The 250240-nt window shown below is 32.2% G+C and overlaps 10 protein-coding genes and 1 long non-coding RNA gene across 15 annotated transcripts; 5 read left to right on the forward strand and 6 right to left on the reverse strand.

Annotated features, from left to right (window-relative positions):
• Positions 1 to 83291: 83291 nt before the first annotated feature.
• LOC126740351 (ATP-dependent Clp protease proteolytic subunit-like) lies at positions 83292 to 84164 on the reverse strand. The gene is made up of 2 exons (XM_050446326.1): positions 83721 to 84164; positions 83292 to 83660 (listed from the first exon to the last, which is right to left on the reverse strand). Exons 1-2 carry the CDS (start codon positions 84115 to 84117, stop codon positions 83329 to 83331), a joined length of 729 nt encoding a protein of 242 aa, XP_050302283.1. The 5' UTR covers positions 84118 to 84164; the 3' UTR covers positions 83292 to 83328.
• A 5125-nt stretch (positions 84165 to 89289) lies between these two features.
• On the forward strand, positions 89290 to 108571 carry LOC126740068 (intraflagellar transport protein 80 homolog). The gene is made up of 13 exons (XM_050445927.1): positions 89290 to 89501; positions 95179 to 95346; positions 95450 to 95556; positions 95871 to 96049; positions 99230 to 99457; positions 99511 to 99659; positions 99711 to 99935; positions 99992 to 100155; positions 103176 to 103370; positions 103429 to 103690; positions 103741 to 103924; positions 108156 to 108295; positions 108351 to 108571. Exons 1-13 carry the CDS (start codon positions 89407 to 89409, stop codon positions 108541 to 108543), a joined length of 2289 nt encoding a protein of 762 aa, XP_050301884.1. The 5' UTR covers positions 89290 to 89406; the 3' UTR covers positions 108544 to 108571.
• A 41-nt stretch (positions 108572 to 108612) lies between these two features.
• On the reverse strand, positions 108613 to 110786 carry LOC126740070 (geranylgeranyl transferase type-2 subunit alpha). 2 transcript variants are annotated; one of them, XM_050445931.1, is made up of 6 exons: positions 110717 to 110786; positions 110150 to 110358; positions 109859 to 110094; positions 109340 to 109545; positions 108960 to 109286; positions 108613 to 108910 (listed from the first exon to the last, which is right to left on the reverse strand). In XM_050445931.1, the coding sequence occupies exons 2-6, from the start codon at positions 110150 to 110152 to the stop codon at positions 108732 to 108734; spliced, it is 951 nt and encodes a 316-aa protein (XP_050301888.1). In that variant the 5' UTR covers positions 110153 to 110358; positions 110717 to 110786; the 3' UTR covers positions 108613 to 108731. The 2 variants fall into 2 exon arrangements, with proteins under 2 accessions (XP_050301888.1, XP_050301889.1); XM_050445932.1 differs by lacking the exon at positions 110717 to 110786 and having other exon boundaries at positions 110150 to 110375.
• Positions 110435 to 134542, forward strand: LOC126740067 (sterol regulatory element-binding protein cleavage-activating protein). The gene is made up of 10 exons (XM_050445926.1): positions 110435 to 110677; positions 111418 to 111615; positions 112024 to 112254; positions 112315 to 112492; positions 112550 to 112695; positions 116203 to 117530; positions 120788 to 121041; positions 125482 to 126219; positions 128323 to 128596; positions 130740 to 134542. The coding sequence occupies exons 2-10, from the start codon at positions 111458 to 111460 to the stop codon at positions 131123 to 131125; spliced, it is 3693 nt and encodes a 1230-aa protein (XP_050301883.1). The 5' UTR covers positions 110435 to 110677; positions 111418 to 111457; the 3' UTR covers positions 131126 to 134542.
• A 45-nt stretch (positions 134543 to 134587) lies between these two features.
• LOC126740069 (serine/threonine-protein kinase OSR1) lies at positions 134588 to 168680 on the reverse strand. Of its 3 annotated transcripts, none has more exons than XM_050445928.1 (10): positions 168564 to 168680; positions 165328 to 165432; positions 160274 to 160518; positions 149756 to 150285; positions 147080 to 147253; positions 146834 to 147010; positions 140338 to 140555; positions 140225 to 140251; positions 139756 to 139942; positions 134588 to 135296 (listed from the first exon to the last, which is right to left on the reverse strand). In XM_050445928.1, the coding sequence occupies exons 1-10, from the start codon at positions 168617 to 168619 to the stop codon at positions 135219 to 135221; spliced, it is 1797 nt and encodes a 598-aa protein (XP_050301885.1). In that variant the 5' UTR covers positions 168620 to 168680; the 3' UTR covers positions 134588 to 135218. The 3 variants fall into 3 exon arrangements, with proteins under 3 accessions (XP_050301885.1, XP_050301886.1, XP_050301887.1); XM_050445929.1 differs by having other exon boundaries at positions 165328 to 165429; positions 168564 to 168634; XM_050445930.1 differs by lacking the exon at positions 140225 to 140251 and having other exon boundaries at positions 168564 to 168674.
• LOC126740071 (uncharacterized) lies at positions 165198 to 169873 on the forward strand. 2 transcript variants are annotated; one of them, XM_050445935.1, is made up of 4 exons: positions 165198 to 165311; positions 168917 to 169183; positions 169240 to 169386; positions 169441 to 169873. In XM_050445935.1, the coding sequence occupies exons 1-4, from the start codon at positions 165282 to 165284 to the stop codon at positions 169582 to 169584; spliced, it is 588 nt and encodes a 195-aa protein (XP_050301892.1). In that variant the 5' UTR covers positions 165198 to 165281; the 3' UTR covers positions 169585 to 169873. The 2 variants fall into 2 exon arrangements, with proteins under 2 accessions (XP_050301892.1, XP_050301891.1); XM_050445934.1 differs by having other exon boundaries at positions 169654 to 169873.
• Positions 169874 to 176417: 6544 nt separating this feature from the next.
• LOC126740433 (COP9 signalosome complex subunit 8) lies at positions 176418 to 177290 on the forward strand. The gene is made up of 4 exons (XM_050446455.1): positions 176418 to 176564; positions 176617 to 176687; positions 176739 to 176920; positions 176981 to 177290. The coding sequence occupies exons 1-4, from the start codon at positions 176508 to 176510 to the stop codon at positions 177229 to 177231; spliced, it is 561 nt and encodes a 186-aa protein (XP_050302412.1). The 5' UTR covers positions 176418 to 176507; the 3' UTR covers positions 177232 to 177290.
• A 4324-nt stretch (positions 177291 to 181614) lies between these two features.
• Positions 181615 to 223023, reverse strand: LOC126740218 (5'-3' exoribonuclease 1). The gene is made up of 21 exons (XM_050446153.1): positions 222842 to 223023; positions 222339 to 222779; positions 216638 to 216970; positions 216460 to 216580; positions 210339 to 210499; positions 210149 to 210283; positions 209984 to 210090; positions 209730 to 209922; positions 204495 to 204668; positions 204065 to 204355; positions 198591 to 198751; positions 198407 to 198529; positions 198072 to 198348; positions 192485 to 192632; positions 192143 to 192431; positions 189427 to 189616; positions 188605 to 189375; positions 183993 to 184220; positions 183650 to 183871; positions 181864 to 182067; positions 181615 to 181811 (listed from the first exon to the last, which is right to left on the reverse strand). Exons 1-21 carry the CDS (start codon positions 222914 to 222916, stop codon positions 181749 to 181751), a joined length of 4707 nt encoding a protein of 1568 aa, XP_050302110.1. The 5' UTR covers positions 222917 to 223023; the 3' UTR covers positions 181615 to 181748.
• Positions 223024 to 223132: 109 nt separating this feature from the next.
• On the forward strand, positions 223133 to 233252 carry LOC126740221 (glia maturation factor beta). The gene is made up of 3 exons (XM_050446155.1): positions 223133 to 223325; positions 223383 to 223479; positions 232308 to 233252. Exons 1-3 carry the CDS (start codon positions 223323 to 223325, stop codon positions 232628 to 232630), a joined length of 423 nt encoding a protein of 140 aa, XP_050302112.1. The 5' UTR covers positions 223133 to 223322; the 3' UTR covers positions 232631 to 233252.
• Positions 233252 to 234965, reverse strand: LOC126740220 (protein cornichon). The gene is made up of 3 exons (XM_050446154.1): positions 234702 to 234965; positions 234180 to 234436; positions 233252 to 233682 (listed from the first exon to the last, which is right to left on the reverse strand). The coding sequence occupies exons 1-3, from the start codon at positions 234849 to 234851 to the stop codon at positions 233658 to 233660; spliced, it is 432 nt and encodes a 143-aa protein (XP_050302111.1). The 5' UTR covers positions 234852 to 234965; the 3' UTR covers positions 233252 to 233657.
• Positions 234966 to 241439: 6474 nt separating this feature from the next.
• Positions 241440 to 241943, reverse strand: LOC126740732 (uncharacterized). The gene is made up of 2 exons (XR_007661979.1): positions 241721 to 241943; positions 241440 to 241662 (listed from the first exon to the last, which is right to left on the reverse strand). It is a non-coding gene; the product is annotated as an uncharacterized LOC126740732 (long non-coding RNA).
• Positions 241944 to 250240: the final 8297 nt, after the last annotated feature.

The raw sequence follows: 250240 nt of genomic DNA on the forward strand, positions 1-250240 counted from the left end.
ATTCACGTCTCTTTTTAATTTTTTGTAATAATTTTAATTTAACAACACTGTTTTCCGTTAGTAAAATTAGGCGAGTTGACGTCGAAGCCATTGTTTTTTAACTAAAATATCATATTTAAATTTGCCACCTATGTAAAAACGCACGCAATGCAATAGCTTGCGATGCGTGCGTTTTATCGCATCGCACGTACCCGCGTTTACCTAGGACATGGCGTAACTAATAGTGGCGAGCTTTACTGCAGAGTCCTAGGTATATCACTCTGCTGGAGAATAACTGTATCATCTGCATACTAAACGCAGAATTCATTGCGGCTAAAAAGGTCAATAATATATATTTAAAATACAAGTGGATCGATTACAGTTCCTTGCAAAAAACTCCTTCACAATCACAATCACTCCTTCTCTTATAAAAGTCCGCTCCTGAAATAAGATAATATTTTTATTAATCTTAATTGATTCCAATATTTCACTCTGAATAACATTTACAGCATCCCAAGACACCCTTGGGATTGATGTGCAAATGAAGCTATATAATATGAATAAACTATTTGGGCCATAATTCCCATATGAAATAAGTAATTTATAAAAACATTGTGCCAAATTTTCCTCAGGTTAGCCAGAAAAAATACTCTGATGACCATATTAAATTACCTAAAACAGTTTTGAAGTTATTCAGGTCCCTTAAAAAAAATAATTTCCTAAATCATATAGCGCGTAATGAAGCTTTATTGCGGCGCAGTCTATACTTAGCAGAAACCACTCTGGGTTGGTTTGTTTCCAAATTACTTTAAAGTTAACAATTACTGTTATTACTCATCCGGTTACCAAATTAACTTCTGATCGAGTCTTTATATATAATACAGTACGGGCCACCCAAGCGTTAACACCTTGTGAGTAATTGATCACGTTTAATTTGATAATTTAAGGTCATTTTAAAAATGCATGTCGGTAACATATCCACTCGGTTCTACACTGAATTGCATCAATTTTAATATTTCATTTCTCTAGGGGCCATTTATCAAACGTAGCTCCTAGGTTAACCATCGCGAATAAATTTCGCAAAACTTGGCTGCTGCCAGAATTTTATTTCGCGATATTAAATATCTGGGGAGATGGTATTTAATATGTCGGGGGTCGTTTAAAAATCATTTTTATCTCGTTTATCATTTCTTGTATTCAGGTAAAAGGCAACAACAAGAATATTTTATGCAAGCATCATTTACTTTATTTCTGCAATAATGGCCTCTCGTTAAGTAATTCTGTCGGGACTGTAAGAAGCAAAATCATTTATCACTTATTAAACAGTAAATAAATGAGCTCCCAATAGTCAAAATAAAGGAATTATTAGCTATAGGGAATCTTTAAAGGCTTTTTTAGGCTCTTCTAAAAAAAAAGTAAAAACCCTGTAATAAGAGTCGAGTAATTGGAATTTTAAGTACAGGAGTGCCTCTGAGAAACAAAATCATTTATCACTTATTAAACAGTTAATAAATGAGCTCCCAATAGTCAAAATGAAAGAATTATTAGCTATAGGGATTCTTTGAAGGCTTTTTTAGGCTCTTCTAAAAAAAAACAGTAAAATCCCTATAATAAGAGTCGAGTAATTGGAATTTTAAGTACAGAAGTGCCTGTAAGAAACAAAATCATTTATCACTTATTAAACAGTAAATAAATGAGTTCCCAATAGTCAAAATGAAGGAATTATTAGCTATAGGGATTCTTTTAAGCCTTTTTTAGGCTCTTCTAAAAAAAACAGTAAAATCCCTATAATAAGAGTCGAGTAATTGGAATTTTAAGTACAGGAGTGCCTGTAAGAAACAAAATCATTTATCGCTTATTAAACAGTAATTAAATGAGTTCCTAATAGTCAAAATGAAAGAATTATTAGCTTCAAGGATTCTTTAAAGGCTTTTTTAGGCTCTTCTAAAAAAAACAATAAAATCCCTATAATAAGAGTCGAGTAATTGGAATTTTAAGTACAGAAGTGCCTGTAAGAAACAAAATCATTTATCACTTATTAAACAGTAAATAAATGAGTTCCCAATAGTCAAAATGAAGGAATTATTAGCTATAGGGATTCTTTTAAGCCTTTTTTAGGCTCTTCTAAAAAAAACAGTAAAATCCCTATAATAAGAGTCGAGTAGTTGGAATTTTAAGTACAGGAGTGCCTGTAAGAAACAAAATCATTTATCACTTATTAAACAGTAAATAAATAAGTTCCCAAAAGTCAAAATGAAGGAATTATTAGCTATAGGGATTCTTTGAAGGCTTTTTTAGGATCTTCTAAAAAAGAACAATAAAAATTCCTATAATGAGAGTCGAGTAATTGGAATTTTAAGCACAGGAGTGCCTGTAAGAAACAAAATTATTTATCACTTATTAAACAGTAATTAAATGAGTTCCTAATAGTCAAAATGAAAGAATTATTAGCTTTAAGGATTTTTTAAAGGCTTTTTTAGGCTCTTCTAAAAAAAAAACAATAAAATCCCTATAATAAGAGCCGAGTAATTGGAATTTTAAGCACAGGAGTGCCTGTAAGAAACAAAATCATCTATCACCTATTAAACCGTAAATAAATGAGTTCCCAATAGTCAAAATGAAGGAATTATTAGCTATAGGAATTTTTTTAAGGCTTTTCTAGGATCTTCTAAAAAAGAACAATAAAAATTCCTATAATGAGAGTCGAGTTATTGGAATTTTAAGTACATGAGTACCTGTAAGAAACAAAATCATTTATCACTTATTAAACAGTAAATAAATGAGCTCCCAATAGTCAAAATGAAGGAATTATTAGCTATAGAAAAAGCTTCTAAAAAAAACAGTAAAATTCTTATAATAAGAGTCAAGTAATTGGAATTTTAAGTACAGGAGTGCCTGTAAGAAACAAAATTATTTATCACTTATTAAACAGTAATTAAATGAGTTCCTAATAGTCAAAATGAAAGAATTATTAGCTTCAAGGATTCTTTAACGGCTTTTTTAGGCTCTTCTAAAAAAGAACAATAAAAATTCCCATAATGAGAGTCGAGTAATTGGAATTTTAAGTACAGGAGTGCCTGTAAGAAACAAAATCATTTATCACTCATTAAACAGTAAATAAATGAGTTCTCAATAGTCAAAATGAAGGAATTATTAGCTATAGGGATTCTTTTAAGCCTTTTTTAGGCTCTTCTAAAAAAAACAGTAAAATCCCTATAATAAGAGTCGAGTAATTGGAATTTTAAGTACAGGAGTGCCTGTAAGAAACAAAATTATTTATCACTCATTAAACAGTAAATAAATGAGTTCCCAATAGTCAAAATGAAGGAATTGTTAGCTATAGGGATTCTTTGAAGGCATTTTTAGGATCTTCTAAAAAAGAACAATAAAAATTCCTATAATAAGAGTCGAGTAATTGGAATATTAAGTACAGGAGTGCCTGTAAGAAACAAAATTATTTATCACTTATTAAGCAGTAATTAAATGAGTTCCTAATAGTCAAAATGAAAGAATTATTAGCTTCAAGGATTCTTTTAAGGCTTTTTTAGGCTCTTCTAAAAAAAACAATAAAATCCCTATAATAAGAGCCGAGTAATTGGAATTTTAAGCACAGGAGTGCCTGTAAGAAACAAAATCATTTATCACTTATTAAACTGTAAATAAATAAGTTCCCAATAGTCAAAATGAAGGAATTATTAGCTATAGGGATTCTTTGAAGGCTTTTTTAGGCTCTCCTAAAAAAAAACAATAAAATCCCTATAATAAGAGTCGAGTAATTGGAATTTTAAGTACAGGAGTGCCTGTGGAAAACAAAATCATTTATCACTTATTAAATAGTTAATAAATGAGTTCCCAATAGTCAAAATGAAGAAATTATTAGCTATAGGAATTTTTTTAAGGCTTTTTTAGGATCTTCTAAAAAAGAACAATAAAAATTCCCATAATGAGAGTCGAGTAATTGGAATTTTAAGTACAGGAGTGCCTGTAAGAAACAAAATCATTTATCACTCATTAAACAGTAAATCAATGAGTTCCCAATAGTCAAAATGAAGGAATTGTTAGCTATAGGGATTCTTTAAAGGCTTTTTTAGGCTCTTCTAAAAAAAAAGTAAAATCCCTATAATAAGAGTCGAGTAATTGGAATTTTAAGTACAGGAGTGCCTGTAAGAAACAAAATTATTTATCACTTATTAAACAGTAATTAAATGAGTTCCTAATAGTCAAAATGAAAGAATTATTAGCTTCAAGGATTCTTTAACGGCTTTTTTAGGCTCTTCTAAAAAAGAACAATAAAAATTCCCATAATGAGAGTCGAGTAATTGGAATTTTAAGTACAGGAGTGCCTGTAAGAAACAAAATGATTTATCACTTATTAAACAGTAAATAAATGAGTTCCTAATAGTTAAAATGAAAGAATTATTAGCTTCAAGGATTCTTAATAAGAGTCGAGTAATTGGAATTTTAAGTACTGGAGTGCCTGTAATCAACAAAATCATTTATCACTTATTAAACAGTAAATAAATGAGTTCCCAATAGTTAAAATGAAGGAATAATTAGCTATAGGGATTCTTTTAAGGCTTTTTTAGGCTCTTCTAAAAAGTTCTATTAATCCATTGATCTGCACTCATAACGTGTTAGTCTCTCATGTTTACTAACAAAAGTAGTATTAATTGAATACATTGTTCCTCCTTTCCTCTCTTCCTAGTTCTTTATTCTCTGCTTTTCATAAATTTCTTTCATTTAGCCAACAAGCGGTAAAAACACATTCTAAACCAAGAATTCTTCAGAAGTTAGTACTTTATTCAGAAAAAACTCTTTTTAACTCATATTTATGTCAGCGTCACATTTATGTTATATTTTGTAAAAAAATGGTCCAGATATGAGCATATGGTCAGCTCTGGTAGTATTTATTTTCAAGAAATCAATTAAATAATTTAAGAAGTCTACTCTGATGACAAATTCCCTAAAGAGATTAAAAAAAGTGAGCTCACCAAAGTAAGTGAATTATAGAGCATAGACATGATAGTAAAGCATATCTGTAAGAGACGCTTCTGACGCTGAATACGTGTTTTTATTTGATTTTGACTTTCTCGATAAACAAATATTTATCAGAACAATGAACTTGTAAATACGCATTTTTCAGGCCTGGTGAAAACTGACAAATAGAATAAGCAAATAAAGTCTCCTTAAAGACCAACAAGGTTAATGCAATCTGAATGGAAGATATCCAATAAAATAAACAACTATTGAAGTCCCAAATAGCCGTTGAATAAATTTCATCTATAAAAATCACCAGGTCCAGTTGGGATCTACCAAATAATGCTTCAAAAAGGCGAAGAAACCTAATTGCCATACCTGTAAAATCTTTAAGGTATAATATAGGGCAGAAAGCCAGTGTAGTGTATTTATAAGAAAAAAAGTAGAACTATAGACCAAACGCCATAAATTATACATTGGAGCTAACCTAAGATAAAGAACAAACAGTTTAATCTTAAAAAAAGACATAGTAATGGCGAGAGTGACCCAAGTCTGACCCCAAGGATAATTCTACCACCATTATACTTGTTAGTTCTCGAAGACAATCTTTAATTAATAATAACAACAAAATCTGGGCATTGCAGACCACTTGAGTAGTCAGAGACAAACGCAAGTACTATATTTCAGAAAGAACCCAGGATATACTCAATAACTCCTTTTGCAAACAAAAGAGCACTAAAAGAACCCATAACAAACGAAATACAAAAATGTTCTCGAAAGAAATTAAACATCTAGGAGTTATTCTTGACTTAAAAATGACCTGAGAGCCGTACACCACAAGACCATCATCATCATCAAATAGCTATTTAGTCGTCTACTGCTAGATATAAGCCTCCTGTAAATATTTCCATCTCTCTCTATCCCGTGCTGTATTCATCCAGTAGGTATGAATGCGCTTCAAATTGTCCCTTCTCTTTTTAACATATGGGAATACTAGATCTTAAAATGTAGATGCAGTTTTTCAAAGGCTACCCAGATAAGATCTGCTCTTTGTCGATTTTACAAGTTTGATTGTCGCTCCCCAATCGAATTTGCTGGCCCAGGTAATTATACTTGGATACTTGGATATTAAGAACTTCATCTTGCTGATGTTGATATTCAGCCCAACTTCTCTGAATGCTAGTTCCAGTTCCTCTAGCATCTCTTATGATTTATCGAATTTCTCTGCAATTAATAAGATGGCTCAGCTTCCCGACGTTGATGTTAATACCAGAGTTTTCGATATTAGTATGCTTAAACATGTACTTCAAAACATTAGTTAATAATTTGGGAGAGATGACCGATAGTCGATTCTACAGTGCACGAGGGCCTGGAGCATAGTGAGATAGTCCACTGTATCGAAAGCTTTTTCGTGGTTTACGAAAACAAGCACCAAAGGCATATGGAATTGGTAGATATGGATTGAAGATGCTATTATGGAATCCTGCCAATTCGTTTGATTAATAGAGATCAAATTTTGTTGTTAGCCTTTTGGTAATGATTCTCTTGAAGATTTTATAAGTCTGCGAAAGTAAGCTGATTGGCCTATAGTTTGGTATTTGGACTATATCACCTTTCTTATGCAGTAATTTTATGAAGACCCCATTATTCCCATCCCATTATTCAAGGGTTGTAGTATTTCTCAGGCAAGCATTGTATAACTTGCATAGTATTTTTAGTAATGCTGTTCCTCCCATTTAAATATTTGCAATGCTAACTCCGTTGTCTCCTAGTAATTTGTTTTTCTTTATGTTCTTCAAGCTGTTGATAATTTTGTCTAGTGCGATATCTAGGATATCCTCTGATCTCTGGCTTTGTATTATCTGAATCTTTGTATTGCCCTCTGAAAGTTCCGTTTATTTTATAGAGATTCACCTACAATTTTCTTACAATTTTCAATATTTCCTATTTGCTAGTCATAGTTAGTCCAGTCTTACTATCTGTAAACTTACATATTTGTATTTGGCCTTCGAAAAAGTACCAACAAGCTTCTAAATAGAGCAGCTTTGGTACTAATCGTTTATTTCTTCCTTATACTTGTACGTAAAGTAGAATAAATATTTTGTATTTAAATTTTGTAGTTTTGGAAATAAACGTATTATAATTATTTCTCTATTGATAATGCGATTAAGGTTATAATATTAACAATACAATTGATAATACAGATGGTGATGACGTAAGACAATTGCCAAAAAAATTTCAAAGAGGGTTAACAATACATTTAGTGTTAACTACAAATGGTACTAAGAGGATTTATGTGTAATAAAATAAATATAATAAAACTAATCGCTAAATGTCGTGAGACACGTGACCAAGCTGTAAATCGAGGGGCTTTATCAATTTCACTAATCACATCTCGGCTTAATCCCATTTTATTGTACAAAGGGAAATTCGTTAATCTTCCGTTCAATACAAAAAATACCCGATGCCAAATTCTCACCGAAAACTTTCCCGGAATTCGCAATTTTAAACCGTCGAACTATCTTTTCCAATCTACCTATATCTGTGCTGTGTGTTGCTAACATAGCTATTTCTGCTTGAAATGGCTTAATCAAAACCGTATTCAGCACACAAGTTTATTTCGCGTGGCGCGGAATGTCTAAATAAGCGATCCACGCCCCGAAAAGGGATTTTTTGATAAAAGAGGCGCTGATTTAAAAAAGATGCTTCTGCCAGATAAAACGAGTTGATTCAAGTCGATTTTGTTAGCGGAATTCCAAGTAAAATTAGATAAAGTTTTTAATTTGTATCCGAAAAAATAACACCCAACAGCAACTGCCCCCCTTCTTCAAGAATCCCAGCAATCTCAATAAACCTTTTCGTCAACCTTAAAAGGAAACAATATTAAAGGCTCACCCTCCTCGTAGGTTTTTTTTATTCGGTAAATCCCACTCTTGTTTTCTCCCTCGCGAAATTCACAGGGACTTGATCCCTTTGTCCGATTGCTCTTAATGAATTTGGCCCTTTTTGTCGCTCGCTGAAGAAGTGCAACGGCGAAGTGACATCGGTGTCCGTTTGAATTAGGGTAATGTTTCGTTTCTGACAATTGGAGAGTGATTTGATAAGTAAATTAAAATAAAGGGGGAACGTGGGGATTAGTGGCTTTGATATTTACAACCTTTGAAATGTTAGAAGTATTGGCATTAATTTATTTTGGTTCCTAAGGCGTTAAGGTTATTGTAGGAATGATTAAGACAGATTAAGTTTGAAATAGGAAATACTGTTATTTATGAAATTTATGCCATCAACAACTACTAGAAACGCAAAAATAAGTATTTCTTTAATTCAAATAAGATTTTAACTATCAAAAAGATTATAAAATGTGTGCTGTCCTTCTCTTTAGTTATTATATTATCATACTCCTTTTACTATCATTTTTTTAAATTTTTTTATCTTTATAATTGATTTCATTATTAATACAACCAAATTCTTCTCCTGAGGCAACTTAATCAATTTTGATAAATTTTTTAGTAAATTTGGTTATTTTCTAATTCCTGTTTATATTTGACTAATTTTTTTTTTCGTTATTAATTGTAGCTTTAATTTTTCTAATTCAAATAAGACTGCGATTGTCTAAGCTGAAAGAATTTTAAAATATAGGTATATTCCAAGGTATTTAAATCCATCTAGTGTATCCAACGAGTGATAAGGCTGCAACTGCCTGGAAGTAGGTATAAAAAAAAATATACAGGTTGGTCGTAAAGTAAGGAAGAAATTCAATGTCTCGTGAAAATTTTTTTTTAAAGTCGCTTAGACCCTTTGATTTAATTTTTTTTCGGGGCATATTTTGCATATTTAGAGTTTCCCAAAAAAACTTTGGTAATTTTTTTTTCTTTTAGAAAATTGCAACAATATTTGGATTGCCCTTAAAATTCTAAACATTTTTTATGTAGCATGTGCTATACCTAAGTTCAAGCGTTTTGGAGTTATTCTCATTGAAGATCCTAAAGAAAAGGAAAAATAAAATAATTTTTAAAACGTTTTATTCTATCGAAAACAAAACTTAAAAATAATTTTATTTCAGCAAATGTTCTAAATCTCCTTCGTTAGTCAACTGACAGTCCAAATTCTCGCTTCACATTTCGAACGTTATGAGACGTATTTCTTGACGGATGCGTTATTTTAAATCATCTAGATTTGCTCTTAAATACCTCTCCTTTAAGGGTACCCCATAAAAAAAGTCTAGTGGTGTTAGATCGGGTGATCTTGGTGGCGACTCAATAACACCGCTCCTTCCAATCCACCTGTTTGGAGTAGTATCATGCAAATAAGTTCGAACTTCCACAGCAATATGAGGGAGAGCACCATCAGGCAAATAGGGAAAACTAACTAAATTAAAGATGAATAATGAAAATCTAACTCGGGAAAAAGGGTAACCAGAGATGGAACCTCCAAGTTCCTCTTCCTAAAAAATAGGTAGCGAGGCAGAATCATTTAATATAAAAAGCTAAAAACAGTAACGTAAAAAAATTGGCTATAGTTATAACCCATATAAACTAATCACTAACCTAATTATACAACAATAAATAATTACATAAACCAAAACCATAATTATAATATGTATCATAAGAAAAATAAAATACTAACTATTGATTATAGAACCTTTAGTTAGGAGAAAACTAATTACAACTTACGCACTAGCCCCAGTAATCAGTCCCTAATACAAAAAGAAAGTTAAAAATTACTCATTAATTATGAAGCTTCTAAGTCGGAGAATATTTAAAAAGTAATGAACAACAGGTTTAACTTTTTGAGGTATTATATTGTTTAAAAAGCATATAAAGCTGTGCACATTAAATACAACCTCATCAGAAGAAATTAAACCCTGACGAAGAGGGGGGCACTCAAAAAATATGTGCTGAAAAGTCTGCTTTACATTTGCAAACTTTCGAAAAAATAATTTACTTGCTGAATCCAATTATAGGAAGGGGCTGTCTCTTATAGCAGATCTGTGGGTATCTGGACGGTTTCATAGATAAAAGTTTGATTAGCCAATTAATAGCTAATTTAAAAATAGTTAAAGAAAGGTATGTTACACCAAATTCTAGGCGCACAATGCTGTCAGATCTATTAGCAGGCAGATAAAACAACTTTTAAAAAAAACTGACCTGTACACGTTCCAACACCTCAATGTAACGCAAACTCCAAGTTTTTAAGCAAGACACTCAGAATAAGTGAATTGTAGAGTAAAACTGGTATGGGTGGACTTGGCCATAATACCGCGAACAACTCCAATAGCTTGTTTACCTTTAATGTGGTGTCCTCTGCCATAACGTTAAATAGTGATGAAAAGGTAAAAGATACCCCCGGGTAAACATACTTCTTTGTTATGTCCACTTTTTCGCCCTCATATTTAAAATCTTGAGTAGCTCGACGGCCACCTCGCCTGGCAAAGATCATAATTCTGGTTTTATTTAAATTGACAGTAAGTCCGTTTTGATGTGTGTAATCTTCAAGAGCCAGTAATTTTCGCTTCATATCGACTTTAGAGTAGGACAGAATAACTGCATCATCGCAATACAGTAAAGCAAGGATGTCAAAAATACTGCTAATATCAATACCATCGAGTCCCCGATCCCGAAAAAATAGTTCAAAGTCACTTAAATATAGTGAAAATAAAGAGGGGCTCAAAGATTCTCCCTGTAGAACTCCTCCCGACACCGGAAACTCCCTGGTAAGCTCGTTGCTACTTTTTACCCTAAAACTGGCACAATCGCATTGCGACTTTATAATAGAAATGATTGATGCTGACAGCCCTAGCCAGAAGGGCAACTAGATTACCTTTTCAATTAATATTTTTTTCAATCAAACAGTAGAAAATATATTTGCTTTTTAATTTTTATATTTCTCATCGTTTGATGCACGAAAATGTCGAAAGCGACTTTTTCATTCCCTTATTTCTGCTCGGATCCTGTTATAACCCGGTGTTTTCGTAATCTAGGTGACCCAAATAAGACGCTGGTATACTTAGTTTAATTTCGAAAAAAATCAATTTTTGGTGAAAAAATTCGATACCGGGGGGAATTTCGATACCCGAAAAATGAAAAAATCCAAACTTTGAAGGTCGATATCTCGGCTGCTATGGGAGCTATCGGGAAAATTTCAACGGTTTTGTCTTAGTTTCGTCATTCTGAATCCAACGAGACCATCCGCAAGGTCGTAGCTTTTACGATAGCCGAGATATGGCATTTTTGATGCCCATTTTTGGCCTCAAAAACGGACGTCGAAAACGACTTTTTCAGGATTTTCAAAGTGCTCTCATTCCCTTAGTTCTGCTCGGATCCTATTATAACCCGGTGTTTTCGTAATCTAGGTGACCCAAATAAGACGCTGGTATGCTTAGTTTGATTTCGAAAAAAATCAATTTTTGATGAAAAAATTCGATACGGGGGGGTATACCCGAAAAATGAAAAATTCCAAACTTTGAAGGTTGATATCTCGGCTTCTATGGGAGCTATCGGGAAAATTCCAACGGTTTTGTCTTAGTTTCGTCATTCTGAATCCAACGAGACCATCCGCAAGGTCGTAGCTTTTACGATAGCCGAGATATGGCATTTTTGATGCCCATTTTTGGCCTCAAAAACGGACGTCGAAACCGACTTTTTCAGGATTTTCAAAGTGCTCTCATTCCCTTAGTTCTGCTCGGATCCTATTATAACCCGGTGTTTTCGTAATCTAGGTGGCCCAAATAAGACGCTGGTATACTTAGTTTGATTTCGAAAAAAATCAATTTTTGGTGAAAAAATTCGATACGGGGGGGTATACCCGAAAAATGAAAAATTCCAAACTTTGAAGGTTGATATCTCGGCTTCTATGGGAGCTATCGGGAAAATTTCAACGGTTTTGTCTTAGTTTCGTCATACTGAATCCAACGAGACCATCTGCAAGGTCGTAGCTTTTACGATAGCCGAGATATGGCATTTTTGATGCCCATTTTTGGCCTCAAAAACGGACGTCGAAAACGACTTTTTCAGGATTTTCAAAGTGCTCTCATTCCCTTAGTTCTGCTCGGATCCTATTATAACCCGGTGTTTTCGTAATCTAGGTGACCCAAATAAGACGCTGGTATACTTAGTTTGATTTCGAAAAAAATCAATTTTTGGTGAAAAAATTCGATACGGGGGGGTATACCCGAAAAATGAAAAATTCCAAACTTTGAAGGTTGATATCTCGGCTTCTATGGGAGCTATCGGGAAAATTTCAACGGTTTTATCTTAGTTTCGTCATTCTGAATCCAACGAGACCATCTGCAAGGTCGTAGCTTTTACGATAGCCGAGATATGGCATTTTTGATGCCCATTTTTGGCCTCAAAAACGGACGTCGAAAACGACTTTTTCAGGATTTTCAAAGTGCTCTCATTCCCTTAGTTCTGCTCGGATCCTATTATAACCCGGTGTTTTCGTAATCTAGGTGACCCAAATAAGACGCTGGTATACTTAGTTTGATTTCGAAAAAAATCAATTTTTGGTGAAAAAATTCAATACGGGGGGGTATACCCGAAAAATGAAAAATTCCAAACTTTGAAGGTCGATATCTCGGCTTCTATGGGAGCTATCGGGAAAATTTCAACGGTTTTGTCTTAGTTTCGTCATTCTGAATCCAGCGAGACCATCCGCAAGGTCGTAGCTTTTACGATAGCCGAGATATGGCATTTTTGATGCCCATTTTTGGCCTCAAAAACGGACGTCGAAAACGACTCTTTCGGGATTTTCAAAGTGCTCTCATTCCCTTAGTTCTGCTCGGATCCTATTATAACCCGGTGTTTTCGTAATCTAGGTGACCCAAATAAGACGCTGGTATACTTAGTTTGATTTCGAAAAAAATCAATTTTTGGTGAAAAAATTCGATACGGGGGGGTATACCCGAAAAATGAAAAATTCCAAACTTTGAAGGTTGATATCTCGGCTTCTATGGGAGCTATCGGGAAAATTTCAACGGTTTTGTCTTAGTTTCGTCATTCTGAATCCAACGAGACCATCTGCAAGGTCGTAGCTTTTACGATAGTCGAGATATGGCATTTTTGATGCCCATTTTTGGCCTCAAAAACGGACGTCGAAAACGACTTTTTCAGGATTTTCAAAGTGCTCTCATTCCTTTAGTTCTGCTCGGATCCTGGTATAACCCGGTGTTTTCGTAATCTAGGTGACCCAATACCTTAAACTATAATACCTTAAAACCATAAACTCAAAAGCAAATCTGAAAGTATATAGAATAAAGATTTTTCTGATGAAGTTAAGTTTTTAATAAGCTACTTTTATGTAGTTAAACACAACTAAGTCATACTTTCTCTAGAAGAGGTCTTAAAAAAATTAATGAATAAATAACTTTTCCTTTTTCCATTTCTTATCCACAACTGCGACAAATCCTTATTATTATACCCTACCGATACTTGTATAACCTAAACCAAATGAGAGGTTTTCTCTACAGCAAACAATTTAATTTATAAATAATTTATTAGTAGTAAATATTCTTTACTTAAATTTCTTGTGCCGTTACAAAAAAAATAATTAAATCATTAATAACAAAAAGAAATGATATTCAAATAAAATTCATCAAGTAGGAGTAGAGGCGTGCCAAATGCATGTCACTTCACCACTCTTCTTTCGATTTAACACACGGTCCCGAATGACACGAGCATATTACGAACTCATTCAGCTGTCAACGCTTCGTAGTCACTTTATTTGATTTTATTTTTATAACTAACAAGCCCAAAATGCATAAACCGAAACAATGGCGTATTATGTTTTACATTCGGGGCGTTTTTTAGCTTCCCATGTAAGAACGGATTTTATTAGCAGAGAACCTAGAACGCGTTTAGCCCAACAGCTTTAGTATAAAAGATATTGAAAATATATATTTTATAACACAGAAACCTAGTTTCAGATTCATTAAAGTTGAGTAATAATATAAATTGTATCACTGTGAAGCTTCCTGAAATAATCTGAAGGTGTAGGAAGCCCGTATATGGATAATATATCCAGGATATTGTAATATAAATTTCAGCAGGGCCTTAATTAGTTTTTGTTTCGAAAGTTGCCTAAGGATATTATTAGTAAATTAGGGTGAAACTAGGTAAGAAGGGATCTCGCTTTTAGTATAAGGGTTTCGACTTGAAACTCATTTTTAATAATAATTTCATTCTCACAGGTTGCAAAGGTTAATGGGTTTATATCTTCTGAGCTAAGCGTTTCAAAGCAGGTGTTCCTCATGGATCACATTTGGGACTGTTTCTTTTTAATGTTTTTATAAACGATATTCACACATGTTTTCATTATTCTAGATTCTTATGTTTTGCACATGACCTGAAATATTTTCTAACTGGCTTCTCCCTTGCTAAAACTCAAAACAATCTTTATCATCTGAAGATCAAGTATGAAAAAACTTAACGTGATTGTCATTTTATTTGCGTCATAAATAAATAATCTCTTTAATTGATTATTAGGAAGTATTAGTAGAGGTTATAATAATTAATAGAGTAATTAATAGTTTGTGACTGTCAAATAAGATGTTCTCCTTGCAGAATTAAATATCTATACTTTCGAAAAACCAAACATACACTGTCAAGAATAAATAAACAAGGAAGTGTCATAATTTCATTTCTCAAAAAAGACAGGCTTGCATGAATACCTCAATCTAATACTGTACGTGATCCGAATTGCTTCCTCTTGTAAAATGAAGATACTTTGAAATAGGTTTATATATAATTTGAATAGGTAGTTTGAATAAGTAGTTGCAGTGGTTCAACTAACCCAAAAGGGAAAATCATATCTTAGGTTACTTTCTACCAAATCAAAATATGCCATTCTCATTGCCTAAGGCAAAACAACCGAAAGACACTCTTCTTGAAAAAGTAACAATGATGTCAGAGTTAAGTCAATTGTCCATTATAATACCTAAAAATTTAGGGTTTTTCTTATTGGAATTATATTACCAGTTTTTGTGGCTTTTTAGTTTTCCTTTTTTTTCTGTACTGTAATTTTTAGAATCGGTAATATTTGTTTATTAAACGCAATTTTGTTTTAATTTCCACAAGAACGTTAGTTTTTGTTATATTAAATGTGAGTAAACTGCTATCGAAATCTTTATTTTTTTGCAAATCATTATTGATATAATTCTGCAATACGAGATAATCGGAATGATGTCACAAGATATTGGTATTCTCACTAAGAGAGTTAAATGGTCACTGATTCTACTGAACAGATGTCATTGACACATAAAAGAAACAGCAGTGCTCCCAGGACTGATCCCTGTGGAACACCATAACTAATAGTCATGTTGTCTGAGTCGCAAGCTGCATAGGAAACAGTCAGAATTTTATCAGAAAGGTATGATCTGAACCATTTCAATGACACATCTTTAAAACCATCGATTTCAAGCTCCCTACTACTATTGCATGACTGACAGAGTCAAAAGCTTTTCTCAGGCCACGAAATACCACCCCAGAAACTTTATCCTAATGTAAACCAACATGAAGATTATCCAGAAAAGAGAAGAGAGCTTCAGTAGTACCTTTATTCTCCCTAAAACCAAATCGGTTTGAGTTTAGTACGTTATGTTTACGCAAAAATCAACGATCTTACAAAGAGTTGGAAGAAGAGATATGGGCCCACAGTCCTTATTAGTATATCAGGGAAGTGGCCATTCAAAAAAAAAGCATTTACCACATGAACGAAAGGACTCAAAGCAGAATCATCTAAATCCGGGAATCTCCTGATAGACATACTGTCCCACCCTGAAGCTTTCTAATTGTTTATGTAAGAAAATATGGATTTCAATTCGATTAGGTCAGTTGGAACTAAGAAGAATATTTATACGGAGGCGAATATTAGTCAGAAACTTCAATGGATCACTCACTGGCACAATTTTAAGACAGGCCTGAATCTTACTAACTTTGTCAATTTACAGTCAAATCTTCCCAGGCTAGAACATCACTCTTCTAGTGTTTAGTTTCCACCTTCAAAATTGCTTGGATTTGTATCAAGTCAAATGCCATAGTATTGACTGAATTAATATGCAAATTATGTAGCATTTGTATACAAGCATACAAATTCCCTTGTGGAATACAACTTTGTCAAATGTGAAAATAATTAGGAGTCTTAAAGTTTTATTCGACTCCTCTCTATCATTTAACACAAATCTCAAATTTAAAAGGTCAATGGCTTTATCTCAACTAAGTGTTCCTTCTTGTTCCTTGAGTTCTGCCAACAAGAGAGTTTAAACCACAGAAATGGTCTGTTTTGGACAAAGAGGGAAATTTAAAAACTGACATCTATGAGATGTTGGAAACGTGAAAGGATCTACTGTGCAGAGGAACGAACAGACTCCACCAGAGAATTTATAACCAAGTAGTTTTCTCGTAGAACTGACGATACTTATTTCTGAAGTGAAGGAAGCGATTCAGTCGTTAATGAAGAACAATTCCTTAGTAATCGATATCATTTTAGGAGAACTCTTTTAAATATTAGGAATATGGCCATATGGAATATAGTAAAATTGCCAACTGACTGATGTACTTCAATATACGTTCCATTGCATAAAAAAGGAGTTACTACAAGGCGTAAGAACTACCATCACTAATATCTCACGCCAGCAAAGTCCTCTTAAAAATCTTAAAAATTAGACTGAAAACCTATTTAGACTGCGAAATAGATCAAGAACAGATAAGCTTTATAAAAGGGAAAGGAACTAGGGAACAATACTAAATTTGAAACAGCTTATTAAAAAATCTAGAGAATATTAACTATCGATGATAATGTTTTATTAATTATCAAAAGGCATTTGATTATGTCAACTGTATTACACTTTGGACAATCCTAATAAATATAAGAGCTCCCATCTGGTATCCCTTATAAAGAATCTCTATGAATCAAATATACCAACTTTTCGTTAAAACTAAAGGTGCTCAAAACCATTTAGGAGTCAGGCAGGGCTGTATGTTGTCACTCGATCTTTTTAACATTTATGGTAAATTTGTGATAAGTAATTAATATAGGTCTAAAATTTTAAAAACTCAATGGATTTATATCCTATAGGCTAAGTGTTCCTCAAGCATCGCATTTGGTGCCACTTCTTTTCAATGTGTACACACACCTCTTCAATATTCCAGATTCTGAATTATTTTCTAGCTGTCTTCTGCCTTACTGACCATGTCAATTTATAGTCAGATCTTTCTAGACTAGAAGAGTGTTGCGTTCAGAATTACATGGATTTGAATCAAGCTAAATGACATATTGTTTGCTTCTCTAAGCATACAAATGCAACAACATATATATATATATATATATGTAGGTCTTGTGCAAAATACTTTTGTTAAATATGAAAACAATTAGGGATCTTGGAGTTTAAAATTCATAAAAAAGTTAATAAACAAAAAGTCAATTGAGGAAGAAGATTCTTATCCGAAAAACAATATGGTGGCGGTTCAGACGCCACTTTGAGTAGTTTATTTACTATTTTAATGGTTAAAACTGGTATTTTCCAAGGAATAGGAAATCCTAAATGGATCCGAAGTACCCGAATTGGAAGAGTTAGTCATGGTTTTTCAACTGTCTGAAATAAACCATATATTATTAATTCCTGTAAACTGGTATAAATTTAAAAAAAAAACTGTGTAGGCTCTTTTTTACATTCTAAGCATTTTGATGCCCAGAATCTCCTTATTGCTTGCCTAGAATGAATTCGAATTTATGAAATCTGAAGTATATTTAAAAAAAAAAGATATTTTATCTTTGCTATTTTAATGCTAAGCTATTTTATGAAATATGGAATAAAAACATTTACACCAAAAAATAAAATGCATATAATGCTTTAGACACCATTTTTCGTATTCCATTTACCATTTTTAAGGTTAAAACTGTTATTTCATAGAAAATCTTAAACGAGTCCAGAATATCTAAAATGAAATATTTGCCAGTTTTTATGAAAATTATTATTTTTTTATTTATAAAAAGAAGAATAGCTAGGTTTAAAAAATTTAATAATTTGTTAGATGTTCTAATAGTTCTGTGGTTACTTGCTTTCTGATTTTTTTAAATATTTCAGAGATTGTAAGTATAATAAATCAAATAAATTTAAAGTAAAATAATATTTTATAAAAAAGTCGAAAAAGTTTGAAAATTTGAAATTTTATGAATTCTTTCAAAAATTTTTGGGAGAGATGTTTGAATCAATTTTTAGTCAGAAATCTCGTTTTTGTGCCTTCCATTTTTTCGCCGTAATTTACAGTTTTTCCAAATAAATTCAATTTTTAATCTTTTCTATTATTTAAAAATATAGTTTTTCTATAACTTTGTCGCACTGTACAGTAAAAAAAAATGTTTTTTCAAATTTTTCCATTTGTTTTTTTAATTTAAAGCTTTTCTAACAAAATATACAAAGTAAAAAAATAATTCAAATATTTTCTAAGGGTTCTTATGATAATTATACTTTTTGATTTTTTCTGTCTTCCAGAGACGCCATTTTTTAGAATCTGTAATTTTTGTATAAAAAATTTATTTTTTTTATAAATTTTACAGATCCTTATTAAAAATATTTCTTAAATAATGAAAGGAAAATTTTCAGGTAGTTTTTTATGAAGTATTTAATTGTATTTAATTTATTTAATTCCTCTCTCGTATTTAAATTTTATATTCCAAGAGATTTTACAAATATTATTGCTCTCCTGTACTTTAATCAGACGTTTTCTAGAAACTCATCAGGCCTCTTCAGTCTGGAGTCCTCAGCATGGTTTTCAGGTTGAAACAGAGCAACGGTGAGTCCCAAAATACCTAGCATTTAACTAAAAAATTGATTCTTGAACTACCATTATGATTACAGAGTTCTATATTAGATATTTTGTTTTCCTCTTCTTCTTGTTCGTCAGGAGCAAAGAGATTTAAAAAATTTGAACATTATAACTAGTTCTGTACATTATCCTGTTCCTGATTCTGAGTGGTATACTCAATACGTTTTTGCCTTTTTTACCTACCTTCCTGTAGAACTAATATTAATTACAATACATAACGTTTTATTACTAGATCAACCAACCTGGCAAAATGGTTCCTTTCTGAACCTAGATTTAAATATAAATGCAAAGCGCTTTGCTAAGTTTATTCAGAACTCATTTATGTGACTTGCATATTATAAGGTTGTTGCCATTCTGGTTTATTATATGTAAATTTATTCCTGTGGGATTTCAAACATATGTGGGCTGGTGGAATCCAATTTTTGATGTTTAATAAGCTAGTTGTTGTGTTCTTTGTTATTGTTTTCTTGCGCCATAATCTATTAATCCTGTTTTGTTTGCTAACTATGATAGAAATAGGTTGTCCATAATTTGTATGAAATATCATTAAGTATACTAAAACAACGCATATTAAACACCTTTCATCCCAAAATATAGATCGGTATCTACCCCTATAATGTTTCAACCATCTGCCTCGCTATACACACTGTACCCGAAAAAATAATAATATTAAAAAACTAGATAATACGCCGCTATAAATTTATTCTATTACACTTTTAATATAACGGTGTGATATAGACCACGAGTCACCACCCCGCTGCGTGCTTAAGTATCAAAAATGAATGTTATCGCTGACACCCTGTCAAGGACCCACCCGCTGTGACGAAGGGGTGGATCATTAGAAAAAAGGTTCAATGTAGATAATGGTTTGAGTAAAAGGGTACATAAGTTAACTAAAGTGGATCTAGAACAGTAACTTATAAGATAATGCAAAAGCTCCTCGATGGCTTCATTGTCTCGGTAAGTGTGCTTTTCTTTGTCTGGAGTCTGTTCTGTGGCTTTTTGATGAGTTCACCTGGATCAGTGTCTACAGTCATTAATCAATTAGCTTCCAGATATGGGTGTCTATTTTCTTTGAAATCTCAATGATGGAGTATCTGGGACGGTACTGCATACTTGCCAATTCTGATGTTCTTCGGCCAATCTTAATCTCACTAAGGTATTCGATATGGTACCTCTTAAATGTTTTAAATGTTACTAAGTATTTAAATTTTATATTAATGGAGGTACTTACTATAATCGATTCTTTTCCTCTCTTTCCTCTGGCCTTGTAGAAGCATTTTTTAGATTTCCCTTTTGCCTTTGGTCGTTTATAGCTTTTGCCGGCCCAATGCCAGAGCTGCCTAGCTGGTAAGAAGGCGCTCATTTTGCTCTCGCAAGATTCTTGTCTGTCCCGGATTTGATTTCCAATAGAATATTTACTTTTTAATTTACGTACAGGATATATTGAAATTGTTATAAAGAAACTCATCAGGTTTCATATAAATCTAAAATCACTAAAATCTGTCCATAAGTTTTCGAGATATCTTGATTTTTGTCAGGACATCAGGATTTTTTCAACTTATTAAGAAACTATTCGATAACTCATATTATCGTTGTGATTACGAGGAAACTTAGGGACCTTTCTGGTAAAGAAACTCATCGGCTTTCATATGATACTAAAATCAATGAAATCGGTACATGAGTGTTCAAAATACCTTTTAACTGTATCAAGATTCTTTTAATTTCGTGAAAAAATACTCAATAACTCTGAAACGGTTGAATCTACAAAGAAACTTGCAAGAACCTTTTTGGTAAAGAAACTCATCAGGTTTCATATCAAATCAAACTTAATAAAATCTATCTATGAGTTTTCCAAATATTAAGATTTTTGAAAAGTGTATTAGGATTTTTTCAAATTCTTTAGTAATACCAGTTCATATTCAACCTAAACGCTTTATTTGCTTCTGCAATTTTACGTGGGATTGCATTAAACGTATCTTCTAGTAAGTTAAGTGTAGCAGATAGTAAAGAGTGATAGAACTCAGAGTGATCCAGTTACAGTTCAAATTGGTATCCTTAGACCTTCGAATGTTTATAACCTCTCTATACTAATACACTAACCGTACCATCAGCTATTGTCTTTCAAGAATCTTTGTGAAGTGATGCTAAATCATTGGCCAAGGCAAGATTTGCAAAGATATGTGAGTTACAAACTTACTTTTAACTTTGATAAAAAAATTACATAGCTGTTTTACTTACCTTTAAAGTGTGAAGCGTGGAGCCTATCAATCATTTAGAAAAAAGAATCGATCATCTTAAATGAGACAAACATGTTGCTAATAATATTCGAAGGCTTATATTTAAAACTTTATCGCATATTTTAAGCAAAAATTTTCTGCTGCTAGAATCTTTGTTAAGATATTAAATACGTTTCCGGGGTGGTTTGTACGATGACTCCCTTAAACAATTAAACGTTGTACAAAATTATATCATTTAGGTCATATTATGTTTAGGAAGAATAAAAGGTGTTCTGCAGCTCTCTTATACACTGAAAATATTCCAAATTACATATTTGTTCTCTGTGTCTATTTGTTCAGACCTAGCCATTCTCTATTGTAATGAAATAGTCTTAATAAACAGCTTATTGTTTCAAGTACTAACTTTAGTATTAACTTACGATTGTTTATCTGCCTAGACCCTTAACTAGTTTTATAATTTGACATATATTAATATTATAAAACTTAATAAAAAAATATACAAATGCATGTCACGTTACTTTCTTTTTCTCTCTACGATACATAATCCTGAGACTGATCTCATAGAGATTGAAACGTCCACAAAAATATATAATTGATCGTCTGAAGTAGTTTGCTGTTACCTATATCCAGCAAAAAAAATTAAGCAAACTTTGAAAAGTTTTGAAAGCAATATACCGTATAAAGTTATACTAATTACGTATATAAATATTTATACGTCTATGTGTATAGTAAATAACAACGCAATTTGCAAACTTACAACTAGTGTAGACTGATATACGTTTATTGAAAACTATTTTAGTAATATATTCTGTTACGTTCCTTCAAATAAAGAAAATTTGTATTCGAGGGCTTAAAAATATCTTCCTATTAAAATAATGACTTTTCCAAATAAAACGAAAAATAAAAGAGTCGAAATTCTCAAGATACTAAAAACCACCTAAAACTCCAAAATCACCCCCTCCCTTAAGAAACAAATCTGTCCCAAAATAATTCTTCCAAGAGATTTCCCTTCACTTAACACCAATATTATTTAATTGGGAAGTAGGGCCGTGCCCTAAATAAAATTTAGGGATTAGGGCCCCCTCTTTAATTGGAGGAAATTCAGCATCTGAAGTGCTGATTCTCCTTTTAAAGTCTCCGTTAAGTCAGTGGCTTGAAAACACTTTTCAGAAGATGCAAGTTTAAATGCTAAAGGGCGGACTAACAATATAAACAAAAGAGATTTTTTGCATTAGCAAAAAAAAACCTTTTAATTTTTTACCAAGTAGGGCATGAAAAACATCAAAGCGAGCGCCGATGTATACCAATAAATCGGCTTTACAAAATGACGGGTAATGTAGCGTGTACGCACCTGTGTGTCCGGAAAAATAATCGGTTTATGATAATTTGATTTTCCGTGCGTTTACTGGGATATGCCCTTCTTTTACATCCTATATTCGTATTTTTAGTTCTATAAAAAATGTTTTTAATAAAATCTTGCGCTAGTGTTTTTCTCAAGCGGAGGACAGCCCCGTTGTTAATCCTCTCTTAGGAAGACTAGAATTATTAATTTACTCCCAAATATAAGACAGCTCAGAACAGGAACTGAAGATCTCTACAATAGTTTAGCTATTGAAGATTATGATATTATGGCAGGAATCCATGAGTCTCAAATATTTAATGACAGTATTGTGGTGCTAAGAAAAGAGCGATGAAATGGGTAAACTGCAGCTCTTGTAGCTGTAAAAAAACGATCTTCCCTATGAAGGGATTGCACTAACTCTGATGACATTATCGACTGTTATGATTAAATTATTTAAAAAAAATACATATTGTTTATCTTAACCTAAAAGAATCTATAGGTAAATATGAAAGCTATTTAAATATATGTAAAAAGTATATTGATGTGTTTTTTAATAATCTGCTTTTATTTAGGAAGTAGATAAATTTTAATTTGCCAAACTTCCTATATAATTAGAGTCTGACTTAGTAGAACTAACTATGATTATGTAGGATGTATAAGTCTGATAGGCCTTTTTCTAGATTAAAAGTTTTTTACGGTAATTTTAGAGCTCTGAAAAATTCTTTAGCTAATGCGTCAACGTTTAATTTATTTAAGGTATATTCAAAATGTGTTAGAAATAAATTCAAAATAGGTTTTTCAAATATGTCAATAAAAGTTTTTACATAAAAAATAACTAGAGGATTTGAAAGGAAATTGGTACTTACCTTTTCCCAATTAGTTGAATCACTAGGGTGCTGTGGAAGTGCTGCCAAATAGTGTTTCTACTGATCTTTCGTCTCAGGGCGATTCTGATAAGGTTTGATCTCAGCTAGAACTCAGAATAGTTAAAACGTTTTTACGATTGACCGTCTCGATGACGTGCAAATCTCAACCGAAAATTGCCCTAATGCTACTGACTGCGCCAGTTGCAGATACAAGTCTTAAATGAGCACTTCTTGAGTATATATGGCTTATGTTAATTTAATGTGATATCTAATGGTCCTGGCAGATACTTGGATTAATTAGTTTTAAACAGGGAACGATTGCTGGCTCAGAAATGGTTTTTTAAGAACGAAACGTCAAATATAAAATCTAAAAATACAATCGTAGTACGTTAAAAGTACCTATTAAAAAAGCATTATAGCGTTTTTCCCGTTCGTTAGGTGTGAATTGAAAGAGTCGAAAATAGTCAGCTAATTTATTTAGACACTTCACTACAAAAACACTAAATTGATCACTACTAACGACTACTAGAGATATTTATTTCTACTTAATTTATTTACAAGTATTTCAATTTCGCGCCAATATTTCAAACATTACTTTACTGAACTGACAATTATCGGCGATGTGGCTCCTTATATACTCGGCAGAACGCTGTTCCGGATTTCTGCTAACCTTTGAGACGTTGTGTATCACTTGTGCCATTCCGGAATGACAGAAAATCAGCTGTTTCTTTGTATTTACAAAATCGTTACATTATTTTTTTGATGTCTCTTAAAATAAAGCCGGGAAAAAATTAAATCGATATTCAGGAGTCGGAGTTCTAGAGAAGTTCTAAGTCCTTATCCCTTCTTCGATCTGATAAGATTTGAAGGTTAAGTATTATAAAATTCTGGATTATTCGATATGTGTTGATCGGGATTCAGACAGACTCTTCTGAATTCTAACAGAGACAAAATACAGTAAAATAGAAAACAGTACGTACGAAAAAATTTAGTTGATGTTGGTATTTTTTAAGAAGGAAACATCGGATATAAAATCTAGAAATATTATTATGTTTTACCTTAAAGGGGTAAATGAAAATGTGTTATTAGTTTTTTAAGTCGATAAAATTCGTCGTGTCAAATTTTAAGTTTTTTCTAAAATATCTGAGAAAACCATAAAAGTTTTGCAAGTTTTTTAGCGTCATTTATCTTTAAAAAGATTATTTGTAGTTAGATGAAGGTATATTTCGATAACTATAACATTCTACCCTTATATCAATCCAGATTTAGAGCTTTACATGGCTGCTCAACAGCTTTGCTCCTAGTCATGGTAATCTTTTATTGATTCTTCTTGACTACACAAAAGCTTTTGACAGAATCAATCACAATTTATTATTGGCAACGTTAAAATAGATTGGCTTCAGTGTTAGCTCTTTAGTACTAATAAATATCTACGTGGACGATAGATACCAATGTTTTTGCGATAAAAGTACCAACTCCACACAACTTTTATTGAAAAGTGGGGTATCTCAGGGATCGATGCTTGATCTTCTGATGTTCTCTCTGCATATCATGTCATTCGGTAATTGCTAAATTACCTTGATAATAATTTGATTACCTTCATAATAAATGATTGATATTAAATTTCTAAATTATATATCATGCTTTTCAGATAAAAGCAAGCAAAAGGGAGGGTTCAAATTTTAGTAAATTCGAATCTTAGACTGAATAACTGAGGTCTTTTGTTGACAGGCCCTGCTCGTAATCTAGATCCTTACTTGGATGTTGACAAAAAAGTTTTGAATTGAAGTCGTTAAAAATTAAAAATGATGGTAAATCCTCATCCTAGAATTAAAAACGCATTACTAAGATGTTTCAGAGATCCTTGCAGAAAAGATCTACCATTGAGTTGTAGAATTTTTCATAAAAAAATTTAACCACTGCAACAACAGTGGCTAAAAACTGACTTTCATGGTTCGAAAAGCTGGATATGCCGATTTGGGTAACACAACAATATCGCGTTTTGCAAAATATCTGGAGAAGCGGCCAATGCATCACAAAATGACTGTAGTGATTGGTTCAAAAATGGTTATCCTTAATTCTTAACTGGTATTGCTATGGTGTTGAAAGCTTTAAACATGTTCTTGCTGCATAGATTGGTCCTACACACTCTTTTGACGAGGGACCCTTTTGTGGGGTTTTTCTTTATTTTATTTGGTTCAATTCCCTTGTGTGGCTTATATCCAAGATGCTTTTACGTATATTCTCTTATCATACTCTGTATGAGCCCCTATCCCCTAACTGTCTCCAGGTAAACACATTCCTTTAATTGTATTAATGCGATCTTGCACCTGTCATTATTATTATTATTATTTTAATTCTTTTTTGCGTCTTCTCAACTTCGGCCAGTGATTTTTTGGTATCTTGGTGAAAAAAACACTTTTTTACCAGATTCAAGAACATGACAGGTTTGGATAATCCGACGTCTTGAATGATTTTAGAGCGCTTTGTCGATATTATCCCCACTGCCGAAATTACCAGTGAAATCATAGAGTTTATTTAAATGCCAGATTGGCTTCAGTTCTATAGCTAGGCTTTCATATTTTGTGATTTTTTCCGTTTTGCTGGGGTTGTGAGTGAATGACTATAATGCCTGTTTTCCTGTTTTTGTCGATAATGACGATGTCAGGTCTATTGTAGTCAGCTTTCCTGTCCGTCATTATGGATTGATCCCAGTATAGCACTTTATTATAGGTGTTTCTAAAACTGCTTGTGGTATTTACAATATGGTGAACAGGTTTTCTAGAAGATAATTTTTGAGAGCAGTTGTTGATGAAAAATCTTACCAGATTTACTGTGGTGACCTAGATAAACAAGCTGTAGGCAACCTGCGGTGACTTGTTCTATTGACTTACCCATGATACAACATTTTCTACACCTAACTTCGACTTTAAGTTGAAGGCAGTATTTCTCGTAATTTCGTCTTCTTATTACTGTATCTTGGATAGCCATAAAGAAACCCTAGGCCTTTAGGTAGAGGTAACCAGCTCTAAGGCATGCTAGTAAAGATGGTTTGTCAAGATTATCTAGCCGTAGACTATTTGAAAACTTGCTATGTAGAGCTTACTCCATCCATGCAGCTCCTTCTTCATGAAAGGTAAAACAACACAAATATTGTTTGAGGTTCAAACTAGTCCAAGGGGTAGTTTAAAAAGTATCATCCTTTTTTATGTAGTTCTCATAAAAAATGGTTAATATATAAGATTTTTATTCACCTAAGAACCTGGTGAGGGTCGCATAAGATAGAATAAATTTAATATTAAGAAAAGTGTGTTTTCCAAATATTATTTATGTGACATACCGTTTAGGGCCTAAAAGTGCTCAAAATACTAAATTACCCGTGAGAGTCACATCGCTCGATCAAAATATCTTAAAATATTAATGCTCGCCGTTATAAATTTGTTAATAAGAAATTATTATGACAACCCAGTAAATATTATATAAAGAGGTCCCAAAAGCAAAACCCACGCTCCCGTATACTCTAAAGCGATTATCCTCAAACAGTGGGTGTAATACACACAATAGGGAAGCAGAGGGAGATAGGGATACCAGACACAATACGACGTCACGGGTTACTCATAAATCAAGCAGCACAATGAAATCAGTTAAAGCTTGGTTAAACGCGCTGTCCTGTTTAGTAGGGTCACCTGAACTTTCGGCTATATATCAGCGTAATACGCAGGGCTGCATATAAACCGCGGGAAGGGGTTGGAACATTTTAAAATACTAATTGATCAAATGTTTAACTTTTTACCCTTTCTTGCCTTGAAACCCTACAGCGACCCATTTTAATAGGGATACTAAGTGTATTCAGTGTACAGTAAACAAAAGACGTCTTTCAATTAAGAAAAATTAAAAAAGAATAATATTTGCATACCGGCTCGCCTTGCGAATTAAAAAGTTTCTGCGTAAATGGAAAATTCTTGTACTTGGTATTAAGTTTTGTTTGAAATGTGAAGGGAAAAAATTGAATTAAAAGGCGGATTTCTTAATTAAAGCTGCCAGATTGGTTTTTGGTGTTTTTCTGTTACGGTCGCCGCGAGGTCGGACTTTTTATATTGTCAAGTTTTCTCCAGTCCATTTTCGTTTTTTTAATTTTAAACAATAGTTGTTTAAAGCCCTTTTGTAAAATGTTTTAAAGCGAGTCAAAAAAAACTGCTAAATTGATTTTTTTACAGAATACACTGGCACAAAAGGACAAACCCTATGGTACTCAAATATCGTATCTGCCAGTCGAGTAGATCTTGCGTGTATAGCTCTAGGTGGAATGATATGGGCCAGTTCGGAAGAGCATTTACCGTGATGGTATGAATAAAATAGAGTTAAGTCCGCCACTTTCCAAGCTTCCAGTTATCTCTGGATCTCCTATAAGACGTATAGGCTCTCTTCTGAATGAATCAAATGGATCGTCAAAGTGGGTGCAGAGCTCCATATGTAGGAAAAGTACCTAAAAGATGGACGAATCTGAGCCTTGTAAGGCGTTAAAATCTGATGCGATGTATACAGCTTTTTTTTTGTTTCAAAAAAAAATTTGAGAAGCTGTATTAGCTATTACCGCTAGATGATCATACCAAGACATATTGCTTTCAACCACTACCCCTAATATCTCAGCGTATTTAGTAGTTCTTTGGCCTTAGGCCTTACGATTAAGTCGTTTGACTCTTAAGGTTTAAACTGGTTTAAAGTCGTTTTTCCAGTTCGTTAGATGTGAATTAAAACGAAATAGTCACCTAACTTATTTACTTGCTTTACCATGAAAACATGAACACTCACGATTACTAGAGACATAAATTTTTACTGGATTTATTTACAACTATTTAAATCTCGCACCAATATTCCGAATTTTACTTCACTGAACTGACAACTGACTACTGTCGCCGATGCGGCTCTTGATATACTCGGCAGAACGCTGTTCCGGAAGAATCTCACCAAACTTCGAGACGTCGTGCGGTGTACCCCTTGTCTCATTCCGGAATGACAGAGTATCAGCTGGTTTCTTGATGTTTACCACATCATTGTAATGATAATATGTAGAATATTTTGTCTAAAAAAAAGTTGATTAACTTTTTAATAATGAAAGTGATAATAAAGGAAATCATCCTAGATTCAATCGAAATTGGCTATAGCGGATCATCAAAGTTACTATATTTGACTAAATCCGAAGTTTATAAGAAAATCTATCATTGCTGGCGAATCAATAAAATGTATATTATGAATAATTCTGATGACTCAGAAATAAGTTAAATCATTGTTTTAATTTAGATAAGTAATTATCAGAAACAAACGAATAAAGTAAAAATATGGGCATTGGGTTATTATTTTGTTAAAACCTCGCATCAGCCACGAATTAGTAAAATAATCATGTTATTGATTTTCAGGATTCAACGTAATAAATTTAATGACCCTTTTTATATAAACTCATATTTACCTGATTGTCAAGATACCTATGGTTTTGCTAACCTTTCGTTTTATTTTTTTTGTCCTTCCATAAAGAGAAATTACCCTTCTATAACTGTACTAATAAACCTCCGTTTTATATGTCCCCAAATATGCTTGAGGCTAATTGAGCCTTATGATTAAAATCATACGTATCATTAATAATTTAAAGTTTAAAGATGTGACACGTAAGGACACTGGAAAATAGCTGGGAACCTTCTCGAGTTCTGCCAAGCATATTGGATATATTCTTTTTAATGCGTTCCTTATAATATAAACTGTTTTGGGCGACGTGACATTTGTCAATTATTAAACTTCAGCTGTCACGCAATTTATGACAGATGACATTAAAATCAGAATCAAATTCTGATATTGTTTTTAATATTCTTTTAGTTATCATACAATCAAATCTTATTTTTTGCTGATCAGTTTTTTTTAATATATGAAATAAATGGTTTAAATTATAAACATGTTTCGGTAGTACAATACCTTTAATTCTTCTGCTTCCCCTTTTACGCAGTATCCCAATAAACCTATACTTTTACTAATAAATAAAAATGTTCTATAAACCCCTTAAAAGGCACTTTATTCAATTATTGGCCTCATACTTTGAATAGACCATAAGTACACGTTACATAACATAAAAGAGGCCACCAAATCGTTTGCGTTGTGAGATACACACATAAAGAAAACATCTCGAGCTCTTAAAGGGCTTCCGATTTCAAACGGATGTTTTCCCCGGGAAAAAGATCACAATGTAAATCGGATATTGGATTTTTGGTCGATTTTCAGCGTTTCTACTTTTGCTCTTTAAAGGAGATTTGTACGTAAATAAAGCCGTGAGCAAGCACAGAATACCCTTTTAACTGGGCGCGTTTTCCCTAAAAAGCCACACCCCCCGCGATTTTTTTCTGCGGCAATTAAAAATATCTTGGCCGCGTCTCTAGAACGTGCTTTCGCAGGAAATGTTTTAATTACATTGCTGTAATAGCATTAATTCCCTATGCAACCAGCGTCTCTCATTTTCCTGGTTAAAGCCAAAGGAATTCCCGATGATAGGGCGCCTAAACGTTCGGGAATTTCTTTTCCTAATTAATTTTGGGAAAAGGGAAAAAGTCTAGATAATGTGGGGAGAATATTGCAGTAGCTGATATAATATAAAGTCATAATAGAGATTTTAAGGAGAAAATGTAATGCAGCTTTTCCGTTAGAAAACTTTAAGAATATCTCTAACGTGAGATATATAAAATGTCTAAAATTTCAGACTTACTATTAAGCTTGTCAGGAAAATCTACAGCACTCTTAGAACATTGAAGACACTAGTATAAACATTAGCTACTTTAGATTGATCGCAACAACTACACAGGGGATAGATGGGATATTTTGTTGATAAGCATGCTTAGTATTTCATATTGCCAGTGATTACTCATTTTTAACAGAAGAAAATAAAGTGATTTAATAAATTAATATAATTAGCAGAAATTGAATTGCATTCTTTATTAAAAAGCAAAAGAAAGCCAAATTCGTTTAATTAACCAAAACTATTTTGTACTATATATATACTAATCTTTAACAATAATAAATAAATTAAATTTGGATTCTTTAAATCGCCAAATCGCCACGAATGGCGGCCATCTTGCTTGGCAAAATTGACAGGAAGCTGACAATAATGATGTTGTTGACATTTACTGATAGAACATCATTTGTCATATTATCGTTTGAGTTTATTTTCAATGTATGCTGGAAGCGTGGGTTGGGATTTTATTAAGGCTGCTATTTTAAATTAATAACTGTTTATTCCTAAAAAGTTCTCTTTGGATATCAAGAGTAATGTTTTAATTCATTTGCAGCAATTCTAGGTTTCCGGTAAAAAAATCTGATTTTATTAATTACTATTTTCTTTTTGTACTGTCAAGTTTTAATCAATACGATATTTTTTTAATTTTATTTCAGGCTTATATCATATCAATTAACTGGGTATAGAGACTAAAAGAGCTGAGAACCCAGAATGGATTAGAGTGAATATACTTGTTTTTTTACGTTTATTTTTTTTTCTGTATGCATTTGTCTTTCAATTAATTTTTTTTCAATATTATAGTTCCATTTAGTATTATGAGAGACTAACAAATATATACTATGTATGTGATATATGCTCTACTATAAGTTGTTTAGATTTTCAAAGAGTTTATTTTATATTGCAGATAGATATATTGGTTTTTTAGATAATACTCTGCTATAGAATTTTTAATTAGTTTTTGAAATATGTTTTAATTTTTAGAGCACAGAAAGAAGTATAGGTATTTTAAACAAAGATATTTCATTAAGCAGTAAAATTTGGATATTTTTTTTAACCGAGAATATTATTATAAATTTTTATAGAATATTTAATTTAGGTGTAGTTATATTTTATGTATCTATTTCTTTTACTCTTTACGTCTGAGGTCTGGCATGTTTTGTTTTTAAATTATTTTTAGTGATATAGATTATATCATATGCTCTTATATTGTTAGTCTTAAGTATTATACCAAAACTTACCTTAAATGTCTGTTTGCTAAAGTACAAATATACATACTTCATAAAATTTGAATTTGTCAGCCTTTTATTTGCATATATAGCTTTGTATTTTACTTATAAATATTTTATGTATTGTATTTTTGCGAATAAAAAACATTTATTATTAATATATTATTATCGTCCATAGAATCTTTTGTGTTAGTAAAATAGGGCTATTATTGATCTAAGGATAATGTCTTTACAGGTATGATAAGAAAAATCTTTACAATATTTTTTAATCTGGTTGGGTTGGCATAGTTCAGTTCTAACAAAATATTTTAAGACATTTTTAGATTAATTCTAAATTGTTTAATTTCTGTTATAATGAATTGTATATGATGTATATAATTTCAAGTAATTATTTTTCAGGAAAATTAAATAATCAATGAATTAAAGAAAAACATTGTTTTATTTCCATTTTGAAATTGGGACCTGTTGACCACTATTGTTAACTGATTATTGCAGTAAATTAACTCATTTAGATATGTAAAGAAAAGCTGATGAGATAAAGAAAGCTCTGATTCTAAAACTTAATCAAAAAGTAACCTTTTTTGATTAGGGGTTTGGATATTGCGATTAAATAATAGGATTATGAAAGAAATCTCAATGTTTAATTAAATGAAATTTGAATATTCCCGCCTCCATTTGGCCACGCCTTTCTACCAATTTGATTGGTCTAATTAGGTATGTTAAACTGTCACATGAGTTACAATAGTGTCCGTTGCCAAGCGAGAGGACGCTAGCAGATTTGTCAGAAGAATTTCGATCATAGAGAAATGAATATTAAAAGAGTGTTCGAAAGGTAGCCTAACCTGATCATCAAGTTCTAAAACTTAACCTAAAAAATTTAGTTCGGTTAGACCGCATCGAGGGCCAACTTCTGTCATAATTGTCATTAGATTATCGATTTTCTTTCGTCCCTTCCCACCATCTACCTTCGCATCATCGATCGTCGCCATTGCTTATTGCTTTTTATTTTGGCGCCCATTGGGTGTGTTCCTTTGTTTTTTTCTCAACAAAAAATAGTTAAAAATGTAGCTTAAAGTCATTAAAGTGTAATTTCATCGTATAGAAGCTTTTTTGTTGTTTTATTGTGTGGTTTTCCCTAGGATACCCCATCCTAGGGATCTGAAGTGCAATTTTTTTTATCAAATAGTTTTCACCATGTTGTAGGTCACCTAAAAATGTTGTTTACTATTTTAAAACTGCCCTAATAATGTTATCATCAGGAAAATTCTTTAGTTTAAAATACTTGGTTTAAGCCCAACCTCAACAAGGTGTTATATATGTCAAGACCATTTTGATGATATTTCATTTACTAGTACTATACATACTCGTTTGAGAAAGTGTACTCTCCCAATTGCTGGCCCAAGTATTATTCAAAATGCCCCAGTACTGGTTGAGGCACAAGTACCTTGGGAAGATACATTGACTTTATTACCTGCTGTCATAATCCAGCAATCTCAATATAATGTTCAGAATGAACATAATTATGCTAGGCCAATGGTCATTCACCCTAATTCGAAAAGAAAGGTTGTGGGAAGCATAGGGCATTTTGATGGAGAAAATGGCACAAAAAAATAGAGATTTAGTATATTGAGTCAAATTTCTGAAACAAGGGTTAAAAATCTTACTCCTAGAAAAAAAAATTATTATCTAAACAAAACCCAAAGCAACAGAATCTGCAAATTAAAAAGCAAACTGTTTTCGAGCAAACAAAAATTGAAAGCGGCATATCAGTTGTCAAAAACCCAAGTTTTTAAAGAACTAGAGCAAAATATGGATCCTTTAGTAGCCTCTTTTTTTCAAAAATGCTTTACAAATTTAAAAACAAAAAGACCAACATGGACAACCAAAGATAAGGTATATGCCCTAGCACTCCACAAAAGAGGTCATAAATCATACAGATGTTTAAAAAGCAGTCTAGCTTTACCAAGCCAAACAAAAACTTCTAAACTTTTTTTACTAGGTCTGACGAAAGGTATCATCAGTGCTTTGCTGCTAGGAAGTACCAAAAGCACAATAAGTGAAACAACTTCCATTCTACCAGTTCACTACTCAAGGAGGTACCTCACCTCGATAAGATGGGTGTAGAATCCAGGGATTCTCCTTGAATATTTAAGAAAAAGGACCGATGATGTCTAGAATTTAGGGTATACATCAGTGTCAACTAATTTTTAATATCATACTCTTCATAAAGAATATTTGAATTACAGGGTTAGTTTTTATATATTACCACTCCCCTAACATTTTTGGGTACCCTCTGTACAAAAAAGTAGGTAGTAACGTAAAATTTTTAGGGCATATTTTTGAGAAATATATTTCTTATGTCTATAAATAATTAATTTATAAATTTGATACATTGTAATTTTTGTATCATATCCTCAAAATAGTAGAAAAAGCAAAATACATACCATGGACAGTGTTGTGCTAAAGGAGCACAAAAACAAATTGTATCAGGATCCCTTTTAAGACAATAAATTATAAACTTACTTTACAATTGACTTTAATTCTACCCCTACCCTTGTTAATTTGTTAATAACAGTGAAATTAACATTGTTAGTATCGAGCATTTAATTCTCAAAATAATACTTAATATATTATACTTAAATCTCTAAAATACTGTCTTACATAATTGACCCATGAAATCTTTTTTTGATAGCATATTGGGCTGTAAAATCTCTTTCACATTCTCTAAAAATGAATGAAAAATGCATTATTAACAATTTATTTTTTTGAAGGGCCTAAATGCATTAACTTAATAGCTAGCTTAAAAGCAAATTTGATGAATTTAATGTCAAAAACACTAACGAAATCAATTAAAAAATTTAAAAAATAAACTTAAATTACAAACATTATCACTCTTAGCCTCTTCAAAAATTAAATTAATACACTTGCACTATTTCATAATTTTTTAGAGTGTGTGATCGAGATTCACAGCCTTTACGCTGTTAAAAATTGATTTAATGGGTCAATAATTTTAAATTTCGCGCCATTCTAAAATTTTGAATAGCCCGCGTTTCATTTCTATGACGGATCGGTATTACAGTAGACTATTTTACCGACTGTGACAAATGTCAATTATTTTAGTTCGGTTAGACCGCAACCGTACGCTGCAATCGAGTTTGGGGTAAAGATGATGCCTACTTGTCACTATGGGATTGAACCCTCTCATACTTTTAATTACTCTATGTATAAAAGACGACATGTTTGTGAAGTATTTATTGAGTATTAGATACCAAAATTAAGCGTGTTCCCTTAATTTCTTTTAGAAAAATATGACTTACAATGTGTAATTAAGTATATTATTATAATCTATCAAATTTTTTGCTTATTCGAATCCGAAATGCCGCAAAATAATGGTGCAAATCCGGTCGATATCCAGCAACCAAAATCGAGAACGCAGCATTTATCGTTCGTCAGCAACATATTATTTATAGTCCGCGCCCACTGTTATTTAATCAATATAATGCCCGTATCAATGTTCTAACACAGCACTCATACAACGACGAAGGCATTTAATTATTCGAGATTTTTTTTGAGATCTCTCGCCATCATGACTGTTACTTTTAGATAAAATTAATAAATCCAGGTTCTAACGTCAATTATAGTTAGAATTACGTTCAGTATAATTATAATTATTCGGTCATTGACAGGATTGTACTCCATTACACATTTAGAGATTCTTCTATGTAGAACCAATGCTAAACCGCTTTGATCAGTTTGGTTTGCTCTTGTGACTTAAAACATTCCGTCGAGAAGTGAGCCTCAGAGATTTCGCAAATTTGTATGTCGTTCTGTTAAATTTCTCTTTGGAAAACAACACAAACGTTTTTGAATCGGCAGTAGCTCTTGTACTTGATTTTCTTAGTTACATTTCAGGAAATATTTCAGTAGCTGATTTCCCATGTGTTGCCTGAACATCCACAGCCGCATGATCCATAAATACAGCAGTTGTGATGTAAGCCGTGATTTAATACCTGTTGCAGAAATGACGGAAGAAGAGAAGGTGTTTAGTAGATAGGGATATCAAGAATTTTAAGCGGAATTGATAATTTCATAACTCCTTCAGAATAACAGGAGGACAAACCAAATCTGATCAACTCTATGATCTTCCGGTGGCAATTTCCAGTTGGATGAGGTAACTTACCGTGATCATGGTTGATTAAGAATGTAATGAAATACCTTTCGGGCCAGTTTGTATCATCTGGATTTTGTACAGTTTGTATTATACTTCTTCAGCAGCGATCTTTCTTTAACATCATGAGTCAGGCTGAATAATTCGCCAGTTTTCTCTATGCGGTGATTACATTTCAGAATTCAGCAGAAAGTTAAGACCTGTCGTTTTCGATCGACCTTAATAAGTCTCTGCATAAGGTCACCTTAAAGTTGTTAGGTCTGTCACACTAGAAAATTACCAATGACAGCGACTCCTTGAACTTATGTAACCCAGTGGTCCTCGTGGATTTTTTACCTTCTTGCAAAGATAAAATTATAATGTATCCAGGTTCTAACGCCACTTTTTTGGAAATCTTAATATTAAATTCACCGAAGCAGGAAATGAACTTAAAGTTATGCCTAAACCTAATTTTACGCCAAAAACCCTTTTCTATCCATATGCTCGTTACTATACCTATTCACACTAAAGATAAAAATAAAATGGGATAAGAAAACGGTCCCTCGGGTCGAAAAATACATCCAAACAGCAGCGGCCGGTAATTTTGGATTCTCCCGAAATGGGAGGGAAAAAAACCGGTCGAGTTTATGACGAAAGACGTCCAGTTTATGGTTCAGAAAGTCGGGGACAGCATAAATACACCGAGTCAGCTAAAATGAGTCATTTTCTCGGCGCTATAAAATATTAGACCAGTTTCATGACCTAAATGTTGGTATATTTTTCTGTATAACATAGCTGATCTCTAAGGATACACATAAAGCGTTAAATTTATTCCTAAACTCGCCCTTCTAAATACCACCCTCGTCTTCCTTGTCTTGTTAAAACTTTCTGCGAAGCATAATTAGGGAAATTTTCCTTAAACTTTTTTCCTATTTTTCAAAAGGGACGCAACGTCATTTTAGCGAGTAATTTACATCAAAGCCAAACTTATTTTTACGCCGCATTAACATAGTTCTTTCCAAGGCAACGGGGAGACTGGAAAAATTGTATTAAAAGCAATTTTCATTAGAAACTTTTTTTTTGAATGTAGATTATTTTTATATACAGAAAAATAGCTTGATATAAATTTTATTTTACGGAACAATAACGTGGAAACGAATTATAAAAGCGTGAAACAAATGAAAATGTTATTTTATGTCGAAAAATAACATTTAGAGTTTGCCATGTAGTGAGTTTTTTATGAAAAACAATGTATGTTTTCTGCAATAGATGACGATTCGAGAAAAATGACAATTAATCATAAATAATTAGATGACAAATCTTAATAAAAAAAGAACATTTTTTAGTTAATAGAAATAATTTTAGCAGAAACGAAAAAAGAATGACACTTCCTCGCAATAAGGAAAATAGAGAAATTATCATGAGTAGATTAAGAAACTTCATAAACAAACAGGTCATGCTCTTAAGAATGACCTACTTTTATCAGCATAGTTAGGTGTCAACCCTCCATCGAAATGTGTACCTGGTAAACAAGAGATCCACGTAGCTCAACCTAGCAAGTGAAAAGAGTCAAAAAAAATGAAGAGATATGGAGCAAGGAAAAGAAACATTGGAAATCGCAAGGACTGCATGGGAAATACCCTTATAAACTCGATCGACCTTTTATCGATAACATTCCAACGAATTTGAGCATATACCTAATCTACCATCCAATATAGATTTATAAACAGAAAGGGTGTTTAAAAAATAAACAATTTAATCAGTTCACAGAATTAATTTTATTATATATAAGGGCTCAAAATGTGCTTCGTTAGTCGCGAGACAATAATAAAATCTGTTTTGCAAGCAAGTGTTTGTCCGCTAATATCTCTACATTCGCGAGTATTTCGATCCTTTAAATCAATAATATTTTCAGGTGGTGTCTTAAAGGAAAAAAATCTAGTGGTGTTAATTCTAGGGATCATGCGGGCCATTCACATCCAATTCACATTCCTCGAAATTATTCATTAAGCCACTCTTGAACTATCAAAGCGTAGTGGGGGAGCTCCATCTTGTACTTGGCTTTCCAAAGATTAGACGATTGGAGGATATATTGTATTTTCGAGGAGGATTTTTCGAACTATTTGGACTCAATGAACTGTTTATTATCATACATTTTTACTGATAAATCACTTCAAATTGCATCATTTTTGTTGGCAAAGTAAGATGGAAAATTGTTTGCCATTTTAAATAATGCGGGACACTATAAGGTAACCATTTGACCTACCAAAGTTTAGCTTGATAAAATGTCTTTTATTCCACATATTTTTGCTTAATATTGGCTTATACGTCAAACAATTTTGTTTTTTTCGGTTTGGGGGATTCCTATTTGACATACCACAGTAAGGTTAGGTGGAGGTAAGGAGGTGATTAACAAAACTTTGTCAACTATAAAATTATACGACTCCCTGGATATCTAGACTGACATGTTTTTTTTTAAGTTATTAAGGATAATTTGTTTTGAAAGGAAAGTATCACTATATGCATTTCTTCAGATTCTTTTAAAACAGCAAAATTACTACCAGTTAACAAGAAGGAGAATCGAGATGATCCCCGTACAACTACAGATCGATATCTCTTTTGTGTTCAGTGAGGAAGGTCTTAGCGAGGACCTTGTATATTGCTGTCCTTCATAAATTTTAAAATTTTTAAAAGCTTTCAGGATTCTCACCTGGAAAATCTAAAGAAATTACTATTTTTCATGCACTATCAGAAACTGTTGGAAAACTTGATAAAAATGAGGCTGTGACGAGGCTGGACTTCGTGTACTTCAACCTCTCGAAGGCCTATGACACATGCACTGCTGCTGAAAAACCTTCAAAGTTATATAGTTATAAAGGTAAAATTTTTAGTTATATTTTGCAAATAGTTCGGTTGGTGAAATTAAAGATTGACGTATTAAATTATTCATCAAGCACCAGGAATGTCGATAGGGCTACTATAACATAGATAACATAGCCAACAACTCTGGCAATTACAATAAACTGTGTTTGAATGCTGATAAGAGAGATCTAATGTTATTTCATAAAAGTAAAAATTCTATTGAATCTCCAGCGTCTAGTATGAATAAAAATAAATAAATCCACTTCAAGTAGTAATATTAGCAAATTTCTTCAAGTGTAAATTGCCTTTATGCTGGTAGCCACACATTTTACAGCTTCAGCTTAAGCTTAGAGGTGCTTGTTGCATTATCAGATCATGATAGAGACGATTAGAGGGCCTAAAGACATATGTGCAGTCACGAATAAAATATGGAGTCTCTTTTTTGGATATCATTCAGATTTTCACAGAATATATACTATATACTACAAAAATAATCATTAGATGTATGTTAACATTTCATCCTCGGACATCTTGTGCACCCTTTTTTGTTGATCTCCATTTGTACCAAAAAGGGTCTACTATTTCTCACTTGTACTCTAGGCATTGATACTGCTTACTTGTTAAGAAAAATGCAAACCTTTCACAAACAAAGATAAGTAAGCCGATGACATGAATTTGGCTACCGAAGCGCTTAGGCTCGAGCTGTAGACAAACCTAAAGAAGAAATCGTACAATTCTCTGAACTAGCTTTTAGAGACTTTAATACAAAGACCGACATAGAGAGATATGTATGATAGGTGAAATATGTACAGGAGAATATGGAACAAGAAATAAAAAAGACGATAAACGATATCCAACCAAATAAACAACGACGCAATTTAAACCACAATCTTTTGGTTAGTAGTTCAGATGCCTATGAAACCTAAGAGAACTCCAAAGAAAAGAAAAACTTGAATAAATACAGAACACCTAAAGAACCAAGACGAAACGAGTTACAAAGGTAAATAGGTCAAAGAACTGAAACACCCAAACCAAAAGGAGGAATATCGAAACTACAGAAATAAGTGCAGCATTAAATCAGCCTTATTGGAACTCTCCATAGATATTCTAAAACAAAAAAAACCCATAGGAAGTAATTTCATGAATATCGGATTAAAATATAAAGAAAGAAAATTAGAAGAATCAAAAGCAAAGCGCGACAATTTGTATACAAGGAAAGAACTCAACAGAATACTAGTCACAAAAACCAAGTGTCTAATGGAGTAAACGTGGAAAAATGGCATTACGCAACTCTTCGACGATGAGAGAGATGAGATAATATATACAGATTTTGGTAAATTTAATTAACACAATATATGCCGCAGAATAAATGGTTAAACATCACATAAATCACTAAAGCTTGAATAAATGGTTGCTGTGAACATTGAAAAATGCCACTGCTCTAACTATTGTAAAATAATGTTGATTGTACACCTTGAAATCTTGTGAAAGGTGAAAATTACATGATGATTTCAACGATACCCAATTTGAGGTTCGTAATAACTTAGGAACAAAGGAAGCGCTGTTCGTCGTTAACATCCGAAGGCAAAGAGGTCTATACATGAATAGAGAACCACATGTGTGCTTTATAGACTATCGTAAAAAGAAAATTTTATCTCAGAGACACAAGAATCATTTCAAACCTATACAATAGCCAAAAATGCGTACTTTAATTTATACTAAGACGACATAGTAAATAAGTCTAATAACTTAATGATCTGGACGCAGACATTAAAAGCAGTAAATCTTCTACGCTACAAGATATCTTGTAGCGCAGACAATAAAGTTCTTATAGAATGTGTCAACAGAATGTTCACAGTAAGTGAAGAATATGGACTCACTTAACACAAAAAAAATATATGCTAATAACTAAAGCGCGGATTTATAAGCATAAAAATAGGCATTTAAAAAAGCATGAAAAATTCCTAAAATAAGCATAAAAACTAAAAAATGCACTATAGGAATACAATATGAAATACTTCTAAAACTGAAATATGTACTAGGCAAAAAATGAGACAATACAAAATTTCGGTAGTTTTTATTAACTTTGATAATATAAACTAACGCATCATTAATATAATCTTTTTTACAAAAGAAACATCAGCTCATATTATTCATGCTTGAATGATGTAATAATTAAAGGTTTTTCTACATTATCCACTGAAAATCCCATTATTCTATCACTCAGAACCAGTTTTAAATGGGAGAAACTTCTTTCAATATCTACGCTGGTAATTGGAACATACTTAAATTTCAGAATTAAAGCAGCATCAGATATAGCAAGGTCTTTAACAAAATCTCCTTTAATCACATTTGAATTTTGTTTTAAAATTTCATACCCTGTATTTTTGTTTAAAACTTCATTAAGCTTGCAAAAATATCTTGTCGGACTTGAATTGTCTTATTTATTTAATGTAACACGACAACTGACAAAACAGTTTACACTTGATAACGGTTGGAGATACTTACCAACCGAAACGTCGTGTTACATTAAATAAATAAGACAATGCAAGTCCGACAAGATATTTTCACTGTACCATTGTCTACCACCTTCAAAAATTCAATAGGCTTGTTATAAATTATTTTTCCAGATCCACCATGTACTTTTAGGCAATTATTTTTAAAATTTTCAATTATTTCCATAGATTCGACTAGAGCAAGACCCTTTTCTTCAAGTTGCGTGATGGCCTTGCTTACAAAGTTATAGTTTGTATTAATAAACGTCAAATTCTGCTTAAGTTCTTCATTTTTGACTATCTTTTGGCACTTTAAAATTGATTCGAAGGAAGATTCAGAAAGATCTAATACGATTTCCTTGAAAGATTCAAAATGGTTAGCAGAATAGTAAGCAGCGTGCAGCCAAGTACCCCACCTTGTAATAATAGGTTCAGGAAATATTATAGATAAATAATTGAGCTCTTAATGGTGCTTTTACAAAAATCTTTTTTCCTGTATTTACCAAACTATTTATCAAAGGGAACTGGGTACGAATAGTTTCAGCTACCCGATTCAATTCATGTGCTTGACATGTACAATGGACTAGATGTTAATACAAAACTGTTAAATAAGAATATGCCTTTGCTACGTATGCAGCTGCATCAGAGAGCATTAGTAATATTTTTTCACTAGGAACAGGGTCTGGCAAAAAGAATTTTGTTAGCTCATCATGAACAAATCTAGTAATGGTATTATTATTTGTTTTGTCCAGCTGCTCTGAGCTAATTAAAAAAGCATTACTTGAGCTATCTTCGCTCAATATTCCAATCATTAAATGAGCCATGTATCGACCACATGAGTCCGTCATTTCATCTGTGCAAAACCATAGGTAGTTGCATCCTATTTTTGTTTTAATTTCTTGTATTATGTTATTGTAAACTAGATCAATATAGTTTTTGCGCAAAGATGATTCGGCTGGAATATGTCTACCAGTGTATTTCTGCAGAAAGGAACTGAATATTTGACTATTTAATTTATAAAGTGGAATATTGCAGGAAACCAGAACTTTACACAAATCAAAATAAAATTGTTTTGGCTCATCCTGTGTAGATGAGCCATTGATTCCAATAAAGTTTGTTGTTGAGTTGATTTATCTTTCATTTTTTTCAAATTTTCCACATGTCCTGTAGTTTTTAAATGCTGCTGTATATTATATTTTTTTTCGCAATTTATCTGCAAAAATAATCTTTTATAAGCTGTTTTTTAATGAATAACTCACTTTAAAAGCTAATTCTGCGATTTAATATCTTACGTCGGCAAGCAATTCGCAATACGAACGAAACTCCTACACGATAAACAATATTTACACGCACTGACCTGACTAACAAAATATAAACTATGTAACTAATTTCTCGATTGGCCTCTCCTTCAGGGATTCCTGAACTGATCCAAAACAAACGCATGATACGATGCAACGTAATGGCCGCAGAAGGATATAGGGCTCTACTAGATATTTGCGTGCGTTGGGCATTTATTAAGGAAGGAAAATAAGCTTTGTGATGGGGATTTATTGCTTAATATTTCCCTGTTATTAAAATGAGATATCAGATTATTTATCAGGAAAAAAATGTTGGCACATGAAGTGCAAAATATACATCATCTCTCACTCTATCACTTCTGCTCCAAATATGCATGAAAATAAGCACAAATAAAAAATATGCATAAAAATTTAAAAAAGGCAAAATGGCACGAAAAAAAAGTTACAAAAGGGCTTCATTTCTTATAATTCATATGTATGTATGTTCAAATTAACTTAGCCATCAGAAATTACGTATGGCATTATTTCTATGGATCCGCGCTTTACTAATAACAAAAATAAGTCATTAAATAAATTGGTAAATACAGATGCTTGAGCACTTATATCGAAAACTACTAATGAAATTGGTGACTCTCTAAAAATTCGAATCAGAATTAAATAGGCTAGAGCACATTTATGAGAGGATAAATAGGTTTTTGTTCTCGAAATCTAAGATCTAAGAAAGTAGGTCTGATGAAATGCTACGATGCTATTCGTAATACTACGAGACGGAAGCCTGGTCGTAAGAAGATTGACGAGAAGAAACTAAAAGCATTTGACATTTGAAGCACTTATGTACAGCCACATTTCATAGGTACGAATGTTGAAGATTTCATAGGTAGAGAGTAAAACTATCCATATTAGTTCTTCTCTATACCCATAAAATTCATAAAAAAAGTGATGAACGTATGCATGAAAAAAAGGAACTGCTCCTAACAATTAGGAAAAAAAGTATTCTGAATGGGATTAATAGTAAGGCGAGAAAAATGTTAAATATTACAATAATCATATCGAAGGAAAGTAATCCATAGGAAGACGATAAAACTCATGGCTGAAAAACCTTAAAAGGCACCTAGAGAAAAAGTTCTTGAATCTCATATAACAAATAAAAATCTTCTAAGAACATTTTAATATGGCTTACATCTAATTCTTTTTTTACACACATTTTTTGATAACTTATCGGGCAAAAATAGAATTAAATGTAATGCAAAATTGTAATAAATATCCTACCCCCGATATTCTATGACTTGATAAACTAGAACCTTAAAAAAACCCTTATTAGTTTCCACAGGCCAAACTACAATGAATCAAAAGTCTTTTAAAATAATTATTCCATGAAGTAAAACTTCCAAGAAACTTTAAACAAACACTCACACTAAAGTTTAATCAGTTAAATCACATCTAATGCGCGAAACTAGGTCCCCAAGGAAGGATTACAATCCGATCTTCCATTATTGGTTTCTGAGAAGATATGTGCGTTTCTAAGATTTATTCGACTAATTGGAAAGTTTAGATTGAACGGATAAAACATTCTCCGTCTGCGGGGAAATAATAGGGCACAATGGGTGAAATAAGTTTTATTATTAGAAAACATTTAAAGTTCAAACTGGATAATGGAAACGCCATTTCGATTCGTAAAGAAAAGAGATTAAACGATATAGGCGTTAATGAAACATTTTCGGTTCATCGAACCGTAGGTAAAAACTCTACAACCGAACGTGAGCAGCGAGTTTCCAAACAAGTCTAGAAAGTAAAAAGAATGAGGAAATAACGTGTGCACATATCGATATATTTGCTCGGTGGCGATGGTACATCTACAGCTAGCGAAATAGCAAAATAGAAAATAGTTTCGGGAAGGGCAGAGGATCGTTTTTATGTGCCGGAGCGATTTCGCATAAATATTCAGCGCGTTTTGACGCGGCGGAATTGAAAGCGGGCGCGGGCACCCATTCTGGAAAATTTATACGGGACCCCGGTATATTTATGCGACGCTGAGCCGAAATAAAACGAGCGACCCCGCAAAATAAATATGGAGTCGACAAATCTGGTTTTATGTCTTTTAGTTCCGAAGTAAACCTTTACGAACACGTCCCGGGGCCTAAGAAAGTGGGAATATGCGAATCGGTTTCGGGATTTTCATTGCCGATTGGACACAGTGATAATTTACGATATTCTCATTGTTATGGAGACGAGAAACAATAACATATTATATTAAAGGTTAATTTATTTATTCAATCCAACTTATAAATTGCAATTATTTTTACATTAAGATGGTAAAATATATATAAAGTCTTAATTTATAATCGTATTTAGGAGCATTAAAATTTAAGACTTGATAAATTGAGACCATTAATCAAGCCATTAATTAATTTGTACAAAGTCAAAAAATCTTGCTACTTTCTTCGTGATGCCAACAAATGAATTTCCAATAAAATACACCTTATTTTCAAAGATCAGCTCACAAATATTCCAATGCTCCTTACAAAAGAAATATTTGAAAAACTTACTTTGTACCTCTCAATCTAATAAATGTGAATATCATAATTGAATACTATACAGCATTACTTTAAGCAATATGTATAATACAAAACTTTCATAATTTCAGAAGAAAAATCTTTGCTATTACGCTGTATAAAACCCAACTGTCATAAATTGTCTTTTATAAGTGTATGACAATTCAGTTTCTGATCAAAAAATATTATAATCGATATGAGTTTATTTAATATTTTACATGCCACAACCTGGTTAGGTAGAGATAAGGATTTAATTATTGATCGAGTGTTAACTAACCATCAGAATATGTTTCAAGTAAGAGTATTAGAAAGTCCAAGAGATACTGATCACTACATAATTGAAATTTTGCACAACAATGTATATTCAAGGGAGCCAAAAAACTTGCAAAGTAGAGGAAGATATATTGATTTTATCAGTTTAAACAACCTACAAGATCAGCACAATTTTAATTTTGATTGAATAATGAATTTATTAGTAACATAAGATGTCATAGCACCGTTAAAATTTATCCTAGATATAAAGTTTGGTGGAATGATATTGTGGAAGCTGCTACTTGAAATAGGGATGTAAGGTATAAGTTATATATAAAAATAAAACTTCTGAAAAATTCAATAATTTCAAAGAAAAAATAAATTTAGCAGTAAAAATAATGATAACTATGAAGATTAAATATATGGAAATAGGGGAAATTCAAAAAAGATGTAGAAAACTTTGCAAGAACTTTTACCAAAAAATAAGCAAGTGATGAATTTACAGAAAGTGGAAATTAAGGGTAAGTTATTGATAGGGAAAATAACTTACCCAATAAATTGAATCACTATTTTATAGAGAGTATAAATGAAATTCTATTAGATATAGACAGAACAAATATTGCAGAGGACTTAGTAAACCAGAATCGGAACTTGGACCATAGATTTTCTCATGTTCGCGCTTCAATCGCAATGAACCTCATATCTGGAGATTTGAGGCCAGTTTCAGGAGGCATGTAACAAACACCGATAATGAATCTCTGAGTAGTTCTTTCAAAAAGAAATCAATTCTATTGGTTCTAGGTCTAGATAATTTTTCTTACCCCTATAAAGACACTTTCACCATGCGATTTACCGCTTTTGTTAACATTAAAGTCATGTCTAGAAAATTCAGAATGAATACACCGCCCAACAGCATGTATGTTGCATGGAATATTTTTATGATTCTAGGCTTATTTTTAATGCTGATATTAAATAATGTCATCAGTTTATATGTGTCAGCTCTAGTTTTTGAGTTAAAAGGAGGGAGTATTTTTTAGGAATTAAAAATACACTCAACGTACAAACATTTTTAATTACAAGAACTATACACTCAGGAATTTTCTTTTATATGATTTTCTACTAGTTTTGAATGAACTGCTACTCTGAATACTCCAGCAAAAATCGGCCAACATATGTGCATCCCAGCGACCCTGAAATCGGTCCTCCATGGTTCGAAGATCTTGGTGGAATCGTTCACCCTGTTCTTCACTCATGTCACCGAGATTTTCAGGAAAATGGTGTAAATGGCTGTGTAGGAAGTGCACTTTGATGCTCATGTTACATCCAAGTCGCTGGAAGTGTGACAACATCTCTTCGACGTGCGCAATGTAATCATCACCCTTCCTATTACCTAAGAAATTTTGGATAACCCAAACAAAGGAATCCCATGCATTCTTCTCAATTTCTGACATTGAGCTGGTGAAATTAGGATCGTTTACCAACTTGCAAATTTGTGGACCATCAAATATACCTGCCTTGAGTTTTTCTGAACTTAGACTTGGAAATTTCCTTGAAATATATTTGAAACATTCACCATCTTTATTTAATGCCTTAACATATTGCTTCATTAAACCTAGTTTAATGTGCAGGGGTGGCAATATGATACGATCTCGTGGCACTAGAGGTTCATTTATAACATTAAGACTACCTGGAAGTAGTTCTTCCCTAGAGGGCCATTCTTTTTTTGACCAATGTTCTGATTTTGCTCTACTATCCCATAAACACATAAAACAAGGATATTTAGTGTAGCCTCCTTGTTGTCCTAAAAGGAAGTTCACCATCTTAAGATCAACGCAAATCACCCATTTATGATTGTTATATTTGATTTTGTTCATGACCAGTGCTATTGTGGGGTATTCTTCCTTAACTTTAGTTGAATGTGCTATTGGTATGGAGCCTAGTTTATTTCCGTTGTGCAATAGTACACACTTCAAACTCCATTTTGACGAGTCAGTAAATAAACGCCAATCGATTGGTTCATATTTCTGCAAGCCCATGGCAGTCATTAAACCAGAAATATTAGTACAAAATACAAAATTATCCTCCTCAGCGAAAAAGGGAAGTAAGTCTTTTTCTCGAGTGCGGTAATAAGAAACTTTAGTTTCTTTAGTTAAAAGATTTCTCTCTTTTAATCTGGAGGCCAATAATTGAGACGAAGTTTTGGATAGTCCAAGGTCTCTAATTAAATCATCAAGTGCACTTTGATCGAATGGTTTTGGTTCAAAGAGATTTTCTGGAACAAACTCGTCATCGCTCATGCTACTCAGTTCATTCAATTCATCATAACTTTCTGTAGATGTAGATGGTAATGGTAAAGATGTTTCTTTTGAGCTCCTTACAGGCCTCACAGCTGATGTTGATATGGGGTAAATCCATTTGGAGCGGTTCGTCTTGTTGATTCCTTTTATATTAACAACGCAAAAATAGCAGTCATTGTGATGATTTAAAGGTTCACGCCAAATCATTGGGGATTGGAATTTAAAAGAGAGTCTCTTCTTAGTGGCCCATAAACGTAATTCTTCAACACAAATTTTGCACACAATATTGGGCACCCAGCACTTGTTATCTGTTTCCAAAGGAAAACCAAAACACTCTAAATACGCTCGTTTCACAAAGTCTGACATATTCAATCGAAATTTTTGAAAAACATATTCACCACAAATATAACAAAAACAATTCGGATCGTTAATGCAGACCCTTCTTAGCGAAGTCATGATGAAAATTACAATAATTTATCTAAAACGCGACTGTAATAGATAAAAAAACCAAAAATAAAGATAAATGAGAAGCTATAGCTATATCTAAACAACTCGAGCTGTTGAAATCAGATGCCTCGAATTAGTAAACAATAATAAAAATATTTCAGTCAACATAAAATAACCTTCGATTTGTTGTGCAGTGTCTTTTATGAGCCTGTTTCAATAAAAACAATTATATCATACGAATAAATATTTACTGGTTTACTTTTTTCACAATTTATTGCTAAATGCCATCTATATTCTGGAAATAAGTATTTAACCGTTTTTGGTCTTAAAACTTTCAGTTTTTGCTTCACAATGAATGGCACATACTATCTATATCTTAAGTTTTCCTCCCTTCTCCTTCCTACAGTTTAATTCTATACGCAAAGCATTAAAATGACCTCTCTGCGATTTAGTCAGATCAGCACCCGAAAAACTTGTTTTTGAAATATGACCTTACTAAGCCTAAATTCAGGAATAAGACCTTAATTAAAAACATCTTGTCGGACTTGCATTGTCTTATTTATTTATTGTAACACGACGTTTCGGTTGGTAAGTATCTCCAACCGTTATCAAGTGTAAACTGGTTCTTCAGTTTACACTTTTAACTGAAGAACCAGTTTACACTTGATAACGGTTGGAGATACTTACCAACCGAAACGTCGTGTTACAATAAATAAATAAGACAATGCAAGTCCGACAAGATGTTTTCACTGTACCATTGTCTACCACCTTCAAAAAAAGACCTTAATTAGTATAATTTTCTTTTGAGTTTTACCCACTTTCATAGTCATGTAAGTTTCAAAATTAATTGGTTACCTGTATGAATAAAATGTGAGACCAAATTATCTAAATCATTCTGATGTCGCGACTTCAGTCAGTTGTGTTGTTAATGGTATTTTTGACAAACAAATTGCTTCCACTTGTTTTTTTTTCAATAATTTAGAACTCAAAGGAACAAAACGAAAAGACTCTCTGAGAAAAGGCATGAAAAAAACACTTTAAAGCCATGAAACTCGATTAGCTTCGACGCAAGTATATTGAAGCTAGCGTCCGATGGATTGCTAGTAAACAAAATTGAGAACGCAGCATATGTTGGTTGCAGCGATCTATTAATTTATACAATGGATATGGGTATGGATATATCAACTCTATGGCTATGGATATGTGGGTTTCTTGACAAACTATAGGCCTGTATCATAGTCCCTATTTTCTCAAAAATCTGTTAGAAAGCTCATAAATCTGGAATTACACTTTTATTTGAATTAAATGATTTTTTAGTACAAAACAGTTTGGTTTCAGAAATGCTAAATCAGCAACAATAGCAATTAATTACTTTATAGAAGTAAATGATGATCTTAAAAAAGAGGAATTCACTGCAGCCGTATTTTGTGATTTGAGCAAGGCTTCCGATTGTGTTTCCACTACAACCTTTTGGCATAAATCTACAGGAGACACAATCGAAGGTTTCAGATTGGTTTTATTCTAATCATTTAAATATAAATGCAAATAAGAACCATGGTACCATCTTTATACCATTTCCACCATTGGATTTCTACCATTGGCAATGCACCATCTTTCAATCTTTCAGCAATCTTTCATGAGATAAAAATTTATTCCAAACTTCTATGGGATGCACATTACAGACTTGTTACTGGAATGCAGGTCGTATTTTCTACCTCCAGAAAAAGACCATTAGGATTCTTGAAAACTTGAACTATAAGGCTATGGTGTAAAATGCATTTCTCAACACTGAATATTTCAACTGTGCCTTGTATATTTTACATTTTTTTTATTATATATCTACTATTGTCTATCACATGTCAGGGCCAATATTAATAACTATGAAACTTTTGAAGATGTACATTCACATTTCACTAGAAACAACCCTAATATTCATAGAGAATTTTAAAGAGTTCATCGCATTAAAACTGGGATATGTTTTTATGTTGCCACTCCAAATTAGAATATTGCCTCTCAAAAAGTTTAAAGTAGTGTTAAAAAAATTATCTTGTGGCTAAATGTTTTTTCAGTATTGATGAGTAATAATAATTTTATTAACCTTACAGACTATGCACTTGTGTAAGTGTGCCTATGCTTTTGGCCACTATGTACAGGGTGTCCCAAATTCGAGGGTAACCATTGGGATCTCGGAAACCGTAAGAGTTACGGGGTCGGGTAAATGGAGGCAAAGTTGCGCAATTACGGTTTCTGAGATTCCAATGGTCACTCTCGAATTTGGGACACCCTGTACATATAATCATTAACTTATGTAAATTTTTGTGTTAGCACTAATAAAGTTCTTTGTCTTTGTCTTTTCAAGCTTGTAAAAGCTTGGTGGGCCAATCCTAATGAAAGGTCAAATAATCTTACACATCAAGACATAACGACTGTCAAAGTGTTATAAGCGGACATAAGCTCTATGATGCTATGACATTTCTGGAAATGTCTCGTTCTTATTTTCACTATATCTATAATATATATCAATTGACAGTTATTAATGATGTTACAACATCAAATAACACATCTTGTTGCTAGGTGCGTCAAAAATTCCCAGACATATATTTATTTATGCACCCTAAAAATAACGCCTTTCATCCCTTGATATATAATATATTACCCATTAATATAACAATTTTCTTCCGTTTGTATGGGAGAGAGGCTAAATAGTCGCTCCTTAAGACCTCCTAATTCCAAGCCTGACATAAATTTAATAATACATAAACTGTTTACCAATAAACAAAAACAATAGGATAAATCTAAACTTTAGACGTATTTCCCTAAAACCCGGTCAAAATTTACGATCTCTAAAAATCCGAATGGGTCCCGTAAAATATAAAATTGAATAGTGTTTACGGTCCAGGGTAGAAAAGCAAATCCATTTCATATTTCAATTGGTAGAAATGTAGCTTTACTGCCGCCCCTATCTTTCCGTATGACAGACGGCTTAAAACCGCGACGTACGCTTTAAGATTAAATTTTTTGGCTCTCTCTATATTTATTTTTATCGCTTTTCTTGGCACAATATCGAAATATGTCAAATTAATTTATGGAAAGAAAATGGCACTTTTGTGCACTATTTGACGACAAAATAGAAGGTCATACTTTTTAAGCGATATAAGTAGAGCAGATTCTTAGCCAGTTAAATCGAAACTGCTTAGTAAAACCAAAACTTACTATTTTTTCCCTTGGGCAAACACGTAAAACGTTAACAGTATCACTGTCTACTATTTTTATATGCATTTAAGTTATGCCAGATATAAGACTGTCCGACAATTGAATGAAATTTATTAGAATAATTTTTACATTTAACATAGTAAAATCGATGTTTTCTGTTTAAAAATTCCCCTTAAAAAATTATAAATTAGTTAGAGATGTTTACAATAGTTGCAATCACACCATAAAAAAATTATCACTCTCGACTTTTGGTGTGTACAGTTGTCTTAAAAACTGTATCTAAAATAGTAGTTCGATTAACACTCAAAAGAAATTTCGATCTTTTCTCACTTGCTCTAAAATTACTATTTTTAAAGTAATTTTTTTCCTTTGGAGTAGTTTAATCCATTTATTCTTTCATGCTTTAAAAAATATCTAGCATCTTAATCGCTGTAACTGTTTCACCTAATCAGGAAAAGTAGAAAATCCATTAGCCACAGGATAATTTATATGTCCGTACATTTCCGCTACAAAAAATATAATAAATTTTCATTTATCGCGTTCAAGATAAATTGAAGTGAGTTCTGTGAGTTGCGTGCCTTAAAACTCCAGTTAGCAAATTTATAAATGTATTTTCTATTGAGAAATTCACTCTCGACATCTGTTTATAAGAAAATATTAAGTCTGCTCTCCGATAATCCAATAAAGCGAACAAAACCGCCCCCCGTCTATCCCTTAAGAAAACTTAAAATTCATCGCAAATTATTCCCTATCGCAATTATAGTTTCATCAATTAGTTCAACTTCATTCGGAACTTCCAGAAAATTTAGTTATATCGCCTCGAGCACTCCCATTTCAGTTTCACCGAAGTTATTGTGAGCTATTGACGTAAAACTTAAAATAAATTAGTTTTGTTCGCCATTTCTGTTCTTTGCCGGCCTTCGTCTTATTTTACGCTCGACATCGGGAGAAATTTAAGTTTAGTAGTGCCGCACTTTTCGAATTTTGAATTCTTGAAATTTTCCCATTTATTTGGCATATTTTATTGGACTTTAATTACTTGACGTTAACATTATTTATTCCCTAATAACTAGTTTGATTTATGAAGGAAATCGATTAAAGAAGGTATTTCACTAATCTTTTAATGGACTTACAAGAAAAAAGATGAAACGGGTTTGGTGCAGTTGAGAATGATGAATAATTTGGTGGTGGGTTAGAAGTTTAACGTAAAAATTGCAAGGTATTTCCAACATAACGAATATCCTTAATTCCTAGTAACCAAATAAAAAAAATAAAAGGGTAAGAAAGGTTATTATTACATTACTTACAATAATAATTATCCTTATAAAAAAAAATTAGTTTTCAAAATCTTGAAATTGATATTTAACTAGACATTATACTGGACCATAAGCAGTACCTAGTGTAGAAAGCGCAGGCCTATCGGATCACATTCCCTCTGACATGTTCGATCTAATATCAATTTTTCACAGAAAGTTGATGCATCTATTTATTGTGTTCCAACCATTAATTCAAAATTGATTCAAAAGATTCATGGTTCACGACACAGATTAAAACATCTTTGATAAACCTACGCTCACTTAATTCATATGATCAAAAGTACTCAAATTCCTCTTGCTTTAATCAATACTAACTCCTACCGCTCTCTACATTGTCGTTTAATTAGGCTAAAGGATCATATTCTAATCGAATAAATGAATCGTCAAATAAACAGAGTGAGAGCTGCAAGATAGTTAATGGTATACTTTGAAACAGTAATTATTATTCAGGAGTTATGCCAGAACTAAATACAATAAACTAAATACAATCTTTTGTATTATAGCCCAAGATTTTTAAGGAAATTTGAATCTTCTACCAGATCCAACGAGTTACATGAACAATTTTTCGATCGAGAACTAATTTTTCAATCTTCCACCTAATTTTCTTTGTAGTCTCAATTTTCATCTACAAATAAGTGAAAACCCGAAAAACAAATTTGCCATAGACCAGAGTTTTAAATATATGCGTGAGACGTTTTAAAAAGACGTGCCAACAACACTAGGTTCAAAGTTACTCATTATGTCATTAAATTATTCAATGCTTTTCCAGACAAATTCAAACAGGTTGACGTATATAAGCATTTATTATTGAATTGACCTGAATAAACCACTGAGAATTAATGCTAATTTATGTTATTAATTTATAAGCAAACTGATAGCGACAGTGAATTGTCAAGTCAAATATCTCACCACACCATCGCATCAGGCAATTTGGTTGCTTACGAATATACGATAACGACCGTTAAAAAATGTATACAAAATAACCTTGTTCCCATTGTGGTGTTTGGTACCATTTACTTGATTCCGAATTTACTGAACGCTCAAATAAACCGCTACTACTGGAAAAGTCATTTATTTCTATTTCGTAACAACAGAGAGAGAATGGCCACACAAGTCAATACTATGAACAATCTCAACTAAATTATCGTCAATAATTACAGGATTTTGTAGAGAAAATTCCGGATTTTTATTAACTAGAAATCTCGGGCAAACAACTTGAAGGTAAAATGTATTTCTTAAGTTGGTTACAGTTTTTCTTTTAATTTTTTTTTATTCTGATATTCTCAACAAATATGTATGTTCTACTGCCCAATTTTTTTTTGTTTATTATTCCCTTAATAAAAGTAGGTTTATCGACATGTTTATTATTCTTAACCGAAACTATTTTACTTAAATCAAGATTAAGATCCTTTTTTTTCTAGGTTTACTGTTTACTATTTACCAATTTTAAACCTGTACTACTTTTTCACCCATTTCCGTTGTATTTATCTTGGTTTTTTTAAGTTTGATTTTTTTGTACTATGTAAAAGATTAGACAGCTAAATTTTTACCAAACACAAAATAGGGACTCACCCAGTTGTGCAATGAGGGCTGACCATGTAATATAAGAGGAATCTGCATAAAATTAAGCAAGTATTCTCACCAGAATTCGAGGCCAAAGCGTCTTTTAGAGCTGATTTAAGAGTCTTAATAGCATTTTCAGCTGCACCATTAGTGACCGAGGAGTAAGGACTGGCTAAATGCTTAATATTATTTTTTTATGAAAAATCTTCAAAATCATCCATGTCTACCATTATCTGAAACTAATGTACCAGGCAACCCAAAAGTTGCAAAATTGTATACATTATTGCAGCCTAGTAAAAAGTGGGTCTTAAGTAAGCTATTATACCATTTAATTATTTAATGCTTTTCTAGATAAATTACAATAAGTTGACGTATGTAAACATTTATTATTGTATTGACCTGGATAAACCACTGGAGGATTAATGGTAATTTATGTTACTAACTCATAAGCAACTGATAGCGATCATGAATTTTCAAATCAAATATCTCGCCAGACCATCGCATCAGGCAATTTAGTTTACTTACTTTATACGGTAACGACCGTTAAAAAATTTATACAAAATACCCAAATTCCCATCTTCCCTTTACGACCACCGTAAACCGTAAACCTCTAACGAACTTGCAGGATGCCCTAATGAAACAAAACTCCTGTTTAATTTTACAACGAAACATTTTAAGCATTTTATGGATGCTCATTTTATTACCGTCCCGTGGCAGTAAAAGGGTGGGAATATTGTGTTTTCCGGTATTTTTACTTATGAAAGGTGAATTGTAAATTTAGTTTTCGGTATAAGGCTTTTAAGCCGATCGGAAAAGCGCGGATTCTCGCCCAGGCCAACAAAAATTCCACAATTCAAACCAGAATTTTTATGATGTAAATACCTCATATCCATTAAAGGCTCACATAGAAGGTCTCTAGAATATTGAAAGATTGGAATTAGCATTGCCGTAGAACTATGGGCAGTTTCTTTGCGTGCAACACCTCTGATGCAATGAGGCCAAATAAACACTTTATAATATCATAAAAAATTATACTCACTTATTTTGACAAGCACAAAACAATGATACTGTCCCCCTTTAATAAAATATGAAGCATTTTCTCAATAAAATATGATAAGATACTCTATAAAGAAGTCAATATTCAAAGTTAAGTGAATGTAGATAACGTATATTAGAGAAAAGGGCAACAACATCGCAACACCGCTCGATCGCATTGTGGATTCTACCGACACAAGGAATCTTTACCAGTGACATCGTCAAAAAATATCTACATGATAAAAATTTGTTAATAATGGGTTATGCTTTAAATATAAACATTATTACCGCTTATGAATTCTTTATGCGTTTTTTAAAGTCATTTATTAGAGCAAAATTGTATATCTAATAAAAAACATTTGTATGGAAATTAAATATTTTATAATTAGTATAGATTTCTAAGTAATTTATGTTTTAAGATACAAATTTTTAACATTTTAATATGCGATTTTCCTGCCAAGACGTCAAGAAAACATAAAATCACTATTGTTTATAAAACCGTGGACAAAACTTGAGTCTTTTATCCTTTATAGCCTATTAATAGATAAGTATTTTCAAAAGAAAAATAAAGATTCTTATATTTCTCTTTTTTAGGTTTATTTCTATGAGTCTCTTATTATACGCTTATGATGACGGTTCGCCCCGTGATATGGTGCTATGACAGTACTTGTGAAAAGATCGGCTTGAATCGCCTTTTTTCAATGGTGTCTTCGATAATAATTCAACCAGAAACTAAAGAAAAAACACATTTTTTTCACAAATGCCAAAAGTTTTAGGTATAAAAATATTAATAATTTTGTTTTTGGATTTTAAGATGTTATCAGAACAGGATATACCTATCTATTTCTACTTTTTATTTTTAGTTCAAAATCTAACACAAGTAAGTTAAATTATCATTGTTATATATTAACTTAAATTTTCCTCTTTTCGGTGAATATTTTTGTAAACAAAACACCCCCTTGCCTCTGAGCACATGTTGATCTCAAATAAAATTGTTGTTTACTGATTCTAGTCTTTTAATGTTCAAGACCACATCTCAAGTAAATCAAGATGACCAGTGACAACTTTGACGGTTAGTGTTTGATGTGTGATCACCAGCCAAAGTGAAATACCCCATTTGTTTAAGTATATTATTGATAATTTGAATTTTTAGGGCTTAAGATTCAACAACAGAAAGCACAGTTTTATGGTCGACCTAAATAACGTTGCAGTTAATTTGTTCTTTACTCTTATTACATATATGGTTTTTCAATTTTTTTAAAATGCAAATAAAGTGTACTAAAAAGTGATCGATCAGAGACATTGGGATCCCTCACTCCAATCTCTGAGACATTATCACTATTATAAAAAATGACGTCTATCAAAGTTGATCAACAACAATTTGTTGTTACTCTTCGATTTTAAATGCAAGAGTCGAGATCTATACATAAATGTGGCTTCTCAGACTATTCGTAATACGATTTTTAGTTAAGCTGCCAGAATTTTTTATTACTTCAATTAATTTTATATAGAGATCATTGTTATTTAGTTTAGATACAGTCAGTATTTAGCAGTTAATATTGAATTAATTGCTATATTGGGAATATATGAAGGGTTAGGGGAAAAAAGCAGGTAAGTCAAGTTTTTTGATATATTGAGATATTGGGAGCATTCAGTTCAGAATTAGCGTAAGTATCTTTAGAAACACTTGAACTGGATAAAAAGCAGGCTAGTCAGCCGATATACGGCTTTAAAGTTTTACTATAAGGAAAAAAAAGTAAGTCAAGCGAAAAGAGCCATTGCCACCTGGCACGGTTCCTGCTACTGCATTATTAGTGTGTCAACAGCGTTTAACGCCGTTAGATTGTTTTTCGTTTACTATTGTTTCGTTAGTTTTGTATCATCTGTTTAGCTTTGTGTTTGTGACTATACCGTAATGTCAAGCTCGGACGGAAGTGATAAACTTCATAGTGAGCCAAAAAAAACGAAGAAAACTGGTCGAATGTCTGATGTAAATAAAAAATTAAGACTTGACACATGAAGCTGTTCCCCCTTGCCATTGCAAACGATTTAAGTGTTATGATTTAATGTCTGAACATAACAGAAAAGAGATATTACGCCACTTTAACCGGTTACAATCCCACGATGAACAAAATATGTGTGTGTTACTGTAGGACACGTGGCACAGAGACGACCTCGAAAGGAAGAAGAGGAGTCGAAGTTGGTTGATGCTAGTTTTTCGTATAGAGTTCGAATCACCGACGAGGCGGAAATAAGGTTGATGTTACTGTATGTGCAAAGGCATTTTGCTCATTACAAGGCATTAGCAAAAATAAGATTTACTATGTGCAGAAAAGTTTAAAATCAATGGGTTGTGCACCTAAGGATAGAAGGGGTAAGCATTCCAAGGAACACATACAGCTAAATAGGGTCACTGCAGCTCTGGTTGAGAACCATATCAAAAGTTTTAAAAGTCGCCAGAGTCATTATAGGCTTAAAGATTCAGGTAAAACTTATTTGCCAGAAAGTCTAAACATAAAGAAAATGTATAAACTATTCAAAGAATAACACCCTGCAGCAGTGGTATCTTACGATACTTACCGGATGATTTTCAACACGAAATTTAATATTTCTTTTGGCACGGACACTTGTGCAACTTGTGATGAATATACAGCAAAAGGTAAAGCTTCATCTGCGGAAACTGAAAAACAACAAATTCAACAGCTAAGAACAAACAATATTCTTCATAAAAAGAGTGCGGAATGTTTTTACAACCATAAGAAGAAAGCCTAAATCCAGGCAAGAGAAAATAAAAAGAAAGAAGCTATTTGCATAGATTTCGTTAAAAATGTCTCCCTGCCGCAGATAGCTACCAACGATGTATATTATAAACGTCAACTTTCTATGTACTCCTTCAATGTCCACGTTCTTACAACTGGTGAGTCCATTTTTTACGTGTACGATGAAAGTGTTGCCAAAAAAGGACCGAACGAAGTAGCCTTATTCCTTTTTCATTTTATTATGAACTATTTGGATGACAAAGTTTAGGAATTGGAAATTTTCTGTGATTCTGCAGGAGGGCAGAACAAAAACTACACGACACTTAGATTCATTCATTACTTAACGAACAATCGCATCCATGGCCTCACAGACATTAAAATTACATTTCCTATACGTGGACACTCATACTTGGAGTGCGAGATATATGGAGCATAAAAGCACCAATGGAAATACCAAAAGATTTCGAAGAAATGGTGAAATTATCACGATCGAAACCATCCCCTTTTACTGTGGTCAGTGTTACTAAAAGAATTGTATTGAATTGGAAGACAATGTTGCTATCAAAGTATGCCGCTAAATGCCCTTTTAAAACGCAGCCTATCAAAGTCATACAAGCTTCTTCTAGCCATAGGCGTTTGTTACAATATCGCACGACGTACTTTGGAGAAATGCTGACAGGCATTATTAGAGTACCGCGGCATAGTCAATCATTGCCAAAGGGGTTGTTTGAACTTCCCTCTCCAGCTTACAATGGTATGTTCTATTAAATATTATATTTTTTTACAAGCATCGCGTGGAAAAATATTACTTTTCAAACTAGCTTATTTTTTTAGGCCTCCTGTCAATTTCCAGAGCCAAATTCAACGATTTGCAAAGTTTAATGAAGTTTTGTAGCCCCTCTGCTGTCGAGTAGTTCTTTCTCAATCTACCCCATGACTAATCTAATGCAAGTTAAAAAAATAATTTATTACAATCACCTTACATTGATGTGGTTTGTTTTCAGGTCTGGATCAATCTAGATACAACCAACATCATGGAAACTCGCTTTTTACTTTCTTAGAACATAATACTGTAGTTATTTTTATAAACAGTCTTTTGATAAGCTCTCATACCGATTTTGTACCGTTTTTAACATTAAATTGTGTTTTTCTCAGTTTCGTGAACAATTGACTTACCTGCTTTTTTCCCCTGACCCTTCATATCATTAGTCTTGGAGCATAATTTGTTAAACTCCTTTGACCAGGAGTTTTAGGAGTCGTGGTTGGATATGCCAAGTTGTTTTGTCTAGTAGATAAATTATGATTAATGTATAGGGTAATTCAGAATTGAGTGCAAAGATTTCAAGGGCGTATTTACCAGCCAAAAATCAGACATTTTTTTTCATAAAAACGTTTGTCCTAAATTTTGAAAAGAAATGAAGTAAATCTCAATAATCTAGCTAGATACGAGTAAGGCTCAGGAGGCAAGAAAGTTACATTAGTGACCGCTTAATCTCAAAAAAAAAATTAAATTGTCAAAAAAATGGTGGCGTACCATAATTTTACTTATAAGTATCAAGTAGGTAGTCCCCTGAAACTTCCCACTGGAATTAATAAATTTATTTTATTCCCACCAAATGAGGGCTTTTATGACGACAAATAAGCCTACCAAATTTTATTTAAATCGGCTGAAAGAAATTTGAATAATTAATAAAAAACCGATTCTATTAGAAAACTTTTACACTCTGTATCTAGAAAACGAAGCAAGTTAGGACATACGTTTATACGAAAAAAAGTTCTTATTTTTAGCTGGTAAATACGCCCTTGAAATCTTTGCACTCAATTTTGAATCACCCGGTATATTCTTTATCTTGATTTTCTTTAAATATTTAAGGATTTCTAAGCAATAGAGATGACGTAAATCTAATATCTTAAAGTCTGAGCCACTTCATTGACGTGAAGGTCCCACTTAAACAAATTGTCAATTTTAATACTGAGATACTTCAGGTATTTCAGAATCCCCTATCTTAATGTTGCCAAAACTTTGAAAGGAATTTCTGTAAGTTGCAAAAGACATATACTTAGTTTTTTGTATATTTAAAGTTAATTTATTGTATTGAAATTGGTTTTTTAATTCCACATTATTTTTTGATTTTGAGTTGTTCTATGTTAAAGGGAAAAAGTGGTATTCCGGAGAGTTTCCCTATGAAACACCTTTGAAACCTTAGAAACAAATAAAATCCTAAAATGACCGCATGGATATCACCCATCAAGAATCCTCTCCACCCCCTATAAAAAGATAAATCCAAGAGTTAACTTTTCTAAGTGGATATAAATCTTTTGTTACTTACAGATATGAGAAAGTTTCGCCGAATCTAGATTTTAAAAAGTTTTATGAAAACTTTCCGCGAGGAACTGTTTCAGGGCTTTTTTTCCTCTGGCCCGCGCGCACTGGAAATATTTTAAACTTCATCCACGGAAAAGCAATTTATTTTGCCCGGGCATAAATATTTAGTTTTGCAAGAGATAGATTATTAGTTTTCCGAGTTTTTATTTGTGTTTGGCAATAGGGAAATCCTGCATTGCCAAATTATTTTTAAACTGTAAAAGAAATTTATTCGAACTACGATCATAATCGCCTAGACGGCGGAAGCATTTAATGAACTTCTTGCTGCAAAACTGGTTACTTACCTAACTCATAAAGCCATCCTTAGCAACACCCAGCGGTTCTTATCAAAATGCTACTCAGGCGAAGATTATTTGTGCGCCCTTCCAATAAATATCCAGAAGGAGCGAAGGGTAAATGCGCCCTTTGATTGACAAGACGCCTTGTTATCGCCGTTAACACTCGGCTAACATGGGATCCATTGTCAGTCGGATAGCGTTTGTTGACAATAAAATTATTTCGTGTTTACCAGATATAATAACGTAGAGAGGTCTTTATGTGTATTTTTCCCGTTGTTATAGGTTGGAATTTATTAATTTATTTTAACGATAAAGACCTATATGTTCATAAATATGACTGGACATGTGCCAATAAATTTACTGCAATAAAAAACACTAAGAGAAGTACAAATTGGGCCTAAAACTACGAGAGATAATGGCGAGGCAGATGTGGTGATGTTCGACAAATAAATTGAGCAAAGCAGCAAGGGGAGTAATTATTGCGATATCCGATAGACTTAGTTCAAAAATTATTGCCTCCTAATAACACTATTGGACAATTATATACGGAAATAACATTTAGTCATGCTTATTATTCTAGTGCATTTAGTCACATATAATTTTAATAGATCGCTCTCTACAAATACTATTTTTATCTCATTTTAAACAGACCAAAAAGTTTTTTTCCGTTTATGCCGTTTTTAATACTGTCTTCACTGTTTCTTTTGTAATTATCTTCATATCCGTTTCCAGATCCTTTCTGTGGTTTTTGTTAAAAATGCAATAAGAATTCAAAAAAATATCCAATGGAAAAAGAATTATCTAACTCAAGGAACAGAGTACATACCCGATAGTTTTTCGGAATTACCACGTAACGCTAAATTCCCCAATTGAGGAAAATACATCTGCTTATTCCCCATTGCGATGTCCAATATCATGTACACTGACTGATTTAGTATAAAATGAAAGAAGTTCGTAGTCTCTCGTACGTACTGGGTCTAATTACAAATTATAATCTCAAGATGACAGTTTGTAACGAAGAAGTAAAATACCATAGTAGCGAGAGAAAGTTTGAAAATTCCATTTTTTTTCTGTTTTCTTACGCGGCCCATCTCAGAGCCATACTCTATGGTGAGTTTAATTAGGTAAGAATATTGCAATTTCAAGATGACTCAGTTAGTGAAAATAAGTAAAATACGGAAAAAATCAGTACTTTTTCTGAAATTTTGGATGTTATAATCCACCTCAGTCCGAGGTATCATGGAAAATCCGGATTACATCTCAGTATTTCGTACGTAGTGAACGAGTTTACGTAAGAAAAATACAATTTCAAGAAAATAAAAATGTTCCAATACTCATAATTTTTCTTATTTTGAGTCCTATTAAAAACCAAATGTCGGTGTAGTAAAACAGCAAAATTCCTAACCTTCCCTCGAGCTCCACCCGTCGTTCCCTTCGCATATCCCAACGGCATATCTCGGAAATACAAATGGCATTATTGTATCTCCGACAGAGCCGGCGAAATGTCCGAAAACCGGATGATCCCGTACTTCCCATTGTCCGAGCCTGTCCACTTATTGTTCCCCGATACAAAAGCGTGTTATACGTGAAGTTTATTGCAAGTAGGATTAATCGTATTATCGCTTTTGGTTCCTACAACTTGTTGAGTTGTAGCTATTTTGACTAGTTGCCGGTCATTCCAAGATAATTTAAATTTTATTCGCATTATCCATTACTTATTAGTGGTAACATCTTGGGACGAAAGGCAGTGTTTTCTTATCAGTCGAATTTAATAAATTTCGCCTTAAAATCTACTAGGCATTGACATTTTTTGGGCTTTACTGATGGTGCCAATAACTCTCAATATGACGTAATGCGTAAAATTTTACCAAATTGAGCACTGCACTGTATAAGGCCACACATCAAAGAAACATGAAACGTGAAACAAGAAACATGAAATATGAAATACGCAACGCGAAACTGTTTTGGTGATACACAAACTAATAAATCAAAAATAAAATTAGTTTCAGTTTTCAGTTAGCAATGGACACCGATGATAGTTTGGACGACGCAATAGTTGCTGTTGTTACCACATTATTATTATCCAAACATAATAAAAAACGAAAGAAACGACGTTATTGGGTGCATCCGTATAACAAAATAAATCTAAATTTATATGTAGTATCAAGAGCATTAAGTGACCATCCGGAAAAATTTCAATCATTTTATATATTATGTCTGCAAAGACATTTACTAGATTAGTTTATGTGGTCGGCCCTTATTTATTTAAAAAGGATACGAACTTCAGACTGGCTTTAGGAGTTAAAGAAAAGTTGTCAATTACTTTTTTTGGTAAGTAAAAAATAAAATTGATATTAAACATATATTTTCATATAAGCAGTTTACAAAACTCAAAATATTATTTTATTGAAAAACAGTTGCATTAACAAGGTCCGCATATTGCTTTCCATTATCAGTTGATATTGTATGTTGCTGTCATAAGAAGATACTGATACTGCAGAAGAATATGGAGACTGAAGAAGAATCTGTACAGTACTACGCGCACAGTCTTCATTTAAGATGTCATCATAAAGAACAAAAATTCGTTTTTTGAACTGTCTCTTTTGAGCATCGACGGCTAATTCTTTCTTTTCTGTATTTACATTATATCTATTACTTAAGGCATTAAGACATTTTACAGTTGAATTTTCCCAGTTTTGAGTACTTTCAATTTTGCGTTTCTTGGACGAGGAGCTTTGCGGATTTTTTTTGGCAAATCTGTCGACACTGAAGAAACTGTTCTTTCCAATAAGTGTGAAGTGCCTATTTTATTCACTTCTTCTTCAATATCATTGTTTTAAATATTTGAATTGTCTACACTTTTTACTTCATTGCCTTAGGTTTGACTGTCCTCCATTTTCGAATGATTATCACATATCTCGTCTTCATCAGACTCCGCATTTCCAGTTTGATGTCGTCTTTTCTTATATGTTATCAAATACTTCATTGCATCTTCTAAATAAAATGGTTTCTTTTTTTTTCCAGAACTGTCACTTACTTTCTTGTTTTCTCTTAGATGTCTTAGGAGACTAATTCGTAACATCCTCCACCTCTTTTTACATTCCTCAACTGCAATCAAAAGAAAATATGCCTTTACCTTCAGGATATGAAGAACTATGGTATATTCCCAACTGTCTAGGTAGTATAAATTCAAATTAAAATTCAAAAGACTTTTATTACCACTTAAACATTGTACATAGAAAATATATTTTTTTTTATTACAAGAATTTACACAATGCTAAGAGTAATGCGTAGAGAACTGCGATTATAAAAACAACCGATAACACATACACGAGCTAGCGCGCATGTCCTGCTCAGACCGTTAAAACATACTAACCTAATTACAACTAAGACAAGAATAAAGGTTTTCCCAATTATAATTATTTAGAATATAAGTTATTAAACCCTAAAAACATATAAAAGCTAAAAACAAAAAAATATAGGGTAATATTTCACTATATCAATTACATTAATATAGGTACCATTTGTGCAATAGGTAGGGGAGAAGGGGGCACGTTTGAACGTGGGGCACATTTGAACTTCATTCAAATTTCCCGCCTCTAGCGTGATAATCGTTTAAAAACGGCACGGGGTTGAAGTAACTAGTGCAAGAAGGCAACTGTATTGTGCAGCGGCTTCCCCGACTTGTTGTATCGCAAATACGAATAAAAATTGTTTTTTAACTTTTTTCTTGTAATATTTCCTAACAAATTAGGCTCAACACTAAACTATAAAGAGGACATTTAATCTGCAGTAGGTCGTCAACTAGACTAGGTATGTAGATCGTTTTGTGAAAATATGTGACTTTTGAGGTTAGGATAATTTTAGCAAACGTGGTTGAATTCACGTGTAAGCACAAGGGGTGTATTTAAACTTTAAAATGGGGCACTGTTGAACATTATTCAAAGGTACCCCATTAGTAGTAAAAAATGTTTCTAAGTAGCATTGTTTTTCCAGATTTGCAAATCACGATGGTAAGGCAATATAAGAGGAAGAAGGAAACTGGGTTTATTGAGGAAGACATGGAGAAGGCGATAGCGGCTGTAAAAGAAAAGTCTTTAAGAAAAGCTGCAGAAGTTTACGGCGTAAAACATACTGCTTTGTTTTACCGCTTGAAAAAACAACCCAGGGAGTAGGTGTTTTGCTCTAAGTATACAGTCAGACAAGTGTTTAATAATGATCAAGAACTTATGTTGGTAAAATATATTTTAACGTGTTCTAAACTACAATATGCCTTATCGTATCAAAATCTGAGGCTATTGGCATTTCATTATGCAAAAGCTATGTCTATAAAATATCCACCTAGTTCGGATACTAACAAAATGGCAAGGTTACATTGGGTTCAAGGGTTTATGAAACGCCATCAAAATCTTAGTCTCAGAAGGCCTGAAAACACGAGTATCTCACGTGTTACGGCATTTAACCAAACTGCATTAACAGAGTTTCAAGATAATCTTGTGCGCTATTACGAAAAATACAATTTTCCTGCCCATAAAATTTTTAACTTGGATGAAACGGGTATAACCACTATTGTAGATGCGCCAAACATTATTGCTGAAAAAGGAACTAAGCACGTACACACATTCTTGTAACTATGTGTGCCATCGTGAGTGCGGATGGAAATAGTTTACCACCAGTCTTTATATTCCCACAAGCTAAATATCGCGACAGTTTCCTCACAGGTGCTCCAGCTGGAAGCATAGGACTAATAAACAATCCTCCTAGCGGTTGGATGACAAATCTTTTACAAAATGTACCCAAAATGAAAAAAATTTAATAATAATGGACAACCACGAATCCCACTGCTCGCTAAATGCCCTTAAATTTGCAAAAGAAGATGGCTTGGGGGTGGTCACTATACCGCCTCATTATAGTCATCGCCTTCAGCCACTGGACGTTTCAATAATGGCTCCTTTTAAGGCTAAATTAAAAATAGCGCAACATGATTATTTAATTTCGAATCTTGGAAAAGCCATAACACATCATGACCTGGCTGGGCTGGCAAATATAGCTATTCAAGCATCATTCACTCCAAAAAACATAATATCTGGTCAAAAAACAGGGATCTGGCCGTTAAATAGAAATATTTTTTCAGATAGTGACTTTGTTGCAGCAGGAAAAGCATCTACTAATGATGTTGCTGAAATACCAAAGGAACAAAATGACTCTCTACCGTCTACTTCATCTGCAGCTCCGAACACTTCTGTAGCATCAGCTTCCACGACCTTATTAATTGAACCTGAAGTAATATCTCCTGAGGTGGTCAGACCATTTCCCGATATTTGTTCGACTTCCAAAAAGCGTCGCCAAAGTCGCAAAACAAAAAAGTCTCTGTTTCTTACAGATACACCGATTAAAGATACCATTGAAGCCGAAGCAGTTGCTTGGGAAGCTAAGAAGAGGGTACAAACGGTAGCCAAGAAGCCAAGAGTGAAGAGAGCAATATTGGCAGGTAGTGAGTGACTCATCATTTGATGATGCCAAATCCCTACAAGATGATTCAGAAAATGAGTTCGAGCTGTCAAGGTCATCTGATGAAAATGAAGATTCGCCAAATTTGTCGTCGGATGTACAAATTGACAATTATGTTGTAGTCCGATTTTGCACTAAGAAAACATTGGTTCACTACGTAGGAAAAATTATCGGGCAAAAAGATGAATATATCATTAAATTTTTAAGGAAAAAAGGACGGAAATTTTATTATCCCGCAGTCGAAGATATAAGCACAGTAGCGTCTATGGATGTAATTAAGAAATTACCTGTTCCGCATCAAAAAGATACTAAGAGGACATCTTCATTACTGGAATTTAAGCTGCAATTTAATAAATTTAATTTACGATAGATTTTTTGTAATAAAAATCAATAAAACTTCCAATATATATGTACTGTTTATTAGTGCCCCTTTGCCTGTTCAAATATACCCCACAGCTGGGGTACACTTGAACAGTATGACATTTATTGTTTATTTGCGTGTCAAACAAAACACACTAAAATTTCAATAGTTTTTTCAGTCCGAGCTTAAAGTAAACATATTCTACATCTGGAAAAGCTCTTCCTCACTTTTATATTGGAATTTAGATTTTTTCAGGACTTGAATTTTAGTGAATATGTTCAAAAGTGCCCCCTTCTCCCCTAGAGAGGAGGAAAGGCAGCAAAAAACACGAGTCGAGGCTGGACAATTAGGGCAACACGACGCTAAAATGAATAGGTATTCCAAAATGTATTTAAAATTTTATTTTTATGCCTGCAAGACCAGTGTTGATTTAAAAAGTAAGAACTCAAAAATAATATGGTTGCAATAAAATAAAAATAAATTAATTACATTTTTAATAAAAATGTGGTGGTGGGAATTTGTTGAAATGCCTATGTTAGTTGAAAATTAAATGCTAGATGGTAAACATATGCAAATCCAAGCTCTACTGAAATGTGGCTCTGCTTTCTATAATTATTAATCATACAATTCGATCTTCTTAATGGCATTCGCTGATGCCGATTCTCTTTTTGCTGCAATATCAGTAGGTGATTTTGGAAGATACAGCGATGGTGCAGTTTTTAAAAATTCCCAGATTGGTAGGCTACTTAATGAAATTAAATTAAATATTCCACAGGCAAGATCACTTCACAATAGTGGTCCTTTTCCAATATTTTTCGTTGCAGATGAAGCATTTGCGTTAAGATAAGAAATAATGAAGCCATATCCACAAAGAACCTTAAATAATGACAGAAGAATTTTTAACTATTGCATTTCAAGAGCGAGAAAAAGTGTCGAGTGCGCCTTTGGAATACTCTGTTCTAAATTTAGAGTGTTTCATACACCAATAACATGTTGATAAAACTAATGTATGGTAATATACTAACTATGTGGTGGACCAACAATCGTAGCAGTTCAATTAAGGGATAGATTAATATTTTGTAAAACCAGAAGTGGCTTTACCATGGCAAATAATAGTATGTGTTTAATTTAAAATGTTCAATTAAAATGTATTCGCCCTAAATAACTAATAAAATATTTTTACAACACTCGCCTGTACATTTTACTTCAATAGCCACCTGCTGCCATGCTAATTCCTTGGTGTTTCTATTAGAATACTTACTTCTCCAACTTATATACACAAACATCACATTAAATTCTTCGTCGTCTTTCATTTTGTTTTCATATATGTTTGGTCAAATTAACAAATAAAATGAAAATAAACCTTCGAAGTAACTGGAAACACGAAACAAAATATAGAACAGAACCTATTTCATACAACAAGTTTCAACGAGATTTGCTTCTCCACGACGTCACATGAAACGCATTTCGCCGACGTGCGAACTTCTATTTAAGACAGTGTGTTGTTATTTTATGAATTATATTTCATGTTTCCTAATGGTTCAAGCTAAGCTTTAATTAATAATAACAGTCAGCGTCAAGCTGTCACTTGCTACCTTGATCGATTTAAGGTGCGGTTATTAGCATTTTTCTGGATAAACTTTTGATCTTCTAGTTGGAATTATATAATGAGTTCTTCTTACGTGCGCACTTAATACATGGAGCCAACTTATAAGCTACACTCTTTAACGTCTGAAACCATCAAACTATAGTAAAACTTCTCGGCATGTAATCCAGTATATTAGGAGAATATATGAGAAATCTCCGGGCTGAGCTTTTAGAATCGCGCCCCCCCGGATTATTAATTATAAAACTTTAATATGCAAACGGTTAAGTTGCGAGGTGCATTTTACTCGAAAGAAAGTTTAGGAAGATGTGTTCGGTGGTGCGATTAATCTCTTCGGCTGACTGTATTGATAAAATTGGGGCGCGTATTATACAGGATGGTCTAGTTGGGAGGTCATTTGCTTTGTTTATGGTGCCAGAGTGACAACAAGTTTGTTAAAAAATTTATTTCAGATCAGAATATTTTCAGTCGACGTTGTAGATATAACGTAAACCAGGAATATGCAGTCCTTGAAAGCGGAAGCCAATGGTAGACATTGACATTTCTATTTGTTTCAAGTTAGTAAGGAAAAGGGAATAGAATTTATCTTGGGCACTTAAAATGTTATTGAAAAACTATTAGTGAATACTCTTAATATAGGTAATAATTATTTCTTCCCGCTCGAATTCAGAATCTGTATCTATATAACCCTGTCACGTTCTATAAACTGGCCAAAAATGATTATAAAAAAAAACGCGCTCACTATCAAGTATAAACTTTTCTCATATTCCTGAAAACCCTCTATATCCAAAAATTGGAATTTCACTACTTAATTTTGGAGAAAGAAGATCACTTTTAAGTAATTCCATCTATTCGACGTAGCCTCAAATATTCAATAAAAGAAACCTAAATTCTAAATTTCAATCGTCGGCTAAACTCGTTTTATTCGATTTGATTTAGGTTTCTTGGTATAATTATATTTGTTATTTTCCCTAATATTTGACAGAGGGAAACGTCAATTGTCTTTTCTATTAATAAACACTAAAAATTTTCAATTATTTTGTTAATTTTTTTCGCCTCCGTGTTTTTTTTTTATTTAAATATATGCCTATATTATTTCTTTAAAATAAAAACAAATCGTTTAAAACCACCATTACCCATTGGGAAATAATAATTGAATTTATGGAAAATCATAAAAATTTGTTGTGTTCATCCACTTTTGGTTTTAATATGGCAACATGGGTGCAATCAATAGGACCTATAACACCAGGGAAATTGTTTCTCTCCATAAATGTTAATTTATTAATTTGTCTCTCATCTCTTATATTTGAAAAATTAATAAATCGGTCAGCAAGGTGATTGTCAATAATTTCAGTAATTTTATGGATCTTACGACTTGCTTATTCCAAATTTAAAAGCTTGTCTAATGCTTCTTTGGTAACAATCTGTGGCATAAAATCTTGACATACTAAAACTGCCCATTCAATGGTAACTACTTTCTATGCCTCTATTTTTAACAGAAAGGAAAAATAGGGTCGAATTAGATTTATATCTTGTTGTGTTTAAGAAAGCTTCTTGATATACTAATGAAAACCTGGTAAAAAATTAACTATTTGTAAACAATCAATGAAACAATTAGGTTTAAAAAAGGATGCTGACACATTATGCACATATTAAATAACGTAAAATCTATATGGTCTAGTGCATACGATATACCTGGGAGTATCGTCGACAAATTGTTAAAAACTAAGCAATCCGCAAGACACTCACCATTGAAAATTTTATTAAAAATCAGTCATATCGAGTAATCGTAATTTTAGAATCCCAGTAGGGTAAAGCATACAGTTATTGGCACCCTTAAGCAAATATTTCAACTAAATTGCCTATAAAAATTTTAATTTTAGGCTTAATTGGATAATTTATTTAGTACTTGGTGAGTTATGCTATTTAAAACAAAACTTATAAAATAAAACTACAATAATTTCATGTATTAAATTATAAAAACCACAAAATATGATTTTAAGTCCAAAAATATAGTAATTGGCATCTTTTGCCTAGTTATTGACCTGATCTTAATACAGTTATTGGCATTTTGAAATGAATGTGTAAAAATTTATTAAATACCTAGGTACCTATACCTACATAATTTAAAACTAAAAATAATACCTACCTACCTATTTGTAAAGTAACTTAAAGACCAGTTATTTTGTTTTTAGAAATTTATTCAAAACATTAAAGCAAAACAAAGATGTAAATAAAACAAAAATAAAAGATATGCTTGTCTTTGGAATCAGTACAACGATATTAACTAAAACTCTTTTTCAGGTACACTTAGGTAAATATAGGAACTAAAACATGTCATTGGGGTTTTTTCAGGCATGTAATACATGTAAAAATATTTGAATTTGACTTATGCAAATTATTTTTTTCAAAACACGGTAAATGATACACGGAAATTCATGCATTTTTCATACCTAACTCTTGGGTTACAACTTGAAAAATTTAGGGTGCAGAAATAACACATGCCATTATATAAACTGGGATTTTTAAACGATATGCTAGAACCTAACATTAAACAAGTTTTAAAAGTTGAACTGCTATTAAGGCTCATGTCGTCAGTATCTTTAAATAAATTTCTAGTAACATTTAATACTCTTGGTCGGGTTGATGATTTCAAATCAGGCAAATCTTCTTCTTCTTGTAAATTCCTATGCGACTTAGAATTATTTCGGATAAAACATTTATTTTCCTTTTCTTTGACACTCCAGGCTCTTTTTTCTCAATTGTTCTTTTCTTCTAGATCCTTTTCTTTTTGAATTTTCTTTGATTCCCTTTCTCGTTTTCTATTTTCTTTATCAGTTTCCTTCTCCTTTTTTTCTGATTCCTTTTTGTCATTAAATTGTTTCCATGAAGATGACGATAAAATAAATGAAGCTTTCTCGGAAAGTATTATTCCTTTCCGTTTTGGGGTGGCGGGATGTGTTAAATATTGGGACATAGGATTACGTTCTGTTTTCTTAATAAATATTATAGGTGCGTCTACGATGTCTTTTTGTGTAACCGTTTGCGAGATTAATTTTAAAAAATCAGTTGATGGGCTCGAACAATTCTGAACTTCCACACTAGCAAGATCAAGGGTTCCACTTTCTGATACCACGTATGTTTCCAATGTTTGGCTATCTTCTTTTATTGAAAGTCAAAACAGTCTTCAAATATATTTTCTTGAAATGTTTGATTTTCTCCAAGTCCAAAAAAGTTATCTCCAGAACATTCCATTTGGATAAAGTCACTGAGATTTTTATTAGTTTCTTTTACATCTTTAAAATCTTTCTCTGTTTGGTGACTTTGTTCTTGACTTAATTCTGTTTCTAAATCATTGCTAACGCAGGGCTCCGACATTTCATTTGCTTCCACGATAGATGAAGTGTTGTGGATTTGGTTTGTGCTGGTTTTCTTTTTAATAAACTCCATCAAATTTTATAAATAGTGTTGAGATCTTTTCCCTCTTTGGAACAATCAAAAGCTTCAAATTTTTTGATTCGGTCAACGCCAACTATTTCTTTAAAGGTTATATGCGTCGATATTTTTAGAAGCAGATTTGTCTATAGTTTCCCTATTCTCTTTTTGACCCCCTAAACATTTAGTAAAATCTATAGCATTAGGATTCCATAGATAGAGTCCACACGCTCTAAATCCATTAGCAATAATATCTTTTTGAACTGAGTTATCAATTACCATTTTAAGGATTTTGGCAAAATGCTTTTTAGTTAGCTCTTCAGTTGGATTATTTATCCTCCATTGCATAACTCCTTTCTTCCAGCCGTCTTTTAAAGGCTTAAAAGTAGAAACATCTGCCGGCTGAAGAATCCTCATTGCATTGGGGTGAAGCGCCACTAATATTATTAGTAACTTGGTACAAATATCACTAAGTTCCCTATCCAGATGTGTCGCATGGCCATCCACAAACAAAATTACTGGAAACTCCACTTTTAGATCTCGGAAATGATTATAAAAGGTCTTTGAAATATATTCTATAAAAATATGTTTCTTCATCCAACCACTATCAGTGGCTGTAAACGCAAAGTCTTTAGGAACAGAATCTCCAATATCCTTGGGAAGCCTTACATAAGGGTAAATAATTAGGGGTGGAACTACCATACCAGAAGCGCTAAATGAAAACATAACAGTAATTGAACTTTTTGCTTTTCCACAGTCAATTTCATAAACGTTCTTTGCTCCTTTGGGAGCTAAGACCCTTTTATTTTGGGGGCAAAGAAGAAAATTTGTCTCATCTCCATTAAAAATTCTGTCATGATTTTGCAATACATGTTCAAAGTTTTTTTCTTTTAAGTAGTCTGAAATATCCCCAAACCATTTTTTAATATTTTCTTCACTAACGCGGGAAGAAGCGGCCGTTACAGCTTCAGGTTTTCTTACAGTTACGTCTACATGGCGCCTTAAAAATGCCTTATACCACCCATCTCCCGGAAAATTGTCCTTAAATGGATTTTCTCGAGGATTATCATCCAAAAACTGCTTGACGGAACTTTGAATTGCCTCTTTTTGCACAGGAAACCCGTTGCAGTGACATTCTTTAATCCAAAGTATCAAATCATTTTCCTCTTTAAGCGAAAGAATTGGGGTTGGTCCGCGAGAAGTTTTAATAAATTTATTTGAGAGCCGAAACTGTAGAGTCGCTCTTGGAATCTTATGTTTTTGAGCGGCGGATTTTTTGGACATTCCGTTTTGGACATCCTGAATGGCATTTTGCAGATCTGCTTCAGAGTATTTTTCACTGAGGGTTTTTGGCATAGCTGAAACAAAACGTATTATATCAAAATTATTAGATATTTGATTTCCAATTATTAAAGGATTACGATACTTAGGATATATGTGCGAGTATAATCATGTAATACATACTTTTTATTTTAAATTTAGAAAAACCCTTTCAACTTTCTGGTAATAAATATTTAAAACTAGTTCATGGACGTCTATTGGGTATTAGGGGTCATAAATAAAACCCTGCTTTGTTTTTATTGCGTTACGTTTTGATTTTTTTATTGAACGACCTTTTTCAAGCTCTACGAGGAAGATTTAATTATAATATGCAATAAGAAATAAATAGTTTACTCACTAGAGATTAAAAAAAGGCTCAATTAAAAAAAAAAGGTCAAAGAATAAAAACGTAGCCATAAAAACAAAGTAAATTAATAAATGCAGGGGAAAGAAGTTAATCTAATTAGTTTTTGTTTAGCTCATTTACCTATTTATTTATTTAAGTACTTTTTTATTTTTTTATACGTTTTTGTATACCTACATTTCACTTATAGCTAAAACTTTGACAAAGCTGAAAAATATTTACAATTTTAAAAATAGTGCCAATTACTGTGACAAATCTAAGCCTTGAGGTATCCCACATTCATTTCTGACCATTCGAGAGGTGTTCCTTTGAACGGGTAGTGAAAAATAAAATTTTCCTTTCAAGGAATCGCATAAAATTGTTTCTGTTGAGTGATCCTTGTTTAGATTGGAGTACACTCTGTTAAAAAGGGAAAACATAGCATCATTGGTGCATTTGTTAGTAGTATTTTTTATTTAGACAGAAAAGAAAGAAACCTTTTTTAACCAATATTTTAATGATAACGTAGGAAGGAGTGTAATTAAACGATAAATCTAAACTTGATCTTTATCACCTTTTTTATGCAATGGAATAATAACTCCGATCTTCGACAGCTTGGAAAAGCTCCTATCTTGATTCTACTTTATCTGAACCGACATGCATATATGCATAAAACATTTGCCTACATTCCTACTACATGGCAAAAAGCGTCTGTAGGGTACTTACCAAAAATAGACAGACAACTACAGCCAAACGGTAAAGTCATCCAGACTTAATTGAACCAAAATAGACTCATGTCAAAATCACTTGTTGGCTAAGAAATACTGGCAACACTCCTATATTTAGAAGAAGCGCCTAATAATATCTCGACTACGCCAGTTCTCAATGTTTCTAACTTACGTGAAGAAGATTTCCATTCACTAAAGAAATCTGCAACTGGAGTGAGGCTACCTAAGACAAAGGAAAATCAGTTTACCCAAGTAGCCCAAGACTGTCCCCAAGGAGGTATTTTACAAATGAATAAACACTGTTTTAGAAACCTTAAAACCACCTTAATTCCTTTCACAGAGAAAAGAGCCCTGGAAGCATGAGAGTAAGCTCTACACTGACGCTGGAGAAACTGCTAAATCTACCCAATACAACCTCTGTGTATAGAATTTTAATGTGTATAGAAGCAGAAATAAAGGCTCAGATAAGCTAATTCCTCAATATCACTTCAACAGGTTATAGAAGTCATTGCCATTCAACACTGTGCAATATATATTCAAGATTTAAGAAAAAATAACCATAATAAATATATAGTTATATATTTAGACAGCCAACGGGCCTTAATAGTATTTAACGAATTTAATAAGGTTAAATCTAGGCTAGCAAGAGACGGTTTGAAGACTTCTACTGTATTTTGCTGAGAATCAATGTCAGAGAAAAACCTTGCAGTGGTTGGTTACATCTAAAACACTACTTCCAATTATTTGAAAGTTGATTTTGACGACACTTAGACTTAATGACTTGCAAGATTAGGAACATGGCTTATATTACATTGACTTGGAACAAAGTTATTATAGAAGTGATAATATAATTTTCTCAGAGAGTCCAGGTCGCTAGAAAGTCTCTCTGATGCAAGCGTTGTTTGTGTAATATCTCTATATCCCTAAGGACTCCACTCTGCAAAAAAAAATTGGCCTTTATATGTATTTGAGAATCAATCTCTCAAGCACCAGTTTAAAACATTCCCCACTTGATAGCATTCATTACTGTTCTATCAGCAGTCGAAATTAATGACCTTTTACCAGGATCACACTGTATAGATGGGGATAATGAAATGATAAATATCCAAAAAGAGTCCTTTTATAATTTAATCAATGAATTTTGAAGAGGCGCCGGTCGAAAGGGAGACCCGGACCCCTTTTCCTGTCAATTAAATGACTATCCAATCGGTCTAGGGAGTTGTGAAGGCACAGTGGCGGCCATAGGAGGTTCTACTAATATATTAGTAATTGTTTCGCTTAAAATGAGAATTATTATTAGTTATTTAAAAGCCTCATTAGAAACATCATTAACAAAATGATTATAAATACACCTCAAGGAAGGAAATTGGTGTAAATTAGCCAAAGAACGTAAAGTTTATCTATAAAGCCCAGAAAAAAAAATAAATAAGTAAATTTTGTCTTGTCTTATTCTGTGATATGCAGAACTTTTAAAGTCTAAAAAGTTATCTTGCTGAGCATCACTTTCTATGTTTTAATTGGTATTTTTCTGAATTGTCTATTTATTATTAATACAGCTTATGAATCCAAATAAATGCTTTTACCTACCCCTATGCGATTCCAATTTTTACCCCTTTAACGGGAAAAATACACACTTCCTTGCTTCCAATCAATGAGACTGGTTGGCCCTGTCAGCTTGACAGTCCCACTCAATTAGAAACCTCGAACGTCTGAAGATATTAATTATGGAAAGTGGGAACGGCCTGGTGTGAAATCCAATAAAATTCGGGATGAGTCATCGGCATGGTATTTTACGGGGTTAAGATCTTTAATAAATAAAGTTTCGATGGAGTTTTATATCGATATGTTGAGCAGAATTATGACTTTATGGTTTTAGTTTTTATGCCGATAATTTAATCTTTTTTTTAATCTAAAAAGTTTCCAATAAAAAAAAATAAATTGTTATGGAAATTAGAACATTTTTAAGTTTTTTCTAATTTTTGTTTTTTATTTAATTAATTTATAGAATAATTGGATTACTTTAATTACAGTTTTATTGATATTTTTTGCTAAGATTAAAATATATAAAATGTACATTTTTTATTTGCTTAAATTTTATTACCTTAGTTTGTCGCCTTTTTCAATTGAAACAATGTAATTTTAATTATATATTTGCTTAAAACGGTATTTACACTTTCGAAACATCATTTAAAAAAATTGCTTTATTAATCTTTAATCAGGTTTTAAATTTAAAATATTATTAATTAAGATTAGAATAATCTAAATTAAAATTCGCTTTTTTTTAAATTTGTTAATTTGTTTAATTTATTTTTTTAAACTTGGTTTAATTTAAATTTAAAAAAAAATTGATTAATATACTTATATTTTATAATTATATATTATATTCTATCTTATATTCTATAAGATATTCAATGTTAAATTTTATATTTTTTTGCTTATACTTCATGGAATTTTTAATTTTTCGTTATTTAAATATTATAATTCTTTGAAGTTATTAAATAAACAGTTTTGTACATATTTATTTCTTTTATAGTTCCAATATTAAAGATTTCCAAATACAAAAAAATCAAAAGTATTTATATTTAGATTAAATTATTTTAAATTGAAATCTACGTTCCATTAATTGCTTATTTCATTTTTTTAATTTTAAATATTCCAATTTTTTAGTTATATTTAGCAAAAAAAAATTTAATTTTAATATTAAAAAATGCAATTTCTAATTCTTTAATTTTTTGTATTACTTTTAGATTTTTCTTTATTATTTATTTTTTTAAGACTTGTTCTCCTCTGAACCAAATCTGTTATTTATTTTCTTTTTTTAAGTAAATATAAATAAAGTAATAAAATATCTATATTGGAAAAATAATATTATAAAAATAAAATTTATTTAGTTTCAATTATAATTTTATTCTATTAAAACTATCATTAATCCATAAAATGGGTCATTTAAAAATTTATTGTATAAATTTATTTTTTTTTTAAATTTAAGATGCAACTTTAAATACAACAAATAACATAAAATTTCAATAATTAAAATTAACCTATATTGCAAATCTATAAAATATTAATTAATATTAAACTACAGTCTGATCCAGAGTGGACGGCTGCAAACAGCGTCTGTTCTCCACGTCAGGAGCTGCTGATATTCACATCTTCCAACCCGTTTAGCCAACGTGGAAGATTCTGGCTAAAAACCCCCGTAAACCATGATAGATTTTAAAACAAACGAAATAGTACCCCAGGTGGGTAGATCATCGCATGACAAATCCCACACCAGTAACAAGGTAAATGCAATGTAAATAGCTCCGCGGAGCTATTTACATCTGTGCTTGGGCCTATGCGAAACCAGATTACCGGACGAAAAATGCATCACACTGAAATCAGGCCACCTTTTGTATCGGAACAACAGAGAGGAAAATACACACATTGGCGGAACAGCGATAATGATTCATAAGGGTATAAAGCGGCTAGTTACTAAGATGAAATCCATATCGAGTATAGTCATCTACATAGTATTGAAGATATCGAAAAGATATAGCGTCCAAATAATTCAAGTATATGCCCCTACAAGCTCTGCACCCGATGATGAGATAGAGAGATTCTACGATGACATTTCACAAGCGCTGACAATAAAAACAGCACACTACAAATGCATTATTGGTGATTTTAATGCTAAACTAGGAGTACCAGCGGGAAACGGAAATCAATATGTGGGTAAATTCGGACTGGGTTGTACCAACGAACGAGGAGAAAGACTGATCAATTATCTCCAAAAAGAAAGTATGTACTGTATGAACTCCTTCAAAAAATCAGAAAAGAGACGTTGGACATGGAGAAGCCCGAACTCAAATACGAAAAACGAGATCGACTACGTACTAACCAATAAAAAGCTTACTATAAAAGACGTTTCGGCCCTAAGTCGCTTTGATACTGGTAGCGATCACAGGTTGGTAAGAGCTAAAATGGAAATAAACGTGAAGAGTGAACGAAATAAGCTAATCAAAATACAACCATTTCCCACATCAAAAACAATCCAGCAAAACCGCCAAAAATTCCAAGCTGAACTCAACAAGAAATTGTCTAATAAAGAAGCACTGAACAGCTTGAATATAAACGACCTAGAAAACAGAATAAGTACTGACATTAGAACGACAGCCAAAAAGAAATGTGCCACTACCAAGAAAAATCATTCAAAAATAAAAAAGGAAACTAAAGAACTCATGGCGAATAGAAGAAACTTGGAGAAAGGGACTCATGAATACAACGAAATTAACAGATTAATAAAAAAAAACAAGGGAAGATTTAAGGTAATACAACACAGAAATGATAACAACGACCATTTCAAAACAACAAAAATATGAAAGTACTTAAAACACGTAACAATGATGGACGCCTCCAAATACATCAACTAAGGGACGCAAACGGAAACATCAAAGAGGACAGTAAAGATTTAATGGATATCGTAGAAAATGTCTACAGTACACTGTACACGGAGACAACCCAGAACAAGCAATCGGAGTTGATGAAACGATTCTCAATGTAGGCTCCGAATATCTTTTTTTCGAACATTTGTAGAAGCAATGACAATTTTTCTTAATAAATATATGATAGGTGATTTTACAGTACTAAAAAGGAGATTGAGAATCGACAACTATCGACCTATTAGCTTACTCCCCCACTCGTACAAACTTCTAACAAAAATAGTAACATATAGGCTTACAGCTTAACTAGATGCCTATCAGCTCCCGGAACAAGCTGGCTTCCGAAAAGGTCATAGCACAAAAAAACACATACAATCCGTTCGCACTATAATAGAAAAATGCAACAAGTACAATAAACCACTACACCTCGCATTTGTTGACTATAACAAAGCTTTTGACTCCGTAGAGTTGTGGGCTATTTTTAAGGACATGAACAATGCAAGAATCGACTCTCTATACAAGCAGCTTCTCAAACACATATACGAAAATGCGACAATCACCGTTAAAATCTCGGAAGAGATAGAAACAAACAAAATTCAAATAAAAAGAGGAGTAAGAAAAGGGGACACCATCTCCCCAAAGCTGTTTACACTGGCACTGGAAGACGTTTTTAAAACTCTGGACTGGAACGAGAGAGGCATTAAAATCGACGGCAAACATCTGACCCATTTACGCTTTGCGGATGATATAGTACTCTTTAGCCAGAATATAATAGAATTACAGGAGATGTTGGCAGAACTTCAAAGAGAATCGAAAAGAATAGGTTTAACAATGAATTTAAATAAAACAAAAGTCATGTCACCTGACAATATTCAAGTACATATAGAAGACCGAATTATTGACAACATCGGAGAATATGTATATTTGGGACATTGCATCAAATTGGGCAAAGAAAATCAAACTGCCGAAATAAACAGACGTGTTCGTTTGACATGGGCAGCCACGGGTAAACTGTCACACGTCTTGAGAAATGAAACTATCCCAATTAATTTGAAAAGAAAGGTCTTCAATGCCTGCTTACTGCCCGTGATGACTAGCGGAATGGAAACCATGACACTCACTGTTAAATCAGCCAACAAGCTTAGGACCACCCAAAGAGCCATAGAGCGGATGATGCTAGGAATAAGCCTGAGAGACCATATCACAAATGAGAGTATTAGACAAAGAACTAAAGTTGAAGACGTCATAACACGCATAGCCCACCTGAAATGGAGCTGGGTAGGACAGGACGCCTTGAGATGGTCAAGACACATCGTTCAATGGAGACCTCGCATACATAAACGCAGCGTTGGCAGACCACAGTTACGCTGGCTCGATGATGTCAAAAACAAAGTGGGCAACAGATGGCACCAACTGGCACAGAACAAAGAAACATGGAAGAATATAGGGGAGACCTATGTCCAGGAGTGGACTGTGAAGGGTTGCTGAAAGAAGAAGAAGAAGAAGAAGAAGATTAAACTACAGTCGAATTGAAATGAATTATTTTTTTTTATGTTTTGTAATTTTTGAATGATTTTTTTATTTAGATTTTAAAATAAGTGGTTTTGTTTAAATATAAATTAATGAATTAAAATTTACAATAATTATAATAATCATTGTTTTGCAAAAAATCTACATAGATAAATTGAACCTAAAAAATAATTATACGTTTGACAGGTACTCTACATCTATTAACCAAAATATAATCTTCACAATTTCTAGTTTTATAATTGTGGACATCGCGAAAAATTATTAATTTATTACGTATTTATTTAGCTGAAATGCTTCTTTTTAAATTAAATATAAATAAGATAAGATTAAACACAATTCAGTTAATTACTAAAATATTAAAATTATAATTGAATTTGTCACCAGAATCATTTGTAAATTTTTTTAACGTCTAATTAATTTATTTTGAATTTTCTCTTATTCAACCATAACTTATTTTTAATTCTAGAGACAAGTTCCAAATTCAAAAAAAATATTAAGATAAAAATTTGAATACTTATTTTTTTTGTCTGTTCGCAAAAAAAATCATAATTATAATGAGATTAAAATATTTTAAATTCACATTCCCTTAGTTGCTTACTTATATATATATTTTTTAATGTTAGCATTTGGATTTATATTTCTTAAGTTTAAAAGAAAAAGCAACAAAAATATTAATTATGAGATTTAAAAATTCAATTTTTAATTTTCTGATTTCTTCGATTGCTTTTGAACTTTTCTTTTTTTTATTTGTTTTTTAAAACTTGTTTTTTAACTAAATCTTTTATTTATTTCATTTTTTCTGAGTAATGATTTAATCATACATAAAATATCTTTAGTAGGATAAAGATATTTCAAACTAAAAGTTACATTTCTGGAGTTACTAAAATTTCATTTTTAAGTTTTAACTAAATTAATACAATTGACATGACAATTAATAAAGCATCCATAATCAGAATTAAACTACGAAGATCGAATGAAGGTAAATTTAAATAAAAACTCTTAAATTCAAATCCACATTTATTTAATCATTTAAATATTATGCATTTATTTATTTAATAAAAATTTTGCGTTATTTTAATATAAAGTCTAATAAAAAAAATTAGATTAAAATCTAATTGTAGAGACAAATTTCAAATTAAAGTGAATATTCCTTTAATTGCTTAAATTTTATTATCCTTTTAATTTTTTATTTATTACATTTCTTATACATTGTCTAATTAAAGAAATATATATTGATAATAAGATAAAATATATATTGAAGTTAAGAATTAAAAGGAAATTTAAACTTTTAATTATTTTTCTTGGTGGTTTCTTTTATTTAAATATATTTATTTCGGACTCCAGTTACGAACTCTTATTAAATTTCACCTTTTACGTATACGTTTCCAGAGAGTTTAATAAATTTATTCCTACTTCTCATAAAAATAATGTAATAATGTCATTTTTACGTAAACCCCATAGAGTAAAAACTTTAAATCCTAAAAATACTTTATACAGTAAAATAGATTATTTCCATTTTGGGAAAGTCGCGTCTTTCATTCATTTCTCCAAATTTCCTTTTTATCATTTCGGTTTTTACTTTGAGATCCAGGAACGTAAGTAGCAAGAACTTGAAATGGATTTCAAAGACCTCTTTTATGTGTAGTTTTCTACTTGTTGGTTTATTTTTATTTGAAAATGTAATATCGGGGATTTGTCGGGGCTATATAAAAGTATTTATCCGCGAAGAAAATGTAAAAAAAAAATTTAGTCGACTCTATCAAAACCCGCTTATAACGTTCAATTAAGCAGATAAAACAAATCATTTAGAAATATTCTGTAAAATCCGAATTAGCCGCGGTCCAGATTAAAAAAACAGAATCTGGATAGAGAAAGAAAAAGTTCCCGAAGCAGATAAAAGGCTTAACCGCGGCAAAAACGAAATTAAATACCAGAATGTAAAACAAACTTTTCGAATCAAGTTTGGCAGGAACTACGTTCAATATTTTATCATCTGGATTAAGCTTTGATCTGGAGAGTGATTTTCCTAATTTTAGGAGTTAACGGTTGATTTGCAATGGTAAATGTAGTTAGAAATTCATGATTGAAAACCCTACTCCGGTCTTGTTGTTCTATATTATGTTGCGACACGACTGTAGTTAAAACTAAGAAAATCCTTCATATCAGCTAATTTGCATTGAAAAAGAGTATCGTAAAGGAATGATTATTTAATTTCACTGCATGAATATCAAAAAACCTAAGAACACTTAAATCAATCAATCAAGCCCAATGGATGTTGGCGACTAGATGTTTGGAATTGATCTGTAGTCTTCGTCCTTGTTAAAGTCTGGACAGTTTTGTATTAGAAAGTTAGTTCACTTACTCGACTTAAGGCCCAATTGATTATGGGTTGATATTTCTCTCACACTTGCTTATATTTATAATTACACTACATGACAGGTATAAGCCCAACAACAATGCACCTAATAAAGAACAAACTTAAAGCTAAATATGAAGTTAAAGCAGGTAAAATTTAATTAGCCTTTTAAACAGCTAGGAGGTGCTACAATAATATCTTTATAAGTTCCGGTAGCACAAGACTCTTGCCTATAAAGTCACCTTGAACTCGATCCATTTAATTTATGGCAATTTAGAATACCTCTTCTGGACGGAATTTCAAAATTCTGAATTCTGCTTAAATAAGGCAATTGTAGACAAACTAGAATGATTCGACAATTTTTGGTTGGCAAAGATAAGACTGACACCAGTGTGGAGGAGGGCACCATAAGTTGTCTCACTTCATGTATCTCATTTGAAACCGACGACAAGAGTCTCCCAGAAGCGACAGATCCGAGAGTCCTAACGTTTATGCATCAATTAAGGTAAATATTCTAATAAAACATGGTAGATACATGCCTGAAAAAGGGAGATTTGACCTAGTCGGTCTGTGGCCTCTTCTGTTGCGGAGTTCAGGTTTCCTATCGCTATAAGCCACGCCGCAATTCAGTAAATCATCCAAAAACTTAAAAGGAAAAAGATTTTCTGAATTTCTGCGTCATTCGCAAATCTCGATAACACAAACATATTTTAACGATATTGGCGACGCTGTGTATACCAGCTAAGCTTCGTCATTCGCACGACATGCACGACATCTCTGGAGACGCGTGGAAGGTTAACGAATCTTCCGGAACCATAGTCTGCCGAGTATATAAGGAGCCGTGTTGCCGCTGGGAGGCCAGTTGAGGTTCACTTCGCAATATTGATAGTGTTTTGAGGTGTAAGTGTGTAAATGTGTAAATGAATGACTATGTTTGTGTTATATTGAAGATTTTATTTCACAACAAACAAATGGGAAAAAACGCTGTAATATTTATTTTACTTCCTATTTTGCTAATACGCTATTAAGGCATGGCTACTAGCACCCCTTCACGGCGTTGGAGCACAACATCTTCAGTCAATTGTGTTTTGACCGAAATTTTACAATAAGAAATCAATATACTATAATTCATATTAATAAAGAAATGCTTATCATATTCAACTCTTTGCCCTCCGTTCTTGTATTTTTCATTTATAGTCTATACCCAGATTTCATTGACAGCATATTATACCAGGTTTGTTTGTATTTTATTATTGTTTAATTGTGTGATTTTCTTCAAATTATTTTTAAACTTAATGTAACTTTAATCATTGAAAAAAATGAGCCAAAAATTAACGTTTTCAATCATTTTTACCTAGGACTTGAATCTATTAAACGCACAAACACCCCCAGAATTATTTAAATTGTATTTTACGGCTGATTTATCACGATATATTTAAATTCCACCCCTCTCTAATTAGCGCAATACTATTATTTCCAAATCATTACTTGCTTCCACGATGATTTATTTAATTCTGTTTTAGCTTTTATTACGAAATAATAGATTTTACAACAGTTATTGGGTCAAAATTTATTTAATTTTGTCAGTCAGTTTAAACATTAATAGTAGATTCTCCGGCCGTGACAGTAGACTTAACGGTTTCGATGACAGGGGGCGCTTGTTTACACTTTGGCGGATGACTCAACACGTGATCGATAAGTCCGAAATTCTTCGCTTCATTGGGCGTCATAAAGTTATCTCTTTCCAAACTCGTTTCCACTTTCTCTAACGGCATACTCGTGTGCTTCACGTACAGCTGATTAATTTGCTTCTTTATCTTTAAAATCTCTTCTGCTTGGATCTTAATGTCGGTCGCTTGACCGGTGACTCCGCCTGAGGGCTGATGAATCATTATCCTGGCGTTAGGAAGAGAGTGCCTCATCCCTATATACATTCCCAAAAGAATAGTTTGTAACACCCTGTATACAAATATTAATTAATTACCTTTAGTTCCTGCTGCCAACAGTAAAGACGCCATACTGCAGCATTGTCCGACACACCAAGTTGTTATAGGAGGCATAATGTACTGCATGGTATCATAAATGCCTAATCCAGAAGTAATAACGCCTCCTGGTGAGTTAATGTAAATATGAATAGGCTTTACAGTGGACTCTGATTGGAGATATAATAGTTGAGCAATGGTTACAGAGCTGGTTATATCGTTTATGGGTCCCATAAGGCATATTATGCGTTCCTTAAGCAGCCTGGAATAAATATCGAAGGCTCTCTCGCCTTTTCCAGATTGTTCAACTACAATTGGCACGTGATGAAAGGGAAGAGTTGCCAGCCTACGACCGGCCATACTGCTAAAAAAAGGTGTTAAAAGAGTGGATTTCAGCATTGTTAATTTGGTTTAAACATTATCTTGATGACATTGATTGACATGTATTAAGGGTGGATTCGAGAAATCGGTCTTAAAAGGGCACGCTCTTGTCTTGGTATGTACGAATTGGGTCATTGTCCTTACATCCGGGAGGCTTAGAGCGGGGTGCCTTGGCTCCCCGAAGGGCTTACTAATATTCTGTCGCTGACAGGATAAGCTTAGGATGTTATATCAATCGATATTGACCATAATATTGTTGGTTAACTGTTTAATGTCACCTACAATATATGTATATTAATTATAACTTTTTTTACACATAAATTTATAAAGGTTTCGTGTGAAATTTAGTGTACTATCGTTTACTCTGTTATTATATTAATTATATCGCTCCATTTATAGAAGAACGTCATAACCCAAAAATTAATATTTGTCAAAATAGCGGTTTAAAAATTAATGATTTCTTTACTCTTTTGTAAAAATTTAACCTTGCAGACAAATTAAATGCTTTTAGATCTCAAAGTATAGTGGTTAACAAGTGACATGAGATTTACACTTGAATTGAGAAATTTATGATTTATGAGCACTTGTGTCTTTCTTCTCCAAAAAAAAATGCATTATTTAATTTTTTTTTAAATTTTATCGTCATATGTCATATTGTGACTTTGTTTAAGAAAAATATTTAAACTTTTTTAATATTGTGACGCAGAAATAAATTTGAAGTAAAAAACAATCTTTGCCTTTTTTGTATTAAAGAAATACAAAACTTGTAATAAGCATACAAACAGTAAATAGCACTTATTATAGGTTATTGTAAAAATCTGCATAACATGATGGAATGCCTGCATAATTTAACTAAATCTTGAAGATCTGACCGCTTACGTTCACTAATTTTTATTTTAGACTTGTATGCAGGTTCAAGAGTCTGTGATATTACGTTATTCTTATCTCGAACTGCTTTGATCGTCATTTCCGAAAATTCTTTCTAAGAATATCATTTTTTTCAATTTTAAGAATTTTGATGTCTTAATTTATTCTGTCCAACGAAATTTCCAATTCTTCCATTTAAATAAAAAAAATCCTTAAAACTTAACTCCTTTACTTGAAAAGGCTTACCACTTTTTTTTTGCAGTTCGAACTTAAGGTATGTACTCGTTAGTTAAATATATTGGGCTTAATTTTAAGTAGCGCTTTACTTGCCGTTCTAATACGGAATGTGTACAATCCCTCTCATTTTGCGTATGTCCCGTTACAAGGAATTAATGGCATATGGATCTAATATTAGGATACTTCCTTCCTATCTTAAAAATAGATCACATTCGGTGTTGTTAAAAACCAACAATGGAAGTTTGGAGCAATCAAGGTATCTTGACTTGGAAGTTGGTGTTCCTCAGGGCTCCATATTGGGACCTCTTTTATTTTCGATTTATGTTGCGGATATGCCTAACTGTATTGAACATTGTAAATTACAACAATATGCTGATGATTCTCAAATATACATGCCATTAAACTTTTTAAATTTTAATATTTCTGAGCAAAAAATTAAATCGGATATACTAAACATAGTTAATTTTTCCAATGAGCATAACTTAAAAATTAACCCTGCTAAATCTAACATCATTTTATATGGCTGTAAGTCAGGAATTCTGAGACACTTATATGAAAGTATAAATATTGAGATTAATGGAGAAAAAATTCCAGTTGTCAATGAAGTGAAAATATTAGGATTGACTTTAGATTCTAACCTTTCTTTTAAGACACACATTAAGAACAAATTAAATATAGGCTATATGCGTCTTAGAAATTTGTACAGATTTAAAAATGTCTTAAAAAGTAAAACCAAATATTATCTCTGCAATAGCCTCATTCTCTCCTTACTTGACTACGGTGATATCGTATATTCTAATTCTATAACATCTGAGCTTTCTAGATCTATACAAAAATTGCAAAATAGCTGTATAAGATTTTCTTATAGCGCTGCCTATCGGGAGCATATCACACCTTATTTAAACATAAATTCTATTTTAAATATGGAAAGGAGAAGAAAATTACACATATATGCCTTCATATATAAAATAATAAAGTCGGGTCAACCCCCTTATTTAAATAAGTTATTTACTACTCTCTCACATTTACATAATACTCGTAATGTTGGAAATTTTAGGATACCTCAACATAGAACAAGTAACTTCCACAAGTCATTCTCGGTTGTCGAAGTTACAATGTGGAATAACTTGCCAAATAATATTAAAGATTTGTCATTTAATAAATTTTACAATTTTTACAATTTAATAATTTTTGTTAGGAATTTTGTGTTTAGTTATAATGTTTTCAAGGCCTGTTTCACGCAAATTGCGCTATCGGTTTTATATAATCGCGAAGCAGTTCCTTTTACCAAAAATTGTCAATTTTATTTTCTCATGTAGCTAATTATATTTATAACAATTTTTTTGGTAATAAACTTTTTTGACTTTGACTTTGACTTTGACATAGAAAGTATGTACTTGTTTTTTTGCTTGTCAGCGCAATTATCCGAATAAAAAACCAATTCAAGATCGTCACATGCGGATCTAGCCTTGAATGTGTGTTCTATATAGCTCAGCAAGCAAGATTCTATTTCATTTGCTCATCGATTGCCATTCGTTTCATCCCAGACATAGCAGAAACATTAATCTAAATTTGCTATTCCTTTCATTTCATAGGTGGTAAAATTTAAGACATTTAATTTAGATTTATAGACAACATAGTTGTCAACAACGACTACATAGTTGTCGCTAATTCTTGTTTTGTCGCTATCTTTTTCTATGATATGGTATTCGTAAAAATTAGGACAAAATTAGGACCAAAGGAACAGTCTCTCTTGCGAATTAAGTAAGGACTGTCGTTCTTCCGCATAACCGATTAGTGAATCTGATAAGTGTAAAACGACACTTGTGCCATCTGTAATGGTAATTATGAAGTGCAAGTTGTGACGGTCTTTCACATAAATAATAGGTTAGATTATGAATTGTTTTTATAATTTATCTACAAAATGCAGTTTTTTGAGTTATGACCTTCTATAAACGGAGCGATATGATATTCAATTGTCTTGTTTCTCTCGACTTTTTCATTGATCTTTTCTTAAACATTTTTAATAAAAGTTTCCTACTTCAGAAATAATATTTACATACTATGAGAAAGTTTACAACTAATACATGTTTCCACCATTATTATGATGTGTATATAAAAATTTATAGGCAAGTTATAAGGGCCAAGAAAGAATACTAAGGACTTAGATTGGAGGTGGCACACATAAACCCAAGGAAAATCAGAGTATTATTAATGAATTCAGAGTTAACTCAGTGGAAACTAAATAATATCCGATTGACACAAATGTGTTTAATCAGTTCTCTCTCAGTTTTTACTCAAGATATTTCTGTTAAGGACTCCATCTACTTTACTCTCTAAAGTGTTCTTCATATAGTTAAGAATACACACACTTATTGAATTGATGGATTGTGTGTTAAGATTCTTCAAAGGTTTCTTTTGAAACAGCTACATCTCCGAATAACTTCGAAGTGTCTGTTGTAAAAGCTCTATTTATAGGTAGTCAACTAAATGACCCCGCTAGTTATAGACCCACCTCACCTTTACCATGTGTATCTAAGATCATGGAAATGATCAGGACGAATTATGCAAAATTTGTCTTTCTAAAAGACCTTTATTAATCTTGTATATTAGTGACTTAGCCGTAGCGGTCTTCTGTGATTTCTCCACATCATTTGATTGCGTGAATAACAGAATATTACTGGGTAACTTTTGCTATGGTTTTAGAGGTGTTGCTCTGGAATAGTTCGAATCATTCTTGTCTAATAGAAGGCAAATTATCAAGTTAATGGATGACTTATCTGATCAGTATTTTATTCCTTCTCTATATTAATCACCTTGCAACTCTTAATATGACAGATCATTTCACAATTTTTGCCATTTAAGTCATTTATCTGTTAATTACAGGCAATTAAGAAAGTCGTTAAATTTTTTCCAAGTAGGTTAAAGCATTTATGAAAAAAAAAATTTACTTTCAGGCAGTTGACGCTGTTGTTCATATTCTCCATGCACTTTTTTATTAAAAATTGGTTTTCTTATCTCTCTATAGATTTTTCACCAAAAAAAATTATTTCAACTAAATTTTCTTTGAATTTTGAGTGTAACTTTAAAAAAAAAAATTGTGTTATGAATATGTGTATAGTATATTTTAATCAATTCCCTTTTAAATATTTTCTTTTTCTAACCTTCCTTTATATTTCTTAATGTTTCATTTGTTCCAGGATTTTGGAGGTAAACTTTCAGGCCTATCATATTCTTTTTCAAGTTTTTTATTATATATTTATCATTTTCATAGATAATCTGGATCACTACATACCTGATGTTATAATAAACACAGTTATCGATATCGTGACCTTTCTATGTCAATTTCTTCACTGTACCAATTAAAATTGTCACTTTTACAGACAGGATATGAGAATGTTAATGATAATATTACCGAACTCGAATAGACAAAACAGAACAACTCTAATTAAAACTGTCGTACAAGCTCCGACTGTCTGTTAAATTCCATCCTCCCGAATTTCTAGTGCCAAAATAGGTGCATAATACATAGAAAATCAATCGGAAAGCATTTTCATTTATTAATGCCTGCATTTGAGTATGAGAGTTACGTACTTACACATGCATACATAGGTTGTATTCCAAATACGGGAAGACATTTATTTGCGGTTTCGGTTAAGTGTAAACTGTCGCAACCGGTTACGGATCCATATATCATTATGAAGAAATCCATGTTTGTTAATAAACAATGACTGACTAGATAATGATTGGTGGAAATTTAAATGTGGTACGAGGTTAAAAAGTTTATGAAGAGATGATGAAAATATTCAAAAATCAATGAGAGACGCAACTTAAAGAAAGAAAATAAAGAGGGCTAAATCACGTAAAAAAATGTAATTCTGTGTGGTTATAACAGATGGTTCAATATTAAATATAAAAAAAATCAACACATATTTACAATAACATCATAATATTTCATTTTTTTAATATGACGAGTATATGGCCATCTATAAAACAAACTAGAATATTATATGTACCTCCCTGCTTAGTAACGCCCTAGCAACCCCTAATGTTACAACACAAACATGGCAATCAGGTAAACGTATACATCGGGCAATTAATATCTCGATTTGTCAAATTTGACGATATACATAAGTACATAAACATAGACGACGGCCATTTGAGGGCAAAGTTAAACATTTAATGTAAACTTTATAAAGGGCCATGAAACTAAAAGTGTCTTTGACTGAGAAAATCGAACAAAATGTTCCGGTTACGTGCGTCGGTTGGAGTAGCACTGAAGAAGTTTTTTCGATAAGGTACGTTTGATGTGAAAATTGATGAATATATGGGTTAAATGACTATTTGTTTTGGGTATATATTAGGGATATTATTGCTACCAAATACAAAAAGGATATTTTCAACTAAGGAATGTGCCGTAAGGGACAGACCCTATAGCCAGTTCTGAATCTTTTTCCAATAAAATATGCACAATAACCTGAAGTACAATAATATATTACTTTATCATTTTTTAATATTGCGTGTTATAAAATGAACCCTAAAACTGCAAAGTCAATAAAAAATTAAAATCTCAAGGTTCAAGGCTTCAAATATACCAAACTTTGTATATTACAATAATTTTAATTAATTTTATAAAAAAACCAAACTCAGATCAATTCAAATCTCCCGCCAAATTGGAAATAAGAATTAATTAATTATCTTTGATATATCCATCTTTGTCTCACTCATTTTAAGACATACAAAAACATCAAGTGCAAAGTCTTCTGTTAAGTATGAAGTCACTAAATTCGTCTAATTAAAGTTCGATTCACTAATAGCATATCTCGTTAATAATGTTGACACCTACTTTAGAATTTTACAAAAAAAATGCCTTAAATTAGTTTTAATTGCTAAATGAATAGGTTGATACTAACACTAAAAACTTTTAAATTACGATCTAAGTAGTTATAAAATTATAAAACGAACATTTTGTAGTAAAAAACACCGTCGAAAAATGGTCAATTTTGACGTATCGCGATCATTTTATACAATTAAGTTAGATTATTACGTATCTTACTTGCACCCATGATATGACACCTATGAACAGTGCTACGCGCATTGACTTATTTCAATTCTCGAGGTTCTGTGACACACATTTTTATTTTATATATTTTATTTTTAATTGAAATTAGTAATGTCCAAATTTATAAATTTGAATCTCCCGCCAAATTAGAAATAAATATTAGCAAATTATCTGTGTTCCACTTACTGTAAAACATATAAAAGCATCAACCGCAAAGTCACCTCTGAAAGTTTAAACCGTCCAATTAAAATTCGAGTCACTTTAATAGTCTCGTTAATAATCAAGAGACCTACTTTGGAATTTTATAATGAAATTGTCTTAAAGAGGTTTAATTTCCAAACGAAAGGGTTGCTACTATATACTATAAAAAAAAATACTATATATATATATATATATATATATATATATATATATATATTTTTTTTATTTAATACTATATATTATAGTATTAAATAAAAACTTTGAACTTTTAGTATGTTTAGGTACAATACTCTAAAATGGAATTTTTATGCCAAAAAGCACAGTCTAAATAGTGACATTTACAGAGATAATTTACCCAAATTACGTAGGGTCAAGTGGTGTAAAAATGAGACACCGAAGATTTTGGGTAAAAATAAGACAGTCAATTTTTTGCCACTAAAAATTATTTTAATAAGACGAAAAAAGGACGTAATAAAGTCTAAATATTCTAAAATATATAAACATAAAGAGCAAGCCAGAATGCCTAGGAATTACGTTCCAAAGGCAAAACCCTATACAGACGACGATCTGAAACAGGCGCTTACCTTAGTAAAGGAAGGTAAGTTGTCTATTTGAACGGCAGCAAAACAATTTCGCATTGATAAATCAGAATTATTTCGGGCTATTCACGAAAAAAATGTTTCAAAACGTGGCCGAAAACAAGCGCTATCCGATGAACAAGAAAAAGATTTGACAGAAAAAATTAAAATTATGGCTAAATGGGGATTCGGCTTATCCAAACAAGAAATTCAGTTAGTTGTGCAAACATATGTTAATGAAAATGCTATAAAAACCACATTTAAGGACACACACTCTGCTAGCGGCGTATTATTACCGCCATTAACTATATATCAAGGACAAAACCTGTGGAGCACATGGAAGGGATCAAACGATTTGGAAGGAACCTGCTATGCTGTCTCTGATAAAGGCTGGATGACAACTGCGGTCTTTAATAGTTAGTTGGTTTTCCAAATTTTATTTAATGGTTTCCGAAAGGCCGCTGTTACTTATAATGGATGGTCCGTCTCACATCTGGATAGGGGAACCATTGAACTTGTCATACAAAATAATATCACATCGTTCAAATTACCACCTCATGCTACAGATATTTTGCAACCGTTGGATAAGTGTTGCTTTGGACCTCTGAAGCTAAAATGAAACCAGCTTACAGAGTGGCAGAGATTAAATCAGAGACGTCTCACCAAAAGCGAATTTGCTGATTTGATCTGCGAATTATGGAATGAAGGTAACAATGGAATGAAGGAACAGAGGCTGTAATAAAAAAGTCGTTTGAATCGACTGAACTGACGATGATGAAAGTGTAACTTACCAAGAAGAAAGCGACATTGAAAATATGACATTAGACGAACTCTTAGAGGAGGAAGAAAAAAATTATGCAGCCGAGGAATTAAATACAAATAGTGACATAAATATTGGCGACTATATTTTGATTAAGTTTTGTACCAAAAAAAAAAAAAATGCATTACGTTGCGCTAGTAGAATCTATTGGGGATGACGAATTTTCTGTATCTTATTTGCGTCGAAACGGGGAAAAATTCATATTTCCTCAAATATCTGAAAAATATGAAGTACCAAAGGATGACCTAGTAATGAAACTACCTCCTCCAATAACCCATGGAGGTACTGCCAGAGTTTCACAGAAATTTGTGTTTTCTTTTGCTATAAATAAATATAATGTTAACTAAATCGTTTAACTATAACTAGATGCAGAGTATTTGGAATTTTTTTATTTATTTAGGTAATATTTTTCATGTACCTATCTAGAATTTAGTTTCTGTTTTTTATTTTTATTTTATTTTCAAGCTGCGACTTGAGTTTGATTAAACTGTTTTTACCTATTTATGTATTTCTTATTAAAGGTTTTTAGTATGGGGTAAAAATGACCCAAAAAAAATGCTTTTTTTCTTCAAAAAAATTATTTGCCAGTTTTTATTGCATTTTTTAAATAAATCTGAGAAAAATCGTACAAAATGTTGTTTCATTTTTCAACCAGGGTATCTCATAATTGCCCCATACCATGGACAACATCATAAATGCCTGAAATTGCCATGTATCATTTTCACCCACCCCCTGTCACATTTCTATGTTATTCAGCATCGAAATCTACATAGTATGATCATTTTTTGAACATTTATTTCAAAAAGGAAATGGTTTAAAAATTAAAAGTTTTATAAAATGTTTAATTTTTACGTGATGTTTATACAGACTATATATACCTGTTGTCTAGTAATATGAGCGATATACTATTTCGTAATATTCTCAGAATCTGTCTGATTTACATCTGTCATTCTAATTTAAAAAAATAGTCGCAGAAAAATCAATAATAAAAATTACTGACCAATTTCAGTTATCATCTAATTTCTAAAAATATTTGAATTTCTAAATACCTAATCTAAGGCCTTAAGAATGTTATCACCACCAAGCAGCACAGCAAATCTATTATAACCAACATTTTGCTTGACTATTAACACCTTGCTGAGTGCTTTGGAGGGTGGGCATGTCTTTGATTCAATACACACCGCAAGCTATACAATATCTAGAAAATGATCTTAACAGTTTTAATGTGTGCAATGATATATGATAATGCAAACATTGAGAATACCGGCTGATTTTCCTTCATTACGTCTCTGGAGACGCGTGAAAGATCAGCAAATCTTCCGAAATTATGGTCAGCCGAGTATATAAGGAGCCGCGTCGCCGCTGGGCGTCAGTTGACAGTTCAGTCGAAGTTTGGTTTGGAATATTGGCGCGAGATTTAAATTGAACATAAATAGTAGTAAATAAGTATCTCAAGTAGTCGTAAGTGATCGTCTTTAATAGTGTAACAAAGTGTGTAAATAAATTAGTGAACTATTTTTGTACAATCGAGTATTTAATCCATACCAAACGGACGGTAAAAAACGCGACAGTGTAAAGAAAACTAGGTATATGTTTCTCAACCTTGATAAGTGTCAGTACATTGAATTTGCAAAAAGGAAAAATCCAGTATTAAATATTTTAAAAATTGACGATTTTTGTCTAAAGAAAGGTTGATATAGTCAGACTTTATTTTCATTTAGTCATCACCTGAAATATTACTGTAACCAGGCCTATAAAATGCTAAGCTTTTACAAGAGACACACTTATGATTTTACTGATCTATTTACTATAAAACTATTCTACGACTCTTTAGTTAGAAATTAGATCACAATTAAAGAACTGAACCAATATTTGGTCTCCCCATCATATGAGATATATTGATCAAACTAAATTACTACAATATTGAAGTTTGGAACTTTAAAAAAATTAATATCTAACTCTGACGTGCTTTTTGTTTTCAAACTGGTTAACACAGGTAACAGAAATGTGAGAAAAAATTAACCTTCAGTATACACGACTGGCAAATATCGCTCTTAAGTGCCCAAATATCTTTTCATTAAAATGCAATAGAAATTCACAGGTAAAAGTTTATACATTGATTTACGCACCTAAAACGATCGTCAACGAATATAGGTATAAATTGGACTTTTATATCGCATTTATTTCTTCACTAAAGATTTTTCCTACGTAGTTTAACTGTATAATTAATTTAGAAAAAAACCTTCAAGTGCCTGGGAAAAATGTAAACTAATTGACTGAAGGATATAACGAATGATAGTCGTCAACTCTCTTTAAAAAAATGAAATATGGATTCAACTGCCTGGAATTATTTTACAATGACTTCAGTTGCTTGGGACAAATTATTTAATAACTACTCAAAGAAAAAACAGAGATTGCTTAAAGTACCTAGAAGAAATGATTCGGAATTTTAACTATGTATAACTTCAACTGCCTAGAAGTATTAAAAATGACTTTAAGTGCTTGAAAGAAATTGATGCTTTTCCGAATCCATATTTGGAAGAAATAAAAATTTGCTTTAACTGTCGGGACTTAAAAACTCTTGAAAGAAAAAAGGAATACGGCTTAAACTGCTTAAAATAGATTAAGAAAAAAGCTCCAGATATATGGAAGGAATGAAAAATATGTATAAGTGCCTGGAAAGAGAAAAATAATAAATGTTTTCTTAAGGAATAAATATGCCAGTCGTATATAGTTACACGACTGGCATATTTTTGCCGAAATATCCATAAATTATAACCAAAATTCATAGACGAAGCCTTCAGTTAGAGAAAGAACAAGAAAACTGCATCACGTCTCTATTAATCCTAGAATCTAGGACTTCAGTTCGTCCAACCTATATACATTAAGCATCATTTCATTACGATCGTCATCAATAATTAAAGCTCTTTTGCTATTGGTTAACTTTAATGCTCCTCTCATCACCACACGTGAAAATAATATATTTTGTTCATACTTTAACAGTACTTTGTATTGTCATCAACATCCTATTAATAAAATGATGATGCATACAGATGATACGAAACAAGACATCTTTAATTTGAGTCTTGGGAAAATAATATCTGCGTTTAAAAATGTGCCTGTTGACTTTTATTAAATTATATAAGTTCAGCTATTTCTTATTTCATATAAGTATGTGTCAGTATGGGTTTAATGTATTTTATTTTCTATGTTTTAGCTTGACTTTTTATTCAATACTTTCCAAATTTATTTATGATCTCGGAAAACACTAATGCTATTAAATGACTGCTGGTATTTAATGTTTTTTGTTCTAGTGATGACAACCAGATCTTATCCTGGTCGGTATCTACTAATCAGCCAACAAAAATAGCCAAATTAGGCAACGATATGTTCGCCACAGATATGCAGTTCGTTCCACGGTTTGGCACTAATAATTTAGGAAAAAATAGTGATCTTGTTTTGGTGACCACTGTAGATGGACGGTAAGCTTAAAAAACTATATAGGGGTGTCATTCAGGAAACATACATTGGACGAATTATCTCTATATTTTCTCTATATAATAAAAAGATTAACATATTTATTAGATTTCATATAATAAACCGTACAGGGAGAATAGAACGAAGCGTAGAAGCGCATAAAGGCGCAGTCCTAGTGGGACAATGGAGCGGCGACGGCACCAGCTTGTTAACAGGTAACTGGAAAAGAAAACCCTTAAGCCTTAAGTCCAAAATAACTAACCGCAATTAAACTGTAACTTTGCTTGTTCCCCGACCGGTCCGGGGGCTTTATATAAATTCTATAATGCCTCCATTCCGGAATATAAACTTAAGCTCTCCGATTGCCTGGTTTCTGAATCCCCGTCTTCCTAAGTGCAGTTCGTTGTCACCGGAAATCTAAATTCCACCCCTAAGAAAGCTTTTCGAATTAACAGACAAAGTCCTCGCCCCCCGACATCTGTTCCGTACAATTTACTCGGAATTGTACTTAATTTTTGTACATTTTTAGCGGGAGAGGATGGATTCGTTAAAGTTTGGTCCAGGAGCGGAATGCTTCGGTCGACAGTTGTTAATAGTGACGCGTCGGTTTATAGCGCATGCTGGTCACCAGATAACCAAAGCATTGCTTATACCAACGGGAAATGTGTGATTATTAAACAGCTCGCACCAAATACTAAACCATTAAAGGTAACAAAAAATATTTTATTTTAAATAAGACCTAGTATAAGAATTCATAATATTAAGGAACATATTATTAACGAAAACCTAATAAATTCTACGAAAGTTCCCAAAATAGAAGACAATAAATTAGCAATATTCATAACCGTCAAAAGACGACAGCAATTTTAAATTTCTCGCCAAATCACGCGCATAAATATAAAAAAATCCTGTCAATGCTTTAATGAAGGCAGCTAATGGCAAATTAATTTGGCCCTAAAAACAGAAAAGAGACAAGACTAACATATAGTAAATATAAAAAATTCAGTTTTATATGAGTTTTAAGCAGGAATCAGCTAAGCAGATCTATAAACATGAACCCTCCAAATATCTCCATCTATCTGCAGCAAGTTATGCATTTAAAACATGATGCTTTAGACTTCATAAAAAACTTTTAGATGAACATTCTTTTATGTAATCAGTCAATCTACTTGCAAATATTTATATATTCAAATGATTTGTCAAAAGCTGAAGTTTTATGCATAGGGATTGTCTATTGCTCATAATTATTTAAGTGAATACCTCATACAGCTATTTTGTAATTTTTGATTATTTTTCAACTGTTCAGAGAATCACAATAGTTTCTCCGTAATTGAGCAATAATAAAACAAGCACCTCTTACAGCTAATATTTTATTTATTTATTTCAATATACAGCAAAGCCAATTTACAAAAACAATACTAGAATTGCAAAAACAATATATCAAGATGAAACCTCAGAAACTACATCAAAATAAATAATCATTAAAAAAGCTAAAAATTTCACACAAAAATAACTAACCTTCCAAGGAACGTAGGTTAAAATCTAAGATTGACGCTTTTTGATTAAACCCGCTGGAAAATGGATCCATCCAACTATTTTCATTACAGAAACGCAAAATCCTAGTCAGAAAAGTTTAGTTCAATGAAAAGGTAAACGAAATGTAGAGGAGTTGAAAGACCCTTCTTTGAAGGTGTTAAAAGGAATTGTTTCTAAGGTAGTAGGACAAAATGATATAAATCATTCAGGATCTTATAATGTTAAAGCATCAGAATGATGCCATCTGATTTCAAAATTATACGGATACTGATAGCATTATAGTCGATGTAATAATTACGAAATATATTAACTCAGCTCTATAAGCAAGAGATCTCCTCTGTACAGTCTCAAGGCGTTCAATATGACAATCATAATATGGAGACCGGAACTTAACAGACGTGCTCAAGCAAAAAACGAACCAAAGAGCAATTAAATTATTTGAGACAGTAAGGTGAAGGATGTACAGGGTGTTCCAAATTCGAGGGTGACCATTGGAATCCCGGAAACCGTGAGAGTTACAGGGTCGGTTAAATGGAGGCAAAGTTGCACAATTTGGAGCCTAATAAAATGACGTTTAAAAAATTTTAAAATTCCTTATACTTCCGAAGTTATTCGAAAAAAACTGAAATTTGTCAAAATCGTTTTTACCTTCTACCGACTTTATTTAAAGAGATATCGGAAAACTAAAAACAGTTTTTTATGTATTACAACATCACGCAAAAAAAAATTAATAAGACGTTTGGTTTTTTTCCGGAGGATACATTTTCGTTGAATTAGTTAAAAAAAATATGTCAAATACAGAGTATTTTATAGCTTCAGTTTATATAAAATTAATTTATTTGGAAATCTCATTGACATATCTTTCTCTCTTACACTTATAGAGTTCTTATAGGAAGGAGTAATCGGACATGCAAATGCGATACCTCATTTTAAAGGCAATTAAAAATACCTTTTAAAAATGAGAAAATTTAATATGGCGCCCATAAGAAAAAATATAGTCAATGATGATCGGAAAAAAACGAAACGTCGGATTATTTTCTTTTAGGTCATGTTGTAATACATAAAAAGTGGCAATGAAAAACTGTTTTTAATTTTCCGATATCTCTTTAAATAAAGTCGGTAGAAGGTAAAAACGATTTTGACAATTTTCGGTTTTTTTTTAATATCTCCGGAAGTATCCGGAATTTTACAATTTTTTTAACGTCATTTTATTAAGCTCCAAATTGCGCAACTTTGCCTTTATTTAACTGATCCTGTAACTTTTACGATTTCCGGGATTCTACTATTTCTAGTGATAAAATTAAGACTACGCATTCTCCTGTTAATAATATCCGAAATGTGCGGTAAAAAAATTACCTTAACATCAAAAAGTACAGCTAAATCTTTGATTAAGTATATCAACTGACCTAAGTTCATTATTGTGGATTATCTACTGATAATTAATAATTTTATTTGAACGACCAAACGAAATACATGCACACCTATTTACATTCATTATTTAAATCCAAATTAACTAGCTCAGCAGCAAGATATGACTTAATGGGTTTATACTGTTTAAAATCATTAGCAAAAGCAAGATGCATGGAATGAATAATTACGTCGCTCAAATCTCTTATGAACAGGTTAAAATAGACGGGGTAAACATAATGCAAACTCTGAGGCTAATAATTATATTAGACATATAATTATTCATCTTAACTGTATGCGACCAGTCAAAAAACTATGACAAAATTCGATCAAACTTCCTAACCAGTTGATCATGACCAACCCTATCAAACGTCTTTGAGAAGTCTGTATACACACTATCAACCTGTACAGACCTCTCAAAAGCACCGGAAATAAGTATTAGTTAAATTAAATTTAAAACTTGGATATTCAAAATCTCCCTGGCGTTTCCATTCGATCTCTTCTTATAAAATTATATTCAGAAATAATAAAAAGCAAGATATCATCCTCTGAAGTGAGCCATGTCTCTGAAACACCAAGTATGTCAAAATCAGATACGTAATTTACGAATCCATCAAACTTCTTTAACGTATTTATATGACCAACACCAAATCCTGACCTCCTGAAATCATATTACAAACCCCTCACATAATTTCAGTGAGGTTAGTACGCGCTAAATTTTTAGAGGTCACTTCGCTGCTTCAAGATTTCTGTCTTTTACAATGAATATAACAAAGATATGTGACTAAAAACTTACTTCACATCAGAAAACCCTTGCCCGGAAAATTGAGGTTTTTCTTTGAACTACTGAATCATAAAACTATCTCTATTTCATTGATTATGGTCTACTTTAAAATGTTTATAACACCTACAATAGCATGCGAGATATGAAAGCTAGTGTTTTAGTGGAAAGCTCATGAAGGCCTGGTTCTTTGTCTCGCATGGAGCGCCACCAGCGACATCATCATATCCGGTGGAGAAGACTGCAAATACCGCGTATGGGACAGCCAAGGAAGACCGATGTTCTCCAGCGTTCACCATGGACATCCAATTACATCCATAGCTTGGTCTCCCCTAGGAGATCTTTTCGCTGTCGGGTCCTTTAACACTTTGAGACTCTGTGATTATTCTGGGGTGGGCCGCACATTAACTCTCTTGACACTTACTGTAAAACTATGAAATTTTAGTGGTCCAGGGCTCTGGAAAAGCCCCAAAGCGGCAGCATATACAAAATCGCATGGTCAAACGATGGCACCCAATTAGCGGGAGCATGCGCCAATGGCCACGTGTGCTTCGCGCATGTCGTCGAGCGACACGCGCATTTTTTAAATTTCAGGTAATTGTCGAAATTTTGCAGAAACTCTATGCTAAATTTGACCTTTTTTAGTGCCACAGTAAGCGAAAGGAAACTAGTAACAGTAAAAAACGTCTTGGACGACACCACGGAATTCTTGGAGCTCCCAGAAAGAGTCATACAAATGTTGCTTAGGTATTCGCATTTAGTGATCACCACCCCAACTCAGTGCTACATTTATAGTACCAATAACTGGAATACCCCATTTATTTTTGACTTAAAAGATGGTGTGGTGGCTCACTTGGAGTTGGCAGAGAAGTACCTTGCGCAAGTTTCATTTACTGGAAACATTCTTAGATTTTTTTCATTTTTAGGCATATGCTTTTAATAGAAAAGAATACAGTTGGACTCTACAGTTATCAGGGAAAGCTCGTGGGGAATCCCAGATGGCCCAATATGCGACTAGAGGCCGTTAGGGCTCCTTTTATAGCACTATCTAATGATATTTTAGCTGTTAGGGATGCCAACGATCCTAAAGGTAGATTTGTGTTTATTGATATTCTGTTGTTACTCCTATTTTTTACGACAAGTGATAAAAGCCATGTTCGGAATTATAGAGCAATAAGTATTTTAAATTCCTTAGCCAAAATCATCTTACATGAAGATAAAAAAATTGTTGCTAATATATTTAATTATTATTTCATAAATGTAATATGAAAAACAAGGGCAGAAAAATGAAACTTTAAAAGAAAATTTACCAAATATGAAAATGATTATCCCACTTTATTTCTAATGCCAATAAGTGAGCAGAAGTACTTAAAAATATAAATGGTCTAAAAAATAACTCTGCACTCGGATTGGATGGAATTATCACTAAAGTGCTAAAAGAGATACAGTCATATATTGTTAAACCATTAACTCATGTTTTTAACATCTCTATCTTGACCGGTCAAATCCCATCTGAGTAAAAAAAAATCCGTTGTTATACCTACTCATAAAGAGAAAGAAACTGATCTACTAGTCATAAGCAACATAGCAAAACTATTGGAGGTATGTACAAGAGATAGAATTACAAAACACATAGGAAAACATAACATTCTTTTGCCAAATCAGTGTGGGTTTCGGACTGGGATATCAACGGAAGACGCACTTTATGAGGTAACCAAATTTATTTACGGTTCATTAAATGAAAATAAAAAACCAATGGCAATATTTTTAGACTTGGCAATAGCGTTTGATACTGTTAATTATAATATTCTTCTAGAAAAGCTCGAAGGTTATGGTATGAGGAGTTTAGCTCAAAGTTTAGTAAGAAATTATTTTGAAGTTCGAACACAATGTGTAAGACTTGAAAATGAGCAAAGTAGTTATAAAATAGTGCAATATGGTGTACCGCAAGGTACTGTTCTCGGAACGCTATTATTTTCTTTACACATTGACGAACACCAAGTAAACTACTCTCGTACGCAGATTACACAGGCAATTTGCAAAAAGTATGTCAATGGCTGGGAGAAAATTAATTAACAATAAATATCGATAAAACAAAATTTATGTGTTTTATTATTCTTACACTCATCAATATGAAGCTGATGAAATTAAAATGCACACTTTTTATTATTTGTTAAAAGAATATCCATGTCAATGCACCCACTTTTTGGAAAAACACTAAAATCAAAATCAGGATCAAAATATTAAATGAGATAAACATATAGAAAGCACCAACACAAAACTGTGAAAATCAATTTATAAATTTTATCAAATTAGAAACTGTATGTCACTAAAATTTTTAAATTGCTATACTTTACGTTGGCTCAGTCAATAATTAGATATGGTTTGACAATATGGGGTGGAACTTGTTCAGCAATTTTAAATATTCTTAATGTTAACCCAAAGATATCTGCTAAAAGTCATTTTTCAAAAAAATACTAGATGATACTTAACTAAACCCTTGTTCCAAGAACCTCAAATTATGACTATACAACATTTATATGTTAAATCAGCTCTTTTATTAGTGTACAAACATTCTGGCTTAAGACAACAAAATACTTCAAGCTATCATACAAGAAACACGTCTGCGGTGTCTGTTAACATTCCTTTCCTGACTGAAACGAGAAACCAAAGATTTGTAACATATATTGGTCCTAAACTCTATAAATCTATAACATATATTCTTCCTATAAATATTAGACAAAAACAAACATCTATTTAATAAAAAGTGATGTGCGACTGCTGTAAAATTTTCTTGTACACACACATATATTTATCTATGTGTACAACTATTATATAATATTTGTGTAATTTGCTAATGTATGTATTTTCCATAATATATTTTAATTTCATTAAACTGATAATTCATGGCAATTCATATTTAATCAGTTTCAATCAGATTTTGCCCAATTACCAATCTACTCTTGCTTTCACGATCAGCAGTAGAAGCAATAAATAATAAACATCAGCTTGATACAATTATGATTGACTGTACAAAGGCATTTGATAAAGTAAGTCACAAAATATTACTTGACAAGTTAGGTATGCTTGGATTCTTGGAGCATGCAATTTAGTTTATGAAATCTTAGCTTACAGATACGCAGAAAAGGGTTAAGGTGGGACAATTTTTATCTTATGAAATACCTGCAACATCTGAGGCAGTGACCTAGGACCTCTGCTAATTATAATTTTTATTATTGATCTGCCTAAGATTATAACTTACTCATCATATCTCATGTTTGCTGACGGTTTTAAGATATTTGAGTCTGTTTCCTCTTTGGTGATGATTGCAGCTGAATTCAGTGTGACTCGGGTGGAGTTTGTCAATGGTTTGATAAAAGTAAATTTTATTTGAATATTGATAAGTGGTCTGTAATAACCTTTACTAGAAAAGTAGAGTAAGAGTATATTAATGGCTCTACAGATATTTTGAGAGTGATATAGCGGACTTCAATTTAATGTTCATTATGAACATACTGTACATAAAACTTATCAGATACTTGTGGCTTTCTTATAAGAAGAAATTTATTTAGGAACATTAAAAGTATTATAAAATTTTATAATGCTTTTGTAAGGCCCCATTTGGAAAAAGCATCTGTTGTATGGTCACCACAAGCAGAAACCAACAAAAACCTAATAGAAAAGATACAAGAAATATTTCTTAAGTACATATACATAAAAAGCATAAAATTTGTCTATACCTATATGATTTCATACAGAAGCATCCTTTGAAATTTTAATGTTGTATCTTTGGAAAGCCGAAGATCATTTTATAAGTGTATAAAAAGCATTTGACCGTTTCCGAGATCCAAATAGTCACACTGTACATCAGGAAAATCCTAGAAATATTTTGAACAAGTAGCAATTTGTACTATAACATCTGTGAGCATTCCAAGAAACATTAAAAGTATGAGCCTGAAATATTTAAATGTAACTTATTACTAAATGTTAATTGGATCATTGCCTGCGACTATTCCTTATTTTATAATTTTACTAAATACTCAACTTGTCTTTTGGGTTCTTTAGGGAACAATCTTAAATATTCAATCAATTGTTATGTTTACTTTTTAGCTATTCATATCGTTGATTTAACAAGCAACAGAAGCCCCGAAACTCCCACAATTATCCACCATGGGTTGCCAGTACTGCAGGTAGCTCTGGACCAACAAGGCCCCACGGCCAATCGAATCCTTGCCTTGCTAGATAAGTCTAGAGACTTGTATATTGTTTTGGTGAAAAGTAATGGAAGAACTCTTACAAAGCTTGGTGTGTATTGCGCTAGTCTTCCTAAGGGATCTGTATTATTTTCAGAAAATTTCTCTAGGGCGTAAAATAGACAGCTTCAAATGGAACGCAACTACAACTATTCTAGCAGCGATTCAAGATGCGCAGCTGATCGTTTGGTACTGCCCCACAGCTGCTTTTAACTCTAAGCTATTGCAGCTTTGCTCTTTACACTATGACTCTCCGGAGTTAGGGAGAAACCCAAGAATTAACGATTTCGTTGGGAACTCGGTCTCTATAAGGCGTGCCGATGGGAGTTTAATTAATGTGCCCATATCGCCTTACCCCGAGTTGATTTACAAGTTTGTCTAATTGAAGAAGTCTTGATGGGATGTATAATTTGGTTTTGTAGAAAAATACATGAAAATAAATGGACAGAAGCCTTGGACTTATGTAGGAGCGTTAACAGCGATATGGCATGGGCTTGTTTAGCGGTGTTGGCCACACAGTCGAATTCTGAAACGGTTGATATCGCGGAAGAAGCTTTTGCCAATATAAACCATTATGAAAAGGTGTTTTATATACAGTTTATTAAGGTAAGCCTGAAGATTTTGCTTATTAAAAGCTAAATTTTTCGGATTTTTTTTAATTTCACCAAAATAATTGAAGATTCATTAAGCTTGGCAAAATAGTCAACTTTATTCCAAACATTCTGATTTTAAACATTTTGATTATTATTTAAAAACACACTCATTTCTTAATTCTGTCACACTGACTAATTAATTGTTTAGCTATTCCAGGAAGTTGATTTGATCTTTTGATTTTAATTGATCTTTTACTTTTTCCAAACTATTGACAAACCTTTTTTTGTAGCTTCGGGCAATTGAAGCCATTTTTAACTTCTTTGGATCATTTCCAGTTATTTTGAATTTTTTACCGATCTGTTAACGATATTTATTTATTTTTTTCATGCAGTGGATGTTCTTTTTTGACTTGTTGCAGACAATTTTTAAATTTCTTCCAGATACTTCTAGGGATTTTTTAATTTTTTTCTAGCCGATTAAGGTAATTTTAATAGTTTTTTTGGTTCATTGAAAATCTTGAAATAATTCTATCAAACTATCGAAGTAATTCTTTAGTTCTTCCAGGAATTGGAGGTCATCTTTTAGTTTTTCTTAGTCATCGTAGTTCTCTTTTGACTTTTTTTACATTAAACTATATCCAGATGATATTTCCAATGATTTGTTTTAAATTTCGTTCCAGGTGGTTGAGGTCATTTGTTTAGTTCAATAACTAATAATAAAAATCATACTGTAATGATAATAAATATCATAGGAGAGTGTAAGGCAAAATGGCATACTTTGTGTTCAAGACCGCATAATTTTTTTTCAAAAAATGTTAAACGCATTATTCTAATGTTTAAAATATTATTGGTGTATGTAAACTAAATATAAAAAAGTTTAAGACTAAAAGCAGGTCATGTTCACCAGAAATAAAATATTTAACAAATACCTCAAAGTGTCATTTTGCCCACCACTGTGTAGGCAAGATAACATAGGTAGGTAGGCAAAATGACATACATATTCATAATGACATTAAATTTCAAAACAAAAAATATGTACGGTTTAAAACATTTATTAAACAAATGTATATAAAGTAAACTTTTAATAAAAACAAATAAAATCATAAAGAACAAAAGGAAAACATTATTCTAAAGATCCCACTCTTTAAAAAATACATTTGCTTAAACTAATCTTTGCATGCATCACAAATAAATTGCTTGGTTTTTTTTGACACATGTGCGCAGTCAGTGTGAGCCCACATTTTGCAGAGTTGGCATTTTATCTATTGCTCCTTGGACCTAGATCTACTGAAAACTTCATGGCAGTAGATGCACGCTGGATCATCCTCTTCCTCTGATTCATTTCCAAAAGGTTCAAGTTCTTCATCTGAATCATGAACAACTTGTTTGGTAACCCGGGCTCGATTACTTCTCTTTCTCTTTTTTTATTTCGAATTATTTTAACTCGTTAATAAATGGAGAAATTGTTAAGACACTTTGAGACTCCTTTCTTAATTTTTTTATTGCTATCTTAGCCAGAGGTTTGGCTAAGATAGCAATATTTTATCATCATTATGTTTGTTAGGTGAATTTTTACCTGCATTTTCAATATCCGTGTTTTCGGTATCCTCAACCAGTAATGTTACTAAACTGGAGGCAAAAAGATGATCCGGAAAAATTTGTGGATTTAGTGGGCAAATACCGGTTGCTCTAAAACCACTAACAGCAATTCCTACAGTGGCTGCTTTATTGTACGCCTTTTCAAACAGTAAAGAAATGTGATACATCGACACTGTCCTCCCAGGATTTGCTTTTAAACAGTTCGTTACTTCTTGATCATAATAGATTCCCAGAGGTCCAAAAAATGACACATCTAGTGGTTGAAGTCTATGGGTACAATGCGCTGGTAAACAAAAAAACCACTTCATAATTTTCTTTTGCATTTTTTAGGGCACTATAATCTTTGTGACTTGTACGCCCATCCAAAATTAGCAGGGCTTTATTATCGAAAGTGGGTCTAACATATTGAACAAAATGTTTAATCCATTTAAATAATAATGGTTTTATCATATAGGCAGGTTCATTACACAATTTAAGCGTTCATTGAGGTGCTCCATCATAAAGTAGTTCATTTTTCTTTTTGGTAGGAAAAATTAGAGCTGGAGGGATATAGTTACCAATGCTGCTTACGCAAATCACAGCAGTTGTATGAAATCCGCGTTCTCCACTTGTTAGTGACCCTACTTGCTTCTTGCCTTTTTGAGCAACAATCTTTTGAGTTTTTTGGACATTAGTTATTCCACTTTTATCCATGTTATAAATCATCGTCGGGTTTATTTTTTCCTTTTTAATTATTTTTTCCAAGTTCTGAAAATATTTTGCTATCTCTTCTTTATTGAAGGCCCCGGCCCGTGCTGCCGATATTGCTTCTGGCTTTCTGAGCGATATTGTTGGATGTCTTGACATAAAATCACGAAACCACCCTCTGCTAGCTATTTTTTTCACTTTGTTAAACTAGTGTGGCATACCACTACGATCGGCAAGCTCGTATGCAACCGTACGGAGCTCTATTTGTGTTAACCCAAAAAATTTTGACTCTAAATCCAAAATGTGCTCTAATAAAGCTTTTTCCATTTCTTCATTTAAGGATTTTCTAAATCTTCCCAGACTTTTCTTTCCTTCGCGTACAAATTCTTGTTATTATAATGCCTTCGCAGGGTTGCCTGTGGAACATTGAATGCCTTAGAAGCCCTTAACCAACCCATTCTTTTTTCTCGAACTGCCTCAATTGCCTTTTGCATGTCTGCCGTTGACCAGGGTTGGCGATTAGATTTTCTGGAGTAGTTAGACACCATTCTAAAACAAAATTCCTGTATTAATGAATAATCAGCGGCATATTTACACTGAAAGGCAAAACGACATACTATGTTATTTTGCCTTCCAAAGGGATATGTCATTTTGTCTCTTGGTAATATTTTTTAAATTATTTTATTAAAATCTATTGAAACAAAACACTATTAAAAAACTACTTCACTACATTAAATACAACCCTATAATGGTTGCAAAACTATATGCAAATGTGAACAGTTTTATTTATATTTAGCCAAAAAGCGAAAAAAACGTAATAACATACCTTAATCTTTTCTGCCTGCTCCAACACGTGTAAACAAAAACTTTTTTTGACAAGCACTACAACCCTGTTTGATGGCCGGATCAGACAACCAAATTTGGTTGTCTCTGCTAATAGTCGCATCCGCGAGTAAGCTTATAGTAATTGGGTACAGTGTTGCCGAATATATTTAAAATCTCCGTAGAATGGGAAAGTATGTCATTTTGCCTGATATGCCATTTTGCCTTACACTCCCCTTCATATTTTTAAAAGTCGATTTTATTTGTTGAATAATATTAATATACGACACCGCATTTAAGAAGGGTGCTCAAGTCGATGTAATTTACACGGACTTCTCAAAGGCATTCGATAGGGTCACTCACAACTTATTGGGCAAGTTGCGAGCATATAATTTGGGAGATTGTATCATAAAATAGTTAAGAAGTTTTCGTATCAGTAGAAAACAGTGTCAGATTCACTAATTTTACTTCTCGCCAAATTATTGTCACTTCAGAGGTACCGCAAGGCTCTCATTTGGGCCCTATTATACTCTATAATTTGTTAATAACTTATTTTTTTTACCCAACTTAAAATTTCTTATGTTTGCTGATGATTTCAAAATATTCAGACTCATTTAGATTAAATTAGAATTAATATAATAGTGATATGACAAAATAATATTAATCTCTTCTATAAATAGTCAATCTTAATTAGAATGTTTCTTAATACTGATAAGTGTCATTGTATTTTTTTACTAAATCTAAGTCTCTAATTACATGTGATTTTGATGATATGTTATGGAAGGGGTGGAACCGGTAAATCTTGGAATACTATTGGATTATAAATAATCTTTTTGTGACTATTAATAAATATTCTGCAAGATGCTTACAGAAACTTAGGTTTTGATATTACATTTAGTTCTAATTGTTGATGCAATCTTTTTGCAAGAGTTTTGTGATTCTCGTATGTCCGGTCTGTCCTGCAATGACTATGTTTCTTAAAAAAAATACATTATTGGCATTAAAATGATCAAATATTTATTTTAATACCAAGATTTTCCAAGATTACATTGAGGCAATTTTTCAATTGGAAGAAGGAATTCCTGCAGAAAAGGAAAACTCCTGTGTCTTAATTTTTTATTGCATTATATTTTTAGAGTTTAAAGTCCAAACCAGAGCAAAAAGCCCATCTAGCCCTCCTAGGTGGCAAAACTGAAGAAGCAGAGTCAATTCTACTACACAATGGTATGGTTTTTCAAGCCATTTATGTGAATATCAACTTACACAATTGGCAAAGGTAATAATTTAAGGCATTTGTAGTTTAAAAAAATTTTTAATTACCATTATTTTAGGGCTTTGGATTTAGCAACTAAACACAAAACTCACATTGACACAGTACTCTATCTAAGGGAAAAATACTTAGAGTCCCTTGGTAAAGCAGAAAATAATAATAAGTATAGTAGTTTAAGAGAGACAACTGTGATAGATCCTGAAAAGATTGAGGAAAAAATTGCAGCAGAACAAAGGAGGAAGCTTAGTCATTAGTTATTTTATCAATATACTTTTCTAGGTTTATATTTGTTTTATTCAATGCAACCCAGGTCAAAAAATTAAACAATTTTTTATGGATAATCCCTTAATGTATTGCAATGTATAAATTATATCACAATATAAAAGTATACTCATTAAAATTCATATAATAATAAAATATAAAGAAAATACTCTAGTCCATCCTAAGATTCAGCCATTACTTTAATCTTACTTTCTGCTATCTTCAAATAATCCTGGTACTGACCCTTCCTTTTAGGGTCCAATTTAATAAGCTCATTATAGAACTGAATCCTCTTATCAACATATTGACTATCACTTAATACTAAGCTGCCTGTAAGCCAACATTTTGCCAAAAGTATCCCTAAAATTATAACTTTTAAATGCAAATAAATGCCCTAAAATATTCTTACATTTGCAATCAGGTTCCAGTTCCTGTAACTGCTCAAACGCCTCCAAAACCTCTTGCCTCTTTTCTGCGCTCAATACCGGGTGGCTTAGTACCCATCTCAAATAAAACCATGCAGAACTATCCATAGGATCAGTAAACACAGCACTCTGAACCAAATTCAGCTCCTCTTCTATGCAACTTTCATCCAATTTCCTTAAAGTGCTCCTATAATGCCATGATGAATAGTTTGAAAAATTATTGTTTAATCTATCGGTGGAAAATTTCATTTCGGCTGATAATGTTATGCCTATCTTATTGGTTATAAGACGACGGTAGTCCCAGCAGTGAACTAAAATATAGTTTCATAAAAAACAAGGTCTCTAATTGGTTTTTTTGACATACAGTTTCTATCATCGTAAGTTAGATATTTAGTGCATAAATTAAACTCTTTGTCCCAGTTTGGTTTTGGATGGAGCATCAAAATCCAGTACCTGTGGTGCCAGGAACCATAAGATTTTGGGTTTGATAGTAAACAGTGCTCTGTTAAAGATATTTCTTTGTCCAGGAATGCTGCAAGCTTTTCTTCTCCTTCAAGTTCATCCTTGGTACTAAGAAAAAATACACTTTTTTTTATCTAGTATATTGGTTAAAGAATTAATAACAAGTATCAATTTTTGGTTCTCAGACTATTGAAGGACTTTACAACTAAGTTTTTTCTTTCACATTTGCGCGCTCAGAAACTCTTTAGTGTTAAATCTATTAAGATCATGAAGGAATAAATTACTATTTAAAAAATATAGCCCTAATAAAATGTCACTCTCATTTAATTATTCCATATTGTATAATTACTTGTTCATTGAAAATGGTTTTAGGTTACAATATTGGTTGCGTTGAACAACAAGAAAATACTCTTACACTTACCTATTCTCTTGTTCCATTAAAACCACCTCTTTGCGGTAATTCCACAGTGTATATATATCAGGGTTAAGTCCAAGAAGCTGGCTGCTTATAGCAAATGATTCAGGGTCATAAGGCGAGTTTTTCCTGGTGGATAAAATCTTTTTCATCCCAGCTCTGTATGCCAGCAGCTTCTTTTGCTGCTCTTTCTTTTTTTCAGCCTTCTGTTCTTCTGTAGTTTTGACTTTCAGACGCCCGTGCTAAAATGACGTATTTTTAATAGGATTCTTTGAAGAAATACCTTACGGAACTTACCATGATGCAAGGAGTGGTTTAAGTAATATAAAAAAAATTAAAATTCTATGGAATAATCGAAAACACACTCCAAACAAGTATAAATTAAAACTGCAATGTTGTACTGTTAAAATCAAAACATAGACAGCTGATTATGACATCCATGGTTTTGACAGTTGGCACATCTCAATTGACATCGTATATTGGAACGTTAGTCACTGCCTCACAACCTTTAAATTATCAAATTTGACATTTCTGACAGTGACGTTAGTGTTTTTTTTTACTTGTTGGTTCGTTTTCGTTTTATATGGAACATTTTGAATTAAAAAAAATGAAAAAATAATTGTTTTAAATGTTAAGATTTTTTAATTGAGCTTTAATTAAGTGTCGCTTCATATGTAAAACGATTATAACTGGATGTTAAGTGTTAAAACACAGTAAAACTGCGTTAGAAATCGAGGCGGTTATAAGCCAAGTTAAAAACGCAAAAAACGCATTTATCAGTGAGTTTTTTGCAAATTTATTGCTGCGAGCACTAAAAATAGACACGTACGTATTGAAACATAACATTATTTAAGAAAATCTTACCTTACATCATGCCGTTAATTTCATATCATAAAAAAATGTTAGGTTAGATCTCCCATTTATATCTACAAAACTAAATTTTAAATAGTTTTTTCATTAGTCTAGTAATGGTTTTCTCGTACCTCTAAAAGCCCAAAAGTACTAAAATTAACCTAGTTTTATCTGTTAATAGTCATTACCGTACATTGCATAGTGTATACTTATGTAGTTTATTAGAAGTCTTATTGTTTCATTAGGTGGATGGACACCCTCAATTAGCATCATTAAAAACCAAACATATATAACATCATCAACTGCCTATTACTGTACTCATTTGAAACCATTTAAATATGTAATAAGTATTATAATTAGAGACCTTGACTTTTCTTTATTAAGTAATTGTAACAACTCACTATTATCAGGGTTTAAACATTGCTATGTTTATTGATTTATGAGATTTGAAAGATATATCAATATTTGATCCATTATCCTTATCACTGATAACAGGCAAATGATTCTTAGTCTAATAAATTCCTCTTAGAGTGCCAGTACTGTAGACATTATTTATAACTATCAATGATTCACAGGGGCAAGGTTTTATCAATTATCAGGGTCAATCTAGACACTTTTTTAAAAATAAAAATATCATGTTTTACAAACACTAAACTTATCATGCAATGCTTAAGATATTGTATTGCAATTGCTTAGGATTGTAATGTTTTTAGGCAGCTTTAATACCTGCTACACACAGATGGCCAACATAACATGACTCCTAGGGGGGAAGATCCCCTCAATAGGGGATCCACCAACAAAAACAGCATTCAGGACAAAGTGGCTACATTGTTTTACAGTTTGGGGCTTTTGTGCAGTAGCTATCCTACTTGTATTCTTGTATTTTCTATTGCTGTCATTGTTGGAGCATGGTGAGTGTGGCCATAAATAAAATGATAATTTATGATTATTATGCATCTATTTTGAATAATGTTAGGAAATAAAGATAATTTGGATAATTCCAAGGCTGTATATAATGACATTAATTACCAATATAATTGGCACTTTTATAAACAATTGCCTTATTTTATTGAATTTGTAATTCTGAAGCAAATTACTCTGATTATATTGTCTTCCTGTAATAATATGAAAATATTAATAAACCATTACCATGCTATTCTAAATTTATCCATGTAATTGCAAGTCATAATTATATTGATTTTGTTCAAAACAAGTTCTATAAATAAACTGGGTATTTATATTAGCCAACATTGAACACCCATTGGCTAATAATGTTTTTAAATTACTAGAATTAAGTTTGTTTCAAAATATTTTTACAGTCTACCATTGCTAAATATTCCTTTGCCCCTAACCTCACCTCACCAAGAATGGATCTCAAGCAACAACCTCACAGATGGTCCTCGCCCTTATTGCTATGTGCAGCAAGTAATTCTCAAAGCTGCAGTTTTACCTTGGGAACCTGATCTCATTTTGGGGGATGCTTTTAGGGCCCCATTATATGAATCTTTTAAACTGCTGGACATTGTCAGGAATTATGAAGATGGAGAGAGGTGGGCAAAGTCCGTTAGGCCTATCCTTGGTGTTTTTCTTTAAAAAATCCTAATTTATAGCCATAAAACTTTAGGGCATGTATGCCTTCACATAGAAGCAGTGGCAAAGGGTAGAGAGTACTCTCCAGTGATGCCACAGTACAGCTGTTTGGTACTGTCACCTGCCAACTTGTGGCATCAGGATATTAACTTGTTCAGTCAAGACAGTGCTATTTTGACTACCATCTACAACCAACATGTGAGATTTTATTTGATCAATTTGCGTTAGTTTGGTAATCATAATTTTTTCCCATAGAAATATCAAAAAGGGAAGATTTCAGTGGCTGAAATGCTGTTTGGATTGCCATTAAGGGAGTCAGGTTTTAAGAGATACCCTTTAAGGCACCGTCAAAGGGTTATACAGTTTGCTGTCACCTTGTTTTTTAAAGAATATGATAAAGGGTAAGTTTAAGGTTTGATTCGGGTAAAAATGTATAAACTATGAAAATCTTAGAGAAAATTGGGATAAGGTATATTTATCAAATAATCTTAATACAATTATGATTTATTTTATTAAAAAAACTAAAATATCTTATGAACAAAAATACAAAAACTCTTAACTTGTCCTAAGGCTTGCTAAAATGTTTTAAATAAAAAAATAAATTATATATAGAGTTAGTAAAACAACCAAATGATGGAACAGTTAAAGCATCAATACATTACATATAAAAATAAATTAAGATCACTGAAAAAAAATTCATAGATCAAAATATAAAAAAACTCAAATTCATGTACAAACATTTGGAAGTACTTAAATAAATTGTGCAATAATGAGTCAAATAAACATAAAATTGAAGAAATCATGGATTTAGATCAAACACCTATAACAGACTTAAAAAAACTAAGAAACCGGGTATAAAGAGTATTGATATAAATGGACATATTGAAAGCGATAAAAGTACGTAGCAGAACACTTTAATTCACATTTTAGTAAAATTGGGAAAGAAATGGCAAAAGAATAAAAACATTAATTTCTCTGTACCAAAAATAAATGAAAGGTTATTTTTATCTCCAACAAATGAAACAGATAAAACAATAGGTACACTAAATTTTCAAAAAGTTGATATATTACAAAATAAGGTAGTACCTACTTAAAATATATTTTTTTGATCTAGACTATCTTATGCCTTTAAATAATAAATACACATAATTAAAAATTAATTTTGTTGAACAAATTCTTAGATTAGAATAGGCAAAACTAATTAATAAGTTGTACAAAAGGCAAATTATACTAGAGTGTATTAATAACATTTGACTAAACAGTGGTAGAGCAAATGTTGCCCTACGAAACTCCATCGATAAAGTGGGCCAAACTTTCAATGAACTCTTTACTTAAATAAAACAGAAATTGTCATTAAATAAATTTAAGGTAAAATAAAATCCTACAGCCTCTCTCCACTTAAATATGTAATAAGTGGAGAAGAATGTAATAATGAATGGAAAGTAAACTAGATTTATTATAAATTCATGTTTTGAAAAGGATTGATTTTTTTCTCAGTTGTTTAAAAAACGAAATTATAAAACCATAGGTGCAATATGATGTTCTACACGGATCTGTACTTGAGCAACCTAAATGGTACAATTATCAATTATTATTATAAGTTTTCCCGATGAGACGGCAATCTTTTGCCAGTCAAAAAACTGGTAGGACTTATGAACTAAAGTCTTTATGACTTAAATTAAGTACCTAAAAGATTTTTAGGCAGTTACAAATTATCTACAAAGCATGTTTAAAGCCACCTAACATATGGATTGATTGGATAGAGAGGAGTGTGTGAATCGCATAAATCGTAAAAATAAAATATACTGTTTGTTTGATAATCGGCTGTTAGAAAGCTTAAAGAAAAATAAAATAAATATAAATCTAACCGGCTGTAATTAAAATAGCTATAATATAGGAAACAGAGGCGCATATCCATCTATGACTTTGAAAGCACATACAGTGGTGACCAACTAATTAGAAACGATTTAAAAAAAATACTTTATTCAATGTTTCAGTTCTTTAAAATAAATTAAAACCAACTTGTTGTAAAATTTTGATTGTTCATCACAACAGCAATATATAATTTATTTATAGACATTCCACTAAGAAATTTGTAAGGAATGCAGGATATAAACAAAATGTAAAGATAACACAGTTGGCCATCTACTTAGAAACGACGAAAATAAACGCGCGTATAGTTCATTTCAAACCTTTGTACTGGTAACAATTTGTGTTTTTTGTATCTACAAGCCTTGTCTTTGTGTCTTCCACAGTTTAAAATGGGTAGAAAAAAAAAATTGTGATCCGTCAATGCGTAAAATAATTTTTACGCTATAAGGGAAAGAGGTTGGACTTATAGTAAAATAGCTGGCCACCTAAAATGTTAAAAAAAATGGTTTTCTATGCACTCAAACACATAAACGAACATAAACGAAAATATTCCACGCAAGAGAAGATCTAAAAAAACCAGTCAACAAACTGATGAAACTATTGTTCGAATGGCTAAAATGAATCCATTTTTAACCTCCAACCAGATTAAAGAAGAACTTTCTCCAGCTATCGCGATATCATCACGAACTATTATAAGACGACGACTTAATGAGGCCAACCTATTTGGCCGAGTATCCCGCAAGAAACCACTGCTAAAGAATAAAAATCGCCAGGCTAGATTAAAATTCGCTAAGGACCATATTAATTGGACCATAAAAGAGTGAAAAAAAGTATTATGGTCTGATGACCATAATACGGATGTGCGGAAAATGATCCGAAGTATACAACCAGCACAGTCAAACATGGAGGTGGAAATATAAAATTATGGGGATGTTTTTCGTGGCGTGGTGTTGGTCCATTAGTGAAAATTGACGGTATTCTTGACCAAGAAAAATATAAAGATATTATGGAGAACCACATGTTGCCGTTTGCTGATGAAACTTTGCCGGTGTCTTGGGTTTTGCAACAAGACAATGATCCCAAGCACACGGCTAAGTCTGTAAAAAAATGGTTTCACGATAACCATGTTGATGTACTTGATTGGCCCTCATGTAGTCCGGATCTCAATCCCATTGAGAATCTTTGGAGAGACCTGAAAAAACTTTTAGAACATAAAAATATTAAAAACCTTAAAGATCTGGCGGAAGAAGCAGAGCAGGCGTGGAAATCGATACCACTAGCGAGATGTCAACATCTGGTGGAGTCAATGCCCAGGAGATGTAGAGCTGTCATTGAAAATAAGGGATTTGCTACAAAATATTGATTTATTTAGGGTTTAGAGTTTTTATTTTGTTTTTTTAAATTGATAATTCTTTGGTTTCTAATTAGTTGTCCAATTCAATATTTGTATAAAAAATTAACTTTTTTTTAAAAGTATATATGTGAAGGAAAATCCACTAAATTTATGGTAATATTAAAGGTAAATGTTAGTTACGACAATGGGCGAGAAATTTAAGAATAAACAATTTTATTTACAAAAGATTTATTATTTTTATTAATTTATTCACACTGTTTCCAATTAGTTGGCCACCACTGTATGCACGCTCACTATTATATTTTTCTCTAAGACTGTATAATGTGATGATTCGTCATATAAGAGGAAATCCAAAGTATAAAGAAATTTGAAAAGGAGGTAGAATTAATAACGTAATTACGAATTTTAAGCCAATTTTGCCAAGTTTCTAATGATTTAATATACCGTAAATAAACCTTTGCGATATAGGAAATTTCTTTTGTGATATTGGATAAATTATATACAAACAGTTACCCGATTGAGGCATTTTTCAGATTTTTTCAGAATATGCATTTTCTTGTAATTTGTGCACGAGCTCTTATGAAAATGGGTCAAGGCTATTTTATAGTATTTATTTTACTCAAGTTACTATTAATATGCCTTTTTATTCTACAATCAACATATATTATCTTTTTATTTGCAGGTTTATCCAAGGGCTTCATGAGAAACTTATTACGCTTTACCCACTTCATCAGAACAACTCTAAGCCTCCCTCTGACACCCTTATAATCCACTATCCTGAAGAAATTGACTATCTAGAACTTTCTCCTCTTATAGCAGCTTTTATAATGCTCTTTCTTTACTACTACTTTTACGTAAGAAAAATTGATGACATAAAATCGAAGGCGGGCCTAAGTTTTGCAGCAATGTTCACTGTTCTATGCTCACTTCTCATGACCATGGGGATATGTTTCATATTTGGTCTTACCGTAAATTGTCAACGCGGCAAATGGATATTTCCGTATCTAGCGATACTTTTGGGGCTGGAAAATGTCTTGGTGCTGACCAAAAGTGTTTTAATGACCCCATTACATTTGGACGCTAAAATCCGACTTGCCCAAGGCCTAAGCAAAGAAGGTTGGTCAACCACCAAGAATCTATTAATCGAAATTACCATTTTAACGTTTGGTTTATTCACTTTCGTGCCTTTGATACAGGAGTTTTGTATTTTCGTCCTCGTAAGCCTCTGTGCGGGCTTGTTTCTGCAAATATTCTTCTTTTCTACCGTCTTGAGCATGGATTTGAACAGGGCCAGCAACACCATCGAAAAAACCAATCAAAGCTTTAGAAATGCCTTGTATCAACCTTTGGCAACGTTGGATTATAACAGTTTTAATAAGGGTATGAGCAGATCCAGATCGCATCCGAGATTGAGTTTTCCGGCCAACGTTGTGGCGGGGCAAAAACACGCCGCGCCCCAAGAAAAGAGGCTCCCGAAACGGCTGCGCATGGTCAACATTTGGGCGCGCACGCGCTTTTTCCAAAGGAGTTTTATGATTCTCATGATAATCTGGATCTGCATGATCATCTACAACGGAGACTTGATCAACAATTACTTTTTAAACCAAATGGACGATCGGCAAAACGGCACCAGCACTCGCCAGTTGAAGAACTATCTGAACTTAAACTTTTTCCCTTCCACCGTAAATTCCACGTTTTCAGTTAAAAGTGTCAATTACGTCACTTACAGTCCTTTATCAGTAAATGGTTCGTTCGACATCGATAAACTGAAGCCGAGCGAACACGAGCCTCACGTCCAACTAGCCACCAGTCGCTTTTTAAGTCTGATCTTAAGCAAATATAATATTAGTGTCAGCGGCAAATCTGTTGCGGTGTTGCCGAGTATTAAGCTTGCGCACGTTATTAGACCGGATCAGGCGGCCCAGTTGCGGAATCCTGAAGAGAAATATGGGAAAAAGTTGCAATGGCAGGCACTAGCAGCTGCCCTCGATCCGATCGACTTTAATGGAGGTAAGAATTTGTAATTAAATATAATTAGTGCCTTAATTATTTTTTTTAATTAAATATTTTTTTTCTTGGAGGTTATTATCCATATTGACAGCCCATATATAATTTTATTAAGTTACTTGCATTTCAATCATTTTTGTGACCGTCATCAGATTTTTTGTCATGCAGCTTAAGTTTTATTTATAGTGTGATTTTTTTCTTTCTTATATTTTGGAAGTTAGGAATAGAATAGTTATTTATTTTTAGTGCTTTAAAAAAAATTTAAATACCTAGAAGGTCATGTCATCTTTGTATACCATTGGGTTCCTTAATTACTATTTTCGTTGTACAAGGTGTCCAAAAAGGGCATCAGCAATGTGATGTTTGCATAAACCAAATACACCATATTTCTATGATAATTTATTTATGGCAAATTAATGTACAGTCAATGGAAATTTCTGAACCAAAAACAGTGTTGTCTAAATGGTGTCCGTTGCGCTGTATGCACTCTTCAAATCGAGAACGGAGATTATTGATAACCCGTCCATACGTTTCCCTTGATATTAATCTTATTTGCTCCTGGATATTTTGCTTTAATTGATTTGTATCAGCTGGATTATTCTCGTAGACCTTACTTTTGAGGTAACCCCATAAGAAATAATCAAGTAGCGACAGGTCCGGGCTCCTAGGGGGCCAGTTAATATTGCCTCTTCTTGAAATGACTTTATTGGGGAATAATTTTTGAACAGCTTCAATTGCCCGATTTGACGTATGGCATGTCGCTCCATCCTGCTGAAACCAGGTTTCTAAGATAAAACCTTGAAACTGTCGGACAGATAGTGCAAGAAAATCTTGTAACATTGCACAATACCGCTTGGTATTAACGGTAAGTGCCCGTCCATCTTGATCTTCAAAAAAATACGTCAATTATGCCATCAGCAGACATAGCAGCCTGGGGCTATGCAGTGGACGTTCGTGTTTTCTGCGAGGATTAACGTCAGACCAGTACCTGCAATTTTGCTTATTTACGTAGCCATTTACATGAAAATTAGCCTCATCACTAAATAAAATGTTATTGAAATCGACGAATCGTTCCATCATTTCATTGACAAATTCTAACCGTGTATTGTAATCCCTCGGTTTTAATTCTTGCACTAACTGTATCTTATATGCATGCAGATGCAAGTCTTTGGTCAAAATGTTATGTAAAGATGATCTTTTGAGAGTAGTCGTTTGACTTCGCTTCCGTACAGATAAGGTTGGATTCTCTTTGACTGATTGATGTACTCGTTCGATGTTTTCTGCACTTCTTACGATTCGTGGGCGGCCTGGATTATGAATTTTCACCGTGGATCCAGTAGCTTCAAACATTCTGATCCATTTTCTAATAACATCAGGGCTAGGTGATAATTGAATATCATGTAATTGGTAATGAGCGCGATATAGACGGCGTACTGTCACGAGCGTGATATTGTTTTGGTAAAATGCACGTACACAAAAAGTGGCGGCGTTGCCACGTCTGAGATTAAATGCACGAATAAAGTGCTGATACCCTATTTGGACACCTTTTGTTTTCCTAGTTCTATAATAAGAAAGAATTTATTAGTAACTCAAAATCAATACAAAATTTTAGTACTGCTTGGCAAAACATAATGTGTCCTAGGGATATGTGTGTGTTTTGTAGTTAGGGGCCATTCAAGTACTACGTAAGCAGATTTATTACAATTATTTACCTTCCCCCCACTTATGTAAATCATGCTTATGTAAACATTGGTACATAATATGCATTTTTCTTTTAAAGTATTCTGTTTTTTGTGATCATGAGCATCAGTTAGAAAATATGCTGAGGATACAAGACTTTGACCCACATAATATTCATTTAAATAATTTTTTTTGGCACAGTAATAAACACAGAGTAAGATACAATCTTATTAAGGTAATATTACGAAAAACAAACTTCTTTTGACATTTTGGTCTACATGTATATTAATTCCAATTAGCAGTATTCAATTCATGATATTCAGTCCCACATCCATGAATCTAAGTTCTCGATAACATTGGATGTTTGCTACTCAATGTTGCGTATCTGCTTACTTTCATTCGATTTCGAAATGTCTACATCATTCTCACCGATCCCTTCAACATTTTGGTGCTCTAAATTTTGAATATTGAATTGGTTACTTTTTATAGACCTTTTCGATGTGACGATTTAGTGAGATGAAGCATGATAAAGGCCACAACTTTTACATACTCGACTTAATAGCTTCAATTTTATAGTCGGACAAAAATAATCGTAAGGCATTTGCAGGAAATCTTTGAGTGAAGAATTTAAGCATAGAGCTAAATTTACTGGAAGATTGAGAAATTGCCCTCCATCATCCAAAACCAAGTCATCAACTGTTTATTTTACATTAATAAATGTTAAATAACTGTTGGTGGAACAAACCTGTTGTCTAGTAATCTAAATAGGCCACTTCTTGGACAACAGCATTCATTGTTTCTACATTTTACAATTTGAAGCAGGTATTGGCTTTCACGCGCATGTTCTGAATACCATTTAATGTCTGGAAAATCAGAAAGATCTTGTTTGCCCGGCCCATCCAGTTTAATGGCAATTTCATTTAATTTTCATTAAACTCCGTATCTCAGCTAACACATTTCCTGCAATCTCGAAATGGGATCTTTCATCTGGCCCTTTATCACTGGTTTTATCAATTCAATGCTATTTTTTGTAATTCTTGTGTGAATTGATTTGATTGACAAGAGTTTTTACACTGCGAATAGATTTCGTTCGTCTTCTATCATCTGCTGCACTCCCAAATGAAGTAATATCCGCAGTTGTTTTCAGTAATAATGGTTGATCATTATCTTAATTTTATTGATGACGCTTGTAAATTGTTAATGTTATGTCCCCCTTTGAACAGTTACATAGTTACTTAGTTTTTGAATAATTTTTGATAAGGCGATGTTTAGATACGTTTGTATCATTGCTTATACTTGCAAGTATATGTTCTCTTTAACTGATCCCAAGTTCTTATATATTGCACAAGATTAGAAGTAATCCAGGGTTTTATTAATCGTTTTTTACTAGAAACTGTTACTTTCCCATAATATCTTTAATTCTATTAATAAATTTAACAGTGGCTATCTGAAGATCATTCTCGTTTAGTGCATCCAACCAAATCTACCATTATGTAATGACGCGTAATAAAATTATTTTTTTTTGTAACAATATAAACAACAATCTCCAAGAATTTTTTTTTATTCAAAATTATTTTTAGACTATCCATCGATGGACCAAATGGATCAGCCCTTCTATCCGAGATCCCCAATGGAAATTATGTTGCTTTCCATTTTGATCTGTATTAGTGTGATAGTGTTGGCCTATGGGCTTGTGGTACTTTATAAGTGCGTTTGTTCGAGGAATTATGCGGAATGGAGGGCTTCTTGGTATCCGGAGAAAAACGAGGAACCTGTCGATGATCAGGTTCTGTTGGAAGCGGTGCCTGTCGTGTTGGATGGGCATGCTCACGAGGTAAATAACTACGTAAGAACACAAAGTCACGGTCTCATCAAATCCATATAATTTTTTTCAAAGCTACACGTGTTTCGCTCCTATTGGAGCATCATCAGGCATAAAAGATACATTAAGATTTTTTTCACAAAAAGAACGCTTATAAATTATGATAAAACTCATTACCTAGACCTACACAGATCACATTACAACTAACAACAAAAGAAAAGCTAGGTTAAGTTAACAATTCCCACCATAGATAAGAATGTATGCTTAAAAAATAAAAAAAATATTTAACTTAAATTGTTAATAATGTCGAACAACAATTTATGTAACTATAAGGGTTTAAGATTCTTAATTGCTGGGTTTTATATTTCACCACAGATGCCAGAATTATTTTATAGAATACATTGTGAATCAATGGAAAATGTACTATAAAGGTGTCCATCACAAAATATCTATTATATATTTGGTGACTATAATTTTCTAGAAGCACTTTGGAGTAATGATGATTGTGGCCTACAGGTTGAGGCATTATTTTGGATTTTTACAGCTATTTCAGTTAAACAGTTTGCCTAATGAGAGAAATGTTTTTCTTGATCTGGTTTTTTCAAATGACAGTAGTGCAAATGTCACTTTATCAGTGCATCCAATTTTGACTGACATTATACTTCATTATGGTTATAGTGCATACGATCTTAATCCGAGCGGTGGCAAAATTGGGGAACAGTCAATATTCCGCATCTATAGGTATTAAAATAAGAAGCGAAATATATGTGATTAGTCCTCATATATTTCGAAGGTGACGAACGCCGAGATTTTTAGCCACCGTTGAACGGGCCAACAAGAAAACTTTGTCAGTCCTCATATATTTCGAAGGTGACGAACGCCGAGAATTTTTAGCCACCGTTGAACGGGCCAACAAGAAAACTTTGTCAGAGGGAGATGTGCGAATGCCGTGTAATAGACGAAGAGGGCAAGTGGCGAGTCGAGAGAGGTTTTGAATTGTGAACGGGCTGGAAGTAAACGCCAGTGTCTTGCTTAAAGGCGATTTTTACTTTTTAATTTATATTTCATATTCGTCTGTATAGCAGGTGTTTTGAAGTGTGCTGGTTGCGTGCCGTTTAATTCTAGTTTATGTACTTGTTGCTTCTCTTTTTATTTAGCGTTTTTTTGTTATTAAATTGTTACTGCTGTTGTTGTTGTTGTTCTTGTTGTTGTTTTTGTTATTGTTGGTGTTGTTGATACCTAAAATTAACAAGATGGCGTTATGGAGATCTTTTGGTGTGTCTGATGATGAAATGGAAAATTTGGATGCCAATATAAACCAAGATCAATCCGAATTTAAAAATAAAGACTTGCATGTTCAAGCCCAAAGACTTATATTAAATATTTTTAATTGTTTAAAAAGTGAAATGAGCGAGGCCTCACAAAATGACATTCTAAAAAGGATTTGTGAGCTCACTAAACTGACTCGTACCACCATCTACACTATAATAAAAGCAGGGATTCTGATCGATCATTCGGTAAAACGAAAAAAAAACAATAACAAACTGAAGCAAATTGATAATACTGACAGAGATGTTATACGCCGAACTCGATCAGCTCTATCAATTTTATTCTAAAAACACCGCTCCAACGTTAGAAGCAATTCAAAATAAATTAAATATGGATTATCCTGATTATAAGTATAAATCTCTTGATACTTTACGTAGCGTCTTAATAGATTGTGGCTTTAAATATAAAAAACTAGATAAAAGAATGGTTATTATGGAATCTCCTCGAAATGTAGCCTGGCGGCAGGAATATTTAAGTAAAATAAAGGAATATCGTCAATCAAAAAGGGAAATTGTGTACCTTGATGAAACGTGGTATGACACACATGACCTTGTTAAGAGTGGTTGGGTTGATAATACCAAAATGTGCTCACTAAGTGGACCTTGTTCTCGCGGCAAACGCGTCATTATTTTACACGCCGGTGGTATTAACGGCTTTGTTCCCAATGCCTTATTATTATCGGCGAAAAATATTAAGAACTTCTCTGCTGACTACCATGAAGACATGACAGCCACAAAATAATAATAATTCCACAAAAAAAGAAGAAATTGCGAAATTTATGGAAATTAAAAACTTGCAGATTCCTAAAAAGGCGTTATTGGAAATAATAAAAAAGAATATGTCCTTGACAAAATTTGCGAGGCAAATGGTTATACAATTTTACGTCTTTCTCCGTATTACTGCGTTCTTAATCCTATTGAAATGATTTGGGCTACTCTGAAGGACAAAATACGGAAATATAATCATTCCCCAACTGACAGTGCTTTCGTCTTAGAAACCATAAGAGCAGTTGTTGAAGAAATAAACAAAACTGATATATGGAAGAATTGTGTCCGAAGTGTTGAAAAAAAAGAAGATGAATATGGCATTTTACCCGCTGTTGACCCTATTGTTATAACTCCAAATTTGGACTCAAGTTCAGAAAATTCTGATAGTGAATTTTAAGTCGTAGTATATTTTATATTTTTAAAGAAATGCAAAAAAAAACCGCATTCCAAGTAAAATTAATGAAAAATTATGTAGCTGTATAATTGCATATCTGAAAACATTTAGTGTTTTATACCAAATTTTTATTAAATTGGTATGTGATGTCAATTAATTATGTCATCGCCATCTATGTTTAGGTTAAGAAGGTTTTGTGACATTTGACCAGTATTTCATCTCTTTTACATACATTTTGTAAAATTTTAATTTATTCGATACATAAATATAACTCTATTTTAATTGTGAATGTATTGTTATCTCACACTCGGCATGCGAACGAAATCAAATTTAACCCTGATGGTGGACATCTCCCATTTGGGTTTTTTGAAAATTAAATTAGTTGAGAGTGATTGATGATTTAATTTCTAATTTAACTTCTAACTCCATTGCAAGAAGGGACTACACTTCTTTAATACAATTTTTTTATGTAAGTTCTTAATATTTTAAAAAAATTCTACTACACATTATCATGATGAAAATTAAAAAAATTTAAAGTAGTATTAAAAAAACTGTAATTTCGAATTAGCGAGTCTGGGATAATTTTAAAGTAAAAATTTCTATACCTATTAATTGATATTGTTATAAATTAATATACTAATATTTAATGTAAATTTATTTAAATAAAAAATTTGCCGTTGCATGCCTATACGTCTCATAAAGAAGATGCCGCTTATGCCCACAGTTTTGTTTTTTTTTTTGCTGTTCAGATTGATATCGTATGAACTATATGAATGCTCTGTAAATATGTCATTTAAAAGAAAAAGTTCTAACAATCTCTCATTTTGTGATTTTTACCAAAATACCATAAACTAAATGACTTTGTACGATTTTTAGATATTCGATAGTCAAAAGGCTTAAATACATTTTGAGAGAAAACCCCTTAACTTTTGAACCACTTCATCGATTTGAAGGCCCCATTTAAATAAATTGCCAAATTAAATACCATAATATATTTCACAATCCCCAATATTAATGTTGCTAACTCTTGGAAGGGAATTTCTGTAAGTTACAAAAAACGTACTTAGTTTTTTGTATATTTAAACTTAATTTATTGTGTTGAAACCAGTTTTTTAATTCCACAAAGTCTTTTTCAATTTGGGTTGTTATAATTTGCCAAGACTTTGCTCTAATACGTAGTAAAACGGAGTCATCTGTGAAACTAACTAGCGTTCCATTTAATAATAATTAATATACATGAGAATGCCTCTCCATATATCGAATCCATGGTGATTCATTAAGAATGGGCAATTTATGAACTGGAGATACTACACACCAAAATATGGCGATTGAGCTTAACATGTATTATACAAATATTGCAGGTTTAGGAGATACAGGATATTTAAAGTTTGAAATTTCTTAATAATTTTGTGATTTTAAGCAGTATCGTCTTGAAAATTGGCGACTTTATGTGTTTTGACATGAAAATTACGAATTTTGTGGTGAATTTAGCATTATTTATACAGGGCGTTAGTTACACCCTGTTACTTAGGTAAACTACAACATATCTTTTTTGCCTAATCAGTTATGGCTAAAACGACTAGAAAATCTAAAAGGCAGCAATTTTGAATAAAAAAGGTACTATTGTTTATTTCATGTATCTCTATCAATTTTTAGGTTTTTTGCATTTTAAACATTCAGCGTAAAAAATCCTAAGCCACCGTTATTACATTGACTTTTTTCAAGTAGGCTTGTGTCAGCACTTATCAGTTTTTCGTGTAAAGAAATTATAGACAATTTTACTTTCACTAAGCAAGAGTGTATTATTTGTAGTAAAAATTCTAAAATAAGAAAATGTCACATGTCATAATGAATATTCCAACAGTGAAATGCCATATTTTGGTGTGTAGTATCTCCAGTTCAGAGATTGCCCATTCTTAATTAATGAATCAGCCTGTATATTATTAGAACTCTTGCTTTCAGGTCGAGTGTATTGCAACAGATGGCGTACACTTGGCGAGCGTCTGCCTAGCGGGCCAACTAAAAATCTGGGACAACAGCACCGGGGAACTCCTGACCGTAATCGATCGTAAGGCCTACTTCACCCAAACGGAGCGGAAACGTAATTCCTCGTTGGACACCGACGATATTTCAGACTACGAAAGCGGATCGCCACCATCGAGGGACGAAGTGTTTCCCACCCTAGTCAATCGAATCAATCCAGATTTTTCAAACTTACGGTCCCGGTCACTTAACGAACCTTTCGATTCGCGTTACGAACTGTACAAGTCTTACAAGTATCACTATATTAGCGATAAGAGTCTTTTGAAGAAGAGAAAAGCCAGCGTGAAGGAGGATGTGCTTAGCAGCGATTATAATATCAGGAGCGGCACCACGTACGGTCGGATTTCTTCCGTGTGGTGCATGGATTACGTGGATAATATGGTGATTATCGGTTGCGCCGATGGTCGATTGGAGTTTTGGGAAGCGACCACGCAAAAACTGAAGTGTATTTTCGAGGATGGTAACGATTCTGGTGTGACGCACGTCAAAATGATCGGATCGCGGGTCGTCGCGGCGAGGTTGTGTGGCTCTTTGGATTTTATGCAATTGCAGACGTACAATCAGGGACGACCGATCGATTGGAACTTTAGTAACGCGTATAGGAGGACCCACATTAGGACTGGGTCTATGGGATCTGAGAGGGAGATTAAAGGACAGGTGAGGATTTTTCAGTTTAGTTAATATAGCCGATTTTCAGCGTTGAATTGGTAAGAACCGCGGTTACTATTTTGGTTGATATCTTTGACAGGTAAGTGTGACGTATTGTTCCCCCATCTTTTAAAAATTCTGATCCAAAGAAATCGTCGCTGAAATGAATTGGTTATTAGGAATCAAAGAGTTTATGTTTTTGTTTTTTCTTCTGTTTGATGTAAAAATTAAGTCGAATTTTTTGATTTTTTAGAGCCTTAGCCACTTTTTCTCTTGAATAAACTATTGTGCTTTTATTGGATCTAAAATAAATTATGTATAATGGTCATGTAAATTTGTATGGGTGAAGCCATAAACACCTTATTGCCGGAATTAATTTTAAATGTTCTCTCCTTTAATTTAACTTTTTTTTACTAAGTAGAGTATTAATACCTTAGTACGAAATAAAAAATAATAAATATATAATATATAATAATAAAAAATCTTACTCAGCCCTGAAATCCCTTTTTCCCCACCGACATTCTTTAGAAAGGAAAACAAAAATAGAATTGTGTGAAGCACTTGTGTTGTCACATTTTAATTTTGCTGATAGCGTTTATGGGCCCTATTTGGACACAACTCAGGCTAAAAGAGTGCAGAAAGTACAAAACTCTTGTATACGATTTATATGCGGCATTAAACGAAGGCAGCGTGTATCACATAAGCTCAGGGAACTTAATTGGCTTTCTATGTACAATAGAAGAATATTGCACTCGGCTTGCTTTTTTTATAACATTGTTAAATATAAATGTCCTATTTATCTTAATAAGAAAGTAGTATACCGTACGGATATCCATAATCTTAATATACGAAGAAAACATATTTTTACAATCCGAAGACACAATAAAGAGTCTTTCAAAAAGGGATTTTCATATAACATAGCCTCCACCTTCAATAAATTCAAAATTAATACATTTAATTTTTCTGTTGTGTATTTAAAAAATAAAATCAGGCAGCAACTCCTTTAGCAAATTTAGATTTTTATCATTGAGTTTAGCAGATCTAGGGTAGATGAAGATAATAATATTATTATTCGTCTACATGTTAGTTTGGTTTAATGTAGGTCTTTTTGCCTACTTTATATATAATTGGGTTACTGGCAAAAATTGAGGAATTATTGTGAAGGTTATTTGAGTGCTATAATGAAAAGTGTATAGCAATGCATGGGCTTTAACAGCCCCTTCCTTGGGAGGGATGCTGAATAAAAAGCGTTAGTTCCAGCATTATATGTATGTAAATATTATAAACTATGTAAATGTTATGGAACAATAAAATGATTTATTATTATTATTATTATTATTATTATTATAAATAATTGAAAAGAATATAAAATATGTATGCGTAACAAATATAACATAATATAAAATTTGCCGATCCCGGTTTGCACCGTGGGCAAAGCGTTCACGATGCAATCGTGTGGTCTCGGGTTCGAATCCCGGCATAGGCATGGTTGTTTGTGTTCGTCTTATAAAAACAAAGCACTTGTGGTTCGGAACTGTAGGTCCATAAACAACAATATTGGGCGGACGTCGAAATACGACGCGAGTCCATTGTATTTGAGGAAGAAGAAGAAGAATATAAAATTTGTAAAATAGGTACCATTAAGCAAATTGCTTGTCGTTTCCAGGTCCTCAACCTTAACTAATACTTACTACTATTTTAAACTAATTGGTATTTATTTTTCATAATTTATAAAGGGCGCACGCCATTTCGTAATCCTCAATCAATTTTTTACAATCTAAGCATAACCTTCTTCTAGACTGTATAACCGAACTAGTAACCCAAGTCCAAAACCGAGTAATAATTGGTATATACCAAACGCCGAACAGCTGATCCGTGGCCTCACGTTTTCCCCTATTTTGGTTAAAACCAGAATCGTAGAAACGCATTGGTAAAAACCAACTAAGAACCGTTCCACGCTGAAAATCGGCCTATGTTCGTATGTTCGCAAAATTGTGACTGATTTTAACATTACGTAGGCTATATCGTTTTTCAAGAAACATTGTTTTGTCCGTGAACTAGAAAACTGATATACACAATTTCAAAATATTTTTCTGATACATATTTCAATAGACCGACCAAGAGGAAGATCTGCGCTGCATCAAACTGATCACAGTTAAGGCTCACCCTCAGCCAATCACGTGTCTGGACTGTGAGGGTGGACGAATAGTGACTGGTAGCCAAGACCACACCCTTAAAGTGTACAGGGTTGAAACCGCTGACTTGCTTTACACCCTGCATGGACATTGTGGGCCGATCACTTGCATGTTTATCGACAGGGTGTGTCCGGCGACTTCTGGGAGCGGGAGTCAGGATGGTATGGTGTGTGTTTGGGATCTGCTATCGGGTGAGTTCAAATATTTTTGGATAAGTGAATATTATTTTGTACTTTGTTATAAAATTGATGAAAGATATCAGTGGCGTAATCCTTACACTCCTTACAATAAGTTTATGACCAGCTGTCCCGGTTAGATTTTGTGTTATTTGTTTAAACAGTTCCGTTGAATCAATGTATCCTGTATTATCCTCTGTTTTATTCTTATAGAACTAGAAACTGTTAGAAGAATCTTAAATGACTATTAAACTGATGCCAAATACCTGGAATAAAATTAAAAAATTATTTTATTGCTTGAAAGACAAACAATTAATTTCAAGGCACAAAATGAGGCCAAAAGAGAGGACATATGAAAAGTAATGAAGAACGTCAAATACATGGAAGACATTCAAATGACTTCGGAGGCTTGGCAAAAATATATAAATAATAAATAAGTAACTAAAAGAAGATGATGCTGAAATGCCTGAAAGATACAGAACGATTATTCCCAGGGTCTGAAATACATAAAAAATAACGTCAAAAAGTGACTCTAGAAGTTTGAAGAAATAACGTCAAATGCCTAGAATAAAATGAAAATTTTCTTTAATTGCTTGAAAGATAAACAATTATTTAAAATATAAAAAACTCGTTTCAAAAATTCGTGGGAAGCATTAAAAATTACATCAAGTTTATGGAAAACATAAGCAAATAACGTCAAATTCCTAACTGTCTGGTTTTCTGTACTTCAGATGTCTGGAATAAATTACTTGAAATGTGTAAAAGAGAAGAGGAATATTGCCAAATTCTGAAAGAAATCACCGGAAAATATAGAAAATAAAGTTAAATGGTACATCTCGAGCTACAAGCCGTAAATAACACCCTGAAAAAATAATTTCTGGAAGACAAAATAACTCCTATACCTTGGAAATGTGAAAAATTATTTCGAATTTCCGAAAAACATTAAAAAATCTGTGAAATACCTGGAGGACATATGAAAATTATGTATCTGAAAAAAATCGAAAAGTAATATCAAATTCAATAATTTACAAACTAAAATTACTCCTAAATCCTGAAAAAAAACCTAAACATTATTTAAGAGACATAAAAGCTCTTACTGCATTTCTTTTTAACATTAGTACCTTTATTGCAAGAGGAAAATGATCCGTTACATCAATATTTACTAGAAAAAGGTAAAAATTCAAATTTATTTTCAAAATAATAGTAGCATAGTAAACTCGTAGCTTTATTTATATAGCCAGGAAATCAATATGCCCCTAAAATATTTTTATAGTTGTTTAGTGTAGAATTTTTACAAAGCAAGCAAATTTAATTTTACATCTGCACCAAAAATTCTAAAAGCGTCATTATTTTTGTACTATAGTAGTATATTGATAAAGTCATTTAAAAACATAGTGATATATAATGCAGGTGATCTCTATAAAGCAAATAATTGGTAAATGTTTTCTTTAAATTTAAAATTAAATAGCACTGCGAATATTAATATGAATTAAGTTTTTCATCGTAGTAGTTTTTCATTTTCAGGTCATTTTTACCCGAATAAAATTTTGACAAATTGATAATTGAAGTTGCAATATTGGAATAATTTAGTGAAATAATTAGTTATGATAGTCTATAGCATTCATTTAGAGTTTTGGTTGTTTAAAGGGAAATATGTAAATATCCCCAGTATGAGAATTAAAATAAAAAAAGATATATTTTTTAGTCAATATTAGACTACCTTAATAAGATTATAATATTTAATAAGACTACCCTACATACAACTGAAAAAAATTGTCTCTGTTTAATTTTTTTGATCTGACCATAAATATTTAATTTTTCTTCTTTCTTTTCCTTAAAGCATTCCAAGCATTACCATTTTCCGTCCATTCATTTGCGGTACCTCCCTAATATTCAGATGAAGCTTTGATTCAAAGTTTATTGATAAAATACTTGCGTGCCTTAATGAATTACCTTAAGGCATTTTAGACGAACGGTCTTTAATTCATTTTCTTCAGTATGGTCTGTTTCTCACTATTTTTTTTTTACTAGAAGTACTTAAAAATTTAAGAAATGTAGAGTGTGCTACTCGCTACGACTCATATGACTAAACGCCGAAATAATTATGATAATAATAAAACGTTTTCTATCTCCATATAATTAATAAATTTCTTTTCAGGCACTTGTATGTATAGCACCCAAGCCCACGACGGAGCCGTCATCTCCCTGACTTACTCCGCCAGTTACGTTATCTCCTTAGGCATGGACGAGCGTTTATGCGTGTGGGAACGATTCCAGGGTCACCTCTTAAACACAATCTTGGTCGGTCAAGTGTTTTCGAATCACGTGTTGATGCTCGCGTCCCATCTGGTCGTCACCGGTAAAAATGGCGGCCTGGTCATTTGGGACGTGCGCAACGGTGAGTGTATTCGGACTATAACGTTGGGCCGAGACCCGTTCGTATTTATTAATCAATTGATTTTGTTGAGGGACGCCGTGTTGTGTGACTACGGTAGGCAGTTGAGGATCGTGAGGTTCCCGTTGATCACGCATAAGTTTGACTGAGGTGGTTTTGTTAATGTTGTAAGAGTTGAGAGTTGTTTGGGGTCAATGTTTTACACTAATGGACAACAAAACTACAGAGATTTTTTTAAATTAAAAAATATATAGTAGCAGAGAGTATATTGGAAAAACCAGTTCGTCGAACTTTGTATAGGGTGACCACACATTGTGCATTGTGTAAAAAAATGAGATGAGATGAGCTTTAGAATTGTAATTACTTATTTTTGCAAGGTCCTAAAACAGGAGAGGCACATTGTATCCACAAATGACTTGAGGAAGAACTAACTAAGTTGGTTTTCGCAATATAATACTCTCCCTTTTTCTTAGCAGACCAAATAGTTCGAATATACTTTATGTGAACATAAATACGACAACGAAACTGCAGGGAGAAACATTCTTTGCTACTTTATAATACGGCAAACATTTACTAAACTAAAATGCGTGGGTAAAAGTATTGTTCATACGGTTCTAACAAATGTTCTTCGTAGAAGATACTGGCACACTCTGAGGTACAATTCAGAACTTGCCAGATTTGGTGCTAAGATCTTAGGTGTCTCCAAATTAATCCAACAACCTCTAAGCAAAGTAAATTTTTAGTTGATTCCAAGCATCTGTGTGTGCGAATTTCACTAAGCCTCTTTAAATTATACTCAAGACTTAACATGTCTCTGAGTAAATTAGCTTTTGTTTTATTTCAGGCAGTTTGTTCCTGGTTTTTGAGTTTTTCGAAATTGCTTTAAGACTCTGTAAATTACATTCAAGTGCCTAGATAAAGCAAATTGGTATTATTCCAGGCTTTCAAGCCTTTCCAAAATGCTCTAAAACTATTTAGATAGCATTGAAACGCCTATAAGTATTTTTTTTTAAATTTTTACAAAGAATTTGGGTGTCTCCTAATTGCTGAAAAGTTCTCCAAATTATTTCCAAACGCCTGGAAGTAAATTTTTAACTTATTCGAGGCCTTTATATTATATAGCCCTGAGGGTATCCAAATTGCTCTAAAGCTCCTTAAAGTACACTCAAATGCCTCTACGTTAAGCAAGTTTTTTTTTGTATTCAAGAACTAAAGATTTATAAATTATTTCCAAATACCTCTAAAGAAAGTAAATTTTTATGTTATTCCAGGTTTCTGTGTGTTTCCAAATTGTTCTCACATCATCCATATTTTTAATTTATTTCAGGCTTTTAGGTGTTTCCAAATTGCTCTTAGAGCAAGTAGAGTCTTAGTAGTCAAGTAGACCTAAAAAAAGCCCATAAATAAATAATTTGTTTGCTTACTCCAGGAACTCGGGTATCTCCAAAGTTATTTACTCTAAGAATTAACTGCCTCTAAGAAAATTTGTTGTCTTATGCCAGAAACTTAAGTGCGTCCAAATTACCCTTAAAAACCTCTAAGGGATGTCTTAATCCAGGAACTTGAGTGTCGCCTAATTGCTCTAAAGTTCGCCAATTTACACCCAAATGTCTCTAAGTAAATAATTTTTTGTTTCATTTTTGGAACTTGGGTGTCTGCAAGTTCCTTCCAAAAGCACCTTAGTAAAGTATTTTTTAAATTTTAGTCAAGGAACTTGGGTGTTTTTAGATTGCTCTAAAGTAAAATAAATTTCCTGTTTATTTCGGGCTTTTATCATTTTTGTGACGTAATCATTAACTAACAAAAATTCATATTCAAGGCAAACTAATTGACTGAAGTCAAAATCATTTGATCTAAATAATTTTAAATTTTCAAATGAGGCGCCATATTGAACAAAAACTGTAGTTCACCCTTGCGACCAACTTATTCCTGGCCACTGTTTCTTCGAATTTTTGAACAATTTCTTTTCCATGTCGCAGTTTTACGAACCCTTCTTCTGGACTTCCCATTCCCAGCTTCATTCAAGTTTTGCACTTCAGCATCATCGCCACCACTGCTACTTGGAACATAATCTCCATCTATATCAGAGTTATCAGAGAATGGCTCTGAAAAAGAGTCATTTTATTAAAATCTGTTGTAGGTATTTAAATAATAACGAAAAAAATGCAATTATTATGATTATGTTCTTAGTTCCATATGAATTTGTAACGCTATAATGAAAAGAAAACTCGATTTGTATTATCATAACCTTAAAAAATTGATATCATAAAATATGCACCTTAATTTTTACTTTAAATAGAAATTTTTCTTGCTATAATAACTACTTACCTCTTTCATCGTCTGATGTAAGCATTTTGAAATTAAAAATGCACTTCAATCACTATTTTTCACGATTTTAGTACGACAACTGACACTGACAAAATCATTAGTAATCAACAGAATATAACAGTTTCCTTGGCTGCAAATGGATCCAAGTATACTTGGACCCGTTTAGCTCTAAACAACTGTTAAGATATGGTAAGTAGTAAATTTTCTTATTGATAGATGGAGCCATTAAGACTTGTTTTATGCTTGGATCTCTTTGCCACCAAGTAAATGTATATATTAAGTTTTGATTTTTGCACTTAGCTCGATATTGAAAAAAACTCGACTTGGACCCCTTGGCTTCTGACCCCCTCAGTTACGGATTAAATATGACTTATTTTATGCACAGGGTATTACATTAAAGAGAAAATTATTATAAGGCATATTTTTTTTACTTTCACGTATTTTTCAAGAAATTTGATGCAAAACGGCACTTTAATTTTAGTTATTTCAAATGAAGCTGTATTTAGAGGAACTCATCATGTTACCTTTATTAAAATATCCCGCTTTATGATACATAGTTTATTTGGAGCATTCAGCTTTAACCTTTGCCGATAAAAAAAACAACATAGATCTTTGGTAAGTTTATTAAAAGTCTTTTTATAGAAAGAACCCAGGCATAACCTAAAAGGAATAGTTACAAATTATAATAGAACTGCTAAAATTTGTGATAATTCTTTTGATCTGGCAGACTGCCGATTTATTTTTGATGCCCATGGTAACGTCTCAAAAATCAACTTATTTAACTACGACTCGAATTATTTTGGATTTGTCAGTTTATCCCTCTTTAATCCATCTATATCTTATAAGACCACACTAAAAACGTTCCCTCCAAAAACTCTCTGCGGCAAAATGTGTTAATTATGTTTTTTTTCGCACCTATAAACAAATTGTTACGTTTATTTTCTTGCAGAGATGCAGATTGTTATGATTATCAAAATTTTAAAACGAAGTTTATTGTCAAACAACGTGTGCCTTCTCAAAGTAGTTTTAAGGCTTTAAAAGTAAAAAGTAAATTTAAATGCACTTAATTTATCTTATTTTAAGGAGACTTAATTTATTGTTAGGTTAATCTTTTTTGCGTTTTTACACTGTTTTTACAAGTTTTAGTATAGTTCGGAAGCTTTATAGAATAAGGAGATGTTGTATATAATTTGGCTTTTAGAAAATGTTGATAATAAACTATATTTTTCTCATTTGTAGTTTGGGTTTCATTTAACTTTTAGCAAAAATAAAACGGAAACGAGTTGTTTTAAAATAATGCAGACAAGTTTATTATCATAGGAATAAATAATTTATAATATATACAGACTTTTCACCATTTCCAATTATTCATTTTTCATAAAATTATACAATCTATATATAATTATAGCAAAAAGCTCTCCATTTCACTTAAAAACTAGTGTGGCACGCCTCCATAGCTTTAGGCCCTAAAAACATCAATTCCTCTTCATTTAAAAATCTGAAGCGAAAATATTCTATCTTAATAAGATGCATCTTTCTGTCTAAATAAGGCGATTTTAATACAAGGTGTGCTCTGTAGGAAAGGAAATCATCAAAAATTTAAAACTTACAAATTAGGGGGACGTTCTAACAGTTTAACAGCGAAAATCTTCTTTTTTCTATGGAACACTTTTAAGTACATTAATAAGTGAAATCTATTGATCCTTTATGTAAAAACCTTGTAAGCATTTTTGACAATTACATAAGTACAGTCATCCGAAAACACACTGAAACAAGCGAACCCTGTTGCCTGATTGAGCCACATATCTGATTGTTTAATAATAAGGAATTATCATTGGTTGATATGCTTAAAAAATCAGTAGATTTCACTGGTATGTATAAAATCAGGATGATTAAACTATTATAGGTTAGTTTTCAGTCTGTGATTGAAATCTGGGCGTAGCCTATTAGGGCCTTGTCATCGGGCGTCTCGTTTGGCCCTACGCCCGACTGCTGTAAACAAAACATTAACCAGTTAAAAACATTGATAAAACAGTCAGAATGCTCGTATTTCTAATACACTGCTCAACAATCGAAGTGGATATTATAAAAATCTGCAATTTTAGTTTGCCAATGATTTACAATAAAACAAAATTAAATGTAATAAATAAATCTCTATTAAGTTCACTCACAATAGCCCCAAAAAAAATTAAATAAACAAAAAAATGTAAATTTTTAACACAACAGGAAAAATTAAAATAAAATTACACCCTGTAAAGAGTGCCCCAAAGTCCTGTCATGAAAATTAATACCTCGTAGGTCAACCCCTGGCTCGTCTTAGTGCTGTTTGGCATAGTTCTTATTAAGTTGTTAATGTAGTCTTGAGGAATGTTTTGCCATATTTCCGGTAATTGATTGGCTAGTTGTTCTAAGGTTAGAGGTGGCTGTTCGAGCTGGTTTAATCTTCGAGACATTTCGGCCCATACATGTTCAATGCAATTCATGTCGGGTGAATGTGGTGGCCAGTCCATTCTGGTAATGCCATGAAATTCAATGCGATCATTGACAATTCTCGCACGGTGCGGTCGCGCATTATCATCGATTAAAACGAATTCTTCGCCTATTGCACCAAAAAATGGTACAATTATGTTCTCTATAATAATGTCTCTATATCGTATAGCGTTCATTGTTTCATTTCTTAACACCACTAAATCGGTGCGGCCATCGAAACATATGCCTCCCCAAACGCAAACTGAACCGCCACCAAAAAGAGTAGTGGGCGCCATGAAATTTTCATGGTATCGCTGTCCCCTTTCCCTCCACACCAAAATTCGACCATCACACATATGTAGCTGAACTCTGGACTCATCCGAAAACATACAAAACCTCCAGTTCAAAATTCCAATTACTGTGTTCTATTGCCCACCGATTTCTGCATGCACGATGTTCCCCCGTCAACCGTGGATGTGTGGCACGTCGTCTGGCTCTTAAATTGGACGCATGTAATCTTCATCTACCAGTCTGATTAGAAATTAGCCTCCCAGTAGCATGCCTTAAGTAGCTATTAATTCTCGAAGCCGTAAATGTTCGGTTTCTTCTTGCGGTTACTGTTATTGTATAGCGGTCTTGAGCATGAGTTGTAGCACGTTCTCGGCCTCCACCATGCCTGTAAGCTGCAGACTCAGTCTCTACATATCGATTCCATGCACGATTCACGACACTTTGGGACACATTTAGCCGGTTAGCAACTTCTTCTTGAGTTAGGCCCTCCTGTAGCCAACGTACTAATTGCTCGAGTTGCACTGTTTCTAAGCGTCGTAGAACCATTATTTTTAAGAAAGTAAAGAGATTTATTGGTAACAATGAGAACAATAAAGTCTCTACAAGCACTTTTATGTGACTAAATTGTTAGGATTTTGAAACCGAATTTAAATTTAAAAGAGATAAGAATGTATGAAAAAACGACAAAAAATATTTGCTATTAACAGGATTTACTCATAGCATAAAACGCAACTTGATTAATTTTATTTTTTTAGGCAAATTTCGGTAATTTATAAAATATCCAGTTCGATTGTTGAGCAGTTTATTTTAAGTTAAATCTAGGATGACCATATATCAAGGATGTCCCAAATTCGAACCTCATCATTGGGATCTCCGAATTATAGAAGAAATATTCGGTTGGTAAAATGGAGAAAAAGTTGCGTAATTTGGTGCTCATTGAAACGCCCTTCTGAAATTGAAAAAAATCCAAAGATATATCGAAAAAAAAACGAATATCCGCGATTTCATTTTTATTTTTTTACAAATCTATTTTAATCGTTATATCAAAATAAATTTGACATTTTCATTGCTATTTTCTCTATTTTACAAAATGATGTTGTCAGATTTTCGACTCCGAAATGTCGGTTTGAAAATCTGACAACACCATTTTTTAAAACAGAGAAAGTAGCCAGGACTGTTGTCGAGGTGCAATGAAACACTTCTTAAGATCTATACTTTAAATATGATAAAATTAATTAAATTAGTTAACATTACAAGAAGTTATAAAAAGTTAATTATTGATACATCATACACCATTTTTGATGCATGAGTCAAACGTCACACCAACACCAAGTTAATTGCGCTTATTGACAGACTTAATTCTTAAGCTGACTTTACATAATAATAATTCGGATTGCTACATGTTAACACCCTTCTTCAATCCTGCAATTATCATTAACAACATATATTTGATCTCTAAAATAATTAAAACTTTCCAGTTGGAAGCATTTTAGTTCACATACCTGCAATTTGATCTATAGTACTGACGTACATATATTAAGGACGTTCAAATCCTTATCAACTGAATCTCTTAAAAAAATGATATCTTACATTTCTATGCTTTGTACACTTCGTTTCAACTGTCCTGGCCATCTTAATGATCGACTGATGACAATCTTAATCTAATTGGATAGACATTAACATTCAAAATTTCACAAATCAAGCAAAAATACACTCTGTAGTACAACAAGAAAGAGATATATATTCAGCCTTTGCACTTGATAACGAAACTCTACTTTGTTTTTTGGTTTTCCAATAAATAACATTTTTATAAACAATTATGAAAAATCCAAGTATACTTTTTCTATTGATCATACAATTTGCATAATCTGGCAAATGCTGACATAATATAATCATTATTATGGCATTTGACATACTTTAAACCAAAATTCTGTGTTGATTTCAAATATCTAAGCTCTTGCTTTTAAAATACCCAATGCTCTTTTTGAAATGGACTAAGATAAATAATACTAAAATTTAAATCATGGTCTACTATGTAGTATAATATATATGAGAAAACTAATCAATTCTCTATATAACCTTCATAGGCTTTCTTACTGTTATTTGACTTTAAGTCAATTTAAGGTTCTATTGGAATAGATAATTCTATGCATTCAAGCATATTGAACTTTTTAAACATTTTCTCAATTAACTCTTTTTGGTGAATAAAAAGATGAGATCAATGAATCTTTTCACATGATTTTCAAACCTAAAAATTTCAGTTTTACTGTCGTTTAGTTTTATTAGAAACCTAGACAACATAACTAACCCATTAACTTGAACCACTAAAATATACAACCGGTAAAATAGAAGCATATATCTGATTGTGATCTCTTAAACGCCATATCAATCAAGTTAGGAACTTGTCGGAGTTTATATAAAGCTTTTCTTAACTTACACACACTTTTGAAGTCGTGATTCTCTTACTCCCTTTGGTATTTCCATGTAAACAGTGTGTCTTGTCAACCTTCTTTGCAAGCCTTATAGAATGACATACAGTCTTTTTGTTACTAGATACTGCTTAAATTCACCTGTTACTAAATGATTTGTACAACCTCCACAAAAATAACTGTTGTGACAAATGACATGCTTTTTTATTTTCTTGACATTCTTTATCCTCTGAGTTGTCCACCATATTAAATGCTATATTTGGTTACCTCTCCAATTTTTATTGCCATTATTGAAAGCACTTTATCACATCTGGCTTCTTATGGTCCTTTAACCCACAATTATAGCACTTAAATGGAAATTTAGTTTTATTAAATTGCTTGTCGGTCACAAAAGCATTTTTGTGATCCTTTAGTCCCACTATACACCTCTTTCTTCCTCTTGCAAAAGCTTTGGCTTCACAAAACCCAAAATAATTATTGTTGGATTTTGCCAAAAGAAAATATCAATAGCGCAAAATGGATAACAAAGTGATTTCAGTTTTACTGATGGTTACATCACAGTTTTTTTAAATCGGTGACAGTTTTTTCAAATTCTATAATGAATTCGTTTAGTGCATTTTTAGCCACATAACTTAACAGCTGTATTTGAGTAGCCAGCCCACTCTTTTTACAAGTTCTTGTTAAAGTTTCCATAAGTCCTTACCTGTCACTTCTATTTTGACCATTTCCAAAATATTATCATCCAAAAACTCAAAAATAAAATTCCTGCTTTTGTCGAATGTCTTGCTTTTTTCACTCGTCAATCATTATATCATCTGTAGATGGTTCCTTAGAAAAAACATTTAAAACCTCATTGTATTCAAGTAATAATTTTATCCTGAACTCCCAATTTTCTACCCCGTCAAATATATGGGGTTAAATGATGTTTGATTAGATATTCCGCACATTTTCATTAAGACTTCTGTTACGATTTCACAGAGGTTCAAATACAAAAGGTAGGCTTATATGCAGCAGAATACACAATTTACTTTTTCCCAACAAATCAACTTAGAAGTTTTCAACTTTGCAGACTTTTAGTTATCAATTAACAAGAGTTCGCGACCTGTCGTTTAACTGTACTATATTAGTGAAAATGTGCCAGTTAGCTGAACGCGAACAGGACGTTTAAATGAAAATATATACGGTCACCCTACTTGAATCTCTATATACACAAATTTTTAGCAGTAATTATCGATATTTTAAATGGCAGTTTAGTGACTTACCAGCTGAAACGTGACGACTTTTAGCGTGTGTCGCTGCTCGATCAGTTGCTGCAAACTCTGCGTGATGGCGGTAATGTCTTTGCCGTCCACTAAACCGGCGCCGACCAGTTCACTGGCGATCCCTTCGGCCGAATCTTTGCCTACCGCGAACTCGAACCTTATGTCGTTTAATTCCCTTTTAGCGTTCCTAGAGCGATAAAATTATAGTATTAACAATCACTTATCTGAATATCTATATATCTATTATATATGAATATCTAAATATCTGAATTAAGGGAATAATAATAATATAAGTATAGTATAGATCTGTAGTATAGATCCTGATAAGTATCAATCTGTGGCATAGGCACTCTATGCTTTTTCGATTTGTGCAACCATTATGCTTGTCAACAAACAGAAAAAAAGCTAGAGCAAACAAAATTAAGCGTATAAGACAAGGAAGGAGATCGGATAAAAAAAGGGAACTAACCTGAATGGAAGGGACCTTGGGGGTTCACTACAATCAAAGAAACATTAACAAATTAAAAACCAAAACAACAAAAATCCCCAGTAACAGACATTAGAAGAATTCACAATACTTACCGCATCCTCAAGACCAAATTAACGGGTGGAGGTTCGCTTTCCGAACTCTCGTGGTCGGATCCGGAGCTACCGGCGGACACTAGCGTGTTCATCGGTTTACTTTCGGTGTCGCTGTCGCTTGATTCGCCTCCGTCTTCCTCGTCCTCGCTCGACCACACCCACTCGCCGGTTTCTTTTCTGTGTAGCCGACCGGAGGCTCCCGGTTGCCTCTTGGAAGCCTAAAAAAATCATAATTTTTGTGAAAATGGGGAAAATTGTTGGAATAAAATAAGGAAACGTCACATTGACTCAATAAGTCATTTTACACTAAATGACAATATTAAACAGTTCATCGGGTCAACAGTTCAGTTCTTCGGGATCGCATTTTTTGTTTTAAACTCTTTAAAGGTAGCCCAGCGATATTTTGTTCACGGTTAAGAATCTTAATCTTTTAAAAAAAGCAGGTGCAGTCTTTAACAATTCATAACCATAGATAAAACCTAGACATTCTGCAACACAAGGAAAACTGTAAACTATAATACGGCAATTAGCTATTTAAAATCTCTAATTTATTAATGGTCGAAAGGAGGGCGGTACTAAAACGAACATACAGATTATTAATATTTTGGTGAAGGTTAAAATTAAATGGTGTTCAATATTTATTGACTTATTGCCGGTTATCTATTTATTTTTGGGGTTTATGATGGTGTAATATGTGAGCCTATTATTAATACTTGGCATTATACTGAACAATTTGGTTTTAAATTATACGTCAATAATTAAAATGGTAGATACTACATCTTTGTTTTGGGTCAGAGTTAGTTCATATTTTCTGTTGAAATAATTTTAGAAATTAGATATAAGTGATTTGTTTATTTTTATTATTCAAACAACAATAATATCGTACGTGGTTATTTATAAATAACCACATTTCGCAAAACTTAAAGGTTTTTGATTTACTAAAGTTCAAATGTTATTTATTTATTTCATTTTAATATGTTTCAATTAATCAGTATTTTAGGTCGGCCTCAGCTGCTGTTAACATGATTTATCTTTTTTTTCTCTTTATACTTCATATTTAATAATTATTTATTTTCTTTTCATCAGGCAAAATCAAACTTGTGACATTGCATATTGATACTCAACATTTACTTGCTCGTCAATGGCTTTTCAAATTCGTCACAAAACTACTCGCAATCCTGAAAACATTTTTTTCTTTTAAATTAGCGCATCTCAATATCAAACCATTAAAAGGGGACGTAGTCCTGCTCATTTGCCTTATAGCATCTTAGAAAAGTACTTAAAAAAAAAAAACCTCACATCAGAATGAGTTGAAAATTAGTCAAAGTGTTTCTTATTCAATTCCGCTCAGATTCGCTATTTTGTTTGGCGATCCGTTATAATTTATGTTTTGTGATTTGCTATTATTGGCTTCCCTCGTCAGATGTTCAGGCTGGCTTGCATCTTGGTCGGGCGTTTTCACGTCGTTGCCAGTTTTACCGATGGTATTTTATTTACAGTTTATTAAATTTGAAGATAACCAGATCAAATATCACAAAACAAAATAGTGAATTTGTGCGGAATCGAATAAGAAACACTTTGACCAATTTTCAACTCATTCTGATGTGAGGTTTTTTTTTAAGTACTTTTCTAAGATGCTAAAAGTGACCAATCACGAGAGCGGATTAGACGTCGGAAAAGCGGCAAATGAGCAGGACTACGTCTCCTTTAAATACAGATTTTGATAAACTAATGAATTACTTTCATAGTTTCAATGTGCTAGTGATTTCAAAATCGATGGATATTAATTTTTTTTAGAAAAAATAGTCAGGTTGGTAGAGGTGGAGGGGTGGGTATTTATTATTCCAATATCAACGTCAGTCAATAAATTTTTAGATTAGTTCTAATACTTGCGTATTTATCGGTCTAAATTTTAAATGGGATAAAAGAAAACACTTTATTTCTGTATTTATATAGTCCACCTTCGGCTGAAATTGACCTTTTTTAGACTCTTTTGAAATCATTAATTGCACCTTTTTACGATAGTGCGATTATTAATGAGAATTTTAATTTAAACTTTCTACATCCATCTGCTATATTAAATAAATTTATTGAGTTACTCGATGCTTTTAATTTGACACAAAATATTACAAAATCAACTGGATATTGTTTTATATTAATTAAAATACTCTTTTAGACCTAATCATTACTAAAAACGACTTTAACAGTTATTAATAATGACTCTATTCCTAGTTTGGAGAATGGTGTCCATGTTCTGGGATGTATTTTTATAGGTATTTGCCAGCAAACACAGTAGAAAATAAAGCTTAGCGAACATGACCGATGCTTTAGACAAAATAATCCTGAGTCATTATTTGCTAAGCATATTATGGAGACCGGTCACCCATCGAATCTACTAAATAATTACAAGATCTTACATAGAGTTCAGGACAACATAAATCTAAATAATCTTGAATTACTCGAGATAAAAAGATCTCTCAAAAAAGAATATGATAAATCTCTTAATATTCAGATTAACATTCCTGAAACTAATTTAATTAATATTTTATTTGAATAACTCTTCCCTCCCTTTCCAGTTAATTTATTTTAATAAAAAACCCCGTTGTTTTCTTAATATAAACTGGTAGAGACATCTGTTTAACAGTTTTAAAAAATATTTAAAAGTTACTATGGGTACAGCTATCTAGTACCCATTCGGTTATATGATATAAAATATAGATTTCTTTGTAACGTTCTTTCTTAATTATGAAAACTAGATATAGATGACTCTGTTGGTCAGATTAGTTTGAATGGCGGTTATCATAGTTTTTAGATCATTTTGTCTATTGTGTTGTAACGGTGCTTTTTAGATGTTATTAAACCTAAGTGTATTATTTGTTATCTTATGATAAGATTTACTCATTTAATTTTAACTGTACCGTTCTATATGTGCTTTTGTTTTGTTTTGACAAATCTCGTTTTTTAACAATGTAAGTACGCTTTAAAATTCGTTTTTATTCAGCATTTTACCAATTTTTGATAAGCGCAGTATCTATGTAAATTGTGTCTTTTACTTTTAGTCCTCCACCTGATGATGCGATGATACTGTAATCGCGAAACCGGTCGTCATAATAAAAGGAATTTCTGGTGAAATAAGAACTCTATTCCTATTTCTGCAGCAATTTCTGATTACCGACTTTTTTATGCAATTTTACAAATCAAAATTAATATAAATAGATCTAGGTATATTAAATTTAGAAATTATGATAATGTTAATCACCCTGACTTTGAACAGGTCTCTAATAAACTACCGTTTGATTCGATCTATCTATCCAATAGTATTAATTAATAATAAGCTTGGCATATTTTATTGCCACATAGAGTACTTAATTAACAAGTTTCCGCCAGTTCAGCTTGAAAAAATTACAAAATATCGTTTTTTGGGTTGTTAAAATATAAAATTATTATTGAAAAGTTAGTAGGGGAAGTCTTTTCTCCACAAATAAAATGCTAATCCTCTAATTTCAGGAGTGATGCATTTCGGCAAGTGTTCTTGCCATCATCAGACCCTAAAATATATTACAAACAGTTCAAAAACATATATACGAACATTTTTTTTCTTGACAGGTGACATAAGAAATACAGATAAAATTATGAATTTGTAAAATACTTACTGAGTTACTTAACACATACACAAATTCTAAACAATATCAAACAATACTTGAATGGTACATTGCACGACATCTAGTGAATAGTTAAAATTATAACAAAATTGAACAATATGAGATTAGCAGATTTCTACTGAGTACTGGGAGCGAGTGAGAGAGAACCATCGGACTGTAGTGTTATAGGGTGGGAACAAATAAAGAAATAAATGTGTGTTAATAAGTCAGATCAAATCAAATGTCAGTGTTACTGTTAGGACCCAAGGAATTAAAGAAAGTGTTGCTCTCTAATTGAGTTTGCTCATTAATACAAGTGTAAACCGGTAATTTTGATGGCTTTATTTATTTCCAGGATTTCCAAAAGATCCAACCTTAACCCCTTCTGACAAACACATCCGCCCCAGGCTCGAACCCATGTCTGGTCTCAATAATATGATTGGCGAAAGGAGAAGAGGTATTGGTTATAAATAGGTTTCTATTCTTTTCAATGAGTTTATTATGTTCTTTGACTCTCGTCTCGATTCTCCTTCCGCTTTGTCCGATGTAGCACACATTGCAGTCAGGATGAGAACATTTTAGTCTGTAAACACCAGATCTGTGTGTGACGGGAATTTTATCTTTGGTGTTGACTAGAGATTAGGACAAATTATTCGAAGTTCTGAAACAAACACGCAACCGCTCATCGGAGTCCCTCGACAAACTCTTGGCAACCTGATATGTTGCTGCCTGGGATATGTTTCCAAAATATGATATGCTTCTGTACACGCCATCGGTTTTGCATATATGTGGCTTATTTAAATGTTTGTAAAGATGTTTAAAATAAAGAGAATTTATAATCTTGTCAGGATAACCATTGTTCCGAGCAACTTGAAAAATTATATTGAATTCCTTTTTAAAATGTTTTTGAGAAAGAGGGATATTAGAAAGACGGTGGAGAAGCGACTTAAATGCGGAAAGCTTTTGATTAACTGGATGGTTTGAAAAAAAGGGTATAACGTTATCCGTAGCAGTTGGTTTTTTATAAATTTCAAATTCGAGTTTTATGTTGTTTGTTCTTTTAATTAAGAGGTCTAAAAAAGGTAGATTGCCTGATTGTCCCTGTTCGAGAGTGAAATGAACAGAAGGATTGATTATTATAGTTTAGAAATGCCTGAAATTCCAGTAAGTCCTCCGTGGAACCAGTGAAAACTGTAAATATGTCATCGACGTACCTATACCAACATCTTATATGTTTTTTATAAATCTCGCAATTTGAGATTTCTCTTTCAAGAAAAAACATAAACACTTCTGTCAGAAAAGGTGACAAGTTGGAACCCATTGCAAGACCAGACTTTTGACAATATAATTTATTATCAACTTGAAAGAAGTTTTGCTTCAGTACACTGTCGATAAGACTTTTCCTTAATATAAAATTATTAATTAAAGGACATAAAAAATATAAAACAGAAAACCCCTTTCATTGAAAAGTCTGGGATCTATGAGATTAACTGTAACGATTGTAATAGAAAGTACATAGAGCAAACAAGAAGATCGATTAATGACAAATTAAAGAACATGTAGATCGTATGAAATATGGAAGAGTTGTCGAAGAAAGAAAAGAAGTTTGGCTTAACATGTTTTAAATACTGGCCATTTTATAGAAATAGAAAATTTAAAATTAGTTAATTATATATATATATATATATATATATATATATATATATATATATTTGCCATATTCAAAAAATCAAAAACCATTCTTGGATAATAGTTCAATCCCTTATAGCCAATTGTATAGTTTAGTTAGGCTTTAAACTTTCATTAGATTTTTCGCGCTATTAGTTACATCTTTAACTTATTGTTTATTATTCAGTTAAAATTTTTTCAGGGATTTGACTATCCATTAGAATATAAAATAAAATATACGGTGTTCCATTTAAAAAAATTGACTTTTCGCCGTTTTAGTAAATGCTAGATATTACTTTAATTTTCGACGACCTGGATAATGCTGATTAAATCTATGGGAATTTAGTCAAGATAGTCTCTTAAAATGACGTTTAAAATTTGACCTTTCTAGGAACTTCAACGGCTGAGAAATAAACAATTAGTAATCCCTTGGTTTATTTAACAAAAATGACGCAAAATAATTTTTTTTATCAAAAATCGCTAGAGATATGGAAATATGATTAAAAAAGACTCAAAATGAAGCAGAGAATCAAAATATCATATAAAAAAAAAACATAATTATCATCATAATTACATTGATTTTTTTATCATATTTGGCAATGAATGGGGTGGTCAGGTTTTTTTCATAGCGAAATTTTCTTAGTTTAATCAAACAAAAAAAACGGACTACTACTAACTACAAACTGAATTAAAAAGAGAATTGTTAATTGAACGTGAGGTGTTAGTCAAGTACACTTAAAGGTGTTGGCATATGACCAAAAAAACATAAAATTAAACAAATTTTGCGAATAATTACGACAGTGTACCCCGTTTAGATTGGAATCACCCCGATAAAATTTCACAGAGTTTTTTCGATCGAAATGGGCCAATCAATGTTTTGTTCAAACTTCGTAGTTTCAAAAAGGTAAAACAAACTTTTTTAGAGATATTTGAAGCTAGTCGTGTCAAAGCGAGGCAATTCTATTAATTTTCCCTGGTTCTTTTCCCAACTAACTGTATAAAAATAACTATAGAATTAAAATTCCTATAAATATAAGCTGGGAAAATTTTGTAGATTCCCTGATCTAACTCATCAAATTCACAAGGATAATTTAAGAAATATTCAGAGATTATAAATTGTAAATAATAATTGTTTTTGTGTTTTTAGCATGGAAAATTTATCAAAAATTATAAAGTTATAAACCTACTTTTTGCACTCTGGTTTCCATCGTTGGCCCGATAGCGACCAACGTTTGCTGCAAATACTTCTTGTCTTTAGCTTTTTTAAAGAAGGGATGCTTCAACAGTTCCGCGGCCGTGGGCCTTTTTGCCGCCTCCTTCTGCAGGCAATCGGTGATCATTTTCCTGAAAGTCTTCCCGTAAGCCTAGGAAGAAAAAAAAACAAAAACGTCTCTTAGACCATCTCTGATCAACTTTATCATGTTCATTTCTACCTTATACTGGTCTCTTTCGTCCGCTCCGGTATCCAGAGTGGGTGGGTCGTTTTGTAAAGTCAACATAAGGACCTTCATTGGCGGGAACTTGTGATAGGGGGCGGTTCCGGTGGCCATTTCTATGGCGGTTATACCGAAAGACCAGATGTCAGCTTTGAAATCGTAACCATGGTCCTAACAACAATGATTCTTAAGCAAGGAAAATTACTAGGGGTATGTGATCTTCGATAGCAGTTACACAAGTTAAAGATCAATTAAAAGAATGTACTTTAGAATTGAGTAACTTTTTTTACTACATTTACCTAACGGAATGTGCTCAAATGAGCTTTATTTTGAATAATATTAATAGAGATCAATGTCTTGTCTACTTGACAAAAACCATATATTATGCACATATTTACAGTAATTTATATTACTAAATAGGTATCTGGGGTAAAGCAACAATTTCAAAAATTCCACAAAATAGAGCAATAAAAAGCATATATCATTTACCATGTTGCTACCCTACCCATAATTTAAACAAGGGAGACGTTTTAAACTTAGACAATATTCATAAATTTAAATTACTTCTTTATGGATCCTCTATTAAATTTGTTAACTTGAATAGTATGCATTACTCCACTAGGCAAAAGAAAAAATTGTATAGACTAAAAATGTAATTTTGGATTAAAATCTGTTTATCATTATGGTGCTAAGTTATATGATAGCTTACCAATAGATATAATGTCCATTGACAGAGTTTATTTTAAAAAATGTTAATGACATTTGTTTGAACAAATGTATTCATTTGTTTGTTTATGTAATTTTAATATGTAGTAACTTGTCTCTGTCCGATTTTGCCAATTTTAAGACAATTTCTACCCTTGACTTGTATCATGTAGTGTTGTTCTCTGCATCTTTTTTTTGTTCTTTTTATTAGTGAATACACAAGTGGATCTAACGATGCCTAGTATAGGCGAAACACGTGTAATCCTCCTGACTTTAATTTAATAAATTTGAGACCTGTGACTTTAGTTTATTTCATTGCTATTTAATAAGCCGGTCTCTTTGAGAAAAGATGGACTTTTTCTTTCGTATTGACTACAATGAGAATATTAATCTTGTTTTCTGTACTTAGAGTAAGCTGATTCCTAGAATAAGATTATTACATGTATCTTTTTGGAATTAATAAAGCTATTTTGAAAGAAAAGAACCCGTGGAAAGTATTGGAATGTATAGTTTGCATTTAACTCAAAACGGTTTATGAACAGCTCTGCTATAAAGAGAGACGCAATTACCCATGGCAGTGCCCTCAAGTAGTTGTTGAAAAATATGTGTGTGTGACATGCAAAATTTTAATTTAATTATTCCGCGGAAATTATCGAAACCATTACTTTGCAGATGTTCAATCAGATATTCCAAAGTTTCATCCTCGCTTAAAATTAAATTATCGACTTTTGAATAAACTCTTGACTGTTTTTGACTGAAAAACATTCGTAAGGTGATCTTGGTCTCTCAAATTGCTTTACTAAAAAGTTTGAAATGTTGTAAGTTGCAGATCCTATAGTGATCTTATGGTTATGACCCAGGTTAATGGTTTTGACTTTTAAAGGTTAAGTTGGAAGTGGAGTCAGCTAAAGTCCACATTCAACCTTGTTGCTTGCACATAAGTACTTCGATATATATCCTTAAAAATTAGACTTTAACTTTTCGCCTTATTTTTTACATCATCGTTTCATTTTATTAATAGTGTCTGGATCATCTGAGATGGAATCATCAAAAGATACACCAATGTTCTACTTAATACTGTGAAACAAAAAGCGTTGATTTTTTATTTTTTCGCCCTGAAGAAGGCCTAAACGGGAATATAGGCCAAAACGTTGGCAATAAAGAGAAAAAAGATTTAAACGTCTTGGATTTTACTTGACCCCACATCCAACTTAACCCTTAAAACTCAAAAATATAATTTTTAAATTGTCAGCTTTAAAAGTTGTAACTTGAATTTATCTGAAGAGGACATCATGCAATGCTGTCTTAACTTGCAAAATTAACAATCTTTTTTTCTCAGTTCTTTAATATTGTTAGAACCTTATGTGTTTTTCGATTTGGATATTTGGTTGAGAATCTTTTCTGTAGTAAATCCTTTTAAAGACTGTTGCAAGTATTGAACTGATGATTCAACACTTCCTGTAACCTCCTCCAGGTTGTTTTTGCAGTTTGAAGCTGATGTAATGTTAACACTTTTATTGAGAGCATCAAGTTCTTTCTCATTAAAAAAATGAGAGGATTGACTTTTAACTATATTAATTTTTTTTTTGGGGTTAATCTTTCAAACTCGCCAACTTTTTTAGTTTTTTGTTTAGTGAAGAAAAATTGCTAATATATTCGTGGTTGATAACATCATATATGTTTCTTTGAAAATCACCCCATGCTTGATACTCTAAATCTAGCCATTTCTGCTTAGCAAAAAATTCAGCCTTTTTGGCAAAACAAGATTTTGCCACTTGTACTTCTTAGTTTTAGTTTAGTTTTAATCTTCTCCCGAAGATGCTAACAAGGTTAGCGAAACACATGTCAAAAATAAAATAAAGTTTTAAAAAAGTTAGAGAAAAGTAACATCAAAGATTCCAACAATAGAACTAATTAAGGTAAAGGAAAACACATTAAAATTATCTAAAATTGCCAAATGTTAATTACCTGTTCCATAACCTCAGGTGCCATCCAACAAGGAGTTCCGACAAAAGTGTGTCTCACTTTCTCCCTAGACAGATCTCTGCCGGTAGCCAGCCAAGCAGAGACTCCGAAATCCGCTATTTGAACCGTTCCATCTTCCCCCAGTAAAATATTTCCCGCTTTTATATCCCTATGAATTTGCCCGTTACTGTGAAAGTATTCCAGCCCTTTCAAGACCTCCTTAAGTACCGTGGCGATGGTGGCCTCATCGAAAACGCCATGTTTACAATTCGAAACGCGCATTTTATGTTTGATGATGTCCAACAGGCTGCCACCCTCTAGGAGTTTTAGGACGAGCCACAGTTCTTCTCTCACAACGAAACTGGTGTAGTAAGTTACGACGTTCTCGTGGTTGCAGGAGCTCATCGCCTGGATCTCTTTTAGTAGTTCGTCCATGGAGGTGTTCCATTTTTCTAAGTTGATTCGCTTTATTGCGCATTTTTCGTTGCGCGGTTTGCAAACTGCTCCGTGGACTACGGCCGTTGCTCCCACACCTGAGATTAAGAGAATTTTTATTTGCTAGACAATGGGTTTGAAATGTAAGTTATGTTTCCAGTTTTGTGTATACTGCCAGGAGGTTAATTTAAAAAATGTATTGCCAAACATCCAATGCCATCCCTGCATCTCACCAAACAATGGTTGCTGGGCATAAGGCATTGTCTGTTTCTACTGTTGTATGAATCTACTTGCTTATACTGAGAAGTATGAATGCAAATATACTTATATTGGGAAATATGTGTTTTGATTAAAATTACATTTTAAAAATGGAGAGAAAAGTGAGTAGAGTAATAAAAACAGGTTTGCAATCCAAGGTATATGTGATACCAGAAATATTCTGGTTATTTTATGTATCTCTAGTATAGTCCAAACTTTCTCCTAGAATCATATTTGCTCAAGAAAACTTGAAATGAGAAATGGAACTAATAAGTCTTTCAGATTAGCCAGTAAATCTTGTATTCACACAAACCTTTCAGGAAAATAATTTAAAAATTTTCAGAAATAATTTGCACAGTTACTCTTGTAAAATGGAAGATACCTGGCCATATACAATTAGATCATTATTACATTTATACACTATTATTATTACATTATTACAACTTAAAATGTCAAGAGAAATGTTAAAAGTAGCACTGAGACATATATATTAAGGTATTATGTTTCTTCCTATATGTGTTGTTCTATTATATGTAATCATTTTAATTTTGAAATCACTGTATTAAAGAAACTTAATCTACAAAATACCTTGGAGTTGTAATTGATAAGTTTGTGAAATGGCAACCACATATAGTTGAAAGAACTCGTCCATTATCTCAAAGAGATCTATGTAAGTAGAAAAAAAAGAAAAACTCCAAGTCTCGGTCTCAAAACATCCTTTATATATCTCATGAAGGTTACATGTTTCACTAATAAAGCATCATCAGACCTTATAAACTAGATGACCTGCTTAGTACTAAGCAGACTAAGACTTGGAGTTTTTATTTTTCCCAACCACATATAGATTATATTTCCAAAAAAATGCGAAAAGTAATTCATAAATTTTACTTAGTGAGGGAACTTTTAAATACTAAGACTTTAATAATGATGTATAAAGCATTTGTGGATTCAATTTTAAGGAAGGATATCCTATAAAGAAAGATAAAATTGTACCCTACGCATTTACTGTTTAATAAGGATATTTTTAGCATTCAATCAATTTACACTCGCACAACCTATCCTTATATAAATACTAATTATTCGATCTAATTTAAAGTATTTTGTTAATCATAATTATGATACAAAAACTAGATGCAATAGGCAAATTAAACTACCACTAAGTACTAATAATCTTAATCTAAAATAAATAAATTACTTAAATAATAAAAGTAAGTAACACGATTTGACATCGCAAATACAGATATTTCGCATCTAGGTGCTTGATTGTATCAATATTAAAACAAATATTATATTTCATAATAATAATTTTTTGTAATTAGATACTGTACTTCTATATTTTGTTAGAAGAACTAATAAATTAAATTAACTTAATGAAAAAAAAATTATTTGAATTAATTGATAAATTTGTCAATTTATGGGGGATATTTGGGGCATATTATTACAGAAGTCAAGTGGTTTAGTCATTAAGTACATGATAAAATATTTTTTCAAAAGCATGAGCAGTTTTTGCATGGCATATAAGTATCAACCAAAACCAAAGAAAAGTCTTTAAATTTATCTTAAAGGTAACGTAACATAAATCATAATGTTAGATTATTAGATTAACTTAAAGCAATCAATCACTTTACATTATTAAAAGAAAAAATCATTAATCTATGAAAAGCCATTTTCGTCAACCAAATCCTGGAAGCTATTAAGTACAGTGCCAGCCAAAAGTAGAGAAACTTTTAATTTATTTTCTAGCCTAAGCCATAAATTCATACCAAAACAGTTTGAATATTTATCACAGGAATGTAAATAGTAAACAATGTTTTTTTTTACTTGAGGACATAAATAGAGAAACTTTTTGTATTAAATATTTTAAATTAAATAGGTCTCGTTTGAAGCAGTTCGTTTTCGATTGTGAAGAAGCCTATTTAGTATTAAAATGCCTCGAGGTATAAATTTATCTGAACAAATAAAAAACTTATAATTGAGAAGCACAATGCGGGAGTGAAACAAGTAACAATCGCTAGAGAACTTGATCTTCATAAAAGTGTCATTTGTAAACAAATCAAATTGTGGCAAACTAGAGGCACTACTTTATTTATTTTTATTTATTTATTTATTTATTCATCAACGTATATAACATTTCAAGTACTTATTAATAATTAACAGTAGTCTTAAGTAAAACTATAATACTAATAAACAATACTGTACTAAACATAATCCAAAGAGTGGGAGTAGGGCACTATCCCAAGATAGTTGCCCTAGCTGACGACTTAAATTTATTTAAAGATGTACTGAAAAAATCAAGATCTTTTGCAAATCTATTCACTGTAGACGCTATTCTATTTATAGGACTGTTTAGTAGATAGGATGTTCTGCAAAAGGGAATGTGGAGAAGCGCCTGACCTCGTGTTGTGTAAGAAGATACATGCAAAGAGAAAAGGCACAGACATTCCGGACTTCTAACAATACCATTCAGAACCTTAAATGCAAAGCAAACATCAAAGAACTGCCTTCTACTTGATAAGGAGTTTATGCTCAGGTAGGACATGGTCTCTGAACAGGTAAGATCCAGGCCTGACTTCATAAGAGTATATCTGGCAAACCTGATAAACTTGTGCTGGATATTTTCAAGCCTCTCAATGTGAATCAGAAAATGAGGTGACCAAACAATATTGGAGAATTCGAGAAGAGATCTCACCAGGCAAATATATAGTGTCTTCAATGCTGACACATTAGTAAAGTCTTTGCAAGATCTTTTGATAAAACCAAGCAGTTTATTAGCTCTATTTACAGTATTTTCGAAGTGGTGGGAGAAAGTAAGACTCGGGTCCAGAAAGACACCCAAATCCTTGACTGAGTCAAGCTCCTTCAAGGGGATACCATCAATAACATATTGACAAGGAGGGGAGACCCTTAAACGAGTAAACCTCATAAACCCACATTTCTTAACATTCAATGACATTTCATTCGACTTACACCAGGAAAACACTCTGTTTATATCTCTCTGAAGCACCAACTGATCCTGAAAGGAGGAAATCCGCCGAAAAATTTTCAAATCATCAGCGAAGAGCAAAAACTCAGACTCCAGTAGGGAGCCGAGGTGATTGATAAAGAGACTGAATAACAATGGTCCCAAATGGGAGCCCTGAGGGACCCCTGAAGTTGTCAAAAATGGGTTGGACAAAAAACCACCAATTTTAACACGCTGCTCTCTATCCATCAGATAAGACTTGATCCAAAGTAAAAGAGATCCGCTGATGCCGAGATCTGAAATATGAGAGATAAGAATATTATGGTTGACCCTATCGAAGGCCTTACTAAAGTCCGTGTATATCGCATGTGTTTCATTACCGTCGGCAAAAGATTTAAAGATATAGTTGCTAAAAACAAACAAGTTTGTATCCACAGAACGACCTCTGGTGAATCCATGCTGCTGATCTCCAATTATTTCCTGAAATGTGCCAGATAGAACCACCTCTACACAGTGCTCGAACAGTTTAGGAATTGCAGAGAGGATACTAATGGGACGATAGTTAGTTATGTCACTCTTATTCCCAGATTTATAAATAGGACATACATGAGATAGCTTCCAGTTCTCTGGAAAAGTTCCAGAAGTTAGGGACAAATTGAAAATATGAAAAAGTGGAAGGAAAAGGGAATGGCTGCATTCTTTCAAAAGCCTGTTTGGAATTCCATCGGGACCCGCTCCCTTTCTGCTGTCCAGTTTAGCTAATGCTGTTTCAATTGTAGTAGCACTAAGGAACACGTGGTTGATATGGTTAAATTTACATGAGGTATCGAGACCGTCAGAGGCATTAGAAGGGTTAGTATTCTTGTTAAATACAGATAAAAAGTGGGTGGCAAAGAGATTTGCAATAGAAATACCAGTATCGGCCCTGAGATCATGAAGGAACATCTCATCTGGAACGGTAGAATCGCTTTGATTGGACTGAAGTCTTACAAATTTCCAAAAGGTCTTGCTATCGTTCTCTATTGCATTTTCGGCTCTTTCAATGTAATGTCTGTAGCATTCACTAGATAATGAACGGCATTCTGAGCGCAGAACACTAAAACTTAAGTAATCAGTATTTGATCCTGACTGTCTGTACCTTCTATGTGCTATTTTTTTCTGAATAACTAGACTTTTTAGTTCTCTAGAAAACCATGGTGGATAATGTTTCTTGGGAGAGTGTTTTTTTATTGGCACAAACAGATTCAAACAATCATAAACAACAGAATAGAAGTTTGCAACAGTGGTATTTAAGTTATCGTTAACAATTATTGACATCCAGTTGTATGTAGAAAAGTAGTTATTTATAGACACAAAATCTGCTTGATTAAAGTTGTAAAAATAAGTTATAGGTAGTTCCAGGTAATTGGACTTACTATTGGGTAGTTGCAGCTCAAGAGCAGGATGGTAAGGATCTGACCCGACTAAACCATTACATTTAGTTGTTAAAGTGGAATGAAAAGTTGTAAAGCAAAGGTCAAGAATTGTTCCATGATCATTAACCACTGCATTGAGCTGCATTAAACCTAGAAAAGTGAATGTGTCACATAAAAGATTTTCTTTATCAGATGTAACATTATTTGGGGTTAAGCCATAATGATCATCACTAGGTAACCATGAAATATTAGAAAGGTTAAAGTCACCAACAATAAGAACATTATTAAAGCTCTCGCAAGCTTTGGTAACAGAGGCACAATGCGCTGCATACACAGATAGATCCATGGATGGAGGAACATAAATGCAGCCAATGCAATAATCCTCGCCATCACCAAGACGCACAGAGATCCAGATTTCTTCAAGTGAGTTGTCAGCAGTTGGCAAACGATGGGATTTTAGGGTGTTGCTCACTGCTAGGAGCACACCCCCGCCTCTACTTTTTGAACTGTTACTAGTGTTGCGGTCCGTTCTATACACACAGTAGTTGGAGCTAAGGAATTCACCGTCGTTGACTGTAGGATCCAGCCAAGTTTCAGTTAGGGCAAGAATGTGGTAGTCTTCTGCTTGGGCCGCACAGAGAAATCCCTTTAGTTTAGTTTTTAAGCCCCTCACGTTCTGATAAAAGAACGATACATCGTCTACTGTGGGCGCTGAGACAGTGTTGGGTCTAACTGAAAATTCGCCCCACGGCCCTGAGTGCGCCTGGGACGAAATTCCTTGACCGCTATACCGGCTGGCCAGAGGTTCGGGTCAAGTAGTCCCTTCAGTAGGGACTCTTTTACCCCTATCCTAAAGGATACAACATCCTCATTCTTATCCAATATGGCACATTTAACATCTGAGATGTTTAGTTGTTTCTCAAGGTAATTTAGAATCTGCTGCTCAGTAGTGTCCGGATTGCATCTGCCCAAATACAACCACTGACGTCTATCAGCTGCAGATAGTGAAGAAGCTTCAGAAGAAGTCCCAATGATGACTGTTTGTCTGCCAGGGTTAGTTCGATGGATTGATTGTGGTGTCGACCTATTCTGTGATTTTGCTTCAGAATTGGCGCCAGCAATTGAAGAGCTACTAGGCCTTGATCTGATTGGATCTACCCTTTTTGCGTAGGTATGGGCTATCTATTTACTGCCAGCATATCTAAGCCAGGTAGACCCAAAAAAACAACATCTGCAACTGACAAGCTAATTAGACGATGTTCTATAAGAAATCCATTTTTCTCCACCAAAGATATAAAAAAGGCATATCCCAGCATTTCCCTTTCAGTTCGATCTATTCGAAGACCTTTATGTGACGCCAACTTAAAAGCCAGGAGACCAGTAAAAAAAACCTTTCATTTCAACGAAAAATAGACAAATTCGTTTAAGATTCGCAAAAGAACACTTACATTGGACCTATAATCAATGGAAAAACGTTTTATGGTCAGATGAAAGTAAGTTCAGTTTATTTGGGTCAGATGGTATGAGATGGGTTAGACGTCCCGAGAATGAAAAATTCAACCCAAAGTACACTATTCCCACAATCAAACATAGAGGCGGCAATGTGTTGGTGTGGCGATGTTTTTCCGGGCATGGCGTTGGTCCACTGGTAAGAATAGATGGGATCATGAATAGCCAATATTATCTAAACATATTAAGGAATAATATGCTTCCCTACGCCGACGATAATTTGCCGTTAATTCCAGCGTGATAACGACCCCAAGCACACTTCTAAAATTGTTAAAAATTTCCTAACCTCTCAACAAAAAATTTCCGGAGATATTATACACAATCTTCTTGAATCTATGCTAAGACGGTGTAGTGAAGTTGTGAAGAATAATGGTTATGCCACAAAGTATTAGTGTGCTTTTATCCACATTTTGTATTATAACATAATTATGTCATAAAAATAAAAAGTTTCTCCATTTTTGTCCTTAGAGAAAATAAATTTTGTTTGCATATTTTGTAATAAACTATTTGTTTTCAATTTCTTTTTAAATTATTTTCGTCACTACTAGATATAACCATAAACATTATTTACAATTACTTCAAATTAGTTTTAATAAGAAAAAAATAAAAATATTAAAAGTTTCTCCACTTTTGGCCGGCACTGTATATTTGTGACAGACTGTGAGATTGTTGTTGAGTGTTTGAGATCATGGTGTGGGCTCATAGCACAGAATAGAGTGAATAATGTAAGGTTTTATCCTCATAGTTATAGTTAGAGGAAGGAACAGTAACCTTGTATTCCTTCCACATGTATGATTCCTCAATTGTTACATAATTTGCGTTATAAAGTACATAAAAAAAAACAAATTCCTTGGTAGCACCTAGTTATATACAAATACCTATCTGTACTAAAAACAAAAAAATAAAAATTATAATGTTAATAGAAGTAATAAAAATATGGTATGATTATTTTGACATAATATTTATGAAACTCGTTTTTTCTCCTAGGATTATCTTATTGTTAGTCTAATTTAGAATAGCTTCAAATTTGTCCACTTAGTACTAACATATGATTTAGTTTTTCTCTTAAATACCAAGCAAAGTATAAGATATATATGGAAACTGTGTGAATATACAGGGTGATTTTTATAAGAAGGTCATGCTTTTGTGGGATGATAGGGGACGTTCAAATATAACTTTTGATATAAGACACTATGGGTCGGAAAAGCCTCAGAAGCAAAATACAGGAGGTTAAAGTTTTTAAAAAAATTAAGAAATTAATTTTTAGTTTTTTGATTGTTTAATATATCGGTGTCAAATTTTCTCAATAAAGCTACCTAATAAAGATGCTTTAAATGTAAAAAGTAAATATTTTAGTTTCAACCAGTGGAGTAGATCAGATAGGCATTAGAGTAATTTTTTAATAAAAAAAAATAGTATGCCACTGATAATCAAAAATTTTAAGAATCCTTGGTTTATTTAACAGAAAAAAAGGTATCCTGCATCTTTTTCCCAAAAGGCACCATTTTATCAGTATTAGAAATAAATAACTTGAATAAAAACTAACGAAAAAAATAATTATTGGATAACGTTAAAAAATACTAAATAATAATAATTAATTTAAAAGGTGCTCAAAGTGGCCGCCATTTTGTTGGATACAGAGCCTGCAGCGTAATGTTAAATTGTCATGAATTTTCTGAATAACCTCACCCCTATCTTTAATTTCACCCGCAGCTACTGCAATGCGAGCCAAAAGATCATGTTCATCTGGCACAGGTGTAGAATAAATAAGTTGGTCCAAACGACCCCACAAATAAAAATCACAGGGATTTAAATCGGGGGAGCGCGCTGGCCAAGCCACTGGGCCTCCCCTCCCAATCCAATGTCTAGGATATCTTTGGTTGAAATATTCCCTGACAACGCGACCATAGTGTGCCAGACAACATTCATGTTGAAGCCACATTATTTGCCGAACATCCAATGACACCTCTTCTAAAAGTTCAGGCAGTACATCTCGAAGAAAAATCAAATAATTGACACCTATACCTTAACAGTCAAAAAACTAAAAATGAATTTCTTAATTTTTTTAAAAACTTTAACCCCCTGTATTTTGCTTCTGCAGCATTTCCGACCCATAGTGTCTTATATCAAAAGTTATATTTGAACATCCCCTATCATCCCCCAAAAGCATGACCTTCTTATAAACATCTTGCAAAAAAGTAAGTTGGATTGGGTATAACCTAGGCCTAATATACATTATTTTTAGAATAGCATTTGGATCAGATTAGGGTTTTTCAAATACATGTTATACAACCTACCCCATACCAATCAATACACCAATGCAAATCACAGCTTTATCAGATTTTTAGAAAGAAAAAATGTATGTAGAACATTTCTGATCCTATTTGTTACATAATTAATATGCAGGCCAATTTTAGATATTTATGAGTTACTATTCCAAGTTATTTGATTTGTGAAAGTTTATTAATGTGATCACTATCAAATAATGCCATAGGCACACGATAGAAAAGCTGTGGGAAATATTTTTGATGAAAATTAAAGGCTTTTTGTTTACAACATTAAGGTTTATCATAAAATAGATTTTATGAGTTGTATGCTGTAATTGACTATCGCTTAAGTCAAAATAGAATAAACCTTTAAATTAAACAGAATCTTTCTATTATGACTTTCCCCGATTATCATCATTGTTGCATAGGGAATAGATAAGAAATAGGCTTATGGGCCTATCATTTTAACATAAGTAATTGAGTATAGAGATTTTATATATAAATATTAAAAATTCAAAATATTTTAATTTTTTCTTAGTTTAACACTTTTATTATTTATTTTATAGTTCTAAATAATGTGAGTGTACTGCAATTCTATTATAAATTTCTTTTGTGAGGTTTTTATTAACTGTATTATAAGTCATTCCAATGGAATGAATAAATAGTGTCCAGTTTAAATAATTTATGTAGGTACTACATATAAAACCATAAAGAGCTTGTGGAAAAACGTGCTATAACCAATAAAAAGATAAATCAATGATTTTTTCCAGACTGTTTGAAGAAGGCTGCGGTTATACCTGTACATAAAAAGAGTGATTGGCAGGATGTTTCTAATTATAGGACAATTTCTGTGTTGTCTGTAATTTTAAAGTTTATTGAAAAAGCTATGGCAATGAAAACGGTTACTTTTGAATTAAATTTTTTAATATTCTTCCTTAAAATATCAAATATGTTTTATTTAAGGTTTCAATTTTTTTGTTATTTATACTCTTTAGTGATTTCGACTTGTGTGGATGCTACTATGTACTTTGCAGGTAATATATATTAAAAGCTGTTAAAAAAATGTTCTCCCCATTCCCCTGATAACCAAAATCAATATGGCAGTAAGCCTGAATTAAAAAATTATTTTAAGCTTGTATAATCTAATCAGAACTAAATAATCCTCGTAAATCCCAAAGTTATTTTAAACTCTGATAAATGTACTCATGGTAAATATTTAGTTTAAGGTGTCACCAACCTCTTGATGCTGAATAAATTTACCATTACTTTCCAATTGATCTAATGAAAAAGGGGTCAAAGCGATAATTACGCCTATTAAGGCTACATTTTATAGATGTTTGATTTTTACTTTTTTTTTCTTTGCTTGACGGTACATTAATCTACCTTTGGGGCCTTCAAAACCCCAATCAAACTAAACTTACGAAAACGCAAAAAAGCTTCTAATTCGCCGCACGAGATGCAGTTTATGACCGTAAAAAGCTTTCATGAGAAAACCGCATAGTTTTACTAAAAAAGGCAAAACACTGGCACCGGACCCATAGGTGCAAAAAAACGTCATAACCTCAACCCGGCACTTAAACTGATAATCCCGGCGTAATCTTATCATGATCACTTACTTATTATACACCAAATTAAAGCTACTTTTAAGCACTATCCGGCCGTTTTAAATACAGACCTATAACTTTTCCCAGTTCGTAGTCATCCTTAGAATTCGGCCAGGGTACCGACGTTTGGGATGTCGTCGCAGCCATTTTCTTTGACAGGATAATCCGGTTGCCTAAGTTACCGATCGACTGTTTGACAGCGCGACCGTAGCCACCTAGTGTCGACGTGGGGAACTCCGGGAGTGATTGGGGTTTCGATCTGAAAATTCCCGGGCAACCAGGGGAACCCGGCGGAAGCATTTCTTCTGAGATTTTCCTGAAAAATGCGGCATATTAGAATTTTTTAATGAAAAACGGGGGTTTTCTTGTATTGGGAACAGCGGTAAAAGTATGAAAATATGGCAACATTGTTACCGTTCTTATGCAGGGACGAATTGAGTTGTTTTTATACTAGTGAATAAAAAGCCATTTGAATGTAGCATAATTAGTTAATACTTGAAAAGTATTATTTATGAACGACTTTTGATGAGAATTTAAGATTTTGATGTTCAAAACATTGATCGTTTTTAATATTTTGAGAATGCGTCTGTTTCAAATGCCAGTTTGATTTATTTATATTTTATTTATGTTATATTTAATTTCAGAACTGTTGTGTAGAGTAAATATTACTTGGTTAATTTGGATACCTGTGTACTATAATATTTGGGTTGTTTGTTCTCCAAAAAGATATCCTTAATAGTGGACATCTTAAAGCTTAATGCTGTATCAATGTTCCATTTGATGATTTACAACGAAAGGTCTTAACGACTTATTTCTGTAGCCCTAAAGAAGACCTAATATAAGTCGAAACATTGGCATGAAGAAAATTTAAAAGGCTTCGAGTTTTTATTGGCTCCTATATATAGAATGTTTCTGAAACTGTCGGTTGTTTTTTTTTTATCATTTTAACCAGAAAAAGAAATTGAAAACTGCTGATTTAACCAATTTTCAAAATTGTTAAGCTTTCCAAAATACCGCAAAGAAACCGAAGAAAAAAGATCTATCAGTGAATCTATCATATGAAAACTGTGAACTTCGACAAAAATATGCGAAAAATTAGTGCTCTTTATAAAAAGCCCAAAAACAAAAAGTTCAAGATCCCTCCCCCCGTACTTTTTTAGAAAACTCAAAATTTTTTTGTAATCGCGATTTTTTTGCGAAAACTCTGGGTTTTAGGCAAAAATTATCCAAAAGAAAAAATGTTTACAACTAAATTGCCTACAATTTTAATTCCAGGATCTTTTCTGTAAAATCAAATGCGCAGAAAATAGCGGACGCCAAAGTCGTCTGACATTACTTTTCCAAAATTTCAACCTGAACAAATTTTCGTTCACTGTTTCAAAGATTTTCAACGTGTAGAACTCAAAAAAACCAACAAAACTGATATGCGAAAAATTAGTGCTCCTTATAAAAAGGCCACAAGCAAAAAGTTTAAGATCCCTCCCCCCGTACTTTTTTGGAAAACTCAAAATTTTTGTTGTAATGGATTTTTTGCGAAAACTGTGGGGTTTTAGGGAAAAGTATCCGTAATAAAAAGCTTTTCAACGTGTAGAACTCAAAAAATCCTACAAAACTGATATTTGCATTTTTTCCAATATCTCGTTATCGAGATAGAGTGCGTTTATTTTCCAAAAATCGCATTATATGAATATGAATGGCATTAATAATTTACTGCATGTAACTTACCAAAGAATTATGTGTCATTCCCTCCTCCTTGGATGATTTTTGGTTTACTCAAAAATTTTTAGGATTCTATTTCTTACGAAAGCTACTCAATTTAAAGAAAAACTTCTATCTAAGACAAAAAAAGTTTAGAATTTAATTGTCTACAATTACTACCTGTGTAAAAACAAACAAATATTGTTTTATTAATTTTTTATTATCTGGGAAGTTACAGTAAAGCAAAATATCTAAACAAGAACTAATGGCTATTAATCATTCGTTTCTTAAATGTATCCTTCTAAAGAAATTCGCTTAAAGGAATATTCAGTTACAGGTAAGTACATAACGTAATATAACATATTGTTACCAAAAAGTAAAAGTAACTAATCTGCACTTTATCAAGTATGGACATTAGATTTTAAAATTCAAAAGATCATACCAATTTTTAAAAAAGGGAGTAGAGATGATTTAAATAATTACCGTCCAGTATCTTTGATTCCAATAATATCGAAGGTTTTTGAGCTACTTTTAAAAAATCAACTTTATATCTATTTTAAACAAAATGAAATCCTCAAAAACTTTCAGTATGCGTTTAGGAAAAAACAATCGACTGTTAAGGCTATACTGGATCTTCTGGAGTATGTGGTTGAGGGCTTTGAAATGGGGTCCCATTGTTGGCGCAATTTTCTGTGAGCTTTCAAAGGCCTTCGACTGCATATCCCATAGGATTTTTCTGAGCAAGCTTAAACTTTATGGTCTGACCCCACCCAGTTTATCACTTCTTAAAACTTATCTTGTTGGATGTGTACAGAAAACCTGTTCGGGTGGAGCTTTATCAGAAGAATGCAAAATAACTCATGGTCTGCCACAGGGTTCTATTTTGGGGCCACTCCTCTTTATTATTTATGTCAATGATATCGACAGGTCAATTGAGTCTAGCTCTTTGCAGGAGTACTAGTTTGCAAGAACTGGAGCTGATGCTGGTGGAGGTGAAGTCAGATTTGGGCAAGTGGTTCAGTGCAAATAGACTTAGCCTAAATTTCAACAAAACGGAGGAAGTCCTATTCTCTTTGAGAAATACAGAGGGTACCAATGTTGAGAGTTCGGATGGGGTGAGATTCTTGGGTGTTCACTTAGATCCTACTATGATATTTGATAAGCATGTGGAGTTCATTGCAAATAAATTGGCAAAACAAATATTTCTTTTAAAACGCTAAAAAGGCACAGTAAATAAGGATGTTTTGTTAATGGTTTACCATGCGCTAATACAGTCCACCTGTAATTATGGTCTCTTGGCTTGAGGTCATGCACCTCAAGCTAGGAGAATCTTTAAACTGCAGAGAAGAGCTCTGAGGGTTGTCGAGGGTCTGGGTTTCAGGGACGATGTGAGAGACTCTTTCAAAAAACTTAAAATTCTTACACTTTCATCTCGGTATATCTTTGAATGTCTAATATATACAAAAAATAATTTACATAAATATACCCAGAGATCAGAAATTCATACTCACAGCAGTCGACAGATAGATTTCCTGGAAATGCACTTTCTAAGACTCAATAAATCTCGTATCTCAACTACTTATTATATGCCCAAGCTTTTTTAATAAACTTCCTAATAATATTAAAGCTCTAAATGAAAAACTTTTTGCTGCCTCAGTAAAAAAATTACTTGCTGATAAAGCCTTCTATAGCTTTGATGAGTATCTACAAGTTCAACTGTGAAAATTGGTGAAAATGAAACAAAAATAGGTTTTAGGAAATTGAAGTTGATATTGGGGTCTCCAAAATTTTAACTGTTTGTAAATTGTGATTATTTTATTTAGTATTTGTGAAATTGTATTTTGGGTGTGATTTTTTAAATATTTTACATTAGGGTTTTGATTTGCAATATAAAACTTTAATAATTTGTAAGTGAAATAATTTTTTAATATGTATTTATCTACTTGTGACGATTGTAAAAATTTTTTTTTTCATAAGCATGAATAAACTTTACTTTAAATATATGTATAAATATATTTATCATTAAATATACATTAAAAAAAAAATGCATACAACATATTTTTGTAGTTTTTATTGAGTTCTACAAATTCTAGGTAATTTATTCATAAACATTTTTTGCTTTTAGGCTTTTCAAAAAATGTTTATGTTATTTAATTTAAAAAAAAATGAACATTTTTAGATAACCCTTCCCTTTTCTGCACTTTATTATTGATATAAATATGTCTTTCTGTCACACATTAATGAAAACTAATATAATAACTAAACTGTATAAATATTAAACGCTTAATTTAGGCCAAAAAGTCCAAATATGTTTCGTCATTAAATTTAGTGCTTGTGATAAGGTAACGTATTGGAACAAGACAGACTTGGTCAATAGAGAAATATATGAGATTAGGAAAGGTAATCTGGAGAATGGTTCCAGTTATGGTATTAATAATATCGTTGCGTTCAGGAATCTTAAGAATAAAAAAACATTTAAAAGAACAGGGTCGTATTTAAAAAAAAAATATGATGGCTTATCAAAGCCGAAACGTTGTATTTTAAATTTCATAAACCGATCTTCTTTAGGAGAAGTGTCAATTATATTAAAAGACTTAAAGATTTTTGGATATACGCTTTTCTGTTTTATATGCTATAAGTGGCATACGTTTGTCGATCTTTAACACATGAACCCTACTAAAATAATTAAACCGTAAATATTACAAGCTTAATTTAGGTCAAAAAACTCCAAATACGTTACGTCATACGGCTTATGATGCAATTGGTACCATTACATCATTTAAATTAGTAGTTTTGGTACTTTTGATAGGATAATGCGTAAGACAGGCTTAGGTAAATATTAATGCGTATAAGACAAAAAACAGTATATCCCAAAAAAAGAGTTTTCAGGAATTTTAATATTACTGATACAGTATGGGGCGAGTAAAAATCGGTGTGTAAATTTTTGGAACGGATAAACTAATTGAAAGATACTGATAATACTTAATATTGATAAAATCCTTCCAGGATAAATTAATCTCATAATACCATAATAGTACAAACCCAATTGGCTTAATTTTGTTTTTTATATGATTGCAGTATCGTGATTTACCACATGTTCTTAATACACCTATCTGAAATGTCTAATAATCAAATAAATAAACAATACTAACAAACATAGCTTTTTTATTAAATAAACAATGCTTCTACACCTCGCTAATTACAAGCGCAGTGAGAGCATATGTCGGAGCGAATTCCCTTACTCTGGCCAAATAATGAGTTATAACAGGGATTACGAAGCATTACCAGAAAATATTTATTAAAGTTATGCAAAAAAGGATAAATAATGCCCGAAACTCACATAATAGTCCAAATAGTTAGTTGCTATTTCCCGACACGATAATGGCGGTAAAGTGTATATTTGCAGCAATAGTAAGTGTTTAATTACCTTTTTCCTATTGTAAGGGTGCTTAAGAAACGACTGTTCTGGAAGACCACTTCTCCCTGGCTCGTGTCCATTTTATAGACTCCAGTTTTACGTCTCCTTAGACTACTGAAACATTTAAAAATTTAGGAATTTTTTTAACATTATAAATCACGTTAAAATCTTCAATCATTATATTATTTTTAACACTTTAATAGTAATTCACACCTCTTGAGAGAATGACGTTTTTTATATAATATTTGAAATTGAAACAGTGATGGTAAATGTATACTTTTTGAACTTCGCTACAGATCAGCTGATAACAAGGCTAAAGAAATCGTGGTTTTATTTGAAGACGATAATGGTTTCTTAATGAATCGATAAATGTAGGCAGTATATTTTATTATTATTTTTTTTAAATTTATATCCAAGATGGCGCCCAAAAAATTAAAATTCTCATTTTTACTTTTTGCTAGCCACACGCCCAAATTAGAAAAAAATACAGCAAAATGATGATCATGATGATAATGTGATTTTTTTAATTATTGGGTATTTATGTTTGTGTCCTAATAAACGCTCAGTATAAAGATTCTTGTTTTTATTTGAGCGTGGCTTATATAGCGAAAAAAAAACAATTCGCAATTCCAAAAAGGCAGTTAGACGCCATCTTGACATGACATACGTTTGACAATTCCAACAAATCAATGGAACAAATTTTACAATGGAAACAAAAGGGTGACATTTCAACGCAGTTATACAGATTTAATTGGAAATTTTACCTTCTTGTTATAAAATTTGTCCATGGTTTATTTTGGCCAATAGACCCACTTTTAATTTACATGGCGTCCAACCGCCACTTTGAAATTGAGAATTGTTATTTTTACTTTCGCTGTATAAGACACGCCCAAATTATATAAAAATATATCGAAATGAAGATGATAATTCGAATTTTTAAATTACCGGCTGTTTATTGTTCATGTGTTCGTAATAAACACCCAGTATATAGATTTCCCTTCCTCTCACTCTTTTTAATATTAATTTTCTTTCGTTGCTTATATTATGGCGATGATAACTCAATGTCAAAATGTCGGTTGGACATCATCTTGACATGTCGCTATACGCTTAACAATTTTAAACTTCAAAATGGCGTAAAGGCGTCGTCATGAAAGAAAATTACTGGACGGCAGAACAGTTGCGTAAAGATAGTTCGAATTTCTACTCTTCTTTTGTTGTACGTCCAAGATGGCGCCCAGGCACCTTTTTTGAATTTTCGTGACAGATACGTTTGACAATTCCAAATTTCAAAATGGCGTTTAGGCATCACCTTGAAAAAAAAGTAATAGAAAGCATGATTCTACGATGGAAACATTGAATTTTTGTTTTTTTTTTACAAAAGTTGGACATAATTTATGTTACCGAACAAACCCTTAATTTACAGTCAATATGGCGCCATTTGCTCAATTTTGTGACCTTAGATTACTTTTGCACATCTAATGTTGAAAGTTTTGAATTTTAGCTACATGCCTCTATAGATTTGACAAGTCCGAGTTTTAGCAAAAAAAGTGGAAAACAGAACCTTGCGTTCAAAAGGAAATAGCAGCGTTTTAACAGCGTTTATTTTGAATGAACACATCTTTTTACGGAATGTTAGCTAGCTATTTTGAATTTTCGAAATATTATTTTTAGGTCTGCTAATAGAGCCATTCCCAAACTAACCAAAAATAGAGGGATAATACAGTTGTAAGAAAAAAATAGGGACTCTTGTGCATTTTTCAAGGAATGGCTGGCTCTAGATTACTAATTTTAATCTAAATTTATAAACTACGAGGTATTATAAAATATACCAATTTGAAAAATTAAAAAGCAAGCAAGAAATAATAAATATGCCTTATACGATGCATTCTTTGTTACTTTGTTTTTAAATTTAGGCGTGGCTTATAGCGGCATACTCTTTTAAGACTTTACGCTTTGACAAAAAAAATCAAAATTTTAAAATGACGCAGGTACGCTATCTTGGAAAAAAGACAATAAACAAAAAGAATTTGATGATTACATTGTCTATACGTATACGACTATATTAGAGCTATTTAAAGCCGGTAATATAATATTTATATTGAAAATAATTGACCACTTTTGCTCTATAAATAGAACTTTCTCAATACCCAAGATGCTAAACGGCTATTATCAATTGAAGGTCGTTTTGATATTAAAAGTTCTAGGCCTCCATGAACTAAATAGATAACTTTATTTGTTACAAGGTGTTCCATATAAATATGCGTCTATATGATCTCAATCTCTCTTCTTTCCAGGATTATAGTTGGTGCTTCAGAGAGATATAAACAGAGTGTTTTCCTGGTGTAACTTAAGTCAAATGATCCCTTATTACGCTTGCTTATTCGGTTGCTACGTATTGATGGTATTGAAGCATCTTGACTCAGTTAAGGATTTGGGTGTCAGTCAAGTCTTACTTTCTCCCATCACTTTGACTATGTACTATAAATAGAGCTAATTGGATTTATCAAGTGCAAGAACTTGTGCGATCTCTTCCTTGAATTCTCGAATATAACTTGGTGACCACATTTTCTGATCCATATTGAAAAGCTTGAAAATGTTAAGCTCGAGTTCATCAGGTTGCCAGATATGCTCTTATGAAGTGGGACCTAGTTCTGAGACTATGTCCTATTTGAGTATTAACTCCTTATCAAGCAGAACGCAGTTCTTTGATGTTTGCTTTGCATTTAAGGTTCTGAATGGTATTATTGGAAGTTCAGAATGTCTGTACCTGTTTTCTTTACAGGTATCCTCTTATACGTTAGGCAGTAAGGCTTGTCTATATTTCCTTTTGCAGAACAACCTATTTCTCTAGTGAATAGAGTCAGCTAAGACAACTATTTTGGGATAATTCCCTAGCCCTATACTCTTTAGATTACGCTTAGCCAAATATAATTTATTATGCCTTAAGATTACTGTTAATTATTAATAGATAGGTATTTGAAATTTTACAAATAAAATAAATATATTGTCAATATACTTCTCTGATTTCAACAGTCTAACATTGATACAGCCAAAGTTTTTTTTTCACAAAAAGTGCTATTTTCGAGTCATACAGCATCGAGACTAAGACATTTTTAAGACGTAATAACATCATTATTGCATATAAAATTCGCATAATTTGTACACGTTTTGAAAACGCCAGGAGATTGTTATCAAACATCTTATAAATAACAACATGTTAAAACCTGGATAAAAAGAAATCTTACCTTTTAATTTCCTCTAGGCCACAATTCTTAGCAGCCTTCTCGGCTGTAGATAACATATTTATTTATTAACAAATTGGGCACATATACACAAAAAACCCGACTACTCTATGGATAAATATTCAAAGGTGATGCGCACTTTCCGAAAACAAAAGGTTAAAACGTATATTAGGACGATGATACAACAAATAACGAACCATTTTTCAAGGGGGGAAACCTTTAACAGTAATTTATCTATTAAGACCAATTTAACGAGAGCATGTTCATACGTATGTAGGTAGATTGATTTAGGCATCATGTAAAGTAGCTGCCAGTATGTAAGAAATTCGGTTTAGATATTATGTATTTAATTTCAGACTTTGGTATCTTCCCTCCTGTTGGTGCATGCGTCCCAGCTAGATCGTTTCTTCCCTCCATATGATCAGGAGCCAAAGATAGAGGATGAAATCGAGTTCTTCCCTGTGTCTAACGAGGATGAAATGGCTGAATATGACTGGGCTCCCCCGAATAATGGGGAAGAACTACCGGATGATGATTGGCCAAATGATAGCAGCGAAAACTGGATAGAAAAGATCACTTTGGGGGGAGATATGAAAAGGGGAATGGATTTTCCTAGGAAAAAGGTTATTAAGCCCAAATTAACATAAATACTCTCGTTTTTACACAATTTTTCTTACAGAAAAGTCAAGTTTTATGCAAAGTACAGAAGTCCGTCCACCACCATTTGCAACCCGGATACGAGTTTTTCCCAAAATCTTACACAAGCTATTCCTGTCAGCCTGTAAGCCCTAGAGAGGCCGAAAATAGGGCCTTAATGGGAAGTCACGTAAGTAAACTTTTTCTGAATTTATTAAATTACTTTTTGCCTTAAATGTTTTAGGATACTTGTTACGTCACAGGCGAAAATTGTATCACAATAGAAAAAGAACAACTTTTCTTAAAAAGACGCGAGAACGTCAATTGTTGGTCTCATTTTATTGAAACCGTTGGGGCGGGCTGTAAATGCTTGTCTAAAAAATATTAAATATTTTAAAACGAAAAACGCGTTTTATGTGTAAAGTGGTCAATGTTGTCAATATTTTTTTTGTTTTAGGATGTATGCATGGTTAGATCCGGCAAATGTACCACTTTACACATGAAAAGGTTCTTTTTAATAAGAAACGCTTTAAATGACGATTGCTGGTCCAACCTTACGTCTATGGAGGTCGATTCTGGATGTGACTGCATATTTCATTATAAATACAGGATCCATTTGTAATCATTTTATTATTTTATTCTGTCATTGTCGCTTAATAAAGTGAATTGCATATTAACATGTTTTTTTTATAAATTCTTCGAAGGACCAAGATGAATCTTAGGTGTCAAATTTAATTTGTGACAAATTACCTGATCCAGCCCTGGCTCACTTACAAGCATTACTGCCATATTTTATTAGGTTGCTACGTAGCTTAGCCTTTTCACAAAATGCTACTTCGCCAGTTTCGCAAGTTTTAAGCAACTAATGAATTTTTTAAAGGTTTTTCATTCTATATAAATTTAAAAACAACTCGTTTGTATATCAATGCTCTCCATGGTTCCATTGAAATATGTGAAAAATTATTTGGTCGAGCCTTACCTCATTATGCATCACTGTTGCCAGATTTTATTCGGTTGCTACGTAACTTAGCCCTCGGATAAAATGACATTAGTAAATGAATAATGAAAATTTTCCAGGGTTGACGATAAATCAGAAATCTAATGTTAATTATCGTTTTATAAAATGTAGAGAAATCCTCGACACATCTCTAACTCACTCTAAGGCCCCTCGTCCACGGAGCAACTGGTTTCTGACTGTTTTAATACTTTCGTCACTTGCCAGTTTCTTGTGCGTCCCTGCGTGTTGATTCAAATTGCATCTCGTACACATCTCGTATAGTCCAAGAGCTAGTGAACCCTCCGACTAACGGTCTTCCTGTAAGGCTAGAAATTTGTGGAGTGATGAGTTATAGTACACCAAGGCCAACAACAATGACCTGGCAGGCATCAGCCCTGCACGCCTTTATCCCTTTTAATTTTGAAAATGTAAAATAAATAAGATAAAAAAACTTACTTCTGTAAGCTTCAAAATTTAATACAATTTAGTTTGTTTATTGATAATTATGGAAAAAAATTGACAGGCGGGGATGGTCCATGTTGCCGAGCATAAGTATTAAAATGTCTGTGTCGCACGTTTTTATTAACACGTCGGATACATCTTCATCCATTTGGCATATATAGTATATTATTTTTGTATCGGCTTTCTCATGTTGTTGGCATGATAAATTTTCGTTGACATTGAAGATAACAGAGTTGTTGTGAACACTATAAGTATGGCATTCTTTGTAATTTAAATTTATTATGGTATTCCCGATTAATGTTGTCGTTTCAATAGAGCTCCAGTGTGTAATTAAAAAATCCACAAAAGCTTCTTTGAATTGTATATTGCGAAGTTCTTTAATGAAATCAACAGGTCTAACTTGTTCTGGACCAGTAATTAAATAATTTTTATTCCGTACTTCATGGCGTTGGGCTTGTTCATTCATAATCTTTAATGGACGGCGAAAAATATTGGTCGAAAATAATATCAACTCGTGAAGCATGTGTAGCTGTTAATATCGACATTTGATTAAATTTAACTTGAATGATTAAATTTAAATATAAATTATAAAATTTTATTGTTTTGATAAAAAAAAAATTAACAAGGAAGGATATATTTTACAAAATGTACCCGATTCAAGATAATTTGACTTGAAATGTACCTTTGTACCATTAAAATAAAAATGTACCGAATTGCTTACCATTAGATAAACGGTCTTACTCACACTATGTGCATTCACGTTACGCCTCTTACTCGCACGCTCTCAGCATCTTTCCCCTCGCCTATCAAGGTCTTATGCTGTTTAGAACCGCCTGTCATTGTACACATTTATTTGAAAAGACTTAGTCAAACACATACTTAAATTTCAACTTTACAGGAGAAAGTTTATTTCACCCCCTAAACTATGCACCTTTCAATTCACCTGGTAGATACTTTTGCTTACTAAAATCGCCTGTCAATTTGTTTCCATAATTATCAATAAACAAACTAAATTGTATTAAATTTTGAAGCTTACAAAAGTAAGTTTTTTTATCTTATTTATTTTACATTTTAAAAAATAAAAGGGCTAATGGCGTGCAGGGCTGATGCCTGCCAGGTCATTGTTGTTGGCCTTGGTGTACTATGACTCATCACTCCACAAATTTCTAGCCTTACAGGAAGACCGTTAGTCGGAGGATTCACTAGCTCTCCTACTAGTACCAGTCACGGATCGGTAGCGTACTTGCGAGTGATTAGTCGCCAAGAGACTACACTGTCGGTCGCCGAGTGATAGTTTGTTTGGATATTTAACACGAAAATATGAATGAACAAAGTTTGAACATAAAATTTGTCCAGGAAGTGGAAAAATTTCCTTGTTTGTACAATTATAAATTATCGCAATGCTCCAGAAAAGACATAACAGAAGCGGCATGGAATAAAATAGGAAAAGAAATGAATATGACGGGTAAGTATATTATATTATATTCTTTGTATTTTTATTATATCTGTAGTTGCCTATATACAAAGCCCGTCTTGAAAAAATAAAAAAAATAAACATTTAAGTAACAAAAAACTAAAGAATTTGGACATGTCAGGTTTTACGCTCGAATTTTGCTTTTGGTTATAATAATCTCTTAAATTATATGCTGTTGAACGATTATCGTTATCGATATCAAACAGTGCATTTTCTTGCTGCATTTGTTGAATTATGACAACATTTAGGTTATCTTATTCCTCTTGCACATTCCATGCATATGGTATTCCTTCATGCCTTTGAATAAAATTGTGGAGAATACATACACATTTTATTATATAAATGACTGTCTGTAGTTTGAGACACCGTATAGGAGTATCTAATACTTGAAATTTTTGCGACGCCATGCCGAATGCACATTCAACGGTTTTCCTACCACGACTTAATCTATAATTAAAAATGCGTTTTTTGTTGTCTAAGAAACGCTGTGGATAGGGTCTCATTACTTTTTTCAAAAGCGGAAATGCTTCGTCTGCAACGAAGTAATAAGGAAAATAATTTTCCTGTGGATCGTGAGGTAAGCGTGAAGCTGGAGGAATGTTTCCATTCGTTTGTATACATTGTTTCATTCGACCAGCTCTAAATATGCCGCCATCACTGTTTCTACCAGCAAATCCTGTTTCGATCATCGGCGTCGCTACAAGCCATCAAAATTACAGAATGGTATTGTTTGTAATTATAATTAGTAGATCCGGAATTCGGAAATTTTTTAATTCTGATATGCTTCCCGTCGATTGCACCTACAGTTGGGAATATTCCATAATTCATAGAAGCGATCAGCAGTATTTTTCCAAGCTTGAATAGAAGGAATTGGGATATAGTCGTCTTTAAGGACCTCCCAAATGATAGAGGTTGTTTCTGCAACAATGTTTGAGATCGTGCAATCTCCTCTTGCAAAATTTAGGCCAAGTGTCACAAAACTGCACCCCGTTGCCAAGTATCTAAAAAAAGAAGTATCTAAAAATTCTTAATAAAATATTTATTAAATTTTTTATTATATTATTAAACATTTTTAAGCCTTGCGTTCTTTTATTTTAGACAAGTTTATAGAAAAAAATGTTACATTGCTTCACGGATGTTTTTCTTGTTTCCGGTGCTGCCTGTAAAGAGAGATGTAAGAATCTTAGGGCAGTGTTTGTAAGGCATATGAAACCTGCTTTGACTGGTTCTGGTGCAAAAAAAAAAATTACTTAACAGACCTTATGCAGTTTGTATTGCCATTTGTGAAAACCGGAATACCTTCACAAGCTAGTAATTTACCAGAAAGAAATACAATTGTTTTGGAAGAAGAAACTGTTGATGAACCAACGTTACAAGTAGATACTGAAGTTGCATCAACTGAGGCATCAGATTACCAACCGAACAACCCCTTGTTCCACTCAGAGCGAACCAATATCGAAGGAACAGAAACAAATCCAGTTTCAGCTGAGATACCCCAGCCAAAATGCAGTTCAACACCTCATACTAGAAACAAGCGTAAAAGGCCTCCAGATGAGGTGGATAAAACTTTTGTGAATTTTCTTAAGGAAAGGTAAATGCATGAAGGCAGGGCCAAAAATACACGAAAAATGGTTCTTCTAAGTTTATTAGTTGAAGTGACCAGCATGTCAGATGAACAATGGAAATTATTTAAAAGAAGAACACTGAATGTAATAGACGAAATCATGACTCCAGCAAAAACGTATATAAATCAGTTTGAAGGAGATTTGCGGACATCCTCTGATCTTTCAAGAGAATCTATATTTACAATGACATCTGCATCTTATTCAAATAATTCTCAGCATTCCTTTCCCTCCAACACTAATCAAATTGATACATACTCCACAAGCACAGAAATCACTCCTGTTTCATCGTTGTAAAATACTTCTTGTACTGGGCAGAATGTATTTACCATGTCAATGTGAAAAAATGACTAAATAAATATTCCTTAGAACGAATAAATACATTTTTTTCACTTACCTTAAAGTAATCATTATCCTTTCTTCAGGACTTTCGCATTCCCTCATATTTGAATTCCTCTTAACTATTTCAGGATGAACTCTATTCAGAAGGAGTCTATATGTATCAACTGAGGCATCAGATTACCAACCGAACAACCCCTTGTTCCACTCAGAGCGAACCAATATCGAAGGAACAGAAACAAATCCAGTTTCAGCTGAGATACCCCAGCCAAAATGCAGTTCAACACCTCATACTAGAGCAAACAAGCGTAAAAGGCCTTCAGATAAGGTGGATAAGATTTTTGTGAATTTTCTTAAGGAAAGGCAAATGCATGAAGGCAGGGCCGAAAATACACGAAAAATGTTTCTTCTAAGTTTATTAGTTAAAGTGACCAGCATGTCAGATGAACAATGGAAATTATTTAAAAGAAGAACACTGAATGTAATAGACGAAATCATGACTCCAGCAAAAACGTACATAAATCAGTTTGAAGGAGATTTGCGGACATCCTCTGATCTTTCAAGAGAATCTATATTTACAATGACATCTCCATCTTATTCAAATAATTCTCAGCATTCCTTTCCCTCCAACACTAATCAAATTGATACATACTCCACAAGCACAGAAATCACTCCTGTTTCATCGTTGCAAAATACTTCTTGTACTGGGCAGAATGTATTTACCATGTCAATGTGAAAAAATGAATAAATAAATATTCCTTAGAACGAATAAATACATTTTTTTCACTTACCTTAAAGTAATCATTATCCTTTCTTCAGGACTTACGCATTCCCTCATATTTGTATTCCTCTTAACTATTTCAGGATGAACTTTATTCAGAAGGAGTCTATATGTTTCTTTAGTAATTCTGTAGAACATATGAAACTTTGCATCATCTAGTTGCAATTCTGAGGCTACAAACAATCTACAGTTTAAATTTCTTTCTAAGTAGGAATGGACCTAGAATCACCTTCTTCTGCGTCTATATCTTCGATTGTAATAGTACAAAATAGCCATCTCATCCAAATCATTCATAATTTATGACAACACTTCACAGCCAAATACTTTGCCTTTCAATAAACTATTGGATACTGATATTTTTCTAACAACGTTTGTGTCACTACCGTGTACGAGAAATGAGTATCCAACTGGTTTGTTACTACGGTATGAAAACAGTTTCATCAGAAACCAGTGGCTCCGTGGACGAGGGGCCTAAGACAATGTTCTGATCGATTCAATCGATGTAGCAATCGATTCGATCGATAATTTAGCAATCGATTCGATTGCTACATTGCTTCGATTTAAAGATGATATGATTTTTCGTCTATAAATTGACACTAGCGACTAGATTTACCAAATTATCCAATGTTGTCAGACTTAAGCAACCAACCAAATTTTCAAGTTTTTTCGTTACATATAAATTTGAAAACAACTCATTTCCATACTAATATATCTCACCATGCTTTCACTAAAATATGTAGAAAATTGTTTGATCCAGCCCTGCCTCATTATGCATGCAGGTTTATTCGGTTACTACGTAACTTGGCCCTCGTATAAAATGATATTGGTAATTGAATTACGAAAACTATCAGAATTTCAAAGGGTGAACGATAAACCAGAAATCTCATATAAATTACATTATTGTAAAATGTAGAGAAGTACCCGGCACAGCTCGAACTATCTATAAGGCATTGTTTTGACCGGTTGCTACATTGCTTGTCCTTTGGATAAATTAAAAGTAGCGACTAGAATTACAAATAAATACAATGTTGTCCGACTTAAGCAACCAAACAGACTTTCCAGCTTTTAAATTTTGTTGCCAATTGCTTTTGTTTGTTGTGTTGCCAGGTTTTATTCGGTTGCTACATAACTTAACCCTTGTTTAAAGTGGCATTAGTAATTAAATAACGAGCATTTTCCAGTGTTGCTAGATGAACGAATAAGTAAAAATCTAATGAAAAATACATTAATTAACGATTTATCAAATTTAGAAAAATAAATGACCCACTTTAACTCATTCTAAGACAATATTTTAAGCGGTTGCTACATTGTTTAATTTTTTCCATAGAGTTAGATTAGATTTATAAAATCATTCGATGTTTTGCCAGATTGAAATAAGCAACCAAAATTTCAAGTGTTTTTTTAACAACTTCTTCACTCACCACTCTTTCATTAGCTCGAAATTAACCTTCACACATAACACTAAGAAAGAATTTTATGGCAACATGGAACAATATAAGTATTTAGCCGCTAATCGCTTAAATGATGTTCCTGTCAATTATTTAAACTGACAGCTGACGTTTTCGATTGTTTATTTTTATAAAATTGTCAACAAAAAGTCTCACATATTATAGTGGGGAAATATAGCAATTAGAAAATGACCGTAAATAATATAGACAAACTGGCTGAAGAACTTGAAAGGCAAGAGCTTGAGGTAAGATTTGCAAATGTGAAAAAAGCGAGGTTAAGTATTTAGATTTTTTCAGGCCCCAACAGGTATTGCTAGCCCCCAAGTTTATTCTCAGCTGCTAGCCATATATCTCTACCAAAATGATTTGTAAGTTTTAGATTATCTTTAGGGAACTCTTGGTTAACATATATTTTACAGACCCAATGCTAAATTTCTATGGAAAAGAGTGCCGGCAAGCATTAAGGCAAGCACACCTGAACTGGCTCAAATTTGGGCTGTTGGCCAGCACTTGTGGAAAAGTGATTTCTCATTGGTGTACAAGACACTTAACTCAGTAAATTGGTCAGAATCTGTTGCTGAAATAATGTCAAATGTGCAAGGTTAATAGGAAAAAGTGAATATTCCAACATATATTTGAAATGAATGTTTTTTTTTTATAGTCGTTGTGCGTCAAAGGGCAGTAGAACTCATTTCCAAAGCATACTCCTCGATAACCCTGGAGAATGTGCAAGAAATGACTGGACTTTTACCTGACGTGTGTGTTCAGGCATGCATTGAAAAGGGCTGGGGAGTGGATGCAGATACAAAAATGGTTTATCCAGTAAGGGAAGTTAAAGAAATGGGGGCGCCTCCTAGTAGTGAAGATCAATTATATAAATTAACAGATTTTGTATCATTTCTGGAAAATTAAGGCTATAAATTTATTAATAATTTTTAAGGTTGTGTAATAAATATTTATGTAAAAATTTATTATTCCTGGGTATCAGTTATACAAAATACATTATAGAAACGAATACAGAAGAACATACTAGTGTCTGTTGTGTTAGACAAGCGGGTATTGGACCAAATATTTTTAAGAGCCACTTAGAATAAATTAAATCCAGTCCTGGTATTAACTTTTTATAATAATAGCACTATCAGTAAGCTTTTCAGGATGCCAAAGATCCCTCAAACCTTATACTAAGGCCATTGTTGTACTATAAGAAATCAATTCATAAAATGTATATCACCCACAAAACTGTAAAATTTTTCTCAATTAACCTAGTTAACTTTCTGTTCTTCTTAAGTATAAATTTAATCTCCCCATCAAAGAAATAGTAACATAGAAATCCTTAAGAGATCCTCTAGAATTTTCTTTTGGATCTAAAATATTTTAGTCTAGGCAGGTTCTCTTATAATTTACAAAATATATGTGGAAAAAACTGTTATAAACTCTCTCTAAAAATTAAATTTTTGGGACTATAAATGGTTTAATAATGGGTAAATTTTTAAATATTGATAAATGATTTGTTAAATCAAATTTAAGTAAACATGAACTATAAAAGATTTAAATTACCATTTCTCTGCTTTAAAATTAATTTTCCTATTGTAATTTATGATTATTCTCAACTCAAATTACTGAGAAATCATGAAGATTTTGTGTATACCATACCTGTATGACAAATTACTATCAAAATGCTCCCTTAGTAAGATTGGATATAGCTACCATTCTATTTTTTACTGACGATGATTTTTTTTACACCAAAGCTATTACAAAGTTCTTGAATTAATAATGTTGTGATAACCCAGAATTTGACATATAGTAACGAATGTAAGAAAGAAAGAAAATGTGCTATATTACGTAAGACAACAAAATCTTGTGTACAAGCATCCTAAAAACTAAAAAATTCCAAATTCACTTTAAATTTCAAACAAACATAACATCTAAAACACTTTACCATAAAATTTACACACATTACCAAAATTAATCATAACAAAACAGATTGAGAAAAAAAAGCATCTTTTTGATAAATTTCATTAAAAAATAAGTAAAGCTGTCAATAAAACAGAATTTAGAAGAAGTAAATTAAATTATTTAACAGGAAACAAAACTAAAACACTAAAATGATGTCAGAGCACAGGTTAAAAGGTATCATTAAAAAAATCGTCAAGGCTATAATATGCCCTGAATAATAAAAGTGATTTTAATTCCTTTTTAAATCTCTTAACTTGTAAAATTTGTCTGATACATAGAGGAACATGGTTGTAATTTTTTTTGCTAAGGTATATAAGTGAGTTCTTGGTGAGGGAGGATGTAGGGATTGGTAAGGGAAAATCGTTAACCTGGCGAGTCATATGACCAGTGTTAGAGGGAGGTGTAGGACATGTATGAAAAGAAACTTTTCTAGATGCTGGAAGGAAACCTTTGTGTTATAGAGTACATAATCCAATAGATTTTAGTCATTTTAGATCTATTAGTATTGTACAAGTTTCTCTAAAATTCTTGAATGCATTCTCAAATTCGAAATTTTTTTAATAGTAATGATATTTTACCACCTAAACAATCAGGATTTAGAACGAAATATAGTTGCAATGAGAGATGTTATTGATGACGTAATTCAGGCTAGGGTTAATGTTAAGTTTGATCTGATTTAAAGCATTCTGCCCCCATGTTTTGCTTGTGTTTGATTGCTTTGCGCCTTATAGTGGAAAACGACGTTCGATTTAAACGTCACGCCTCTAATATTCTTAAAAAGGCGTAGCTCTTGCTTTAAAATTAATGTATTTGCACAGGCACTCGTGGTTATTAAAAAGCTTTTATATCTTATTAGTTGGTACTTTCACAGTCTAATTATTGTGATATGGCTGGTGTATTGATTATGACGATAGGGGTAGACTGTAAAGGCTCCAAAACTCTTCGCGAAATCGCGTTTTCTATAAACTTGACGACCTTGGTTTTTAAAATATCGTAATCAGTCTTATCTTTATCAGAAAATACCTTTTAGATATGATGTACATCATTTAAATTTAATAATAAATACTATTCATATTCCGAGGCATAAAACACAGTTATTTAAAGAATCATTCATCAACAACAATTTTTTGTTATACTTTTTGTAAAAATGTAATTTTAGGTCTAACGAATCAACAGGGTATAAATTGAGTGTTTAAATATGATTCTTGGATTGCATGTTTGCTGAAGTCTTTGGAATAGGGATGAACCATTTGATTATGTACTTATGTGTATTGTTTGTATGATAAATGTTAGATTTAAAATTTGGAACTTCTCCAATTAATTGGATATTTTTTAGCTTCACTGTTAAAATTACTATTTCCGTTATATACTTCTAAGTGTATAGTTATGAGTCCATTATAATTCCAACTCTACTAAATGTGAGCTTCTAATATTAATTCGAAAAGGAAATCGCTTTAAACTTTTTGACGTTCTCCATAAATTAAGAAATATCTCAGATTTTAAGGATAAATTAAAAAGGATAGCTAAGGAATTACCGAGTACATTTGGAAAACAGAAAAGTTAAAATTTTGTCTGGACTCACTATAAGTTTTGGCTTAATAATTGTTTTTATTGCCTTTAAGATATTAAAATATAGGATCTGAAAGTACATCAGTAAATGGTAAAATATCAATAGTGTCCAGATACAATACATATATGAGTCTTTTTAGAAAACTATTTTCTAATATTGTAAGAAGATAATTGTAATAATAGTATAGAATTGTAAGATTCGACTTACTTTTTAAAGAGTTTTATTTTAATAATGGAATTATTCAATAAAGGAGAGGTATTTTGTTATTAAAAAAATCCTCGGACACGTCGAGTTTATTTTTGGAATGGTCATATTTTGACAACAAATGTAAATATACAGGTAAGACTTTGTTGATAGATCATGTCGTTAGATTTTGTCCTGCAAATGATCGCACGATTTTCATGGATAGACTGAGCATTAAATTAGGGCATGATTATATATTTTTTAAGGATTCTGCGAGGAACCTAGGGCTCATCTTAGATAACCTACTTAAATTTAAGGAACATGTGAGTCTCTGCTTAAGAAAAGCATTTTCAAAACTAAAATTAATTTATGCATACCGTCATTCACTGACTTCTAAGACTAAAGCCTTATTAGGTGAATCTCTAATACTATCAAATTTTAATTTTGCGGATTTGGTCTGTGGTCCTTTTTTGGATGTCGTTGATATAAACCGTATTGAAAAAATGCAATCTTGCTTGCGTCCTATATAGGGATTACGACGAAGACAACCTGTCTCTTATAAGCTAAAAGAATTAGGGTGGCTCAGCATGGTTAAAAGACGCCTATTGCACTCTTTGTATTTATTTTATAAAATAATAAAATTTAAAAGTCCGCCCTACTTGTATAATATTAGATTTCGGACGGATGTTCATAATCTAAATATTCGACGACAATACATTTTAACAGTGCCAAATCATAAAAAACAACTTTTTAAGAAGTCCTATTCATGTTTGATCGCATCAACCATAAACAAATTTAAAATACATCATTTTACCGTTTCTGCATGGTGTTTTAAAAACTATATAAAACAAAACCTTCTCTCTGGTCCCTGAGAAGTAGTTTAGATTTATGAATATTATTTTCTTTATAATTTTTTTTAGTCCTTACTAAATGTATTAATTTATATTAATAGTATCTAGTGTTTAAAATTTTATAGTGCTAATTTCCGTAAAGTATTAATAAATATTCTATAGCCTTTTCTTGTCCCAATATTTCATCAGCAGTGCCAATGTATATACCGTTATTTATAGAATCTTGTCAATTCAAGACTTCAACAGCCCTTTCTTTGTGTAAATCATGAAAGCTGAAATTGCCTCTTATTCCATGGAATTTTGCTTTTTTTTGTACACAGTGTATTATTATTATACAATTCGTGGCAAACAAGAATAGCAAACTTAAAAAAAGATAGTGAGAAATTTACCACCAATAAAAAAAGACCTAAAGCAAACTATCACTTTAGTTTGTCATGGTGTTTTATTTATGACCCAGTTTAAAACATAAACGTTTGTCATAATAATATTTTTTTTAATTTATTAAAGAAAGAAACTATTTTTTTGTTTGCCAACCTACAATACCTTCTTAACTTTGTAAGTTAAGATACTGGAAAAAAGTCTTTTTAATACCTTCCTAGGATGAATTGTAATTATAACATCAGGATGCTATTTTGTTCTTTGTATTTGTATCCTGAAGAAATATATAAATCATAAGTAAGACTGCTATTTTTAGAGGTCATAATTATCAAACTACCATAAGGTAAACCACCCAGCAACAATACAAAAATACTTTATTGATCATAAAAACAAGTACCTTGTAACATGTACGTTTGAAATAAATTGAAAAAGAAAAACAAAATCATTCTTTTTTATAAAAACCATTTTACACTTAAAAATACATTAGACGCTCACTTCATGTTAAAATTCGCGGCTATCCGCCACTTTTTCTGCTGAGGCTTCTGGTGGGTTCGCTAAAAACCATAAAAAGTTACACACATGCGAACATTTTTAAAAAAGTTTCACCTTTTGCTGATTTTTCGTCTCTTTTGCTTCTCCAGCTTTGTTTTGAGAGTGGCCAGTTACGTTGGGGGCCGAACTACCGCTACTGCTATTACAATCGCTTGTTTTGCTCGCCTGTCTCTTCAGCACTTGGGTAGGTACAAACGGATTGTGTAAAACAGCCTTTGGGACGTTCTCGGACGGTTGGAGAGAAGGGGGGTTAGATGCCTAAGAAGTAAAATAAAATCACCTACTGCATCTAACCCAAGAGCGTTTGGAGAAGTGATAGTAAACAGTTCTTTTCTCCTAAGAAAGCATTCGGGGATAATGTATTGTTACATTACATTTATCCACTATTTATTACAAAATGTTACCAAGAGTTCTATTAAGATTATTTTAAAATTGTTTTTTTTTTTACCACATATGAAAAGGTCCATAATTCTCAAAGAGACTGGAAATTGAAGTCTCGTATCTGAAATATATTTAAAAAGGTGACACGTGTTTTGCAACGTTATGCGGCATCCTCAGACATAAATAAAAATTAGTTTTTAATTTAAATAAAACAGCTAAAACAGTAAATAGCGTAAGCTTCAAAAAGCGTAATTACCACTCGGCTAATCGGTTTGGATGAAAGATAAACGATGTATAATATTCTTTATTTAGCACTTGGCTAATACATTTAATTTGCTAAATTTAGTAGCATAAAAAATAAAGTAAAACCTATATTAATACATAAATATTGTACATCACATAACGCTTTTTCTAAATAAATGATTTTTAATATTCTTATTAAATAACTTACGATTACTTACGCGTTTTTGATGCCTAGCATTCTGTTTTGTATATATTTTTAATATGGTAACTACTCTCCTTCGAATTTTATCAATTTTTACTTTTAAATTCTGCCCTTGATATCTGTTATGTAGTTTGTTTCCTGTTTTATTAGTGAATACAATAGGTAGAAAGTTATTAGTTTGTAATTTAATATAAATTAGGTTTAATTAAAGTGATTGTAAGACTTTTTATTTATTTATTTATTCTTCATACCCGTACCCTTAGGCATCATGCCTAAGGGTACGGGCGAAACACGTATAATTTTTGACCACATACTGCAATATATTTGAGACCTTTATATTTGAGGCCTATTCGGTAACATTCTAACATATGACATGTTTGACATATATGTTTCAATACGCGTAAAAGGCATTTTACTAATTTAGATTTTACCAAAATCACAAACTTTGCTAACGTGTAACTGTCAGTATTTATTTATTTTATTAAATCTCTATTGCTACGGTCATTTTATTATTTAAACAATGATTTATTTGTTTTGACAAAATTATTAATATTGCTATAACTTTCTTATTAGTAGGTTTAGGCTATTAGCTTAAATAAACTTTTTTATTAGGAAACTTATATTTTACTTATTTTTACTTAATTATATTAGAAAACGCGATTTTATTTTTTTTTTCTGTTTTTACTATTTACGAATAAGAATAATATTCTTATTTTTCTTATTTACATTGAAATAACATAGTGGTATGTTATTGTTCACTGGCTGTGTACCTCTGTTTGTACTTTTTCTTTGCCTTTTAAGTGACTAATAAACGTTTTTATTATAATTATTATTATTATTATTATTTTAGAAATCAGCAGAAAAATCCTACTAGTTTCTAAATTTATCCGACCCTGTATCTTAAATATTAAGAAAGATACCAATAGTGCCGACTTAATCGGAGGCACCCTGTATAGCGGCATTAAATTGTTCGTTGGTTCACAAAGGTCAATAATTATTAAAAATAATTCTTACCCTTTTCATGAGAAGCCTTAAGACTTCCGCCGCCGCTTTCTCGGTTGCTTCCTCTTTGGTATCTGCCGAATCCGAATAGAATATTTCGCCACTAGGCAGGGTGAGTTGAGCCTTGTATTTATTGTCGGCAGTTTTGGAATAACTATATCTGGGAACCCCGAGACCGTTCGCTTGGAAGTAGGTCAGCAGTTGTATATTCGCGGAGGTTTCGGCTACTTTTTTCTGCAATTTGAAGTCAGTTACAACTAGATTGATATAAACTACTATATTTTAGGAACGACAACTTTTAATGGAACATATATTTTTAACAAAATATCATTTTCAAGCTAAAACAGTAACTTACAGCGAGCATCTCAAAGGAGACATTAGCGCCCTCCGGTTCAATCTTCGAGATTTGGGGTGCGGGCGGTTCGACCTTTGAAGTCGTACCACTAACGTCATTTTTGTTTTGCTCCTCGGTACTACCGACTTTTAGGAGTTTATTTAGGAAATCTGTATCTACTTTCATCGGCATCGGCGGGATTTTGTTAGTTTCCCTTGTGTTTCTCTTAATTTCAGTGGGAATTTCTCTCTGAAATAAGCATTTCGGTTAATGAGTTTCCCGCTTCCAAGCTAGCTTTTTTTACATTTAAGGTTAATTTTAATTTAACTTGTTTATTATAGAGAAAACAATAATTAATAATATGTAGTGTTTATCTAAACTATATAGAAATTCACACGTCAAAACGGTCTAGGGAACAAGGAAAAAATGTTTTGTTGTTGTCTTTTGTCGCTTATTTAATTGGCTCCAAGATAAATTGTGTTGTGACGTCTTTTCGTTTTGAACCGCAAAATACAGAAAAATCCAAAAATAAAATATTGCGTTACACTTTAGATTTTGAAATAGAAACCCCATTTTTTAAATTTTATTTTTAAAAGTTTTTAGTAACTTTTGTATAATAGGGTTTATACCAATAGTCAATCGTTGTGCAGCTTTTTGATTTTATAAAAAAATTCTAGATATAACCATCTTTTAAAATGACAATAGGACCCAAATTGGAAACTATCGTCCTATTTCTAAAATTTTAATTTTTCCAAACTTTTTCCAATCGATTGTAGCTTGTCAGGTAAGTTTGCAGCCACGAATTTTATGATCCTTGACGAGTTTATTTCAGATGCCTTTGGCGAAGGGGCTCACATATTCTATACCGACTTCCCAAAGGCGTTTGATAGAGTGGACATGAAATCTGAATGGAAAAATTAGCAGCTTTAGGTATTCATGGATCATTACTTTCATAGTTGGGGAGCTATCTGACAGATAGGGTTAAAAATAAAGATTTTTTTTTTTGGGAGAGATTTTTGTAAAGCCTTCATTTCGTAGGGCGGATATATGTTTACAATTCTGTTGATTTGCTTTATAAATTACATATCTGAAGTTTTTGGAGAGTGTCTCATCTTCTATATGCAGATGATTTAAAAATCCTTAGGGTTATGGATTATTAAGGTGCAACGTAACGATTTAAAACTAAAATACATAAATGTAAGATTATGCTTTTTAATAGATATTCGGAGCCAATTTTATTTAATTATAGTCTAGACAACTCTTTTTTGGAACCGGTGACCATCTTTAAAAATTTAGGAGTGTTTTTTGATCAAACTTTAAGTTTTAAAAACCATTATGACTTTATTTCAGATAAAGCACTAAAACTGTGGGGATTGAAACTAAATATGTCTGACTATAACTTATTTTGATATACTGCAATTACTAAACATTTCAATCTTAGAAAATCGTAGGGTTATGCTTGATTTAACTTTTTTATTTTAAATTGTTAATAGCTTGATAGACTGACCAGCTTTCAGGGTTCTTCAGAGAAACACTAGGTGTAGATTTATATTATTTAAAAAGATCAGATAAAATTTGTTGTTTAAATCGGCCAATAAGAATATACTAAACTGGTAATACACCTGATATTCATTTTCTTCCTCCTCTATAAATTCATTTAAAAGGAAAGTTAAAAATATTGATAAATAAAACTTAAAAGGGTCACTGTCCTAATCTGATTTTGTCTCGTTTTGTATAGTCAAATTTTAATAATTGTGTTATGTATTGATCTAGGAAGTATTATATGTTTAATAAACAAGTGGACGAAGACTGTAGGATTTTCATTTTACCTTATATTTATAAGTATTTATAAGTTCTTAAAAAAAACAATTATTGTAAATCTATAGCACATCCGGTAATAAACTAGTCTATTCTATTAACAAAATATTAAAAACAGTCACAATAAAGTCATGAAAAAAAATGTTTGGTATTTATTTTTTTACACTAAAACGGTAAGTCCAGGGATCAAATTTGCTCCAAAATAAATGGATATTTCGAAAATAGTTTTGTATTTTAGAAAAATCAGTGGTGAAACATTTTTTCCTTTAAAAATTGACAGTTCACACCCCGTAAGAATGTCGCTGGTGAAAATTTTTAAAAATCTTGTCGGTGAAAAATTATTACCTTGTCAAATGCTTTTGAAAAATCGGTATCAAACATTATTTCGTATATTTAATTATCAACCTGAAATTAGTTCTTCTTTTACAAAAATCTTATCCATGATTCTCAAAAAGGCTAACACACAAAACAAAACTAAAAATTTAAACAACAAACACTAAGGAACCTTTAAAAGCCATACACAAACTTCACACTACATAAATAAACAACAATTTTTAGGTTATAATATTAAAAAAAACAAAAATTAAAAAGTAGACGCAACAACATAGACTCATCGAGAATTGAACCCGGTACCACAAGATTAGAAAGAAGTAGATCTAATACTAAATTAATTTAAATGTCAACAAGTTAACCAATATAAGCTGAAGATTATGACTAAATAAATAATGGTAGGAAAATGACAAAAAATATATATGATAAAAAATTAATACTAAAAGCCAAATTAAGTTATTAAAAATTAAATTTGGTCCGAAAATAAGCACGTCATTCACACACACGAGAACAGGACTCTTTTTTGCATTTGTAACGTCCATTTTCTCCAGAAGGTTGAAGAAAACCACCTATTTTTAAATTATATGCGTAGTATTTTATATTCGTTTGGATTTGGGTTTCAGCATGTCGCGTCGTCTGGAAAATCTTTTTATTTTTTTTATTGAATAACAACAGTCCTATTCATGGGCCGAGGGTTGTTTGTGTTAGCATTTCTGGGCGTTGCCCTTCCAAGATGTTTAGGTCGAGTGGCGAGGGAAGGGCAGAAAGTAAAACCATCGAGGGTACTACTTTAAAAAAATTGATTGGTATTAAACTCAACGTTAATTATGTATATTTTTGTTTTTTTTCCCATATTTTTGAAAATTGTATTTGATTTGTGTTGAAGTGGTTTTCTGAAGATTTTCTACAGGTTAGTAAATTTAAAACTTATTAGTTTGTTTTTTATTGACAATGTGTAAATACACATATTTTTTTATTAATGTTTATAAATTTAATATTTTACGTAAATAGGAGGAAATAACTTATGCATGTATTTATCTAAAATTGTTTCATGCTGAAGAGAAAATTAATATTTAAAGTGATGGACTGAGATAATTTATTTACTGAATTTTGAGTATATTTTCGATTTTTTTAAATTATTTGTGTGTTTTAAAATTAACCTAGAGCCTTGTTGAATCTAACTAACATTTCGACCCTGACTGGGTGAATATTCAGGCGTAAATCATACCACAGATAAATAAATATATGTTTCGCGAATTTGTCCGTCTTTCTGTGATAATACCTAGAATATTGACTCAACTATTCAACTCATAGCTGGGTAGCCTCCCGTATGGGACCTCAGTACCTTCTAGTGATGGCTGGATAACTAACCCAACTCCCTTCAGTTTTAAATGAATAGTATGTATGAGGAATTAGAAAGGAACAGGAAATAAATTATCTTTATTTTTTTTGGTAACCAAAGGAAGAACCTATTACTCAACATGATTGAATTTTTAGGGAATTGAGATCGAGGGTTTCTCTACCGTGCTCTTTCTCCTCGTGAATTCCAGGCTGAGTACGGTATTATTTTTCTACATAAATAAACTAAATAGGTGTATTATCAAGACTGCATTTTCTTTAATACCATCCTAATAATTCAAATTTCCCTAATTTTGTCTTGTCAAGCGCATCCGAGGTTAGTAAAAGAGAGAGTGATTCTGTTACAAAACACAACGTAGGCAGGGTATTGGTTTCTTATTTATTTATTTTTTTCTCGTTCGATCTTCTCTTATTTATTACAAAAACTTATCTCATCCATCCTTTTGGACGAACCTGGGTTTGTTATACTACAAGGTAAAGCTTCTTACCTTTAGAGCATTCATGAAGCACTTCAGTTCCCACCCTTGGAGAAAAATTATGTGTATAGGTCAGCAAATGGTTAGCAGACGCTGATTTGGTATCAGTGACATTGGTATTTTTATATTTTTTAAAAAACGCTACGTCTTCTTTAAAGGAGTAAACACCTGATTTTGAAAGAATGCTTGCCTTGTCAACTACACTGACCAATTGGTTCTTTAAATTATTTACCGTCTTAAAAGCAATTTTGAAATTTAGAGATGTAAAGAATGTAGCTAAATTTAAGGACACCAATAGTTTAAAAAACCTTATTATCCCTCGTGGATCTAAACTTATTTCTTATGAACTTATTATATAATAATATGTTGTTGCGTCTACTTTTTAATTTTTATTTTTTGTTTTTTTCTTATTACAACCTAAAAATTATTGTTTATTTATGTAGTATGAAGTTTGTGTATAGCTTTTAAAGGTTCCTTAGTATTTTTTATTTAAATTTTTAGTTTTGTTTTAACTAATACTTTATATTAGCCCTAATGATCCTCAAGCTAGAGCAAAACACGTGTAACCTGTGATTATAATGTTGTGAGACCGTAACTTTGTGTTTTCATTAATTCTTCTTCTTTTAATTATTCAAAAAAGTAACACTTACCCAAACTTCTTTGGACACTCCGTTGTCAACCTCGTTTTTTTTCTCCGCTCTCCGCATAAACTGTGGCTTGATAGCGGTCACATTATTATCTCTTATTCTCGTATCCTCGTTACCACTAAAATCGCCCATTTTCTTTACAGCACCCTGCGACCGCTGGGAATCTACAGGTTTGCACTCGCTTCTCCAAGACTCTTCCCTGTTTGGTATTTTTCCGACGTCCCTCCTCATAAACTGAGGTTCAAACAGGTTCTTTGGTGAGTTATTACCGGCCGTTTCCTCGCTCTTTCCTTGGCCAAAAGACGCGAAAGCCGACTCCCTGTTAGTTGAATCGCCCGCATTCAAACCTCTCTGTTGATAATAATATTGATCGGGTATTTTACGGTACGTCGGCTGTTGCATGAACTGATTAAAAAACTTTTGCCCGTTGGTGTTTTGCCACGCTTTCGGTTGGTTTTGTTCTAATTTGATGTCCTTGCCGGTTTTCGCCTGATAAACCCTTAGTCCGTAAGAAATGTTTATGAAAGCCGTTATGGGCAGTCTGTAACCTCTGCCAGGGGAGCAGTTTAGTTGCATTCCGTCTTTAAATGGTTTATCGAAAACTACATCGTACATAGTATCCCGATTGGTTTTTTCTGGCGACTCTGAGATTGCTATAACGGTTCCCTTTAAGCCAAAAGGGACTGAGAACCCTTTGCGAGTGTTTACGATACGATCTAGTAACAGGACTTCGGTGTTTGGATCCGGTGGCAATGTTCCACTTTGAAGTTCCGGCTGTAACGATGCAAATGAGTAAATATGGTTAAAAAAGTAATAAGTATAGACCTTGTAAAGGAAGGAAGGTTTGATGGTCATGGTTACTTTCTTGGAGGGTTTCTTCGGCTGGTTATCCACGATTTTTTCGATTTCCGCCACTATCTCGGGCTCCATCACTTGGCTGTCGCAGGATTGTCGCTCCAGGGTGAATGTGGGAAGAGTTTTGAGGAAAACTTGTAGCTCCTTCATTTTTACGTCCCTAGGAAAGGGAAATTTTGTATTATTTTTTTGAAATATTTGTTGTTTAAGACGTAAAGTTGAAGTTATAAATAGTCATTATTTAAAAGAAAGTTTTTAATTTTAAGAACGATTTAAGAAGGTTTTTTTTTGTGATGCTATACTTTTTAATTTTCTTATAATATTAATTTTATCTTTGAAAGAATGATTAGAATTACAGTCTAAAAATATTGAGAGGGATATTGTTAGACTTTTTTAATCGTAAATTGCAGTTTTGAATGAAACATCAAATCATTTGTCAGCAGGCACGCTAGTAATAATATCATCTACACAGAGACCACCAAAGAGACGTAAGCAACTAGATATAAATTTTTATCCTTTTGTTGTTGCTCTCTTTAATCTGTATATACTGTATTTCGTTCTCTCTCTTCCCTTATGAAAGATGAGCTAAGGTGGCGCCACAATACTAATCTTTCGCAAAGCTAAAATGTATTTAATTATCAGATCACTCAAGAGAAAACGTTCTTCTATCTCAGTCTAAATGAATGCAGAAATACGGGATAGCTTTTGTCCAATTCTCTAGTATTTCTTAAATTATAATTAAGTACGGCAACAGTGCCTACCAATCCCTGCTTTGCTGATTAATTTTGTTTTGTTTTACATCATTAGTTGAGATTTTGGAAAAGTGATTGAATTTTACGTATTTTATTATCCACCGGATTTAGATGAACTTGATTACAGTAGTTAGTAGTTGTAGTTTTTTTTTACAATACAGATTTTGGTGTTTTGACTTGTGTTAGGTACAGAGATATCCTCAATAAGGTAATTCTTAAGCCTGTAGTTAAAATAAATATTCCATGGTGGTGCAAAAGGAAAGATGAGGAGATATTTGCAAAACAAAGAAACAAAAAAAAAAATTAAAAAACTGCAACATAAATAGTCAAATGAATTTAATTTTCTGAAAATTACATGCTTTTATTATTTTTAATTTAGCTGTAATCTTTCTAATAAAAAAAAACTGCATCATAAATAATGAAACATGTGTATATGCATTTGGTACGTACACAAATTCAACAGTATATTCATTAATAATGTAATTATTATAAGAATAAAATTGATTTGAACTTTATCTATTCTTTACCAATTAGTAGAAAAACAGTTTTACCACTTCACCAAATCAATTTCATTTATTCTGGACCTGTTTCACTAACCATATTACCATCTTCAGCAAAACATTGAACCTTTTTTATTTCAAGTGTTACACCAAAGGATATATTTTTTGGCATATTATTATAGTACCGTGATATATAAAACTCTCCTAAATTTTAATTGCATTTATGTATATGCATGTTACTGTTAGCGTCTGTACATTATAAATTATAAAAATAATTAAGAAAATACATGTACATATTATATTTATACCATATACTGAAAATATAATACAAAACGTTTCAGAATTGTATTTAGTTTATTAAATTCCCCAATATAAATTTTATCAAATTGCATTGTTTTAATTAAAGTCTGCCGTCGTTCTGAGCAATTAAAAACATATCAATAATGTTCAGAACTGTCTCAGAACACAATTATTATATTCAGATTTCTGACACATAACGGCTGATTTGAATTAAAATACATAAAAAATAATTGAATGCTTAACAGCAGAGGTTTGAATTCTGGCGGCAAGTGCTATCTGCGCCATCAAAGTTCACCTTTCACGAAGACAGACAAAGATGGAAAATAATCGGATGTTTTATTCGCACACAGTTGCGCGTCTTTTTGGTTGTCTCTGACCAAACCGACGTATCGTTTGAAAAAAGGGTAATTGATCAATGTATGTTTTTTGTAATAATGATAATGATGTCTGAGCAAATAGATGATAAACAATTGCCCATACTTAATCCAAAGACTTGTGGTAAAACTGTTCATTAAAATTGAAATAATTATTTTAAAAAACGAAATCCTACATCCGTCCTTTATTGGGCCCCACTTTCTTGTCAAAATTGCAATGAAAAGGTATGTTGGAATATTTGTAAACAAAGAAATAACATCCAATGATCCTAAGACATAATTTGGAGCTCCCTCTCAAAGGCACCATACTCGATTTTGCAAATAAAAAATCAAGAGGTTTAATTTATTATAAAATGGATTAGTTGAGACAAGTAGTTTGCCATACTCTGTTAAAGAGGTTTTATCAAATACTTGTTGAGTCTTCTTCAACCTATGGAATTACTGCATGTAAAAGTGTCCTATCACTATTCTTTCTTACTCAAACGATTTATTGTGAAAACCATGTTGTTTAAGCATAAGCTGTATAAGTCAAAGACACATTTTATTTATCTTGTCAAAAATATTTAACGTACTTCCGAACGATACAAAAATTGCTTTAAATTATCATAAAATTAAAAATCAATTCACCTGTGGTTAAATGATAATTTTGAAGACATTCGTTATGCAATTTGCTTTAATACTGTAACATATACTATATATAATAACTGTGTACTGTAAGGTTTTCTAACTTATTTTAATAAAAAATCCTGTGTAATCTTACCAGTCGTCACTAAAAATCTGCTCCGCTTTTACATCGTCATTAAAGCCATTACTAGAAAAATAAATAAATATTTCCGGAAACTTGTCAGCGTACTCTCTCAAGAGGTCCGTGCATTTGTCCGTATAGTACCACGTGGTGGCGAATTTCTTAGTATAACCTGGTGTCTCTTTATTTTTCCTATTAAATTTTAAGTCTAGGCCGACGTTGATACTCTTAAAACCTCCCTCGCCGTCCGGCATTTGGACGAATACTGATCCGGTCATTCGACTATAGATAAAGTGAGACATGCCTAAAAAATACAATTTATAATCGTAGTCTCTTGTTGGATTATAATAATCGCACCTAATTGACTAGAAACGGTATTTAAAGTCTTGTAACTACGCACAACTTCTTCTTTGAGGGCTTTAATACTGTCGAAGTTCGGTTCTTCGGTGATGGCCACGCAAACTTTCACTCTACCAGTTTTGGTGGCTTCTTTACTGTCCACCACCTAAAATATTTTATTTATTTTATTAATGGTGCCTGAATTTAAATCTGCACCATGGTTAATTCTCATATTCTTGATGATACGAAATTGATAAATTTTGTTATGCTGATTAAGTTGAAAGTTGTACTTTTAACGTATGCAGTTAAAAATATCTTTTAGACACAACAAATAAAATAATATGATGCAACTTTTGCATGGAAATGAAGACACAGTTATAGTGGCCAAGGGCATATTTAGTACAAAATAAAACTTCGGTTAGTAAAAGGTAATATTTGTTAAATGAACTTGGAACTATTTAAAAATTTGTACTAAAAACACCTTGCAATTCTCCCTATTACCATATTTTTTTATTAAGTAAAGACACTTTAAAACATTCTTGGTAATGCATAACCTCTGGCCACACTTAAGGTGTCTTAAATTTAATAATTAAAAAATTGATAAAAAAATGTTGAAAGGAGATGATATTTACTTATTTATCAACGGATTATTGCCCAATACTGAAAAATTTATAAAAAAATAAACAAGTGAATTTAAAATCAATAATATTGTTATATAATGCAAACATCATTAATATTATTATATAATGCATTCGTTAAACCTACTATAGATTATGCGACAGTAACCTGGAATCCGATGTATCACAAATATATTGACCAAATTGAAAGGGTACAACGCAAGTTTGTAAATATAGTAAATTTCCGCTTTAATAGACAAAGACATTTTTTTACTTACTTAAAGTTTTATGGTATGAAGCGCTTAGAGAGTAGTAGAAACAATTTTGATTTATTAATAATTTATTAGACTGCCTCTGCCTGGAAAATTTACATATCAACGTTAATCCTTATATTTTGCGTAATAGATCGACCTTTAGCATCTCAAGATATTCTTCAAACTATTTGTCTAACTCTCCATTGTTCAGATGCGCCCGTAGTGTTAATAATTTTCAAGAAACTAATTTGAATAATGATATATTTTTCTCCAGTATGGCTTCATTTAAGAAATTCTACCTAATTTCGCAAGGAACGATAAATATTGTCCTATTTTTCCTATTGTCATTATTCATATGTATGTATATATACTTCTTTATTGTTTATAAGAGATACTATTAAATAAGTTAGGTTTATATTACTTGGTATATTTGTTAGGTTTGGTGAAAATGTAATGTTTGGCAAAGCTCTTACTTGTATTTAAATTCATAAGATATTTTGTGCTTTCCTGTTATTGGATTGCTTAGTCTATCTGTAGGAGAGCCTTGTACTTAAATAAATAAAATAAAAGATTAACCTCTATATCATGATAAATTTTTAAACAACATGAAATAATTGACTATTAAAATGACAAAAAAAATTACTAGGAGCCTTGTTTTAGGGAAAAAAGTGATTTTGTATGAGAAAAGTCGGATTTAACGATTGACCAGAGTGTTATGCCAGTTTTAGTTTTTTTGCCTATTTCTCATTAAAGCTTCTCTATCCACATCGGCATATACTAATAATGAAACATAAAATCGAATCAACTGAAACTTTGCTTCTTTAATTGCTGTCATGTATGTCTAGGATGATCCAAAATGAATAAAACAGGATCCAAAATGTTAAAAAATCTCAAATTATTCAAGTTCAAATCGTTCAATCAAAACGTTAAAATCGTCTCTAAAATTTATTTAGGGAATAAAAATACTGTTTCGTACAAAGTATTAGATGTAAAATGGCTGGACATGAAAAACCGTAGAGGATGGTATTCTCTACATATTTTTCATAAAATAATAAAAGCTAAGATCCTTCCATATTAAACAAACATAATTTAATATAGAACGGATGTACCCAATCTAAATTTCAGATTTTAGAAGGACTTCAAGCTGAATTATTGATTTTATTTATTAAACATAATTAAAAGTAATTAAGGTAAAATGACAAAAAAATTAAATTAAAAAAAAAACTATAATAACAAACAGATTGGTAACATAGAATCAAACCCTAGGGCGTATATCCAATACCAATTTTAAACCTTTGATGATGGACACCACTGTGTCGGAAACATGTAGGGAATTTTAAATAACTAAATGCTTAATAAATAAGTGGAGGGAGACTGCAGGATTTTCATTTTACCTTAACCTACGACTCCACTGCAAGTATGGACTATTTCTTTACTAAAAGTAATTGTCAATATTTTCTAAATTCTCGAAAGAAGACTGATTAAATTACTCAAGCCTTGAATTGATTTTTGAGATCGCACCAAAAACGTCTTGCAAAACCTAAATTTGTAGTCTTTTGGTAGAAGATCCTTTTATAATTGCACATTTCCCAGAGCAGTAACTTCTTGGATTGATCAATCATCGAATCAGTTTTAGGATAAATTTCAATTGGAATCTTGGTCAGTACTTGAATCCGTGATTTGGATGAAACCCAGGCACTGTTGGGTCTCAACATGTTACTACAAAAATGTCGTGACCAGCGCAAGGACATTTTTGTGTGTTTCGTTGATTCACAAGAAGGCCTTTGAGAGATTACAACATAGAAAGCTTGTTAAAGAAAAATTTATACGGGAGACAGAAAGTAGCAGTACGACTAAACGGAAAGCTTACAGAAAAAAGTCAAATACAAGTTAGGGGAGAATATATAAATACGATACGATATGCCGACGACACTGAAGAAGATCTGCAACATCTACTAAACTATGTAAACGCATATGGACAAGAAATGGGACTCAACATAAATATTAACAAGATAAAATATCGAGAGAAGCGAAGAAGTAAGCTCTGATATACTATATTTAAACTGCCAAGGCTACCTAAACAATAAGGATAGTATTATCTTGACCAATAAGACTAGTATTATATGACTCATGTGTCAGAGGAAATCGAGCTATATGAACCTGGCATTAATCGGAATAATTTATATTATCAGTTCTTTTCTATTTCTTATAAACCATAGATCTCTAACCTTTCTCAATGAATTACATTATAAAACGGGTACCATATGGAAGAACATTAAGGAAAGGTATAGAAGTCCTTGATGCTGCGCTCACTAAGGCCCAACATGTGTTTTTTTAATTGAGAGCCAATAATAAAGATGGTCCTGTAATATGATAAATCTGATTTAAAGTATTTCTTCCTCGACTAAAGATCATTCAATGATACTTATTAATATTAAGCTGCATTCCATTTTGATGATTTTATAGATGAACAAAGTAGTATTTTTGGTAGTAAAAAAAGTGAATGTGATATACCTGGTGAAGTTTACTAAAATGGTATCTCAGTCACTGGTACGAAAAAGATTGCTGATATATTTGCACCATATTTTAGCTCGGTTTTTATAAAAGATATACCTACAGTGGTTGCCAAAAAAAAATAAGAGTATTAGAATAATTGCCAAAAAATATTTTTTAGAATACTCTTATTTTTATCCATTTTTATTTAAATAATATTTTTATTTTGTTACGGTAATAAGAATAAATTTTGAATCTTAGGGTTTTATTTTTGTTTAAGACCCTTCCTGTCGTTCAACAAAATAACTGTTAAGTAAATAAACAACAGTATAAGGTTTACATTTAGTAATAAGTTTTTTTTTAATTATACACGAAAAATGACTTTAGTCTTATTTTTTTGCCATAACTGTATATATCCTGATAAAATCAAGGCAGCAAGGTTACCCCGTTATTTAAAAAAGGTGCAAAGAATGACATAATTAACTAGAAACCTGTTACTATCTTAAATGCAGTTTCTAACGTGTTTGAGATGGCATTGTTTAATAGGTTGTATGAAGATGTTAAGTTTCATATATCATTGTTCGGTTATTGGAATATCACAAATTTTTCTTTTTGCAGACGATTTTAAAATATACTGTGTAATTAGTACTAGGTGATTGTGTTTGTTTACAAAATAACTCGAATTACAAACATTCTGAATGTTAATCATATACTTATAGCGATTCAGAAAAAAGAGACTTGGGTTGAACTGTAATATGATCTTTAAAGATCACATGGGTAATATGGTAAATGAGGCACACAAAACAATGGGCTTCATCATTAGATCTACGAAAGGTTTTAAGGTTAAATGTTGTCTGAAACTTTTTGATGGTTTCATATTACTAATATTAGATATCGATTCAAACTACAGAACACGTACAGAGTAAATTTTTGAAATACATGTTTCATAAAAAATTTGGATATTATCCACACCAAGGGTATGAGCCCGTTTAGTTTTGAAGCAATTATACCTCGGCGGAATAAAACTTATCTTGTTTATATGTATAAATTATTAACAAATAAAATCAATTCTCAAAAACTTCTTTCAGTACTCCCTTCTTTTGTAAACAAACAAGAAATACAAGACAAAAAAAGACTTTCCATCTGGAATTTCCCGGAAGCAATATTTTTAAGAATTCAACGATTTGTTAAATGTGTATATATTTTAATTATTTTGCTACTGATTTAGATTTGGATATAATTAGTTTAAATACCTCTGGAAAACCAATAAGACACTTATTAGTTTATGTTTTTATTAATGTCATTAAAAGCAAAAACACAAAATCTACAGCATCACAGAATGTTTGTTGAATGAATTCTTTGATGCTGCAGATTTTGTGTTTTTGCCTTTTATAAAACGTATGACCAGCATCTATGGGAAAATGGATGAATTTTCCGAGTTTAATATCATTAAGTTAATTTGTTTTTAATTATAAAAATAGGTTAATCTAATTTGTTCTTGCTTTAGTTAATATGTATTAAAGATGTTGTAGTTGGTATATGTAGTTGGCCTCTGTTTATTGATACTATTATGATAAATAAATATAAATTATTATTATATTTGTATTCTTTGGATTGCACACGATAACAGTTGTCACATTTTCTGAAATGCCCTCCGTAATAAAATTCAGTTTACATTTGAAATGGAAAGCAACGCCTTTTTTGCCTTTTTTTAGACCTCTAGTTAACAAGAAAATAATATAATCGAAAATCGAGTTTGAAATATAGAGAAAGGACTCTTTTATTTTTCCAGCTTTTTATATCGCTAAATCATCCCTTTATATCGCCAAGCATTTAATAGAGATTTCTGCGCAATTTAAGCAATTAATGAAAAGAGGTTTTTTTCTATCAAAACCATAAATAAGATCTACTATCAGTTCGTGAATATGTAAATTTTCCCAGGTATATGAAATTAAATGCCCAGAGTTAAATGACCTACATAAATGCCCTATAGTTTATGAAGGTCAGTCAGCATAAAAATTTCTCAATGCTTTAAGGAGCATAAATAACAATTTTGAAAATATAACAGCGATTTACTTAATAAAGAACTTTAATTAAAAAAATATATATTTTTTTATCATTTATGAAAGAAAATCGCTCTTTGATAACAGATTGGAACCTCTAACAATACTTATGGCAGCTCTGTTTACGCATTAACACGATTTTCATAAAAAACATACAGTTAAAAAAAATCAAACTTACAATTCCTTGTGCTCCATAATAAGGGTGACTTAAAGTAAAACATGTCGCGCCCTCCGGAAAAACGTCTTGCAAGTTCCTAAACAGGCTCATATGAGAGTCGTACGATGCGATGTTCGAAACCACCGTTTGCAGCGGGTAGCAGGCCGTCATATCGGAAAATTGTTTTTCTAGAGTAAGTCGACCGTTGGGCGAGAAAACGTATTTTCTTCCGGTCATCACTTGGACGTGGCATAAAATTTTAACCGGGCCCACTTCTATTCCCAAACGGTTTTTATACCTAAAACATTCCTTATATATTACCTATCACATACCTACACTTTAATTTGAAAAGTTACCGTTCAATAACGCCAGCCGATTGGGCTCTCAGCAGGCTCCGATCAGTGATTTCCTCCGTGTTATATTGGTTTGAACCTCCCATGCTTATATACCGGATTTTGCTATTTGTTATCGCAACCACCCTGTAAAACATGTAAATACATACTAATGTGCCCTAAATAATGTTTTTTTAAACATGATTACCTGCCTTCTATCATATGAGGCCAATTGATAAACACATTCTCACCAAGCAACTCTACGGGAATGTCATCCTCGTCGATTTCATCGTAAATCAACTTTATCGTCATGTTTTCGTATCTACTGGGTTGCTCGAACACTTTTACTTTGCCTTTTTGAAGTTCCGACTATAGACGATCATAGTTATTTATGTAACAAGTGCGTAATAAAAACGGAAAATTTATCGCAGTCATTTTATTATTTTTCAGGAAGCCATTCATTTAAGGCCACTGAAATCATGTAATTTATTTCTTTTAGAGAATTAAAGGCATTTTTCTAGATTACGGGATTCTTAAAGCAACTTTCAATTTTATTCCAAGGATTTACACTAAATTTGTGTTCTTGAAATTATATTTAAAACCATTATATTTTTATTGGGCATTATTGGAGTAAGAAAACGTTAAATGCCAATTCCATTCTAAACATATAATAATGATATTTTGCACGAGAACCAATCCAATTTATTTGGCAGCGCTTTGTGTATAAATATATATTAGTATGTTTAACTGGAACACAAATCTCAATAGCAAAATAGAGAGTATTTAAGAAAATATCAATATCTTGATCTAAAGCAATATGCAAATTCATGCTAGCAAGGTAACTATCAATAGCAACATACTGACAGTTTCCATAATCATAATAATAAAGATCATACTTAAGATCTAAATAACAATTAATAGAAATACTTATTTTATAAGCAGGATGGTGGTTTAAAGCTGGCGATAAATTTAGACTTTGGCATATATCGTGGGCGTACAAGCAAAACCGTATAAGTCCATAAAAGTGAATTGTGAGAAAAATGGAAAAAAAGATTTTAATTTGCCTGTAAAAGTTGTTTTTGAATATGTGATATTTTAAAGCTGTAGACATGATTTGTTAGCTTTTTTTTAATGATAATTTATCAGTTAAACACCTATATCATCTTTCAAGTTTTTTTTTATTTTACGTTTTTTACATACAGGTTGGACTTACATTTTTTTTTCTGATAAATTTATTTATTTTGTTGGACATAAGTGATTAATGGTAAATCATCGTCATCATCACTACTGTCTGATTCGACCAAGTGTTCTGGTGCATTTGTGGATGTTGGCAAAGAATTGTACCATCCATGGAATTCGGCCGGAATTATATTGTTATGGCACAGTTTTAGAAGATCCTCTTTCTTCTTTTCAGTGATTGGCAGTTGCTTGCTGTATAATGGTTTTAAGACCTTCGGAAAAGTTGGGGTTTTCCCCCTTCCAAAAATATTAATATACTTATAAGGGTCAGAATGCATGTATTTAAATTCAATTATGCCTGGCTTGTCTTTTGAGTAACGTAATGATTTCATTAGTAACCAATTGACTGTGTTTCCTTCTGTATCTTTACTCTTATTTCGAAGTATTTTTACAGATAAAGCCTTTAGATCATAGAAGTCATTAAAGTTTAATTCTTGGACATTGTATGGTTAACTTTTTTGTTTTTATTTCTGTTTGATCTGGCGAGTCTAAAAATATTAAGCCAATCTTGAATTGTGTAAACTGGTACATATTTCTTTGCATGTTCAATTGAGCTATGCATGGAGTCCACCTCCATGTAGGAATGCCCACTTTCCATAAAATTATGTTGAATAACTTGAAGGTGCGTAACCTGCACTAAATAAAGCAGTAAAGCTGCAACATGTTGGTTGCGGTTCTGTCCTCCACATGTATCGGACCAGAGTGACACCCGATTTACATGCAGAGGCAGGTGTGTTAAGTATTCAAACAAACAAGTGCCTATTTCTGAACTTCCTCGTTTTCCGTTAATCTCAGTCCAGTAATAACAGTTGGCATCATTTGGAGGGGCCGAGTTATAAATAGTAAGGTTGAAAACACATAGTTTTCTTGAGTAGTACATGGGGCTTACGTCGGAGCAGGGTATTTGAAGGACTGTCTGCAAATCAAAAGTTGCTGAAATAAATGTCGGGTCGTTAAGAGCGCATATTTTGTCCTTTTCTTTGGCAGAGTAGCAATCCCTTTTACGACTTTCATGTCTTTCAAATTTTTCAATATCGGTCTGACTCTCATCAATCATAAATGGACTTACAGGTTTTTTCCTGTTTAAACTTGTCTCATGCTCCTAATAAAAATCGCTTAAGTGCACATAACTGATTTATTTTGTTCAAAATTAAAATATTTTGGACTTAGGCAAATACATGTGGCCTATATCTTTTAAAGTATGGGGAAAATGGACTTAAATGATTGTTGACTTGATGAGAAATCATCGCGCGGACTTAGTGGTACGAAAAACTCAAGTTCGTCAAAAAGTGGACTTAAAGGGATTTGCTTGTACGACCACGATATAGACTTCAACTTCAGACAAACCTGAGAAAAACAGATCAAGAATTGTTTCAAACAACTTCAGCAAATTATTCACCTGCTTAAGATTAAGATAGTTACAACAACTACATAGCACAATTGCATACAATATAGACAATGATAGATATCAATGATGCAGTAATGGGTTTTTAAGAAATAATTAAAGGTACTTTTAAAAAATGTGTTCCCTTATCTAGGCAAATTGGTAGAGTTTTCCTGTTTGGTATAATGCAGCCGTTATTCAGCTTCTTAGAACTAAGGAACATTTATCTGGTAGGTACAAAAACTAAGGCAAATTATTGGTTTATATAGTACAAAATATTATGTTATTAAATACAAGGAGTATATGTTGAAGGTTTAGACTGTCTTGACTACTGATTTTTAGAGTTTTATCAAGAGTCATAGAAATAAATCTACTTTGGTGATCTCTTTTCTCTACTCCTGAATGACTTCCTGGAAGCTCATTTCGACTATTTTTGTTATGATATTGAGAATGACGTTAAATAGTGCTATTGGCTTTGGTATTCCAGGATATTAAACTTCGTCTTAAAACATCAACCTTCCCCAGTGAATGGAAAGTTAGTAAATTCCCATTTTTAAGGTTGGTTCACGGGAGGTGGTAAAATATAGACCAATTTCAATTATTAGTTCTATTTCTAAGGTGTCGGAGATTGTTCCTTTTGAAAAGCTATATGGGGATATTAGACATCATATATCTCAGCAACAACATGGTTTCCTACCGCAAAAATCAACATTATCTTCAATGCTTGTAGGATTTTTAACTTCTTAAACCCTGACATTACCAAATCTCCGAATATATATATTTTTAAAAGGAGACTTAAGAGCTGTCTACTTGAGAAAAACTGCTATAATTTAAATGAATTTTTTTCTTGGCTGTACATGTGGATATTGACTGTACAATGGTACTAAGTTTGTACATATAGGTACAAACTTAATTTTTATATTATTAGAATAGAACTTCCCTTAATTCACTAAACAAAGATTCCGAAGTTGACGTATTCATCGACTTCGAAAAGGCTTTTGAAAAAATTAAACACACTGTCATAATTAATGCCCTTCAACGAGAGAATTTAGCCCCTTCTCTTATTATGCGGTTGTCTTATTTGTCAGAAAAGCAAAATATTGTGGAGAACGATAGTTTTAGGTAAAATCCTTATCCTAGTGATTCCCGTCTTCCCCAGGGGTCAAATTTGGGACCATTGCAAGACATGCAAATATTCTATTGCCCTTTTGTTCGCAGATGACTTCAAACTGTTCTCTGAAATTAATGGACATGACAGCAAGTGCGATCTTTTACAGAATAATCTTAATAGAGTGGTTGATTAATAAGTGGAAAATAATTTTTCTTTCAATACACAGAAATGCACCACTATGAGTATTAAATTGAATAAAAACGTTCAGAGAAATGTGTAAAAGTTTGATGGTTCACCTCTACCTGCTACCTCTAGCCAGAAATACCTGGGTGTAATATTTGATGCTGGTTTAACCGTTGCTGATGCTATGTTATTAGAGCCACTAAGAATTTTCACCAACGTGTGAAAGTCTTTCTTTGAAAGTCTCTATTATATGGAATCTGAAATGTAATACTTAGGTTAACTTTATTGAACGTATCCAAAGAAAGTTTCTTGAATGCTCATATTTTAATAAGTTTGGTTCCTACCCAGAAAGGCGCTTTGATAAATGGATTCATGCTTTATATGTTTGAGTGTGTATCTATGGAAAACAGAAGGATAAAAACATGTATCACATTTCTCTTTAAAACTATTAGAAATGAGGTATAATCCACCTCATCACCCCAGGATTTTACTGGACTAGAATTTAAAGCTGGAAGTACTAGATCAAGAAACAGTTAAGTCGATTTTGCTCGTATTAATGATCCTTCACCTATATCTCAAAAAGATTTATATCTCAAAAAATCCTAACTCTTTTTTCTCTTTTTATCTTAGAAACAGCTACTCTTATTCATAAATGTCCTAAACCTCCCTCTAACACTAGTCATATGACTCGCCAGGTTAACGATTTTCCCTTACCAATCCCGACATCCTCCCTCACCAAGAACTCACTTATATACCTTAGCAAAAAAATTTACAACCATGTTCCTCTATGTATCAGACAAATTTTAGAAGTTAAGAGATTCAAAAAGGAATTAAAATCACTTTTATTATCCAGGGCATATTATAGCCTTGACGATTTTTTTAATGATTCCTTTTAACCTGTGCTCTGACATCATTTTAGTGTTTTAGTTTTGTTTCCTGTTAAATAATTTAATTTACTTCTTCTAAATTCTGTTTTATTGACAGCTTTACTTATTTTTTAATGAAATTTATCAAAAAGATGCTTTTTTTTTTCTCAATCTGTTTTGTTATGATTAATTTTGGTAATGTGTGTAAATTTTATGGTAAAGTGTTTTAGATGTTATGTTTGTATGAAATTTGAAATTTAAAGTAAATTTGGAATTTTTTAGTTTTTAGGATGCTTGTACACAAGATTTTGTTGTCTTACGTAATATAGCACATGTTCTTTCTTTCTTTCTTTCTATATACATATAAAATATGTACCTTATTCGATGTCTACATTTTGATATTTACCAAATTTCTCTGAATTAATTCAAAATTGAAATGATTAGTAGGCTTTATAAACACTCAATCGGCAATGTTACCTTAGAACAGTGATTTAATGACTGTCATCTTTTTGTAATACTGACTTAGAATCTATTTAGTTGTAAATTATTACTTATAAGTATATATAATATATATTCTTACTGTATTTTTATATCTGTTATATTTTCAGTTTGATATCTGTATTTAGCAATCTTTGCAACAAGTAGATAAATAAATAAATAAAGAATGAACAACAAATTTTATAACTAATAGTTTGCTTACGCTTTTATGAATTTGACTAATCAATAATCCAGAAAACACTACTTTTTCGGAATTAACGAAACATTACACTTTAATATGATATATAACTCAAATCAAAATATTTTGTATAACTCGTCAATTCGCGGTACGAAACTTAATTTTTTAGATTTTACTGGTTTAAAAACACCTTAAATAAATCCATATAAAAAATGTCACTCACCGTGAATTTCAAATGCTTTAAAGTGGGAAACCCAGGATAGTAAATATCGGTGAGCGCCCCCGGGTATTTTCCCTTAACCAATTTATCTTTCGGCACCTGTAAACTCTCAATGGTGATCGGTTCGATTTTGCAACGGGTGCGTCTTATAGGAGATCTATAATCAGGCGGCTGGTACTCTCCCCGATCCTCTTCTGTATGCGTGTATTGCAGCATCGGTCCGTGAGTGTTTCTCTTTACTTCTTCTGGGGTGAGTTCATCGTTGCATGGGCTCATAGCATCCAAAAGGAGTTTCTGAAGGAATAATGGTTTTTTTTTGTGTGAGGTCTAATTAGCGTTATTTAAGACAATATTTAGGGGTTTATCCTAGTATTTTAACTCCTAAAGGTATGGCAGCACATTCGTGTAAATGTTGCAAAAATACTTAGCGTACCTCGTCCATAAACGGTATCAAAACAACCGCTTCCCACTCCTGCCTTTTGCCATTTTTATCCGTTTGGAACTCCTCGGGGTAATACTTGCTAATAATCGAGCTGTCATCCGTCATTAAACGATGGTACGGCTGTGGTAACAGCCCCTTACTCGCCACCGGTAATACTGCCAACAACTGCAAATAATAAAATCTCAAAATTGGGAGGTAAAATGGGAGGTTATGTCAGAATCATATGTTTACTAAAATTTAATTCTTAAATTTTCATTAGTAATGGTATATAGAAAATTTCAGTGAAGTGTGCATTTTGTGATCCTTGCTGTCCTGTAGGCCATCAATGATAAGTTTTTGGATAAGTTTTGGTTTTTCAAAAATGAGGTTAGAACCTGAAATAATATGGATAACTTATGTAAAACATGTAATCAAACTATTGAAGGTTCAAAAACGGTGTGTTGTGATGGTTGTCATATTATTATACATCCCTTGGAACGTCCCTTGGGTGTACAGGGTTGAATGCATCGGAACTCAGAGCTGAGTTGTTATTCATAAACGCACTATGTGTTTTTTTTTTGAGATGATGTAGAGATGCTTTTAAGAATATGGCTGCCCTTTTGCAACAAATTGGAGAGTTGAAGTGAGAGGTGAAATAAAAAATGAGCTTCAAATTGTCAATCATCATTAGAAATGCAACCATGGTGATTTTGAAATTAATAGGAAGTTTTTAACGGTTTAATAGCTGTAATAATGGACAATCAGATCAAGAAACTTATTTATACTGTAATAAGAAACTTTATACTGTAAAAGAATCAGGTAGTGATGAATTATCTGGGAGAACCGAAGATGATAAGACAGTTGTGCATTAAGTGTTTGAAGCATTGAATATCAGTCTTGGAGGTATCAATAAAGTAGAAAAGTTACTTCGCATAGGTAAGAGGAAAGAAAATTCTTCTAAGCCACTGATGTTATCTCTTCTGATTCATCCTGTATTAAGGAACTGTTAAAAGCCAAGAAAAAAATGATGGCATTCTTATTTCCAGATAAACTCCGATCAGCCTACAATACAGAAAGAACAGTATAAAAAAACTTTAGCAGAACTTGAAGCCAAAATGCAGGAATTAAAAGAATTTTGTAATTCGTTACATCAATGGCTGTCCTAAGGTTATAAAAAATGATCGACAAATGTACAGAAAAAAATAGATAATACCCCATATATTACCAGAATGTTAGCTGAATGAAAATTAAAATCTCAGATTTTAGTATGGCAGTAAATTCTTCAAATTATATTGTGTTTATTACAGAAAGCTGGCGAAACAAGTTGCAGTAACTAAAACATATTTAGTGCTAATCGTTTACATAGAAAAAGAGAGGGAGTCTGTTAGTGGTCATGTTGAAGAATTAATTAAACAATTGTTTATGGTACGTAAGTTCTTGAGCACCGAATTTATTTTAGGGGATATTTACAGTAGTGGCCATAATTATAGCAACAAGTACATTTTTCCTTCAAGTTATATGATGTGGTAGATTAGAAAAAAACTGGTATATATTATGATGTATTTTTTACAAAGCTTTTTATTTATGTTTATTTTTTTGTTACTTTATAAAAGAAATAAAAAATGGGAATTTTTTTTAGGAAACGGGTTGGACAAAATTATAGCAACACATTTTAGAAAAATCAATTTATTTATTCTCCAAAGTCAAAATAAGATTACAATACAATAATATTCTTCAGTATTTAGTATAGTACCCTTTAGCCCTTATAACAGCAATGCATCTTTTTGGCATGGATAAAATAAGTTTGTTTATAACATCATGATCGATTGACAACCAAGTATCCTAAAGAGCTTCGAAAAGTTCTCCAGCATTTTTGAAATTCCTGGTTCTATACCTGTTATCCACAATTTCCCAAAGATTTTCTATTGGATTTAAATCCGGAGATTGGGAGGGCCACTTCATAACATTAATTTTTTCATCATGGAGAAACTCTTTTATTAGCCTTGAAGAATGTTTTGAATCATTGTCATGTTGAAATTGATATAACAGCGGCATATTTTCTTCAGAATAGGGTAACATAACATTCTTTAATATATCCTTGTACATAAATCGATCCATAATCCCTTCTATTCTGTGAAGAGGTCCCATACCATACCCCGAAAAACAGCCCCACACTAAAACTGAACCACCACCATGCTTAACTGTAGGAGAAGTGTACCGATGATTAAATCTTTTGCCTACAGGACGTCGAACGTATGCAGCACCATCACCTTTAAATAAATTGAATTTTGATTCATCGCTGAAAATAACCCTGCGCCACTGATCAATAGTCCATCCCTGGTGTTCTCGAGCAAACTCAAGTCGGGCCTTCACGTTCTTCTTGGAAATAAGAGGCTTTTTTGCTGGTCTGCGTCCAAACAACTTATTTTCAAATAGACGCCGCCTTATGGATCGTTCACTAAGATCGGAACACCCACTGCCATCCAAAAGCCCTTTAATTTTTGAAGAGGACAAAAATGGGTTTTGCCTGGAAATCCGAACAATCATTTTGTCACTCTTTTTTGAAGTTTTCCGGGGACGTCCCGAATTTTTTTTGGGTACTACCAGCCCTGTGTTATTGTATCTTTTCACTATACGTGATACAACTGATCTGTGAAGAGCAAAATTTTTTGCAATGGATGACTGTTTGATGCCTGACTTATACTGATTAATTATAAGTTGCCTCACTTCAACAGACACGGTTTTACCACGACTCATACTGTTATTTAAATAAGTTAATACCAAGAAATCACAATATACATTGTTTCAATATTGCACTTCAACAGATTGAAAGAGCACTAAATTTCAAATGTTGCTATAATTATGACCAGGTGAAATATTTGCAATTACAAATATTTATTGTCAGTAAAAAAACAGGTAGGCTTTTTTTTATTTGAATGAGAAATTTTGTTTAAATATTAAGAGGCCATCTAAACCAGTGGCGTACTTTTGCGATTAAAACATACATATAATAGTTATTATTAAATATTAGTAAAATTCAGATTTGTTGCTATAATTTTGGCCACTTCTGTATATACCTCCCAGATAGTCTGATGATAGAACAAATTTGGGATGAATATCCTAATTCTAAGTTGTACATAGTAGGGGACTTTAATTTACCTGACGCACAATGGTCTAATGCTGAAAATAGATTAAAAGATGTCGAGCCAATAGTTTTTATAACCTGTACCAGAGGATTGATGTTCAGTCGTAACATATTTTTGGATTTATATGTACAAATGGTTGCTCTACAGACTATTTTAGATCTTTCGATCCAATTTTTGGTGACTCTATAATAAATCATACATACTTCATACTCCTATAGTTTTTAGTTAAAGAATACTAAAATAGATCAACTTAAAGTACAAGATTTTTATTAGTACAATATTTTTAACTATGGTATTCAATGTTTCGTTCCATAAAGAAATTAAATCATCCAGTTTTCTTTCTTACTTTCCTAGATATTTAAAACGATTAATTTCTCTTAAAAAAAAAAACAGACAAAAAATATTGTAGTTTCAGGAATGCCTCTGACTATTTGGAACTTAGTAAGGTAAAGTACTTTTGTAAATAAAAAATAAGCTCTATTAAAATGCCAAAAAATATGAGCCTTAAGAATGCCCTAACTACTGATAATCGGGATATCGTAGATTTTTTGCCGACCACTTTGCCACAGTCTTCTCAAATTCAAATGCAATATCTCCTGAAAAAACTTTACCACAAATTAATATTGACTGTCCAATAATAAGTATTTGAAAAGTTGGAGTCCTTGCCTGATGAGTTGATGATTGGTCCCGACAGTTTCGTTATCTCAGCCTTTGTGTAAATTACTTAACAGTCCACTGTGGTGTTGCCAACTATATGGAAAGAAAGCTTTATATCTCCTATATTTAAATCAGGAGAAAGAAATAATATTGAAAACTACAGAGCTGTGTCCATACTCTCTTAAATTCCAATAGTTTTTGATAGCTTAGTCTATAACTACTTAAATTGGCAATGTAAAGAATTAATAATCGATGAACAGCGTAGCTTTAGAGGTGGTCAATCTACAGTAAGAAATCTGCTCACTTACAACAATAAACTGACGGGTGTTTTGGAGAAGGGTATCAGGTTGATGGCATATATACCGACTTCTTCAAGGCACTTGACAGAGTAAAGCACTTGCTCTTGTTTAATAAATAAATGTCTAATGAATATAGATTTTTCTGATGGGTTTACAGGGAAATGGGTGCTTAGTTTTCTTTGTGATCGAAAGTTAATGGTAAAAATTGGTAATTTTTTCTCAAGAGTTATTGATGTACTCCGGAGTCCTCTCAGAGCGACCTTAAAGATTGTATAAACTTTGTTATTTAACTGTTAATTTTATTTATTATTTATTTGATTGTTAAACTTAAAGATTGTATAAAGATTGTATAAACCCAATTTTTTATTTTTGCTAATAATCTTAAAACTATTTTTGATACTTTTGAATGTTATGGATGTGGATTTACTTCAGACGGATTTAGATAGTTTGTCTAATTGATGTAAGTGTAGGTAACTTGTCGGATCTTAACCTTGATAATTGTTTCGAGATTTCCTTTAGTAAAAAGAAGAGTAAGATTCTATCGTCTTATTCAATAGATGGTCAGTATTTGCAAAATAAAGAAAAAGCTGAGGATTTGAGCATATTCTTTGATTCTGATGTAAATTTTAATGAACATATCAATTAGCAGTCAAATCAACGTGTATCGGGTTAGTCAGATCACAAGTGGAATATGCTTCAATCACTTGGACTGCACAGTATAATGCTTATGAGCCATTACTTAAAAGAATACAAAACACATTTTCGAGGTATTGTAATTATGGGTTTTATTTGAATCTCATTTCAGAACATGATTATTTTCTTATTTTAAACAAATTAAATTTGATTACCCTTGCAAAAGGACGAATTATGTACGACATTTCTCTAATTTATAAAATTTTAAATGGTATAGTATCTTGTCCATTATTACTTGACCATTAAAAAATGTTGTCATTTTCGTGTCAGTATTATGTACATAAATTTACTGTTATTAAGACTCTAAACTATTTTCATTGAATTAATTATTTATTTTTGATACATTTATATTTATGTAACCTAATTGTATTATATCTTGTTATTCTGTAATAACTTAAGAAAAATTAAAAATTAAAACTATGCCTACAAAATGTTAATAAAACGCTACGCACCTGCTCGTAGGGTTTAAAAGGCCTGCCCGGGTCGAAATCTATCTTAAAGTCGGTGAAGTGTTTAATGTCGGAAATATACGGGGCGTAATGGTGGGGATAGTACCAAGACCAGGAACAACAACCGTTGTAGTAGTAGTGCAAGTTCCACTGGATCGCTCTCACGTAGCCTTCGGCTTGTGCCCTTAAAACTTCCCTTGAAAGTAAAAAAAATATTTATAAAAAAATCATCAAAGGCCAAACGTTTTTCAACTCACGGTGTAACATTGGAATATTCTAGTTTATTCATGTAGTATTCTTTTTTATAGTTTTTAAATGCTAAGTCCTCCTCGTCGTCCTCGGATTCATAATCTGACTCAACATCCTAGTAAGTAAATAATTTATAGACAAATATATACACTGACATACTACCTACTACTTACTAACTCATCAGTGCTCCTAATCAAAGCTTCTAGGTCAGAATTTCGCGTTTTAGGAGCAACATTACCTTCAGGTTCCAGAGTTTCATACTCTGTACCATTTTCATTAGAAGCCCATTCTTCAAGGTCTCTTAGGGTCTAAAAGAAATAGTTTTATCCGATTTCTAGCCAGGAAAGATTTTCTGAATCTTACCGAGACTTTTGAATGTGCCGTCGTTTTTCTGCCAGTTTTGGCACTCATATATTCCAAATCCTCTCTGATTTCCTCGAAGTTTTCCAAATCGAAATTGGCCAGTTTTTGCATGAACTTTTCAAAACGTGACAGGTTTAATTCGCCTCCTTCATTAATATATCCTATAAAAACCATATAATTTATAAGGACAAATTATTTTATTTTTAAGGTGCCCTAAATAGTAAAACTGTATTGACACTCAAAATTACTGTTGGAATGGAACAAAATGTGCAAAATTTATGTTGTGTTCTTTGTCTTGTACTGATATGTTTACTGTAGAATGCTCTTTGTTTCTTTTCCTTTTCATTCAAAATTTATGATGATGCAACATCTGAATTTAAATAGATATTTAAATATACTATGCTCTGCTGATGATTTAACATATTTTAATATAATAGATAATTTAGTATTGGAAGTTCAAGAAATTTATGGAAGATTTAGGAGTGAATTTACTTTTAATTATCATACAGAATAAATTAGGAATAAATTGTTGAAAATTGAAGAATTTAAATTGCTGAGTTTTATTACTTGCGCTTATAAGGATTTTGATGGCATCTACACTACCGCTCAAAAGTATTTGCCCACATATGACTGTTTTAAAGGTATAACTAAAAATGAATATAAACAATACGTGTTTCAATTAATTAAATTTAAGAAAATCAAATTTTGGATTCATCCACATGTCCGCCTCGATTTTTAATAACAGCTTCACAGAGTTTCGGTAGTCTTCTAATTAATTTGTCCAAAGTTTCCTGAGGTATCTAGTGCCACTCTTCTTGGAAGATCCTCCACGAGTCTTCTTTTGCATGATTTTCGCACTCGTCTATCCAGTTTATCCCACAGTAATTCGATAGGATTGAGGTCCGGTGATTGTGGGGGCCATACCATAACTTTCAGAAGATGTTGCCTTTGTAATTGACCTAAATATTGCTTGCACAATTCCGACGTGTGCTTGGCGTGATTGTCATGTGGAAAGATGAAGTTTTCCCAAATTATTCGAGTACCAGAAGGAAGTACATTGTCACTTAAAATTGTTTTGTAACCCTCTTTTCGAAGAATTCCCTCTATTATAATTAGATCGCCCACTGCAGATCTTCCGAAACAACCCCACACCACCACCGTTTAACTGAGGCCATCGTACAGTTCTCAGCGACCCTTTCATTGGCCTAACGGCAAACAAAAACTCGCCTCTTCGTTCCAAAAACCTCGAATTTCGACTCGTCACTCCAGAGAACTTTCTTCCAGTCATCAATGGTCCATTCTTTGTGTGATTGGGCCCACTCAAGTCGTTTCTTCTTATTAACATCCTTCAATAGCGGTTTTGATACAGCTAAACGTCCTTTAAGACCAGCATTATAAAGTCGCCGTTTTACTGTCGAAACACTGACCGCTTTTTTACGCTCCTTGTTGATTTTTGCTGTGATTTCAGGGGCGGTAAGGCGTCTATTGCGTTTTTTATAATATTTAAATCCTCCTTTGAACTTGTTGCCTTTGGCCTTCCCGATCGAGGTTTGTTGCTAATAGTCCCTTCTCTGGTGATTTTCCTAACATTATAATCGACAGTCCGCCTTGGAATTCCCAAATCCGTCGAAATTTGACGGTTAGTCTTTCCAGCCTTATGAAGTCCAATGATAATACCTTTTGTTTCTACCGATAACTCTTTTGTTTTAGCCATTTTAAAGAATGTTGAAAAACCAGCAAAGAAACGGTGACAATTGTCAATAAGCAAGCGAAATTATTTACCAATGTTACACAAAATCAATTCTTGAAGACTAAACACCTTTAAATGTTTCAAATTTCATCGGAAACGAGCTGTAAACAGATTAGTTTTTTAGAAGAAGTGCATATTTTCACTACATTGTTTGTTATTTGCAAGACTATTTTTAAATACTCAGTGTTTTTCAACGAACCATAGTTGATAGGTATGCTGTTTAAGCATATATGCAATTTACAAAAGCGATACAATCTAAATATAGGTATAAAGATTTTTGTATCTAATTTAAAATATTAAAAAGAATACATGGTGGGCGAATGCTTTTGAGCGATAGTGTATGCTTGAAGGCTTTTTATTGAAAAATCATATCGATTTTGTAAATAAAAAATTTAGAGGTTTAATTTATAAAATGTACGAGTTGAAACAATACAAGTAGTTCCTTATACTCTATTAAGGAGGTTTTATCAAGCACTTGCTGAGTCCACTTTACTGCTTGGGGTGCTGCATGTAAAAGTGCCCTATCACCACTCTTATTACTCAAAGATTTATTGTTAAAACCATGTTGTTTAGTCATACGATGTATCCAATAGAACTAGTTTTTAAAGAGGCAGATTTACTAAATATAAGGCAGTGTTATATGTTAAAAATGTCATTTTAGAAAAAGAAAATTTCAGCATTTAATCATCACAATATAGAAACAAGATAATTTAAAAACAACATGCTTTTCACCATTCCAAAGGCTTGATTAGCTTCCACTAAAAGATACGTTTCATTTATCTTGGCAAAAATAACAACAGACAAAGTCTTTTATTTCTTACAGGCACTCCTGAAATAAGAATTCCAATATCTTAATTTTTAGTGCATCAATTTTAGTCATTTGTTCAAAAAATACTAAAAAAATCTGCAAAGTAGTCCATAAATTAATAATTTTTAAATTTTCAATATAAGAACCCAAGATATTCATTTGTCAATATCAGATAAAGTCTTTTGTTTCTTACAGGCACTCCTGGAATAAGAATTCCATTATGTTGACTTGTAGTGCATCGATTTTAAGGTGTTAATTCCGTAATCCTCAATTTACTGTGTTAATACTGTAATCACACTAACAATTAATTAATTTTTTTTATATTGTCGTTTCTATCCTTTTACTTAAAGTTCACACACAAATTTAAATCAATTGCAGTCCCGAATTAAAGATAAGACATTATGTAAAACAACGTGGGTTCTTCTTTTTTTCTTATTTTTTTCAATAAAATAAATAAAATTTATATTTTGTATTATGAGCATCCTGGTATGTTGGAAAAAATAAGAGAAAATTTGTGAATAAATATTAATTGAGAATCCCATCTCAACAATTCTTATCATGCAGCTTTTTCTAAAGAACTAAACAGTAGAAGAGATATGCTGGATGTTTGTACCCTTTTTACATTTGTTAGTCGTTTTGCAAAGTCATCTGAGCTTTTTTTATTAATTTGTCTAAATGGGCAATAAAGAACAAATAGAAACAATAAAGTCTTTTAGTTCTTCTTATGTTCTGTCTGAAGTTTTACTTAGGGATGCGCCGAATCATCGATTCGGCTTCGGTATTCGTCCGCTTCTGCCGATTTTTTAACTATTCCAAGGAGTTCCAAGGAAAATCTGCGATCAAAAAGTTAAAACAGCCAACAATTGCTGATTCTCTACAGTCACGTACTAAATGGGAAATTGACGATCACCATGCAAAACCTATTCATTATGCAATAGGTGAAATGATTGCTTTAGATAATTTACCTTATTCTATTGTAACTAATTTGGGTTTTCAAAGATTGATGTTCAAAGTTGCGCCTCAATATACCTTACCCGGCAGAAAATATTGTTCCTAACATTTATGACCGCTTAGTGACAGTGATAAAAAAACAGTTTATTAAATGTAGACTCTTTATCTTTAACATCTGATCTATGGACTTGCTCTCACACAAATGAGAGTTTTATTAGTTTCACGGGCCATTGGTTTGATTCTGACTTTAAATATAATCATGTGGTGTTAAACTGTAAACATTTTCCTGGAAGTCATACTGGTGAGTCAATAAAAAATGTATTCTTTGATATGTTAAATATGTGGAATATAAACATTTCCAAAGTTCATTTGATGGTACGAGATAATGGTGCTAATATTGTAAAGGGCTGTAACGATGCTGGAATCCCTAGTGTGTCATGTTTTATTCATACCCTTCAATTAGTGATTACCCAAACTATAGACACTCAAAGATCTGTTTTGGATTTAATAGCAACTTGCAAAAAAATGGTGGGACATTTTAACCATTCATCTGCCGCACGTACAAAATTAAAAGAAATTCAAACAGAGTTAAATATACCAGGTAATAAGTTAATTCAAGATGTCCCAACTAGGTGGAATTCCACCTTTTTAATGATCAAAAGAATATATGAGCAAAAAAGAGCTTTAACTGTCTATGCAGCCGATCATAATGTGGATAATTTAACATCAAACCAGTGGGTGTTATTAGAATCATTAATAAATCTTCGACAACCATTCGAAGAGATTACAAAAAAAAAAGAGTTCGAATGAAGCGTTGATATCGGAAGTTTTGCCAACTGTTGTTACGTTGAAAAAATACTTTTACTTAGTTAATACTTAAAAATTTTTTGGGGTTGGAACAATGAAGCAAATCGTTTTTGATCAAATTTCAAAGAGATTCGATGTTTTATTTAAAAATAAATTCTTTATAATTTCAACTATATTAGACCCTAGGTTTAAGTTAGCATTTTTTCAAAGTGATAATCTTGAAAATTATAAACAGTTTATAATAGATGAGTATGAGCATTATTTTTCAGTACAAGGACAATCAACTAACTCTGACGATGATGATATCCCATTATCGAGAATTCAACAAACAGTATATTTAGAAAATAATTTATCTGATAAAACTAGTGAAGAAGTAGGATCATCCCAAAGTAAATTATGGCAATGTTTTGACGAAATTGCAGCTAGTTCTGCAACCAAAACACCCAACAAAAATAGCATTAAAGATGAATTTGAAATGTACCTGTCTTTACCTTTAATTAATAGAACCGAGAATCCAACTACTTGGTGGAAAGACCGAAAAACAGTTTTTCCTAAATTAGTTCAGATACTTTTAAAATTTCTTACAGCCTCTGCTTCTAGTGTATATAGTCAAAGGTCCTTTTCGGAAGCAGGTAATATTTATGATGAAACTAGAAGCAGACTACTTCCAAAAAATGCGGAAAAGTTGCTGTTCATCCACCATAATTTACCTCTTGTAAATTTCCAGTACTGAAAAATAATGCTCTTTTTCATGTTTTCAGTGCGTTTTTGTTTTTTTTTTTAATTTTTTTTTGGACTATGTTTTTTAGCTTTTATGAGAGTTATTTTTTTGTTTGTTATAAATATATCGAAGTAACATTTCCTATATTTGGGTTTTTAATGTGATGTTTTTGTTAATAAATGTTTAAGAGTCATGTTTATAATGGCATTATTCTTTTTTATTCTTCCCTCTTGCTTAACAAATTTAATGTTCGCTCAATAGCTTTAATAACAATTCGGCCGAATCATTGCAAAATTTAAACAGACTCGGTATTCGGCCGAATCTAAAAAATTACGCTTCGGCGCATCCCTAGTTTTACTCTGTTGTTGTGTTTTTCAGACTACTTAATTCCTTTTTTTTTTGTAATTTTCTCTTAATAATAGGAATCCATCAGTCTTTTCCACATAGGCCAGCAGAAAACAAGCCTATATGAGTTCAAACATATTTTTGAGTTATTACCATGTGACAGAAATGATTAATTCAGGCAATTATTGCACAATGTAAGCCCAGATTAATAAAAAAAATCTTATGACAAAATGCATCAGTCAATGTAACCCTAATTTATTAACAGCAATTTTCGTTTCATAACAGACATGACAGAATAGATTAGTCTATGTAAGCCTAATTTATTGATAGAAATTGTATTTTTATATCAGGGATGCCTGTTCTCTTTAAAAAAAAGCTGACTTTCTTGGAATTATTAAGCCCTAATCAATAGAAAAACAAGGTTTTTTGAAACAAAACCAACCATTAAAGAAAAAAGATATGAAAACGTTCATAAACTAGATTTGTGAACCTAAATTAATGTGAAACTGGGAACCAGAATTTAAATTATAATTTAGAGTGAAAGTATGATTCAGACCGGCATTTTTACTGCCATTATCTTGTTGGGGCAAGAATCTGTTTATTAAACACCTACAAATTTTAATGCTATTTCTTGCATGTACTGAACTACTCCAAGGAAGAATTTTAAACACTAATTTAACTCATATTCGTAACATACTTATTAATAAACAAACCTAAAACATATTTTAATTGAACTTACCATCCAAAGTTGGCAACACTTCCATATAAGCTTTATATAATATTGGCAAGGCACCATTGGCGATATGTAAGTTGGGTAAGTGTGGAATAAAATCATTACCCACCAGAAATCCCATTAAAACCTAGCAACAAAGCCCACTAAGCACAGAAATTTATTTAATAATAGTCAATAATCTTACCCAGTCATCAATAATATTTTCCAAGTCAAACTCAAACTTTGTAAGTTTATCTTTCAATGGGGAAAACTCCATTTCAAGGTACTCCCTCATAAGAGAAAGATGTAGTAAAAAAAATGTGATCTCTTCAGGCACAGACTGTCTTTTCGTGGATTTTTTCCCAAATTTCACTTCTTCCCTCAAAAGACTGAAGTGGGGTTCATGTGTGCATAGTCCTAACATAATGAGATCTGCGTCCAGCCCATAAAGGCAATGCCTGGTATTTGGATCATATCCTGGTTGAGACCTTATATATCTTATATAGTCCATTATTTTATGTTCTCCCTCTCCTGGAGTCTAAAGAAGTACACAAATTAGACTGTTTTGATTATGGAATTGCAACTTTAGAGTTTCCTGTTATATGAACACAATAAAATTAAATAGTTGTAGTTATAACTATGAAAAACAATTATTATAAATAGAAGTAACTATAACTAAGCTAACTATTAACTAAGACTAGTATACTACATTATAAAAGCTCTACTCCAGTAATGAATGTAATACAGATAATGTGAGAGAAACTAAGATTTTCTTGGCATTATTAAGAGCAAACAGGTCAATGTTACTACTACCAAATTGCAATATTCCAACTTTTTTCTAAACAGACAACACTCAGTAAAATCAATATAAAATACATTTATATCCAATACATAAGTTGATTATGGAAACAATGAATACCAAATTGGTTTCAAAGTTAGTAAACTTTATATTAGCAGTTTTAATGTAATAAATTTCTCTGCCAGGCAGGAAAGTATATAGTCCATTTGCTGAGAGCAAAAGGTACAAAATTAACCCAGTTGACTCAAAAGAATCTTATTTTTTGTTTATTATTTTTTAATCAGAACATGCAACAAAAAGTTATAAACAATTTATTTGTTTGAATGCAAATAACTTGAAAATTATTGGTCATATTGAAAAAATGTTGCTTGTAAAATTTGCCAAAAAAATATATGTCAGGTATATACCGAATTCTTCCAATGTATCTTCTCCCATATGCAGCTATTCTAAATCATTTTTTTAATGTGCAACTTTATTATAATGCAATTAACATTGAAAACAACTGTTTGACTAAGTGGGACTTAATTAAAATACTAAAAATCTTAACCATTAAAAGGCATTCAATATTCTAAGCTAAAAATAGAATTATACCATGTAATGAAATTACACTCGTACTCTACAGAAATAGTCATTATGCAGTTATTCTTATTTATTTCATTCAAGAGGTTGTAACTTGAAATACATTGCAAATTTCAGTACATACCTAAGAAACTTTTTTTTTCCTAACTTACTGGGGAATAAAGGGAGGCCAAGATGGTCTAGGCTTATGGGCAATAAAATATTTTACCAATTACCATATGAAGTAGTCTTTGAATGTATTTTTTTATAGAAAACATATTTTATTTAAAAGAATTCTTTGAATATTTTCAAAAATTATTTAGTCTGTAGAAACTTTGTTGCCCAGTGCCTATATACAGGGTGTTTCAAATATCAATGATAAGCCAAAAATAGGAAATAGACCAGGTTCTCAGGGTTTCCCAGTTCTCTCATCTTGAGTAGTTTTAAAATTATAGGCATTCATAGAAAACCAAAAAAAAAATTGACACCTCCTGTTGATCTTCTTAGTACTGTGTTTATAAATTTTTGAATTTCTTAACAATTTTTTTATTGTAACCCTGAATAACTCATATATTCCCCCAATTTAAATTTACCTACTTTACGGAAAACAATAATTAATAAAAAGTGAGAAATTAAAATTAAGAAAAAGTGTACACTAATCCAATTCACAAAGTCGTATCAGGAATGGAGGCAGACAATTTGAACATTAGATGTAACTTAAGTAAAGTTTTATTTTGACTACAATTATTAACTTAGCTTAGAGTAGCAGCATACATTTGACTATGTACTAAAAAAATTACACCCCTATTGAACCAATAATCTAGTAAGTATCTTACCATTTTGAAATCTAGATTAGACACAGCAACTGTTGAAATCAAGGTGAACACAGTGAAGTAATTTTCTTTTTCAGGTCAGTTAGTTAAAGTTGGGAAATGATGATCAAAAGCAGTGGCGAAGCATGAGCTTTTTTTTCGGGTAGACAAACAATCAAAATCATTAATTAGAAAAAAATGTGTATTAAATATAATTCACTTTAATGAAATAGAGAAGCGCATGAATTAACTTAAAGAGAAAAATTATGTAGTGATATGAAAAAGAAAAAAATAATTGCTACTAGCATAAAAAGATAGATAGATAAAAATAAGTGCTACTTACAAAAAAACACAACTAAAATACAATTGCCAATATCGAACAGTCGTTCATCCCCCACCAAATGCCAAATGCAGATTCATCAAAACAAAACAAAACTGAAGATGTATTGCGGCCGACCAGATCAAGCGTGTTCATAAACAACAACCCTCAACAGCATAATAAAATAGCTGGTCGACTTCGATAGACAAAAGCTTGAATGTCTTTCCCGCGAGTAAATTTTGCATACGTAATGCTGATGCGGTCGGACCTCTGTAGCCTGCTTAATGCGTATTTGGTTCCATTAGATGCTCCAAATTTCGGAAGACAAATATCAATATGTCTTCCTGGGGCTAGTATACATTAATTGGGTGTCAGCCCTGTATTTTAATCTTAATCGGGCGCCTTCGGCTTAATCATGTTTAGATATTTATTTATTTATTTACGGAATCCATTTACAAAAGTGTTACATAGCATACCCATACAAACATATATATATTCAGATACAAAACTATCTATAAATCAATGAAAGGTGTAGATGAGTTAATTAATTAAAGCCCCTATGAAATAATATTCTTTAACTGGCCCGTAAAAGATGTAATCCTAGAGTCAAAAAAGCTTATCTGTCCTGACAGACCATTAGCACTTCGAGCCATTCATGTAATTGATTTATTAATTCCATAATTGGTATGGTGGAATGGAACTGAAAATATTTCTGATTGTCTATTCAATCTGGAAGGCACCCTAAGTTTAAAAAGAGACAATGACACAGGACAATCTATAGTAGCATTTAAAACCTTATGCATAAAACATAAGTCGAGTAATGTTCTTCGTGACTCTAATGTGGGTAAGTTCAGGTTATCACTGACCCACTGATAGTAATACTCCTGTCTCCTGTAACCACATCTAAAAGCCGATACTATATAATAATAGTAAGGATAGCGACTACGTTCTGTGTAAATTTTTTTTTTTTTTATTTTAATTCAACAATTACATGAAATAATTATGTGATAAATTAATGACAAATAACTGGATAATTATGGGTAGGCAGTGTCTACCTTGTTTACTTGTACACCTCGCCACTGGTCAAAGACACAATTTTCAACACAAGTTGAGCAAAAATCTGATAATTTCTTAAAAATGTGAACAGTTGGGTTTGAATTTAGTTTTGTAATTTATTGAAGGGTTGGTTATTCAGGGATACATTGGAAAAAATGAAAAAATTCAAAAATTTGTAACCACAGTACTAAAAAGATCAACAGGGGGTGTCAATTTTTTTTTGATATCTATGAATGCCTATAATTTTAAAAGTACTCAAGATAGATCTTTTCAATATTTTTTTTGAATCCCTGAGCACTTGGTCTATTGCCTGTTTTTGGCTTATCATTAATTTTTGGGATGCCCTGTATGAATATATAAATGTGTATGTGTGTGTGTGTGTCTGAAATTAAGTATTTTAGCTTATTTTATTATGTATTATCTTTTTATTTTACTATGTACTTCATATAAATTTTTTATTTCTCAAATTATTTATATATCTGTAAAAAATAATAGGGTGGTAAAAAGAATAAACAGCGTGGTAAATTTCTTGAGTGTTAAATTTAACACTATGAAGTATACTATGTAGTATTTTTTAACACTTAAAGAAGACTTTAAATTGACTTAAAGTTATTTTTCTTTTTTTGCATGTTATATTAACACTATTAAAATACTTCGCGCTGTACTAAAATATTTTTATATTTTTATTTGGTAAAAAAAATGCGTCCAGTGTAAAATATACCCTTAAAACTGGTTAAATTAAGACTAAACGTGTGCGTGATTCACTGCTACAAGTCGTGAAATTACCAACCCTGTGTCTCTCTACTTTCTTGACGTTTCGACCCTGAACCTGACCTGTTTGATCTCGTCTCCGCGTCGTTAATGTCATTTAGTGTTTAGTTTAGTTTGGATTTTTGTTTGAGTTATAAAGGTAAGCGTGCTCCGAGGCTTTTCAAAAAACAGATTTTTTTATAGTGCCAAAGTACATCTTAGCTTAAAAATAACATTTTTTGCAGCTTATGGAATTAAGCGACAGAGATTTATGTATAAGCCATACGTGCCATAAGCCATAAGTGTTTTTTTCATCTGTATAAGATCTACTCTTGTTATAAGGTTAAATTTGATCTCCAATTATTATTTTTTAAGGTTTTATATTTCAAAATATGGGTTCCTATATATTTTTGTTGCAGAATATATATTTTTTATGTTTGTTATATTATTCATTAATAGATAATGTCTAAGAAATTGATTGCTATGCTTTTTATTTGTATTTGTCCTAAAAAGAAATTGCTCTCCTTTCTTGGAACAACTTTTTTGATTTAATCGTTTGAATACGAAGTTTTGCGTTTTTTTTTATTTTTATCAAATATATACAGACTAACCGAAATAGTTGTAATATGTAATAATTGGGGTGATAAATTCGAAAAGGAACCAGGCGCCAAATAATTACTTTTTAACTTGTTAATTAGTATTTGTTCAAATGAATAGTTTAAAACTCTTCCTTAATAATCTTTAATATATGTACCAAAGATTATTTAGAAATAGTTTCAAGCTTTTATTTAAAGAAATAAATACTTTAAATATTTTTTTTGTAAATTAAAAATTGTGCTTGGTTCTTTTTCGGCTAACACACTCCAATTATAAAAAAAATACACTAAAAAAAATTACTTTTAACCCCCCGAAATAAAGGAAAATATATTTTATTTAAAGTATAAATTACCACCTAAATAGATTCTTTATTACACTAATAAAAATAATTTTAACCCTAGGTAAGTTAAATTTACCATTTTTTATAACTCAATTAACCATAAATTAAGTGTACTTTTTTATTTTTTTTAAATATATTTAACCCGAAATAAATATTTTAAGCACCTGTGTAAATTTAATTTTAACCAAAGTGGGTGATTAAATTTTACTTTTATTTAAATACATTTGACACTCAAAATATACTTTTAACAATACAGAAGGGGTTTTTTAAATTTTATTTTCGTTCGTTTATTAACACGCTAAATTGGGTAAAATAAATGTTTTTTTTTTAAATAAAAACAACCACTTTTTGCCAGTGGTTATTTTAACACGCACTAGTGTGGACCTATATAGACCACTTTTGCGTGTTAAAATTAACACTCCATTTTTTACAGGTACTTATTCATTATTGTGATGTATGTACATTACTCTTATGATTTTGACTTCAATAAATGATTTGAATTTGAATAAAGAAACTAATGCTTATATAAAATTTATTAGTTTTAGACCCTTATATTTGATACCACTGATGCCAAAGTACATATAAAAATATAATGATTTTCCCTTCTCCAAAAATGTGATATTAAAATTTGCAAGCATACTTCCATAATAAAGCTTATGAACTTTTATTACTTACCTCATGTCCGGACAAAATAATTTTTACATTCTTCCACAAAGGATCATTACTAATTTTGTCCACACAAAAATATTTCAATTGTTCATGTAATCTGGCCATAAATACTGTTCCTGGAGTAATACAATTTGAATCGAACCTATCTTCGGTCGGCAACACTTCACCCTTTTTCTTAGCTTCTAGCTCTTGCTTCTCAGCATCTTTGGCAGTCCTAAATCTTCTGCCCCTTTGCTGGTTCATCTTGGCCCTAGGAGCGACCCCATCGATCGCCATGAAAAATAATTTTTGAGGCCGGATCATCCGGAACAGCACCTCCAGATAGTGGAATATGTCCTCAAAGATTTTCTCCTCTGTTATGCGGAAATGGGGATTGTTGTCGTCGGGATGGGAGCACATATGGATAATTCCGTTCATGTCTAAGTACATATTGTCGAATTCGGGAAGCTAAACAGAGGTTTTTTTCCGGTAAATTAATATGGGGCCATTTTTGGGGGAATCACACGTACCTGATATTCTCGTACCAGTTCGCTGAGACATGGATAGCGTTCGCTTATGTAACGGAAAAATTTCGGGACACCCATTTTAGGAGCTTTTTTATACTAAACAATAAAAATATATATATATATAGAAGTACTTTCAAATTTTCAGATATTTCAGAAAAAAAAACCGACTCTGGGAGAAATTAATTCAGCTGGTCTTGCAGATTTCAACAAAACAAACATGTGTTGACAATTATGACATGTCAAATGTCATTTGTCAAATTTGATAGCTTACCGTCGATCTAATGTCAAAACTTTTCCGCTTTGTTTATGAATCATAAAGAAGGAAAACAGGAAATGATCAATGGTAATTGAGTAATTAAATACTATTCTCCCAACCCATCTCATATCTTTATGATATTTGGGAAGTGGATACGTTATGCTATTAAACTGCCATTAAAAGTTCAAAAACACACCTTTTTTTACTGCCCCAGTTACCATTATAAGAATGGTAAGGAATATGTATATTTTTAATTAATTATTTGTAAATATTTACATTTTATTTCAGTCCGGGAACGTGAACATATGTGAAATAACCCCCGAGGTAAAGAACGCCTTGAAGGAATTCAGGTTTAGAAAAGACACTGATACTGGGGCACTTATATGTAAGTACCTCTTAAAGCATGTCTTGGTAAAAGGCTAGTCTAAAAATAATTTACTAAAAGCTTTAGAAGAATTTTCTAATTATTTGTGGGAATATTCTAAACAATAGTCCCAAATATGGCCCAAAACTTCCCTAACTACTGAAATCTTTAACCTAGGGTCACACCTTTCCCCTTATAGTACACGGAAATTAGTCAGATTCATGTGGAATAGAAGAAAAAATTTATAATAAGGTGAAATTTTCAGGATAGTTAGTTTATATGTGTAAGAATATATATCAAAAAAGTTCCTACCCCTAAGAAGTAAGCTTCATCCCCATCTCACACCCCCTTTAGGGACATTGCACTGTTATTTTTTGAATATCTTTTAAAAGCTTGATCTTAGGGAAAAAACATAGGTATAGAAAAAGTTTTGCCACAAAATTCTCTACAAAAAAGATTCTATGATGTGTGTCGATATTTTTATGAGTTTTTATATTAATTAATTTTAAAATGTAGGGTTGAAAAAAATTAAATCTTAATTATATTAAATACGGTATTTAATCGATACATTTGGTACATTCAAGTTAAAGTGTAATAACATGGTTAAACCATTAGCATTCATAGATACCTTATCGAAAACCAAAGATAAAGACATAATACAGGTTGATTCTACTCAATTATTTCAAAGAATAGTATGCACTGTGCGCACAGCACATGAATTGAAACAATGTTTTGCCTTTGAACTTGCAGTGGTGCCTTTATCTATATTTGATGAAAAAGGACTGATGAGAAAAACTAAAAATTCATCATTATTTCAAGTTTTCAGATCCGTACCAGAACATCCGATTGATGTCTCCAACTGTGAGTATGTGATTGATGGAGGAAATCTAATTCATTGTGTTGTATGGCCGAGTCAGGGTACATTTTAAGGATATTCAAATTCAAATAGTTTATTGTCCAACAGGAAAATTCCCAATTACAAGACAATCGAAATAATTAAAATTAAAACAGTACAAGTTATAGACACCTTAATAAGTAGTACAAAAAAAATAATATAAGATCCAATATAGAGTGATAACAAAATTTAAAATAGCATAATTGTAAGAATATAAGACACACTAACCAAATGATACAATCACAGAAAAATAATCAGGTATCATTCAAATTAAGAGAGGAACACATCCTTTTTTAAAAAACATATTCAGTACTGCTAAAGATGTCGACATCTATAGCATTCATCTGATTATACCATGTACAAGCACGGCACAGTGGAGCTTTGCTGGACAGATTTGTTAAGTTAAGAGAGGGATAAAATATATGGTGCCTGATATTTAGAGCACATACGTTTAATTTGTTAGGCGGCATTATGAGGAAAATGTTACAATTATTTTCTATGGTTACGGTAATAATCCTACCAGCACAAAAAGTATCGAACGCCAACAGAGAATTTTAACCAGAAAATCTCCGGCTGTTATTTTTGATGACCATAACAGACCCTAAAGAAAAATTATTAAGCAACCTTGCCAACAAAGAACGATTTATTTCCCAAATAGTTCACACCTTGCAAAATGAAGAGATACGAACTGTGAGTGCGAATGATGATGCTGATACAATTATAGATCAAACTGCTATTCAAAAAACTTCTAGGTCTGAAGCGGTCTGAATTGTAGCTGACAAGATGTCAATCTGCTTACCTTAATTATTGCCTTAACCCCAATTGAAAAGGATATTAGACTAATAAGGGAGGCCCAAGGTAATATAAAAGCAAGAATTTATAGCTCTAAAGATTTACAGTTGTCAAATGTCCTTGAGAATGCAAAAGAAGCAGTTCTTTTTGCTCATGCATTTAGTGGAAGTGACACGTCTGCTTTTTTTGGAAAAGGTGAACTCAAAACTATACATTTGTTAAATTCTGAAGCAAATTTGCAGGAAGTAGTTAAAACCTTCAACAAACCAAATGCTAATAAAGAGGATATTACTGGAGCTGGGGAAATATTTACTCTTGCACTATATAAAGCAGAAAAAAACGAAACGTCAGTAAATCATCAAAGGTATGTTTTGTTTAATACCTCGGTGGGCCACTCTAGTCAAGCTGTTACTCTGGCAAGGCTACCCCCAACATTTGCAGCTTTGCAACAACATTCGTTCCGAGTTTACCACCAAATTCAGGCTTGGCATGGCAATGTTTTAGAATCAGAAGAATGGGTATGGAAGAAATCCGATGATATTTTAATACCTCTTTTTACTACTGAAGCACCGGCTCCCTTATCAATTTTAAAGCTAATATCGTGTGCCTGCAAAAAGGGCTGCGGAAAGCGATGGGGATGTTCCAAGGTTGGTTTAAGATGTTCGCTTATGTGTATATACTGTCACGGACAAGGATGCTATAGTGCGGATAGGACCGACGAAAGTGAATTGGAGCAAGAATAAATGCCTTCAAAAGTGGACTAGGCCTACTGGCGACACTTAAAAAAAAACGCGACAAACTCTACATCCTGGGTGGTGCGGTAACGTTTTTGTTACCTACCCCCAAGTTTGCCGTCGATTAACGTGAAAACCCATCATAATTTGCAGACGACCGATAGGAGCAGTTTTATAGAAAATTTAATTCTGAATATTTTTTAATTCCTCTGTTTTTGTCGTAGAACATCGCGTTTCCAAGATATTATTGGAAAACCAGCGCGGTGTCATTATAATCAGGTGAAAAAGGGGATGAAGCTCACCAGTTAGGGTTGGGAACTTTTCGATCCTGTATTGCTATCATTATAAACTGTTGATTCAGAAAATATCAGATTATTATAATTTTTTTCTTCTATTTTTTCCAATTTCCGTGTACTATTAAGAATTTCTCTATGTAAATGTAAAAGAATCATGAAAATATCGTGGACAGATTGTTAAGTTATGCCCAAAATTTTCCACTAGTAAAATATCTTAATATTGCAATTTGCATTTAATAAACTTCCTTTTCTTATGAAATTAATAGTCAACAAATATTTATAAAATATATAAAAAATTCTCTCTCAAAGCCTTTTTAAAAATATTCCAATCAATATTTTCAAAAAAATAATTAATTTTAAAAGTGCATTATACCCATTAATTGTAAGTGCTACACATTTTTTTAATAGTGTATCTTGTTATCTGTAGAAAATGTGATTACTTATTTTAGAGTTAAAGAAACACTTAATTTTATAATTTTAATTAGCACTATTTGTATCCATTGTAGTGCCCTGAGGATGGCCTAATTTAGGCTGAAGAGTCAACAATATTAAAATTTAAAAGCCGAGTTTCATTTGGACCCACATCAAATTAACTTAGCAGCTGAAAAAACAACGCTTGGGTCACAAAAAAATAACAAATTTACTAAATAATAATAATAATAATAATAATAATAATAATACTTCTTTAATTGCTCATATACATCCAACAGCTTGGCATCGTCAAAAAGTATTGTCTGTCAAACACCAATAATACAGTGCATAAAGGGAGACATTAATCTATCAGAGTTTTACCTACATAACATAGCAAGTAAAAAAAAACCTTCATTTTGTTTAAAATATAAAACAAAATACAATTTTGGTTCGCATCAGAATTGCTCACAAGTATGTATGAAACATTTATATACAGGTATGAAAGTATAATATTCGATAAATTTTGATAGACTAGGTTAAAGACTATTGTAGAATTCGTCCAATGAGTATGGACAGATCTCTTAAATCAGGTTTTTCGTTACTTGCTTAAATCTATTTAAATGTAGTTGTTTTGTGGTTTCGGGTATTGCATTAAAAAGTTTTATGGCATTAGTCATATAGCCCTTATGGGTCAGACTAAGCCGGTGTTGTGGAAGTAAGAGATTTCCCCCATGTCTGGTGTCATATAAGTGCCTACTATTTACTGTGCTAAATCTAAAAGAGTGTGGTCTAGCAAACATCAGACATTGGTGAATGTATAGGCCAGGCATTGTCATGATTTTTATGTCATGATAAAGCGTAATATTCTACAAAAACTTTTTTTGTAACTAATAGATTTTAAAATATGGTCTGTTTCATAAATTAGCAAATATTGAAGAAAATCAAAATCCAAAAATGCTTTATTGTATAAAGAGCTTGAATACTCTTATTTCCAAAGTTGTGGAAAAAATCAAAATATATACATGGAAATTATAAATTCTAAAATGCAAGAGAATGAGGTAGATACTTTTTTACACAATAAACAAAACACAAATATATAAAACTGAACAAATAAAAACAATGTCAAATTGCTTAAGCATCTAAAAAAAATTGTTAATTGTGATAGATCTCTTTGAAGATTTTTCATTCAATTTTTATATTAATCAACAATACATATTAATTTTTTTAAATAAACTATAGTAATAAATATAACTAATATTAAAAAATATTATTTATTAACTAATATTATAGTAGTTTTTAGTTAATAGAAATTTAGTTGCAGAATTATACAAAAACATTTAATTGATAGAAAATTGCAGTTTTGTAACCCTGAACACCAATTGTGAATTTGTATTTACAGTTTGACAGATATCAGCAGTTATTATGTAAAAGATCTGATGAGTGTTTTGGTATTTATAATTATTTTTAAAATGTTTTTATTAAGTATAAATTATTTCACACAATTATTACACCTTTAGGACAGAATAACTTAAAAAAATAAATAAATCCATAAACCAAATATAGTAATTTATAAATAAATTAAGTACAGTAACTTGGTGACAAACCTGAAGGAAAACACACTAGTACATTAACACTTAAATTGGAAAATTGAAAATGAAATAAACAGCAGAAAAAAATAAACAGCCACACAGTTAAAATTGCTCATTGAAAAGCTCCTGAAAATACATGGCTCATTACAAGCTTGACATTACAAGCTTGCTTAAACCTCTTTTCATTGCATCTAAACCTCTTTAAATCCTTCTTAAGCTAACTGGAAAATGAATGAAAAGCCTTCACCCAAAAATAATGGATCCATGACAAAGACCAAAGAATAGGCATCAATAGTTCTAACCAGTGTCTGCCTATAATTTTTGTGGTTCAGAGAAGCTGTTTCTTATTAAAATATCTCAATTGCGCCTTGTATGTATCCTGATGCTCTCTTTTGCAAAATAAATACTGTGTGCATCATATATTTAGCAGAAAAACCCTTATTTTAGCCAAGATTCTATGAATGCAAAGTAGGCCTGTCTCAACATGGTTTTACCAAGTTCATTCATTAATATTTAAGTTATTACTTTACTTTTTCTTCTTATTCTTAGAGCAAATTATAACCTTTATAATCCTCTGATCAGACTTCGACCCTTTATGGACAACTGATTGAATCCTATTGCTTAAGTAGGACTCAAACCAGTCTTCCAATTTTTGCAGAAGTGTTCTATGACTGATAATCAAAAGCTTTTGCCAAAGCATAAAACACAGCTCTTCTAAAAAATACAGCATTGTTTGTACATTTGAATTTTAGGAAGCCATATTGTGCTGATTTTAGTATTGTTTTTCTCTGCAAAAGCAAGGATCTGTGTCTTAACCAGTCTTTCTAAAATCTTAGATAGCATTGGTAACAGAGCCACTGACCTATAGTTGCAAGGGCTATCCTGATTGCCACCCTTATAGAGAGGAACAATATTAGCTATCTGGGGAATTACCAGACCAGTTTCCAGAGATAAATTCATGCACATAGCACTCAGAATCAAATTGGGAAGTTTAAGCAAAACTTTAATTAAAATACCATCCCATCCAGGCTTTTTGTTTAATTTTTCTAGTATTTTTTTAATTTCATGAATATTAGTTGATAAGAAAAAGAAATATTCTTGAACATTTATATCTTTCATTATAAATATGCAGTTTTATATTTATTTTTATATTATCTGTCAAATTTTGCAGCAATCTCATTTGTTGACAATTTTGTATCTGCAATTTCAGTAGCCTTGTGTTTACTCCTCATTTCATTAACCACCCCCTGTGGATTGGATGAATATATAAAAAAATATAAATTTGCAAGACAAATTCACGTCTATAAGATATCTTATTATCTGAAAAAGAATTTGAATTTTCCATCGTTCATAACGCTTTACTTGACCTTTACATTATTTGTATTTATCGATCACCGGACGCTAATGTGCTGATTTTCTGCCAAAAACTACTGAGCTTGCTGGAATCCCTACCTATAAAAAGTAAATTGATTTTATGTGGTGACTTTAACATTGACTTCACCAGTGTGTGTGCTGCTCAAGAGTCTCTGCAGTCAATTTTTGATTCATTGGGTTTAGAAATGCACATCAACTCTCCAACCAGAATAACTAAAAATAGTTCTAGCACAATCGACTATATTGTGTCATCATTTATTCCATCATTCGTTGATTGTACTGTCTTAAATGCAGGGTTTTCTGATCATGAAGCTGTGATTTGTAGATTTTCTTTGGAATCTAAAAACAAAAATACTTTACGTCGATTAGGCCGTGTTTTTGGTGACAAGAATTTATTAAATTTCAAGAATCGGTGCCTTGAGTGCAATTGGGATTTTCTTTCTGATGATATCGATGATGAGTTTTCTAGATTTACAAGGACTTTATCAAATATTTCAGATTAGTGTTTTCCTTTGAGGCCTATAAAAATTAAACATCATAAGCCTTGGTCTACTTGTGGCTTACGTATATCAGCAAAAAACATGCGCTCATTATCGCATCTAAAAAAATTCTCCGTCAGCGACGTTTTCCACAATTAAGTCAGGCGATACAGAAGAGTTTATCACAAGACAATAAAAGCTGCAAAGGATGCCTATTATAACAAAAGGCTTACTGATTCTGGTAATGTGTCTAAAGAAACATGGTCTATTGTTAACGAATTGAGAAATAAATCTTCCTCGCCTAGCACTATCACTACTTCACTGGAGGACCTTAACAATTACTTTGTAAATGTGGCTAATGACCACCGTATCACCTTGTCACGATCCACTTTCGTATCTTTTTAATGGTAATCTGCACAGTTTCTTTTTCACCCCTGTATCATTCACCGACCTTCGAAGTACAATTAACGAAATAAAAAATAAATCATCGTCTGGTACAGATGGCCTAACTCTCAAAATGTTTGCAAACCTGCCTGATTGCACCTTAAGTCACTTGGTGAACCTAGTTAACATGTCATTTCAGAGGGGAATCTTTCCAAGCTGCCTTAAGACTACAATTATTATTCCACTGCATAAAGGAGGGGATAAAGATCAAGCCTCAAATTATCGCCCAATAGCACTTCTCCCAACTTTATCTAAGATTGTTGAAAGACTGGTTAAAGAAATGGTTTTGTCATTTTTGCTTAAATATAGAATTTCTTAAAGGCATTTGATTGTGTTAATCATAATATTTTAATTAACAAACTGCAACACTATGGGTTTAGAGAATCTTCTCTTAAATGGTTTAAGTCATATCTTAGTTTCAGAAGTCAACTCGTGAAGGTTGATACGACAACATCTTCATGCCAACCAATTGAATATGGTGTGCCGCAAGGTTCAGTTTTGGGCCCTATTTATTAATGACATGGCCAATCTGGATATCAGCGGCAAAATTTGTCTGTTCGCCGACGATACCAGCTTTACTTGGAGCACTCCAGATATCACGTCTCTGCATGCAACTATATCTAACGATTTACTTACCATTAAGTCCTGGTGCGAATCCAATCTTCTATGCTTTAATATCTCTAAAACCAAGGTTGTATCATGTAAAAGTACCATTCAACCTTTTACTCTACAAAATACCAGTTTGGACACCTTATCCACAAAGTTAAGCTCAGCATGTTTTGCCATAAGATCGATTTCCAAAGAATTAAGCTTTTTAACATCTAAATCAGTTTATTTTGCCCTTTTTGAGCCAAATCTTCGTTACGCCATTCCATTCTGGGGTTCATGCTGTGCCACTCAATTTGAGCGCGTATTCAAGTTGCAAAAGAGAGCGATAGGCTATTTACTGGGACTTGACACTACAGCTCACTGCCAAAAATACTTTAAAAAGATAGAATATTAACTCTTCCTTCACTGTTTATATTTGAATCTGTTTGCTTAATCCGAAAGCATGTGTCAGAATTTCCAAAGAGGCCTTCTCATAACTATCCACTTAGAAAAGCAGAGCATGATATTTATCTGCCAACTCCACGGTCGGAATTAGTAAAAACTTCTATACTCTATAGAGCAAAAAAAATGCACAATCATCTTCCTTTTACGATTAAATCTATGACAACGTTTTCCTGTTTTCGCCATGCCTTAGAAGCTTAACTATTGGAAAAGGCTTTATACACAGTAGAAGACTTTTTTAATCTTTCCTTTTAAATACCACACACACACTGGCCCTATTTACTTTATAGTCTCCATCCCTAGAATTAGTTATACCTATATTGTGATAATAGTCGTAATTTAACTTCAACTTATTTTGTATACTTCTTTTACCTAATTTACATTTTTGTATTGTTTTATATTCTTTTTAATATCAACTTCTGACTTTATAAACATTTAGTTGTATAAGTAATTTGACCATGTACAATAGGTTACCTATTTTGTATAAAATCTAAATGTCTTTTGTTTTTTGTGTACTCATGTGTTTATTTATTTATATTAGCTTTGTCTACGAAATTTATAATTGTTTGTTAATAAAGCGATTGTATTGTATTGAAGAAACCTTCTTTGTCTATCTTCAGTATAATTTTAAATTGGCTTGAAACTTGCTAAGCAATATTTCCTTACTTTTAAAGTAAATTTGAAAATCACAATAATAAAAAGCCTATAATTTTCCTAATTCTTTATTTAATTTTTAAAATCCCTATAAGTCTCTCAAGAATAAGGTTCTTAACCCCAATTTTCAGTGAAAGTGGACAGAGAAAAACAACAAATCATCCTCGACGAGCAACTAGACAATACAACTATCGATGATCTCCAAGAAAACTTGCCGAGCCACCAGCCCCGTTTCGTCGTTCTTTCCTATAAGCAAGAGCACAAAGATGGCAGGATATCTTACCCACTTTGTTTCATATTTTTTACTCCCAGAGATAGTCATGCCGAATTGCAAATGATGTATGCTGGCTCTAAGTTGTCTTTGCAAAAAGAGGCCGATGTTTCTAGGGCCTATGAGATTAGAGAGCTTGAGGATTTTACCGAGGAGTGGTTGCTGTCCAAACTTGGAAATTAACCAGATTTTATTACTTATGAGTCAGCAAAATATTTTTAAAAGTTTGTTTACACGTTTTAATCTTTTAGCTTGACCTTAGGTTTACTTGGGAAGGGTTATTAACTTGCCACAAGCCTACTACTACTGGTGAATCATTGAACTTAGTGACCTCCCAAGTGAACTTTAGGACTTATGTAGTTTTATTGCAACACAAAATAATTGGTTCCTATTTAAAGCAGATTTTTTTGTTCAAAAAAATATGTATTATTATGTAGGTAAAATGTTTATGAACATTGTTGCCAATTTGTTTTAGTTAGGAAAGATAATTTATAGCGGCCATGTAGCACGTTCTTTGAAAGTTTATTATCAGGAATGATTCTCAAAAGTTGTATTTTATCTTTAAAATATCAAATATTTTTTATTCTATATGTTTATTCCTACATGATTGTATATATTGGCTTTTACCTTATCATAAGATTTACTCACATGGCAACGATTAAAAATGCCATTGTTGAGAATGTGTATTGCCAAAAACATTCCCAAAGAAATTCCCCCAAAAAACATTGCAAAGACATAATATACAGTATTTGATTTTTTTATGTATCTTTATGCTGAAAATTTTAATATAATGATTATTCCATAACAGTGTCATTCATTTATTTATTTATCCTATATTTACAAAAAAAACTATGCAATATTCATACCTTACAGAGTGTTATGATATGGTTGTTAAAAAGCATTCATTTAAAAACTTATTTGGTAAAAATTCATGCTTTTTTTATTACAACTATATTCAATAGGCTCATATTAACATCCCATACCAGAATGACCATTGAAAGCACCTCAAAGTGATTAAAGTTAACTGACCATAAAAAAACACAATACATAATAAATACACTAGTTTCTATCTTAAACAAGGATCAGTTCTAAAATTTCTTAGTCACTAAAAAGAAAATTACACCTGGAAAAAAATTAAGAAATTTTAGAACCGAAATCCCATTTTTCTTATTTATTATCCACTTTGATCGAAGATCTTGCCCATTTTGCCTTACTGGATCAATGTATAAATCATGCTGAAAAAGATTTGCAAAATTAGATTTCGGTTCTAAAAAGCTGAAATAAAAATAACTAAAAAGTCAAACTATGATTCAAGCTATAATTTGTCAAGGGGCTACTTTGGAGTTATTTCAATTTTAAAATAGCATTAAGAGTAATTATGGTAATTAAAAAAACATTTGTTTTTCATTCATTTCATGATATTCTCAAATTTGTGCTTAAGACAAATATAAGTTTCCTTACAGTAGGATACATGTGATTTCTTACTAAATTTATAGCTTAAATCATTGAAAATAATGGAAACTACAACACAGCCAAGAATCAAAACTCTTAACAAAACTGGTTCAAAAAAAAGTAGAAAAAATATAAGATTTGTTTTAAAGCTTATAAGTCAATGTTAGTTAAAATCCTACTTAAATAAATATATGTACATGGTGCCTTTAAAGACAGTCCTTAAAAAATATCACAAAATCATTTTTCTTTCAAAGGAATAGATTCCAAAGCCATCACATACCCATATAAGTAGTAGAAGAAGGAAATAAGGTAAAATGCAAGCTTAATCCATCCTTCTCTTTGACAAAGTGTGAGCTGGTCAGAGTTCATAATGCTTGTGGGATCATAGATTCCCACTGTAGACATAACTGGTCTTGTTCTATATCTGTTAATGTGGTAAAGTATGAGGGGGAGGTTTATGAAGAAAGTTAACCATTCTCCCGAAAATACTAGTAGAAGGTTGAACAATGTGTGTAGTATATATTCTGGAAGAACTAGCTGTAATAAAAAGAGAAAAGATAGTCAGTTTATTTGCAAGTACTTTGGTCTAAATGGTAATTAAGAAACAGGTTCTGTTAACGATTATGCACATAATTCTCTATGATAAATGAGTTTATATGTAATAAACAAGTAAGTGATTAAACATGAAAATGGGAGGGTCAATAACCTATAGGAGACCAATCCAAACAACTTTGGCTTCCGATTGTAATGTTAAATATTTACCAAAATACAATTCTGTAATGTTTATGCTATTAAGACTTACTGGATTTAAGCTATTACATTGATCAATAGGATTTTTATAATCCGTTTTCAACTCATCTATGGCAATGACATGGAAAAGTGAGAAGAATATTAAAAATGCGTCTCCTATGAGGGCGGTGATGTACGCGAAGGCGGCGAAGTTAAATGCCATTACTGAAACTACTCTATTAATACGTTTTTTTCGTTAAAAAAGCCGATAATATAAAGAAAATTGAAAAGCAAATTCATTAACTATCGCCAGTTTTTTTGAGGTTAGGTTTAAAGGTTGACATTAGGGACAGTTAACTATTAGCAACGTTGCCAGTATTTCAAGATTTCAGAAATTCCTTAATTTCCAGAAATTATCTTTTGCACTTATGGAGTATGAATATTAAAAAAAGTTGCATTTTACCGCATTTTCCGACTTTTAACCTTTTTTTCCATTTTAAATTTTTAAATAATTATTTCCCTCAAAAAGGGAAACTGCCAACCAAATGGCAACGTCGCATATAGTGACAGGGGAGACAAACGCTATATCCTTTTGCGGGGGATTTACATGAGCGATTAATTAGCGACGGGAATTGCAAAAGTGTCAATTCCCTTATATTATAATTTAATGTCTTAATATATTATAAAATACTAGTTTTTAACACGTTGAGCCCCGCGTGCCCACCGGTGGGCATTTGGATTTTACTTCCAGGGACCAAATTTTCATTCTGGATATTTTTTGTTAATATAATATGATCAATACTCTGTCGACTTTTGGTTGTTTTTGTAATTTTTTTGCGGTGACCCACGGATGGGCACGTGGTCCCAGAATGCTATTTTACATTTTGGGACCGAATGCCCACCCGTGGACACTAGCTTTAATGTGTTTTTTTGTTTTGAGTTAAGCAAATATGGCTAAGAAATATCTATCGGATCAGGAGTTGGCAAAGGAGCTGATGAATCTGTCCGACGACGAGTCAAGAGATATAATAGAAGACGAAATTACCGGATTTTCAGATGATTCGCTCGTAGATAAAGATTTTATTCCTGTTGAAAGTGATCTATCATCCGATAACGATTCATCCGGTAATAATTCAGATAATTCTGCCATATTATTATCCGAAGACGAAGATCTAGACGATAACGTACCTCTGGCGACTTTAACTACTAAGCAAAAATGGGATCACATTCAAGGAGACCGACTGTCTTTCAGTGAAAGCCCTCAGAATGTTGGTGTTGTTCCAGCTGTTAATGCAGACTTTGCAGGGAAAGAACCAGCTGAATTCTTTAACTATATTATCGACGATGAGATGATTAATCTATTTGTGACTGAAACTAATAGGTTTGCTTCACAGCGAATTGCTGCGGCAATAGCAGATCCAAACCGAAAGGCCAAGGTGCCGAAATAGGTGGATACCAATCCCGTGGAAATGCGAAAATTGTTTGGCATTATATTATGGATGGGCCTTCTTCCAATGCCTCAGTTACGGGATTATTGGTTAACCAAATCGTTGTACCAAAATCGCATACCCACAATTATGAGTAGAAACAGATTTGAAGGTATTTTGGGCATGTTCCATGTAAGTGATAATGAGAAGGACAGACCCTCTGATGACCGACTTTACAAAATATCCGAATTTCTTGACATGCTGCAAAAGAAATTTAAGTCCTCCTACATGCCCGAAAAAGACATTTGTATCGACGAAAGTAACGTTCCGTTTCGAGAACGCATTTATTTCAGACAATATATACCCAATAAGCGACACCGCTACGGTATAAAGCTTTTCAAGTTGTGTGTATCTGGAGGATACACCTGGGATATCAAAGTATATACCGGCAGAGAAAAATCAAGTGAATTTGCAGTTTCTGAAAAGGTAGTCATGGAATAGATGGAAGGTCTTTTGGACAGTGGCCGCACACTTTACACTGACAACTGGTACACGAGCGTATCATTAGCCAAAAGACTGATTGACTGAAAAACGCATTTAGTTGGTACAATTAGAGCAAACCGCAAAGGTAATCCTCAGGAACTGATAAAGGAAAAGTTGAATCGAGGTGGAATTGTAGCTCGGCAAGATAATGACAAAACTGTAGTCCTGAAGTGGAAGGATAAGAGAGACGTCATCATGCTAAACACCAAACACGATGATTCTACCGTTACTTTAGCAAAGAAAGGAAAGGAAGTTATTAAACCGAAAGTAATTGTTGACTATAATCAGGGCAAGGCCTTTATCGACTTGTCGGATCAAATGTCAGCATACGTTTTCTACAGCTATACCTTTTCTAAGGCGAACTTCAAAATGGTACAAACGCCTAGTGTTTCATCTCATTACTGCTACAACAATAGTAAACGCGTTACATCTTTACAATAAAATAAACAATAAAAAAATCAGCATCACCACTTTCAAAGAAGAGGTAGTTTCAGGTCTCATTGAAAACGACGAAAACTTAATACTGTTTCTCGTCCTTCCACGTCAAGAACGCAACGCTGCACGTTGAAGGAAGTGGAAGGCCAAAAACGAGTTACTCGAAAGAGATGCACTAAATGCTACAGCGCCATGTCAATGGCTCACAATGCTGCGTACGCCCGAAAAAATGCGAAAAAGGTCAATACAATTTGTGTACCGTGTAATATTCCCCTTTGTATTACTTGTATTACTTCCAAAAACATTTGGCTTAAAACTTTAGTGTCAGCAGTTTCTTTGTGGCAGTGTGTATTTCGTCAAACGTTAGGTCGTTTTAGTAAGTTTTATTATATTTAGGTTAGTCATTTTTATGGTATTTTAAGTTTTGGTTACATAAGAAAACGACTGTTTTTTTATGATAATTTATTTTTAAGTTTTAAGAGTATTTTTTCTGTTTTAAGGTAATATAACATGGTATATTAACTCAAATGTTGTTTTTTTCTACTCTTATAAACTAAATACCTAAACTATCCAAACTGCCCAACCCAACATAAATTATTTGTGGGTCATCCGAGGACCAGACCGTCGTTTGGTATAGGCAGAATCAATGTAATCCATGCTCACGGGTGAGCACGCGGCCCCTGAATAAGCGATGCGATGTGCCCACCGGTGGGCATGTGGTCCCAGAAAGCAAACTCCTTTAAAAAATTTAACTTAAAACTTTTTATTAAAATTTTTATTCCATATCGTAAAATTTAACTGTGTCGCTTAACTTTTAAGCTTTTAACACCTAAACCATGCTTAAACCGAACCTGTGGAAACAGATAAAAAGTTGCTACAACACTAAATGAACCTAAATTTGTTGCTACAAAATATTATTATTAGTGTAATCGATCTTTGTAAAAAGAATTTTTTCGAATTTTGTAAAACAATAGTAAGAGATAAATAAACAATATCAACATTTTAGGTAATATATTTATATTTATTTATTAACAAATGGGTTGCTACTGTACTAATTGACTGCTGTATTTTGCTACAATGCTTAGTTAAATTTATGTATAGAGCTGGGAGAGAAAGTCGCTATTTATTTGTTGAGGAATTCGTTAGCTACAGGTTAATGGTAGTATCTAAAACCTTCAGGATAATTAACATTTTTCAATACTTAATAAATTATAATATATATGGCACATTGGACTGAAGTTTTTACATTAATGTATGTTTATTAGGGCTGGAATAGAAATTCAGTATTTGCGATTTCACTGAGAACAAACCATTGGACACCATTCCTACAGTTTTCTAAAAATGTGAATTGTGACCTTGTCGGGAGCCACCACAAACGCAATAAAAATTGTGACAAAAAACAAATATTAATTAATATATTTATATTTATTTATTAAGGAATGGATTGCTACTGTACTAATTGATTGCTCCAATTTTAAGTCCATATTTATTTATTGCGGAATGCGGTAGCTACAAGTTAACGGTAATACCTATTCAAAACCTTAGTGATAGTCAATTTAAATTGTATGCTTTGTGACATTTATGATAAGTGTTAGGTACAACAAATATTTTAAATAAATTATATTGTTTATGCAACATTACTTTACCCATTGATCATCTAAAAAATAGGTGGGTACTAAACTAATTGAATTGACAGTGGTTACTGCAGGTTCACATATTAAAAAAGTTGCGTATTTCCCCAAAAAAAAAACCGATTTTGATATAATATCGCTTAATGCCTAATCTATGCTTAAAGCGATCCTGTGTAAACTCGTAAGAAGTTGCTACAACGCTAATTAAAACTAAATTTGTTGTCTTAATGAAAATAATTCTTAATTCGATTTTTACAATTATGAGCAATAGAGCAATAATTATCGATAAAGGCTAGTGATAATCATATAATACAAAAATATTAAAGAATATATTTTATCTTTTTATTGAGGAATGCCTTAGCTACAAGGTAAATTCAAAAACCAAAGATTTGCTAACATTATTCAACCTATTGTTCATGTAAGATAAAGGTTGCTAATAAACTAAGTGAATTCATACTTGTTGCTACACATAAAATAAAGGCATTAAAAAATCAGGAATAGAAGAAGAGTAGGTCAAAATCTGAGACAATTTAATTGACGATTCTCAATATATATCTTTTTAAGAGGAACATTGAGTCAGTTGCTATCATCGAATTGTGCGGTAGCAACTAATTTGATAATAAATTGGTTGCTCTAGTATACAATTTTTATTGTTGCTATACCGAGAGCTGGGTGCGAAAATCGGTATTCGTATTTCTATTTGATTAAATCCGGCGATAATTAGCGACTTAGTGGTAGAGTAACCATAACATTCTCTTACCATTTCTCTCTTATATATTTTACTAATTTATACTGTTTTGTGATTTATTAAACCACAACCCTAACGTAATAAAAGTAAAACTAAAAATAAAAATAAAACTATAAGCCTAAAAGCACGCACGTACACTGAAAATCGAGAGTGAAACTCCCCGAAAACGTATACGGACGACCGTCGCATACCGTAGCTATTAAAAGCGTGATTTACGGTCCTAAAAAAAGGCCGTTTAGTGAAACGTTCTTATACAAATCGCTGGGCCGGTAAATGAGCGCCATTTGTCAAGGGGGGCTTAATATACTTCGTAGTTAATTTCGTCGCGCGAGACTCCCACAAATCTGCATCTGTTGACAGGGGCCCCCGATGCGATTTCTCGCGCTTGTTCATTATCACTTTTCGAGGTTCTGCACTTGGTATATGAGGTTTGTTTAATTGAGCTGTTGAAAGATCGAACGAGGTGGGCTCCTGTATGTATTTGAAGCTGATAAGAGGATTTTTGTAATAAAAGAGAATGTCTAAGAACGTTAATTGACGTCGTTTTTATGTCGCCTTCAGAACGTGGCTTGGAAGTGAAATATGCTTACGTCGTTAGTATATATAAGAACGTGTTTGTGCACCCATTAGGTATCTTTGAAACTATGTATTTCGTTACCTCAAAAACTGCGCTCTCTACCATCGCTAGATGATCTCAAAACCAAATGCCATAATTCTTCATTGAATTTATACAGGATTTATAATAGAGCTTAATTGTCTCTGTCAACACACTCCAAAGTCTTCGTATCCAAGCACAGTTGCTGGAAAGTCTGAAATTTATCGTTTTGCTTTTAGGTAAGCTCCAAAAAATTTAAAGGTAGAATATTAAAGACCTGCTATTCATCGCTCTCAATTTTGCTAAAATATATAATACCAGTTTTATCAATATTGATGTCCAGAAATCTACCATATGCACTGATCTTCCACTTCACCAGCTATATATCTTAACAGACACAAGATGGAGTAGCCATCGAGGTGCTATAATTGATGTGTCATCTGCATATTAGCAGATGATCTCCTGTAAAATCCTTCGAGATTCCATTTCGGGTGAGCCATTTTAATATATGCACCCAAATTGCTCCGAAAGTAAGTGAGATACAAAAAAGTGTTTGAGACCAAACTTGTTCAGGACAAAAGGGACATGTATCTGTGGAAGTCATTTTGACCTTGAGGTCGTTTTCAAAGTTAATTCAAGGTTAGAGTAATTTTTTTAAATGGAAATCTCTATTTCTTGCAGCGGAAACTTAAATTCCAAGACGATGTGGAGAGTAGTTGGAAAATTAAATGTGGTAAACATTGCAAAAAACAAATCTTTTTTCATGGAGATTTCCGACCAAAATTTGTGTGAAAATTGGAAAAAATGTCTATCGGTGATTGCCGATCTACAAGAAGATGTGATGCTGCACACACACCAGCACCAAAATCCATTTTCCATTACCCTTACCTTACAAGAAGTCTGTCCCCGAAGATAAAATACTTAGTATATAAAAAAAAAGTCAATAAAAGTTCTTAAAAGTATGTTTAAGTGAATCTCTGAAGTTGAACAAGCATATTATAAAGCAATATTTAAGATAAAATAAGTCTTTTTTGATATATTTAGTGCTTTTCTAGATGTGTTAATTTTTTACAAACTTTACATGAGTTAGTAAGTTACTTTCTTTAATGTTTAAACAATAAAAGTTGTCTGCTAAAAGCAATTTTGGCAATAACATTTTTCATTCCGAAAACATATAGTTGTATTGTATGTTTTTCTAAATACTTTATTGCTTTACTACCTTATTTTCCTAGGTTTTCTGCATGAATCTTAGGGGCTTTCACTAATCCCTACCGATTTTAATCAAGCCTGAAAATGTACCTTGTAACATTGCCCGAGTTATAATAATCGAAACGTTATCTGTCGCTTTTCTTAAAACTAAGTTCAGTGCACTTATAGTATAACTCTGAGGAAACGATATTATATCGACCTATGTTTATAAAACTGAAACACCTTGTATAAACTAAATGACATTTATTAACTGAATTATAAATATAAAATGTTCTTAAGGGGGTCCATCCTTCTTGTCTCTCATATACGGTATATAGCTTATGGTAGCCAACAAGGGAATCACGAAAAAAGCATTTATAATGAGCCCGTACATCAGTTTTTTACCTCCGGACATCCTAACTTTAGGCATTGTCGTGAGGAAATGCCCTTCTGCCCTGTTAGCCATCCTAAATTTAAAAATACAGGTTTTTCTATTCTTAAGTAATTTTGTTGAACTTTACTTACTTTTCTTGGTTTTCCCAAACTCCTTATTTTACTTTTTTAAAGCAATATTACTGACGTGTTTGTCAAACTGATGGGGTCTCTATAGTTACCATATCGGGTGTCAGTCATATATACCGGGTTGTAGAATATTTACTTTTATTAAAAATATAAAATTACAAAAAGCACATTCTACAAAAACTGGAACTTTTCCAATTGGAAATCAAGCTTTATTACGCGTATTTTGGAAACTGGTGAAAAATATATAGTCAAATAGTTTGAAAACCAACTACAGACTTATAAGTATCTTGAGCTGAATTCCTAAGGTCTAATAACGTTAAGTATGGCTATCTAGAGTAGAGTAGTAATTGATAAGTATGTATATACCTTTCTTTATCTTTGTTACACGTTGTTATTGCCCTTAGTCCCTCTTCCTCTGATATACATAAAAGGTACTAAATTGTATATATTTGGGGCTCAGTTGTCTTAGGGATCCTGAATGTTTTAAAGGTTGGAATTTAGAAATAATGTTGGTGCCGACAACTCAAATCGGAAATTCTTCCGTTTATTAGCATCCCAAAATTTTGCGATGAATCTATGAACAGCCATAGGCGACAAGGAACTATGGATATTCGGTCGTACTCGGCATTTACTTTAACATTCTATTCACTAGCATTATTCATAGCATTCATTCACGTACAGGCCAATACCGTCGACACTTACTAGTCGGTCTATGGTAATTTCCGGTTGAATGTATATACATCTATACGAATTCATGGATATTTGGTCGGGAGTAATATATATAATTGCAATATAATATAATTCAAATATATATATGCTTAAATATCAATATTTAGAAGAAGAACCAATTTCCAATATGTCAAAAACTAATACAATCTCACCGCAACTCATATTTAAAGAATATGGCAACCTAATCCAGAGTCAGTTAGAATTTTATGGTAGATTAATTAATAAATTTGTTTAACAGAGAAAAAAAAACATTCGCTTGGTCGAAGCAAACGCAATAAAAAATAAGGAGAAGGAAGGAAAAATAGACTAATTGTCCTTACATCAGAAATAATAATAGTAATAATAATGATAATGATAACTATATTTTTATTTTATAGGTATATTAGTATCTATATATATAGACTATATGAATTTAAGCATGAGGCTAGGGCAACCAATACAATATCATAAGGAGTAAAGTAAAGCATACAGCACTAGGACGTCCTGTAAAACGGAAGCGTTAATTTTTCCTTAAATCTCACCAATATTTGTGATTTTTTTTTCATTCCAACCCACTCTGCGAGGTCGAGACTTTGTTAAATGACTACAATTGGTTTCTAATAACTAATAAGTCTAGTAAGTAAACGCTTCAGATTCCAATAAGCCTCTCTTTCCATAATTACATCTTAGACAATAGGTTTGCATTGTCTAGATCGTTTATGAAGTCTCAGATATCAAACAAGCGATATCTAAACAATAAACTGTGATAAAACTGGTAACTCTCCTCCTCCTCCCCTTAAGACTTATATGCGCGACACATTTAAAAATACACGCACACGTTCCACACTAAATAATTTAAGAAAAAGAAAACGCATAAAACCGTATAGTGTCAATAAACATGTCAAGAGAAACTAAACCAATAAATTTCGGGAAAAATTAATGGCCCCTCTAAAATACCCGAGAATTTTCAATGAATCCGGGCTTTTCGTTGGGGGGATACCAAACTCGCGTACCCAAAAGCTAAATCGTGTGTATGCATTTACTTAATAAACAAACAAGTCGTCAGAACTTAAGGAGTATTTTGAAAAGTGTCATTTCTGAGCCGAGTGTTTAGTAAACTTGACGGGCGGGTTTTGAAAACACTCATTTTTGCTTTGCCAACATATACATCATGTTTGTAATATTAAAAAAATATATGTAATTACAAAAAAAAATATTGTAGGTATGTACATACTATGTACAGGGTGTTATTTCAAAAAAAAACTTTAAACTCAATGTTATTTAGATTAAGAATTTAAGACAGACATCTTTTTATCTTTTTGAACAACCCTTTTAATATACAAGATAAAGTTCTTAATCATTTAATTGACACACGTGACTGACAGACAGAAATTTAGGAAAGATCCGCTCTTTTAAGCAAAGTCTATGTACAATGTCTCACCTTAAGGTCCAATATCTCAAAAACTAATGAGTCGATTTTCATTGTTAAAAAAAAGCATGATACTTAGAAGAACGTTCTACATAAATGTTCTTTTGGGTCCAACTCAATAGAGGCAAATATTTCGGAAATATACGCTAATAATTTATCTTCAAGATGAGTACATACTTTAAGGTCCAGTTTATCAACAATTAATGAGACGATTTTCATTAAACAAAAAGCATGATACTCACAAGAATACTCCAGATAAATGTGGTTTAGAGTTCAACTTAGTCCTGGCAGAAATTTTTGAAATATCCGCTTTTTTAAGCAGTCTAAGGATAGTACTCACTTTAAAGTCCAATAGCACAATAACTAATAACACATTTTTTTTTAAATAAAAAGCACAATACTCATAAGAATATTCTACACAAATGTTATTTTGAATTCAACTTAGTGGAGGTAGAAATTTGTGGAAGAGGACAATGATGTATCTTCCAGGTGAGCGCACTCATTTCAAACTCAAATATGTCAAAAAGTAATGCGGCAATTCTCATTAAACAAAAAGCATGATGTTCAGAAGAATGTTTGACACCAATGTTGTTTTAGGTACGTTTTAGTAGAGAAAGAATTTTTCAAAATATGCGTTCTTTTAAGCAATGGAGTCTTATCTTAAAGGTGAGGTTTCACTTCAAAGTCTATACCTCAAAAACTGATGAGGTGATTTTTATTAAACAAAGAACATAATGTTTGATGTTCTACACAAATGTCGCTTTGAGCCGAACTTAGTCGGTTTGAAATTGTCTTAGAAATTTTGAAAATAGCCGCCATTTTTAGGCAGTTTGTTTTTTGACAACAACTGTCACTAGTTAAAGTGCTATTAGAAAATATTGGGCAAATATTTCGATTGCCAATGATTTCAGCCCACACATTAGTTTTTTCTTAATGTTGTATATGCTACTCGACCATCCACTTTAAATTTGTTTCGGCATGGTAGCGACAATATCGCCGATTTACCTAAAAAAGAAAAGCTATGCGATAGACAGAAAATTCTGAGTTCTACGAACAATGTGTGGAACCGCTTTTCCAGATTGTGCTCCCTTATTTAAAAAATAAGGAATTATGACAATATACTCTCTTTACTTGTACAAAGTATGTTGTTTTGCCTCCAAACATGAGGATCTCTTTTTAAAAAAAATTGTGATGTAAATAAATATTAACAGTAATAAGACAAGACATAGATTCGATTTTGCAGTGCCTAGACATAAGACAACCATGTATGAAATGAGTCCCTATTAAATGTGTATCAAAATATACAATTAAGAAGATACAGGGGTATAGGCAGTTCAAGCCAGTATCAAGGAGGTTTTTTCTTCAGCACCCTTTTTATTTAGTGATATAATGAAAATATAATATATATAATATATGATAAATTCAGTGTAATAATTTTGCCATTTGGTCGCTATAATAATAGCTTTAAGACTAAAGAAAAAATTATTAGAGATTTAATGGAAAGACATACCTACATATCAGTTCCAGACACAAAATCCATCATCATTTAAAAAAATTAAGTATGTCTTGATTACACCCTTTCGGAGGGGTTTAAAAGAATTTTTTTAATAGATTTTTAAAGGCTGCAAAAAATCTTAGTAGACTTGTTTTTGCGATTTTCTGAAACATTTTTTTAAGAGCGCTAGAGAATGTAATTAAGTTAGAGTCTCCACCCTGTATACACGTAGATCCAATGTTCGTGTTTGTTAAGTTGTTGCGCTAAGCCAAATGTGTTTTTGCTATTTTTCAAGTGAAGTTTGCATATTTTCGTTTGCATAGATGTAAGTATATAAAGAACCACTTTAATAAGAAGCAAATTTCCATTTAAAAGCCGAGTTTCTCAAAAACCTATTATTCATTTACCGATTTTTTTTGTGATATGACTTTTCTTGAAAACCACTGATATTAAAAAAAAGCACAACTATATGACCATGATTTATCTCGTCTAACACTTGAGACAGCCGAGGCGGCATCACATGGCGTAGGCTTAAAACAAATATCTTGTTTAGTAAATACGAGGGTGTTTAAAAGCTAATAACTTAAGCAGCCCTTAAAAAGGGGGCGGCACAACAAAAATAAAGGACCCACCAAGTGTTAACTGTGTCTGGAAGTCGTCCGTTTCATCCGGGCATATCCGGTATCAATTTAAAAGATTTATTTCCCATCAGTAAAAAATTCATAATATAATAATTTTTTAACACTCCGTACGCTATACCAAATATAGCACGTACTAGCCGTCGTATTACATAATACGGGGTCACCGTATCAGCAAAATTATAAAGAAAATAAACCAAAACATTATAAATCGTTTGATATCAGCATAATGTTCCGAACGTAAAATTGATGTTAACAGCTGAAAATTAGGACACGGTCATTTTGTTTATTTGACTGTGATGATGGTCAATTCGATCTTAAGTTATATATCAGGGTGAGGGGGAGACGTGATAAAAATATAACATTTAAGGGGACATACGTCAGGACATTTGACAGGCTACTTAAGAACGGCATTAAGAAAAGTACGTTTTTGTATCCAGCTCCTCGCGATCCCCTGACACATGACAGGAAGCGCTGTCTCCTAAGTGTTGCGCGGGTGCGAGACCAAAAGATATAAGAGCAACAGCTGATAACTCTATATATTTTAATTTTCGGTCCAGGGGCGTGCTTCTATGTAAAAAGATAATTATAATGAAAAATAATATGTAGATTGCAAATTTTGAATCCATTCTAAGGTATAAATGATATTGTTTTTTTGGGGAGGCAGCCGTGGGGTAAAAAGCATATTTGTAGCTCAGAAAAGAAACACTAAAAATGCAGTAGGGGGAAACTTGTATAGTACTTTATATAATGGTATCAGTGATTTACTTTTTCAATCAAAGAGAAGATTTTAAATTACAAATGTTCTATACATACAACACAAGAACAGTACACTAAAAAAAATGTGTAAGAATAAATGCTATAGTTGGAGGAATTTTCCTTATAAAAAAAAGTACAAATAGGGACGGTAATAAATTATTAAAGCAATTTCTATAAAATTAAAACTGAAATGTCCTTAAAATTGTGATTTAAAGTGTTGCAATTTGGTAACAAATTTTATGCAATGTATCGAGAAATCTGATATATTAAAAGTACGAGATACTGTTACAAAATTAAATAATCATAGATGACACGAAAAATAGAAAAATTTCAAATAATATTGAAAAGTTTGATGCCACATGTTATGAGAAGAAAGTTTACTATTTGTAAGATATTATATTTCTCATTCATCATTATTATTTCGGTTCATTATTATTCGAGAGCCACAAGACAAATTCACTAGTCATCTCTGTCTAGAAAAAATATTTTAATGCATATAAAACTTACAAATTGCTTGAAACTCGACTATTTATTTATAAACTGGCGAAAAAAATCAAACTGATAATAGGTACCTGCTATAAAACTTCCTAGATTTATTAACAGAATCACAATTCAGGGATTGTCTATTTGCTATAAAAAAAAACTTTGGACTGTCATGTAAAAAAATATCATGATTTTCTGAAAGCTAATTGCACAAACCTACAGCTTGAGTTAATGAACCACAAAAATTTCATTGAAATAAAATGTACTAATATATACTATGTTAAACAAAAGTACCTTGTTCATTCCTTATTATTAGAGCTACTAATTTGATTCGTAGGAACTCCTTTTCCTTGCCAGATCATTTTCCAGACTTCGTGCCATTGATCAATTTCTCTTCAGTTGAATTAATCAAGGATTATATAGTCTATATAATCCTATAGTCTATGGTAAAAAAATATTATAATTCTTATTTACTTACTTCGAGTCTTTGAATTATAACTTTGAATAATACTCTTAGTCTCTATCTTTCACAATTCCATTAATATTGCTAACATAACTGAGGGGACATAACATGAGTCTTAAAACGCTTACACTACTGCACTTACTTACATTATTTTTGGTGACTGGTGAATCAATAATATTACAAGGCATACTGACGTCTAAATCTTCACCCTAGGACCAATATTTACCAAATTTTGAATTCTTTCCAGAATTCCATGTTCATATTTTCCAGACTTTCTCTATCAACCTCATTTTCCAAAATAACCTGTGTATATCAATAAGAATGCAAATTGCTATAAGATAAATTATGTTCAGGTGCTGGAAGTGTAATGGCTGATAGGCAATCATAAGAATAGGAAATTTAATAGGCAATACAAGTATTTGAATAAGGGATCCTAATCTAGTTATTATATTTTTTCTTCTTTAATTTTTAAAAATTAAGTTTTCGGTTTTTGTTAAAGTGGCCTTATGATTTCTGTTTAATTTTTTTTGTTTGAATCCTTTAAATTTTATTCTTATAACCTAAATTTTTTCATTGTATTTCAGCGTTAATAATAAAAATTAAGAAACGTTACTGGTGTTTATAACTTTCACTTTCTTCTTATACAAATACTAGAGATAGATAAGTATTTGTTATCGAATTTAAAAACATTATAATTATATTTTTTTTAGGCATTAATATACCTACGTAATAGTTCATAAATAATGATTCGAATATAAATAATTTAAATAAAATAAAATATAATAAAGAAAATATAAATAAAAACATCTAAAGATAACTACTAATTAAAAAGGTTTCTGATAAAAAATAATTTTTACAAGTAAAATTTTTTATTATAGGAGTTTTCAGATATTGTGATTAAATAATTCAAAATCGTAAAGAATGAAAGAAAAGAAAAAAGAAGAATGAAAAGAAAATGTATACACATTTGATGGCACGTGGTACGGTATGGGGTGCTACATTGCCCTACTGAAATGGAATACGATCATGGAATGATCGGATGTATGTATCGAATAATATGTACAAATTTAAAACATATAAACAGAGAAATATTTAGTTTTTTCCGCTTGTTTGCTATAGTAAAAAACTTGTTTTAGATGTAACACATTGATTATTATAAGATTTTTAAATTGTTCAAAATTTTTTTTAAAAGTGCTTTCCTCCTGTCATATAAAGCAAATAGTAAATAGTGCATGGATGGCATTATTTTGCAAGTGGAAAGTTGGTTTTAAGATTAAGAAGTGATCAATTTACATCATGTGTTTTTAATACACTTTAAAGTTAAACCCGCAGCCTGTTTCGTAAAAATTGTAGGATTGACAGAATTGAAATATACATTTTGTTAAGAATTCCGCCACAAGGTTGTCAAACATAAAATATTACTATTTTAGAAGGTTTTTCTATAAATAATTAATTAACTTTTAACAAGGACTAATATATGAAAAGCAATAGCTATCTCAATCACTTTGACAAATTTTCTGATTTCATTGTAGAATATGCGACTCAGTATTGGACTAATTACCACTTGACGAGTTTATAATACCATAGTCTAACAGTCTAACAGTCTATCAGTTGAAATCTATATACTTTGATAATACTGTCAGATTTGCTTTCATATGCTCATAGGATTTCTTGCTACAAATAAGGCAAAATTTAGTACAATTTGTAAAAAAAAAGGGTGACGCAACATTGTAGTAAAAATACAAAGCCATTTTTTTACAGTGTAAACTTACCAATACAACGTATAGCCATGACAAAAGAGTCCGTATTACATATGTCTTCGTTTATACAATAATATACTAGTTAATATTCAATCCATCTCAGACAAAAAAACTGTTTTAAACCAATGTGAAACAGCTTTTAATTGAATTAGAACGATATGGTTTGAATGACATATTTTATTCGTCTTGTGATTGTATCTTATGTATATACAGGGTGGGGATTCTGACTGGAATAAATTCGCTAGCACTTTTGAAAAAAATATTTCAGAAAAACACATCTACTAAGACTTTTTGCGACCTTTAAGAATGTATAACAAATTGTTTTTTCAACTACTCCGAGCCTTAAACCTAACTATACTTATTTTTTTTTTAATTAAATAGAGTAGAGTAGAAATTGACGGTGTAGTCTTCTTTTTCATAACAAATTAACCTTTGACTTCTTAAAGTCGAGGGTTAATTTGTTGACATTTTGCCTCAGACGTCCACGAGATAAATATATATTCGCATATTCTTACAAATGTCTGAGTAATTTGATTTTTGAGCGTGGCATGCCTAAGGTTCTTATATTTAGTGGACGTCTAATTCAAGACTGAATCAATATTACTTGCCCTGTTAGGATTAAATATAACTCTTGGGACGTTGTAAATTCTTGGTGTAAATTTCTTATTTTTTTTTAATAAAACACAAAAATACACACAAGAAAATCGATTTATTTTGATAAACAAAATATAAAACTAATGTTTTTCATTAAAATACGGGAGACAGTAGGCTTTTCCGTATGATGACAT

This window comes from Anthonomus grandis, chromosome 9, assembly GCF_022605725.1.
Source record: "Anthonomus grandis grandis chromosome 9, icAntGran1.3, whole genome shotgun sequence".
Taxonomy (NCBI): domain Eukaryota; kingdom Metazoa; phylum Arthropoda; class Insecta; order Coleoptera; family Curculionidae; genus Anthonomus; species Anthonomus grandis.

Coding starts and splice junctions, on each gene's coding strand:
- LOC126740220 (XM_050446154.1), bottom strand. CDS start 234,851: ATGGCATTTAACTTCGCCGCCTTCGCGTACATCACCGCCCTCATAGGA. Junction 234,437..234,701: donor AATGTAATAGCTTAAATCCA/GTAAGTCTTAAT, acceptor TTTTTATTACAG/CTAGTTCTTCCAGAATATAT. Junction 233,683..234,179: donor TTCTTCTACTACTTATATGG/GTATGTGATGGC, acceptor AATCTTTTTCAG/CATGATTTATACATTGATCC.
- LOC126740218 (XM_050446153.1), bottom strand. CDS start 222,916: ATGGGTGTCCCGAAATTTTTCCGTTACATAAGCGAACGCTATCCATGT. Junction 204,669..209,729: donor CTTTTAAACCCTACGAGCAG/GTGCGTAGCGTT, acceptor TATTATTTGCAG/TTGTTGGCAGTATTACCGGT. Junction 181,812..181,863: donor AGACGAAAAATCAGCAAAAG/GTGAAACTTTTT, acceptor TATGGTTTTTAG/CGAACCCACCAGAAGCCTCA.
- LOC126740221 (XM_050446155.1), top strand. Junction 223,480..232,307: donor TGATACTGGGGCACTTATAT/GTAAGTACCTCT, acceptor CCCAATTTTCAG/TGAAAGTGGACAGAGAAAAA.
- LOC126740069 (XM_050445928.1), bottom strand. CDS start 168,619: ATGTTATCTACAGCCGAGAAGGCTGCTAAGAATTGTGGCCTAGAGGAA. Junction 140,556..146,833: donor TGGAAACCAGAGTGCAAAAA/GTAGGTTTATAA, acceptor TGATTTTTTTAG/GCTTCCAAGAGGCAACCGGG. Junction 140,252..140,337: donor AATTTGGTCTTGAGGATGCG/GTAAGTATTGTG, acceptor CTTTGATTGTAG/TGAACCCCCAAGGTCCCTTC.
- LOC126740068 (XM_050445927.1), top strand. CDS start 89,407: ATGAAACTAAAAGTGTCTTTGACTGAGAAAATCGAACAAAATGTTCCG. Junction 103,371..103,428: donor AAGAACTCTTACAAAGCTTG/GTGTGTATTGCG, acceptor AAATTTCTCTAG/GGCGTAAAATAGACAGCTTC. Junction 103,691..103,740: donor TACCCCGAGTTGATTTACAA/GTTTGTCTAATT, acceptor TTGGTTTTGTAG/AAAAATACATGAAAATAAAT.
- LOC126740351 (XM_050446326.1), bottom strand. CDS start 84,117: ATGCTGAAATCCACTCTTTTAACACCTTTTTTTAGCAGTATGGCCGGT. Junction 83,661..83,720: donor GTTGGCAGCAGGAACTAAAG/GTAATTAATTAA, acceptor GAATGTATATAG/GGATGAGGCACTCTCTTCCT.
- LOC126740067 (XM_050445926.1), top strand. CDS start 111,458: ATGACTCCTAGGGGGGAAGATCCCCTCAATAGGGGATCCACCAACAAA. Junction 111,616..112,023: donor GCTGTCATTGTTGGAGCATG/GTGAGTGTGGCC, acceptor ATATTTTTACAG/TCTACCATTGCTAAATATTC. Junction 112,255..112,314: donor AATTATGAAGATGGAGAGAG/GTGGGCAAAGTC, acceptor CCTAATTTATAG/CCATAAAACTTTAGGGCATG.
- LOC126740070 (XM_050445931.1), bottom strand. Junction 109,546..109,858: donor TTAATGGAACAAGAGAATAG/GTAAGTGTAAGA, acceptor ATTTTTTCTTAG/TACCAAGGATGAACTTGAAG. Junction 108,911..108,959: donor ACTGGAACCTGATTGCAAAT/GTAAGAATATTT, acceptor TTATAATTTTAG/GGATACTTTTGGCAAAATGT.
- LOC126740071 (XM_050445934.1), top strand. CDS start 165,282: ATGGCGGTAAAGTGTATATTTGCAGCAATA. Junction 169,184..169,239: donor TGGATTTTCCTAGGAAAAAG/GTTATTAAGCCC, acceptor TTTTTCTTACAG/AAAAGTCAAGTTTTATGCAA. Junction 169,387..169,653: donor GGGCCTTAATGGGAAGTCAC/GTAAGTAAACTT, acceptor TTTTTGTTTTAG/GATGTATGCATGGTTAGATC.
- LOC126740433 (XM_050446455.1), top strand. CDS start 176,508: ATGACCGTAAATAATATAGACAAACTGGCTGAAGAACTTGAAAGGCAA. Junction 176,565..176,616: donor TTGAAAGGCAAGAGCTTGAG/GTAAGATTTGCA, acceptor AGATTTTTTCAG/GCCCCAACAGGTATTGCTAG. Junction 176,688..176,738: donor TATCTCTACCAAAATGATTT/GTAAGTTTTAGA, acceptor TATATTTTACAG/ACCCAATGCTAAATTTCTAT.